Source organism: Sciurus carolinensis, chromosome 6 (genome assembly GCF_902686445.1).
Source record: "Sciurus carolinensis chromosome 6, mSciCar1.2, whole genome shotgun sequence".
Lineage (NCBI taxonomy): Eukaryota > Metazoa > Chordata > Mammalia > Rodentia > Sciuridae > Sciurus > Sciurus carolinensis.
Window position 1 is genome coordinate 65,309,207 of NC_062218.1, and position 288,358 is coordinate 65,597,564.

At 38.0% G+C, this 288,358-nt stretch overlaps 2 protein-coding genes and 1 non-coding gene across 9 annotated transcripts; 2 read left to right on the forward strand and 1 right to left on the reverse strand.

Moving 5' to 3' along the window:
- The first annotated feature begins 2,161 nt into the window (after nt 1-2,161).
- On the forward strand, nt 2,162-59,218 carry Tent2 (terminal nucleotidyltransferase 2). Of its 7 annotated transcripts, none has more exons than XM_047555613.1 (16): nt 2,162-2,459; nt 2,707-2,829; nt 8,646-8,818; nt 9,038-9,127; nt 11,239-11,476; nt 25,250-25,364; nt 25,455-25,546; nt 26,942-27,008; nt 29,087-29,156; nt 32,833-32,909; nt 33,456-33,584; nt 42,084-42,127; nt 47,478-47,614; nt 52,578-52,669; nt 55,033-55,112; nt 58,071-59,218. In XM_047555613.1, the coding sequence occupies exons 3-16, from the start codon at nt 8,682-8,684 to the stop codon at nt 58,287-58,289; spliced, it is 1,587 nt and encodes a 528-aa protein (XP_047411569.1). In that variant the 5' UTR covers nt 2,162-2,459; nt 2,707-2,829; nt 8,646-8,681; the 3' UTR covers nt 58,290-59,218. The 7 variants fall into 7 exon arrangements, 6 of the variants coding, with proteins under 6 accessions (XP_047411569.1, XP_047411566.1, XP_047411571.1 ...); XM_047555610.1 differs by having other exon boundaries at nt 26,930-27,008; nt 58,071-59,216; XM_047555615.1 differs by having other exon boundaries at nt 56,714-58,197.
- A 2,021-nt stretch (nt 59,219-61,239) lies between these two features.
- Cmya5 (cardiomyopathy associated 5) lies at nt 61,240-149,192 on the forward strand. The gene is given in 16 exon segments (XM_047554745.1): nt 61,240-61,460; nt 98,290-107,890; nt 111,582-111,677; nt 112,523-112,756; nt 114,424-114,446; nt 118,102-118,220; nt 122,898-123,047; nt 125,677-125,823; nt 127,376-127,523; nt 141,911-142,044; nt 143,492-143,591; nt 145,608-145,781; nt 148,753-148,780; nt 148,782-148,817; nt 148,819-148,960; nt 148,963-149,192. Coding segments are annotated over 16 exon segments (11,511 nt in total). The 5' UTR covers nt 61,240-61,311.
- Nucleotides 149,193-206,901: 57,709 nt separating this feature from the next.
- LOC124987741 (small nucleolar RNA SNORA70) lies at nt 206,902-207,033 on the reverse strand. Its single transcript, XR_007109256.1, has one exon. It is a non-coding gene; the product is annotated as a small nucleolar RNA SNORA70 (small nucleolar RNA).
- Between the last annotated feature and the right edge of the window lie 81,325 nt (nt 207,034-288,358).

The window sequence follows — 288,358 nt, forward strand, 5'->3', positions numbered from 1 at the left end:
TCTCCCATGTTCCTGGATAGGCAGAATTAATATTGTCAAAATGGCTATACTACCTAAAGTGCTATACAGATTCAATGCAATTCCAATTAAAATCCCAATGATGTACCTTGCAGAAATAGAGCAAGCAATTATGAAATTCATCTGGAAGAATAAAAAACCTAGAATAGCTAAAGCAATCCTCAGTAGCAAGAGCGAAGCAGGGGGTATTGCAATACCAGATCTTCAACTCTACTACAAAGCAATAGTAACAAAAACGGCATGGTATTGGTACCAAAATAGACAGGTAGATCAATGGTACAGAATAGAGGACATGGACACAAACCCAAATAAATACAATTTTCTCATACTAGACAAAGGTTCCAAAAATATGCAATGGAAGAAAGATAGCCTCTTCAACAAATGGAGCTGGGAAAACTGGAAAACCATATGCAATAGAATGAAATTAAACCCCTATCTCTCACCCTACACAAAACTCAACTCAAAATGGATCAAGGACCTCGGAATCAGACCAGAGACCCTGCATCTTATAGAAGAAAAAGTAGGTCCAAATCTTCAACTTGTTGGCTTCGGATCAGACTTCCTTAACAGGACTCCCATAGCACAAGAAATAAAAGCAAGAATCAACAACTGGGATAGATTCAAACTAAAAAGCTTTCTCTCAGCAAAGGAAACTATCAGCAATGTGAAGAGAGAGCCTACAGAGTGGGAGAATATCTTTGCCAACCATACCTCAGATAGAGCGCTAATTTCCAGAATCTATAAAGAACTCAAAAACCTCTACACGAAGAATACAAATAATCCAATCAACAAATGGGCTAAGGAAATGAACAGACACTTCACAGAAGAAGATGTACAAGTAATCAACAGATATATGAAAAAATGTTCAACATCCCTAGTAATAAGGGAAATGCAAATCAAAACTACCCTAAGATTTCATCTCACCCCAATTAGAATGGCGATTATCAAGAACACAAGCAACAATAGGTGTTGGCGAGGATGTGGTGAAAAAGGAACACTCATACATTGCTGGTGGGGTTGCAAATTAGTGCAGCCACTCTGGAAAGCAGTGTGGAGATTCCTCAGAAAGCTTGGAATGGAAACACCATTTGACCCAGCTATCCCACTCCTTGGCCTATACCCAAAGGACTTAAAATCAGCATATTACAGAGATACAGCCACATCAATGTTCATAGCTGCTTAGTTCACAATAGCCAGATTGTGGAACCAACCTAGATGCCCTTCAGTTGATGAATGGATAAAGAAACTGTGGCATATTTATACAATGGAATATTACTCCGCAATGAAGAATGATAAAATTATGGCATTTGTAGGCAAATGGTCGAAATTGGAGAATATCATGCTAAGTGAGATAAGCCAATCTCAAAAAACTAAAGGATGAATGATCTCGCTGATAAGCGGATGAGGACATATAATGGGGGTTGGGAGGGGTTAGCATTAGGTTTAGGGTTAGGTTTAGAGTTAGGCTAAGGAGAGCGGTAAGAATGAAGGAAAGAAGGACTGTATAGAGGGAAAAGAGGGGTGGGAGGGGTGGGGGGGAAGGGAAAAAAAGAAACATCATTACCCTATGTAAACGTTAAAAATAAATAAATAAACAAAAAAAAACCAATTTGGATATTTTCACAAATTATTAAAGCTCACTCAGAAGAAACAGCGATAGGAACTGGCTGAATTAGTGAATACTATTATGGTCAGAGCGCTGAATCCCGCCTTTTGAGATACATAAGGCATTTTCGCCCCGAAGAAGCTCTCAGTTTATTGGAGGGGAGAAACAACAACTCAAGCTTAATACTGATCCAGGAGAAAGAAGTGGAGGAAAACTGGTTCAGGGAAAAAGTTCTCAGGCAGGAGCTGCCCCACTGATATAAGAATCGGTTGAAAACCTTCAACAGAACAAGAACTACAGGCAAGCTCGGACGCACACACAGTCCACCGGGAAGCGGTCCTCACCCCAGCTTGCTCCCTGTCAGGTCAGTGCCAGCTAGCTCTTTGCCATCCACTCTGCAAGCCAATGAGCAATCACCTCGGGTCAACCCCTGACGGGCAGTTTTGCGCCTGCGCATTCTAGCAAAGCGCACTCCGGAGGGGGCGCGGCGGCTGCCGGAAGTGTGACCTCTTGCTCCCGTTCGTTGTTCCCATCCGGGGTCATGTCGATCTTCCGGATATCTCTGACAGGGTTTCCTAAGCCGCTTTTTCGGCGACTTTTTGGTCTTCCGCTTTTTGCCACCGCCCCCAACCTTCCGCACCCTTGCCGGCCCTGCCTTTTCTTGTGTCTCTCCTCCCTCGTCTGCCGCGCCCCGGCTTAGATCGTTAGCCGGAACCGGAGCTGGGCCTAGCCATCGACCTAGCACCACTACCTCCTTTGGCTCGGGCGACAGCTACGACCGAGCACGCCGGGCCGTCGCTGCTGGCTCCTGGGAACGCCTAGGCGGGCAGTTCGGGTAGGTCCTGTTTAACCCTTCCGCAAGGACACTTGTGAGTTTAGGGGGTTTCGGAGAGGGATACAACTGTGAAGGCCCTAGTCGGGGGCGGGGCGCGTGTAACTTTTTCTGAAACTAGCGTTTTGTTTCCATGGGAGGCTCTGGCAATATCTTTTAGCTATCCCAGACTTAAAGGCAGCCCCTACGCTGCTCGACTTTCCGAAGAATCTCAGGACCTCTTACTTTCCCCGTTTTTCTCTTCCTTGAGTCCTGCCCCCACGCTGCCTTCCACCCCCCACCCCTTCCCCGCCCTGTCCTCAGTCCAGGATCAAAAGAGGAAGATTGCTTTGGAACTCGTGCATGGTGTTTCAAAAGGCGGGGAAGAACTAAGGTAAATACCTCGATTAACCATTTTACTTTTCTTTGACGTGTTGTGACATTATTATGTCATATGTTCTATTGCCATATTTCAGTGAACTAGTGGCAATTTGCTGCCTTTTTTGAACTGGAATTTGTGTGTGTTTGTATGTGTGGTGCGGAGTATGAACGAAGACCTCATGCATGCTAGCCATATCCCAAACTAATTAACCATTTAAAGGATATTTATCTTTTAAGACTTTTAATTAAATGAGGCGAAATTGCCTCAGTTATTCACTTCATGGGAAAATGCACAAGTTGGCTTGATAGTAGAATATCTTCTCTTCTTCCTTCCTTCCTTCCTTCTTTTTTTAGTAATGGGGATCAAACCCAGGGCCTTCCACAAGTTAGGCAAGCGCTTTATCACTGAGCTACACTCCTGGCCCTTTTGAGACAGGTCTTGCAAAGTTGTACAGACCGGCTTTGAATTAGTGATCCTCCTGCCTCAGCCTCCCAAGTCACTTGAATTACAGGCGTGCACCACCTGACCCAGTTTACCCTTCTTTTCTCATTCAACCTTTGTGTATGGGATCTTCATCTCTTTCTGGGTAAGAAAACAGGGGCTTCTGGATTATTTAAGTTCTGACTTGTTTTGTCTCTTTAAATTTTGTTCAAAATAGAGGTTATTTATATATAGATTGCACACACAATAGGGTGAACAAGAAAGAAACAAAGGGAAACTGCAAAACTCAAACCAAGTTGGCAACTTATTAACATATGTTCAGTGTGTAATTTTGTGAGGAAACTGATATTTATCAATCACTAGACTGTTTCACATTGCTTTTGTACATACCATGTTCTATGGTTTAGTTACCACAAGGTTTTTAAAATACTGATTAACAACCGTAAGGTTTTTAATTTGTACTAATAGCCAATAATAATAATAATTTTTAACCAATAACATTACTTTGTTGGTGTGAATAGCCCCACTTATGTCTTATTTAGAAATGTCCTGTAACACATAGGTTCCATTTGAAACAGGCCATTTGTCAGTAGTTAAGTAATGCTCATTTGGTACTATGTTCTTTTTTAACACTAGATTGTTCACACTTGTATGGAATTTAATTCTTTTTTTTTTTTGCGGTACTGGGGATTGAACTCAGGGCCTTGTGCTTGCGAGGCAAGCACTCTACCAGCTGAGCTATCTCCCCAACCCTGGAATTTAATTCTTAATGTAGAGGAATATTGTGTTCAAAACCTGAAAGTGGTTTTCATAGTTGGTGAGCAGGATTGAGGAATTGGACTTTTTCAATTGTGAAGTTAAAAGGTGAGTTTAGGGAATCAAAGGTATGGAAAAGATGGACAGATAAGTTGATTTAGCCAGTATAGGTTCAGTATTTTTTTTTCATTAGGTATATTCAGCTTTCCAAGGAATCCTGATGAAAGAAATTATGTAACCTTGAGTGTTCTATAATTTGTCGGAGCAGGGGTCAAGTTGAGGACAGAAATTCCAGGTTGTAAATTAGAGGACCAAATACTATTATCACTAGGAAATACTTTGTAAAATACTCTGTTACTACCTTGTCTCATTTATGATTATCGACAAATAAATTTGTATAAATTCCAATTAGGCTGAACTTATTTAGGAAACAGTCTTTCAGGTTCTCTCCTTAAAGCAAGAAAGGATAGAATAGTTTTAAAAAAACAGTTTAAATTTTGCCTAGATTGTTCTATTTTAAAGTTAAGGACTGATACTTTTTAAGATAACAAAAATAGGATATGCCTATTTCTGAATTTTTTTATCCTAAAATTTATATACCTAATACCATAGGTAAAGCAGAATAATGCTTTATATAGATCGTAACTATTTTGTGAACAATTTTTTCATTAAGAATAGAAAGAGGACCGGGAATGTTGGTTCAGTGGTAGGTATTTGCCTAGCATGCACAAGGACCTGGGTTCCATCCCCAGCATCACAAAAGAAAATGTCTGCACACATACACATGCACACATACACATACACACACACAAAGAAAATAAAGAATTAAAATTTTGTAAAGTCCTGGCATAGTAATAGTTTTACTTGATCTTATTCTGTCAAACTCTATATCCTATTTTGGAAAAGAACCCTGGTATTATTTATAATGTATTTTAGTTTTGTATTATTTTTACCAAATCATTGTTGAAATATTTTAGAAAAAGGAATTGAAATTCATGGACTTTTGATTTACTTACCTCTAGATGGTCATGCAGGATACCTATGTTGGGGAACACTGCATGCCACTGATAAATTCCCTGGGAATGACTCTCTTCACTTTGGAGTCTGAGTTGGTTAAGAGTTTGACTTTAAGGGCCAAGATTCCTTCTGAGGAGAGCTTGACAGATGGGTCATCTTGACGGGACTCCAAAAATGTCAGCACTTATCTGGGAACTTTAGATAGTCTGAATTCTAGATATTTACCCTAGAGTAAACTTTTGGTTGTAGAGTCATTCTAAACTTTTAAGCCTGGGATATTGGTTGTTAACCTTGTAGTTTTGGGCCATAGGACACCTTTTTGACGTATACTTAGTTTGCATTTGATCATGTAATGGGATAGAAATAAAGTAAGGTTGGGTACCTAGTTCATTTTGCATCTTTCTTTTTTTTTTTTAACTTTATTTATTTATTTATTTTTATGTGGTGCTGAGGATTGAACCTAGTGCCTCACACATGCTAGGCAAGTGCTGTATCACTGAAGCACAACCTTACAGCCCTCATTTTGCATCTAAAAGTCTGAAGTGCACATATATAAGGATCCTATTTGGGTCTAGAGGAAAAAACACAACATATTATTTGTAGACATAAATAAAAGTTGTCTAGGTTTTAAATTCTGAACTTCTTTAAATAAACCTGAAAATAGACCCCTGCCTCATACTGGGGATTGAACCCAGGACCCTGTACATGTTCTACCACAAGCTGCATTTCCAGTCTGCAAAGAAAACATTTTAATTTTAGTTTTTCTGAATTCAGATTCCTTTCGTTGATTGGATCTATAGTATCTGTATTCTAACAAAATGAGATATCAAGCAGAATGAAGTACAGTGAATCATATTTATTGTCACTTCTCTTAAATCTATAAAATAGGAATTATATTTTGTGGAAAGTTAGGTCAGAGACTCAGAGTAAAGAAGACCAACCTCTATCCCAAGACAAAAGATAGAATGAAGAGTTAGTTGCCACGATTATGGAATGTACTTTTAATAAAAGATTCCCTAGAATGCTGTTTAGCAATGTCTTTGTCTGCTTCCTTTGATCAGTGAATTTCAGGGAGTACAGGTCAGCAGATATTGATATTCTTTCTTTCTTTCTTTTTTTTTTTTTTTTTTTAAATAAATGTCTCCTTTAACAAGAAAATTATGTGAGAAACTTTATTCTGCCTATTGAGAAAAGTTGACAGATTTTTTTTTTCCTATGGGTAATACTGTGTCTCTGGTCCAAATTAGAGAATCAAGCATTGGGATAAAATTTGATGATGGTCCTGAGATTCCTGTCCATAGTTGGTGATGAATCTCACTGTCTGTGGCCAACCTAGGGAATTTTAATGTTACAGAATTAAAAAAAAAAAAAAAAAAAAAAAAAAGCAAAAGCAGGGACCAAAGTCTGTATGAGTAATTTATGAGTCTATATGAGTTTCTTCTTAGATCTTTCATTTTTCTTCTGTTGGCTCTTCTGGTTTTTCCAACCCTCTTAGTCTCAATCTTTAAAGACACAAGCACTTTATTCCTTTTTATTTGGCTAGGTGTTATTTAAAAAAGAAAAAGAAAAAAACTTCTATAGCTCATTGTTTTGATTAACTTTTACTGAAAATGAAGATTTAGCATCTTTTGTATCTTTTGTTATCCTCCACATATATATGTACACAAAAATCACACACAACATAAATGTAATGTATAAACACAGTATATAATAAATGATATATAATGTCACTTTTTTCTTAAATCAGTATATTTAATGATTAGGTTATTATAAGAATTGAGTATGAAACTGAAGTTCTGTATCCTTTTTTACATTACCTTTAGAATGTTTTTTCTATAGTTTATTTTTTTAAATATATTTTTTTAGTTATGGATGGACAAATACCTTTATTTTACTAATTTCTTTTTATGTGGTGCTGAGGATTGAACCCAGTGCCAGACGAGTACTCTACCACTGAACCACAATCCTAGCTCTTCTGGAATATTTTATAAACTGTTTTTTCCTGTTATTCTGAAATTTTATCTTAATAACCTTGATATTTTTTTTTTTTTTTTTTTTTACCATGGTTTATACTTACTGGGTTCTTTTAATCTAGGGATTGGTGTCCTTAAGTCCTGGGTAGTTTTTGGTTTTATTTGTTTCCATCTTTATATTTTCTCTCTGTTCATCCTGAACCTTCTGTTAATAATGTTGGAGGTTGGATCACATAGTTTGATTTTCTTTTATTTTCTTTCATGTGGGCTTGACTCTTTTTTTTTTCTGCCCCTACCAATTTTTCCTTTTTGTTTTTTCTTTAAAAGTTTTAGTTTAGTTTTTTTTGTTTATTTGTTTATTTCTTGTGGTACTAGGTGTTGAACCCAGGGCACCCTACCACTGAGTTAAATCCCCAGCTCTTTTTTAACATTTTATTTTTGAGATTCCGTCTCCCTAAATTGCCCCGGTTGGCCTTGAATTTGCTTTCTTGTCTCAGTCTCCTGAGTGGTTGGGGTTACAGGTTTCTGCCACTGTGCTGGCTTTGTGTGTGTGTGTGTGTGTGTGTGTGTGTGTGTGTGTGACAGTGTTTCTGTTTATATTCCCAGATACATATATTTTTAAAATTCTCCCCTTCTGGTGATCCATGAATGTCTGTTTTGAGAGCTATTAAAAGTCCAATTGGAATCTCTATGTGTATAGGTGGGGCCTAGCAGGATTTCATTTAGGTTATAAGTACTACATTTAGCTTAACTTTTCCTTGGTGAACCCCAATTATGCTCTGATTTCTTATGTTACTGTGTTACATAGTCTCTTTCATTTTGTTCAGAGAAGTTTTTTCTAATTGCTTGTTTTGGGAGTATGACCTGGGGTTCCATTTTTACATTGTACACTTTTATCAAATATTTGGTTTTGGTTTGTTTCCTTACTGCACCCTTTAAAAGACTAGTCTTGCTGGAGCAGTCACTACAAATTATAATTATCAAATCTCCTGTCTGGGTCAGTGAAAGGTTCTGATTTCTTTATGTAGTTTTTCCTTGTTCCTGTGGAACAGAGCCCCCTTATTGGAAGTCGTTTGTATAAATTATGTAGACTTTGAAAGGAATCTCAGAATTTTAAAAAAATTGCTGGGTGTTATAAATTCCTTCCCTTGTTTCATCAGATTTGTAAGATCCAAATCCTAGGAATCAAGTTGTCATGTGATGGCTTACATTTTTATATGAATTGCATTGTGAATAAATGTAAGAATCTCTGAGATTTCATTAAATGTCTGTCTTGAATGATTCCTTTGTTATTATTACAGTGATAATAACTTGATTTTTAAAAAAATGTTATTAGGGTAAGCTCATCAGAAAATTAGAAATATGCACATATTTAGAGATAATTTGAATAATGTGGTTAATCTAGGTGTGGTTAAAATTTATTATAAGTTTTTTTTTTTTTTTTACCTAGTGTAGTACTTAAGAGATCTATTCAAACTTTTAAAAATAACTGCAAATGAGATTAATGCCTTGATAACATTTGTGTTTTTATTAAATTTTTTATTTTTATATTTAACTGTCTTAAACAGCAGGCAATTGTTATCAAAGCATTCATTGTCTTTAAGCTATAATAATTTAGTATTTTTTTTTAAATTATTGTAGGAAAGGAATACATGTTCACTTTCAGTGAACAGGAGCATGTTCCCAAACTCAATTTTGGGTCGCCCGCCATTCACTCCAAACCATCAACAACACAATAACTTCTTTACCCTGTCACCAGCTCTTTATTCACACCAGCAGCTTATAGATGCGCAGTTCAATTTTCAGAATGCAGAGTAAGTATGGTGCTGTTTTGGTATTATATATTATTATTTAATTGTTTTTACATATTATTTTCTACTTGAATAAACCTTTTTTAGCTGAAATAATTCATGGTAGAGAAAATGTTATTCTTATTTTTTTTTGATTAGTGAAGTATTTAATTTTTGAAATTGGCTTTTGTTTTTAAGGAAAAAATAGGTATATTACTATTTTTCTTTCTTTATTTTTGGTAGCTTGTCTAGAGCTGTGTCATTACAGCAGCTGACATATGGAAATGTCAGTCCAATACAGACCTCAACATCCCCACTATTTCGAGGAAGGAAGTAAGTACTTCTGATGTTAAGAGAAAATTATGTAGTTCTGAGAACTGTATAACAATTTATCTTATATAAAATTGTGTGGGTATTCTGCCCTAGATTTTTTTCTGGGACCTGTGCATTCAGATCAGTTAGATCAGAAACAGAATTTTAAAATTTTTGTGTGTTTAAAAAATTTTAGGGATACTTTGTTTATTCCTGCCATTATAAATTTTAGATGAAATGAAGCTATTATTTTTTAGGAAACTACTTTTTAGTTGAGATTTTTAGCCAAATCATGTGGTCTTCTGTATTTATGCTAGGGTTGCCATAATGAATTACTACAGACTGATACTGGATGACTTAAAGAACAGAAATTTATTTTCTCACAATTCTGGAGGCTAGAGGTCGAGATTATGGTGTCAGCAGGTTGATTTTTTCCTAAGCCCTCTTTGCTTTGTGTTTTCTGTGTCCTAATCTCTTTAAATCAGTCACACTGGATTAGGACCCATCCTAGGGGCTCCATTTTAACTTAATTAACTCTATGCCGAGATACTGAGGATTAGAATTTTTTAAAAAATATTTTTTAGATGTTGATAGACTTTATTTTATTCACTTATTTATATGTGGTGCTGAGAATTGAACCCAGTGGCTCACACGTGCTAGTCAAGCACCCTACCACTGAGCCACAACCCCAGCCCCAAGGATTAGGATTTTGACCTTTGAATTTCAAGAGGACATAGTTAGGGACTGGAGTTGTGGCTCAGTGGTAGAGCACTTGCCTGGCATGTGTGAGGTGCCGAATTCAATACTCAGCACCACATGTAAATAAATAAAAGATTGACAACTAAAAAATATTTTTTAAAAAGTACATAATTAAGCTCATCATACTTTTATTTCTAATAAAGTTTATTGTATGTTCTTTAATTTATATAGATTACATGATAGGAAATGTAGTAAAAATTTCTGTATGACATAAAATTTTCTAAAGACCTCCTCTTTCCTTTCCCCTCCCCTTCTCTCTCTTCCTTCCTCCTCTTCTCTCTTCTTCTCCCCTTTTCCCCTTTCTTTTCCTTCCTTCCTTCCTTCCCTCCCTCCCTCCCTTTCTCCTTTATGCTGGGGATTGAACCTAGAATCTGTCTCATGCTAGACAAGTGCTCTACCACCAAACTATTTCCTCAACACTAATTATTTTCTTCATCACAGTTTGCATTTGCTTCTTTCTGCTTCTTTTGCTTCTGACCACCCTACTTTTTTCTGGATCATAATGAAAGAAAATTGTTGACAGCATGTTACTTTACCCTAAAACATTTCATCTTTTTCCTTCTGAAAACAAATACATTTTATATAACCAAAATACATTGATCCTGTCCAAGAAAAAAAATTTTTTGGGGGGGGTACTGGGGATTGAATTCAGGGGCACTGGGCCACTGAGGCACATCCCCAGCCCTATTTTGTATTTTATTTAGAGACAGGGTCTCACTGAATTGCTAGGTGCCTTGGTCTTGCTGAGACTGGCTTTGAACTAGTCATCCTCCTGTCTCAGCCTCCCCAACTGCTGGGATTATAACTATGTGCCATTGTGCCCTGGCAAGAAATTTATATTAATACAATACTCATATCGGAAGTGCAGTTCATTTTCAAATATCTTAAGTTGTCTAATATCTTTTTGGCTTCTATAGAAGTATCTCTTAATTTGGTTTGTCCTACTGATAAGCCAGAACATAGGCATATTCAGAGAACCCTTTTTTAAATGTACTCAACTCATTTAATCTTATTCTTTTTGTGTTAGAGTTTAGATATTTGATTTTTAGTAATTCCATAAATAAAAATGTTCCTATAAAGTTCTCACCGCTGAGATGAAATGTAAGGGTAGTCCAAATGCAGGAGAATAATAGCCCCAATATGTAACTGTAGTTTTTTTCTATATGCATTATTATTACTCATTTTCTAAGGTGAAGAGGTATTTCTTGTGCTGAAAATGAGAACTTTTTAAGCTCAGGATAGAGCTAATAATGTAGCCTTATTTAAAGAATCATAACGTTGTGATTATCTATTAGGATATTTATGTATTTTAATTGTTTCCTATTGTCAGAAAGTTGTATCTTTAATCACTAAGGTATATTGCTTGTTTCCAGGAGATTAAGCGATGAAAAAAACCTTCCTCTTGATGGTAAACGGCAGCGTTTCCATTCACCCCACCAGGAGCCAACTGTAGTTAACCAGATAGTGCCTTTATCAGGTGAACGAAGATACTCAATGCCGCCATTGTTTCATACACCCTATGTACCAGATATAGTCAGATGTGTTCCACCTTTTCGAGAAATACCATTTTTAGAACCTAGAGAAATCACATTGCCTGAGGCCAAAGATAAGGTAAGAATAATGCTGATTTTAGTTTTGTCTTTTGGAAATTTAATATAAATAATGTATTAAAAGAAGCTGTTTAAGGTACTTTTCATCCCAATTTTCTAAGTATTACTTTGAATTTTGTTTGCTCTTTTATCTTAAGTATAGCCATCAAAGAATCGTATTTTCCCCAATTCATAAAAATTTGGAATGAGAGCCCCAAATGCTTAATTTCTTAGTTTAAAGTCTTGCTACTTGTTCTTATTACAGAAAACTTAGTTTTCATAAGACTGTTGTAATAAAGTGTTAAAAAACATTTTCTTTTAGAGTATTTGTGTTTTTTATAAGGTTTTTAAACATCAAAAATAGAGAATTTGGGAGTCTCTAAGGAAGTAATGCATTCCAAGTAATATGATCAAGAAAGACTTACCAAAAACATTTGTAAAAATATTTCAGGTAAAATGAAATGTAATTATTTAAATAATAATTATTGGAAATTGATGTTGTCAGCATTGGGAACAAATTATTTAACACTTAATAGTAGAAGTGTATCTCCCATATTTAGTGAAAGGTTAAAAAAAAAAAAACTTCTAGGTAATTGGAAAAGGTTTATAATGTTAATATCTTTGCTTTCTTGGATTTTCTATGGCTTACACTTACTGTTTTTCAAAGCTGCTCCTTCTTGAGAAGTAGAACCTTTGTAGGCTAAGGAGAAAGAACCCAAAGAGTGTAGTGACTTTGTTTTACTCAATTTTGGGTTCCTAGCAACCAGTGCAGGTCTGGAACATAGAAAATGTCCAAAAAATGGTGGATCAGAAAAACGACATCTGCTTCATTTCTTCTTTGTACTGCTTTTTAATTTTCTATCATCCTTTTGTTTTTTGAGTTATGACTATACCATAAAATTTACCCTTTCAGGTGTACAATTTGGTGGTTTTTAGTATATTCACAAAATTGTGCAACCATTACCACTATCTCATTTCAAAATATTTTATCACCCTCAGAAGAACCCTTGTATCAAGTAGCAGTCAGTCCCCTGTCACCCCCACCACTGCTTCCCATGCCTACAAAATCTATCTTCCTTGTAGAATTGTCTGTTCTGGACATTCCATATAAGTTGAATAATATATGGCCATTTGTGTCTTTTTTCACTTGGCATAATGGTTTCAGGATTTACCCATGTTGAGTATCTGTCAATACTATATTTCTTTTTATATTTGAATAATATTCCATTGGGTGGTTATGCCACATTTTGCTAATATATTCCTTAATTGATGCATTTTTAGGTTATTTTTACTTTTTGGCTGTTGTGAACAATACTGATGTGAATATCTGTGTACACATTTTTGTGTGAACATATGTTTTTATTTTTCTTCGGTATACACCTAGGGGTGAAATTGTTGAATCATATGGTAATTCTGTGTTTAACTTATTATTATTTATTCATTTTTTTGACAACGCTAGGGTTAGAACCATGGACCTTGTGTATGCCAGGGGGCAAATACTCTACCACTGAGCTACATCCCCAGTCCTGTGTTTAACTCTTTGGGATTCAGCCAAAGCTTTTTCTAAAGTGACTGTACTATTTTATATTCCAGTCGGCAGCGTACAGGTTTTCTGCTTTCTTCCCATTCTTGCCAATGCTTGTGACACTTGTTATTTGTCTTTTTGTTTTGTTTTGTTTTTGGTAGTGGACCAGGGGCTTGGGCATGTTAGGTAATCTCTCTACCTTTGATCTACATCCTACAACCCTAGCCCTGTTTTTTCAGTATAGCCATTCTAGTGGGTATGAGATGGTATCTTGTGAGTGATTATTTTTATTTTATTTGTAATACTGGAGATTGAACCCATGCCCTTGTGCATGCTAGGCAAGCGTTCTACCACTGAGCTACTTTCCCAACCCTTCTTATTGTGGTTTTGATTTGTATTTTCCTAATGACATGTTGAACATCTTATCATTTGCTTGTTGGATATTTGTATGTCTTCTTCGGAGAAATGTCTTTTCAGATTCTTTGCTCATTTTTAAATTGGGTTGTCTTTTAATGCTTAGTTGTTGAGTTTTTATTTTCTAAATATTAGACCCTTATCAGGCATACAATTTACAAATATTTTGTTTCTGTGGTTTGTCTTTTCACTTTCTTATTGGTAACCTTTAAAGGATAGAATCTTTTCATTTGATATAGTTCAGTTATTTGTCTTTGGTTGCTTGTGCTATTAGTGTTGAATCTTGGAAACCATTGCTCAATCCAGGTCATGAAGCTTAGTGCTGTTCTAAGATTTTTATAGTTGTTTTTTATATTTAGGGACTTATTTCATTTTTAGTAATTTCTGTGTGCAATATAAAGTAAGAGGTTCCGCTTTATTCTTTTGTTGTTAATCCACTTGTCCCAGCACAATTTATTGAAAAAACTATTCTCTCCTTCTGTACAGTTCTTTTCTTTCCATAAAGTAGAACCAGGGAGAGAGGAAAAAACAAAGTGAAATGAGAACAGACCAACTTGGGATGTTTTGGTACTTTCTTCCTCCCTCTTCCCCTATTCTTTCCCTTCTTTGCTTTCTCAAGGAAATTTATGATGCTGTAATGTGAAAACCTGTGGTAGTAGCAAATCTGATAAATTCTTTGAATATATAAAAATTTACTATAAATGGGTTTTTAGTATATGTATACCAGTAAGGCCTGTTTTTTAAATGAAATTCATTATGCATTGATATTGAAAATTCTCTGTGCATGTATTTATGTATTTGTAGTTAATTATTAGAACTAAAACAGTAGTTCTGGATATGGGGTAGGCATATGTCGAATTTCAGTAAATTTAGCAACATAAAATTCACAACAATCAGTATAAGTCATCTAGTGAAGTGTGATTCCTATTACACTTTACTTGGTTACATAGAAAAAGATTATTCTATGAAGAATGTTTTTGCAATTAAGCATTTATTTCAGAGAGAGAGAATTTGTGCAGTTGAGCTATTTTCTTTAGTGCTACTTTTTTCCTGCCTTATTGTGGGAGAAAGAAAACAAGGTTCAATGGTCATTCTTTAAGTGAGCATTTTTTTTTAAAGAAAACTAATGTTTATTAATGACTCTTCTAGGCATTCTACTTGTGCTATATCATTTAGTCTATTCAACCACCCCATCACATGAATATTATCCTAATTTTCTTGCAGCTCAGAAAGCTAAAGGACCTGCTCAAGGTCACAGTTCTTAAGTGACAAAACTGAGATTTTACCCTTATCTCTAAAAAGCAAAGAGGGGGAACTTAAGATGCTTAAAGTCAGGAGTAGGGAGATGACATTCTTAGAACTCACCATAATATCAGGTGATTTGTAATAGTACTAACTGATTTTTATCGTCTGTCTTTGCCATCAGTGTGCTCAAGTTTGTATGGTTTACCTCTGTAGTGTGGTTAAAATGTGAACAGAGAATTCAGTATGAGGTAAAAGTAGGGCAGTAGTTTTCAACTTGAATTCCACTGAATTTTTTTTTGAGTAGAGGAAATAACACAATGAGTTTTATATTTTTAGGAGGATATATCTTTCAGTGTGATAGGATTTGGTTTGGAATTAGGTGGGCCTGAAAAATGGATGATTATCATGAGCTTGTTAATGCATCCAGATGAGAGGCTGAAGCTTTTGGTTATGGCATATGGTAGTGATGAAAGATAGTGCATAAGGAAAATTGTTGGAATGTGGGGATAATTGAAGGTAGGGAAGACAGGAAGAGAGAGACATGAGTGACTCCAGTGATTTGAATTTGGGCTACTAAGAGAGACAAGGAACAGAGATTTTTAGTGTATAAGTTGATTGAGGAAATAGTTAAGAGATATTTGAGACACTGGGAAATCTAACATTTGTGCTCTTGAGAGCACATCATATTCTACAGATTGCACACTAAGCACATTGGGCTTAATGGAGAATAATTTTGGAGCAGACTACTAAAAACAATTTTGTAACAAGAACACTATCAAGAATAATAATTGATATCTTGGGAAATAACTTGGACAGACCAAGCAGGCAGCTTAGTGTCCATGGCTGGATGCTGCTGCAGGAGATATTAAAAATATACAAAATAAAGTTGAGATGCTGGCTTATGGTGGGCACTGAGACAAGGCAGTTAGAAAATGGAAATCTTAAGTCAGTGAGACTGCTAAGGTTGACACAAAAGAAATTGTACTCTGTGAGGCTAGGTGTATGCTTTTGTGAGCAGTAATCCTGGATGCAAATGTTTATTTTTAGTTGTCTTAAGATTTCTAAGGGCCTCTGCCTGTGCAGCAGCCATGCTGAGGATTTTTCTTCATTGTGAAGATTGTAATTCTACAGTTTCTATTCTATGCACAAATCATCAACAAATGCAACTTCCATGTTACATTGATACCATCCCCTGCCATATATAAGCTTATTGGTATTGTAGAAAAACATTTTGTAACTGAACTGATAGTATGTGTTTGGAGTTCTGAAGTAAAGTCAAGGCCAGAGATATGGGTCCCAAAGACATCTGGGTTAAAAATGACATTTGAAACTCCTGGAGTAGATTTGATTTTTTGTTTTAGTATTTAGCAGATATTTGGCAGTACTAGACATGAGAGAGGCAATATACTGCTAAATATACACTGTCTTTTTATCATTTACCTAGAGATTAGAGGGAGAGTCATTAAAAATAATCATGCAAATCAAGTTTTATTTATATATTTGTAAGTGCTATGAAGGAAAATTATAGAGTGCTGAGAAAATGTATTTGATTTCTCAGGGAAAGCATCCTAGAGGAGGAAGATCTGAAAGATGATTTAGGATTGAACTAGTTAAAGAGTTGCAGGAGGGGGAAAAATGCTTTAGAGTGGGGAAAGGTCCTAACCCAAAAAGGAGCATGGTGTGTGCAAAGAATTGAAAGCAGACCAAGGTGAACTAGTTTGGTAAATTAGAGGGAGAGTGGTTGAAGGTGTGGTAGGAAAGATGGGAATAGGGAGATGATGCAAGGACTTTTAGACCAGTCTAAGAACAGCAATAAGCTATTCAGGGTTTTGTTTTTAAAGCTGGGAAGAGAGATAAGTTAAAGATTACTATTGACTGTAGTGTTGAAAGCATATTAAGGTTGAAAAAGCATGGATGTAGAGAAGTTATTGTACTCCAGGTGATAAGTAATGGTGTCTTGAATTAGGAAGTGCTGATCTTTATGATCAGTAGAAGTTGATGGATTTAAACTTTATTTGGGATGTGGATTGATGGGATTTGTGATTTATTAGATTATGGTATATAAGCCTCTGAAATATTGATATTTTAGGCCAGCTTTCTTTGGTGTGGAGGGGCTGCCCTATGCATTGTAGGAAGTCAGCAGCATTTCTGGCTTCTGTACTTTAGGTGCCATCAGTTGCTGGTCATGGCAACCAAAAGTGTCTATAGTCAATGCCAGTTCTCTGGCAGGCAAAATTGCCTCTAGGTGACAACTACTGGATTAGATAGAGAAGTTCTGAGATTTACTCTCAGATTTCTGGTATTCACAGCTGGATGCATAGTCTTCACTGAACAGTGTTCACTGTAGGCCTGTTGACTTTGAGTGCTTTTGAAATATTGAAGTAGATATTTAGAGTTGATAGTCAAATAAATGTAGATCTGGAATTCAAAGGAATGGCATTGACTAAAAATGTATGTTTGTAATCATCGACATAGATGGTAGTTGAAGCCTAGAGTACGGCTCTTTGTCTAGAAAGAGAACCTTTTCTTGTGTCCAAGACTGACTAGCATGAGTTGAGAAAATAATAGGAAACAGAAATGGAGACTTAGAGTACACATAACTATTTTGGAAAACTTGACTGTGAAGGGGAGGAGCTGAAGATGGGAAGTTAAAACAACCTTTTTTTTTTTTAATGTTTTAAAAGAAATGTTAGCCACATGTACATGTTCATAGGAAAGATTCAGTAGCAAGAGAAGAGGTTGACTCCTCTGGAAAGAAAAGAACAATCATGATTAAAGTTTTCTGGAAGGTAGAAGAAGAATGGTTTCAATGTACAAATGGAGTGATTGACCTTAGGTAAGAGGAAAGCTTTTTGTAACTGGAGGATAGGAGGAGACAGATGGAGGTGCAGGGGAGGTTTGTAGATATGGTAGTAAGAAGAAGTTAATGGAGTATCCTTGGCTTCTTCCTGTTTTCTCTCTGAATTAGTATTCAAGGTCATCCTGTAGGGAGAATGACATGGGATGTCAGAGGTTGAGAATAGTGGAGGTTGGAAATATCATTTACTAAATGCAGGAAATCAGATTGACCAGAGAAACAGTGGAGAAGGTTTTAAACAGTAGTATAGGGGAGTAGCATAAGGAGTTAACCTAAGATTGGTAATAATGAATTTATTATTAATTAGTCAGCCTGCCACATCTGCCAGCTTTAAGGGGGAAATTTGCTTAACTACCCTGAGGTTTCATAACCTGTATTTTGTACAACTTGAGAATTGAATTTTGAAAAACTATCTTCTGAATTTAACTTTTATTCTTCATTTAAAAAATCTTTTCTTGGGGGCTGGGGAGATAGCTCAGTTGGTAGAGTGCTTGCCTTGCAAGCACAAGGCCCTGGGTTCCATCCCCAGCACCCAAAAAAAAAAAAAAAATCTTTTCTTTGTTTTTCAGGTTTCTGTTTTAACAAACAGATCTCTTTAAATTGGAAATCTGAGCTACTTTTCTGAATTTTACCTTTTTCTTGCTCTGGTTTCTGTATAGATGAGTATATGCTTTCCTGTACAAAAAAGAGCCTGTAGAGGAATCAGAGTTTTCCAAGCTTGTGAATTCCATCTTTTATAATTGTTCTTTGAAAACTCTGGTTAGTTGAAGTTATCATGCACATCAATTTAATTGATGTCAGATTTTGAGTTGAGGTTAGGCTGAGGTTTCTTGACATTGACTATAATGTAAAAAGATGATTATGAAGGAAGTGTTCAAAATTTCTTGTGTAATGTTTAATTTTGGAAAGGGACAAATTTTGTGGCACCTCTTTACATTCTTGGAGGAAGTGTTTGGGGACAGTTACCTTAGATGTCTCTAAGGACCTCTGTGTTTTTAATTTATGTGTTTATCAGACAAATTTGAAAGCTGTACAATGTAAATTTATGTAGAGCAATCTAAATCAGAACTCAGCACAAAAGAAATCTAGTAAAAAATTAGTTTTTTCTCCCATTTATGATGCTGTTCTTCCTTTACTAAATTCAGTATGTGCCCCAAAGCAATCAAATTCAAGGGGGAAAAAGAAAAACCCAAAATAAACCAGTACTACAAACCGCTTTTCAGCTTGCTAGTTTATGAATTAAGAAGGTTATACATCATGTTCATATACAAAACCATTATAACTTAACATGCTAACAAAGAGTGGGTTGTTTTAGGCATAACATATTTCTTATTCTATTTATTTTGGAATTGGTTAATTTGAAGGGAAAGGAAATTGAGCATCAAGAATAAATTAAAACTTTTGTTACACATCTAGCTTTAAGTAATTAATTTTGGTGCTGGGAATTGAACCCAGGACCCTTATACATGCTAAGCCTGTGCTCTGTTACTGAAGTACACTCTCCAAACCTTCTAGCTTTATTTTACTTAGTAAATTAGTACCACCTCTTTCTATGGTTACGTGTGTGCCAAAGATTAAGGTAATGAGAGAATGTGAGGAATTGCCAGTTTTTTTAGGAGTACTTTGATCTAATGATCTGTTCTCTAGACTAAATTTAATTTTATTTCTTCTATTTTGAAAGCTCATTGTTAATTTGTGTTTGTTGTGTATAGTTAGCACTTACATTTAGGCAAACACTGTCACCATTTTTTTATACATTGTAGTACATGATAAGGCCTTGGTATTTTTTTACTTTGTTTTACAAGGGGACTCAACTAACAGGTAGCAAAACTGCTGAATCAACCCTATGAAAGTTTCACCTCAAGTTTTGTGTATCAATATATTTAATTAATTAATTAATTAATTTTTTTGCGGTGCTGGGGATGGAACCCAGGGTCTTGTGCTTGCAAGGCAAGCACTCTACCAACTGGGCTATCTCCCCAACCCCTTTAATTCATTTTTATTGTAAACAAATGGGATCCATCTTGTTTCTCTGTTTGTACATTAAGTAGAGGCATACCGTTTTTGTAATCATACATTTACCTAGGGTAATAGATTTTGATTCATTCTGTTATTTTTTCCCTCCCCCCCACCCCTCCAACCCCTCTTGTCCCTCCCACCCCTCTTATCCCTCTATACAGTCCCTCCTTCCTCCATTCTTGCCCCTCTCCCACCCCCCCATTATGTGTCATCATCCACTTATCAGCAAGATCATTCGTCCTTTTTAGGTTTTTAAGATTGGCTTATCTCACTTAGCATGATACTCTCCAATTTCATCCATTTGCCTGCAAATGCCATAATTTTATTATTTTTTATGACTGAGTAATATTCCATTGTGTATATATATACCACAGTTTCTTTATCCATTCATCAATTGAAGGGCATCTAGGTTTGTTTCACAATCTGGCTATTGTGAGTTGAGCGGCTATGAACATTGTTGTGGTTGTATCTCTGTAGTATGCTGATTTTAAGTCCTTTGGGTATAGGCCAAGGAGTGGGATAGCTGAGTCAAATGGTGGTTCTATTCCAAGTTTTCTAAGAAATCTCCACACAGCTTTCCAGAGTGGCTGCACTAATTTGCAGGCCCACCAGCAATGTATGAGTGTATCTTTTTCCCCACATCCTCTCCAACACCTATTGTTGCTAGTATTCTTGATAATCGCCATTCTAATTGGGGTAGATGGAATCTTAGGGTGATTTTGATTTGCATTTCTCTTATTACTAAAGATGTTGAACAGTTTTTCATGTATCTGTTGATTGCTTGTAGATCTTCTTCTGTGAAGTGTCTGTTCATTTTCTTAGCCCATTTGTCGATTGGGTTATTTGTATTCTTGGTGTAGAGTTTTTTGAGTTCTTTATATATTCTGGAAATTAGTGCTGTGTCAATATATTTTTAAATTTGGGTTTTTAAACCCATCTTTTACCTGCCCTTATAATGGTTTGTGTTGACCTCCAAAAATGATATTTTTATTGGTAATTTAATTTGAGCTTAACTTGCAGTATTATAATTTTTTTTTAAAGGAAAACTGAACATTTACATTTGGAAGAGACTTTTTTTAAAAAAAATTAAAAATAAGGAAAAAATTTACCCTGTAATGAAAAAATTAAGTTCCAGAAGTACTATTATGCATAGCAGCTTGGTATTACATATGAAAATCATATTACATATGAAATCATATATGATTTTAGCCAGGGAAATTCTATATCATATATACTACCCCCACCCATTTTTTTTTTTTTTTTTAAGAGAACCATGTTCTGAAATATTTCCCTAAATTAGGCAACAGAAGCCTTTTATTTCAGCATATTTGGGGTTTCTTTTGAGGTTTTATCTCTTCTGGGCCTTAGGTATTTATCGTAAAGTAACATGATTTGATAATGTGAATCCCTAAGTAAATGACTAGATAGGAAAATTCTTTAATTTAAAAACTTATTAGGTATGTATCATAGTAGTCCTTGAGGGGAGGGGGAAAGGAGGATGGGAATATTTCCATGAATGTGAAAAAGGGAGAGGAGCAAGAATATGGAATTTTTGTATTTTCTACATATTTATAATTTTGTGAATGTTTCTACATGAACATAGTCACTGAGATGAATGAACTTGTGAGAGAAGAATGGAGGAACTTTAGATTATGTAGAAGGAAATGAGGGAGGGGTATGAAAAATGGTGGAATGAGACAGACATCACTATCCTATGTACATGTATGATTACACAAATTGTATGACTCTACATCGTGCACAACCATAGAAACGAATTGATGTATGAATCAAAATGCAGTCTGTAAAAAATAAAAAAATAAAAAAAAATTTAATAACCCCCCAAAAATATAAAATCTCATTTAAGCATTGTTATAAATAACTTTTTTTGTTACTCAGCAAATACTTAGTATCTATTAAGACTTCTAGAATTATGTGGATCTGCCTAACATTCTTTTTTTTTTTCCTTTTCTTGGGTACTGGGGATTGAATTCGGGGGCACTCAACCACCGAGCCACATTTCTAGCCCTATTTTGTATTTTATTTAGAGGCAGGATCTCACTGAGTTGCTTAGCACCTTGCTTTTGCTGAGGCTGGCTTTGAATTCTTGATCCTCCTGCCTCAGCCTCTTGTCACTGGGATTACAGGTGTGTGCCACCTAACTAATTCTCTAGATCAGGAATTGTCAAACTTTTTCTCCAGAGGACCAGATAGTAAATATTTTAGGCTGCCGGTTACATAGAATTACTGTTTTCATCTTGTCTTCTGGTTAAAAAAATAAATAAATAAGTAATGTTGCTGCCTGCAGAAAAGGCCAGAGGCCATATGTGGCCTATAGAACATAGTTTGTCAGCACCTGCTCTTTGTGAATAAAACTTAGTTTATTGAATATTATTTAAAATTTTATATTAACCACTTTTATTGGAAATCTTTTTCAAATTTGTTACAATCTTGGATACCTTTTTTTAAAAATTTTTTTTATTATGGAAAATATCAAACTATACAAAAATAGAATATAGTAGTATACACACTCCTATCACACAGGTTTAACAGTTCTAGCATATCACCATAACAGTTACCAACACATCATCTTATTTCCCATCTGTTACCTCCCTCCCTCATTAGTTGGAACCAAACTGCAGTCATTATAATTTATTTCAAATTTCTTTTTGTCTGTTGTCAATGCCATGCTATCTTGATTGTTGTAGCTTTTTAAGTCTAGAAGTCAATTTTATTTTTCTTGACTACTCTTGGTCTTTGGCCTTTCCAAATAGAATTTTAATTTGTCAATTTCTAGAAAGAAACCTGGGTTTTTATTTCATTTTCATTGAATCTATAGATCAGTGCTGGGAGAATTGACATGTTTACCAATATTTTTCTGATCTATCAGTGTGGTACATCTCTCTCCATTTATTTAATTTGTATCAGTATATTATATTTTTAATTGTACAGTCTAACATATCTCTTGGAAAATATATTCTAAGTATTTCATGCCTTTTGCATAAATTTTTTTAAAAATTAAATTTCTATTTGTTCCTGTATATGTGTTGTAAATAGTTAATTTTTAGAAAATTTTAATAGAAGGCCTATTTGTATTTCAGAATTTTTTCATGTTTTCAGGGGCATATCTTTCTGGGTTGTTCATAGGAATGTTACTGTGTTCTCATTTTGCTTATAACAACTTCAGGAATTGATAAGAATCCTTTTCAGGCTTTTTTTTTTTTTTTTTTTTTTTTCTGTTCTCTCCCATTCTTTCTGACATTGTACTTCTTTTTTCTTGTTATTTGTGCATGAGTGAGATGACTTTTCTCATACTACTTTTAAATAAAGAGGATTTGGCAGACTTTCTTTCCTAACTTTGTGGCTCTGTTGTTAAATAGTTTTTCTCTTCTTACCTGCTTTTATCTAGGTCAGAGTTTTTCCCCATCTGTATTATTGACATTTCAGGCTAAATAATCTTTCCTTAGGGCTGGCAGCAGGGTAGGGTTGGGGAGGAGTGCTGTTTATTCTGTGCATTGTAGGAAATTTACTTGTATCTGGCCTCTCATTGCTAGTGATACCTGCCTTCTGTTAGTGATAACCAAAAGTGTTTGCAAACATTGTCAAATATCTATCCTCTGGGAGTCAGAATCATTCTAGACTTTTCCTTTGCCTCTAATGGCTCTGCCTGGTTTAGGTTTCTCCTCCTGAAAGTTTCTGCTGTGTGTGTTCCTTTGTCTTGGAAGGAAGTTTCACTTACTTTTGAGACCTCTGATCTTTTCATGACCCCCTTGCATTTACCTATGAATTATACCTTATGAAGCTCCTTCCAGTGTTGGTTGCTATTTCACACCAAGTGGGGTCCCCCAGTTTATCGGGTGGGGAATAGTGAGAAGAAAAGGGTAGTACCTATAGGCCATTAGATTTCTGGGAATTTGGTTGTAGGGTTATCCAAATTCCTTTTCCTTTATTTATTTATTTTTGTGATACTCTGTGTGTTCTTGCTGCTATTGATGTTTGTCTCCTACTGGTCATGTTCTGAAGGATGTCCTGTCAATTAATTATGTTGTATTTTTTGTCCCTGTTTTGTTTTGATTAATTTGATATTTTATTTTATTCTCCTACTTGCTTTTTTTGTGAGCAGATACCTAGGGAATTATCTCTTTCATTGCCAAGTTCCTCAGAGTGCCTCAGCCTTCTTATAGTGAATATTCTAAATATGATAAAAGAAAACATTTTAAGGGCTGGGGAGATAGCTCAGTCGGTAGAGTGCTTGCCTTGCAAGCACAAGGCCCTGGGTTCAATCCCCAGCACCGCAAAAAAAAAAAAAAAAAAAAGAAAAGAAAAGAAAAAGAAAACATTTTAAAAGATGGGTGAGGGTGAAGCTTTTGCCTGGTCATGTCCATGGAGAACTAGAGTGGGAGAGATTGAAAAACTGATGGTGGTATTTGCCCTGGAGATGAACAGAGGGCTTAAATACAGAAGTATGAATAGAAGGATTATCTTTGAACATGGGAAGGAAATAATTTGTCAGAAGAGGTAAAGAAATTTTATTCATATCTCTTAGTTTGCAGGTCTTTTAGGAAGCTGAACTTATCTGCTAGAGAAAGTGAGATAAGTTTAGGGAGTTTGAAGAAGGAAGTAAAGATTATGGAATGGTATGGTGAAGAATGGGAACAATATCTACCTAGAGACATAAAAATAATTGCTGAGTGATGCTAACTAAAGGCACACTATAAATTGGAAAGACTTTAGGTTTTTAATTTTTAATTTTTAAAATTTTGTCTCTTAGTAGCTTAGATGTAAGAGCAGAAAGAGTGGTTTTTGTATTGACCTAAGGTGAGGATTTTGCTGCACAGGTTTAGAGCATGGCAAGGGGATGACATTGCTAAGGTATGATAAAATAGATTCAAGGGATGTATTTTGGTATCAGACTGCATAGGGAAGCATATCACATCATTCAGGTGCTGAATTGGGAGAAAATGGATTCAAGGGAGTCTCCATCTCTTGTGTATCTAAAGCAGGTATGAGAGGAATTAGAAAGTTGGACAGGAGATCGAAGCCAAGATAGTATTTTGGAATTTAAAATTTCAGAGACAGAGCAGTTCTAGTTTATTGTAAAGACTACATTGTCATTAGGAGTATACACTGATGAAAAGTCTTGGTGTAAAAGAAGTTCAGAGATGAAGTTTTTGTGATATAGGACCCCATTACAGATAAGGAAATCACTAGCAGTGATGGTAAGAGTTGGGCTGGAGGGACAAGTGTTAACCCAATAGGTAGACAAGGAAGATAATTTGATGGTAGTCCTCTGAAGAAGTCAGGGTTCATATTTGTGTTGTGAATATAGAGAAGAGAGTAGTTTTCATGAGCATAGAATACCAGGGACTTCTGAGTCTGTTATATTTGATTCGTGCATATGAATACCAAGGGCTTGGCAAACTTCTTTAAAGCACCAGATAGTAAATAAAGGGGATGCCACTCATGGTTTCTACTGCAAATTTTTGTTTGTTTTAATAACTCTTTAAAAATATAAAAACTATTATTTACTCATGGGTCATGCAGAAAACATACAGTGACCAAGGGTTGTGGTTTGCTGACCCAAAATTTTACTCACTATAAGTTTTGAATTAGAAAGTGTTAAAAAGATAATATGTTTATTTTAAAAATACTGTCAGTAGACTTGATTTACATTAAGTATGGTAATTATTTTGCAATTCCGAGTGAAACTTTTGCTTCTTTTCCCCTGTGAATTCAAGTTAAGTCAGCAGATACTGGAGTTATTTGAAACATGTCAGCAGCAAATAAGTGACTTAAAGAAGAAAGAACTCTGTCGAACACAGCTGCAGAGAGAAATTCAACTTTTATTTCCACGTATGTTTTTCTATTTTGCATGCTCTTTATGTCTGTGCATTCCTCTTTAAATTTTAAATAATACCTTATAATTTTCTTCTGTTTCTCTAGAAAGCAGACTCTTTTTGGTTGGGTCCTCTTTAAATGGATTTGGTACCCGGAGCAGTGATGGTGATTTATGCCTTGTTGTTAAAGAAGAACCAGTAAGCACTGAAACCTTTATTCCAAGTGTGTTTCTCATGTTAACATCGGTTAAGAAATTTCACATAAAAGTCATTGAGGGAAAGAATTTGCTATATTTTGTTTACTTCTTTGCATTTTCTGTTTATTATAATTCTAGGAAACTCAGGAAATGCTTCTTTTTCATTTAAGTTATATATGCTAGCATTAATTTAGTTCTAAATTGTTAAAATGTGCTTGCTAGCTTCACTAGTAAAGAGCTCTGCCTGTATTTGACATGTTATTGGGTTGGATATATTTATCAAAATGCAGCAAAGAAGGGCTTGTGGCAGTGTTATTTTCTTGATATGCTTCCTTTTCATTTGAATTCTCAATGATTCTATTTTTAATCTTTTTTCCCTTGAAAATGCTATGGAGTTGAGAGTTACTAAGTTTTTGAGAAAATAGATTTTACTTAAATTTAAAGTAAGAATCTTGTGATTTATTCAATTTGATATAATTTTCTAAGACATTTTGGCCATGTTCCTTATTTGTATTTAGCAACCAAATTATGTAATTTAATATTATATTTATTTGAATTTCCTGTTAACTGATCTTTTGTGTGCTTTAATACCTTAATTACTGGTGTGTTAAGTAGCCCTGAAACAGCTGAACTACCAAAGCTTACATTAAGTAAGTTCAGTGTAATTTTCATAGGCCATATTGTTTTGCATCATTAAAATACAAAAGAATCTATTAAATAGTAACATATATTTTTACTATTTTTATTATTCCCCTAACAAAAATGGTGTCTAGTTACTGAAAATGAGAAATAGATTTATTCCAGGAAAGAAACTCTGGTATTTTTCTATACTTTAAAGTCATATAAAAGGTTAAGTAAGAAGCAAAAAAAACAAAAACAAAAAAAACCCTTCAAATTATAAACATGGAGATCACAAAAGTTTTAATTAAAACTCTCATGTAATTAGACTACACTTAGGTATATTCTACTAATCTTCCTGTCTTAATTACGTGTCCAAATCATGTTGTAGCAGCTTATACTCAAACTGAGACACTGTAGATACAAACCTACCCTTAAGATTAGAAAGGAAAATAAAATTTGAGGTTAAAATTTTGTTTTTATTGGAGGTTACTTTTTTGTAGTTATACAAAAGGAAAAAAGATGACATATTACTGTTTCAAACTCTTTTAGTGTTTTAAGTTTAAAACCAGGAATTGATTTAGAAATATGGATGTGAAAGATAGCATTAAAGGTTAGCTTTTTGTATGATGTAATCTAGTGTGATTTGGAAAATAACTGAAGAAAAGGATACCTATATGTTTTAATTTTGTTGAGATACTTTAAAAAAATGAAACACTAAGCTAAGAAAGATAATTAAAAAAACACTTTATTTTTAACTTTTCAGTGTTTTTTTCAGGTAAATCAGAAGACTGAAGCACGGCATATACTCACTTTAGTCCATAAACACTTCTGTACTAGACTTTGTAAGTCTGACATACGTCAAGTTCATATGTCATCTGATGTAACTATTTAAAATATCTCTTATTTTATTTTCTGGTAAGAATTGTTTAATTTCTGGTCAGGATAGGTATAATGTGAATCCTTTTTTCCGAATAAATTTCTTTTAAATTTTGATTAAAAAGAGTGAACCTTTATTTGACATATCTTTATTAAGCTCACTTGCTAAATATCTCACTGGATGCAGTGAGGGATTCAATGATACATCAACTTCAGTCCTTTTTCTCAAAAGGTTATAGAATGTTTAGAAACTAAAGTATGAATAAATAGCCATAATGCAAAGTATCTGAATTGCTGAAAGAGTAATACAATTAAAGTCCCATTAGGTATTCATGTGAGGGAGAGAGAATTACATCTGTTTTGTAATGATATCCATCTTTACTTGTTTTAAAAATAGTATCCCTGAACATGAGGCCCAAATGTATAACTCCAGCAGAACGCAAAATTGTTAACTTAGACCATTTTATTGCAAGATTTACTCTTTTAATATGCTGACTCTAAACAGATTTTAATCTATATATTAAGCCATCTTGAATAATTTATTTTAAACTTCCACAGAATGTTAAGTAAAGTTGAAATCTCACTGGTTGGGTGATGTTAGAAAGATGTTTGTCTATTTAGCAGATACTCACTTTGAAATACAAAATCAAGTAATGAGTTTCTGACCTTGAACAACTTTGATTGTAGGAGAGGAATAAATCTTGTGATTTATTTCAGTGGATACAGTTATTGCATCCATGAAATAAAGGAGTAATTCATACCTTAAAAGGTTTTTTAATAGTTATGATTAGAATCATAAAATATTTTTAAAAGGGATCTTGCACATCATCTTATTCAAATAAACTGGTTTTTTTTTTTTTTTTTTTCCTTATTCCCCCCTTTTGGTATTTGTAGTTAAGGAGACTGGTGATCACTGGGTTTAGTAACTTGCTTGTGAGGCATAGTTTGTTCATGTGAGGACCTATAATTGTTACTCAAAACTTTTAACTCCTAATTTTAGTTTTCATTTAGCCTCACTGAATTCTTGCACATAAATTCTATTTTGAAGCTTGGTGTATTTTATGACCTTGATGACTAAAAACAATTACAGAAAAATTTCATGTTTTTATTAAACTTTTTTTTTTTATAGTTGTAGATGCACAGCATGCCTTTATTTTATTTTATTTTTTTATGCGGTGCTAAGTATCAAACCCAGGGTCTTAAACATGCTAGGGAAGTGCTCTGCCACTGAGCTACAGCCCCAGTGCCTTCATGTTTTTTTAAAATTCATTTTTGTACTCTTTTAAATCTGGTGCTATCCTATTGTGTTGTTAAGAATTTAGGAAATTGCTTGTGTGGGAAAGGTTTGCAGAGTTTCCTCTTTCTACATTCTAAAATATCCTACAACGTATATGTACTTTGAACTCAGAATAAATGTTTTTAGAAGTTTGATAGAATAAAATTTTTTTCCCTTAGCATACTTACTTGAATGTGTCCTTGCCTTACATATCATGTTATCAGTAATTTTTACGTTAAAAAAAATCTTATTTTAGTTGTAGGTGGACACAATACCTTTATTTTATTTTTATGTGGTGCTGAGGATCAAACCGACGTCCTCACGCATGCTAGGCGAGTGCTGTACCACTGAGCCACAACCCAGCCCTATTTTTTTACATTTAAGATTCTTCGTGAAGACTGTTTTTGTGGCTATCATTTCTTACTGTATGCCATACCAGAATTTAGCTACCCCCCTGTTGCTAGGCTAGGTGTTTTTACTTTTATAATGTTCTGATGAGTTTCTTTTATAGGTACTGTTAGATTTTAGTACCTATTACCATTAGTACCACTTATGAAAATAACCATAACACAAAGCCTTCTAAATGATATTACTAGATTCTTCAGTTGTAGAATTTAATAATGTCCTTATTTCTTTACTTTCTTTCTCAAAGAGCATGTTCTTAAATTGTTTTGGTTTAGTAAGATAGTGTTTTTAAAAAATATGCATTGTAATACTATGAATTTGAGAAATACTTGCAGATGTTCACTTTTATGTTTTCTCCTTCAGCTGGCTATATTGAGAGACCTCAGTTGATTCGAGCAAAAGTGCCAATTGTGAAGTTCAGGGATAAAGTCAGGTAAGTAATTACTGACCTCTCTATTTTTCAGTTGATTTAGATTATTTTTAGATATTCATGTAATTTATACAGCTAAGAAATGTATATTGTACCAAAACAGGTTGTCTTCATCATCTTTTAAAAATTGGTTGGTTTTTGAAATAATTTTTTAAAATAGTCTCAGTAATCTTCCTCATGCTTAACTATACTTATTCTGCTTGATATTTGAATATTTGAGACTATCCAATTTAAAGACTATACACACATTTATATATGGATTTTTAAAAGATCTCTTACCTTTGGGAAATGTACTTCATTTTCCAGAACATAATCTTAATTGATAAAATCTGATGTTCACATATACCAGTTTGTTATAAACATATTTATCATTAAACAGGTTATGTTTCATTTTAATGAAAGATACAATAACCTTGAATAGTAAACATAAAAGAAAAACAGCAAAATGTACTTACTCCATTTAAAAATTTATATTTTTTTTCTATATATTCTTTCAGCCTGGGATCTGAATTCCTTAAGAATGTTGGATTAGAATCTTTAATATAATATCTGAATTTAAAATGTAAGTGGTTAGGTGTTTATTACTTGATTAACTAAAAAGATTTGTTGTTTTCTGAAAATAGATAGAATTGTGTCAAATCAGGTTTTTCAAGCCCAGTTTTGCAAAAGTAATACTAAAATTATAGATACAGACAAGGATACACATATACAGAGTTGAGCTTTCTGTGGATTCTTCATGTAAGAATTTGCCTACTTGATCAAGTTTATTTGTATTCCTCTACATCAGTGTTCTTTTACTTTAGTGGTCATTTGAGGACATGCGCAGAATGGTAAAATTTTTCATATCCTAATATTCACGTTCCCAACTGAGATTGAATAAGGTGGCACTCTGCCTTCTTTTTTCACTTTTCATACTGCAAACAGGGGTCCTCACAGTCTACTTCATACCAGATTTTTCACATTTTTATGTTTTTTCACTGTTCAGTGTGCTCTCAGGTACCAGAGTACTAGCTTGTATTCCTAAGTGGAAGAAGGCTGTGATATGCTCAAGAGAGAAAACATGTTAGATATACACCGAATTTATTTTTCTGGACAAATTTTTTTTCTTTCTTTTTTATTGTTTTGAGGAGTAGGGGATTGAACCAAGGACCTTGTACATCCTGTTGAGTTCACTGTTGATAAATCAACAATGTATGTTAATTCAGTGTCTTTAAACAGAAACACAATATAAGTCAAGGATATGTATTGACGTTATTATATATTATTATCAAGCTGGCAAAAGTTTAACCCTGTATTTTCCCCAGAAGTAATGGTTCAGTATTTGATTATTTAACCTTTGTATCAATTTTATAGAACATAACTATTGTGAATTCAAGAATTGATTTATTGTATCAATTCTTGTAGTGCTGGGGATCAAAAGCCAGCCTCAAGCTTGCCAGACAAACATTCTACAACTGAGCCACATTCTTAGACCTAATGGGAATTTTGGCTCAAATTTAAACAAATGATAATACCTGGCTCAAAGGCCTTCCCTCCATTAATTTAAACATATTTATATACTGTATATAAATATTTATTGACTTTCTATCAAGTGAAAGTGTTAGCAATTTTAAAAGTTGTGAAATATATAGAGATAACCTAAATAAAAAACTAGCTAATTATAATAAACTAAAATAAGGTATAATTGTATTATAGTTACATAAACAATTTAATTCTTTTTATTTAAGATTATTATACAAACTTTTAAAAGTGTTCTCTATGCCCACCATTTTATAATTTTTCTTTATATTTACCATAAAACAAAAAACACTCACTGATAAGCGGATGATGACACATAATGGGGGGGGCATGAATGGAGGAAGGAAGGACTGTATAGAGGGAAAAGAGGGGTGGGAGGGGTGGGGGGAAGGGAAAAAATAACAGAATGAATCAAACAACATTACCCTATGTAAATTTATGATTACACAAATGGTATGCCTTTACTCCATGTACAAACAGAGAAACAACACGTATCCCATTTGTTTACAATAAAAAAAAGCAAAACACAAAAACCCTCTACTTCTGATACTCAAAGATAACAGATATTAATATTTTGGTATAGCCTTTCAATCTCTTTTCTATATGCATGTATAAGCTTTTAAAAAGCAAGATTGAGATCTATTATATTAAACCATATACATGAATATTTGTTTATGTCATTAAATATTTTTGGTAGCATCATTTTTAATGGCTTTATAGTATTTTATTAAGTAAATAGTCATTTACTTAACCATTCCCCTATGTTTGAACATTTGGCTTGTTCTAATTTTTACCTACTGTAAATAGCATTTTGTGCATAAAAGTCTTTCCATATTTAGGGTTACTTAGTATTTTTAGAAGTAGTATTTGAGGCAAGTGCTGTGAATAGTTTTAAAACTCTGAATTCATATTTTTGGAAAAGCTTTTTTTTTTTTCTCATCTGGTGCTGGGGATTGAACCCAGTGCATGCTAGGCAAGCATTCTATTACTGAGCTACATTTCCACTCCCTTGGAAAAGTTTTTAATTGCTGACTAGTTTCTACCTAAGTGGTTTTTCATCTCTTTTGAGTTATGTGGAGGAAGCACAAACTGGCTTCAGTGTTAGAAGCAGCATACTTACACAAGGATAACTAAAGAAAGTCACTCTCTGTTACCATAAGTTCCCCAAAGCCAAATATATATGTTTGAAGTGTTAATACCCCTATCCGGGGCTGGGGAGATAGCACAGTCGGTAGAGTGCTTGCCTTGTAAGCACAAGGCCCTGGGTTCGATCCCTAGCACCCAAAAAAAAAAAAATACCCCTATCCATTTTTATTAATAGGTAGGGATAATGGAAAGATTATGAGATTGCTTTGGCTTTCCAAACCAAGAAAAACTGAAATGGTAAATTTCAAATTTTATAATTAAAATCTATAGAAAGGATTTTTATTCATTTTGACAGTATTCTATAGAAGAATTTAGAAGAAATTGAATCTTATGTGGATATAAGCAGAAGTGACTTATATAAAGTAATTCTTTCTTGCTTGTGGATGCCATCATTATTGTAGATTCTGTCATTATTGCCGTGTTTTCTAAGTTGTATATTGAATGATATTTTGCTTTCAAAGAAGTAACCCTTCACTTGTTTGAGTATTATAGCTATTCCCAGGTATCAGGAGTTACATTTGACATAGTTTACCATCCTTTAGAGGGAATATAATATGTAATGTGAGCCTTTATTCCTTAATTTTTTCACTTGCATTTTATTTGACTTTCTCCTGTTGTTTTAAAGTATATAATACTATAGTTCTCTATTACTTGAGAGCCTATGACTTGATGGGATAGCTTGCCCAGAAATGGTCTTGTTTACATAATTTTGTTCCTCTGGAAAGATTTTAAGATTTTAAAATTTTCTTCTTTTGTGGTAATTGAAGCTTCAATATGTTGTGGAACTTTGAACAGTAATCCCAGTTTATATTTTTAATAACACCAAATCACATTAAAATTATATCCTGAGTATGTATTTTTTCTTATTTCTTTAGTGCCACATTTTAAAAACAGATCTGAGGCTTTTCAACCCATGCTTTTTGCATCATCAGATGGGTTGACATCAGTTTTAATTAATTGCTAGGGAGGGAGGTTTTTGGCTTGAATTGAATTTTTTTTTTTTTTTTTTGAACAGTTGTGTGGAGTTTGACTTGAATGTAAACAATGTTGTTGGGATAAGGAACACATTCCTTCTCAGAACTTATGCCTACCGTAAGTTTTTGGTTTATTTCTAAATAATTATCAAGTTGTATTTTTCCTTCATTCTTTATTCCTTTTCAAAGATGTTTATTTTTAAGATGTATAGCAATACCACTTTAGTTGTGTTTAGGTGTGATGTGTCTTATTATTTTCAAAATAGGTTGCTACATTAAAATCATTTACTACCAGAATTATAAATAATCAAATACATTAAAAAAATTTTTTTGTAGTTGTAGATGGACAGCATGTCTTTATTTTATTTTATTTATTTATTTTTTTATGTGGTGCTAAGGATCGAACCCAGTGTCTTACATAGGCTAGGGAAGTGTTCTGCCACTGAGCTATAGCCCCAGCCCCTCAAATGCATTTTAATAAATGATATTTTTTAAAAGGTAACTAAGGTGAGTTTAGAAGTAAGTCACACATTTATAGTGAACACAGCATTTAGTATATCAGGGAGGTATTGCTTTTTTATTAGCATGGAGTTGGGAAAATATGTAAATTTTCAAAGAAACAATAATATCTTCTTACATTTTTAAGTTTTAATTTTACTTGCAGTTGAAAATCGAGTTCGTCCACTAGTGCTGGTCATTAAGAAGTGGGCAAGTCATCATGAGATAAATGATGCCAGTCGTGGTACTTTGAGCAGCTATAGTCTTGTATTGATGGTTTTGCACTATTTACAAAGTAAGTATTAGAGGGGTTTTCCAACTTAAAACTGAAATGCAGTTAAACTTCATTACCCTGTCTTTCCTGTTGACTTTATCTACAAATAGCATTGTACTATAAAAAGTTCATTCTAAAGTCTACAAAACTGTGTTTTCTATTTTGTTGCTTTGTATTAATGTTTTAGAAGAAGTATTCCCTGGAAAATATAAGGTTTCACTGTGTTTTTATTTTTTGACAGTTTTTCTGTGTCCACTTTTGTATTCAAAGAACTTTCACCATATTGTGAACCTATTATTTTGAGGCAGACAGATGTTCAGAAGGCCTATAAAAATAAGCTCAAGCACCATTCATCATGTTTTTAAAAATTTTATCTTAAACAAATGAAATGATTTTCTTGTTGGTCAAAGAGGCATTTAATCTGCGTTCCCCAACAGATTTTATCATTGCAGGACTCTTGTGCCAGATTGCCTGACAGGTTTTAGTTCAGTCCAGTTGGCCGTTGTTTATGAAGCTATTCTGGTACAAACCATACTTCTGTCATATGCAAAATGGCAAATAGTAATAAATGGTCTCTTGTAATTTGTGTCCATTTGTAAAATAGGTGCAAAAATTCTTATAGTATTGAGAATTTCCTGTAAGTATAGAACAGATTGATAAGACTGATTGGAACCTTAACTTTCATATTTAGTAACCTTTTGTGTATGTGCAGTCTTAAGAAATAAACTGCTTCACACATTCTGTTCAGTGGGATACTAAGAGGTATTAAAGGGAAACTAAAGATTTGTAGTTAAAACCAAGGGTCTGGGAAAAAAAAAGACATGAAAAGTGGAACTCATAGAAACACAGGATGAAATGATTAAAAAATTGTTTAGGTGTTGAGGTTTGGGGGAAGTGGGGAGGTGTTGGTAAAGGGTACAAACTTGCAATTATAAGATAAATAATTCTGGAGACCTTATGTATAGTGAATGATGTATATTTGATGTATATTTGAAATTTACTAAAAAGTGGATCTTAAATATTTTCAAACAGAAAGGAAATTTTGTGAAGTGACGGATATTTTAATTAGATTGATTATGGCAGACATTTTACAGTGTGTATCAAAACATGTTGTACACCTTGAATACATAAAAATGTTTTTGTCAGAAAAACGAGCAAAAAACCAAGGGTCTGAAATGTTTAATTAATGACTCACAACCTGTTGAATGTAAAATATCTGGAGATGAGGTTGAGTGAAAGACTTGAAGCTAATGTGGCAAAAGGTAATTTACTAGGATGCAAAGGTTGATATTTTCACAGTTTAGAATCTTGGTTTCTGAAGATTATACTAAGAGGGAAAAAATCAGACTCATTCGTTCATTTCATAATTATTTGTGCGAGTACCTACTAAGTAAATGCTCTGGGCATTACACTAGGATCTGGAAATATAGCAGTGAACAAAATAGAAAACCAGTCATTTTCTTCATGGGGTTTACATTTTCTATATGTAAAAATTGACATTTTAATAGCTGTTACCTACCAAAACATGAATTATTAAGAACTGTTACAGCTGTAGATTTGATAGATTCTTATTGTTGTTGTATGAATTGAGCTGCTGACAGATCACCATCAGTATAAAATGTATTCTCTAAAAAAATCATTATTGCAATGCTGGGTTTTTAAGAAAATCATTTTCAAAATATCCTTTTATTGCATTGTTTGGTGCTTTTTATATTTAGGTTCTGAGACAGAGAAAGTAGTTAATAGAAATTTTGTCAAAGGTAGTAAAAATCAGGGCTTGGAAAACTGAGATAATTGGTGCTCTTATGGCAGTGTTTCTATACTGAGGATGTAGAAAATGGGAAAATTCTTGATATGTGGATCAGAAATCATCAGTGCTGGGGAGTACAGTTTTGTAAATTTCTGGGAGACTATTATTTGGGTAGGGAATGAGGGAAGTTCAAGGGTGTGATGGATTTTTAGACATTATTTCCAAAGTTATGGCCCAACAAATTCAATATTTGCAATGAATAATTGAATGAAGTTATTTACAGTTTAATCAGTTATTCATTTTGATTGGTAAGAGCATGAATGAAATTCCCATTCTTATATTTAATTTGTCCTTTTGTTAGAATTATTATGTTTACAATAATAGTTATAATTTAATGTTAGTAAAATTATATATATATATTTTAAAATTTTTTAGATGTTGATAGACCTTTATTTTATTCATTTATTTATATGATGCTGAGACTTGAACCCAGTGCAAGCGCTCTACCACTGAACCACCACCCAGCCCCTATTTTATATTTTGAAATTAAGTTTGAATAAATCACATATACAGATCATAGAAAATCTTAAAAATATATTAATATGAAATAAAAACAAATTAACCATACCACACCCAAATATTGTTATTGTTAGTATTTGTTTTATTTTTTCTAACTTTCTTTGTCAGGGTTTCAAAATGTTATCTATCCAAATATTAAATGCCAAGTTCAGTTCTGTTAATTTCAAATTTTTGACAAATGAAATAGTGTAATGAGCTACAGTCCCAGCCCCTCTTACTTTTTTTCTCTTACCCGTGTGTTGGACATTATGACATTATTTCCAGACTTTTAGATTTCAAGGAATAGTAAAATAAAAAAATGAACACATCCTTTTTATTTTTATTTTTTCGTGTTAATTACCAGAACCAAAAAAGTGCTACTGCCTGCTACCATGACTTGATTAAAAAAAAAAAAAATGGTGCATATTAAACACCAAAAAAGTAAGATGGATAGAATCTCAGAAAAATGTAGGGACCATCTCAAAATGGTATAATTGTTACCTCCTTCTCACTCTGACACATTTTTTTATTTTCTCAGTTTATCATAGTTCAGGAATCTTCTCTCTGTGGTTAATTCTGGGGTCATTTTTTTTTTTTCATATTTATCCCAATTGGAGTAGACTTATCACTGGTTCTAAAGAAAATCTTGATTATACCTTTGTGTATGTCTCTCTTTTACCTTTGTCTGAAGATAAGGTGCCACTGTTTGACCAAAGTATTTATGTTAATCTTAATTTTTGTTAGATGTCAGCCTTTATAATTCCTTGTTCATCAAAGCATATGGATGCTCTTAGCATGAATATGCCATTTTAGATTCTTGACAGAATACAACCTACTTTTTTTTTTTTTTTTTAAAGAATTTAACCTTTATTTTATATATTTATTTTTATGTGGTGCTAAGGATCAAATTCAGGGCCTCATCTTGGCTAGGCAAGTGCTTTACCACTGAGCTACAGCACCAGCCCTATTCCTAATTTTTAATCAAAACTTTAGTTGCAAAATATTTATAACATGTATTATAGATGTGGGGTTAAAATCCTTAAATTGACAGTTTTAAAAAGTGACAGTATGGGATTCATACTCATATACTTACAGTGAGAGTATCAATTTGGGTTGTCCCTTCTAGAAAGCAGTTTTGTAGCAGTATTTATGTTCATATCCTTTGATTCAATGGTTCTGTATCTAGGAATTTATCCCTAGCTGATAATCAGGGATATATATATATGGTTGTTTTTAATAGTGTTTGTTGTAATAAAAGATTAGAAAAGATTAGAAATAATGTGAGATTTTAAGAATAGGGGAATATTTAAACAGATGACATATCCTAAAATGAACATGTAGCCACTAGAAATTGTGTTTTAAAGATACATAATGATATAAGAAAATACTCTTGATATCCTGTCTTATATCTCTTAAACACATAACATCAATTTTGTTTAAAAATAGTTAACTATTGGTGTTTGTGTATGTATTCATATGTATATAAGTACTGAAAAGGTGTGTGCCAAAATTTTATTGGTCATTTATGAACAGGTGGATTCATTTTATATTTTACTATACTTGTAAGATGTTCTGTACTAAATATTAAATAAGGTTGTATATTTTCTAAATATTAAATCAAATGGAATAAAATAAATTTTTTTTTAGTTATTGAGAGACTTAAAATAGTTTAAATGGGCTATGGCTTAGGAATGAGTCATCAGAAAGGTTAATAAATTTTCTCTTCATTGTTAAAAAGTTACAAGTTAATCATAATAAATGTATTTTTATTATTGTTTAGGATATATATTGGTTTGATGATTGATTTGCCTTTTTAAAAGGATTTGAGTTATAATGGTGTCTGTTTTAGATACTCATTTATCACCATTTAGTTCAATTTTATATTCAATCTGAAACATTTCTATTCTTTTTTATTATATTTGTGTATTGTACTTTGCTTTTACCAAAAATTGAATAGATTAAAAGAATTGCTCATAAATATATGTAATATAAAGAATAATATAACAGTCACATACCCTCACCTAATGTCTATTCATAGTTTAGTTTAGTAGTGATATAAATTAGCCAGGTGTGGTGGTACATAACTATAGCCCCATGTACCTGGAAGGCTAAGGCAGGAGGATTGCAGGTTTGGGGTCAGCCTCAGCAACTTAGGACAACCCTGTATCAAAATAAAATGGGGCAAAAACAGCAAAAGAGGGAGAGAGAGAAAGAGCACTGAGGATATAGCCCAGTGTAGAGCACTTACCTAGCATACATGAGACCCTGTGTTCAATTCTTAGTACCTGAAAAGAAGGTGGTGGTGGTGGGGGGAGATTTGACTAAAACATTTAGCATTTATAAATTTCCACAGTCTGCACCTTGTTCCTTCATTCTTATTGTTTACATTAAAAGTTTTATTTTGATTGACTTCTTTAAAAAAATGTACTTTAATCATTAGGCACATTAAGGTGCATTGCAAGTAAATTGAAAATTCAAACATTGTATTTTTCCAATGTAATGAAGTCATGCTAAAAGGTGTTTTCTATTTTGTTTAAGCATGTTTTATTTTGATAAAATGCTCCCATTTACTGATGTGGTTTGTGTTTAAGATACTTTTGTCAGCCAGTTCTGGGTCTGTCTTGGAGAACATCAGCTACCAGAGCTAATGTAACTCTCTACTGGCAAATTAAGTTCCTTCTCCAACTATAAATTAAAGTGATTGAGATTGGTAGTTGCTTTCTTGATAGTCATTATCTTACTTCGAGGGAAAAAGAAATACAAGAAGACTGCAAGGTGAATGTGGAACAGTTTTGACTTTACCACAAAGAATTAGTTTTTATTATTGGTCAATTTATTGTACCTCTCTAGATTTCATATTCTCATCTGTAACATGAATAGTTGGATAAAATAACCTTTAAGTTTTGCTAAACTTATTAAATGTTTTAATATTTTTTTCTGCCATGAACAGAGAAACATCCTCTGTGTGTAGAAAAATTGAAAAAACCAAGTGTTTCCTAGAATATATTTCAACAGTCAGTAATAGACTACATATATTTGAAATGATTGATCAGAGCACAAGGGGGAAAAACCATTGAGAAGAGATTTTAATGACAGTCTAAGATTAAGAATTAATGATAAAGGTAAAATATCAACTGCTTAGAACTTATAAAAATGAATATTCGTGGAATGCCTATCTTGTTCCCAATATAGACCTGTTCAGCAGTCATTTTTAATTGTTTTTACATTTCATAATTAATAGTTACTTAGTGTTATTGAAGATCTGCTGTTTTAATAGCTAAATTTTCAATAAATCAGTATGGAAAGTTCAGAAGTTTGTGGGAGCCTGACCATCAAGCCCTTATTCAAACTGTAGACAAAATAAAATCTTATTAGCTGTACTCAAGACATTAACTATAGGTCACAAATTGCAATGATGAGCATTTTTGGGGTGTGGGGGGGATACCGGAGATTTAACCCAGGGGTAATTTACCATGGTGGTACATCCCCAGACCTTTATATTTTTTATTTTGAGACAGGATGTCACCAAGTTGTTTAGGGTGTTGCTGAGTTGCTGAGGCTGACTTTAAGCTTGGAATCCTCCTGTCTCAACCTGCTGAGCCTGCCACTGCACCCTGTGATGAGCTTGTTTTTGTCTTAGTTTGTACTGAAGAGAAAAATTTGAAGGATTGAATCATTAGTACAGGAATTAGTCTATAGTTAAGAGTTAGTCCAAAATTTTAAAGTCAAAATAGATGATACATCTAGATTTTTTTCCAGTTTTTTTATTGCTTTGGAGTAAGATAAGCATTTTAAAAACTACTAAATGCTTTGAGGCTCCCATCAGGATAGTATTAATAAGTAATTACTGTAATATTGCTTCTCTAATAACTAGTGTTAACAAGTCTTTAAGGTAGTAAGAAAAGAAAATTACTGAATGATGTCCTTCAAAAGCTTCTAAATTGTTTAGATTTAAAGGTTCTTTTGTCCATTGGAAGACTCTTAACCAGTGATTGGTATTTATTTTTCTTGCTTGGAATTCTAGATGTGGTTATAAAGTGAGATAAAATTTCTATCTTGTGTCAGATGCATTTCATGGTCTTTACTATTCCTGTACCCCCTCCTTTTCCTTCATTCCCCTTTGTCTGATCCACCGAACTTCTCTTCTCCCCACCACCTTGTTGAGTGTTAGCATCCACATCATTTTTTTTTTTCCTAAACAATGGATTGATTTGATTCAAGAAAAGGAAAAAGAAAGCTAAGACTTGGTGAGCACCTACTAAATATTGGCTTTTTTTTCTCACTCAGTACTACTTGGTATAGATTCAAAGAATGATATTGTCCATGGGTAAGAGTTAGTGTAGCTTATGTGTTAAGGTCACATTTATTACAACCCACCAAAATATATCAAATGATAGATGAAAACATTTTCCAAATAGAGTTTGAGTTCATAGTTAATGGAATGAAAAGATACTTTTATATATATTGACAAAAATTATGTACACTGCAGCAATCTAATGAACTGAAAACAACTAATGAACAATGTGTCTGTGTCTTACTTTGCAATGCATTTGGCAAAATTAAATCTTTCTGAATTAGTAAAAGAATAAACTCCTGCATCTGGAGGAAAAAAATTTCTATCTTAAGATTCTCTATGTTCTTTTCTTCATTTTTTTTTTATTGTAATTTTAATTTGTGGGGTATTTAATGGGGAAGAATTACGATTTTTAAGTGAACTAATTTCTGGTAAGATTTTCCAACTTGATTTCTATATTATAACAAAAATTATTTAAAAACCATTACAAAGGATTAAACAAATACAGAGATGTTTAGAATTGAAGTGACTGGAGCTTGAGTTTACTTGGAGGGTCTTCTAGAACTTCAAATATTTAAATGCCTCTGAGAGGAAAAATCCATTCATATAAATATCCTTACTTCCTAAGAGTGATTTTTGGTAAGTAATGAGTGAGTTTTTTTCCTCCTAATATTCTTAGTCATCTACTGCATACATCCATATCATAGAATTATATTTTATTCTAATTTTCAAATTGGGAATGAAGCACGATACAGAAGGGAATTTTAAATAAAGCATCCTATTCTGTACCATGTAGTAGAAATTAATACTTTTATGGTTGGAGACCATGTAAGTTGGTCATAATGGTTGATTACCTGTACATTAATCTATTCCAGAGGTGTTTTTGAAAGTTTTTGCTAAATAACAAGTGAAATAAGTATTTGTTGCTGAATTTAGTTATATATGTTTCTAAATCTTAAATACAAAGTCTACCATGATACTATATTTGGTTTGAAATATAAAAAACTTTATTACTTGTATTTTATCATACTCAATATTTTATAGTTCTTATGTTGTGAATATCAGACATACTGCCTTTTATATTATCCTGTTTACATTATAACATTGTGAAATTACTGTTAATGCATTTAATGCAATTGGAGTTATTTAAAACTACTGAATAGTGAGGAATGATTAACAAATACAGTGGTAGAATGAGGATAGAGATTCCTTTGTGTGAAATTTTATCTATTTGATAGCAGAGTGGTACAAATCCTGATTTAGATTTCTGATTTTTGCTGAGGCATTCTTTTTTAAAAAGCATGTTCTGCAATAAAAATAAATTAAAAAAAGAAAAAGTTCAACTCTAGCTATTTAAAAAAAAAAGCATGTTCTGAAGTTGAAGATTTTTTAGTTTTGATTTTTTTTCAACAGATAATTTCCTGAAATGATCTCAGTTTTGGTATTGTTAGTGGAATTTGAATAATAACAGGAAAGTCATGATTGTTCATTCATGATATTAATAATATCATTGAACTGTACTCTTAAAATTGCATTTTTTGATAGCCACATCCATCTTAACAATGTCCATTCAGTATCTGTAGAACAATCCATGTCTTGCTTATTTTGTGTATGTGTTTGCTGTTGGGACAAATGACTTATGTCCCTTTCTTGATAACTGATTATTCTAAAACCATGTAAGGGACATTGGGTTTACATAGGAATATATATAGTTTATTAATAAAATCTTAAATGTCAACATAGATGGTATCTTACATTGAAATTTTTAAGGATCAGGATTAATTTCATGAAATATATGAAAACTGTTGAATTTTAGAATAGACCCTTGTAGTCTCTTACCTGGGTGCAGCTGACAAATTATTGCATTGTAAAATGAGTCATGTGAATCACGGAAGCTTTAAACTTTTTCTTTTTATAGCCCTACCTGAACCAATTCTTCCATCCCTCCAAAAAATTTACCCAGTAAGTGTTTCTTATAAATTATTACAAATACATATTATGTCAAATATATGTAGAATTATATGCAGTATTAATGTAAATATGAAAGTAATAAAAATAAAGCTAAGTACATGATAACGTTTTTTATATAGACTGAAGGCATTGCTACTAGAACATTTAAATGTTTCATATACTTTTTCAGAAAATTATTGGTAGGCAATGTGGTCAGTTGTTAATGGTAGAATTTTTTTTGCATGATACTTTTGATTATTAATGGGGATTAAATGTACTCAGTTGATCGAGGCTTATTGGCCTTTTTCCAGTTTTCTTCATATTACTTTAAAATATAGTTTTATAGCCTTTCTTTAGTTAGTAACTCAGAAATTTTTCAGCCTACAATATTTGTACTTTGAAAAGCTGGGGGAAAAATTAAGAAGTTTAACAATTTGATAATCTTTTTATCTTTAATTTGTAATACACCAAAAGAGGTTAACTTTAGTATATTATTCTTATCTGCATATTAAGAATCCTGAAATTAATTGGAAACACTAAAAACATGAATTGTGCCTACTAGAAAAAAATTTAGTATGTACTCAATGTGAGTTTCGAGAAACCTAGGTTATGTAATGTACATACTCATAATCTATGTATCTTTTCTTTCTTTTCCAGTTTTCTGTGTTCTCTTGAATTTTCTGTTTCCTTGTTTTATAGTCCTATTATTTCTCTTTTCCTCCATAGTCATCCTTGTTCCTGATTTTCTGTGGAAATAATATTTATCCTGTTGTTTGGAACATTTGGATAGCCTTCTAAAAACATATTTTTATCTCTTTCATACATGTTGGTTTTATACGTATACATTAATTTATACCTACACGAATATGTATGTATAAGAACTGTTTTCTAAACTTAGGAAATAGTTATTATGAAGAAGAGTATACTATCTAGCTTATATGATCAGTTTTCAGATAACATTTAACATCAGTTAAATGTACTTTAATCTCTAATAACTGAGGAGAGCTGATTCTTGTTTTTGAACGTTAGTTATTATGCACACATGCAAGGTACTGAATAATAAAGGTTCACTGTAATAGAATTTTGCTATAGTGGGTCATCTGCTAGAAGAGATTTGACAAGAACCTTCTGGAATCTGACTGTCTTCTCCTTTTAACAACTATGTTATTCTGAAGAATTATCATAGTGAACTTCCATGTAGCTAGCAATCAGTCTTTATGCTGTCTTAAACATTATGAAAAATGAAAGCATCAGCAAGTACAAAAATAAAAGTAGGTTAATTTTTGGCTTTATTCTTGAATTAATTTCCTCCTTCCTTAAAGTGTTTATTCTTCAGTTCATACTGAAAGATAGAGATAATACTTGTGTTTACTATTTCATTATATTGTCCCAACCTTTTCTTTAAGACCCAGGTTCCAGTGTAAAAAGAGCTTCATATATTTTTCAGCATATAAAAGATCTAATAGTTCTTACTGTATATTGAAAAATGTTTCTGCAGAAATCTCCCTTGCAACCCTGTGCTATATAAAATCTTTTTTACTAATATGAGATACTAGGACAATATCAGTTTAGCAGACTTTACTTGGGGGCAAAAATATTGATTTTTTTGTGAAAAAATACCCACGTGGTTCTTACTAAATTCTAGTTTGAACACCCCCATTTTCACTGCTGTGTTCTTCCATTTTTCTGATTATCTAGTTTTGCCCTCATCATAGTCCAGACCTTTATTCACATCAGCTATTTCTGGCCCTACACTCTTCACTTGCTTTTTAAATCCTGTGTCTGTAACAGTGATGGGGAATAAATTCAATACTAGCCCAATCCTAAGGCTTTAAAAAATACTTAATCTCAAGACCTGCTAAATAAGGAAGTGTGGTTATATTGCCATTTAAATTATTTCAGCTGTGTTATTTTTACTGTAAAATTGATGCTTACAGAGATAAGGAACTACTACCACCTTTTAAATAAGATTTTTTGTTTTACATGAAACTGATGAACTAATAATAAGCAGAGTGCTTTTGAGTGGTCCATCTGATGGAACAGCAAATCAGCTTGATTCTTACTACTGATAATAACCATCATTTAGTATCCAAAATTTACACATAGGTTCTTTAACCCTGGACAGATGAACTTGTAAGTTATCATTCCTTTTTCACAGATGAGGAAACTAAATCTTAGGAAGATTACATGATTGATCCAAGCTGTATAGTCACAAATGGTACACCAGATACTAGTATTCTTTCCATTTACTTGGTTTCCTAGGAGAAGGCAAAATTACAGTGTACTCACTAACATAATTTCAAGTAATTTCTGTTGCTTATTATATTTTATTTGTGTATATCTGATTATTCCTACCTATATAGACACTTTCAAGAAAAACACATATGGCAAAACGTTATAATAATGAAAAGAACTTTGTTACTTTACAAAGGGAAACTTTTGTGTTCTCAAAATTGATGATAAAATGTTTCCTTTTTTCTCTTTTCCTTTGTTTCATTTTGTTTGGTTTGGTGGTAGTGCTGGGGATTTAATTTATGGCCTTGAGCATGACTGCCAAGTACTGTACGATAAAATGTTTAAAACATTTATTTTTGAAAATTGGTATATTTCAAATCACTTGTGATATCAAATATGTGAAAGAGATGAAAGACCTATAATTATGTAATTATCTCTACACATTGTGTTATAGTATAGGATTATTAATTATTATTATTTCATTCTTAATGACTTAAAAAACAGCATAAAGATAAAGCCAGTCTAACTTATTCTAGAAAATGTTTAATTGTCCAAATTTCAAACTTTTGAAGATAAAAGTATCCTCAGAAAAATTATGGAATCTAAGATGTTTTTGCTATTTTTGGTAGGCAGTTGTAAAGACAGTCTTTTCAGATGTTTTTCAAGGGATTGCCTTTAAATTTCTCTTAGCTTGGCATTGATTGAAGAGAAATGGAATATTATTTATCTTCATATTGTCAACATGTAAATATTATTTGGAAAATATTTTCAGGAACTGTTCATTACATTTGGTGATTTGTAGTTCAACATAAGATATCCTAAAAATGTAATAAAGAAGTCTTCTTTTATTTAAAAAAATCAAGCAGACAATAATTTTGGTATTCCAAAAAATCTGCTTCCTAAAGAAGTAGTTTTCAGTTGAATTGCTTTTTCATTGACTTACATTATAATTTTAAGTGCTCTTTTCCTTTGATTTTTTATTGTTCTTTATGTGCATCTAATGTATTAGCTTAAGTTCTGTAATCCCTTATCATATCTGTATTTCTTAAACCCACAACTACAGTGAGGGAGCTCCTTTTTTTAAAAGAAATTCTTTGAGGCGCCTTTCTTAAAGCAGAGAATTTTTTTGTAATGTGAATGATTACCAAAAACTGAGAATTTTTAAAGGATAGATGGAATTCCTTTTTACATGTAGCTTTTCTTTCTTTTCAAGTTTGAATTTTCCCTTCAATTTTCCTGTTAGAAAGTACTACATGATTCTTTTTGTATAAGGTCATGAAAAAAGAACAGTAGAGTTAAGCAAAGATGGTCCAAATTGTTGGTTCAAGATGGTTCAAGGTGGATTTCTTTTCCACCTACCCCAATCTCTCCTCTTAGACTGTATAATTAACATTTCAACTCAAGTTTTATGGTGTAATAAGTACAGCTATTAGAAATGTAAGAGTAAATTCCATGTTTAAGTGTATCAGCTTTATTAATTATTGGAATGGAATTTTTCTTCTAAAGAGAAAGGTAATCACTTCTTGATGGTGAAACATTATTAATAGAATTATAGGTAGTGGAACAAGGGAGAAAATATTTTTATTTTTTGATCTTTTGTTTTTATTGATGTTTTTTGAGGACTAGCATTGAATGATTAGGAAACTTATTTTTTTAACTTAGAGTTACTTAGATGTTTCCAGTTGAAAATAGTATCTATAAACCCAAGGTTAATCTGTTAAATAGTTACCTTAAGTCATTTTAGTTATTCTGCTTCCTTACCCAGTTTACCCAATTGTTCTTTTATAATTTTTAATTAAATTTTTGCTGGGGGGTGGGGGAGCAAGAATGGAGGAAGGAGGGACTGTATAGAGGGAAAAGAGGGGAAGGAGAAGGGGTGGGGGAGAGGAAAAAATAACAGAATGAATCAAACATCATTACCATATGTAAATGTATGATTACGCAAATGGTATGCTGTTACTCCATGTACGAACAGAAACAACATGTATCCCATTTGTTTACAATAAAAATGAATTAAAAAAAATAGAAAGCCATTAAAAGAAAAAAAAATTTTTGCTGTGATGGTAGTGAGGAAATACAGAAAACCATTTTTGATGACACTGAATTACCTTAGGAAATTTTTTTTCTAATTCGATATGTATTACTTGAAAAATCTTATATTCATTTATAGTATTTTAGACTCAGAACTTACTACTAATAGAGGAAAGATCAGATATGATAATGAATGATACACCATAGGCCAAAAATTAAGTATCCTTTAGTATTCTTTCTGATTAATGTCTTATTTGGGCCTGGATTGCAAGCAATTAATACCCTCCTTTATAAATACTGTGGTAAAAGTTTGCTAAATATACCGTTTGTTTGTTTGTGTGTTATCTTCTTTTCCCTGCCTTTGTCTTTTCCAATTCTCGTTGAATGTCTATCTTCTCTTTCCTCTAAAAAACAAAATATAAAAACAAAACAAAATTTAAAAAGTCTTAAACAGCATAAGAACTATTTATATATTAAAGTTATTTTTGTGGCCTTTGAGAAAAAGGTTAAGTGGCAGTTGGAAAAATTATTAATTTGTGCTTGGATAAAACCTTACTACCTAAGGTATATCTGCTCCTCGCAGAAATAATTAAGGAGATAAATTTATGAATATATCAATATTATTGGGAGGACTCATGGTATGTATAATAATATTTTACTTATGAGTTAGAAATCTGCTACCATAGAGATGTTAACTTAGTGATATGCCTGAGCCAAGAATTAGAAAATCTTAATTTTTCAGGTAATTTCTGGCTTACTCCAAATTGGTGAACTCTTTAGTAGAAGAATATCTTCAAATTGCTAACATAGAGAAAATTTTTTTCTCACCAGGCACAGTGGCACATGCCTGTAATTCTAGAAACTTGGGAGGCTACTTGATCACAAACTTGATCACAAGTTTGCAACACTGTTGAGACTCTGTCTCAAAATAAAAAGGGCTGAGGATGTACCTTAGTGGTAGTGTGCCCCTGGGTTCAGAGCCTAGTACCAAAAGATAAAGAAAATTTCTTCTCTCCTCAACCTAGATTAGGATTTATTAAGTTTTTTAGTGTGTGTTTTAAATGGCTTTACATTTTTTTCTTTCCTTTTTTAATAGGAATGTTTCAGTCCTGTTATACAATTGCACCTTGTACATCAAGCTCCATGTAATGTTCCTCCTTACCTCTCAAAGAATGAATCAAGTCTTGGGGACCTCTTACTGGGCTTTCTTAAATATTATGCTACAGAGTTTGAGTAAGTAAAATTTTAAATTGTGTTTATTCTTTTATATGTAAGTGAATGCTACAAATTTGGACAGAAGCTCTGTTTGTCAACTGTAGTGCTATAATCATATTCAGAAATGTGTAATTTATGAAATTTAATAATTAATGATTATTAGATACTAAATTGATCTAATAATCCTAGCTAATAAAAAGTTTATAGTTTAATAAGCCTGGGTTTAGCTGATTTCATTCATGTTCCCACTTTGTTTTGCTGCCTTATTCCGTCCATAAAAGGGCCTGTGTGGGTCCTTTTAGGTGTTTTGTAGTTTGGAACAAATACATTTTCTAGGAACTTCAAATGTACTGTGAAAAATACAGCCAAGACAAACTTGGAAATTTTCTATTTTAATTCTTGCTATCTGAATAATAGTTGTGTTAGTGTGATAGGCAAGTCAAGGTAACATCTTTTTCTCCTTTTTTGTTTTGAGGGCAATATATAAACACGAAACAAAGGGCATAATCAGACCAGACAGAACAGAAAGTTCCAAGTCCAGAGATAGTAAGGCTAGTATTTGTTTGCTTCTTTTCTAATCAATTTGAGAAAGTTTGAAGGAAGATGAGAAGTTTGGGAATTATACAAAATTAGAGGAGAGAGTGCAGTGAACCTTACACCATTTTGAAGGGATTTGGCAAAGAGGAGAATAGCAATAATAATAAATTACTATTATTAAGTGAGAAAATGCTTGTAAGCAGATTATATGTATTGTCTCATTCAGTTTACATAATAACTATATCAAATGGTATTATGTATTATATCCTCATATTTTACTAGGGAGGCATAGAGAGAGATGAATTAAGAGAGATGAGGTCACTCCCCTAAAGATCTTATAGCTTATAAGGGTACTATTTCATACAGTTTGACTGCAGATTTCACACTTAACTATGATACTTACTGCAATATTGGTGTTGTCTTTTCTGCTCTGATACAAGTAACTCTAAAGAAATCTGACTCAGATGATTTGAAACATGGGACATGAAAGAAGAAGTGTTATTCACATTCTAAAGTAGAGCTTATACCAGACTGCTTGTGCCTGTTTAGTTTGCAGTTGTGTCCTCAGTACTTAGACCTGTGCTGGATCTTGGGTTCTTGCAAAGTACTTGTTGTAGTTTTGAAGCAGAAGGTGAGAGTGTGGCCATAACTCCAAGATCCTTAAAATGACTTAAAAATTACTGAATTAGGTTAAAAAAAAAAAAAAAAAAAGTGCTGGAGGAAAGTAATTCAGTAAGAATGATGTTGTAATAATCCAGATTAAAAAGTATCAGAATCTGAATTTAAGTCCACGCAATGAGGATGAAAAATGAGGAGCCTTTATTAATATAAAGAGAAAAGATTTAAAACTATGAGACATGGGATATAAAGAGACTGTAAAGATTTAATTGTTATTCTAGAGTTACTTTTTAAGATGTTACAATAGCAGTAGCTAATGTTTTTGTTAAGTGGATTGGTGTGTTTTTCAGTTAATCCTTAGAATAACCTCTGCTAAATTTAGAGGGTTTGTGTACATGAAACTTAACCACAGCAATATAGCTAAGTAGTGAAAGAACTGGGATTCAAATTCAGGTCTGACTCTAAAGCCACATTCTAATTGTTAGATTGTTTTGACATGATCTTATGTTATGTAAATTAAGCTTTGGGGGTGTTTAAGGGAAATATTTACAGAAGAAAGATATATTTCTGCCACAGGTAGTTATATGACACATACATCTTGAAAATCTTGGACTGAAACAAGATGGTTGATGTAGTTTTGTGTGTCAGTTTAATATTAGCAGGTACTAACTTATTGGAACAAAGGATACTAGCTAGGATGTTGATGCTTGGAAAGAGATTTTGAAACTTTATCATACATTACTTTTGCCAAGTGCATTGTTTTTTCATATATGATATTTTCAGAAATTTGACTGTAGGGAGCTCAACCAAGAATATAGTAATAGCCATGAATTAGGAAACATGTAAAAGGATTCTGGCAGCTATTAAAAATTTTTGTAAGGATTTCTTCTGTACTTTGAGGTATTCAATTAAAGAATTCTCTTTAAAGACAAAGAATTAAATGCTTGGTAGGAAATGCTTTGAGTACATGGTATAAGTGTTCCAGAAGGTTTATATGGCCTTTTAAAAATTATGGATATGGTGGTGCATGCCCGTCATCAGCTACTCTGGTTCCTGAGGGAGAAGAATTGCTTGAGCCCAGAAGATCAGGGCCAGCTAGGGCAATATAGCCAGATCCCAACTCTTAAAAAAAACAATAAATAGAATAAGTAAATAAAAGTTACTGGTTTTTCTTACTCACTTCACTCTTATCATGCTGCTAAATTTTTTAAAATTGAAGCTAGGCTTCACAAATTAATTGGGAACAGTGAACTAACAAAATAGTGGACAAGGATCACCAGGGATTCTAGAAGATATAATTAGTGTAATCACTGCTTCACATGGTAAGCAAATAACGATTAAAATAGATCAGAATGATAAAGGGCTTAGTTTATGCCTTGTATGTTTGTGTTCTGTCTCTGTGTCCTCCCCACGCCCCCTTGTACTGGGGATTGAATTCAGGAGCACTTTACCGCTGAGCTACAGCCTTTACATTTTTTATTCTGAGATAGGGTCTTACTAAGTTGCCCAGGCCAGCCTCAAACTTGCAATTCTCCTGCCTCAGCCTCCTGAATCAGAGATTACAGGTGTGCACTACCATGCCTGGCTGCCTTGTGTGTTTGTGTGTGTGTTTTAATTTTATATTTTTTTAGTTATAGATGGATGCAATGCCTTTGTTTTGTTTATTTATTTTTATGTGGTGCTGGAGATTGAACCCAGTGCCTCACACATGCTAGGCGAGTGCTCTAACACTGAGCCACAATCCCAGCCCCGCCTTGTGTGTTGTAAAGAATGAAATATTTAAGGAAAATATTTCAAAATTACCAAAATGAAAGCTTGTTAGGGATGATCAATTAATGTGTCACATACTGTTTCTGTGACCCAGTTTAGAACCAAGTCGTGAGGTAGTGACATGTAATGTAAATTCAGAATTGAATTTAATAGAAATTTAGTGGTGACAATAGAGTTCCTTTAGTTTAAAGAAATAAGAGTTGTGACAACAGCAGGATATAGTATTCTAATACTTTTTCCTTCCTTCCCTTCTTTCTTCCTTCCCTCTTTCCTTCCACTGGGGATTGAACCCAGGACCTTGTGCATGTGCTCTCTCTTTGAGTTATACCTGCAGCCCTCTATTTTAATGTTCTAAACTCTTCTGAAAGAAAAAACATCAATTTGTGCCTTTTAAAAGTAGTGTTTACAAATACGGTTTCCGTCTTAGGGGAAAAGTTCATTTTATTAGTAAAGTTTTTCTTAAGTAAGGCAAAGTATAATACTATGTTTAGTTCAGTTGTGGTTCTGTAACTCTTCCCCTTATGTTGTTAATTTTTAAGAAAATCTTGGAAACATTTGAAGCAGTGTATCAGAATTATTTTTTTGGAATTCATACTTCTGGAACTGCAGTACATGAGGGTTCTAAAATGTTTTGCTGTAACCAATAACCAGTATTATGTATTTCCATTTGACAGCACATTTTGTGTTTTGCGGGGACGGCAAGGGGAAAGTGATGAGGTCTTTCTCTGTTGCCCACACTGGCCTGGAGCTAATGATACTCTTGCTTTAGCATCCTGAATAGCTGGTTTACAGGCTTGTACCAATATACGTGACTCTTATTTGTTTTTAAAATGTGTAAATTCAGGTGTGTGTGTGTGTGTGTATGTGTGCGTGTGCATATAAACCATATTATATATGTAGATATACACACACACATTTAAAGGACTTAAAACTCTCTTTATAATGTATTTCCATACCACTTTTAATCAGACAAAATAGAAAATCATACTTGTAGGATCCTTTAAATTACCACACTTCACAAAATAACAAGATTTTTCTTACATAATACAGAAATTTATCACATTTATAGAAACAAGCGACATGCTGGACCTGTGGTTATATTCTTATGGATCCTCTGATAGAGGAAGAGTAGGGTGAGTGTTGGAATTGGAAGATCCCAAGCCATAGTCTTTCTCTGCTTGCTGAAATGGTAGAGAAAGCTAAATACTGCTGAAAAAACGATTTCAGCTATTTTCCAAATTTATTATTCTCGTGTATAGAAGCTGAATGGTCATATATTTTAGAATGTTCCTTTGGAAAAAAGAAAATACTTGTAATAACTATTAGAAATGTGAAGAAATTCTTAAATCTCTAAGAAACAAAGTATAAAATTAGTGTATACTAAAGATCAGATGATTTGCCTTCAGGTATGCCAATAAAATTGTTCCCTTGAATAAAATTTTACTATTGACAGCTGCATCTGATATGTAGCAATAGCATTATGTTTTCATAGAGTATCAGTTTTGTTTTCCTAAAACAATACCACCTATTTGCTTCTATTAGAAAATTTCAAAATTTTCTCACAAGATAATAAAAGATGTGCCTGAACAAAGAAATATTTAATGGTACCAGAAAACAACACAAAAAAATTGCCTCTCTTAACAAATTAAAAAAACCTCTTATTTGGGTATTAGCAGTGAGCATAATTTTTATGTGTTTTGGTTACTTAAAGATTTTTAGTTTTTCTGTATTGCTTCATTTATTCAGTAAACATGTATTGAATAACTGATATGTACTGAGCAACTAGATAAACTGAAACAAAAACATAGATATCTAATCATCTTAAAGCTTTCATTCTACTTGGGAAGCACACAATACATAATAACATACTAAATAAGCAAATTGTTAGAAAGTAAGTGCCGTAGAGAAAAAAATTAGAAAAGGGAAATGAAGATTGTGCTGATGGTTGAGGCAGATTTCGTTATCTATAAGAAAATCAGAGATGGCCTTACTTCAGATGCAATAAAAAGAAAATTATGAAAATAGTTGACATGATTTAATGTTTTTCTTCCTTTAGCTGGAATAGTCAAATGATTTCAGTTCGTGAAGCCAAAGCCATTCCGAGGCCTGATGGTATTGAATGGAGAAATAAATACATCTGTGTAGAAGGTAGTTTTCCCATGATTACTCTATTTACCATCCAGTTATCATCATGGTACCGAATTACTTGACTAATTTCAGCTTGTATTGCAGTTAAAAGTAATATATTTATGTTTTGAAGTGATTTACAGGTCTTGAAGTTTTAAAATTTTAATCATTTAAAATTCTTTACTTATGAGAAATAATAAACACGAATGAATAATCTTTCTGTTGGTGAGAGTTGAACAGGCTTTGTGCATTCCTCCTACTTGTGGTTGATTGAAAATGTCATGATTTACAGATAGGAGAAAATATCTGTATATGATGATTCTTATTGAAATAAAATGATCTATATTCTTTTACACTGAAAATATTGTTATTTAATGCAAACCAGATTTTTCTGAACTTAATTTTACTATGACAGTTAATGTGAAAGTAAATTCTTTTCTCTAAACTTAATTTGTGTAGTTGAGACATTTTCTTTGAATCAGTAGTAAACTGACTTCAAGATGCACAATAGAGAACACTCGCCTAGCATGCATGACACCCTGGGTTGGATTCCCAGCACTGGAAAAAAAAAAAAAAAAAAAAGAGGCAAAATTGTTCTCATAGATGCCAAATTGAAGACCTTTGTAAATCTCAAGGTAAAAAAAGAAAATAATTGAGAATCATTGTTTGTAGAAAATATCAGATTTAGAATATTTTAGTCTTGAATTACATGCAACATCTTATAAGAGTTTGTGAATAGGAATTTAAATCTACTTTGGTATTTGGTTTGTTAATAAATTGTACAGAGAGTGTATGTTATTTTAGTTACTTGTGTTCTTTTGAATATTAAACACTGTTTTAAAGTGTTAGGCATGATGTGATTCACTACACTTTGGCATATGGCCTTGTCCTATTTTTTAAAAAAAACCACAATTACTGTGACAATAAACGCCTTTTTAAAAATAGCCTTTCTAAGCAATACAAATAAAGAAACTTTTAAAATTATGGGCCTTCTTGGATTATATGACTAATCTAAAGCAAACCCTTCATCACATTTCCTATTCTTTCATACTTTTTCCAGGTCTTTCCCCTCAGCTACCATTTCTCTTTCTAGCAACTTCATTCTTTTTCTTCCCTATCCCTCTCTTTCAGCTTTAAGACATTTATAGATGTTTTCATCTTTGAAAAATATTCTTGGCTTGATCCTACTGGTTTTTCTAAGTACTTTCCCTCCCCTTTTACAGTGTCCAAATTCTTAATCTATAGTACATTTTGCCTTCTGACATTATTTCAGTCATTCCATCTCACTCCTAATGACTTCTGTTTTCCTTCTCACTGTTACCTTCAGTTTCCTTGTCCTTTTCTTGTTTCTTTATCTCCATATATGGATCCTTCTACCATATCTTATGGGTGAAGGAGAGAATGGACATGACAGGTAGATGTGGGAAACACACACAAACTGTTTATTTTCTTCCTGTCTTCTATTCCAGTTCTCTTCTTTCTCTGCTAAATTTCTCATAGTAGTTACTGTTCTTACTATATTTTTTCTAAACCACACACGTACACCCTAACTCCCTGCATTGTGTTCTGTTTTCTCCAGTGTTGAACTTCTGCATGAAAGGATTATTGACCTATTTCCTGCTGGACAAAAATCAGCTTTTAAATTAAATTTAAACTTCATATTACCTTCCTTTGGTCTTTGAGATTGGGTACCTCTCTTGGATAGAGTTCTTTCTGTTTTCTTTCTTCCTTTCCTTTCCTTCCCTTCCCTCTCCTCCCGTCCCTCCACTCCCTGTATGGTCCCCCCAGCTCAACCACTGAGTCCTTTTTATTAAGAAACAGGGTCTTGCTGAGTTACTTAAGGCCTTACTAAGGTAAGTTGCTGAGGCTGGCTTTGAACTTGCAATCTTCCTGCCTCAGCCTCTTGAGCTGCTGGGATTAAAGGCTGTGCACAACTGTGCCCAGCCAAGTACTTATTCTTTTTGATAACTTTATTCTTTAACTTTTCCCCCCTTAGGGTAGATCCTTGACCCTCTGCAATTCTTCAGAAATCTTATTCACTTTTATGATTTAGAATTAACTTACTTTGATAACTTTCATTTTTTTTACTTGAATTCTGTCTATATTAGATAGCTGATTAACTGTATGAAACTTATCTGAATGCATAAATTTAATAAAGATATTAGGCTGAACCATATGAAATTGCTGTTATTGGTCAAACCCCATCATATATTGGCAATTTTACATAAGCTAAAAATTTTCTTGGGTTGAGGACATAACTCTGTGATAGAGCACTTGTCTGACGTGGGTGAACCCCTGAGTTTGATCCCTAGCACCTTCCCCTCAAAAAAAGAAAAGTTTTCATTTCAATAATTTCTTTTTCATATGTGCACTTAATATTGCAGAACCCTTTGATGGGACAAATACAGCCAGAGCTGTGCATGAAAAACAGAAGTTTGACATGATCAAGGATCAATTTTTAAAGGTAAATAGTGCATCAAATTAACTCTAGAAACATTAGTGGAATAGTATGCTCTACAAATGAATATATATTATATATTGTTGTAAAGCCATTGATGTAACGTAATAGGGAATTTATTACTTGAACATAATACACTTTTTCCTTAAAGCCAGCTCTGTTTTCTTTCACATGGCTTTCCCTTTTTTGGAAACAAACATTTTTATAGGAAGCTTATTAAACTCCCAGAATAATTGAATAAAGCCTAATGGATTCTTTTCCTTGCTTAAAATATCATGGTATTTTTTTTATAGCCTTAAAAGGAAGCCGTTGTCTAATCCATGCTTTTTTTCCTGCATATTCCCTTGTCACAGGGAACGAAAGTGCCATTTTAATCTTTGTTTATATTTTGAAAAGTGTTAAAAATGTATGTGTGTATGTTTGCAGTGTGAATTTATTTATCAGTAGTGTTGTCAGACAAGGTCCCTGTCTTCATGAAATTCCACAACACGTGGGGAAGTACACTGATAGAAATGTGAACTGAGACCTAGGAGGAAAAACTTCATAGAAGAAAAAGATCAGAGAACTGTGTAAATCATTTTATAAGCATAGAAATGGACTTTATGTTAATGATAATTTAAAAATTCAGGTATTATATTATTAGCTGTCCTTCAAATTAGCCCTCTCAATATGTCAGCCAGTATAGAAAACTTGTTGTGCAGAACTTCTTTAAATTTTAAAAAATTTATTTTATTTTTTTAGTTGTAAATAAACCTTTATTTTATTTTATTTATTTACATGTGGTGCTGAGAATTCAACCCAGTGCCTCACACATGCTAGGCAAATGCTCTACTACTGAGCTACAACCCCAGCCCAGAACATCTTTAATTTTAAAACAGATACCTAAGAAGGAATACTTTTATCTGTAAGATTAAGAACTCAAAAATAGCTTTGCTACCTTTTTCTTATTGATGAGTGAGATTTCATGTGGAATTATGTAGCTGAAAAACCAATATTTTTAGTCATTTGAGCTATTGTGAGAATGAGTTAAAGTAGTGAGCCAGATTTTTTGCTTGTAAACAGGAATTTCAGGATTTAAAAAAAAAATAAATTCCATTCATTGTTTTCAGTTGCATATATGAAGTGCTTCATCTTAGATTTACTCTCTTCTTAATAAGTAATATTTTTAGTTGAAAAAACTAATAAAGACATGAAAAAGTTAATCAAATAATTGATGTAATTCTTTCCTTCTCAAATCCAAAGGTTTTGTTTTAATTATCTTCCTAGTTTAGACAAAAGTATTAAGACTGTGAATGTTATTATTGTCCATTTTACCATTTTGTACCACCTTCATGTGCACTTTTATTTATTTATTTATTTTTGCACTTTTAAATTAATGAATTAGAACCACACAGGTATGGAATTTTAAAATAACATTTTCTTTTTTGATTATAAAAACAATACTTGGATGATTTAAAAAACTTGGGAAATAAAAACATAAACAAGAAAGAAGTCATTCAGAAATTTGTCACCTAGAAAAAACCACTATTAACATTCTTTGAAACGCTTTTATACTGTATTCTGCATATATTTTATGTTTTAAGAATGATTTTTTTTTTCTCTCCCAGTCATGGCACAGATTGAAAAACAAAAGAGATTTGAACAGTATACTACCTTTAAGAGCTGCTATCGTGAAAAGATAACTTGCCTCTATTTCTTAAATTCTTCTGAGAAATAAAGAACAATAGTTACAGCATAATGCATTTGTTTACCTCCATCATGGTTTCTTTTTAATTGTTCCTCTTGTTTCATGTTTTATTTTTAAAAGGACATACTTATATAAAGATGGCATATTTTATTATAACATTTCCTAATAAAACCCTTTGATTTAAAAATGTATTTTTGAAGATGTTTACATTGATGATTAGTAATATTATGGCATGAATTTTCAGGCAATCAGATAAAATATATTTTAGGAAATTACCTGAACAAATAAAAAGGTTTTTGATATAATCCTCAGTTAATTGTACCACATGCTAATACTGAAGAGCTGTGTAGAATTTTGGAAAGGATCTCACTTGTACATGCTTAAAGTATAATGTACAACAGATAGATTGTTGTCCAAGTCTGTTCTAGAAAAGTGAAGATTGAAGTCAGTTGTTCAGTTACTTGAAGCAAAATGAAATATTTTATTTCAGTAAAATCACTGCGGAGTCATGAAATACTGGACAATTGCCTTAAATCTTCACTTGCCTCCCTGGGACAGACTGAGGCTTTGAGTGTCTTTATTAAAAGCATTTCATTAGTACTTCGTGTGCTTCTGATGTACTTTTGAGATTGCTTTAGATTTTATGTTGAAATAACAACACATTTTTGCACTGTAGTAATGTGAGCACTAACTCTTCCAGCAGTTAGTGAATTGTTAAGAATTGTTTAAGGACTGTTTGATGTAGACATTTTGAAAAGATTAAGTCTCCTGTGCTTTATGATAGTTGGTGCAATGTGCACTTTTGTTTACTTCCGTTTTCCTGCTTATTTTTCCTGTGACATGAAGCAACAGAAACTGAAACATCAAAGTTAAGATTATGTCCTATTTGTAGAATCAAATTTTTTTTTCTGTGTACAATTACAGGACTGTAATCTAAACTGGAATTTTTAGGCAGTTAGCCACTACAAAGTTTTAGATAAGACATAAAGACATAAAAAAATCATAAATAAAAAGTTAATGTTTGTAAAAATATCTTTTGTAGTATTTCTTTCCCACATCAAAGAAGTAGTGGTGGCTGCTAAAAAAGCTATAATGTTTATTAAGGTTTTTTTTTATTTATGTAAATATTTGTAAATTCGCCAGTGCCTGTAAATTTAAATATGAAAAGTAATCTTAAAAACAGTTTTAACTTTTTCAAAAGGACTGCAAACAACTTCTTTTAGACCTACTGTAGTACAGTTTGTACCTCTAATGTATTTTTTTTTTTTTTTTGGCAGACCAATTCAGAAGCTAAAACTTGCTTTTCTTTTACATGTAAAAGGTGCATATTTTCATTTTCTTTAAGTTTAAACTTTTGTATGACGTCAAATGGAATAAAGTTTATATCTGGAAATTGTTTTTCTGTGGAAGTCTTTGCTTTTGAAATGAGATTGAGGCTGTCGTTAGCATCTAGAACTGATCTGAGTTCAATTGTTGTACTTGATTATTTAGATTAATACAGAGAATCTTGGAATTAAGTTCATCCATGGTTAAAGCCAACTAACCATATCAATACCTTATCTTCTTTGACATTAAGAACGAAGCTTTCTATATAGGTGAATTTTCTAAATTACTAATGTGTAATATTTGATACAGCTGAACTTTTTATATGAATTCTTGGAATTGTTCCTGAAGTTGGGTATACATTGTACAACTCTTCTTCATCAGAATGTATTGAGTATAATTAATATTCAAGTGATGACTTTGGATAATCATTATAAACAATAATCATAGCACTTACTATTCAGTAATACTGTACAGTTCTCAGGGATGGGTGTGTAAAGTGCTCTGCCTCTGCAGTGTTTTGACATTTCCTAATAAAGCCCCAGAATTTACCATAATGTGGACTCTTTCACTGCCACTGTTTTCTTAGCTTTCAGTAACTCTACACTTAATACTATTCCTTTTCAGCTGATTCCTTGTTACCACTAGATCAATGGACTGACACCTAACATTATGAACTTTGCAACAGTCCAAGTATGTCAGATAAATGGACTATGAATATGTGAAAGTATTTTTAGACTTATTTTTGCTCTCAGTTATTTGTGCAGTGAACACTAAATTATTTTGTTTGTGTTGACTTCCCTATTTTCTCTATATTTGCATGTGTTGTTAAAGTATTATACTCTGTATTGCAGTTCTCAGTTAGGGATTAATTTGAACTAAGATATTTGCAAATAGATTTTCTAGACTTTAATGTTCCTGAGAAATTTTGAGTGAACTCAAAGAAACAGAATGGCTACCAGTAGTTTTGTTTTTAGCAGATGCCTGCAACTGCAACTGAATTCTTTCTGTCCTAGGTGAGCGTTGTCATTTGAATTGCTAATGGAAAAGCCTAGCTAATATTAAACCAGGTTTAGTGAACTCTGGAAGCCTGGACTCTGCTATTTTCCCTTCCTATGGCCATTAGCTGTTATTTCTAGAGTTATCTGAACTTTGCCCACAGACCTAATGTATACATACAAACTGGCCTAGCTGGTGAATAATAAATACCGAACCTCCATTCATCATATTTAACAATTCTGTGAATAGAATCTGCTATAATTAAAAATAAATGTTTGCATTCTAGTCATAAAGTCATTCTCATGAAAAGAATAATACCTTTCTGCATTGTAAAGATATCTGTACCTGTTGTGCATAGTCCACAGCTCTGGTCCTGTTCTCTTCAGGGAGCATTCACTAAGTTTCTACTGTGTGCTTGGTACTTTGCCAGTTTTTGAGCCGGGGAATGTGGGACATAGATAGGTAATAAACTTACAAAGTTTACAGGGGTAAAGAGATATCAAAATATGTCAAACGTAAGCTCATGTCGGTACCCAGAAGAGGAATACCGAGTTTAACCTGGGGATTTCAGAAAAAGGTGGTGATCTTGAAAAATGAGTCATCAGATAAAGATGGGAAGAACTTTTTCAGGGAGAAGGAATTGTGTAGGTAAAGGTTACAGAGCAGTGATTTCATTCATTTTTTTTTATGATTTTTTTTAATCTAGGATTTTATTTTCAAGACAGAAAATAGAAATTAAAACAGGAATATACTATATGAAAATTTTCATCCTACATTGTGTTCTTTTTAGTCTCTGGTTTAATCTTGCTAATATGATCATGTTTTCAGTGTTGTTTTAAATAAGACATAGTTTTTTGTGCAATCAGGAATCAGGGAGATTTATTATTTTAATTGTACATATTTTTGGTATACAGTGTGATTAAATCAAGGTAATTATTATTATTTGTATTTTTATTTCTTTCTCATTAATCTGTGTCTGGAGGCTTCAAGTCCCTTTTTCATGAAATTTGTAATAGGTTATTGTGAACTGCAATCATCTCACTGTGCTGTAGAGCACTGGAAGTTCATCTAGTTGTTTTGATATCCATTATCCCACCTCTTTCCAGCCTCCCTTCCCTCCACCCTTCCTAACCAGTAGTAATCACTATTCCATATTCAGATTGACTTTTTGTTAACATTCACATGTGAGATAGAATGTGTGGTATACAGTTTTGAGAACCCTTGACTTCCAAAGAGGAGACCAGATAAGTAAGATGTGGGCTGTCAGGTAGGATTTTATCTGCTTGAGGCTCTCCTGCATTAGTCCTTGAGTGGTGGGAACATTGAAGGATTTTGAGCACTGGATTCACAAGATCCAATGAGGCCTAGGGCCTTTGGGCTTTATTTCAGACAAAACTTAGCCTTCAGCTAATGTGGGTTTAAGATTAGTGGACTCAAGGGCTGGGGAGGTAGCTCAGCTGGTTGAGTGCTTGCCTCGCAAGCACAAGCCCCTGAGTTCGGGGAAAAAAAAAAAAAAGATCAGTGGAATCAATTTTCTAGCTGAACAATCAGGGGTCACCTAGGAAAAAATACACAATTATAAAGAGAGCCACTGTTGGAACAGTGGTTCAAAACTGAGCTTTCTAACTGGGCAGACCTAGTGGTGTTTCTTCTTGAGTACTGTCGTACCAGTGGAACCGCAAGCAAACTACCCTTTTGAGAGCCTCACAGCTCTGCAATAGTGCTTGACAGTGCCTCATACTAGCAAGCTCTCTGCTCAGGAAGGACTGTTGTTTGGGAGAAAAGACCCATCAAAATATTTTTAAAACCTACCAAACTCGCTCTGAAGGAAAGAGAGACAGGGCTGGAGAGCTTTTCCTCCTTTGAAGCCCGGTGCCCCTGGAGCCCGCGCGCCTTGACGTGGGGCTCTCCAGTTGTCGAAAGAGCCCGCCAGCGATCTGCCAAAACTGGCGGGGGAGGGCTCGGGGAAGCTGGCAGACACGCGGGGAAGAGGAGAGGCTGAGCTCCGGGCCCCTGAACCTTGGTGGCGAAACTTTTTGACGCTTTCTATTTAAAGTCGCGGGGCTTACCCGCCCCCAGCGCTGGGAACCCGAGCCGCCCCCGCTGGGGCAGGGCCGGGCCGGGGCCAGAGGTGCAGTCAGAGGGAGAACACCAGGCGCGGCGCGGGCGGCTCCGACTCCGGCCCAGAGAGACGCGATGGCGAGCAGCGACAGCAACCACGCCATCGAGAGCTTCCTCGGCTCCGACGGGGACGAGGAGGCAGCCCGGGAGCTGGAGACTGAGGAGGAGTCGGAGGGAGAGGAGGACGAGACGGCAGCGGAGTCGGAGGAGGAGCCCGACGCCAGGTAGCGAGAGCTGCTCTCCCTCCCTCAGGGGGCCGTCGACCTGGTGCCTGGGCCTGGAAATGCTGGCGGGGAGGCAGGTGCTTCGCAGGGCAGCTTGCCTCTTCCCGTCTTGTAGTTTTCCTTTCCTTTTAAACCTCTGGAGTTCATTTCCCTGGAGCTAAGCACTTCTGTCTGGGGCGCACTGCCTTTTAAAGAACTTGAAGGTGAAGGTGCTTACTGTCAGCTGGAATGACAGGCCCACCTGCAGCCAAGTTCACTCTACCCCACCTCCCTGCCTCCCAGCTCTGGTAACTCGGCGCTCTTGTCTATTAATGTCCTGCCTAACTGCAGAACTGTGCAGCAACGCTTACATCTGACCCAAGGCACAGGAACAATCTTGAAAGCCTGAGCCAGAGAGGAAGGGTTTGGGGGCTCAGGCATAGAGGGCTACTCTGGTGCCTTTAAATAAATGGGTGCCTCCTGGGTCTGTAGCAGTGGACCATGTTGTCATTAGGGGACTTTATTTTGGCACAAAGACCTATAAATTTTTTGGAAAAAGGAAGTAAGAGTTCCATTAACCCCTTTTCTTAAATTCCTTGTGGTTGTAAATATCTACTTTTCCGTGAATGAGAACTCAATATTATATTTAAAAGATGGGCCTCCCTCCACTTTGATCTCCTACCCACCTTCATGTAGGCCCTAAAATGAGAATAGTAGGAATTATCTCCTTTGGGGTTTGTTCTACCTTTGTTTTCTAAGTAGAGGTGTTTTATATTTTTCCTGAGTGTCAGACGAAGGTGTTTCTTCCTAAATCTGTTCATATCAGTAGAAAGACTTGGAAGATGGCAGGTGTATATGTACCAGTTTAGAATGTATGTTTTACCCAAAGTTAGAAATACTGCCCAACTGAAGACCAGATCTGAAGCTGAAGAAGGAGTTCATAGAGTGACATTGATTAGGGCAACTGGTCATTCCAGATAAGCCTTGAATATTGGTCACAGGTTTACCAAGCAACTACCAAATGGGAAGCAGGCACAACTTCTCCTCTCAAGAGCTTTGTGGGGGAATGTTAGAGATATAAATATGGTGAGTATGAGACTCTGTGCTAAAGAAGTTAGAAATGGAGTTGCAGATAGACCATGGGTACTGAGGAAGGGTAGAAGAGAGAGGATAGAATGGTGGCTGCCTTGAAGTAGTAGGTATGAACTGGACCTTAGAAAATGGGCAAGAAATGCATAAAGAGTGGAGAAGGCACCCATGATAAATGGAACAGGGAGTTCAGTGATCCCTGGGCATATTGTGAAGGGGAAGTATGTCAGCCCAGGCTTTATAACATTTTCCTTTAGTGGTACCTGGGATGCTCATATCTTTGCCCAACCAAAATTTACCCCCACCCCAAGAGAATCTGAAAACTTATTTACGCTAAAATGTAAGCAGCTGGCAATTTGAAACACCACTTTGGGGTTGAATTGCCCTTTGGTGAAGAGCAAGACCTTCAGGTAAGGATAGGATTTTTCTGCAGTAAACATAGACCTGCTCCCTTTATAGGTGGTAAGGTAAGGTACACACACACACACACACACATAAAATAAAAAAGAAGTGAGAAACAAGAACAGTAGGGAGGAGCATAAGGATTAAGGCAGATGGTTACAGAGGCCTTAAAAAACTGTCAAATTTTTGGTTGCTGATTTTATGATATGGGTAACAAGGAGTCAGTAAAAATTTATGAACAGGATTTAGGAGAACAGACTTAGAATATCAGTGCTACAGGCTGGTTGGAAGTTATGGGTTTTAGGAGGGTTTGAATCAGGGAGGTAGTCACAGAAGGAAAGGTGATATCTAGGGTTTGGACTGGGTTGGGGGCAATGGGAAAGGAGATGGTAACTGTATCTGTAGCTAGACTAAGAGGTCAGTGGGAAGGACTATTATTGGAATTAGGAGTCTCCAGATCACACCTGCCTCAGAGCGTTGTCAGGAATCAAACCACTTCAGTGTGTGTTTATAAATATGCTAAAGTCCTCTGTTCTTTTGGTATTAAGAATATTCTCTAATAGATGGAAGGTAAGAATTATGTATAATTTTTTACTCTTTTCCTTTCCTCTTGACTCTCACAAAAGTTTTACAATTGAAAGGGCCTTGCTCACTCTGTGGCAGGCCTAGTGCTGTGTTTTCGTACCTCCTCTCATAGTAAACCCTTCCAGCCACACTAGAAGTGATTGTCCTGTTACAGATGAGGAAACAAACTTTGTGTAATTTACTGAGGATATAAAGCAAGAAAATGTCAGAACCACAATGTGAGCCTAGGTTTGTGTACTCCAAGCCAGTGTACTGTCACTACCCCCTTCTTTTTGAGGAGAGGCCTTTCTTTACTACAGGTGAAATTTACTTTGAAAGATTATGCGAGGAACAAGAAAGGACTCATCTCTGTACACTGTGGGCTTTTTTCCCCTGACTCTTCTTGAATAGAAAGATTGTCTCTACTTTTCTCAGAGATCAAAACCAGTCTTAGAAGTTGCAATTACAAGCTGATTTTTTTTTTTTTTTTTTTTTTTTAAAGATGGTACATGCCTATAATCTCAGTGGCTCAGGAGGCTGAGGCAGGAGGATCACAAGTTAAAAGTCAGTCTCAGCAACTTAGTGAGGCCCTAAGCAACTCAGTGAGACCCTGTTTCTAAATAAAATATAAAAAAGGACTGGGGATGTGGTTCAGGGATTAAGCACCCCTGGGTTCAATCCCTGGTACAAAAAAAGAACGTACATTGAAGTTAAAAATGAAAACCTAAATAGTAACAAAATGTTTTTTTGTATCTATTTGATGTAATATTGCTAAGCCATTATCAAAATGCTATTTATGAAAATTTTAACAGTATGGAAAATGCTTGTATTGAATTTGAAAACATTTCATAGTATAATTTAGAATGATGTCAACAATAAAGTAAAGGATGTACTGGATGACTTGGGAGGCCAAGGCAGGAGGATTAGAAGTTCAAAGCCAGACTCAGCAACTCAGTAAGGCCCTAAGCAAACTAGTGAGACCCTGCCTCAAAATAAACAAAGGAAAAAAAAAAAAGGATACGGATGTGATTCAGTGGTTATGTACCCCTGGTTCAATTCCTGGTTATCACCCCCCTCAAAAAAAAAGATATACTGGAAAAAGGCTTAAAATACCAACAGGGTTAAGTTGAGATTAGTAAGGGCTATACTTAAGGTTAAAAAAGGTTTATAGATGGTTGTTACAATATTTTCTTTAGGGGCTAGGGTTGTAACTCGGTGATGGAGTGTTTGCCTGTCACGTGTCAGGCACTCGGTTCCATCCTCAGCACCATATAACTAACTAAATAAATAAAAGGTATCGTGTCCATCTACAACTAAAAGTATTTTTAAAAAAAGAATATTTTCTTTATTTGAACTTTTTGTTTTTTTTTTTAACTTTTTGGTTTTTCTACAATGAGCTTTTTTGTATATTAAGTTTTACTTTCTGCCTGCTATTCATCAATATATATGTAGTATATTTTGTTATCAGTAAAAACAAACTTAGCTTTAAAAAATATAAAGACAAAAACTAATCTGCTTATAAACCTTTTTTTTACCCTTCCAGGTATAATAGGTAGAATTATCTATAGCTACCTTTCTGAATCAAGGAACTGTCCTTTCTAATTATAAAAATGTAATTGATAATGCAGAAAGCTCATCATTACACAGACTGTACCTTATAGTGGATTTGAAAACTATCCTTCTGATATGTCATTCAGTCATGTGACTATGATATATGGCATCTGAGGGCTGTGTGTAAATTGTATTAGTCATTCTTTTATTTTTATTTATTTATTTATTTTTGCAGTGTTGGAGATAGAACCCAGGGCTTCATACATGCTAGGCAAGTGCCTACCACTGAGCCACATCCTCAACCCTTCTGTTAGTGATTCTTTCATGGACAAATCTATCCTCTTTGAGCCCAATTTTCTCATCCATAAAATGATAGTGATAATTCCTAATTCATAAGGATTAAATACATTATGTGCAGATATGTAGTCTTACTTGATTTAGTTGGTTCTTAGTAGATTTTAGTTTCTTATATTCCTTCAGCTGAATCATTGGCAGCAAAACTCTACCTTCTGCCTGCTATTCATGGATGAGGGGCAGGTAATGGTATCCTTTTCCAATATGAGTAATGTTTCCATTCCACTTTGGCTTTTCTGTAACATTCACTAAACTTTCTTAGAGTGCCATGCAAGGTGCTGGACATACAAAAATTACTAAGAATTCATAACTGACCTTGAGGTGTTCACATTTCTAACTAAAGAAACAGAAAAACACAATTATGCCATTAACTGTTAGATTGAAGAGAAGGTGTATATGAAACACCTCAAAGTAGGGAGAAAGTCCTGGAATATATAATACCTGGGAGGGTTTGAGAAGGCCTCATCAGTGGAACAGGGTTTTGAATCAATGATGTGTCCCAGAGGGCTTGTAGTTTGTGGATATCAAAAAAGATTTTTGCATGATATGATATCATGCTAAGTGAGATAAGCCAATCTCAAAAATCCAAAGGACGAATGATCTCGCTGATAAGCGGATGATGACACATAATGGGGGGTGGGAGGGTGGCAAGAATGGAGGAAGGAGGGACTGTATAGAGGGAAAAGAGGGGTGGGAGGGGTGGGGGGGAAGGAAAAAATAACAGAACGAATCAAACATCATTACCCTATGAAAATATATGATTATGAAAATGGTATGCTGTTACTCCATGTACAAACAGAAACAACACGTATCCCATTTGTTTACAATAAAAATAAATTTAAAAAAAGTATTTGGGAAAAAAAAAGATTTTGTGTTGCTAAACTTTCATATAAGAATTTGTAAAAGATGGATCTATAAAATCTACCAGTTCTAGAACTGGGAGAGGCTTTAGAAATATCTATTCTCAACTAATCCTCTTACAGATTCAAAACAGTGTCAAAACCTTTTTTTCCAAAGTCATACAGCCTTTTAGTTGTAGGATTAGGACTAGAACTCAAGTATTGGGACTCCAATCTAATGTTTGTTAACTTATTAATTAATTTAATTATTTATTAAACTCTCTTGATATGCCAGGTACTTCCTATGCCCAAGGGAGACAACAGTGAACATTTTGAACAAAGTCCCTGGCCTCCTGAAACTTTTTAACTTCCTAATCTGGAAAGACAAACAGTTAAACATTGGGTAGCCGTAAGTTATATGAGGAGAACACAGAGGATAAATGGTTATGCTGTTCTGGACAGGGTGGTGAGGAAAGCCTCTCTCATGAGATGACATTTGAGCAGAGACTGAAAGAATGGGTGGTCCAAGCAAAGGGAAGAGCAGGTACATGTGACTCACTTGAGAAGAACAAGGTCAAGTTGCTGGAGCAGAATGAGCAAGTGGAAGAGTGGTCAGAGGTGAGTTTAAGAGATGGCTGGGTTGCAGATCATGTTGGGCTTTGTAGACCATGATGAGGACTTGAAATTTTATTGAGTAAAATTGGAAAGCCATTTTCTGTCTACATACCAAAATTCAAAACAAAACAAAACAAAACAATAAAAAAAAAGCCCCCAAAAGCAGTGGTGAATAAGCACCTATACATTCATATTTTCATTCAACTAATATTTATTAAACATGTGCCAAATGCTGTGCTAAATGTTTCAAATTCATGGTCTTTTTATGAGAGAGATATATAAATAGACACTTAAGGGTTTTTGTGAATTTTTTTGTTTTGTTTTTCCAAGTGAGGATCAATGAAGCCCAACTCTTCAGTCTATCCACCAGATCACTTGGAAACTTCATTATTTTTGTTTTGGATCAATCAAGTTTGATTTCTCTACTTAAGCACAGGGGATTTTTGCCATAGTAGTACCCAAAACTTAAAATCAACTTCATTGTAACTTTGCCAGTGCCTATGTAAAATGTCTGTCTAAGCTGATAGAATTAAATTATTGGTAGCATTCACATTTAACTAATCATTAGAGGAAACAAGTCTTTTGGAAAGTGAAGGGAGTTCATAAATAGTTCTTGTTATCAGTACGGAGCATTCTGTTTCCATATATCTATTTATATGGTGTCTTTCACTGATGTGCTTACCTAGGTGTTTTGACAAGTGTGTTATTTGAGCCAGCCTTCTTCTGAGGTCAGTGGAAAGAGCTGGGGATGGAAGGGCTAACTGACTGCTCAGGATGCCAGAGGCTGAGGGAGGAGATAGGATAAAAGGGCACTTAGAGCCAGAAATTGAAGAGCTATTTAAGTGTTGGCTGCATGCATATTACATGCCCTTGGCGAGACTTTGATTCAACATGGAGAAATAAAGCAAAAGCTGGAATTATTATTTTTCTTTAAAATAGCAAACCTACTAAAGTACAGGATGTACTGACTGATTAAAATTTTAAAAAGTGGCTTATATTTTTTGACTATTCTGATCACAGGCTTAATGAAAGCCTTGGGTTCATTGAGACATTATAACCAAATTCCCCTTCCAACGAAGAAAACTTAAACAGTATCATAAGAGACTTGAATGTGATTTTTATGTGAAAATAATCTTTAGCTTAGTCAACCACTATCCAATAGAAGTATAATGCAGACTATATGTGTAATTTAAAAATTTTAGTAGCCACATTAAAAATGTAAAAAAAGGAGTTAACATTAATTTTAATGATACATTTTATTTAACCCAATAGCCAGTTTTATCATTTCAACATAAAAATCAATGTAAAAATTATTAAAAAGGTATTTTACATTATCTTGTACTAAATCTATTTTTAATGTTTTTATTAGTGTGGTGCAGTTATACATAATAGTGGGGTTCATTTTGACATTCATAAAGGCGTATAACATAATTTGCTAAATTTCAATACCCAACACTTCCCCTTTCCCATCTTTTCCTCCTCCCTCCCTCGATCCCCTGCCTCTCTCTACTGGTCTTCCTATTTATTGCTTTTTGGATTGGTGCATTATAGTAATACATAAAAGTGGAATTCATTGTGATGTATTTATACATGCACATAGCATAATTTGGTTAATTTCATTCCACATTTTCTCCCCATTCCCATCCCTACTCCTTCCCCCTCCCTCTCAACCCCTTTTCTTCACTCAACTGTTTTCCCTTCTATTTTCATGAAATCCTCCTTTTAAAAATTTTGTATTTTTCTCTAGCTTTTGCATATGAAAGAAAATGTTTGATCCTTGGCTTTCTGAGTCTGGGTTACTTCACTTAGCATGTCTGTTCTTCAGTTCTTCAGTTCTATCCAGTTATCAGCAAATGACATAATTTCATTCTTTCTTATGCTAGATTTTTGAAATTTGTTGTATATTTTATGCACATAGTACATCTCAAATTTACCCTGCCTAAACACATTTCAAGAGCTCCATGACCACATGTGACTAGTGGCTACCATACTGGACAATTCAGGTCTGATAATACCTAGAAATCTGTTAACTTCGTTGAAATTCATAGAACCGCTCCATCAGGAGCCCGTGCTAGACAGAAAGATGATTGGATGGCACAGTTGCTTCTCTTAAGGAGCCCAGTCTGGTAAGGGGAAGCAGTTAACTGCAACATACTGTCATTTATGACACTAAGGATATTAACCAAGGAATAGGAAAAAGATATTTTTCTGAAATGAGATTTAGAAAGGTTTTGTAGAGTGACATTGAAACTGGGAAGAAAGATATTCTAGGGATAATGTGTGGTAGATATTCATTTAATTCCTGGTTTAGCTCTTGTGCTGCTAATTACTGCTCTGTCTAAACTTTCTTTTCATTATCCAGAATCATTCAGAATTCACCAAGGTTGAGCATATTTATTGATTGAATAAGTGAATGGTGTGAATGAGTGAATGAGTGAATATCAAGGGTTCCAGACTTCTTCAAGAAGCAGATTTAGTTAGGATGTTGAACTTGGATCAGGTAGGATTTTGCTGGTCCTTGGCCATTCATTTACCAGGAATTGACAATGCCTGGTGATCCTGAAACATAGTAGCTTGGAGGGGACAGTGATAAGTACTGAAGGATTGTTCAATTATGATGTCTGCAGTGATCATTCCTACCTTCTATTACTTGTGGGACAGTCACCCCTAGACTCACCCTTGAGCCAGATCATAGGTGAGAGGATAAAACTAGGCTTTCCCTTTTGCCCAGAGAAAAGTCCTCTCTTAAGGCCACCCGAGTAGATTCAGTTCCAAAATTCCACATTCTAATCTGATAAAATCCATGATATGTGGGAAGATTAATTGATGTTACTATTTAGTCTACTAAACTCTAAATACTCAAAGCCCTCTCATAAAGCTGTTTACTAAGTTTTCTTCATTTGGCTATGTTTTCTTTAAGAATAATCCATATGCTAGACAGAAATTTACATTTACTGTTGCAGAACATAAATATATACAGTGTTTGTCAATTTAACAAATTTTAAAACATTTACATTCACCACAAATTCCCTCTTAATGACTGATTTCACTAGGACACTTAAAATTATTGTTTTGTAAATAAAATTAATTTCCTCCATTTTCAGAAATGTATTTGCAATAGGAAAAGAGCCTTATTCATTCAATAGATATTTACCTTGAGCTCACTGTGTGCCAGCAATGTTAACACAGAGGGAATAAAACAAGTAAAGTTCTTAATCTTTCCAGTTTAGCCTCTGGGGAGGGTCAGCATTAAATAATTTCACAAACTATCAATAGATGCTAATACATTGACAAAATGAATTGGTCCCAAAGAGCTGAGGTCTCCCTGCTCCTTCCCCTGTTTTTTATTTTATTTTTTTCCTCAGTCTCTCTTGGGATCTGGCAGAAGAGCCTGACTGCAGATGACACTTACCCTAGGAGGCACTTGGGCATCTCCCTGACTTGTGTTTCTGATGAGTGACAAGGTCCAGAGAAGGGAAGAGAAGCCAACACTGACCCAAGGAAACCTAATCTACTCCAAGAACTGCTGCTTGTTATTTTGAGCTATTTTAACCAGCGCTCAATGGTATAGTCATTGTATTAATTCTCATTTGAGGGAAAAGAAATTGGAGGGTTAGCAATACTGAGTAATTTACCTAATTTCAGAGTGCATATCCTAGTTAGGATTCTATCCCTAGTGTAATGGTAGAGCCAGTGCTGGAACTCTTCAAGAGTTCAGTGCCTTGAAATTTTATATGTCTCTCTCTCTCTCTCACTCTATATGTACATATATATGTAGATATATACATAATAAATATATAATTTATGTATTGAACAGATAATCTGTTCTTCATTAGCTGATTTAATTCTTTTATTTGAGCATAATTTTACTATTTTAAAATAAAGTTTTTCATTTATTTCAAACATTTTAAAAAGAAAAACCATATGAAGATCCTGAAAATCTACATAATAGTTAATCCTGATCAGCACCTTAGCTATATTAAGTTTCCTAATGTGTAATAAAGAGAGTAGCTCTTAGGTTAAAAATAGACATTAGGCAATCTGATGTGATTGCATTTTCATAAGGTCAAAGATAGCAACACCAAAATAACTTCTCTTCATGCTATATGGGGTTATGTGATAAGCATTCAGTAGGTACTTATTGACCAAATCTATGAAATTCTGATATTCTATTTAAAAGACAGATTTTGTGTTGGTCTTTGGGTGATGAACCTTGAATTTTTTAAATATTGTTTTTCTGTTTTCAAGAGGACACAAGATGAGTGAGATCGTAGTCTTTTAGTTTTGGGATCTCCAAGGGTTTCAGTAAATGCCCTCTTCATCACTTGGGGCATAAACCAGGTTATATTGTATTTTTTAAAATGTCTAATAGGATGGAGAAGACCTGGATTACCATCCTGGCTGTGCCACTTCCTGGCTTTACAGCTTGGCAAGAGTCTTCCCCTTGTGCCTTTACCAGGGCTTTTAGGACCCTCCCTGACCTGGTCCCTGCTGACCTGTGGCTCATCTCATGCCACTTGGCCATGTGGTCATGTTTATGACACTCCTGCCAGGCTGCTGCTTGCTGAACCTCCAGCAGGCTAAGCCTGCTCCTGCACCCAGGTGTTTACACGTTCTGTTTTCCCTCGCTGGAATGCTGCTTCCCCAAATCCACTGTTGAGGTTCAGCACATGTCAAGAAGCTCTCCTCACCCCCTGGCCTAATGGACTTAGTTCACTCCCTTTATGCCTTTCATAGTAGTCACTGTTTCACATTGCTTTTCATAGCACCTACCACTATCTGAAATGCTGTTTTTGGCTTATTTTAATTGTTTATTGCTACCAGTAGAATGTAAGCTCCCTGAGGGCAGCAGCCTGCCTCTCCTCTCTGCCTGCAACAGAATATAGCAGATACATGGCAGGTGCCTCAGAAATGCTTGTTGGGCTGGGGACACTGGCACTTGCCTGCAATCCCAGTGACTTTGGAAGCTGAGGCAGGAGGATTGCCAAGGCCAGCCTTGGCAAATTAGTGAGACCCTATTTCAAAATTAAAAAAAAATAAAAAGAATTGGGGATGTAGCTAAGTGGTAAAGTGCTCCTGGGTTCAATCCTCAGTACCAACAGGGACTGGTGGGGGAGATGATTGTTAAGTGACAAAGTTGTTGGAGTTCATGATGACATTTCATCCCCAGAATCTCATCGCCTTCTCTCTGGTTAACATTGCTCATGTTACACCCTCCTAATAAATTGCCTTGTTATTTGGTCCTCAACATCTTAAGAAGCTTGAAAAGCGGTCATTGAATTTGGCAAAATGAACTCAATAGGGAGAGATCAGTAACTTACAGAAATGCAAACACCTTTGAGAGAATTAATAGTTAAATCTTTCTCTTCTAGATTGTATTTATTTTTGAACAGATTCTTTCACTTATAAGATGAAGGATACCATTATGGTTCAATTGTGAGGTGTCCTCCAAAAGCTCACATGTGAGTCAATGTAAGAAGGTTCAAAGAAGAAATAATTGGGTTACAAGAACCTTAACTCAATTGGTGAATTAATCATGTGATGGAATTGAATGGTAACTGACAACAGGTTGGGTGTGGCTAGAGGAGGTGGGGTATTTGGGGTGTGACTTTGGAATATATATTTGGCATCTGGTGAGTGGAGTCTCTCTCTGCTTTCTGATCATCATGTGAGCTGCTTCCCTTCGCCACACTTTTCTGTCATGATGTTCTGCCTCACCTCAAGCCCCGAAGTATGGAGCCTGCTGTCTATGGACTAAGACCTTTGAAACCATGAGCCCACAATTAAACTTTTCCTTTTCTACGGTTATTCTGGTTGGGTCCTTTCATCTCAGTGGTGAAAAAGGTGACTAAAACAGTTTAGTTCCTGGGGGAAGAGGGTACTAGAAAGGGGAAGTGGGTGCTCAGGGGAGGAGTGAGTGGTATCCAGGGCAGACTGGGCATGTACTTGTGCCTCAGTCTTTCTTGCTTATAGCAGTGAGCCTAGGATATCTCCCAGAAAGTTGCAAGAAACAACTTTCTCAAAACCTATGGCCTCAGGTTCCTGATAGAAAATTCCTGGAGGAACTGACATTTTTATTTTCTTGATTTCATACAAAGTTAGCAGTGTTGATGTATAAATTACAATTGCCTGATAACCAAGTGTGTGGTTAAATTGATTGCCTGATAGAATTAGGATCCCTTCTTTATCTACATACTTGACCTTTTGGAAGAAAATTTTAATGAAGTTCCCAACCTAGGTTGGCAGAGAGATGAAGGGTAATGTAGCCATTGTAACTGGCAGACCAAGGCAGAGAAGACTGTTGGCGTCAGAAAATCAGGGCCTTATCATTTAAACAACTGATCGGGATCAGTGGCCTACTTTAGCCCAGAGGAAAATAGCAAGAAATAGCAACCATTTCTTAGATTTTCCTTTTTTTTTTTTTTCCTAATTCACTTCATACTTAACTGCAAAACCTGCATGTCAATGCCTACATGTAAATCGCATAAGTTTCCTTAGACTGAGTTTGTAAAATTTAACAAAGTTTAGAGTCATGAATTCAGAAACCCAGTCTTTGGCAACAATACCGTCACTGAACAGATTTCAATTTGCTGCTAAAGCCTTATGTAAGTTGTTTTTCTCTAGCTGAGGGTTGCTGCCTTGGGTTCCAAAGTTTTGGTCAGTTTAAGTGTTGAGTTGAAATAGATGTTAACTGTGACTGATTTAAGCAGAGAATGATTTGGTAGCTCATAGAATTATGAGAAAGGTAGAAAACCAGGCTTGAAATAGCTAGGAACAACCCCTAAAACCATTCCTCAAAAATGGTGATGAATTTTTACAACTCAATTGTAAAAGACAGCTCAATTTAAAAATGATCAAAGGATCTGAATAGACAGTTTTCCAAAAGAAAATATACGAATTTCCACCAACATCATTAGCCATCAGAAAAATGCAAATTAAAACCACAACAAAATACTACTTCACATCTTCTAAAATAGCAATAATTAAAAAGACAGACAATAATTGTTGGTGAGGGTGTGGAAAACTCAGAATCCTCATACAGCACTAGTGGGAATATAAAATGGTATAGTCACTTTAGGAAAGCCTGGCAGTTCCTCAATTAGTTAGATATAGAGTGACCAACAATTCTTCTCCTAGGTAGATACCCAAGAGAAATAAACTCATGTCCACATAAAAACTGGTTTGTGAATGTTAATGGCAGCTTTATTCATAGTAAGCCCAAAATTGAAATAATCCAAATGTCTATTAACTAATGAATGGATAAAGAAAATGTGGCTCATAGGGTGGAATATTACTGGTCATAGAAAGGAAGGAAGAACTGATCCATGTTACAACATGGATGTGCCTTGGGAACAGTAGAATTAATGGAAGAAGACAGATACTAAGGACTACATATTGTATTATTATAGTTATTTGAAATGTTCAGAAGAAGCAAAATGATAGAGACAGAAAGTAGATTAAAGGTTGCCTAGAACTGAGAGGGAAAAGTGAAGAGGATTTGGAGGTAATGCTTAAGTGGTGTGAAGTTTCTTTTTGGGGTGATGAAAGTGTTCTAAGAGTGATTGTAGTAATGGCTGCCTAACTTTGTGAATATTCTAAGAACCTTTGAATTGCATACTTTAAATGGGGGAATTATAAGGTATGTGAATTATACCTCTGTGTTTAAAGTGTGTTTTAAAAGTTGTCTGGTAAAGAAACTTTTGCTATTGTTATTGGGCACCAGATGTCACAATTTGTCCAGTTGCTATTGACTAGCTATTTAATATTGCAGCAACTGGAACTTTTGCTCCTGCCCAAGAGAATAAGGAGCACTACCATCTAGTTCCTTATCAATAGCCTTAATGTTGGGAATGGGTGTGCAGGTCCTCAGTGGGAGAGTATCTGGCTGTCATTCTGTCTCCCCCAGGGAATTCACCAAATGAAAGGAAAAGTCAGTTGTTGGACCATCAAAAAAGGACATCAAGCATGCCTATAATCCCAGCAGTTTGGAAGTTCAAAGCCAGCTTCGGCAACTTAGTGAGGCTCTAAGCAACTTAGCAAGGGCTCTGTCTCTAAATAAAATATAAAAAAGGGCTGGGAGTGTATTTCTGTGTTGAGTGTCCCTAGGTTCAATCCCTGATACAAAAACAAACAAAAAAAATCAAGTGTCTACTGAAATAATAGGGGACACTAAGAAAGATTTTCTTTGGGCTTTGTTATCTGATCCACAGGTCATTTAACATGTGGTGCAATAGAGATCATCTTTCTTTTTTCCTTTCCTTTCTCTCTTTCTTTCTCTTTCTCTCTCTCTTACTCTCTTTCTTTCTCTTTCTGTCTCTCTTTCTCTCTCTCTTTCTCTTTCTTTTCCTTCCTTCCTTCCTTCCTTCCTTCCTTCCTTCCTTCCTTCCTTCCTTCCTTCCTTCCTTCCTTCTTTCTTTCTTCCTTTCTTTCTCTCCTCCCCCTCCTCCTCCCCCTCCTCCTCCTCCTCCTCCTCCTCCTTCTTCTTTTCTCCCTCTCTCTCTCTCTCTCTCTCTCTCTCTCTCTCTCTCTCTCTCTCTCTCTTTCTCTCTCTCTCTTTATCTCTCCTTTCTATCCAACCCCATAGCCTGATGTGCACTAGGCAAGTTCTTTACCACTAAACCACATCCCTAGTCCAGATTTTGCTTTCTTTGGATCTCTACCATTTTTTGGCAGGAAGGGTACTAGGGAGAGAACTCAGGGGTGCTTTACCACTGAGCTTCATCCTCAGTGCCCCCACATTTTTTTTCTGTGCCACAACCTTGAGCCAAACCAGCCCCCACATTTTTCTGAGACAGGATCTAAGTTACTGAGGCTAGCCTGAACTTGCAATCTTCCTAACTCAGTCTCCCTAGTCAGTGGATCACAGGCATGCACCACCATGCCTGACTGATGTATACCATTTTATTTAAACAAGAAATAAATAGTTAATATTTCCCTAAGAAATGTGAAATTTAGTTTAAAATGTAACAGAAGAATAAACAAATACCATATGAAGTTGAAGTGTTTTTCCCTTGATATTTATTGGGGAAAATGTTTGGTCTAGTGTGGACTTTCCATTTCACAATAAAAACAAACAACTAGGAACTCAATATCACCTGTTTTACATACTCTAATATCCCTGTTTTCGGATTTTAAACCTCCCTTTATCTGTTTGCTATTATCCGAAAATTTTCCTTCTAATACTTCTAGTCCTTCTACCTAGGCCAGTCCTCCAGAGAACTGTGCTCCACCTCACAGGGTGGGTTACTACATGGTATCTGTACAACCCCCACTGAGGGGAGAAGCGAGACTCAGGTAATGTTGATTCTCTTTGGTAACTTGGAAATAGAGACATGGGTTCTATTTAGTTGGCTTGAGGAATTTAGGGGACAGGTCTCAACTTTTTGGATATCTAGTCAATCTTATTGTGATCTTTCAACAATATTTTGTATATGTAGTATTGATTTTTATTTTTGGAAATTACTGGTTAATTTTTCTATTATTTAAAAAAATTCTGAACTTATACTGTAAACTGTCCAATGTGTGGTATAAAAGAACATTAGCTAAAATTGCTGAGCATAATTTGGTGTATGAGATGGTGTCCAGGAAAAAAAGAAAAGGTATGTAATGGTAAATAAAATTGTCAAGAGTCCAGAGAATAGAAGATGGATGGGGAGGTAGCATTATATAGGGAAAGAGTAGGGCCACCACCAGAGGTGTGAATTTAGGCTGTCACTCAAGTGTGTTTCTAAAACCTTAAAACAGTCCTCTTAACCACTGATCCACATCCCTACCCTTCCCCACCCCCTGCTTTTTTTTATGTTTAGACAGGGTCTTCCTGAATTGCTTAGGTCCTTGCTAAATTTCTGAGGCTGGCTTTGGACTCCCACTTCAGTCTCCCAACTTTCTGGGATTACAGGCATGCACAACTGCACCTGGCGCTTCACCTTCTTTCTTAAAGTTGCTAACCCGTTCATGAGAGCTGCACTTCATGACTTTAGCATCCCCGAAAGGCCCCACGTCAATACTGTCACATTAGTGATCACTTCTCAATGTTTGAATTCTGGGGAACACATCCAGGCTATAATACACAGCTACAAGTAGTGAAGCCAAGAATTAATTAATTCCAGGACCTCTTTGGGGTGAAAAACGCTGTCTCTATCCCATGAGCACTGTAGTATGTATTTACTTAGACAAGGAGACATGGTTTCTGTCTTAAGAAATTTAGAAGACACATGGTAGGAACTAATTCTAATAATACAAAGCAGCATTCAATAAATACTGTGGTAGACTTATCAGAGAAGTACTCTGCCAGCACAGGATTCCAGTAAGGCTCAAGTACTATAGTTCATATAAGGTAGTGAGCTCACTAAGTCCAGTCACACTCTGATTTTCTGAAAACAGCCAGCAAGACAGGACTAATGTGATACCCAGTGTTGAAAGAGTGTAAGAATGTAAGGTTCTTCTTTCAATGAGACTAGTGTTTCAAAGCAGAGATTTGGGGGAAAACTTGTAAAAGATTTTGATCTTCCCTTTGTGTCATGCAAAAATGTCAGTAGGATATTATATATAATCATTGAATTTTTATATGGAATATTTTAAGCTTCATATATCTATGCTGATTTCTTAAATATGGTGGAATAGTGTTCCAAAAATTTATTTTATCATTACTTTATAGGTTCTTGGATGCATTTCCCATAACTATAATGTTAGTGGTGAATAGCTTCCACAAAAATTCATTTACTTTGTAATGGAAACAAGGTATATTACTATTATACAAATTTCTAACCAGTGTTTATAATATGATTTTTATGAAGAAATGTCTTCTAAATTCTAGAAGTGCCTTGAGCATAGTTATGTAACCAGAGAGAGTAGTTTCTTTTTAAAAGGTGAATCTAATATATTTTTCTACTAGGTCCGTATAGATTGCTAATAGGTAGCATCTATATAAATAAAGATACCTCTCTACAAAAAAAGAAAATGTAAGACTCTTGTACTCAAGACTGATAGGAATGCAAGTTAATCAACCTTTCTGAAGGGAAGTTGGAAATATGTGTGAAAAGACTGAAAACTACTTACTTTTGACTCTCAAATTCTACTTTCCTAGAATTTCCTAGTATTATCCTAAAAAAAAAAAATAAACGTGCAGAAAGATGTAAGTAAGGTACTGGGGATTGAATCCAGGGTGCTCTGCCACTGAGCTACATCCCAGCTCTTCTTATTTTCTATTTTGAAACAGCATCTTGCTAAGTTGCTGAGGCTGGAATTACAGTGTGTACCATTGAGTTCAGCTTTGAGCATTTTTTAATATAGGAAAAACTCGAGAATAATCTAAATGTTCAACAGGTTATTGAGAAAATAAACTGTTATATGATAAAATCTGTGTTAACAACTAAGTATGAAGTTGTAGAACTGCAGTTATCAAAGTATGGTTCTAAGAGGGTCCACAAGGTTAAAACTATTTTTATAATAATACTAAGATCTTTTGTTCATATTTTGTACTTTTATCCTCTCATGAGTATGTGAGGTGTGAAAAGTTCATTTTTTTTCATATTCCACATTGAAACTAATTTTTAAAAACTGTGACTTTTCCAGTTTAAGTGTGGTATAAATAAAATGTACACAACTACCTGAAAATTGCCCCTCCCTTTCCAACTACATATCTCCAGGAGACTAGCTTTTCTTTAAATACTCCTGCTAATAAAACATATCTACATGTTGAGCACAGAAGTAGATATGAGAATTTATCTTTCTATTAAGTCAAATATTAACAAGATTAGCAAAAATATGAAAATAATGCTACTCTTCTCACTAAATGTTTTTGCTCATGTGTTTTGGAAAGTAGAATTACTTTTTGTAAAATATGTTATGGATGTTAACATGTAATAGATTATTAGTCATTTTTAGATGAATTAATACAATGTTAAAATTTCTGCTTTGGTAAAACTATAAATATTGATAAATACAGTCTACATAAACAAAAGCATTTTGAGGTCCTTAATAATTTTTAAGAGTATTAAGTGGTTTGGAGATCAAAAAAAATTTATTTTTGAGAATAGCTGTTGTAAAAGAATCTGTCATTGTAAAAGAATCTGCCATTAGAATATATTTTTAAATTTTAAATAAAGCTAATATATTCAATGTGGTCATTTTCAAGTGTTGAGATCACTCATTATTTTTATTTTGTATGATTTTCTCTTTTGTCATGCATTCTAAAGTGAAATATATATTTGGTAATTAGGAAAAAATCTGTATTTTAAAGATAGGACCTAAAAACCTTGAACTTTCACCTGAATTCAACTGAGAAACGGGGGTGGGGGGGGAGTGTTAGCAAGTAGCACCTGTATTACGCTTCTTGAAACATTTCATTAGATCAAATACAGATTATTTTTATTAGATTTTAATTAATTTTTCTTTCATGAGTGATTAATAAGAGAGTATTATGGAAAGTCATCTTAATTTTAGGAACTGCTACAGAGATCTAAGTACTTTAAAGATTTATGAAAATGAGGATACAAAGTTTTGAAAGAATCCCATTTATCCCAATACAGTACTCTATAAAAATGAACTAAACCATTCAATCTATTGTGCTAACTTTCAATTTTGAGATCTTATAGGCCACTAGCAAGTTATTTCCTTATTCATCAGAAGGGATTTTATTTAATGTCTTTATCTCTTTTTCCTTTTGAAACTTGGGAGACTTCCTTTAATATGCTTGGTTTTACTGTCTGTGTTGTTTTAGGAAGAGGATCTTGTTTCTTCTAGTGATGGTGTTTGAATTTAATGAGGGGATCATCAGCAATGCCTTCTGGGAACTTCTTACCTGAGAACTCTACTATTTGTTTCCAATTTCATAGGGACCAGATACCTCTGCCACCGGCCTAACATGGTAGAATTGACTCAAGGATAATGACTATCTACCATTTTCTCGACCTTTAAAATTCTTTCTTTGTAGAAAGAAAGAAGACTTTTTTATTCTTTCTTTCTTCTTCTTCTTTTTTTTTTTTTTCTTTTCCTTTTTCTTTTGTGCTGGAACCCAGCTCTTTTTTTTTTTTTTTTTTTTTTTTTTCTTTTTTAAAAACAGGGGCTTGGGCTGGGGAGATAGCTCAGTTGATAGAGTACCTGCCTTGCAAGCATAAGGCCCTGGGTTCAATCCCCAGCACCGCAAAAAATAAAAATAAATAAATAAAATAAAAAAATAAAAACAGGGGCTTGCTAGGTTGTCCAGGCTGACCTTGAACTTGTGATCCTGCCTCAGTTTCCTGAGTGGCTGTGATTTACAGTTGTGGGCCTCTGTGCCTGGCTAACAGAGTAAGAATTTAAAATACCTAGAAAATTGCTTGGAAGTTGAAGAGATGAAAAGGTTAGTGGCCAATACAGATTTTATAAATTATAAGTTTGTGTGTGTGTTGTGAGGGGGAGTGCGAGACTGGGGGATTGAACCCAGGGGTGCTGTGCCACTGAGTTACATCCCCAACCTTCTTATTTTCTATTTTTGAGACAGGATCTCACAAAGTTGCCGAAGCTCACCTCAAATTTGAAATCCTCCTACCTCGGCCTCCTGAGTTACTGGGCTTACAGTTGTGTACCACTGTAAATTGTGTTTTTGAGAGATGAATCTTTTAGGTAACAAATCTTCCAGTGGAAGAATTGGCCACATTGGAGAGGGAAATTACTTCCTTAAAAAATGATGTTCTTTTCCACATCCTTTATAGATCATTAGTTTGAGAATAAAGAAAAAATGGGGGATGGAGAGATTTCTAACCATTTTATGTATTGGCCAAAAGAATATACTTTCTAATAGTGAAATTGCAGAAGAAACAAACAATGGTGTTGATGAGTTATCATCTAGAATTGATCTAGCAGAAATACCTGAATTGTCAGTAATTGTAAAATCAAGCTTAATTTTCCTTGGTGGATTATTGGTGGCATTAATTTGGGGACTAGATAAAAATTCAGTAGAATAACACTTGGAAATTAAAGAGAAGAGTGTGGTTGTTGATCAGTCAGAATTTTCAGCATAACCTCTTTCCATCTGCACTCTTCTGTACACCACACAGAGGGCTCTGGAGGATGCTTCTCTCCATCACTGTAAGGTGCCCGCTATGCCTCCTGTGGAATCTCTCTGAGTTTATCCAAACAGGCTCAGCAGAGCCAACGTGCCGTCACCAGGCAAAAGGGTCCTCCTTCCTGATGCTGGGATGTATTTCACTCACCCTGGCTCATCTCCATAGCATCTGCTGCAGAAGGCCTTGGTGGGGTTTTCCCCCACTTAAAATAATGACAGAGAAAAGAAAAATGTTACCATACTTCATGCTTTGTATACAGACAAACCCTGGTTCTATCTAATAGCTCAGATTGGTTTTATTTTAAAATATTATTATTATTTTCAAGGCCACAGTATAGAGGCTCTTTGTTGCAAACTGAGCAATAAAAATTGCTAGAGGGTCAACAAGGAAGTCTCACCAGATTTCTCCTGCATTTTGGACCAGTTAGCCCTCATACCTCATGCTCTTATGGAGTTATAATTGTAGGTTAAAAAAAAAAAAGTAAGTGGAACAGCTGGGGAGAAGTCTATCCTGGCTCACTGATTTATTTTAAAAAGATCGCAACCTGACACATTCTATTCAGATGAAGTGCTCTGTCTCTTAGTAACCACCACTCAACATTCACAGGAATTTGACAGCAGGGGTTGGTGGGTACAGTTTCTGCTCTGTGCTAACACTCAGTAGCTGTTGAAGAATTCCAGTGCTAAACAGTTAAGCCTGTGTTTAACTCCTTGGCTGGAAATTCCAGAACATGAATGTTCTTATTCTCCATGATTTTTCATTTACATCCTCAGCTAAGGTGATGTTGCCCATAGTTGATTGTCTTTTCTCACTTAGTTCTACCTGTAGTAGTGGTTCTCAGCTAGTATATGTCTGAAGACATTTTCGACGTCATGATTAGGAATGGGGTAGTATTGGCATCTAGTGGATAGAGACCAGGAATGCTACTAACATCCTCAGTACACAGGAGAGCCCCTCACCCAAATACAAAATGATGTAGACCAAAATGTCCATATTTTCACTGTTGAGGAACCCCCAGATTCTAAGATCACAAATAATGAGTTGCCCACATTTTGGTCTGGTTGGTTACTAGGCTATGAACCAGCCCTGTCATTTAATAGTTCATTCGTTTTGATTCTCTGGACCTAATATTTTTTGTCCTTAGTTTTCAATAACAGTGGAAAATTTGATGGATGATTTTTTTTATACTTTATAGTGATAGATTTAAATATTTGCCTGCAGCATAGTAACTGAGTCATGACTCCCAGCTCATGATCAGACCCTGAAGAGATACTAAGTATTTATGAATTGATTATATATGCTAAAACCCAAATTACTTTTTTAAACTCTGGATAGATAAGAGAATTCTACAATTCCAGAATTGTGTTTGGGTCATATTAATTCTCTGTCTACTAGGTAGATATTTCCTACTTGAAATTAGTGGAGAATTTATGCATGTGGCCTACATGTGGTATTTTGGTTGGGGAGAAGTGGCGGGTAGGAAAGAAGCCAGTCACTATTTTGAGACCTACTTTCAAATGGGTCACTTCTTCATCTGGTCTTGCTTCTTGGACCAATTAGCCTTTATACTTCATGCTCTATGAAGTTATAATTGGTAGTTCAAAAAAAAAAAAAAGTCAGTGGAACAGCTGTGGAGAAGTCTATCTCTGGGAAGGGACAGAAATGGGCAGAGATGGGGTGGTGATAATTAAAGGAGTCTGCCCATGTTAGATTACTGTTTTTTGTTTTTTGTTTTTTTTTACAAGAAGAATGTTTTCATTTACTTGTGTAATTAAAATTGAGTGCTTTCTTTGCCAAGGTCAGGCACATGTCTTAGACACTCGCTGACTCAGGTTATCTCAACTGTTAATAATAAGTCTCTGTGTAGCCCATCATTGATTAGGTTTCAGGACTGTCTGAAGCTTTGGGAAAGACAGGGTAATAGGTATTTTCCAATCTGCTTGGAGTTTGGTGTAGTGTTTGGAAGCGTGTGCACAATGCTAACATTTATGCCACTGGGTCTTACGACTTTTAAAATGGTTACAGACTTTTGCTGAGGTGTCTCAAAGCACACCCAGACACACCATATGGTTTCATACTATCTTACTTTTGCACCTTTTTCCTTTTACCTGAATTGCCTCCAACCACCTGCAACCTGGTCCTCCTGGAAAACTCATTTTTATCTTACAAAACCTTACATCAGCCTTTTATACTTTTATAGTCTGTGATTATATTCCAGACCTTTTCTTTCACACTTGTGTTCACACAGTCTTCCACACTTGATCCCAAAGCTAAAAATTACCTTTTCTGTGCCATCTCGGATGCCTTTTGCACATTCTTTCTGTTGAAGCATGTGTTACACTGTATGATAATGATCTGTTTGCAAATACATCTCTATGTGAGCCTCCAAGTTCTTGGAAGGAAACTCTGTTGTTCCTCTTCGTATTCCATTACTTTGCACATTAGGAGTAATTATTAGGATTTAAAAGCAGAATTTCTATTTTTTATTTTTCCAGGATTAGGTTTTGGTTTTTCTTTTTTAATTTACAAAACGTTATTGATTATCTGGGTAATCTTTGGTAATGGGATAGAGATAGGAGTGGTGATAATTAAGGGAAACTTTGCCTAGCTTTGTTAGATTACATTTTTTACAATAAGAATGTTTTCCTTTACTTGTGTAATTAAAATTAAAATTATATGTATGGATATATATGCAACAACATTTATAGAAAAAAAGTGTTTTCTATGCTGAGGAGTACAGATGGTTAGTGTTGTGGTGAGACGTTTAATGGTGACAGAGATGTACATGTATTAGTTAGAGTTTGGATTGGATAAGGTAACACCAGTTGCTATAACAAACCCACCACATTTCAGTGAATTAGTGTAATAAGAATTTCTCTAGCTCACTTAAAAATCCAAATGCAGGCAATTTGTGGTTGGGCAATGACTCAGGGACCAAAGCATCTTACCTGGTGTGACTTTGCCATCTTCAGCATGTGACATTTAAGGTTGCCATTATTCAGGCTGAGGATGGAAAAAAGTATGGAAGATTTTGTGTGGGAGATTTGTATGATCCATGCTTAGAAATAGAACCCAATACTAGTATTCACTTTCCATTGGCTTAATCTCAGTCATTCGACCATAACCTGACAACACCTAACTTAAGGGAGGCTGGGAAGTATAGCTGATCTGCAGGCCCAGAAAAAAGAGAAATGTGTGGTGATAAGCTAGCCATCTCTGAAAACAACCAACCAACCAGTCCTGTATGTACCAGGCAGAAAATGGAATGTATTAAAGAAACTTTAGGGAGCTCACAGAATGAAGGACAAATAGAATGGAGAACCAGGTAGACACTGGATGGGGTTTAGAGTGCAAGAAAGACTAATTATCTGCCCAGGGTGCTATGGATTTTTAGCCTTTGTATCATTCTGCTTAAGATTCCAATTCATGATTGGAGTAAGACAGGGGAAACAGAGGCCCCACAGTTTAACCTGAGTAGTTATCTATCCCTGAGCTATTGGAAGATGGTAGGGCTGATGGTCCAATGGCTTACCATTTCACTCAAAATAAAATCCAAACCTTCCTAAAAGCTCAAGTGAGCTGGCTCCCAGCTACTGCTGTGACCTCATCTCCTTTTTTTTTTTTTTTTTTTGGTACTGGGGATTGAACTCAGGGGCAGTCTACCACTGAGCTAATCCTCAGCCCTTATATCCCCCTCCCACTTTTTTCTGAGACAGGGTCTCATTAAGTTGCTTTAGGCTGGACTTGAACATGCAGTCCTCCGGCCTCATCCTCCTGAATCTGGGATTACAGGTGTGCACCACTGTACCTGGCTTTCATCTTTTACTTCCTCTCCCTTACTCACTCCTATCTTTGCTGTTTATTGCCTGTGGCAAGCATAGTTTCATCTCTCAGTATCTTGAACATCGTTAATTGCTCTGCTGTTTATGGTTACTCCCTCACTTTCCTGAAGGCTCTGTTCAAATATCTCTTGGATTGGGAGGTCTTCCCTGATCATTTTATATAATATAGCACCAAATTCATAGCCATCACCCCTATCCCATTTGCACCATTCAAATTTCTTCATAACACATATCTTATTAAATTCTACAGAAATTTAAGCAGCATGAGAGCTGGAGCTTTGTTTTGTTTGCTGCTGTACCTTCTCTGCCTAGAACAGAGTCTAGTATGTAGTAAGTGTTAGAATTTGTTGAGTAAATCAAATAGTGAATTTGTGGGTAAAAGGAAATAATACTTATGAAAGTCTTTTGAAAGTCATTAAGTGATGTTTAATTGTAACTTATTTGTGTTGCTCTGTTGCTCTGTTGCTGAAAACCAGATATCTGGTAAGTGTCAGAGCGCTGGAATCCAGATTGCCTTATTCCTGGTAGCAGATGGAATCCAGATTGCCTTATTCCTGGTAAAAGAGGTGGCAGTAGAGCTAGCATGGCCTCAGGATAAATTGATCTAAGACATTTGTTTTAAGAATACAGAAGTTGATCTTTTTTTGCATAATCTGATTCAAATAATTAACCCTATTCCTTCCAACTCATGGACAAATTTGCAGTATATATAATATTTTCATTGACTGTGGGTAATGCACATTTAAAAGTAGTCCGTGTTGCTTATAAAGCATCATGTTTATCACCATGTTTCTAGAGTTCTTTGAGCTTGTGCAATTAAGTAAAGATGTAGCTGTGTGCTTTTGAGGGAGACTAGTATGTGATCAGGGCATTGCTGAGTTCTGACTGATGGATTTTTCTTGGTCTGATTGATTAAAAAACCAGTTTGTGGAGGGTACTCACAAGTATGTAGAATATTTATCATACCTGTTCTTGTTGTCAAGGGATGTTCTTTAGGTCCTACTAGCTGCTGTACATGTGGTCATTTATTTATATTGGGATCTGGCAAATAGTATTGCTATACAACACCCCTTTTTCCTTGTCTAAGTTCTGAAAGAAGTGACAGATAAATGAAAGAATGGTAGAGATAAAAATATCAGCACTATTACTGATAAAGCCAATATCAGTGAATGTGGCTTAGGTTTATAGAACAACAATGTGTTTTTAAATACAAATCTCAGAAATAGACAGATTTATATATCCAGTTGCAGGCAGAACCACAGACGTCTCCTCATATAAGTCACTGTACAATCAACAGAGTAAAGTAGGGAGGGATGAAGCAGGGAACCTAGGCCAGCACTCTTACGCTAAGTGTCTTTTTACATGAGAGGAAACATCTGGAATGAGAAACTAGTGTCCCAAATAATTAATTTGTTATTATTATTGTTGTTGTTGTTATTTTGTGATATGGGAGATTGAACTCAGGGCCTTGTGCATGCGAAGCAAGCACTCAACCACTAAGTTACACCCCAAGCCCACCAACTAATTAAGTAAATTACTATTATGTATTTTGAGATTTTACAGATATAATGTTTGTTATGGTTTGGATGTGAAGTGTCCCCTAAAAGATCATGTGTGAGACAGTGCAAGGAGGTTCAAAGGAGAAATGATTGGGTTGTAAGAGTCTTAACCCAATCAGTGATTTAATACCCTGATAGGGATTGATTGAGTAGTTACTGAAGTGGTAGGGTGTGGCTGGAGGAGGTGGGAATTGTGGCATGACTTTGGGTATATATTTGTATCGGGCGAGTGGACTCTCTCTTTGCTTCCTGATCAATATGTAAGCTGCTTCCCTCGCCACGCTTGTCCACCAAGATGCTCAGTCTCACCTTGAGCACTGAGGAATGGAGGAGGCCTTCTATGGACTAAGACCTCCGAAACCATGAGCCCTCAAATAAACCTTTCCTCCTAAACTTGTTCTGGTTAGATCCTTTAGTCAGAACAGTGAAATAGCTGACTGAAACAATGCTCCTTAAAAAGAAAGCTCAAAATACGTGACTCTTTGTATCACATAGTTTATTCTTATACCCTTGTATAGATGAAGCAGGAAACTGTTCACACACTGAATGTTTTCAAGCTGAGCTGGGAGATCAATGTTGTGTCTAGCAGTGCTCTTGTACAGATGAAGGTTTAGGCAGGCTCCCAGTTTGCTTTACCGTGGAGCTGCCTCTGGTATCATCATTCAAGTGCATTCAAGATTTCAGAAGAATTAAGACAAAATTAATTTATATTTCTCTCAGAAATCTACAGCTGAGACAAGATTGGTTAAAGAGAACCCCTAAGATCTCTTAGAATATTTTCACTGAACAATAATCTTGCTGTAAAAAATAATAGCTTACAGTGCCTAGTACATCATTTGAGCTTAATAAATACTTGTTGAATGAATGAATCTTGACTTTGGGTTTCAATCTGAAGTCAGTTGTGGTTGGCTGGATGTGGTGGTACATGCCTGTAATTTCAGTGACTTGGGAAGCTAAGGGAGGAGGATCATAAACCTGAGATCAGCCTCAGCAACTTAGGGAAATCCTACCTCAAAATAAAAAGACTGGGGATATAGCTCAATGGTCGATTGCACCTGGGTTCAACACCCTGTACCGAAAAAAGAAAAAAGAAAATCAATGGTGTTTGAATAATGGTGGTTGAATAAGTCTTGTCATTTCACCTAAAACAGAAACGTCATGGGTTAAACACTAATATTTACTATCAATGTAAAGAAAGAATGATACAAGTAATTAGAACAAATAAAAGAAATAAAAGAAAGAATAATACAAATGCTTTTTAACCACTTTCCTTAAAACTAATTGACTGGAGTAACCAAAATTCTTTGTTGGCTGGTGTCTAAGGAAAGCTGACCAGTTATCACATTAATCTCTAATAATTCCCATTATTTTGAGTTGTACTTTTGTGATTGTTCCTGAATGTTTTATACTAATTGCTCTTGTTATTATTACAACATGATTTAATTAAATATTACTTAAGCTAGTGAAATGTAAGTGCAAAAGTGAAAGATAAGTTGCTCCTTTGAAAACAAAGTTGAATAGTTTGAAAAGATTTGTAAGAGAAGAATCTATAGAATAAAAATCATTCAATGACATGATACTGCTCACATTAATAATATAGCCTTAAGGAGGAGCTAGGCTGTATGTAAAAAGAAACCCAGGGTGGCAAATGCCTTAGGGAAAGATTACATCAAGAGTTCAGAAGTTCAGAGAAAGAAAAATATTTCAGCTTACAGAATCAGTGAGTTTCATTGGAGAAGTTGATACATAAGCTGGCCTATAAAGAAAGAAATGATAAGATGTACAAAGATGATTCATTCCAAGGGGAAGAGAAAAATGTAAGTAGAATCATGAAGGGTAAGGCTTATGTTTGGCGGGTCTTAGACTTTGTGATGGCAAATATAACTAGATTTCAAATGATCGAGGACTCTAACTTCCAGTCTTCTGAAGCATCTGGTCAGTGTGAAAATATGATACATATTCTTTTTGTCCATAGTGAACCTGAATGGTCTTTAGTATGTCTAAAGAATGAGAACTTTCGGGCTGGGGCTGTTGCTCAGTGGTAGAAGACTTGCCTCACACGTGGGGCACTTGGTTTGATCCTCAGAACCACATTAAAAAAAAAATGGATAAATGAAGATATTGTATCCATCTACCACTAAAAAATATTTTTAAAAATGAGAACTTGCTATAATTTCTAGTAATACCATATAATAATTTCTTCATTTGTGATTTATTAATTTTTTCCTACCTCCCTAATGGCTTATAAATTTCTTAATCTTGGTCATTTTATATTAATTTTGTTCAGCAATGTATATGATTTTTTTGGCCTTCTAAGGACATGTATATTAAATTAATTCTTGGTGAAATATTAATTGTAGAATTATTGATTTTTTTAAAGAACTCTGAGTTTTAAAAATGGCCCACAGAAAACACTAACAATTTATATTATAAGTGTACAATCTTGTTTGTACAAGGTTACAAACTTGTTTGCTGTTTTATGCTTTAAAATGCATTTTTCTAAGTTGTAATATAAATAGGATTATATGTGACTTTCCCATTGTTATGTTATAAAAGTTGATATTTAATGCATTTTAAAAGATTTAGTTGGGAAAAATTTGTCCATTACTTTCTTTTGTTTGATGTACTTCCTGTTAGTACACTGTGATTGCTTGGGAGCAGAATACAGTATGATGATGTAAATCTAATGTATTGTTCATAATTATATTGCTATGAAGAAATTTAATGTTACTTTAACTGCTGATAAAAGAAAGGAACTACCAGTTCTGAGGATATAAATCTTGATCCCAATATAAAGAAGTATAATAGTTACAAATCTTAACTTTTGATAAAAATAGTTTAAGCATCCATTTAGCTTCTTTCAAAAGTGTAGTTTTTTTTAAAGGAATAAATGAGGACAAAGGTATTGATGATAAAATAAGGGGATTTATTATTTTGACAGCTCCACTGATAGCTAATCATTTCTGTCTTTAAAAATTTCAATTTGGACATATGTATTTCCTCTCTCTTGTTTTAATTAAAAATTAAAATCACAAGGCTATTTCCATTCATAATACTTGATTTTTAGTAAGTTACTGCTCTCTATGAACTAAGATAAAATGAAGAGAAAGAGAGAAAAGTTGTACCTATGAAGAGTGATCAAGGCCTGAATGGGAAATATGGAGATTTTTGACCTGATTAACATATTCCAGATCTGATCCTTCAGCGAAGCAGGGGGTATTGCAATACCAGATCTTCAACTCTACTACAAAGCAATAGTAACAAAAACGGCATGGTATTGGTACCAAAATAGACAGGTAGATCAATGGTACAGAATAGAGGACATGGACACAAACCCAAATAAATACAATTTTCTCATACTAGACAAAGGTTCCAAAAATATGCAATGGAGAAAAGATAACCTCTTCAACAAATGGTGCTGGGAAAACTGGAAAACCATATGCAATAGAATGAAATTAAACCCCTATCTCTCACCCTACACAAAACTCAACTCAAAATGGATCAAGGACCTCGGAATCAGACCAGAGACCCTGCATCTTATAGAAGAAAAAGTAGGTCCAAATCTTCAACTTGTTGGCTTAGGATCAGACTTCCTTAACAGGACTCCCATAGCACAAGAAATAAAAGCAAGAATCAACAACTGGGATAGATTCAAACTAAAAAGCTTTCTCTCAGCAAAGGAAACTATCAGCAATGTGAAGAGAGAGCCTACAGAGTGGGAGAATATCTTTGACAACCATACTTCAGATACAGCGCTAATTTCCAGAATCTATAAAGAACTCAAAAAACTCTACACGAAGAATACAAATAATCCAATCAACAAATGGGCTAAGGAAATGAACAGACACTTCACAGAAGAAGATGTACAAGTAATCAACAGATATATGAAAAAATGTTCAACATCCCTAGTAATAAGGGAAATGCAAATCAAAACTACCCTAAGATTTCATCTCACCCCAATTAGAATGGCGATTATCAAGAACACAAGCAACAATAGGTGTTGGCGAGGATGTGGTGAAAAAGGAACACTCATACATTGCTGGTGGGGTTGCAAATTAGTGCAGCCACTCTGGAAAGCAGTGTGGAGATTCCTCAGAAAGCTTGGAATGGAAACACCATTTGACCCAGCTATCCCACTCCTTGGCCTATACCCAAAGGACTTAAAATTAGCATACTACAGAGATACAGCCACATCAATGTTCATTGCTGCTGAATTCACCATAGCCAGATTGTGGAACCAACCTAGATGCCCTTCAGTTGATGAATGGATAAAGAAACTGTGGCATATATATACAATGGAATATTACTCCGCAATAAAGAATGATAAAATTATGGCATTTGCATGCAAATGGATGAAATTGGAGAATATCATGCTAAGTGAGATAAGCCAATCTCAAAAAACTAAAGGACGAATGATCTCGCTGATAAGCGGATGAGGACATATAATGGGGGGTGGGAGGGGTTAGCATTAGGTTTAGGGTTAGGTTTAGGGTTAGGGATAAGGAGAGCGGTAAGAATGAAGGAAAGAAGGACTATATAGAGGGGAAAGAGGGGTGGGAGGGGTGGGGGGGAAGGAAAAAAAATAATCAAACATCATTGCCCTATGTAAACGTATGATTACACAAATGGTATGCCTTGACTCTATGTACAAATAGAGAAACAACATGTATACCATTTGTATACAATTAAAAAAAAAACTGAAAAAAAAGAGAATAGAATAAAATATGATGTAAATCTAATGTATTGTTCATAATTATATTGCTACGAAGAACTTTAGCATTACTTTAACTGCAAATCAGAGAAAGGATTACATTTTTAGCACATTTAATGAAATTAATATTTTGAAAACTGATTTAGACTAATACCACTCAAAACAAGTGTGGAAAATAGAATGTCAGTTTAACAGTTGAAAATAAGAATATCACCAGCAAACATACAAAAACACCACTCAAAGATCATCACACTCCCTCCCTACTATGCAATGGGTCATGGACACACAGTGCAAATAAAAACTAGTTTATTTAGGAAAACTTAGACATGGAGTAGTATAGCACACCCAATCCTGTAAGCTCTTTATCCCATGTAGAGTGATACTTGGGACATAGCTGGACTACTAAGGGAAGGGAAGGGCTTCTGTAGAAGAATGATATTTGTACAATGTTCAACTTATTTATAGGGATGGGAACATGGAAATAAAGGACAAGACAATTTTATCAGAGAATACTGGAATTAATTAAAACAATGGAAATTCTAGAATTGAAGAATATAATAACAAGATAATAACACATTCGATGGTTTTATTAAGCAGTTTTGACATAGTTGAATATAGATTTAGCATACTGGATGATAGATTGGAAGAAACAACCCAATAAAGCACAAATAGAATATAATGAGAAGTTCTAATTTATGGAAAATTGGAATCTCAGAATAAAAGAGAGGTAATGGAACAGGAACAATATTTGAACAACGAGTATGACAGAATGTCTCAGAAATGATGAAAGACATTAATCTACAGATTCATAAATCATACACTTTGGATAAGATACTTAAGGAAATGAGAGTAACTTCAGAAAATTGAAACAACCAAATCTTAAAAATAATTGAGGGTTAGTAGGGGAAGTCCAGATTTCAGAAAAGCAACAGTTAGACTAAAAGTTAATTTATCAACAAACAACGGAAGACATAAGACAGTGGAATATTTTTTAAGTGCTGAGAGAAAATACCTAACAACCTAGAATTTTACACCTCAAATTATTCTTCAAGAATGAAGTATGAAATAATTTTAATAGAAAGAGTAGTAAGAATGTGTCAGAAAATTCACACCACAGGAAATACTAGAGAGAATGCTTCAGGGAGGAGGAACATGATTCCAGATAGAATCTCAGAAGAAGGAAGGAATAAGGCACAATAGAAAGGTTCGGTATCTAGGTAAATCTAAATCAATATTGACAATTTAAAGTAATTACATTAAAGAAAAAGTGATTATGACTTATGAAACAAATACATTTACAGACAAAATATATAATTATGATAATATGTAAGTTCATGTTAGACATTGATGAGTCAAGGATACATGTTGTAATTTTTTAAGACAATCACTAATTTTTTAAGACAAAAGAACCGAAAACAGAATGTAACTGACAAGTTAATAGAGGGGGAAATGGAATAAAATAAAATATTCAATCCAAAATAGGACAAGGAAGGACATAAAAGGAACAAAGAATAGGTGTACAAATAGAGAACAAATAATAAGGTAGCAAATTTAACTCAAATATGTTGGTAATTGTATTATGTTTAAATGGACTTAATGCTCCATTTGAATTGTCAGAATAAATTTTTAGAATACTTATATACTGTCCATAAGAGATACATCTAAAATTTAGGAACATAGAGAAAGAGTAAAAATGCAGAAAAGATATACCATTTAAACATTAGTCAAAATATAACTGGTATAACTTTATTAATAATCAAAACGAAACTTTATTAGTATCAACACTTTGATACTTTAGGTAAAAATTATTATTTAAGGTAAAAGGGACATTATGATTAAAGTTAAAGTTTTCAGGATGATGTAACTCTTCTAAATTCATTTATATCTGCTAGTTTAGCTTCAAAATATATAAATCAGATGTTAATAGAAGTATAAGGAGAGACAAATCCATAATTGTAGTAGGAAATGATAACACATCTTAGTGTTAGAACAAGCAGACAAAGAAATCACTAAGGATAAAAAAAGACTTGAATAACACAACTAAAAAGCCTGACTTAGTTGATGTACATAAGACATTGCTGAAAAACTGTAGGACATAGCACTTTTCATGAATACAAAAACATGCGCATGTGTGTGTACGTGTGTGTGTGTGTGTTTTTCCTGGAGATCAAACTCATACATGTTAGACAAGAGTTTTATCACTGAGCTATATCCCAAGTCTCACAAACACATTTTAAAAAATTGATCATTTAGCCATAAAGCAAGTCTCAACAAATTTAGAAGCAAATCTCACCACAAAATAAACTCTCTGATCACAGCACAATTAAAGAACATAAACTGAATGCTGTGACACTCACCCGTAATTCCAGCTACTCTGGAGACTGAGGCAGAAGGATCACAATTTCAAGATCAGCCTGAGAACTTAGTGAGATCCTGTCTCAAAATAAAAAATAAAAGGGGCTGAAGACATAGATTAGGGGTAAAGTGTGATTGGGTTCAACACCCAGTACTGGAAAAAAAAAAAAAAGCCCACAAAACCCCCCAAATTAAAACATACTAACAAAATATAAAGTATCCTCACGTATTTTGAAATTAAGAAATAGATTTTTAAATGATTTATAGGCCAAATAAGAAATCACAAAGGAAATTTTAAAAATTTTGTCATTAATAATAAATGCCATGTACCAAATTTTATGTGACACATCTAAAATTGTACTTAAAGAGAAGTGCATAGCCTTGACTTAACATGTTAAAAAAGGAGAAAGTTTGGAAATTAATGACATAACAATCTTTCTCAGGAAGGTAGAGAGATAACTGCAAATTAAATAAGAAATAAAAAGAGAAGACATTCATGAGAAAGCTAAAATTTATTTGAACATGTTAGTAATATTGATAAGCTCTGGCAATATTTATAAAGAAAAAAAATTGAGGAGACATAAATAAGCAATACCAAGAATAAAAAAAAATGGATGCAATTTTAGATCTTACAAACATTTAAAAGATCCTGAAAGTATATTATTAAAAATTTTAATGCAATGATTTTAAAAAATTTAGGTGAAGTAGAAAAATTCCTGGAATGGGGGAACCCTACAAATTCTGAATAACTAAAAAAAAACCCTGTTAAATAAATTGTTAACTAAAAGCTTTACAATGAAGAAAACTCTAGGTCCAAAGAACTTCACCAATAAATTGTACCAAACACTTTAAGGAGAAATATATAATGCAATCCATTACAAACTGCCAGAGAATAGTAAAGGAGGGAATACTTTTCAACTAATTTTATGAAGCAATATAATCTTGATTCAAAAATCTAACAAGAACACCATAAGAAAGGAGATGACAGATGAATATTATTCATTAACATGAAAAAAAATTCCTAAACATAGCATTAGAACCAAATCGAGAATTACATAAAGAGTACAAACATCACAGCCATGTTCAGTTCAGTTTAGGAGTTCAAGGTTGGTTCGACATCTGATATCAATTGCAATAATTTACCACATTAGCAGAGTAAAGGAAAAAAACACAATCATTTCCATCGTTGCATAAAAATGGTGTAATACTTATTAATTTTTAGTTTTAAAAATCCTGTCTTAGCAAATACAAATAGAAGAAAACTTCCTTATTAAGATAAAGGTTATCTTCAAAAGGAGCTTTTGATGCTCATCTCTATTATCAGTCTATTCTTTCCTTGATCTAACTTAGACCTGCTGAACCTTCTTATCCACTGTGGAGTGGGGATGGGGAAGGAGTCATTGTATTTGTCTCACCTCACTCCCTAAGATAAATCTACTTGGGAAATCAAGTGATAATCAGGAGGTTGCTTTGTGAGAATGCAATTAGAGGGAAATTAATATAGCCAATATTCTTCATGAAGAATGTACACATAGATAAAAACACTTGTGTTGCTGAGTAAGAAAGTCCTTGGAGCATTTGTGAACACTATGAGGACCATTCCTTTTCTGTTAACTTCGTTAATTATATCTTTAGATGGAGTATAATGTGAATTCTTGGGCTTTGGATTTACATATGCTAATATAGTAATTCTGATTCCTGTTGGCTGTCATTCAACCTTATCTCTCAGTGAGCCAGACTGTTTATTCATGTATATATTTTGCATATCCTGTGACCTTTTCCTGGAATAACCTCCCCATCTTCATACCACCTTCTCTTCTCATCCATTGGCAGACTCCTGTTTCTTCTATGTATCAACTCAAGCACCTTTCCTGTGTGATGTCTTCCCTTCCTTATGTCCTGATTGTAACTTGCCTGTTTTCTGTAATAGTACTTATTTTACTGCATTAAGATGTTTAGTTATATCTCCACATTAGATTTGAATTTCTTAAAAGAAGATTCTGTGTCTTTATATTTCTGTTCCTATTATCTAAGTTTATTAAAGGCAGAAATAATGACCAAATATAACCCCAAAGACATAACCCCAGTGACCTACTTCCTCCAGCCATGCCTCACCTACCTATAGCTAGCACCTAGTTAGTCCATTGGAATTATTAATCCAACAAATGGATTAATCTACTGATTAGTTATAGTTATTATGACCTAATCATTTCACCTCTGAACATTGCTACGTTGGACAACATGTTTCTAATACATGAACTTTTGGGGGACACGTCATATCCAAACTATAACAGTGGAGCTCTGCCTTTTTATGACCACCCTTTGGATGCACTGCTCAGTCTCCCTGAACTCATTCTAGCTAGTAATGAAAACATCTCTGGTTGGATACACTGAATTTACAATCAATAATGAACTCTAAATTGAATTTATAATTGCTTTTATAATGCTACTACAGTCGCAGGCATTCTAAATGCTGGCTTCCCTGACGCTAGTCATAATTTTTATTTTTATATTCATCCTATTTCTGTTAAGTGACAGGAAAGGGAGAAGAAGTTATATGAGTTGAAATTGTGAGGAATAATGTTAATTGGGTATGGAAAAGAGCCTGAAAAAATAGTGCAAAATAAGATTCAGCCCAAGACCAAGATTAATTACTAATTAAGTTCAATAGTTTAATACCAAAACAAATAAGGGAGAGCAGAGTTGCCAAGAAAATGGAGAAACTAGTTCTTCCCACCACTTCCCAATTCTTTTCGCCTATGGCATGTATAGAACCCACTGACATTTACAGAACACTGGGGTGAATAGATAAGGCTGGGGGTATGGGTGCCCTAGGCTTCATCTGACTGTGCTGAGAGCTAAGATCAAGATCTCCGCACCCCCTTTGCAGTAGACAGCTGGGGATCTCTGAAGTTAAACAAGGGAGAATATGATATACCTGCAATGACTTGCGGTCTTGATCCTCAGCCAAACCTAATGTACCAGGAAGGGTTCAGAGTCTAAAACTCTAGCAATATTCCTGGGAGGAAAGAGTGCTTGGAGTTTTCATCTCCAACTTAATGATCATGGAATGGTGGCAAACTCGATTAATTGGTCAGGAATGGTAGCAGAAGTTTTGAAACTAAGCCTTGAAAGGTAGTTAGTGTTTAGCTGTGCAGAAGAAGTGAAGTGTGGTGTGGAATAAGCATTCTAAATAGAAGAGCACCATAAGTATGGGTGAGGAAGAGGTAGAGGGAAAATCCTGAGAAGAGAAGTGCTACAGTCTGAGATATGGGCCTGATAGCAAGTGAAGGGGCAGCCAAAGCCAGCTGTGTTGGGGGAGCAGTCCAAGGAGACATCTTTTCCAGACATCTGTAGCAGTTGAAGATGACTATGCCCAGCCTTCTTTGATGTCAAGTCCAAAAATTGTATGGAAGACCTGATTACAGATAACATTTATTGGGCACTAAGTACATACCAGGCACTTTCTCTTAGCACTTCATATGTATTAACTAATTTAACCTTCACAATACCCAGAAAGGTAGATTCTGTTATAATCCCTGTTGCACAGATAAAGAAAGTGAAGTGCAGTAGACTGGCATTGTTTATGATCTTTCTTTTATTCAGTGACCACTTTTTCTTTTATCATGACTCAGAATTCCCATGATATATGTACAAGATAGTGAATTATATACACTCTTGCATCACTTAATGACAGGGATACATTCTGAGAAATGCATCATTTGGCAATTTCATCATTGTGTGAACCTCATAGTGTGTATTTCCACATACCTAGATGGCAGAGGTCAACTACTCCACATTATCTCTTTTTTTTTTTTTTTTTTTTGCGATGCTGGGGAATTGAACCCAGGGCCTGGTGCTTGCAAGGCAAGCACTCTACCGACTGAGCTATCTCCCCAGCCCCGACATGTCTCTTAAATGCAATCAAAAGACATGGTAGATGCAAAATATATGAGGCAGCTATTGAGGGAATAGGCACATGGCTTTATAATAAACTTTTTAAAAATAGAGTAAGTACACATTATTTTAGAAAATAATGGTAAAAATTCAACAATAAATACATAAACTATGAGCACAATTTATTCTCATTATCAAGTATTAGTATGTACTATACATAATTGTATGTGATAGTTCAGTAGGTTTATTTTCACTAGCGTCACCTAAAACGTGAGTAATAAATTGAGTTACATTAGGACAGACTCAGCATCACTAGGTGATAGGAATTTTTCAGCTTCTTTATAATTTTCTGGGACATGGTCACATATGTTGTCCATCACGATTGTAGTTAAAACAGAAATTAAACCATGGAGGGGTAGAGGGGAGATGAGTACTTGGAAAAAATGTCAGATAGGGATCAGAGAGCTAAGAATTTTGAACTTGGTTTTTCTGTAGATATGAAAAATTTACTGATATTTTTAAGCAAGGAATAGTATGATGAAAATGTTTAGTAAAGCTAGTTTGGAAAGATGGGCAGGATGAGTGAGAGTGGGGAGGGAGAAAATCGATTCCACCTGGCCAGTCAGGAAGCAGATGGCAATAGTCTAGGAGTGGAGTGTTCCAAAGCCAGGTTGGGTGGTAACAGTGGTAAAAGAGATCTCAGGGACAGGTGCAAGAGTCACAGTGGGGATCTTGACTCAAGTGAGTCACAGGGAGATCAGAAGGGCAATCCTGATGAGGAAAGGTGCTGAACTTAATTCAGTTGTTTTTGGAGTTTTTTCTGGTCTGGGATGTGTTATTGTATTTAATATCCTGACTTTAATTATTGAACTTTATTTTATATACATTGCTATTTTTGGTGTAGATGGCAACATTGATCTCTACATATTTTAATTTCACATTAATTCTTTAATGCTAAAATGTATTTACTTATTATTCTATTACTATTGTAATGTATAATTATTGATATTATTTTTTACTACAGGTTATCAGACCAGGATGAAGAGGGCAAGACCAAGCAGGAGTGTATTATATCTGACCCCTCCTTTTCCATGGTGACAGTTCAACGGGAAGATAGTGGAATAACCTGGGAGACCAATTCAAGTAGATCTTCCACTCCCTGGGCTTCAGAAGAAAGTCAGACGTCTGGTGTACATAGCCTGGAAGGATCAGCTGCAAATTCTGCTCCAGGAAACGTTTCCTTTATTGTGGATGAAGTTAAAAAGGTTCGGAAAAGAACTCATAAGTCAAAGCATGGCTCACCATCATTGCGTCGGAAAGGCAACAAAAAAAGAAATTCTTTAGAATCTCAAGATGTTCCAGCAAACAAAAAAGACAATCCTTTAATTTCAGAAAACCAGGCACTAAACACTGAGAAAGAAAAGTCATATTCTAGCATTTATGATAAGACAAGAAAAAAGAAAACCACCTCAAATACACCTCCAATTACTGGGGCAATATACAAAGAACACAAGCCCTTAGTGTTAAGGCCAGTCTACATAGGAACAGTACAATATAAAATTAAGATGTTTAATTCTGTGAAAGAAGAATTAATTCCTCTACAATTTTATGGAACATTGCCAAAGGGTTATGTAATTAAAGAAATCCATTACCGGAAAGGGAAAGATGCATCCATTAGTCTAGAGCCAGATTTTGACAATCGTGATTCTAATATAGTTTCTAAAACAAGCAAATTAGTAACCCAAAGCATAGCTGAAGATAAAGTAAAAGAGCTTGCTCCACCCTGGAGAAGTGCCCTCTCCAAAGGATCAAAGTCTCTGACCTCCTTGTTTAGTAATGAAGATCAAAAGAAAATTAACAGTGATTCCCTCCCAAATGCCACATCTGCAATGCAACACACAGATTCCTCTTATTCAAGTATTGATACAGCAGAGCGGAAAGTACAGTCCAGGCCTCCACAATCAGTGCCACAATGGTCAGGTGAGGAAGCAAAACCCCTAGTGGAGCCTTCCTCTCTTCCACCGGATACATCTGCAACTATGTTCCTGGAAACAGCAAAGGAAGAATTTGAGCCTGATTCACAAGAACTCATAGCTTCAAAGAACGATGCTTCAGTTTCTCCAGTTTTAGTGGATGAGATGAAGGAGGAAGACATGGATTCTGCTGACTATTCCATTTCACTGGAGACACTGAAGGATTCTTTGGAGGCAGGCTCGTTAGATCTGGCACCCTCTACTCAGGAAGGCTCATTAGATCTGGCACCCTCTACTCAGGAAGGTTTTGAGCCAGACAAAGAAGAGCTGGACCTGACTTCATTGGAAAGGGCAGAACCAGTCTCTGGACAACTGACCCCACTTCTTCACAGCATCCAAGAAGAAAAGGCAGAACGTGTGCTTGAGCCATCTCTTCCTGAACCTCAAGTGCTACAAGAACCAGAGAAAGAAGACATAGAAACTTCTCTGCCAATAGCTGCTATCCCTGAACCTGAAGATTCTGATTTAGCAGAAGAGATCATAGAACTTGACTACCCAGAAAGTCCAGTTGTTTCCAAGAAGTCCTTCTCACCATGTTTGTCACCTGAAGCGGACCACAAAGAAGAGGAGCCCATTCTACCATTAGTGACAACAGCAACACCTGAATATGTCACTTTGTCTGAGGAAGAAAGAGAAGAACATGAATCTGTTTCCACCGATTCTGCTTTTGTATCAGAATATTCAGTCCTGCAGGATTTGAACCATGAACTAGAGAAGCAAGAAGGTGAGTCAGTTTCTCCATCCAATGTAAAAGCCATATCTGAACATGAAGTTTTGTCAGAAGAAGAGAATGAGGCGTTTGAGCCTTATTCTCCAACTTCAGACTCTGTGTCTGAGAGCTCTCTTTCACCATCCACAGCTGGGAAGACTCCTGAATGCCAGGCTCCTTTGTTTTCAACAGTTACATCAGAACACACGGTCCTATCAGGAGATGAGGCCCCAGAAAGTGGACATTACATGCCAGATTCCACATCTACTTCTGAATATTTCATTCCATCACATGCAACACAAGAGTCACTGAAGGAAACAATTGACCACAAGTCTCCATTAAAATCAAAAGGTATCTCTGAGCACACCATTCTATCAGAAGAGAAGAAAGACACTGGACCATATTCTCCAGATGTGGCCTCTGCATCTGAATGCTCTCTCCCACCCCACATAGCCGAGGTGGCTTCTGAATGCCAGCCCCCGCCACTTTCAGTCTCCCCATCTGTGATCCTATCAGAAGAAGAGACAATAGAAATGCAGCGGTATTCACCCTCTTCCACATCTGCTTCTGAATTTTCGGTACCTCCATATGCAACACCAGAGTCCCAGGAGGAAGAAGTTATCCACAGATCTCCTCTAAATCTAAAAGGTGCTTCCTCACCCATGAATTTATCAGAACAAGAGCAAGAAGACATTGGACCTTTTTCTCCAGATTCTGCATTTGCTTCAGAATTCTCATTTTCACCCTACGCAACTCAGGAAGCAGAGAAAAGACAATTCGAGCGTGATTCTCCAATGTGTTTAACATCACCATCTGAACACACTATTTTGTCAGATGAAGATACTGAAGAAACTGAACTTTTTTCTCCAGACTCAGCATCACAAGTTTCAATCCCACCATATAGAATCCCAGAAACAGAGGTGAAAGAAATTGAGCCAGATTCACTATTAACTGCAATGTCTCCTTCAGGTTACTCTTCCTTTTCTGAAGCAGATGAGGAAAAGATTGGATCAACAGCTGCTACACCTGTACCTGAGTATTTTGATTCATCACAGAAGAAAAACGATGAACCTTGCCCTTTCACATCTGCACCTGAAGACTTGAGTCTGACACCTTCAGCAGAAATTGAGCCAGATGATCAAACAATATCAACATCTGTATCTGAGTATCTCATTAGGGCACAGCAGCAGAAAACTCTAGCATCTGTGCAGTCTGAGCCGGAAGATTTGGTTCCACCATATTTAACCAGTGAATTAGAGAGGGGAGAAATTAAAACAAGTTTGTCAGCAGCTACAGTTCCCCCTTCTCCACCTGCACAATCATCCATGGTAAAGGAAGAAAAAAAACCTGTTTTACCAGCACCTCAGTATTCAATTTTACCTGATTCAGTCCATGCAATTAAGAAAGAACCGGAACCTCAAGCATCACTCACTCTAAAGTCTGCCGATGAACAGATGGCTTTGTCAAAAGTCAGAAAGGAAAAATCTGTGCCTTATTCTCAAGAAGCTACAGCTCATGTATCAGAGGATCAAAAATTGGAGCCTCAGCCTCCAAATGTTCCAGAGTCTGGGATAAAATATTCAGTTTTTCCTGACTTAGTAGATGAGCCAAAGAAGGATGTTAAACCCAATTTAGCTTCAACTGTGACTTCTGAACTAGAACAGAGAATGTTGTCAGAGAATGAGCCTGAAGCAGTAAAACCATCTTCACCTCTAAAGGAAACATCTATATCTGGATCTAAGGCTTTATCTGGAGTGAAAACGGAAGTGAAACACGATTCCAAAATAACGAGTACATCCAGAGAGCTTCATTCAGCCTCATCAGGAGTAGAAAAGGAAATTGGACATGGTCCTCCTGCACCAGCATTTTCAGCATGGTCCAAAGAAATGAAAGAAACTGAACCTAGCTCCTCCACAGCTACAACACCTGTAACTAAACTTGATTCAAACTTAACCAAATTAGTAAAAGAAGAAATCTTGACAGATTCATCTCTTGCCACCCCTGTAGAACATTCAGTCTTAACAAAAGTAGGAGGGGGTGAATTGGGAAGTGCTTTGCCATCACCTGAAATGTCTATAGATGAGCATTCAGTTCTTAAAGAAGAAAAGGTAGCAATTAAAAGTGCTTCTTCTCTCACTGAAACTCCTTTATCCAAAGATCAGGCTTGGTCAGAAGCTGGGAAGGAAACTAAATTAGATACGCCTCTAAGTGGATCCTCTATAGCAGAGCATTCTATTTTGTCAAAGGTAGAAACTGAAGAAGATAAACCTGGGTTGCCAATCTCCAAACTCTCATCTTCTCAGCGTTCAAATATATCTGAGGAAGCAAGGGTAGAAGACACACAAGGTCTTTCGTTTTCTACAGTCCTCGACTCTGAACGTTTGGTTTCATCACAGAACAAGAACTCCATGTCTGCCTTGGATGTGTCAAGACCAGAACCTGTACTTTCGCTGCACCTGGGTGGTGAAACCAAGAAGGAAGCCGGACTTCCTTTACCACAAAATGTGTCACCTGTACCCAAACATATAGTTCCCAAAGGCGAAACCGAGGAGACAAGTTCTCCCAAGTTTGAAAATTTAGCGTCAGTAGATGTAGCCTCGACATTACTAACTCTCAAAGATGGTAAGAACAAACAGGCAAGTGAGACATCTTCTACAGCTCAGGGAGACTTCCTGCCACAAAAACAAGATCTGGCTCCAGCTGAACTCCTTTTGGAGTCTGAGAAGAGAGACAAGCCACAACAACTATCAGAATTACCAGAGGCCAGGCCAGAATTCACAGGTGGTTTAGGTAGGCAAAGTGAATCCACAGGTACAGAACCAGTAAAGTCTCTTACAACTGAATCAGAGGATTCTGTTTTAGAAAAGAGTCTAGTTGAGCTTAGGAGCAGAGGAGAAGGAACTGAAAACAGGGAACTTCATATGTCTGCTACAGAACCATCAAAGATTGCTTCTTTTGACCTCCTTGTGGAACAAAAGAAGCCTAAGAAAGCACTTCATTCAGATCAAGCTGTTAAATTGCCTGATGTGAGCAGCTCTTTTGCAGATAAACCAGATATGGGTGTTAAACAGTTTTCATTTGTGAAAGAGAATTTGCCTTTGGAACAATCAAAATCATTTATGACAGTTGAGCCTGCAGATGCTAAAAAAGCAAAAATGAAAGAGTCCCTTATTTCTCCAAAGGATGACAACTGGATGCTGGAAAAGTCAGAAAATTTGGCCAGTCAATGTGAAGAAAGAATATTAGAATCTGTGCAGCTGGATTCTTCTGGCAGCAATGATCTCATGACAGAACAGGCCAAGCCTGCCCCATTGGATAAAGACCATACATATGAAATCAGAAAGCAGGTTCTGCCACATTCTACTGAAGAACCTCATTTGTCTTCACAAGGAGTATCTACTCTAGATACTGACAGTGGTAATAGAGAGACATTATTGACTACACCTTACTCAACAGAGGAAATAAAGTTGACCCAAGAACCCAAATCTCTAGTTCCAGTTGAAAATGTAGAGAGAAACATAGTAGAGGGGAGAGAGATCTATTCTTTCATGGGAAGGGAAAGTTTGATGTTGGAGAAAGCAAACACAGAATTTTCCAGGTCTTGCAAAGAAGATATCCAGGAAGAAATCAAATCATCTCCTGAAAGAACCCTCCAGAAACTATCATCTGCCCCATCCATGGAACAGGTGAAGTCAGAATCTATCCCCTTTCCTGTCAAAGCAGACCATTTCCCAGCAGAAGTCAGGGAACCTATACCAGGCAACGAAAAAGAAGCTTGCAAGAGCACACCTCCTTTACTTGGAGAGAAATCATTAGAAGAATCAAAAATAGTTCAGTCAAAGATTGTAGATAATGCTAGTGAGAAAAGTAAAGGAACACATGAAGTGAAAATATCAACTCAAAGAAAACCTATCCCCTCAGTCCCAGTGAATGAAGAACCTGAACCCCCAGAGACACCTGAGATGACACAAAAGCTGCCTGAGAAGCCAAAGGCAATTGAACAAAGCCTCCCTGAGGAAAAGGGAAAGAAAGGAATTTCATCTTTCAAATCATGGATGTCTAGTTTATTTTTTGGATCAAGCACTGCAGATAACAAAGTTGCTGGAAAAGATTTAGAAACTCAGCCAAGTTCTGTAGAAAAAGTAGTGACCATTTTAGAGCCTAAAGGTATAATTCCTGCTGATTTCAATGCAACTGAGAAACCAACTGATGATTCATCACCAGAGGCGACACTTAAAACTACTGAAGAATCCAGAGGTACCTTAGTTAAATCTCATGACGGTCAAGACCTGAAAGAAAAACCCAAATTTTTATCAAAGGTAGATGTTTTAAAACAACCAAAACCCAACTCTGAGGTGTCTACTAAAGATTATGAGAAGAAAGAAATTTCAGACTATTCAGAGGAAATGGACATAAATTTAATTACTTCTGCTGATGGTGAGAAACATCTTGGAATTCAACCCTATTCCCCCATGCATGAGAAATCAGTTATGACAGAAGCCAAAAATGTTCCTCTTCATGTTACTGAGATTAAAAAGGACCAGAAGCCAGAAATCTCTCCTCCATCTAAGTGGAATATTTCTGTTCTTAAGGGAGAGCCAAGCAGTGATAAAATAGAGAAGTCACTCTTTTCATTTGATGTAGTAGATAAGATACCACAACAGCCAAAATCATCTTCATCTGACTTCACAAGTGAAAATATCACAAAGGAATCAGAGAAGTCAGAGCCAATAATTGTGCCAGCAGAAGAATCAAAAGGCATCGTAATTGATCTTAGTGAGGACAGACTGAAGAAAGAAATGCCAAAACTTACTTCCTTGAAATGTTCTGAAGAGGAAATGAAACTCAGATCTTTTAGCCCAATGGAGGAGAAAGATAACTTAGAAACTAGATCACTTACCTTGGCAGAAAAGGAGGTGTTGTCAGAAAAGCAAGAAACTGTTGCCCCCTTACAGCTTATGGAAAATAAAGAAACATGGGAGGTATCAACGGTTCATAAATCTAGACCTATGAAATCAGAAGAATCAAAACCTGCTGTTAGACTGGAGCGCATCTATCCAAGTGAAGACCACAAGGAAAGATCCTACGTTATTGTTGGTTCTGAGGAGGAGAAGGGAGAAGAAAATATAAAGCAGGCACAAGTATTTCCAGAAGGAAAGAAGCAGCAGGAAATTCAGCCTTATTCTCTGAATGTGGCCAAGTCTATGCCTGAAGAATCAGCTATCTCTTTAGGTAATTCTTTGACTGAAACTCAACCATTTTCATTTATCAAAACAACATCTATTATTGAAAAACCAGAAAGCATACTCTCAGAAGCTGACCCAGAAATCAGGGAAAGAAAGACAGTTGAAACCCAACCACATTCATTAGAAGAATGTGAAATTTTGGTGGAGAAAACCAAGAGTTTCCTCCCTGTGGATCTTCCTTATGATGAAATGGGTTTTCCTCCTCAGGAAGGAAACCTGGCATTAGAAAAGTCAAGCAGGGACATGACAGGTCACAGAGAGGAACAGGAACAGTTCTCACTGTCAGAGCTATCTAAAGGTGGTTCAGTAGCTACCACAAAAGAAAGTATGAAGCAAGAATCCTCATCTAAAGACTCTGAAAGGACTTTAGACCGTCTTTCTGATGAAACAGAGAGTTTAGAAAAACCTCTGTATTTGTTGTCATCTGTAAAATCACAAACTCTTGTTTCAGGAACTTCTCCAGAAATTAGTACAGTGAAGAAACAGGAAATGCCATGGTCAGAATTGACTCCAGAGAGGCCCACAGTACACACTATTCAAACATCTAAAGATCACCCAGCCCAGGTGCCTAAACAATCTGTTCTTGTTTCAAGGGGTCACTTGGAGACTGTGGAGGATACCCCTGTAAATGTACCACCCTCTTCAGCAAGAAGCAACTATGCTCAATTTATAATGAATGCATCAACAACCAATGCTGATAAAGTGGCCTCTGCTAAAGAAATGTCCAAGGAGCCCAAAGACATATATGCAAAAGATGAAGAATCGATAGTAACTAGTAAGCCAGCTGGGCTTTCAGAAGATCAGAGGAGTGCCTTTAGTATCATTTCTGAAGGCTGTGAGATACTGAATATCCATGCCCCTGCATTTATTCCTTCAGTGGATCAGGAAGAAAGTGAACAAATGCAAGATAAGTTAGAATATTTGGAAGAGAAGCCCTCATTTAAAACCGTATCCCTCCATGATGATAGTGAGGCTGTTGCTTGCCATGAAACATTAAGGAGCAAGTTAGAAGATTCTGATGGGAAAGTTACATCATTGAAAGAAAATGAACAAAAAGAAATTCGTGAAACAAAAGAGGCAATATCCACAGATTCAGGAACTGGTGATTTAGCTTTTATTCAAACCACTATTCCCAGTGAAGAGGATTATTTTGAAAAATACACTTTGATTGATTATAACCTCTCCCCAGACCCAGAAAAACAGAAAGCTCCACAGAAATCAACTATTGAAGAGAAACTATCAGAGGAACCTACAAGAGAATCTATCTCTTTTCCAGGAAGTTCACAGGAAAGTGCCCCGGAATATGACTTGGTGAAATTGGATGAAAGTTTTTATGGCCTGGAAAAGGACCACAGCAAATTATCTTACCCAGAAATGCAGAAGTCTTCAGTTACCCAAAAATCAACTGGTGGAAATGCTTCAAAGGACACAAATAGAGGTGTGGACTCCAGGTCACCTGGGGTTCCTCTATTTGATGCAGAGGAAGGAGTTTTGTCAAGAACCCAGATATTTTCTACCACTGCCAAAGCCGTTAATCCTGAGCTTCTGGAGGAGCCACCTGCACTTGCATTTTTATATAAAGATCTGTACGAAGAGGCAGTTGGAGAGAAAAAGAAGGAAGGGGAGACAGCTTCTGAAGGTGACAGTGTGAATTCTGAGGCATCATTCCCAAGGAGAAATTCTGACACTGATGATGGCACAGGAATATATTTTGAGAAGTACATACTCAAAGATGACATTCTCCATGACACATCTGTAACGCCAAAGGACCAAGGCCCAGGTCTGGAAGAAAAACCAGTTGGTAAGGATGATTCATACCAACTGATAGCTGCAGAAGGGGAAATTTGGGGAAAGTCTGGAACTATTTTTGGGGAAAAAAGTCTGGAAGAAGATAGGAAGACTGTTTACAGGGAAGAAGAATCAGTAGGCCATGTGGTGACCCTTGATGGTGTAGCAATGCAGAGCAAAGCTCCTGTCACCGAGGAAGTCAGAGTGGTTACCCAGAAGATAAGTTATGCGGTTCCATTTGAAGATAGCCGCCATGTTCTGGAGAGTGTAGATGAGTCGAATAGTCAGGGTAACGAGGTAGGAAATGCAAGTGCAGAGGTCAATCTGAATGTTCCAGTACAAGTGTCCTTCCCAGAGGAAGAATGTGCATCTGGTGCAACTTATATTCAAGAAACACTACAGGAAGAACCTAAAGTACTGGTCCCACCTGAACCATGTGAAGAGAGAACCCGTAGTAGTCCCGTGCAGGATGAGTATGATTTTGCTGAATCCCTCAATTATGAAGTAGTTAGTCAAGACGTTTTATCAGAAGAACTATATTCAGAATCCACACCTGGAGATGTGTTATCTCAAGGAAAGGAATCATTTGAACATATTGGGAAATGTGAATTTGTTAGTGAGGCAGAACAAAGTATGTCTGATGAACAGAAAGAGTTGAGCAGAGAAAGAAGAGAACAAGAGCAGTTATCAGATTTAGTAACTGAGAAGGCACAAAAGGAAGCGAAGAAGTCCCAGATTGACTCATATTGCTACACCTGCAAAAGCCCAATTTCTGCAATGGACAAGGTTTTTGGCACCCACAAAGATCATGAGGTTTCAACTCTTGATACAGCTATAAGTGCTGTTAAAGTAAGTCAATTTTAAAGTATACAAATGATAATACATATACATTCAGTTTGCTTTCACATTTTCTTAAATTAAAAAATGACCAATAAGCTGGGCACAGTGGTGCACACCTGTAATCCCAGCTACTTAGGAGGCTGGGGAAGGAAGATCACAAGTTCAAGGCCAACCTGGGCAACTTCATAAGATTCTGTTTCAAAATAAAAAGTAAAATAAGATAAAATGATAGATCTGGGGATGCAGCTCAGTGATAGAGTGCCACTAGGTTCAGTTCCCAATACTGTAAAACAAAAAACAAACAAACAAACAAACATAATACAACATTCAATACATTCATCTTTAAGAAGAATGGTTAGACTGAAAGCAAACTAAGAATACTTTTGAGCTGGGGATGTAGATCAGTGGAAGAGCACTTGTTTAGCCTGTGCAAGGCCTGGGTTCAATCCCAGCACTGCAGGAAAAAAAGTGCTTCTCCAAGAATTTAGTTAAGATTGGTTTTACAGATATTTTACTTGGTATATACTATGTGCCAGACATTTTTCTAGGTTTTAGGGATACAAAGAAATAAAGGGCCAGGGTCACTGCTTTTGAGGGCTTATCATCTTATAGCAATGACCCTACTATTAAAAATGCCAAACAATTTTAAACTTAAAAAATACACCTTTGAGGAGCTGGATGTATGCATACCTGTAATCCCAGCTACTAGGGAGTTGGAGGCAGGAGGACTGCAAGTTCAAGGCCAGCCTGACTTAGAGAGACTCTGTCTCAAAATAAAAATTAGAAAGGGGGCAAGGTATGTAGCTCTGTGATAAAGAGCTTGCCTAGCAAGTGCAGAACCCTGAGTTCAATTCCACTTATCTCGAAAAAAGATATTTATACATATGTATATACCGTTGAGCATAAAATACACTTATTTTCTGTCATCTACAATATCATTCTTTAAAAATAGACATACATTTGTATTTCATAGACAATTCTATTGTAAGTTTTATATACTCAAGACAGATTTTTTTAAATATTTTTTTTAGTTGTAGGCAGACACAATACCTTTATTTTATTTTTATGTGGTGCTGAAGATTGAACCCAGTGACTCACCTGTGCTAGGTGAGCGCTCCACCACTGAGCCACAACTCCAGCCCAAGACAGATTTTAAATTCTGATTTTCTTCATATGTCCTGTTTGCTTTGAAAATTCATTCTGGCTGTCTGTAGTACTCTAATGTTCTAGGTAAAGTTAGTCACAACACATATCCTTAGGTGTGTGATTATAAACACTCCATTTTCTCAGAGACGCTATTGGAATTCAGCTTAAGTTTTCAAGACTCACTTTTCAGCAGACTTCAAACTGGTCTCGCTGCTCTTGCCTCTTTAATCCATTCCCCAGACTGCAGCCAGAATGACCTTAAAAGTAGCAAATAACAATAAGAATTAAGCACTGATTGTGTTAAGTTCTTTATATGCAGGATGCCTTTTAATCCTCACAACCCTGTCATTGTCATTAATTTGAAGGTAATAAAATGGGTTCAGGGAATTATCCGATTTGCCCAAGGCCATGGGGCAGAACTTGGATTGCTACTCAGGTCTGTGTGATGCCAGAGCTCATGCTCTTGACTGTGTATTTATATTGCTTGGCTCAGTGCCTTGCTAATGTTAGTGATTCTCAAAATGATCTGTTTGATCACTATTAAATAATTGTCAGACTCATTTTGATTAAGTAGGATAGCCTTAGAATCTTGGCATTTTTTGCCCTACCAAATTAATTCTTTTTGACTTGTCTGATACTTTCCCATTTATCCTGGGTGAAACATTGTTGAAACTTTACCTGTGGAAGTGTAGGGTAGGGAGTGGGGCAATTTCTTTTGTGGGATCTTTGACATTGGCTGCGTTGGCTCCAGGAAATGTGACTGATACTATGGTGACACTTGGTTTTGTTAACTAACAGTTATTGGACACCATCAACAGAACTAGATTTTTTAGTCTTTTTAGGTATATTTTATTGATCTCTAAGTTTTAGAAACTAAAAAATAATTATCTAAATATTGTCAATTTTTCAAAACTAGGGAGATCCGATGTCTCCTGACTTAAACATATTATAAAGTCATTGATCATGATCTTTCTAAATAGTATGAGAAGGAGAATGTGACAACCAGTTGATGAAAACCAATTTCATTTAGCTATAAAGGTTAAGAGTTGGTTGGCAACTTTTTAAAAATAAAAATCAATTGAAAAGTTGTAACTTGATAATACCCTAGCATCTTTTATGCCTCTTCAAGGTTTGAGAGCTACTTTGACAGATGGCCCAAGTCCTTGCTTCTCCTCCCCAGTTCTTCCTCATCATTGTGGCTTACCTTTTGTCCATCATTCATTTTCTTAAAAAAAAAATATTTTGTAGTTGTAGATGGACAGCATGCCTTTATTTACTTGTTCTTTTTTATGTGGTGCTGAGGATTGAATCCAGTGCCTCACACATGCTAGGCAAGCACTCTGCCACTGAGCCACAGCCCCAGCCCTGCATCATTCATTTTCTTCCTCCACTCCTTTCCTTCTTTCTCAGTGTTTATTCACCTCCTGTTCTGTGTCAGGAATGGTGCTCATCATCAAGAGTGAGAATTTTAAAAAAGTGGGGAGGAGCAAAGACTCGTGGATCCCTTATATCAGTATAGGGCCATGGGGACATGATGTGCTGAGAAACTAACTTCCTGGGTGTGAAGCAGTGGGACAGAAGGGGGAGGGCTGGGGATAGTATTTCTAAAATCTGATGATTGGCTGAGTCTTAAATGAGATAGACTTCTAGTAGTCAAGGGTAGAGAGCACATTCTAGAGCTAGAGAATACCATAAGGCAAAAGGCATACTTGTGAGAAAGAGTTTGAGGAAAAGATGTGGCTTGTTTGACTGTAGCTTGTGGGGGCTGGAAGGTTCTTGAGGTAGGGACCACAGAGGAAAGTACAGGCCAGATCCTGAAGAGGCTTCATCAATGTAATATCTTTGTCATTCTGTGGCTAGTGAGTCAGACAACTGAAGTGGTTATTCTGTTTTGTTGTTAATTAAGTTTAACTGCTAGATTTATAACTATAGCTGAATCAGGTACTATCTTTCCCCATCACTGCATATATTTTCAGTTGGTTGCCCCTTCTTGAGTATTTCAACCCTTCGAAAGTCTAGAAATTTGAGGTCCTTTCAGCACAGTTTGCATTTTTTGGTATGCTAGACTCTGATCACCTTTGCAGGGTCAGGTCTTCTAGGCAACCGAGGTCATTGGTGAAAAATGGGAAAGAAACTACTCAGATATATTGGAGCATTTCAGTAAAAAGGCTGCTATTTCAGAAAGTATTAAAATTAAGGCTTTAGGAGAAAGCATTAAAATTGAGAGTTCACTAAAACAAACATGCTTTTAAGAAGTACCCCCCCCCTTTTTTTTGCATGAGAAGATAAAAAAAAATTTTTTTTTTGAGAAGTTAAACTTTTGATAAACTATGTACAGTCGCTTTTGGGACTCTAAGTCACAAACCTCTTAATTGTTATCAGACAGGATTATCTTGTCAATTTAAATAAAGCAGCACAAAGTTTGATTTGTTAGTGATTATGGCATAGGAAATCTCTATCAAATATGTTAAATGTATAAGGAAATTGAAGTCTGCTGCTTAGAGTTATTTTCTGAAATATTGTATATTAAAGATATTTTAATTCCTTTCTTTAGGTTCAATTGGCAGAATTTCTTGAAAATTTACAAGAGAAGTCCTTGAGGATAGAAGCCTTTGTTAGTGAGATAGAATCCTTTTTTAATACCATTGAGGTAAGTTATCATAATGACTTTTACTCTATCACAAGTAAATGATTCTGATCTAAAAGGATCTGAATTGGAGTTCATGTGTGTTGTTTTCTGTTGTTGGTTTTGTTCCTTTGCAAGCGAGTTTTCCTTCTGTCTGAAGTCAGACTACTTCTTGCCTAAGGATAAGATTAGTACCTAAAAACGGGTACTCATTTATTGCACATTTACTATAATGAGACAAATGCTTCACATGCTTTACTTATCTCACAATAACCATATGAATAAATAGTATGAACTATATAATATACATGAAATATGTATTATTATTGTTTCCAAAGTCTCTCCCCCTTCCTGGAGAGAGTGGGAGCTGCCCCTTCCCTGGAGAATATTTGAGAATAAAGGACCTTTTTCAATATCCTGGCAGTTCCCTACCTCATGTCATCATATTAGCGGAGTGCCAAAAATTGTACTAACCCCTCTCCACCACCTGACAGCCCATGATCCTCACTAACTGCCATAACATTTTTTTTTCAAGTTTTATCTGTGGAATGCAGGTAGGTAAGACTTACATACAAATATTTTCTTTCTTCTTCCCTCTCCCTCTTTCCCTTCCTTCCTTTCCTTTCCCTCTCTTCCTTCCTTTCTTTGTATTTCAGTGTCTAAAAGTTATTATAAATTATTTGTAAGAATAACATCAAGAACATTTCTATTGCAAAGCTAATTATGGCAAAGGAAGTTGGTAGTTGGAAATTTAGACTGTTCACTTAATGTTTGATTCTCTTATCAGGATGCCAGAGGTCAGTTCTTAAAAAAGAAAAAAAAAATACCTCGTGTTTCATTCAGAAGTGTTTTTGATTTTTTTCCCCTAGGAAAACTGTAGTAAGAATGAGAAAAGGTTAGAAGAGCAGAATGAGGAAATGATGAAGAAGGTTTTGGCACAGTATGATGAGAAAGCCCAGAGCTTTGAGGAAGTGAAGAAAAAGAAGATGGAGTTCCTGCATGACCAGATGGTCCACTTTCTGCAAAGCATGGACACTGCCAAGGACACCCTGGAGACCATTGTGAGGGAAGCAGAGGAGCTGGATGAGACTGTTTTCCTGACAGTAAGTGCCCAAGTAAAACAGGTCCCAGCACCTGGTGCCCACCCTGACACAAGTGTGCTTTTGAAAGTTCATCTTTCAATATTCCTTGCGATCATTTATATCTCAGTGTAGGGTTTATATAATTCTGGCTCTTAAATTTTTTGGGGGCATGCATGATATCTATAGAAAAGGCCCTGCCAATCTTAGAAGTCCAAATGCTCAGATAGGGCCAAAGTGCATGGAGTTGGGTCACAGTATCATCATTCCATGCTATCACACTGCAAGGATCACCTTCTAAGAGGGAGAGAAAGCAGCCTTACAACCTTAGTCATGCTACACCTTCCTTCTGAGGGCTAACACAATCTCCTGCTGCCTGACATCCCTCATGCTGACCCCCAGGCCTGTCCTCATCAATGTCTAATCTGAGGTAGCCTCACATGTGGGCCATTCCCTCTGAGTCTTATCTAATAGCTGAGAGTAACATTTTGGTACACACTTTTAGATGAAAAAGCATTACCTAAAGTGTGATATCCCTTTCAAATAATATGGTGGTGTTTTTCCAAGGGGCTTCCTGAGGACAGGGTTCCTTAATTCAAGCAAGCAACTTAACGGATAGGGATATTCCCCTGGATGCTTCTCAATTTTGCACCACAGAGTTAGCTCTTTGCTCTTCATAATTCCCTAGAATATTCAATAAGACACTGGTTGCCCATGGGACCAGGATTAAACAGATGTAATGGAGATATTTTCCCAGGGCACAGACCCAAACTTAATTGTGGAACAGGAAAAAGCATCACCTGATGATTTCAAAGTTCCCTCTTCTCCTAGCCATCTGGAAAAAGTTTGGAGATCAAGTGAGGCAAAATGGAGAAATGTTAAGTGTTTGATTTGCCTACAGGGACATCTCCAGCCAGGGTAAATTTGAGTCTAGTGGACATGGCCATCCTCAAAGGAGAACTGAAATCTTTAGGTTGCTTTATTTTATTTTATTTTTTTAGGTTGCTTTATTTTTAATTAAGGCAAGCACCTCTTAAGAAGCATAACATTAATAAAGTGTTTGTGTTCCTTGAGGACTTTATCTTTGTTTGATAAGATTATTTTCTTCTCCTCAGAAGAATAAATTGGGAACAAAGCATTTTTCCCTGCTTATAAAAGTGATAAATATTCATTCTAGAATGATTGGAAAATACACAAAAGCACAGAGAAGGTGTCACTCAGTGATAACTACTGATTACATTTTTGCTATGTATCCTACATTGAGCAAATTTTAGTCATTTTTCTTGCTTCAGTGACTTCTATTCTGGAAGCCAAGCCACTTGTTAATAAATAGAGAGAAGCAGAGAACAAGCATCCCATTGCCAGCCCTGCTGATCAGAGAGAACAGAGGCAAACTGCTAAATAAAGCCCCGCCATCCTTGTCCATGCCCTGTCCCTGACTGTCCTCCTGAGCACTGATTTCCCTGATGCCCAGGCTAAAGCCCCAAAGAGAAATAGCACCGAGAAACTGAAGGGTCATGATATTCTAACAGGTGTGATCTTAATGCTCTTGCTTGGTTGTTCTTTTTGTTATTAATTAGTCTCTCTCTCTCTCTCTCTTCCTCTCTCCTCCCTCCCTCTCCCTCCCCCTCTCCCTCTCCCTCCCCCTCCCCCTCTCCCTCTCCCTCTCTCTCTCCCTCTCCTCCTCCAAGTCATTTGAGGAAATCAATGAAAGGTATATAAAACATGGTATAATGTAGTGGTGACTGAAAATAGCATGACTGGATGCTTTAGATTTAATATTTTGATGCTTTATAGGAAACAAGCTGACAATTAAAAAAATACATTTAGTGAGCTACTGAATTCTCACTTTTAAGACATGGTGCTTTTAAAAGCTAAATGACAGCTTTGAAAGAAAATTGCATGTGCTTTAGTTAAATAACAATTATCATAATGTAGATTTTTAACTGCCTTCTCAAGATGTATATTTTCATCCCAGTCTACACCATCTTTCCTGTCACTGCATACAAAAAGTTTTGTAGCTACTTAGACTTATTGGTTAAATATGAGAATGTGAAGCAATCATCCATATCTGCCTTGAATAATTTTACGACGTATGTAATCTTAATGGCATGTTCTCTCATTTTCTCTTCAAACGATAGTCATGCATTTATCTTCTCTTTCTGCTCAGCTAACCTAAACAAATCTTCCTCTTTTGATTTTGTTTGGTTTTGTTGGTATTCTTAACAATCAGTCTAAGAAATTCTTCATTCTTTTGAAAGGCAAAACACTCAAAAAGAAATTAGAAAATGTCATAAAAACAAAACATTGGACTTACATTTATCCTTTTTTTTTTTTTTTTTTGGTGCGGGGGCTGGAACTCAGAGCTTCCTGCATGCTAGGCAAGCACTTTACCACTGAGCTGCATCTCAGCCCTTAGGTTTCTCTTTTGCACCAGGCATTGAAATTCTCATACTGATCTGACCCCCTCCCTTTTTTCTCCCTTTTCTCTGAAATCTTTCTTACTGGTTGAGCTAGTATTTTATTTTTTAATATAATTTTAAATGTATGGATTTATAGTGCCATTTCATATACACTGAATAGTATGGATGCATATTTGATTATTTTTATTTTATCCATTCATGGAAGATAATGAATGATAAGACAATTTGGTGAAAGTGTGAAAATGAAAATTTCAAGGTATGAAAATTTGCAAAGGCTTTTACCTTAAAAACTGCAATGAAATTTTTTTTACTTTTCTAAACTTTTGAACATTGCTAATATGAATTGACAACCATTTAATACCAAATACCATTTCTTTGGTTTTGTGCTTAAACTTGTTAATCTATGTGTCATTTTAATTAATTTCTGTTTCATTGTCCAATTGACAATGAATTAATCTTTACTAAAACTGCATGTCACCTAAGGAGAATATACTTGGAATAACCATTATTTTTCTGTAGGAAAAAGACAACAAAATTCTGGGATTTGGTGAAGACGTATGAACAATTAAAGTCTTGTTAACCTGTACACACACACATGTGTTCACAAACACACACACGTGCACACACACACACACACACACACACACACACACACCTTCCATGTCCTCAGGACTTCTCTAAGTTGCAATGTTATTGGAGTTCCTTTCTATAAGAAGTGCTAAGTATCTAGCTTATTTTACCTTACTGTTTTTTCTTCTTTCTTTCATATTATATCTCTAAAGACAGTGTTTGTACATTAAATGATTTTTCTCAACACTAAAAATGCTTAAATTAAGGAATGCTGTCAAGCATATTTAGACTCAACATTTGCATATCTTGAAAAACACATTTGCTTAGAGAATGCTGTTCTGTTAAGGGGATGCATTTTTGCTCCGCTTTGCTCTTTTGTATTATAATAATGAAAAAGAAAGAGTCACAGCCATTGTAAGGCCTACTTATTAAAAAAAAGTCTACTTGCCCTTTCATATGCTGATGTTAAAATTGAACAGGTTAGTGCATAAAGGAAAACTCAAATGTTTTACTTATGTTTCTACAATCAGAGCTATTGTGCTACAAAAATTCTGCATTTTGAGAGTTTAGTGTACATATGGGTCACCATTTTTTGTTAATTCCGAGTCTACTGTTTCCACCCTTTGTGTTGCCAAAGCTTTAATTTAGGCTTGTTTTATCTTCCCTCACCTGGACCATTGTGGGGTCCTCCCAACCAATCTCCCTACCTCTTGTCTACTGGCTCTGGTCCTTCCTCAGTGCCTGCCAGGGCATTCTTCTAAGCTTCCCTTACATAAGCAGTTCTGTGGCTCTCCCTGCCTTAAAAAATAAAATTGAAACTCTTGGTGGCTATGAAAGGATCCTTACAGTCAAGCCACAAGCCACCTTCCCATTTTATCTTTGTCTTTGCTTCCCAATTCCCAGGGTTCTTCTGGCCCTCTGGCCCTGGAGTGTGACCTCCTCTCTCACTGCTCCAAGCCTTTGTTCAAACTGCTTTTCCATCTGCAATTTGCATACCCCCTTTCCTGCCTAGGAAACTCTTGCTCGTTCTTCGATATCTAGCCCAAATATCAGTGTCCTACTGGAACCATCTCCCCTCCATTAAGTGGTAGTAAATTTTATGGTGTCCAGCAATAGTAAGCATACAAGACACTCTTAAAATATTTCATAATCTTTTCCCCTTTTGCTGACCCAAATCACCATCCCTGAAATCCTGATATTCTTTTGAAAATGAAACTCTTGGCTTCTTATTTATTCAAAACATATTTATTAAATACCTACTGTGTGCTGAGTAATGCATTACCACACAGTGATAAACAAACCCTTCCTTTCCTGCATGTAAATTAAATTCTGGTGAAGTTGACAGGTAAAAAACAAATAGGTTGTGATAAGTTTGAGGAAACAAAGAGGAGAACTGGAAATGGCAGACCATGCCATATTAGCAGCACTCTCTGAGAGGACATTAGAACAGAGATCTAAATTAAGTGAAGGAAGGAGCTATGCAAGTATCTGGGAGGAGAACATTCCAACAGCAAGTGCTATGGTCTTGAGGTAGATCTGTGGCAGGGAAAACTGCAGAGTCCATGGGAATGAAACTGATGCAGTTCCTTGAAATGGACTTAGTTGCTAGAAGAGAGTTCCCAAGCTTGTGTGAGAGAGTACACAGAGGAGCTCCTAATCCATCTGAAGGCCCTCATACTAAAGACAAATTCTTTTGTGAACTCTCTTTTCCCTCTTTTCCCTTCAGAGTTAGACTGTTTTGTTTGTTTTTAAAACCTATATTTTGCTTAGATACAAATGTTGAGTTAGCATCACCTGATTCTCCTCCTAAGAGGGGCTTGAATCCGTAAGAATCATGTATTTCTATAAACTGTGGCTTATTTGGTCTTTAAGGAATGGTAAGGCTTTCCCTCTTTCATGGCTGTATCCCCAGTTCCTAGTACAGTGCCTGGTACATAGTAGGTGAACAACGTTTTTTTAATGACTAAATGACTAGAAGCTTAGTGTAGGGGATGGAGAACAGCAAGGACGTTCTACAGTACCTAAGTTTCTGGACAGGCTCTGAACTTTGATATTCTTTAGGAAATAAGATAATTATTGAAGTGGAGTAATTTTTAGGATAAGCTTTATAGAAAAGAAATTTAAGACTGTGTATTTTGATAGACTCTTTTCTTTGAGGATATAGGAAGGAAATTTTTAGTATTACCAGTAGCCTAAGAACCCTAAGATTTAGTAGATATTAGATATGTATTTTCAGATTCCAAAATGGTTTACATCATTTTTGGATACTGGGGGGCCTAGCCTCATAAAAACCACCCCTACCAACACCAGCTTCATTTTGAAAAATTGTTTTGTGCTGTCATCCTGTTTGTTAATACTTATATGTCTCCGTGGTAGGTTACTTTCTGCAGTGGAGAGCACAGCTTCATTAGAGAACATGCCTGCTGCGTTTTCACTTTTCGAACATTACGATGACAGTTCAGCAAGGAGTGACCAGATGTTAAAGCAAGTGGCTGGTAAGCATTTTAATATATTAATTACCTTGATGAAATCTGGCAGCTTTTACTTGTTTATTCTCTAAAATTTCTTTAACTGGGAAAAGAAAAGTATTGATTGTAAAATTTTAAGGCTAGACTCTGAGATAAAGCATGAGACCATCATCCCATTTCAGTGATAAATGCATTTCAATTTGAAGCTTAATGACTGTGTTGGGGTTAGAGGAGGTAAGAGGAAGAAGGCCTGGAACTAAGGTCCTCTCTTTCTCTCTTTTCTCTTTTCCTTTTGAAAATAGGATTTCTTTCCCTCTTTGTAAAAGAATTATTTACTTCATATCAGTAGCCGGATGTGGATGGAAAAAGGAATCAAATATTTTCATAGGCATTGAACTAATTTTTTCCTTATGAGTAGCTTCCCCTTCTTCAATTCAGTTCTTTTTCCTATTTTTTTTTTTTTAAACTAAACAGATTAGCTTAGAGAAGTAACAGCTCAGCATCATGGTCTGTAGCCAGGAGCCTCCTACTCAGCTGTCAGGAGCATCCTGCCGGCTCTTCAAAATATTTTTTAATGTGCTATTTTAACAAACAAGACAATGAAACTTATTTAGGTTTCTCAAAGCTGCCATCTTTCGAGTTACTGAGTTTCCCTTACTGTACAATGTGCTCAGGTGCTTTTCTTAAAACATGCTATATTCTTCCAAAGCTACTTTAAAGATGGCATTCATATTTAAATTGGCAATTCAGTTTCATTCCTGTAGCAAGTTTTAGTTTAGTAACTAGTAAAAGTCTACTGAGTCTTTAAAAAGACAAAATATGAAACAAACAAACCCCACAAAAAAACCTTTAAACCTGAACAACTCTTTATAAAGTGAAAATTTCAGTAATTTATCCCAATGAATTTTCTTCAGAAATGTCTCAAAACAAAAAGTGTGCTTTCTTGTAATAACTTTAGGAGGCAATAACCTGGAGCAGTGATTGCAGACTAAGAAATTCAGATGAACGAAAAAGGTAGTTTGCTTAAACAGATCTTTTGCTTTTAAGGGGTTTTTAAAAATGCCGTTGTTCATGTAGAATAAGGATATACTTTTAAATACCTGATGGATAGTTTAGGGCTACATTATCACAAAGGGTTAATGATTAACTCAGACAGTGCACTGTGCAATCCCCAAGGTTCTAAGCCCCCTTGGGAGGAGACTCTTCTGAGTGATCAATGCTGCTTTGTGTGTCTGCTTCACAGAATTGGAGCCCAGAGTGACTTGCTCCTATGTAGTGTTGTTTTGTGACCAATGACAGCTCTCACATTATAAAGTCCTCACATGGTACCCAAACTAAGCAGATAGAATGAGGAAAAACGGGCTTTCCCAGGAGAATGAGCAGCGCTGTCAGGTGCTCCCTGCTCATAAGAGGAGTACTATGAAGTCTGTTACGCATAGCCAACCATCTAATCTCACAATAGCCCTAGGGTTTTGTTGATATTCCCACTTGACTGGTGAGAAAGAGAAGAATGGAACAATGTATTTTTCAAGACTATACAGGAGTTTGGCAGGGTGCAGGGGGAGTTCGGTCTCAGAGTCTTTGCCCAGTGGCCCAGAGGCAGAGTGAATGCACTGCTGTGAGAGGCAAGATAGACATGGATCCAGGGTTCCTTGACTCTAGCCCCTAGGAATTTTTTTAGTCTATGGTTAAATATACATGACATAAAGTTTATCACCTTAGCCATTTTTATGTACAGGTCAGTGGCATTAAGTACATTCATATCACTATTACCTCCAGAACTCTTTGTCTTGCAAAACTGAAATTCTATACCTGTTAAGCAATAAGTCCCTACTCCCCTCATTCTTCTAGTTCCTGGAAATTGCCTTGGTACTTTCTGAGTCTATGAATTCGCTTATTCTAGGTCCCTCATTTAAGTGAAATCATATACAGTAACTTATCTCTTTGTAATTTGCTTATTTCACTAGGCATATTATCCTGATGTTCATTCATTTTGTAGCATGTGTCAGAACTTTCTTCCTTTATAAGACAGAATAACATTTCTTTGTATAGACCACACTTTGTTCAGCCATCCATCCATCCGTATATCCATCCATTGATAGACACTTGGGCGGCTTCCACCTCTTGGCTACTGTGAATAGTGCTGTTCTCCTGAGGGCTTTTTGGAAGTGAGGTTGAACAGAAATCTGTATTTGGTCACAGGAGCTGAAGTCCAAACTGATTAAGGCTTAGGCTTAGCTCTCTCTGTGTGACAGCTCTTTATGGGCATGTCCATCAGACAGAGGGAATCGATGGAGTGATTCCTCTGCCCTAGTACCATAGCTTCTGGTAAAGAAGCCTAAGCTTCCATTTTGTTCTTATGTTTTTTTGTTTTTGTCATCACACTTACTCAAGTTTATCACTACAAAAGTGTAAAGGGAATTACTAACATATAAAATCTGGGTCCTTGAAGTTCATTTGCCACATGGGAATTTTAAGTCCAGCCTTTATTAAATTATATTTATGAAATATCCATATTCTCCTTTTCATTTTATAATATTTGAAGAGTGAAAGTATTTTATTTTATTTTTTTGAAAAGAATGTTTTCACTTTAATTATCTGGGGGAAAGGAGAACATTAAGAACAAAATTATTTCTAGTCTATATGCTTTAATTTCCTATATCTGCTTCTTTCTTAAAATTAGGTGATTTTGGAGGCACCAATGATCTGTTTTTAAGTTTGTTTAGTTGCCCAAAAGAGAAGTGTAAAAACATATTACCATTTAAAGAAGGAAATATAGACAAATGCACAATTCATAGAAAGAAAAGAGAAAGCATTTTCATTGTTCATGCCTGGAGGGGTTCCCTAGCACTGCTTCAAAGACAATTGACAATAGTTGTACATTCTGTTTGGCTCTTTCATAAATCTAGTTAACATGAAAATTTGCTGAACCATGTCCATCTGAATGGACTCCTTTAGCATGTGACATAGATTTTCTGTGGGGAAGATAAAATAATGAAGTCAAAGATAGTGTAAGTGTCCCTGAACCACTGTCAGTCCTTAGGGTGGAAGTCTCCAGGTGGACCTCATCAGGTCTTTCTTCTGTGGCTGCTATGATTTACCAGATGCTAGGATCCAGGGTCAACTTCCATCTTTGGGAGATTCCTGCCTCTTCCCTTCATTTGTTGTGTTTCTGCCAAGGCCATCTTGTCTTCATGAATGTCACCACTGGTTATGTGTCAGGCATATTTGTTAAGCACTTGATATATAATATCTTGCTTCTTACAACCTTAGGAGGTAATGGTATTATTACTATTTTATTATTTTAAAGATGGGGAAACGGAGGCTAAGATAATGCAGTTAATAAGTGGGGATCTGGCATTCAACCCTGGGTCAGCCTCTCTGCTCTGAAGTCCATGAACTTCACCATTTTTCTATCCTGCTTCTCATTTTTTAAAAACTATTTTTTTAAATTTTGATAGACCTTTATTTTATTCATTGATTTATATGTGGTGCTGAGAATCAAACCCAGTGCCTCACACATGCTAGGCAAGTGCTCCACCACTGAGCCACAACCCCAGCCCTGCTTCTTGTTTTTTGTTAACTATTTCTTCAGCTCTTTATCTCAATTGAATCTTTTCAATTTGTCTTTTTGTTCCATTCTTTAGATCCATTTATTTTTTTTTATTTTAACCTTCTTATTGAATTAAATTTTGTTTTCCTTTAGTGTCAACTTTCAATAATTGCCTTATTTCAACAATTGTCTTATGAAATTTGATCTTATTTCAGTGAGCTTATCTCTCAGGAATTAGTTGGTTAGGGGAAAAAAAAAACCCACACGAAAAATTTAAAACGTGATATATTTTCAACTATCGGAATAGCCTTTTCTCCTAACTTATAAAATATGTTCAATGCTTTTGTCATAAATTTTAGAAAAGAATTGTATAGAATTTGGTTTATAGTATTATTTATGTCATTAATGCTTAATATACATAATTATAAACTTAAAAATATCTCCAGTAAAACACTTGAGGATATTATTATCTTTAAATTTAGAACAACAGAACTATACTATGTCTAAAATTTATATCTGATTCAATTAATAGAGGACTTTTTTCCCCACATAGTTTTTATATATAAATTTTTAAAAAATCTGCTGTCATAGCCAAATTGGAAAGAAAAAGTGGGATAGTAGTTTCAGAAAGTGTATTTTGATGCTTTTTCATGCAAGTCTTTTTCAGCATTGAATTATTTCAACTCCATCTTAAAAGGTTTTCAGTGGTCTCTATTGTGAATGTAGACTCTATATTGACATAGAACAATACAGCATTGGTTATATAGCAAGGAAATGCTTTTTATTTTAAAGGAAAACTATGTCATTTGATATATCCTCTAACTTATATTTTTATTGCTTCAAATATAAGACTACAGAAGAGTATTATCCAGTGATTCCACTTTGGGACTCATTTTGTGTATTATATGTGCACATGTAAACTGCATAGAAAACATTCTGGAGGAGTACACACTCAACTATAACAGTGATTGTTGTACAACAGTGATTATAACCTAGGAATGTAATTGAGGGTGGGTATTGGAAACAGGGGCTCCTCTTTTACTCCATGTATTTCTGTATTGTTTGATTTTTTTTTTAACAAATGTAAGTTTTGCAAAACAACCAATCAATAAAAACAACATTAGTTACCGTAGGTTGTTCCTATATTCCAGTTCCACAGCCTCCTAGACTAGAACCTCAGGAGCCAAATTCTGCCACCAGCACCACGATTGCAGTTTATTGGAGCATGAACAAGGAAGATGTCATCGATTCATTCCAGGTGTACTGCATGGAGGAGCCTCAAGATGACCAAGAAGTAAATGGTAGGATTACAAACACAAATACAGATGCAGGTGCTGTTTCTGCATCTTAAGATGAAGTACTTAAACATATATGTATTATGTTGACTCTTTACACAAAGCATCTGTAGCTGCTTACAAAACAATAACAACAAAAACTCAATGATTATATAATGAAATGATAACAGAAAGGCAAAATTTGAAAATCAGGATCAAGGAAAACAACACATAAATATCACCATAATGGTCAACATGAATTTTGTAATTGAGATTTAAATTTGACTTCAGACTCTTAAAATAACAGAAACAATTAAGCAATTCTCATTTTCAGAAAAGTGGTAACATACCAGAGTTTCAGGGAGAACAAACTTTAATCAGTACCAAAGTCTGAAAGATGGGTGCAACGTGTCCCATTTTGTAGAGGAGAATGGACTATGCACAGGACACTGTCCTCCACAGCAACTATAATGCAAATGCAGTGTTGCATGTCATGGTTGGCAGATTCTCAGATCTATTTGACAAAAGACACAAACAAACCTTAGTTTGGTTCAGGCTTCGAGGCATGGGGTAGTCTTCCAGTGTCCCAAGTTAATGTGTGCAACGAAGTGAAAGTGCTTAATGGGGTGTGTGGATGGCATGCCTTACAAGTTTAACTTTAGGAAAGATCTCTCTGCTCTGTAGGACTTCTAGTAAGACCTGGATGACAGGCAGTTTGGGGTTGTACTTCCTGATGAATCAGAACTGGGTGTGCTGGTGTTCTGTGTAGTTTTTTGAAGACAGACTCACATACCTTGGAAACCAGATGAGCACGTGGCAGGACTGACATACTATTACAAGACTTAGGAGCCCAATTTATAATAAGGAATGAATTGTAACATATTTCCTTATTACTAATATTTAAGTCTTTTAAAATGTCATGTGATAATATATTTAGAAAAATTTACACAAAAAAAGAAAAAGCAACTGTATGCATCATGTAAAGTTGGCTAAGTCTGTCTATATGGACTCCTATTTAATTGAAAACCTGTTACTATATCCCTGTCACAACACAAGGAAGTAAGTGTTACCTCTACTTTAGCAAATTAGAAAACTGATCTGAGGTCAGGTAGTTGCCCAAGACTATACGATTTGTAGATGTTAAGGGCAGAATACAAACACATTTCATTCAGACTCATAAACCAAAGCTTGTATTTATGTTTGTTTATCTCCATATTTATTTTTTTACTCTATTCTTCATTTCTTTCTCTGTCTCGCTCTATCATGAGACTCCCTGGCACTCCAAAACCCCTCTTAATAAGTAGTTATTGCTGAGAGTATTTTATTTTCATCTTCACCCCACCCTATCCCCCAAACTTCCCTGTTCACTGTTCAGTGCCCTGAACTCTGCTGGTGACAGTTATCTGATGATGAATGTATGCTCTGAAACCATGGTATGTGTGATAAGGTCTCCAGGAACGTATATTATGTGCATAGTCAAAAGAAAGGCCTAAGGAGTGATTGCAGTGAAAACTACAGTCACAATTTCTGGGCTGGGGGAAGTGTTTTTTAGTGTATTAGTCCTTAGGACATTATTATTTTTTTTAACTGAACTATCTGTTCTGAACTACGTCACACTGGAAAAGAGGCAATTGAAGAGACCTGTTAACTTGACAAGCTCCTAAATTTCTTTTAAAGAAACAATTTGGATTCTTAACTGGAGGATTTTATTTTTTATCTATCTATCTATCTATCTATCTATCCATCTATCTATCTATTAATTTTTTTGGTGCCGAGTATAGAGGCCTTCATACATGCTAGGCAAGTGCTGTACCATTTCTACCCAAGACCCCTTAACTGAAGGAATTTTAAAGATGGAACATTGAGGAGCAGTAAGGGAGGATAACTGAAATGACCAAAGGCTAATTTTAAAAAGAAAATAATTCTTTTTAAAGGAGAGAAAATTTCAGTAAAAATCATCAGTTTGAATCAATAGGGCAGGTGTTCAGAATAGTATTGAATAACATTTACTGAAAAAATTGAAATTTAAAAAGGAAATGTCTTGATATAACAAAGTACTTCTTAGAAGAATGAAGACCCATCAGTTATTTACATATTTCTGTAAATCATGGAAAGATCTAGTTTAGAGAATTCTGAAATTCTAAGAAGAAACCAGGGTTTGAAAGTTGGAAAGCCATGAATATGAACATACTTTACTAATTCATAGAAATGCTTTGTAACATCTTATGTTTAGAAAACACAGGCCTGTCCTTTTTTATTATATGCTCCTATGAAATGCTGGTATTGCTTCTTAGGAATTTTCTTGAGAATGTGTTACTGAGATTTAAGCTAACATAAGCTTTATGCAATTTTAATATTTGCTATTGAAATAAGTTATTTTAATTGTGGTATAAGAAGCTCAGAATCTTACTAATATGCTATTATTTTCTGATAAATGTTCACAAATAATACTATGTCATTCTAAATGCCTCTTTTTCAAATGCTGTTGCTTTCTTATGTATTCTTAGGAGCTAGTTATCACAGTGATATCTATAAGGTTATAATAATGATAATGGTTTGGTTATTCCACTGAAAGAAATCATACACTACTTTTTTTCAAAAGCTATAATGTCAACTTTGTAAGACACCTTGAGTTTCTGATTGTGTTTTATGCTAGAGTTGGTAGAAGAATACAGATTGACAGTGAAAGAAAGCTACTGCATTTTTGAAGATTTGGAACCTGACCGTTGCTATCAAGTGTGGGTAATGGCTGTGAACTTTACTGGATGTAGCCTGCCCAGTGAAAGAGCAATTTTTAGAACAGGTAAGGTGATGCTAAAAGTGTGTTAAGAGGCTTCACAGACTCGATTCTTCATAGACTTTTGCAATCAACTAGTATTTATGAAGCATCTGTTACTTGGGGTGTTGGACAAAGTGCTGAATTATACGATGGTGAGTAAGACTTGAGTTTCTGTTTGCAAGAAGCTCAGAGTCCAGTGAGGGAGACAGAGAAACAGAAGATCATAGGCAATGTTTTGTAAGAGCCATGATCCAGCTGGGTGCAGGTTATCATGTGAGCACGACAGAGAGGTACCCAAGACAGCCAAAGGAGGGGCAGGATGAGGAATGGGTCCTAGAGTGAATGCCTGCACAAAATGCCATACCGGGTCAGTAGGAAGTCAGGTGTTAAGGAAGCATATTCCTCTTGAAGAAGACTATGAGGGGAGACATCAAAGGAGGAAACAGAATGGAGTGTGTGGGACATTATTAGTAGTTTGATATTATTTCTTTGACTTAAAAATAAGGAAAGACATGAGGCGAGATAGGCTAACATAATAGAGGCTGTGTTTTAAGCTAAGAAGCTTGGGTGTCATCATATTAGTGCTGGAAGACTTTGTTAGCTTTTCATTGCTGTGACAAATACTTGAGAAAAACAGCTTAAAGGAGGAAAGATTTATTTTGGTTCACAGTTTCAGAGGTTATAGTCCTTGATTCACTGGCTCCATGTTTCTGGGCCTGTGGTAAGGCAGAGCCTCATGGTGGGAGGGCATCACAGAGCAAAGCTGGGAAGCAGAGGGAAAGGTTAGGGATAAGATATCTCCTTCCAGGGCACACTCCCAGTGATCTGCTTCCTCCAATGAGACCACATCTCCTAAAGTTTCTCTTACTCCTCCCACCAAAAAAAAAAAAAAAAAAAAAAAAAAAATCAGCTGTGAACCCATTAATGGACTAATCCATTGACATCAGAGCTATCATGACCCCATCACTTCTCCAGTCTTACCTCTGAACACTGCTTCCTTGGGGACCAAACCTTCAACACATAAACCTTTGAGGGACATTCAAGATCCAAACTATAACAGAGAACCCAAAATGTTTTAAGTGCTGCCATTCCACCAGGAATACATTCTCATGATGAAATCTTTCCACATGGGGCTGCAGCACGTCTCCACAATAGACTGCCTCAAGGCAAGAAAGAGGGTACTCCTACCCATTAGCCTTTACCCTGCCTTCTTTCTTTTTAAAACAGATCTTTATTGAGAACATGCTGGGAACAAGATCATGACTAACTTTTGTGTGAAAGGAGAGGGGCAAGCGTTTTTATTTTATTTGCTTGCATAGTAGATGTATACAGAAACTAGGGTGTGATTTATAGGAAGTTAATGTTGAGGTTGTTTGGATTGGGTGAGAACTGGGCAATTTAGAAGGCAGAGGAGGGAGATTTTTCATAATATAAATTTTAATCTCTTTTGGGTTTTCAGACCAGAATAAATTTTCTGATAAAAATTTTAAAATAAAATCATGCCTAAGCATTCTTTCCAGGTAACAGGGAAGCAGAGCTGGCATTGCTCCATGAATGACTTCTTCTCTCTCTGCAGCACCCTCAATCCCTGTGATTCGTGCTGAGGATTGTACTGTGTGTTGGAACACAGCCACCATCCGATGGCGCCCTGCTAACCCAGAGGCCACGGAGACCTACACTCTGGAGTACTGCAGACAGCATTCTCCTGAAGGGGAAGGCCTCAGGTAAGCATACCTTTCCACAAGGGAGAGTGCCCAGAGCCCCAGGAAGTGGCTCAGGTCCTAAGCTACCCTCTGAACTTAAGCTCACAAGAGAGAAAAGCATCCCCAAATCCTGCTGAGCTAACTAAGCTGTTGACTTGATTTGCAGCTCCATCACTATTCATCAATGAACTTCAAGTTTGGAATAAAACACATGCTATAATGCAGAATAATAACTCCCTTGTAAGAAAAATGTATATGAATTTTAATAAGATAGAATGTTCTGTGAGGTATATTTAACTTGAGTCATTAGATAGAATTTATGCATATTTTATGCACTTTTTACTAGCTCTATCAGAATAGGTACCTAACTAGAGAAACTAATAGTGCACTGTGTATAAGGTAAATTTGAATGCTTCCATGATATATTAGTATCATAAAGGAGCTAATTACATATATATTATCACAGAGACATACCTACCTCTCCAAGAACCTGAAGAATCTACAGATTATTCTAGTAAAAAAGAAATGTGAAGCTCTCTCACTAAAATGATGAAGCCAAAATTTATCAACAAAGAGCCATGTATCCAGTAGCCATTTGGTAAACATTAGCTCACGTCCGAAGTGGTGTTTCCTTAACCTTCAAAGTCCTGGCTATAGAACAACTTCACAAACCAATATTATTACTAACATTCATATTTTGATAAGAGATATTTTGGTTTTATTTTTTACTAAGTTTACTGAGATAAACTATTTTGGTAGGATATGGAAATTAGGAATAATAGTAAGAAATTAGGTAGCTTTTTAATGAAGTGTATTTTTAAGCTCTTGATGATCTTCATGATCAATCAGCAGCTATTTATTTAGTTATGGTGTGAGGTTTCACATGACTGGGCATTAATTATAGTGCTTTCAAGTCAAAGACAAGCTTCATAAAATAGTGATCAAAGGATGGATTGGGATTGGGTAGAGTACATAGGGGAAGGATATAGGCAGCAGAAGTGAGATCATAGGAAATGTGCAATAGACATTTCTGCTCAGGTGCTGACTGCTGGAAGGCAGGCTTCAGGAATCAACATATAACTGAGAGGTAAACTCTGACCAGGAGAGAGAGAAAGAGAGAGAGAGAGAGAGAGAGAGAGAGAGAGAGAGAGAGAGAGAGAGAGAGAATGAATCACTGAATTTTACTGTGTATTTCCTCTGTGCCCATCACTGGTCTAAATGCTTTGTGTATGCTGTTTCATTTAATCCTTACAAGCACCCTAGGAAAGACACTTTGAGAGATTACTTAGCTAGCGAGTGGCAATCAGGATCCAAATTTCATTTTGTCATATTTCAAAATTCAAGCTGTTAATTTGTGTAATATCACTTAGAGGAGTCCTGGACCTTACCTGCAAAGTCCTCTTGATGCTATGATAATCTTATTTTGGGAGTGCCTGGATCTCAGAGCAGTTTCTCCCACCATCAGTGAGGAAAGTCCTTTCACTCTGAAGCAAGATCAGATTGTTAAGGAGTGCTGTGAAATGACTCATCTCTGTTGTGGCACCTGTGCCCAACTGCCATTTGCATAAATCATATCAGCACAGTTGGATACTTAAATCAGCAGAAATCTGGAAAACTTGAACCTAGCAGCCATCTTTCTGAGGGAGCTGTGATATCATCTCTTAAATGTGGCTACAGGGAGAAGGAAAGGGGGAGAAGGAAGGGGAAGTGGTGTCCGCTAATGGCCTTCAATGTGTCAGCAATTCACTTGCTCTCATTTAACCTCTCAACAGTCCTGTGAAGTAGGCAATGATCTCTGTTACATCAAACTCAGAGAACGTCAATGATTTGGCCAAGATGTTAAGTGGTGGAGTAAGAGTTTGGAGTTAGGATTCAAACCCAGTTCTGTCTTATTCTTTCCTCTAGTTGTCAACTCCTTTCATTACACAGGTTGAGTTGACACACCTCAACAGCCTGACAAATAGGAGTTACTATGCATCTTTAGTTTCCTTTATCACATGAAAAACAGATATGAAAAGAGAATCTACCACCATTCAAATCTTGTTTGATTGAAGTTTTCCCTTTGCTTGATCATTCTAAGGACTTTAAAACTATTTTAAAAGGGTGAGGCCAGGCTGGGGATATAGTGTAGTGGTAGAGCACTTGCCTAGCATGCTCAAGGCCCTGGGCTTAATCTCCAGTACCACATGGGGGGAGAAGGGGCAGAAATGGCCATCCACCAATTTCATCAAAACCAAAGTAGAACTTATTGAAACATAAAACTTGTTATTGTTTATTCTGTTTGAAAATTCTATTTACTACTTATACGTAGTTTATAGTTTAGAACAAAACAAAGATTCTTTGTCAACAAATAGATATAATCCAGCAAATGTAGAAGTTAAGGGAAAATTCACATGCCCTGTTGATGGTTTGGAGTTTGTGCTGGAGATGGAGCTGTTTTCCAATTATGTGCTCAAAGACCCTTCAGTGCCAGGAGTAGGTATGTCCGACCCATGGTCCAGAGCTGGCTTTCCAGTCTTTGGATCTCTGCTGAATCTGACAATAGATAGTTTTTGAAGCAAGCAAAATTTTTGTTGCTACAGATTATTACCCTATTTTTTTTTGCCAAGTCTTTTGCTAATCCACTAATCAGAACCATTCCTCATCAATACAAGTCTTGAAGTCTTATACAGAGGCCAGACTCAACAGACTGGTTTGTCCTTCATCTTAGAGACCCAGGACTACAAGACTTGTTTGTATCTCTTTGGTTCTCCAATCTAAGAATTCAGGATGGAAAGAACAATTCTGCTTTTTGTAAATAACCATGTATCTTAGGTCTCCTGACCCATTTGGTCCTTACAACCAACTTTAAATATCCCTTCAGGGTCTGGTGTTTCAAAACTATAAAATATGGACCAGTCAGCTAAAATCTATAGAGCTCAATCTGTAAGATGTTAGCTGTAGGGAACCAGTCAGACAGTAGAATTCATAAATAAAGAGCCATAAACTGATCACTTCTAGTTATCAAATGGAAACAATTCCTACTTTCTTTGCATTGTTAGAATCTCCTCCTCCTCCTCCTTCTTCTATTTCTTCTTCTTCACTCTTGAAAAGAATATCAAGACAAGGGTTGTCTGATTCCACTCACTTATTTTCTCCTTTAAGGGATCATTTATGCAAAATCATAGCCTCAATGAATGAGACAGTGCCTGGCATACTGTAGCTACTCTATGAATATGTGTTACCTGAATGGCTAAATATATCAATTAGTATTAAATACATAATACTGACCATAAAAAAGTTAGGTCAGCTTTGAGGATAATCTGAAAAAAAAAATTTGTGCCAACAAAGTAGAGAAGAATGGTGAATGCATTAATTTTAGTACTTAGATATTACCTAGGAGATAGGACTAGTTTAATGTGTGGGCTGGAAACCTTTCTATGGCTACTTATAGAGAAAAACATTTGCAATCCTACTTATTCTTTGGTCATATAATCTTTATACAAGTTCTAGGTTCCTTGGAAAATCCCTATACTAAACCAGATTCAAAAATTGATCCAGAGGTCACTGAAGGGAGTAAGGCAGATCAAAGATTTCTTCTTTTTGAGGTGGCTCAGTTCAGTGGATCCTAGACCACAAAGTGGATGAAGATGGGGAACTTATGGATGTATAGAATAAGTAAATGAATGAATGAGTGTATGGGATTGCCAATCTCCTCTTGTCTTTGTACTTTTTGTCTGTCACTTGACTGGAATCTCTAGCCAGAAAGGGAGCAAAGACTGAGTTCCCATCTCTTTTCCACCTCCAATCCCTGAAAAAATAGGCAGCCTTAAAAGCTCTTGTCTGGTGTAGGAAGAGAAGTTGAAAGGAAATGAAAAAGGATGAGTAATATTAAATCAGACACACACACACACACACGCGCACACACACACACACACACACACACACACTCACTCACTGAGGGAGGGCATTGATTGTCCTTTAGATTATGGACTCTAATTTTGGTTGCCAGAACAAAATCATATCCACCTTCAGATCGGTATTCATTCTGCAGGTATGATGGCCTCTAGATATTCCAATTTAAGACCAAAGGTGTTGGTTGAACTCTTATGGTAGGTGTTTGAATGAAATGAGCCTACTGTGCCCTTAAGTTCCATGACGCAGTGTCTGAAATAGCTAAGCAATTGCCTCCCTTCCATAATCCTCACAAAAATTTGCATAGTTTTGCATGTGGGCATTGAGGTTTGGTCCCGGCAGTTGGCCCCTGTTGGGACTGGGGGTGGGCGGGAGTGACAATCCTCTGCTTGTGTGGGGGGGCCCAGGGAGCTCCTACTCACCCTCTTCCTGTTTTTCTTTGAATGCTCTCCTCAGGTTGGGTGGGCTCAAAACACTTTCAAAAATTTTCCACCGCTCTGCTGTTTCCTCAGCTGTTCTGTCTCTCCTGTGTGGAGAGAAGTCAGCAGAAGTGTGGGTGGAGGAGGGAAAACTGAGAGAAATATAGTACAGGGATTAGCTGTGTGGGCCGTGCAGAGAGAAGCTGTGCATTGAATGACAAATCTGTGAGACTCAATACTCCACAAAGTAGTTGAGAGTGAGTTTCCTGCTCCCTGGCACTGATTGAGGTTGTGGGACCGGGAGGACCACCCCCCACCCTGGGTCACCCTCCAGTGTGAGCATCCCTAGAGGAGGTTGGCTGTGGTGCTGAGTCTGTGAGATCATCTTCCTCCTGCTTCCAGCTTGTAGGGCTATGTCCTGCTCCATGCTTGCTTCACAGGATGACAGGAGGGCCATTGACATGATTGGACAAAATTCATAGAGTAATTAATTGCTAATCACAGATCTTTATGTGGTATTGTTTTTTTGATCCAAGCTGTAATATCTGTCTGCAGGGAGTTGTTGAGAAAGTGAGTTATGTGAAGATGATCCCCTTCCAACGTTCTTGGTATTTGACTTTTTCTGAATGAAATCTTTCTTTCCAACTGAATCTAATTTGACTTTGATCATTTAAAATTTCATGCACCTCCTGGTTGTAAGTAAAATCTCAATCAATGGAAACTCAACCTGTCCTTTCACTTCCAACTTATGTTGTGTCAGTTTCCAAAAGTATTCAAGTTGTGCACAGCAGAAAACCCAGTCATAACAAAACCATTAAAACAACCCTGTAAGAACAAGAGGCAGATAATAACTCAGGGTTGAGGAGACTGTATCAGAAAGCACAGACTAAGCACAGTACCTCAATGGAACATAAAATTCAAATCTAAACTTCCTGGCAGCTCAAGTGAAAACTGGAGAGAGGGGGAGAGAGCAAGAAGGAGAAGAAAGAGATTACATAATTCATCTCTTTTCTAAAAGGAAGCACAACATTTCACTAAGACAATTATATTTCTTGACATTCAGCTCTAAGATGAATTTTTCATGTAGATCTTTATATAAGGGCTATTGAACAAGATAATAGTGATTGTCTTTAAGAGCAGTTTTACAAAAGATGCAAAAACATTTTCTATGTGATCTTTTTTTATTTTAAACAGGATCTGAAAACATTAATGGTAAATAACTGTTCTGTGTGGGCAAGTCCAGTGGGGGCCTAAAGTAATTGTCCACATATGTGGCCAGGGAGGGTAAAGGAGAGCTTAGAGAATCCAGAGGAATGAATGTTATGAGGCTCCTGGGATTCTCTGCCTGAATTATAAATGGTATCATTCAGGCTTTGGAGGGTAACTATGGAGAAAACAAAACCCCAGTCTCCTTCTATTGGAACCTTTGGTTCATGTTGATTTTATGAGAGATTCTAACTACAGGAAAGATTAAGTCCCACGGCTATAAGCATTCAGTCCCCATTTTTTTTTAATACTATTATGAACTAATGGTGACATTTAATTAACACCCCATCGCATAATATTCTCTCCTAACAAAAGAAAAATAGTTCTGTTCACCAAAATTTTTTATTGACCAAGTTTTTCTTAAAAAGGGAAGTCAATATGTAAAATTTTCTTCTTAATCCTGATTTAACCAAAATTTTTCATCTTAAACAAAATTTCCACATTTATAGTTAGTTAAAGTTTTATAAATTGCTTCAAATAGTCATTACTATTTGATTATTTGTTCTTGTATTTAACATTGCTTATGTTCTCAAGTTTTCTTTTTTCTTGTTTCTCCTTTCTACCCCTTCATACCTCACACTATGTTATGATTGTGTTTCCCAAACCTCACTCATTGTAAAAATCAAGTGGAATGATTGGTAAACATTTAGACTCACAGGCCCCTCTTAAGAGATCCCAGTTCAGCCTGGATAGGTTGGGAAGCACTGCTTCACTAGCTGGTCTTACAGGGCCCAGCAAGTACTCTGTTCACAGTTCACAGTAAATGGTGTTGATTGACTGGCTGGATGTTGGTGCTGCCAATGTGAATACCAGTAAGAGCCAACTGTGTTTTTAAAAAACAATTCATACTTAACCATCTGTTGTGCACTGCAGTGACAGCACTATCTGTAGTCTGCTTCCAGGAATCATGGCACTGGGTTCCTCCATATTGTTTGTACACAGACTGCCCCTCCCTGGGGAGAAAGCATGCTCAGACCCAGGTGTTAAACATGGCAGTATAGAAAAGGAAACTCATTTACGGGTTTGAACAAATGTGCACATTGAGATTCTGCAAACACATTTAACCAACTCCTAAACACTTCCTGACCTGGCAATATAGCTCTTAAAGTAAGTTAATCAATTTTGGGTAAATTTTGGATAGGTACTTATGGTACAAATTCAAAAGACAGAGAAAGGAATAAGTGAAAATTAGTTTCCTTCCAACCTGCATTTGTTTTTCAACAAATGGTAATATATTATATATATTCCAACCATCTTGCTTTTCTTGCTTAAAAATTTGCCTTGGTAAAGTATCCCATATCAATACATTTGGAACTGACTCAATTTTTAAAACGTTTCATTGTATTCTGTTTTAAGGCTATAATTTAATTTATCGACCAATTGAGAGACACTTAAATTGTTCCAATCTCCTGCTCTCATAAACAATACTGTAGTGAGCAACCAGGTACATATATAACATTTGTAGGATAAATTTCTCAGAGTATAATGACTGGTTAAAAAGCATGTACATTTTAAATTTTGATAGATATTGAGTTTTAAATTTTGATAGATAGAACTGACACTGGGCTAGCAGTGTATAAGTATGCTTGGCTTATACATAACTTTTCCTGTACATGGTATGATAAAACTTTCAATCTTTGGTGGTTTGATAGAAAATAGAATCTTATTATAGTTTAAGCATGCATTTCTATTGTTGGATGGAACATCTTTCTTACATTTCAGAGCTGTGTACTTTCTTTTTATAAACTGTTCATTTGATTTACCTTTTCTTTTTCTGTTAGATTGGGGCATTTTTCTTATTGATTGTAGAAGTGCTTTTTTGGTTTTGAGGAAGTTAACTTTTATGTGTGATGTGTGAAACTTTGATATTTTTTGCCATGCATTTTGAATATTAATATGTTGAATTATCAGTCTCTTTTGAAAATAGCTCTTAGTTTTAGTGTAATCTTTTTAAATGCCCTCTTCTCTCTCTCTCTCTCTCTTGCACTCTCTTGCACACATAAACACACTCTCTATGTGTATATATATATATTTTTTTTCCTCCCTGGTTTTCTATAATAGCTGATAATTTCATTTTTTAAACTAGATGTTTATCATTTGGAATATTTGAGTAGGAATAGGAAGTAGGATATCAAACTTTATTTTAGTATGACTATCCAGCTCTTCGATAACAATAAAACCTATCATTTCTCCTTTATTTGAAATTCTATCATTATTATTAAGTATGTATTCAGGAGATTATGTGTTTGACTTTATAATCTGTTCCATTGACTCATCTATTATGTCTCCATACTGCATTATTTTTATTATTATAGCTTTATTGTTTAGAATCCCTGGCAGGTTAGGTGGCCCCTTCATGGCTTTAAAAAAATATATATTTGCTAGTTTGTATTTTATGTGATCTTTAGAATCTACCTGTGTACATTCTCTTACAGTTGACCCTAACAACTTGTTATTTTTAGAGATCATGTTAAATTTATAGTTCAACTTAGGGAGAATTAAAATTTTTGTGTTGTACTTCTTATCAAAGAACCGATGTGCCTTTTCCTTTGCTCGTCTTTTGGGTATTTTCCCTCAGTAGCATCTGAAAAATGCTCTTCAATGAATTAGACAAGCATAAATATTATGTTTGTCACTGTTGTCCATAATTTATTTTGTTTTATTTTCCATATTGTCATTTTCATACAAAACTTTTGATTTCTTGTATTAGTTCCATATCTAGCCACCTTACTGAATTATTTATTTATTTAGATGCTGGGGATTGAACCAAGAGATGCATAAGGACTGAGCTACATTCTCAGCCCTTTTTATTTTTTATTTTATTTTTATTTTTTAAGTTTTTAGGGCCTCCCTGAGTTTCTGAGATTTCTCTTTTGTACTTGTAATCCTCCTGCCTGAGCCTCCTAAGTTGCTAGGATTACAGGCATGCACCCCTGGGCCTGGCTTAATTCTCTTATTATGTAAGAGGTTTTTCTGCTAATTTTCTTAGGCTTTCTAGGTAAACAGTCTTATCATCTGCAAGTGATAATGAATTTACCTCTTGTCTCCCAATTCTTTTTAAATTGGTTCTTTTTAGTTATACATGACAATAGAATCCATTTTGATATAATTATACAAACATGGAATATATCTTATTCTAATTAGGACCCCATTCTTATGGATATACATGGTGATGGAATTCACTGTGGTGTGTTCATATTTGTATATCGGAAAATTATGTCAGGTTCATTCCACTGACTTTCCTTTTCCTATTCTCCCTCCCTTCCCTTCATTCCCCTTTGTGTAATCTACTATCTATTCTTCCCCTCCCCCCCATTTATTGGGGTTAGCTTCCACATATCAGCAAAATAATTCAACCTTTGGCTTTTTGGGACTGGCATCTTTTACTTAGCATAATAGTCTCCAGATCATCCATTTACTGGAAAATGTCATAAAGTCATTCTTTTTAATGGTTGAGTAATACTCCAGTGTGTGTGTGTGTGTGGTGGTGTGTGTGTGTGTGTGTGGTATCACTTTTTCTTTACCCATTCTTCTGTTGAAGGGTGTCTAGGTTGACTCCATAACTTTGCTATTTTGAACTGAGCTGCTATAAACATTGATGTGACTGTGTCACTGTAGTATGATGATTTAAAATCCTTTGGAATTATACCCAGGAATGGACTAGATGAGTCAAATGGTGGTTCCATTCCTAGTTTTTTGAAGAATCTCCATACTGCTTTCCAGAGTGGTTGTACCAATTTGCAGTCCCACCAACAATGTACCTTTTTCCTTACATCCTTGCCAACATTTACTGTTATTTGTATTCTTCATAATTGCCATTCTGACTGGAGTGAGATGGAAGCTCAGTGTACTTTTAATTTGCATTTCTCTAATTGCTAGAGATGTTGAACATTTTTTCATATATTGTTGACCATTGTATTTCCTCTTTTGAGAAGTGTCTGTTCAGTTCCTTTGCCCACTTATTGATTGGGTTATTTGGTTTTTGGTTGTTTTTTTTAATCACTTTAACCATTTTATTTTTAAAATTATTTATATTTTTATTTTTTATAGACTGCATTTGATTCATTGTAAACAAATGGTGTACATCATTTCATTTCTATGGTTGTACACGATGTATATTCATACCATTTGTGTAATCTACGTGTACATAGGGTAATGATATCTGTCTGGTGTTAAGTTTTTTTGAGTTCTTAAATATCTTGGAAGTTAATTCTCTATCTAGGTGCGGGTGGCAAAGATTTTTTCCCATTTTGTAGGCTCTCTCTTCATGCTCTGTTTCCTTTGCTATGAAGAAGCTTCTGAGATTGGTGCCATCCATTAATTGATTATTGATTTTACTTCTTGAACTTTAGAAGTCTTGTTAAGAAAGTCAGTTTCTGAACTGATATGTTGAATTGTTGGGTCTACATTTTCTTCTAGTATGTGCAGGGTCTCTGGAGGTCTAATTCCCAGAACATTGATCCACTTTGAGTTTTGTGCAGAGTGAGAGGGTTGAATTTTATTCGACTACATATGGATTTCCATTTTCCTCGCACCATTTGTTGAAGAGGCTATCTTTTCTTCAATGTATGTTTTTGGTGCCTTTTGTCTAGTATGAGTCAACTATATTCATGTGGGTTTTCTCAGTGTCTTCTATTCTGTTCTATTGGTCTTCTTGCCTGCTTGGTGGTAGTACTGTGCCATTTTGTTACTATAGCTGTGTAGTATAATTTAAGGTCTGGTATTGTGATGCCTCCTGCTTCACTTTTCTTGCTAAAGATTGCTTTGGCTACTCTAGTTCTTTTATTCCTTCAAATGGATTTTGGGACTGATTTTTTTATTTCTATAAAGAATGTCATTCGAATTTTGATGGGAATTTTATTGAACCTGTATAGCACTTTTGGTAGTATGGCCATTTTAATAATTTTAATTCTGCCTATCCAAGAACATGGGAGGTCCTTTCCATCTTCTAAGGTCTTCCTCGATTTCTTTCTTTAGTGTTCTGCAGTTTTCATTGTAGAGTCTTCACCTCTTTTGTTTTATTGATTCCTAAGTTTGTTTTTTTTTGTTTTTTTTTTTGTTTTTTGAGGCTATTGTGAATGGAATGGTTTTCCTAATTTCTCTTCCTGCTGGTTTGTCTTTGGAGGATAGGAACCCAGTTTCTCTTTTAATCTCATATACCTAAACTCAATGCTTTCAGTAATTTTCCCCCATATGCATTATGTACCGAATGATTTCTTACTTTCTGAAGATACTTTTTAGTGCCCCACTTTACATGATCCTTCCCCTATTATCCATGGTCAGTGGCACGAAACTTCCTAGTTATTCCTTGCAAAACTACAGAGTGAAGAACTTGAACTATAAAGGCCTTTCTTTTTTCTTTCTTCTTTCTTTCTTTTTTTTCTTTTCTTTCTTTCTTCTTTCTTTCTTTCTTTGTTCTTTTTAGTTATACATAACATTAGGATTCACTTTGACATAATTATAAAGGATGGAATATAATTTGCTCTAATTCAGTCCTAGTACTTCACCCTTTGCCTACCCTTCTCACTACTCCTGTTCCCTTCCCTCTAATCTACTGATATCTGAAAGGCTCGTCTTACATTGAACATTTGTCAGCCTTCTAGCCACTTGTTCGCCCTCTGAAACAATCAAGGAGGAGACCAGTGTCTCAAGCACATGGCAGTCCTCTGGGCTTCTGAGGAAATAGCAGGTCTCTTGTAAGGTATGTCTTTCTGCTTTACAGTGTTGGAGCTTAATAAAGGTCTTTTGTCCCATTGATGGAGAGAGGAGCAGGCTGAGAGTCCTCTGAAGCCCTGCCAAGCACAGAGGCCTAAAGCTTCAGCCCCATTTGGCTTTGTTCCACCAACAATCTGCTCATTTTCTGATGCATCAGGGTTTCAAGGTGTTCCTGGTTCTTACATCTCTGGAATATCTACACATAAAGCTATCTCTTTCCACTGCACAATGGCACTTTTAGAGAGAGTCTCACACTTAAGCCCCAAAGTGTGACCATTTGGGTCTTTTCTTAATTGTCTTTTGTATGGGCTCTAGACTTTCAGTTATAGTCACACACCTCAGCCATACTAATTTACTGGTTTAAAATCCTTCTTAATTAATCACTGACAACTACTGTGATTCCATTTGCGATCTGAACTCTTTGGGTATTCAGTTTGGGTCTCCTGTGAACTGAATTCTAATGCAAACTAGGCAAAACTCATTATGAGTCATGTGGATTTATTGCAATTATAATTTTTTGTTTTTGAACATTAAAAAGCCCATAATCTCTAGAAGGGCACCACTCTTCAGATTACAGATTTCAAAAATTTTCAAAATTTTTATTTTCACTTGACTAAAAGTAGGCACTGACATGAAAACTTTGGTGACATCTGAGTGAATTCAGATGGGATGAATAGACATGGCAGGGAGCTATTAATATCTGATCTTTTTCACTTTGTTCTTGGTACTTGAGATGGTAACTTATTAATAATAACACTTTCCCGTTTTATACTACTTCTGTTTTGTGGCCTACTGCTTTTGTTTACAGATTCAGTGAGTGCCTTATACGTATTTGTTGAACCTACATGACCTGTTTCCACACACTGAAAACAGGACCTCATCCTATATTTATACTTCAGTGTCATGTAAACCTTTGCTTTTTAGCTGAGTAGTGAGACACAGCATGTGGTCAATGATGAATATGGAATTTCCTCCTTGGCAGACTTTGTATGACTGAAAAGCAAATACTTAACTAAAAAGCAGCATACTTGGTATTTAACAGCTTCATCATTACAAAATGAAGCCAGTGTGTTCCGTCTAGTATCTTGAGCTAAAATTTCTTTATCTGTCCTTGCCACTTCCCCTTCAGGCTTCAGGGTGACAAGCAGAGACGAGTGTGGAAACATTACAAGTGATCCTAATATTTATTTAATGGGCAAATGAAGTCTGAATATTCAGTTCAGGCTGAGTATGCTTATTGAGACAATAATTTTATTATAATTATAATGTTCATTAAAAACATATTTTAGTTATCAGTTAATAAGATAAGCAATACATCTTCTAGAATAATATTGTATATTAGTCAGGAATTACATTCTCAGTCATAGAACACAGTTTTCCATTAACTAACTGCAGATAGTTGCCAGTGGTCACATGGCTCATGCTCATCCATCCATCCTCAATACCATCTGAAGATAGTTCTCTAAGGAGGGCCTGGTCAGGTGAGAGTTTCAGAAATAGAACAATATAATTTGAAGTTGGACAGACATTTCCAGACACAGGCATAAAGAGGCAGATACAGGGGCTGGGGAGATAGCTCAGGTTGGTACAGTGCTTACCTTACAAGCAGAGGGCCCTGGGTTCGATCCCCAGCACCAAAAAAAAAAAAAAAAAAAAAAAAAATTCAGATACACAGATAGGTCCCCGCTGCTCCCCTCCCCTTCCTTGTGAGGACCGACACAGTGAATTTTTGTAATTCTACACATGGGGCAGGGGAGGAATGTTATTCCCTACTGATTGTTTGCTTTTAAGAGTTTTATATTAGTTTGCTGAGTCAACATTTTTTCTGATTCTCCATGTTACTCTCTAAGGTGCGTATTGAGATATGAATTAAGTCAATAAAAGTAGAAATACCCTGAAAAAAACAAAAACAAAAACAAAAACCACTCCTTTTGATTCTAATGCTTTTTGTGTACATTCATTAACAACCAAAGAGGAGAAAGAAAAGAAACAATAAAGACAACAAAATCTCCACTTCTCCTGAGAGTGAATGTTTGAAGGCAATTGTGCTGTTATTTTCATTGACCACCATCCAGCACACATTCCTCAAGAACAGGGCTCTGGCTCTCTAGCAGCCAGGCTAGGGATTCTTTCATTAGCAAGAAGCCTAGCTTGTAACTCTTCTTCTAGGCTTTTCCAAAGGGAGGTCTTAAAGAAAGAGGCTTGTGGGGTTTTTTTTTTTTGCATCTATTGCTCTAGGCCCATTATCAAGCAGATTAAAGAGAATGGAGAAGAAGCTCAAACAATTCCAGCTCATATGGCAAGTTCATGAGAGCTCCTTCTTCAAATTCAGCAATTCTACTTATATTAAGTGGTATACTTGCCAAGTTCACTGCCCAACTAAACCCACTACCAGCACTTAATTTAAATGAATGATGTAGGAATAACTTTAAGGGGAAAATTTTGAGGGACTTCCCCCACCCACTGCCCAGGATTGTTTGCTTTAAGAGATATTGTCAGACTGGAGGTGTATCCAAGTGGTAGAGTGCTTGCCTAGCATGTGTGAGGCCCAGGGTTTGATCCCTAGCACCTCAAAAAGTAAATAAATAAAATATATTGTCTTCTTTAAAGATCTGCAGTTTCTATTAACTTTGGTGACTTTGGCATGATAAACACACAAAATCATCATTACTCACACCAAGTTTTCCACATTTGGAATATGTTAATGAGATAATCAGGCTCCTTCATATTATAATTTGGTTTCATCTTAATCCAAAAGTGTTCTCTCAGCCAGAAATTCATAAAGAAAATAATACATTCCTAGAGATTCATTAACCATAAAATTATTGGTCTTTCTTTAGATTTCTTTTTTTTTTTTTTTAAAGCTGTCTGGTTCTGTTCCAAAGAGCATTCTGGAAGATACATTCTGGTCAAAAGCTGACAAAAATAGAAGTGATTTTATAAAGTAATCTTAGTGAACAATGGTCATTATACATAATCTGTCTTGCTAACACCCTGGTCATAAGAAGAAGAAAATAAATTATTTGTTATCAATAAAAATATTATTTTACTGCAGAAATTAAATATGAGTCAGTAAGCACATTGCATTAAAAATTATTTTTCTTTTGTATTTAGATCTTTCTCTGGAATTAAAGGAATCCAGTTAAAAGTTAACCTCCAACCCAATGACAATTACTTTTTCTATGTGAGAGCCATTAATGCATTTGGGACAAGTGAACAGAGTGAAGCTGCTCTCATCTCCACCAGAGGTACTTTCTCCTTCATACATAGCAAGCTGTCTCTGCATTTTCTTCTCATCCCTTCTACCACCCAGAGAAGAAGTCTTCGAGGGAAACTTCATAAAAGTCCTAACCTGCTGTCAGTGCTAACCTGCTCTCAGTGTTTTGTCACAAGGTCCCAAGACTGGTCAGAGATCAAGATGTTCTTTTATTTTCTGACTCAGAGGTTTTCAAGGTTGGCTGGTATTAGCAATCAATCAGGGTGCTTAAAAAATATTGATGCCCTGGCCCCACTCCCAGAGTAATTGATTTAATTGATCTGGGGATAGGTGTGAATATTTGTGGTTTTAGAAATCTCTCCAGATGATTTGTGTCTCACAACGTGTTGTAATTTGTGGATGGTGTGTGTGTGTGTATGTGTGTGTGTGTGAGAGAGAGAGAGAGAAAGAGAGAGAAAGGGGGGGCACACACGTGCGTGTGTGTGTGTGGTGGAATAGGTTATTCCTAATCTCTTACACTGTGAACTCTGTGAAGACATTTCCAGTATCTTTTTCCCCAGCCCTTTTTATTTTTTATTTGGAGACAGGGTCTTGCTAAGTTGCTTAGGACCTCACTAAATTGCTGAGGCTAACTTTGAACTTGTGATCCTCCTGTCTCAGCCTCCCAAGTTGCTGGGCCTGGCAAGTTTCCAGTCCTGTTTTGCTTATTCTAGTTTGTGCTAATTAATGTTTGTTGAATGAATGAATGAATGGATGAGTAAATCAAATCATAAAACTGTTCAATGGCATTTTGGGAAAAATACCCAGAAGATGCCAACAAAGTGTTTGACTATTCTCAGTTATTGTGAAAAGGAAGTGAGGAATGGAAAAGTGATCATTTTGTTACCTTATCCTAGATTTAGAGATGGCACAAGATTGAGGGAGTCACATTAAGTCCTTTGTTTAACCAGTAAAATCTTGTGCATGGTGATTTGCTTGTTTGTTAGGGAGGGCAAGCTTGGAGTTCAGGGAGAGAAGATTCAAGGGCTTTATGCAGGAATGTTGTCCTTGCAGTTGCAATATGGCACCTGTATCTTCCCTCATTAGAACCCTTCCTGTAGGTTAAACCAGAGCACCCCCAATTTTACTGTGCACCCAAATCTTCTGATTTAGGAGATCTGGGATGGGGCTAGCAATTCTGCATTCTTAACTAGTTTCTAGGAATGTGATGCTGCTGGTCCGAGGAGCACACTCTGTGCAGCAGAGCGAGCGCTAGCACAGGACACACTGATGAGGATGTCCCTGCAGCACCAGGTAGAGGTAACCAGTCAGGCATCCACTAATGCCTTATCTTAAATGACATTTCAGCTGTGAATCTGAAAACACTGAGCAAGGGATTTTGATAGCAGAGAAAAGGAAGACTAGGTCTGAAATGTGGAGCTTGGTGTAGCTGTTGCCATTGTGGTAATATTATCATCCTATTTTGTTAACTGCCACAGGAACCAGATTTCTCTTGTTGAGAGAAACAGCTCATCCTGCCCTTCAGATTTCCTCAAATGGGACAGTGATCAGCTTCACTGAGAGGAGACGGCTAAGAGAGTAAGTAGAGAAGAAAGCACAAGTGGTGCTGGAAGTCGCCTCTGCGTGGCCTCCCTGAATGTGTTCTTGGTTTAATGAATGTGCCTGATACAGTTTGAATATCAATGTGTACACACACCTCTAGCTGTTGTGGCTTATTAGGAAGGGGTAAATGGCAGTGAGAGTTCATAACTTGGAGCAAGTCTCAATGTTGTTATTAGAAAAATAAGCACAGACAGTTTGGGTTAAAACACTGGCTGTTTTGAGGTATTATCTCTGTTTCAATGAAAACCAGAGTCCAGTTAATAATTCTACCATTTTCAATAGCAAACTAGATTTTGTATCAACCACTTGATAAAGAATAGAATAGACAGACATTTTATTGAGTTCCTAGTTCTGACCACAGAATCTTGCCCTTTATAGTAGCATCAAAGAAAAGAACCAAAAACAGGATAGGGTGGGGTGATGGCCCTGAAATTTTTCTGCAACCTTTCATGATTGTTATGAGGGTCAGAATGGCCAAATGGGAGGAGGTATGTGAACATCTTTTGAAACAAGCTGCTGAGAGGCTGATGTGCCAGCGGTTGGCTGCCAGCGAGAGCTCATGGTAAAGTCCCTGGCAGCCTGTGGTGACTTGCACTCTCCCTCTCAGGTTGTTTCTTGCCTGTCTGTGGTACAGCTCAGGTGTCACCTGCTCCTGGAAATGGCCAATCCTTCTCTGGGCCCTGGTACCTTCTGACCTTAATATGTATAAAAGGACTAAGAACTTGTGAAGTCATTTGACAACCACTCAATCATGAATAACTGTCAAACAACAGCCCTGCCTTATGCATCTTTGAATCCCCACAATCTAACATGGCTTCTGGAACATCATGGGTGCTAAAAATATTCACGAGTGAGTTCAGAGAAAAAAGAAGTTTCAAGAAATAGGTTGAACTTTTCTGTCTTTTTTGGATTTCTCAAAAAATCAAAAAGAAAAGAAATGTACTGGAGGTTGGCAAGAGTTCATAGATAATAATTGATGAAAAGTATAATGTATTTTATGGAATTTTATTTATTTATTATTAACCTAAAAATTAGCTCATAAATATCAGGCAGCAGGGCTTTGCTTCAGGGAGTGAGGGCTTGTCAGTAGCCACTTCTCTCAAATGAGGTGGTTGAGTAAAGACATGAGAAAGTGAAATACATTCCCTTGCATTCATCATTTTCTCATCTGTTAAAGGGAGAGGGAGAGTTGCTGACTGAATATTAACACTGCTGAAATTAAAATGCCTCCTGCTGTCTCAGCCATTTCCAAGCAAAACTGAGAAATTCATGCAAACAAGGTCACCCATCAGCAGCAGAAAGTGCTTTGGGTTCCATTAGGATGTACGTTTTTATAAGAATAGGATGAGACAAAAAAGAGGCTTAAACAAACTTCACAGGGGCACTAATCCAATCCAAGAGGTCAGAGTCATGAAGAATGGGGACCACAGCCTCTGCAAAGCCCCCTAATCAGACCTGTGCCAATTCATATACCCTGCTTGCCTCTGGTCTCCCAGCAGTCTTGCCATTTAAGAGCCTCAACTATTCTGGTTGTTGTGCCCAAGGAAGTCAGTGGAAACTGGTAACTCGTTGCTAAAGATATTAGAGATTCCTTTTTTGCAAGTTCTGGAAGAAAACTTTGCAGTCATAGTCCTCACCTGCCCCTCCTTGTATTTCCTGCCTCTTCACAATAGAAGAGATTATGCCATTTCTTTTCTTTCCACCATTATTCTAGTTATTTCCTGGTTTCCAGCTCTCTTGAGAGATGCAATGTGCCATATGTGCATCTCCATGAGACAGTGGACATATGTCAAAAACATGGTGAGAGTTTGGGGAATTTCTGGGGCCGGCTGATCATTGGTAGGAGCACAATGATAAAGAATATCCTCAAATTCCAGCAGTTTCCAAAGATAGAGTTCTGCCAAAGGGTGTGTGAAGGTGTGACTGTTGAAACTCATAAATGAAGACTGGTGATTCCTGTGCTAAGCTTAATGTGCTCGACTTTGCCTGCAGAGTTCCATCAGTGCTGGGTGAGGAGCTGCCTGCCTGTGGCCAACATTACTGGGAAACCACGGTCACAGACTGCCCAGCTTATCGACTTGGCATCTGTTCCAGTTCAGCTGTGCGGGCTGGGGCTCTGGGACAAGGAGAGACCTCATGGTACATGCACTGCTCTGAGCCACAGAGGTAAGCCAGAGCCTTGCCTCTCTTCACTTAATCCAAGTGTCATGTGTAGGTCTAGGTAGGGGTCTCTGAGGGACCTAATAAAGAAGATCCCACTTTCCTGCCCAAGTTCTGAGCTACCTAAAAAAGACAAGAGTCAAGTATATGGAGACTAAAATATTCCTCTGCTTACTGAGGAAGTTGGTTTTAGAGAATGTGGAGCATCTTCATAATCATAATCTTGTGGGCAAGAAGGTTCCTTATATTGAGTCTTATTATTAAGTGGACTTACCCAACTGTTAGAGCCCTGGCTGGGCCAGCCTCCCTTCCATGCAGGGTGGACTGGGTCTTGGAGAATCAGGGAAGGATATGTGTCTTCCCAGTTAGCTCATAGACCAAGAGATAGGGAAGAGATAGGGAAAAACTACGTGGCAGTTTTTCCTTCTAAACTCACCCAGGTGGATGGAGACCACAGGATGATGCTTAAAGGAGGAAGAAGTGGATCCCCAGCACTCCCCTGGCATTGGTCCATATCAGGGTTTGGCAAACTATAGTCCATTGACCAAATAGGACCCTCTGCCTGCTTTTGTGCATGAAGTTTTATTGGAACACAGTCACGCTCACTTGCTTATCTATTATCTGTGACTACTTTTGCACTATAGGGGCAGAAAGTGAATGACCTGCGAATGCTTTATTTATTATCTGTCCCTTTAGAGAAAGTTTGTCCCTCCCTGGTCTATATTATCATATTGTTTGGTTGGCTGATGTGAAAAAGTCATGAACTGTGTTAGTCACAGAGAGAGAGGGCAAGCATGTTGTGATCTGAACACGCTCATGGCATTGTCCAATAGAAAGAGTGCTGAAGTAGGAGCCAGAACCCTGAGTTTAGTCCTGGCTCCCTCCTTGGTTAGACTCCTTTTGGTGCTGGCCATAATCTCTGAGCAGTCCTCCTATGCTTTTCCTGTCTCAGCAGGGAACAGTAATGCCTGGTCTACTACATTTGGGGTTGTGAGGATCACATGAAATTAGGTACAGGGAAGCATTTTGACATTGTAAAGTGTACAAATGGGACGCATTATTCAAATATAAGACTTTAAAAAGGAAGTCTTCAGTGCTTGCTAGTTCCCAGAAAAGGCCCACAGATTGGGATTTTGCATATCTTTGGCTGCACATTTTTCCCTGCATCCTACTTGACAGTTTGAGTCTCTGAGTAGGTTCATAAGGACACCATCTCCAAACGCTATTTAAAGTCACATTTCATCAAGTTAGAGCAATTAAGATTAATTGATATTCAGTGCTGTGCCATGCTTAAGGACTCAGCCCCTGCCCAGAATTTGAAATCACTCAAATGCAGAGATTATAATCAATTTGGAGCCAAAACTAAGTATTAATTTCACAATAACCCATAAGAACCCAAACCAAAGACTAGCCTCCAAACAAATTTCTAGTAGACAGAAAATATAGTATATTTGTTGACAAGTTCAACCTACAACTTCAGTCTTTGGCTCTTTGAGGCCTAGTGGGGGATGCTGGGAGGAAGAGGACAGTGACCTCTTTGGCCACAGCACAGTGAGGTCAGCCTAAGGTGCCTTCATTTCTTGCTCCGAGGGTTCAGTATAGAGAACCTGAGGACTTAAGGTGCAGGGAGAGAAGCTGCTGAAGACCCTCCTGTATTTTTCACTTTTTCTGGCTTAATGATTTTAACCCAAGCTAGATTACTCTTGATTCTGCTCACATGAAATCTGGGCTTTACTATGTCATAGTTGGAAGGGAGATGTGAAGAGAGTCTCAGGAGCATTCACTGGCTTTCTTCCTGTCCGTTCCTAACTTTGCCAGCCTAACCCAAGCCTTCCTCACCTCCTTTACTGATTTTATCATAGCCATCCTGCCTGTGCGCTGGCTGCTAGTCTCTGCCCTCTCCATGTTGTTCTACAAGGGACAACTGGAAAGTGTTTCTAAACATCATTTTCTCTCACCTCTTTCTTCTCTTCCATCTCTCATTCCTTCCCTTCTCCTGTTGTCAGGGCCTCACTCTTAGTTTCTAAGATTGGTGGGATCAAACCCCCATTTTTTTTGCCTGGGGCATTTATGCTTTTCTGGTCAGCAATTTCTTCCCCTGTCTGGCCTTGAACCTTTTCCTTCACAACAAAAACAGGTGCATTAAATGTGTTGAGTAAACATTTGAAGATACTATGCCCTGACATGTCTTCTCAGCCCTATTCTGATTTAGGTAACAGTTTTTTCCTGCCTGTGTTGTACAATGTGGGCTTCCAGAGGGCAAGGACACTTTTCTGTAGTCATTCATGTCCCTCAGAGGTCCTAGGAAGTGCTGGATATGCATATATGCCCAAGGAACCCTTGTTGAACTGAATGTATTTGAATTAAAGAAAGAAACCAAAGGCAACTGATTCTGGCTGCAAGGATGCTGAAAACACCAAGATGAAATGGAGAGTTGGTTTGGGGCTGGGGGAGCATATACAAAGCATGAAGTTGGCAAAAATGATGAAATTTTTCTTAAACTTCATAAAGGCCCTTATGTAAGTTACCTATAAACTGGCAGAACTGTAAAATGAATATATTGTATGGAAGGCAGGCATGCAGTACTTTTTAAAATACATGGCAGCCTCAAAGGAGTTTTATTCAAAAGAGTGACACACCATGAATGCGGTAGTTAAAACATGTGGGCAGCTGGGAAAGAATTAGAATGTTGAGAAAAATCACAAGGGAGGCATATGTTGGCTATTCTGGGACTGCCTCCTAATGCAGAAGGAGCAAAATTATTAAAAATGCTTGTCTGTTGAGATGAGCCGTGCATTTTAGCATCTTGCAGGAATCTGGTTAAAGTATTTGGAATCACATTATTGCAACTCTTTATTTTAAATGGAAGTCTATAACTGAAAAAAAAAAAAATGGTTATCTATCTACCAGTGATTCTCCTTATCAAATTCTTCAAGTTTTCCCCAAGTTTTAAGATTCCCGTTCTGTTTTATTTCAGATACACATTTTTCTACAAGTGCATTGTGGAGTGACGTTCATGTGACGGAGCGTCCAGCCAGAGTGGGGCATTCTGCTGGACTACAACAACCAGAGACTTCTATTCATAAATGCCGAGAGTGGACAGTTGCTTTTCATCGTGAGGCACAGGTTTAATGAGGGTGTTCACCCTGCCTTTGCCCTGGAGAAGCCTGGAAAATGTACTTTGCACCGGGGATAGAGCCCCCAGATTCTGAAGGCACAAGTGATCCTTGGCTTTCAGAGTTTGCAAGAGCATGGACCAACTTTGGGGGTCGGTTCTTCTTTCTCTTGGGTGCTACCACATTATTCAAAAGTCTCTCACGCATTCCAGTAATGATAGACTATATGCATGGCAATCAGCACATGAGAAACCGCACCAAGAACACCTATGACTTTATCGACGTCAGTGTTGTGAGGTAAAGAGAAGAATTAAGACAACCTCCACCCTTTGGTTCACATGTTGAGTTTTTCCTAAATTAAAAGGAAGTTCTCTCGACCTGGGAACTGAAATAGAGAAGTGGACTTCCACCTGTGTTGTTGGTAAAAGAAATGCTCTGATGGACAGGTTGGAGTTGAAGGAAAAGGTTGTGCTAGTGACACGGCTCTGAAAAAAGTATGGATTTTCCACAAGAAAATGTCACCTTGCTTCACTAAAGGATGATGAATTCTAATCATTAGAGAAAGTGTTATAGCTGTTCTAAATTTATAATGAACTCTTTTGTAATATTGTATACAGTAGAAATGTGAGTCTCATTGCCCTGGAATTTTAAGCGTAGAAAAGTGCAAGGTATTAGAAATTTTCATTTGTTAAATAAATGTTTAGAGTCTTATAAAACAAAACATGTTGTGTGAACTTACTGCATGAAACTTATGGGTCTGGCAACTTTGACCAGGACATAATGCAGAGAAATATCCATCACTTTTCAGTGGGTATGCTACTATTGATTTCCATGAGAGAATTTACACACAATATGTTTAAAATGGAAAAAACTTTCAGCCACAGAGTCCTCACAGTTGACGTAATAAAGTCAAATACAGAAGCTGGAATCTCTTGACTTTTTACTAAAAAAGATGACAGGGTCATTTTAAAATATAATACTGAAATCTCTCAAAATCTTCCAAAGTATGTGTGCAAAACTGATAAATCTAGAATGCACATTGAGATGACGTTCTTGTTCTCCATAATGTAAATGCTTTGATCATATATGTAGTTTTCGTCTTAATATTATGAATCCAGCTATTTTTTTTTTTTTTTAATTAAGAAACGACATCCTACGTTTGGATGTATTCTAAAGTCTGTTGTTTGAATAGCCAGAAAATCCAAACTGGATCTGTACCTGCATCCACAGAGCCCCTTCCCCACTGTGCCTTCAAATTGGATCAGTTGTTGAAAAAGATGGATTTCCTCATGAAATTGGAGGAATTACTGGCTGCTTGGTAGACAGAGAATGTTATTTCTTCACTTTTTCAGGCCTGGAAAGTGTTTATCTTCAGGTTTTGCCTAATCAGCCACCACTGGGTCTTATTACATTATTCCCATTTTTGGTGGGAATGTAAAGCAATTTTAAAAAGTAACAACAGTTGCAGACAACCACATGAAGTTTAGAGTTTTTTCTGAAAAGCCTTAGTGCTGGTTGTCTACATAGGAGGAGGTTCCAGGAGGAACACTTGAGGAAGTGGGAAAAGTGAGAGTAGGAAGGTGGGAAGCCAGTAAAGTACTGTGTTCCATGAGGGTTATTACCACTGTGGGCACTGGAGCTCATTGGGTGGGGGGCCTCTCCTGAACAATATGGAGCATTGCCAGAGTTTGAACAGGAGGGGGTTGCCTGGAAGGGTCATTACATTCCCATTTCCCACCCCAGATTGAATTTCCTGCAAACTCCTTGGTCTTGAGAAAGTGCTCAGAGTTTGAGAAGCACAGCCCCTGGACATGGAACATGCAAGGTGCTGAAAAACTAGTCCTTTGTACCACTGGAGCATCCAGTCAGCGGAGGCAAATGGGCAGGGCAGCAGCAGTAGCAGCATCCACCATCAGGTTGGAAGCAGCTCAAGAAGAGAAAACCACAAAGATGAGAAGAACTAGTTACTAGATGATCCTTTGAGCAACTTGGATTTGGGGATGCAACTCATGGCCTCCAGCACGCTAGGCAAGCATTGTAGCTCCACCACTGAGCTACAGTCCTTGAGCTGGGGATGTAGCTCAGTGGGATTCTTAGTTATGCTTTTAGTTATCCTTATTCAGGATATTGTAAACATGAAATTAAATAAACAAGTGAAATGTGCACCAGCATTTGTAGCATATAAAACATGGCAAGGGACTTCAGAGATGCTCTAAGTCCACCCTCCCCACAACCCCAGTGAGTGGCCCTCCTGTCTCTGATTCTCTGAGTTCCTGGTTGGTCCCTAGGAAATTATTCTAGAGAGGACAAGTAGGGTAACGTAAGTTCCCTATGTGGTCAAGCAGCTCTTTTCTCCTTGGACCTTCTCTGACATCCCATTTTCCCTTCATTTTGTCCTTCCTCTTCCACAACATGAACCTTCAAAGGGAGGAAAGGAGTCAACAAATTTTGGTCAAAATTGATCCTCTGAAAGTCTCCTCAGTGGTGTTTATTAGTTTAAATAACATGAATAGCACATGAACTCTCTCTTTGAATCCTCATCATAATCTGGCACAGTAAATTGTTGCCATTTTAGGGCAGTCATCAAGAATAGAACAACAAAGTGCCAAATTATGTTGTTAGATTTGTACACATGCATGAGTATATGACAGTACATCCCATCATTCTGTACAACTATAATGCACCAATTAAAATGTGGGAAACATTTTTTGCCATTTTGTAGATGAGGAAACTAGTCTTAGAGCTGTTAAATAACGTGTTCACAGTCACACACTGCAGGAGACAGAGCATGGATTTAGCTACAGCTCAAATCCTAGCTAAGAAAGAGTCTGTTTTGTTTCATTTTTTTATGATTTTTTTTATATGTATATGTGGTGTTGAGAATACACACACAGGTACACTTACATTTATACCAATCTCTTCCCCTTGACTTCTTTCCTAAACCTTGTGTTGTTGATTCTGTAGTACCTCTGGCCTACATGGGGTTCCTTTGGTTCTTCAGTCCAGTCCAGTCCAATGAACCTGAATTCATTTATGCTAGCATTATTTGCATGTGTCACTTTGAGAGCCAAAAGAGTCTATGACATTCTACTTGTGAAAAAGAGCCCTTTACATATGTGAAACCACAATGTTTCTTCTAAGAGGTATGGGGTAAAAAATAAAAGTTTGATAAAAAAGGAAAATAAGTGGGATTAATGCTGTAGTCCTTCTCTATCTCTTTGCATACCCACCTGGCAGCTTGGAGATATATATCTAATATATATATATATATATACACACACACACCACACACACACACACATACATACATACATATATATACATAGATATTTTAAATTATATATACAGTATATATATATATAATATACATATATGTACATATATATTTTTGGACTGGGGTTTTAATCCAGGGATACTCTACTACTGAGCTACACCCCCAGCCCTTTTACTTTTATTTTGAGACAGAGTCTTATTAAGTTTGCTGAGTCTGGTCTTGAACTTGCCATCCTCCCTGACTCAGCCTCCCAAGTTGCTGAGATTACAGGCATGCATCACCTTGCCCAGCTGGACAGACATATTCTTTGTGAAAATTAAATGTATTCTTCTACTGGAGCAAACCAGAACACACTCATGCTGTTGTTTTCCTTGAAATTCCAACAGAATTCCTTACAAACAATAAGAGCCCTTTAAGAGCTAAACACCAGCAACTCTTTCAATGGATGCAGCCTTTAGGCCTCAAGACCATGTATCTGAAATCCCCGCCCCTCCTCATTCCATTAATTACCATAGAATCAGCCCATATTCAGTTTCTGAAAGAACCCACAGGCTTCAAACAGCCTTGGTCACAGGCAAAGGATGGAGTCCGGCCACACAGAAGAAAGATAGGCATTGCAAGGGGCCTGGCATCTCTCGTGCAAGCCTCTTTGTCCTCCCACTAGTGGGTTGCATAGCATGTACAGTCTCCAGGTCTCAAGCCACCACCAGTGTGGCATGTGGCACCAAGGAGCTCAAATCTTACCTGCAGTGGTGGTGTGTGGGTGTAGTTATCTGACCAGCCCTAATCTTTGAAACTCACCTCCCTGACCTCATTGACTATCAAAAAAAGTACAAATCATTAATCAAGTGACTATTACTAAATGATGCTGACAGATAAACACATCCTGCTCTGCAACAACTGATGGACCCATCGTTACAGAGTATCACTTATATTTTAGGCCTGCAGCTCTATAGATAAGCATGTGGTCCGTTAGGATCAGCTGAAATTAACTCATGGCAGACACTTACTGTCCTGAAGTCCTGAAGTCAGCTACTGAGGGGCATTTTAAGAATCCTGCTAATAAGACCTGAGTACCTCCACTGCTGATAACCACCCTCTTCATGTCCCTGATTTGGGTACTGCTAAGATCAGGGAGTGATCCCAGGCACATCTCTGAGTTGAGTGAAGCTGGACTTGTCTTCCAACCACTTCACAGGACTCAGGAAAAAGGACATATTCTGGGCTATTTTTAGAGTAGGAGATAACAACCTCTCATTATTTTTTTCTGCCTTGAAAGTATTTGTGATTGTGCTTTGTTTTATCTGAAGTGGATGTCCTTTCTATCCTGAGGTTTGTGTTCTCATTGATGCTAGTAATTTCAGCTTCTCAAGTAACATATGAACTTACAAATAGTTTGAGAGTAGTTACAGGCTGAAGAATATTTATCATGGAGCAAATACAACTTAGGGAAGAATGTAAGAAGTCTTTAAGATTTGAAAAGCTATTGCATGGAAGAAATTGGCTTACTTTGATTTTCCCACTAGGGCCAGTGGGTAGAAGTCCCATCAGTGGGTAGTAGCCGAGGAATTCGGTCCAAGAGAAAGAACACACTTCAGTGACAGTTGGCTAAGGGGCACGCTACCTCGCAGGTAATGAGCTTTCAGAGCCAGGCAGAATGCTCCACAGCCTGGAAAATAAAGATCAGACTTCAGCCTTGGGTTGTCATCTGTGGTTTTTGTGTTCCCGGGGTACTGGCATTACATGTGGCCTAAGGGCCAACGTGGGCTCCATGGGAAGGCCAAGTGGGCATAAATTCTAAGCCCTCTCCCATTGCATCATGGCAGCTAAATTTTTGCTTTACACCTTGGTTTCCCTAGAGAGTTTCTATGGTTGAATAAAACAAAATAAACACTGGATTCATGTCTGAATGTTGTGACCCAGGGTGACTCAAAAGCCGGTAAATTCTCCATTCTTACAGGATTCCTTTCCTTTACTACCCAAATACTGATATATATTAGGTCGCAATAAATTCTATTTCCTATCCCCAATTTCTTGAATTCCTATAGATGATTACATTTTCTTGGTTAACCCCTCTGACCTCCTGCCTCCTTCTCCTTCACCTCTAGTCATCTCACCACTACTTCCTATGCTTACCTAGTCCCATCTGCATCCTCCCAAAGCACAAGGCACAGTGCTCTTTTGATTGCCGAAGGAAGCACTAGCACAAGACTGACATTGCTAGTGGTTAACGAGCTTTTGTTGAAGACTTGGACTAAGGAGGGGCATTTTTCAAAGAACATGAAGCATAAAGATGAATGTAAAACATCCCACTTTGTGAGAAGCCACTTCTGATCTCATCCTCAGCCCTGTCTTCCTACCATATTGAACTGACTAACCTCTCCATTTTTCTTATTCTTTACATTTCTAGCTTCGGCTTAGACTGTTTTTAGATCAGGCAGCGCAAGTAGAAAACACAAAACATCAAAACCACTCTTACTAGTATAGACATCTTTTATAACAGTCTGAGAGCAAAATTTTGTCCCCCTTATCTCTGCCCCTTTTAAAACCGCACAAGTTCTAGGCCTCTCTTTGTAGAACCAAAAGGCACATTACAGCATTCCTCAAAGCAAAGAACATGCTTCCCTCCCCAAGATGAATCACGCTATTACTTCTTATAATGGTTTTAGAATCTGCTTAGCATCTTCCCTTTAGTGGTTTTTCTGTAGAACTAGCTGATGATTAAAAATCCTTTCTCAGCCCAAGTGGACCTACTAGATTGTATTGAACTGCCCCAATACTATGAGCACTTACTCTTCAAAGATTTCAAGGATAATGACACCTTGTTAGAGTCCATATATTATTTGAAGACTTTATAACATAAGGGGAAGTGGGTGAATAATTAGAATAAGGAAATGGAAAGGAGAAACCACAATTCATTTGTTTAGCATGTAGTCATTGGAATAAGCACTACTGAGGCCGCAGGTAATGGCAGTCATTAAATCAGGCAAAATCCCTGCCTTCCACCTGTATTCTGGTGGGAGGAAGACAGATGATAATATATGTATAGCATGTTGGGGGGAATAGAACTGTGAATAAAAAACAATCAGGGAAAGAGAATAGAGTAATAGGAGACAGTGACTGTGTGTTTTAGGTTATGCTGGGAAGGTATCTCTGATGATATTTGAATGAAGACCTAAATGAAGTGAGGGAGTAGCCATGTGGGTATCTGTGAGGGAAGAGTATTCCACATAGAAGGAATAGAAAATGCGGAGGTCTAGAGGCAGCTGCTTTGGAAAGGTACAAGCAGGGGAGGAAGAGGTAGTGGGCACAGAGAGTGACGGGGCCCAGTTCATAATGGCCTTGAAGGAAGGAAGACCTTTAGGTTACCCTTTGAGTGAATTGCAAGAAGTAATAGGTGTGCAGAGAGGTGGAGGGCACACAAAGAACTGGCTTTTCAGGTGTTTAGTTATTAAACAGGATCTTTTCTAAGGGCTCCAGGGCTGGCTGTTGCCATTCTCAGCTCCTGCCAAGAAAGGGTCCAAAGGATCTGTTGTAGGTGGGAGTGAAGAAAAGTTTCTCTGTCTGCTCAGTTCTGTCCAGAAATCCTGCCCCTGCTCACTTCCTGCTTCGTGGGAGCAGCCCCTCATGCCTTGTTGCCATTAGGAACAGCCCAGGCAGAACTGTGGGGTAAAACTGCTCTTGTATCCAGGCTGACTTTTGTGCTGACCTGAGTCTGCATGTTACCTATGAAAAGTCTGCAACCACCAAAGACGAAGAAATACGGGCACATTTGAAGGAAAGATTGCCTATCTTGTCAGTTGTATGATTTTGTGGTTATAGGGAGATGAGATAATTATGTCAACCAGGGACACTGCTGGCTATATAGGGTATCATAGGTTGTATGTATACACATTCGTGCATATTAAACATGTGTGACTCTGTGTATCTGTATAAGAATAATTTGAATGTCAATTGCCTATTTGTGATGATAAATCAAATTGCCAGTGGGACTGGAGAATACATATTTTTTGGCCAGAGGATTCTTACTCTCTCTAGCCCCAGAGCTCTGAGATCTTCAGGTCTCTGGTCAGCCTGGTGCTGGGCTGCACATACTGCCTGAGGCTGCTGACCTCTCAAATTCCACCCACCCAGGAAAACTGACATGTTTGCACACAGGAAGCCCCATGCCCATCAAAAGGTGAGCAAGGCAGGATAGGTGGAGGATCTTCATGGCCAGCATCATTGAACTGCCAAGGCTAGCTGTGGGGCCAAGTACTGTTGCTGGGTTTGCTAGTCTGAGTACACTTCCTTGCAACAGTGCTGAGCTTCCCTGAGAAATCCTGGGGCTTTGGGAATTCCTATGTCTTTTAGTTCAACTCTTTTAAAATTCATAATCTGACTTTATTTATTTATTTATGTATTTATTTATTTATTTTTGCGGTGCTGGGGTTTGAACCCAGGGCCTTGTGCTTGCAAGGCAAGCACTCTACCAACTGAGCTATCTCCCCAGCCCAATTTATTTATTTATTTTTTAAAGATGGCTTAACAAAAGAGAGACCATTCCCCAGGTCCTAACTTCCTTCTTCATTTAGTGAATGCTTAATCAAGTTACTGCGCCCTGTCCCTCCTGATTTTGACCTGAAACACTTCATGCCTGTTATGGTGACTACTGCAGATGATGGGACATCATCTATTATGTGACGCTCTTGCTACCTTAATTACTCTGACTGAAACCGTGCCTATGAGTTGTTGTGTTATATCTCACTGGCTCTCCCTTGGATCGTCTACAGGTGGGTTGCAACTGGTATGCCTGAGTGGTTCCGAACACAGCTCCCTAGTCATAGCTGTCTGCAGCCATGGTTCTGCTTCATAGCTGTGTAGCTCTGGGCAGACTTCAGCCTCATTGTAAAACGGGCATAGCCCTGGCTGTCATGCTGTGAAGTTGCTCAGTCATTCATACAACAGACACTTAATGAGTATCAAGATGCCAGGCACTGCTCTAGGTATTAGGGATACAACAGTGATCAAAATAGACGAATATCCCTGCCTCCAGGCAGGCTATGTTTCAGTGAGATAAAAGATAAACAGAAAAGGAAATAATAAGTAAACTGTTTAATATCAAAAAGTGATACATGCTATAAAGAAAAAATAAAGGCAGGAAGGGTTGTTGTTGCAAGTAAATAGGGCAATTAGTATATATAAAGTTCTTAGCACAATGCCCAGCATACAAAGCAAAATTTGTAGCTATTATTAACTCAGCTATGATTATAGAACATAGTTTGCCCCCTAGAACAGCACGAGGTCTCTAGATGTATCTTGGCACACAATTGTGCTTACCCTTGACCATTTTATCCCCATTGAAAGTTTACTATTCTTCTGTTTTCATTCATTGCAGAATTTCAGGAAAAGTATTTAGAACAAGAATTAAGGATAATTAAATTATCCTTAATCACATCACTCAGATGCAACCAGTGTGCACATTTGATATGTATTCTCTCAGGCTCTTCTTTTCTTTACAGACACACATACACACATTTCTTTTCTTTTTTTTTTATTGTAAACAATTGGGATACTTGTTTCTCTGTTTGTACATGGAGTAAAGGCATACCATTTGTGCAATCATAAATTTACATAGGGTAATGTTGTTTGATTCATTCTGTTATTTTTCCCTTCCCCTCCACCACTCCCACCCTCTTTTCCCTCTATATAGTCCTTCCTTCCTCTATTCTTGACCCGATCCCTAACCGTAACCCTAACACTAATCCCTCCCACCCCCCATTATGTGCTTATCAGCAAGATCATTCGTCCTTTGGTTTTTTGAGATTGGTTTATCTCACTTAGCATGATTTTCTCCGATTTCATCCATTTGTCTGCAAATGCCATAATTTTCTCATTCTTTATGCCTGAGTAATATTCCATTGTGTATATATATATATATATATATATATATATATATATATATATATACACCACAGTTTCTTTATCCATTCATCAATTGAAGAACATCTAGGTTGGTTCCACAATCTGGTTATTGTGAATTGAGCAGCTATGAACATTGATGTGGCTGTATCTCTGTAGTATGCTGATTTTAAGTCCTTTGGGTATAGGCCAAGGAGTGGGATAGCTGGGTCAAATGGTGGTTCCATTTCAAGCTTTCTGAGGAATCTCCATACTGCTTTCCAGAGTGGCTGCACTAATTTGCAACCCCACCAGCAATGTATGAGTGTACCTTTTTCCCCACATCCTCGTCAACACCTATTGTTGCTTGTGTTCTTGATAATCGCCATTCTAATTGGGGTGAGATGGAATCTTAAGGTAGTTTTGATTTGTATTTCTCTTATTACTAGAAATGTTGAACATTTTTCATATATCTGTTGATTGCTTGTACATCTTCTGTGAAGTGTCTGTTCATGTCCTTAGCCCATTTGTTGATTGGATTATTTGTATTCTTGGTGTAGAGTTTTTTGAGTTCTTTATATTTTTTGGAAATTAGTGCTCTATCTGAAGTATGAGTGGCAAAGATTTTCTCCTACTCTGTAGGCTCTCTCTTCACATTACTGATAGCTTCCTTTGCTGAGAGAAAGCTTTTTAGTTTGAATCTATCCCAGTTGTTGATTCTTACTTTTATTTCTTGTGCTATGGGAGTCCTGTTAAGGAAGTCTGATCCTAAGCCAACATGTTGAAGATTTGGACCTACTTTTTCTTCTATAATCTGCAGGGTTTCTGGTCTGATTCCGAGGTCCTTGATCCATTTTGAGTTGATTTTGGGCAGGGTGAGAGATAGGGGTTTAATTTCATTCTGTTGCATATGGATTTCCAGTTTTGCCAGCACCATTTGTTGAAGAGGCTATCTTTTCCATTGCATATTTTTGACCTCTTTGTCTAGAATGAGAAAATTGTATTTATTTGGGTTTGTGTCCATGTCCTCTATTCTGTACCATTGATCTACCTGTCTATTTTGGTACCAATACTATGCTGTTTTTGTTACTATTGCTTTGTAGTAGAGTTGAAGATCTGGTATTGCGATACCTGCTGCTTCGCTCTTTTTGCTAAGGATTGCTTTAGTTACTCTGGGTTTCTTATTCTTCCAGATGAATTTCATAATTGCTTGCTCTATTTCTGCAAGGTACATCATTGGGATTTTAATTGGAAAAATTGCATTGAATCTGTACAGCACTTTTGGTAGTATGACCATTTTGACAATATTAAGGCTGCCTATCCAAGAACATGGGAGATCTTTCCATCTTCTAAGATTTTCTTTAATTTCTTTCTTTAGTGTTCTTGAGTTCTAATTGTAGAGGTCTTTCACCTGTTTTGTGAGATTGATTCCCAAGTGTTTTATTTTTTCGAGGCTATTGTGAATGGGGTAGTTTTCCTAACTTCTCTTTCTGAAGATTCATCACTTACATATAAAAATGCATTGGATTTATGAGCATTGATCTTGTAACCTGCTACTTTACTGAATTCACTTATGAGTTCTAAAAGTTTTCTGGTGGAATTTCCAGGTTCCTCTAAATATACAATCATGTCATCAGCGAACAGGGGTAGTTTGAGTTCTTCTTTTCCTATTCATATCCCTTTAATTTCTTTGGTTTGTCTAATTGCTCTGGCTCGAGTTTCAAGGACAATGTTGAATAGAAGTGGTGAAAGAGGGCATCCCTGTCTTGTTCCAGTTTTTAGGGGGGATGCTTTCAGTTTTTCACCATTTAGAATGATATTAGCCATGGGCTTAGTATAGATGGCCTTTACAATGTTAAGGAATGTTCCCTATTTTTTCTAGTGTTTTGAGCATGAAGGGATGCTGTATTTTATCGAATGCTTTTTCTGCATCTATTGAAATAATCATGTGATTCTTAACTTTAAGTCTGTTGATATGGTGAATGACATTTATTGATTTCTGGATGTTGAACCAACCTTGCATCCCTGGGATAAAACCCACTTGATCATGGTGCACTATCTTTTTAATATATTTTTGTATGCGATTTGCTAAAGTTTTGTTGAGAATTATTGTGTCTATGTTCATTAAGGATATTGGTCTGAAATTTTCTTTCCTCGATGTGTCTCTGTCTGGTTTAGGTATCAGGGTGATATTGGCTTCATTGAATGAGTTTGAGAGGGTTCCCTCCTCTTCTATTTCATGGAATACTTTGAGGAGTATTGGAATGAACTCTTCTTTAAAGGTTTTGTAGAACTCGGCTGAGAATCCATCTGGTCCCAGACTTTTCTTTGTTGGTAGGCTTTTGATGACCTCTTCTATTTCATTGCTTGAAATTGATTTATTTAAGTTGTGTATGTCCTCCTCGTTCAGTTTAGGCAATTCATATGTCTCTGGAAACTTGTCGATGTCTTCAAGGTTTTCTGTTTGTTGGAGTATAGATTTTCAAGATAGCTTCTAATTATGTTTTGTATTTCACTCGTGTCTGTAGTGATATTTCCTTGTTCATTCTGAATTTTAGTAATTTGAGTTTTCTTCCTCTTTCTCTTTGGTAGTGTGGCTAAGGGTTTATCAATTTTGTTTATTTTTTCAAAGAACCAACTCTTTATTTTGTTAATTTTTTCGATTGTTTCTTCTGTTTCAATTTTGTTAATTTTAGCTCTGATTTTAACTATTTCCTGTCTTCTACTACTTTTGGTGTTGGTATGCTCTTCTTTTTCTAAGGCTTTGAGCTATAGTGTTAAGTCATTTATTTGTTGATTTCTACTTCTTTTGTTGAATGCGCTCCATGAAATAAATTTTCCTCTAAGTACTGATTTCATAGTGTCCCAGAGATTTTGATATGATTTGTCTTTGTTCTCGCTTACTTTTAAGAATTTTTTTATTTCCCTCCTGATGTCTTCTGTTATCCATTCATCATATAATAGTGTATATTTAATCTCCAGGTATTGGAGAAGTTTCCATTTTTTATTCTGTAATTTATTTCTAATTTCAATCCATTATGATCTGATAGAATACAAGGTAGTATCTCTATCTTCTTGTATTTGCTAACAGTAGCTTTGTGGCATAAAATATGGTCTATTTTAGAGAAGGATCCATGTGCTGCTGAAAAGAAAGTGTATTCGTTCTTTGTTGGATGATATATTCTATATATGTGCCTTAAGACAAAATTGTTGATTGTGCTATTGAGATCTATGGTTTCTTTATTCAACTTTTGTTTGGAAGATCTATCCAGTGGTGAGAGAGGTGAGTTACAATTGCCTAGTATTATTGTGTTGTGGTCTATTTGATTTCTGGAATTGAGAAGGATTTGTTTGACATACATGGATGAGCCAATGTTCGGGGCGGAGATATTTATGATTGTTATGTCTTGCTGATTTATGCTTCCCTTAAGCAGCATGTAATGTCCTTCTTTATCCCTTCTGACTAGTTTTGGCTTGAAGTCCACATTATCTGAAATGAGGATGGATACTCCAGCTTTTTTGCTGTGTCCGTGTGCATGGTATGTTTTTTTCCATCCTTTCACCTTTAGTCTGTGGGTATAGCTTTCTATGAGATGAGTCTCTTGCAGGCAGCATATTGTTGGATTTTTCTTTTTAATCCAATCTGCCAGTCTATGTCTTTTGATTGATGAGTTCAGACCATTAACATTCAGGGTTATTATTGTGATATGATTTGTATTCCCAGTCATTTGACTCATTTTTGTTTTTTGACATGATTTGGTTTCTCCCTTATTTGGTTATTGCTTTAGGATCGTTCCTCCCATTGCTGATTTGAATTGTTGTTTTTCATCTTTTCCTCATGGAATATTTTGTTAAGAATGTTCTGTAATGCCAACTTTCTTTTTGTAAATTCTTTTAGCTTTTGTTTATCATGGAAGGATTTTATTTCGTCGTCAAATCTGAAAGTAAGTTTTGCTGGATATAAGATTCTTGGTTGGCATCCGTTTTCTTTCAGGGTTTGGTAAATGTTGTTCCAGGCCCTTCTAGCTTTTAGGGTCTGGATTGAAAAATCTACTGATATTCTTATTGGTTTCCCCCTGAATGTAATTTGATTCTTTTCTCTTGCAGCCTTTAAAATTCTGTCTTTATTTTGTATGTTAGGTATTTCATAATAATGTGCCTTGGTGTGGGTCTTTTGTAATTTTGTATATTTGGAGTCCTATAAGCCTATTGTACTTGGTTTTCCATTTCATTCTTCAGATTTGGGAAATTTTCTGATATTATTTCATTGAATAGATTGTTCATTCCTTTGGTTTGTTTCTCTAAACCTTCCTCAATCCCAGTAATTCTTAAATTTGGCCTTTTCATGATATCCCATAATTCTTGTAGATTCTGTTCATGATTCCTTACCATCTTCTCTGTTTGGTCAATTTTGTTTTCAAGATTAAATATTTTGTCTTCAATGTCTGAGGTTCTGTCTTCCAGGTGTTCTATCCTATTGGTTATGCTTTCTAAGGAGTTTTTAACTTGGTTTATTGTTTCCTTCATTTCAAGGATTTCTGTTTGTTTGTTTTTTTCAGTATCTCTAACTCTTTATTGAAATGATCTTTTGCTTCCCGTATTTGCTCTTTTAACTGTTGATTGGTGTGATCATTTAATGCCTGCATTTGCTCTTTCATCTCTTCCTTCAATGCCTGCATTTGCTCTTTCATCTCCTCGTTTGCTTCCCTGATTGTTTTAATTATGTACATTCTGAACTCCCTTTCTGACATTTCTTCTGCTGTGCTGTCATTGGGTTTTATTGATATAGTATCTAGGTTTGTTTGGGACATTTTCTGGCCTTGTTTTCTCATATTGGTCAGATATCAGTGGGACTCTGAGATATTGCAGATTTCCTCTATTGGCTTATAGTGTCCCTATAGATTTCCAATATATCACCTTCCAGCCTTCAGTAGCCTGAAGTCTTGGAGGAACTTGATAATGCAGTGCTTCCAAAGAAAGCTGCCCCTAGCCCGCTACCGGGTCCAGGGCTGGGGGCTGGTTCTGTGTGGAAATCTTCTCACTGGGTGGGCCTGCTCCAAGAAGCTGGCCATAGACAGGGTCTGCTGCCCCTGGAGGGAGCCAGGCTACTTGGCTCCCAGAAGCTCGCTGTCCTGCCTTGGTGCCAGAAGCCGCCTGTGGGCTGGGGCCGGTGGCTGGGTTCAGGACTTGGGGTTGGCTCTGTGCAGAAAAGCTCTCACTGGGCAGGCCTGCTCCTAGAAGCTGGCTCTGGACCCCGCCTGCCGCCAGAGGGAGCAGGGCTGCTTGGAGAAGTCTCTTGCTGCCCTGCCCTGCTCCGAGAAGCTGCCCCTGTCCTGGCCTGCTGCCCAGGCCGAGCTTCACCTGGTGGGAGAGACTCTCACCCCACGGCTCTATGTTGGTCCGAGTCTCTCAATGCTTCCCCTTCTTGAATCCTGAATTCTGGAGTGACGGGAGATGCAGTCACCCTCCAGTCCGCCATCTTGGATCTCTCCCGCATTTTTTAAAATGCAGATAAAATTGTTATATGACCTGCTTTTTTGTCACTTCATGTCATAGACATCTCATGCCAACAAATATAGATTGACACATCTATTTTAATGCAGTTACAGTTCACTAAAAATATGGACCTTCCAACTAGTCCCTTATTGGTACACATACTACTGATATCCAAGGTTTCATTGTCTATAAAGTGCTTCGATTTTAAAGGCATCAACTTCATTATTTGGCCTAGAGTTTATCTTGGGTTTATCATGGAAAAGTGTATATTGTTTCCATATTTACTATGAACTTAAATCAGTTTTATGAACCTAGCTGGGAAGACCTGAATAGAACTTTTTCATGGGGCAAGCTTGGTGCCCATTTTTACTTACAATCAATTCAATGTAATTATTAAATATTAACTATATCCAACTTAGACATATATTTTAACATCCACCATGTCAGGCAACCACATTGGTTTCTGATGGGAATGGAGAAGAATAAGATGTAATCCTTACCTTTCAGGAGGCCTTGACAGTCACACCAGTATCAGTAGCACAACATATAGGTCAGAATAATCATGGGGTTCCAAAGTGGGAAGAGGACATATCTCTTTGGCATGACCATAAAATGTTGTGCAGAGGACAGGGCATTTGGGATGTGCCATGCTGCATGCATGGTGTTGTAACTGGTGGTGGTGAGAATCAGGGAAGTCTTGGCAGAGGCAATAGCATGAGACAAACAGGTGAGACTGGAAGGGATTGGGGAACCATCCGACAGGGCACAGGGAACATGTAAGGAATTAGGACTACAAACAGGAAGGGTACTATAGGTCCCAGGGATAATATTTGTTGAGCTAACAGGCAGAATTGTTTTATTATAGGACATGATGGGGGACTTATTAAAGGTCTTTGACATCTGAGTGGAGTGGATGGGATAGGACTGATTTCAAATGTGGGTTGCCAACTGCCAGTAATGCAGTAATGAGTTTCTGAAGTAGAATATTGGTGAAGGGAAAGAAAGGAAAACAGGGGACAGACCTCAGAGCATTCTGATGTAGGATCTATAGAGTACAAGAGTAGATAAAAGCGAAGAGCATAGACTATACAGGCTTTTGAACTTGGATTCCTGGGGGCAGGACTGTGCTATTAGCGAAAGAAGCAGCAGAAAGAATACAAGACCATTGTGTGGGTAGAGAGATCAGTTAGCTGGGTTCTGTGGAGTTTGGGGTCATACAAGAGGAGCTGACCATCAAAATGCAAGCTCATGGAAGTACTCAAGGCCAGAGGTACATATTTGGGAGATGTCTGCTTTAATGCAGACTTCCTCAGCAGCTGTGTGAACTTGGGGAAAGTAATTTAACTTCTTGGACTTTAGTTTCTTCAATTGTAAAACTGGGACAATAGGATTCTCCACAACCTACTCTTAGGGATGTTATGAGGAAAAAATGATTTGATATGCATGGTGAACTTAGAACAGTGTCTGGTGTATAATAAATGCTTAGGAAATGTTAACTGTATGTCAACATGATGCTGAATGGCAAGATTCCTAAGAAAGAGTCACAAAACACACTTCATTTTTGTCTCCTTGTGACCTTTTTAAGTTTATTCAGGGAAGAACTTCTAAATGGAAATGTAGGAAGAGGAGCTCAGGAGGATTTAGATGGTCTTTCTTAGTAGAAATGTCAGAACCAAGGTCTGATGGCTGAGAGGTGGCCATGTTTATGGAGGAGGGAAGAGAAGAGTGGGGAGAGCAGCAGCCTGGTGCCTCAGAGGGCAAAAGGCATATTGGTGAGGCAGCGGAGGTCCTGGCGGGAGGTGACCGGTGGTGGTTGCGGGGGAGGTCTGTGGGATGCACATGGGTGACTGTGTGTATGGGTGGTTATGGAGGGTACAGTGGTCAATATGCCAAGTGTGAGCTCCAGGCCTCATACAGAGTGGGCTGGAAATAAATGTTATTGAGAGCAAATTCTGAAAATTATATAGGTTTTTGTTTCTTTTTAAACACAATTTCTTCTCTCACAATTTAAAACCACCACAAGTCAACTTCCTACTTCTCCTCACTGGAAAACTTTAGGGCTGTCTTCAGGTGGCTCTTGGATTGTAAATCAGAGGGAGACAACGATCTCTGTGTTCTCCAAGCAGAATCTCCCATGGAATTTGTTTACTGGTTGCCAAGTTGTCTCAGATAGTAATGACTGGAGGAGAGGGAAGGATGAAAGGCTCAGGGTCAAGAATTTTCACTCAGATAAGGTGAATAAACTCTACCCTTCAAAACACAAGCTATTTCAAAGGTCATTTGCTTAAGAAAAAGATGTTGATCATTGATATCTTTTGGGAAATCAATTCTGTGTTGAAATATAATTTATACTGCTCTTTGTCTTCTTTCAGTGAATTAAACTATAACCAAGCTTATTTCTTGATTTGCATTTCTCCTTAATTATTCTGAGCTAAGCTCTACCCTGCAGAGCTCCAGAAAATGGATAATATATGCATTCTCGAGTGTTGAACAGCAGCGGCAGACACCTACACACCAAACCCTGGCTGTGTGGGACGCTGCCACTTCCCCCAAGTCATTTCAGGTCAGAAACACCTCTGCTCCTAAATAATACCATTCAGGAGCCCACACTCAGGTCTCTCTATGCATCTTAGAAGCGACAAGCTGTACATTGTTCTGCATCCTCCCAAGAATAGGACCAGGGCTATTTTTCTGCCCCTTGTAGGCATAGATGGGATTGTCCAATTATTCAGCTCAATGGGAAACCCTGTGAATTATTTCTATAGGGCCTGAAGTTCAAAATCAGAGAATGAGTTTGCTTCATTTGCCATTCAATTAACAAAGCTTTCTTTTAAAAATAGCATTAATACATATCATTGTGGGACATTGGGAAACTGTAAAGAATTACAATGACTAAAATTAAAAGTATACATAATTTCATAGACTCAGACTCAGCACCCTCAGAGGCCTTTGCCTCTTCCTTTCCATAATGCAAATGCAAGGCCTATAAATGTCACAGGCATCTTGCAAACTTGAGGATGAACTCCCAGTGCAGAGCATGAAGGAGCATGAGGATTCCAAATGACATTGTTGAGACCCCATTCTGGTTCTCTACTGCCTGCCTCTCAACTTCCTGTTGCTCGAGTTTGGAGACCCTTAAGAGGAACTGAGATACAAATTGATGAAGAAGCGGGATTTATTTGGACTAATCAGAGTTGCAACTTGAGACACAAATTTCAGGCAGACTGAAATGTACTCAAGGTTCTTATAGATTTCAAACAAGTTTTAAAGGCAAAAACCATAATGGGGAAGGGGCTCGCATTAGTTGATTGTCAAGAATTTGGATTGGCACAGGCAGAGTAGCAAGACATCTTATAAAAAAGGGATTGGGTGATTTAAAGAGCATATGGTAAAGCAGTTTTCAGAGAGGAAGGGGAAAAGGACGAGAACAAAGAAAACTTAGGGGAAAGTGGCAGTGAGGTGTGAGATGACCCTGGTGGCTAGTACTCTGGTGAAAGCTATAGCTCTCAGCACTTAAACTACAGGGGCAGCCAGTTGCACAGGGTCAAAAGTTTATTTGGAGGTAGATTGAAGCCTGGTCTCTCATGTCCTCTTGGCCTAGTATTTTGGGGACTCCTCAGTCTGTGTTCAATTTATTATTTTTTTTCTTGAGTTAAATAAATCTTTACAATTTTAAGCCATTCCATCTTTATAATTTTAAGTTTATAACTTTAAGCTTTCTGTTGAAATACAATGAACATTCAGAAGAATGCAACACAAGTTAACACACAATGATTTTTTTCATACCTATGTGTCACCAGTTTTCAAATCAACAAAAATATATTATTGTCACCAAAAAGTGATTCCTAGTCACTCCCATTGTTAAAAGTGACCAGTATTATAGTAACTACAGATTAGTTTTGTCTGTTTTTGAAGTTTTTATGAAAGGAATTGCACAGGATTTTTTACTTTATGTCTAGTTTCTTCTGTTCAATATTATGTTTGTGAGATTTCTATGGTAGTGTATAGCATTATTTATTCCCTCTCCTGATTGCATAGTTGTATAATTTATGAGTATACTACAACTTCTTTAATCATTCTGATTGATGGGCATTTGAGTTGTTTCCAGTTTGAGTCTATTTGTAAGTATTACTGCTATGAACTCATCTTTTTGTGTTATATGCATGCATTCTGTTGGGTCAATAACTAGAAATAGAATTGCTGGATCACGGTGTGCATATGCTCATCTTCAGTAGACATTGTGGAAGTTTCCAAAGTTGTATCAATTTACACTCTAACCAGAAATATATGGGGGTTCCAGATGATTCATATCCTTGCTACTAAATAATGATATTTGTCTATCCCATTTTAACTATGCATATGGTAGTAGTGTTACAATGTAGCATAAATTTCCATTTTCTTCATGTCCTAGAAGTTGAACACCTTTGCATATATTATTGGTCACTGGATTTTTAAAGAAAGTTCTTGTTCAAAAATTTTATTCACTTTTCTATTACATTATCTTTATTTCTTTTTTGGGTGGAATTTCTATATATTCCAAATAGAAGTCTTTTATGGGATATATGTCTTGCAAAATTTCCCCCTTTCTGTAGCTTAATTTTTTCCACTATCTTAATGATATTTTTTTGATAAGCACAAGTTTCTTATTTTAGTAAAATTTATCTTCTAAGAAAAAAATATGATTAGAAGTTTTTATGTTCAATTTAAGAATTTTTTGCCTATCCTAAGGTCTTTGGAGATATTTTCACATATTTTCTTTTAAAACTTATATTGTTTGGGAGGCTTTTCTTCCCTTGTTTTCTCATATTGTTCAGGAATCAGTGGGTCATTAAGATATTGCAGATTTCCTCTATTGACTTATAATGTCCCTGAAGATTGCTAGTATATCCCCTCTTATCCTACAGTAGCCTGCAGTCTTGGAGGAAGTTGATAATGCGGTGCTCCACAAGGAAGCTGCCTCTCTAGGGTTGGTGACCCTCAGGTGGGGTATATTCCCTGATAGTGGGCAGAGATGCCTCCACTTGCTGACCAATGGTCATCCAAAGGGGAACTAGGCTGCGGGCTGAGGCAAGACCTGTTTGTGCCTGTGCCTCTGGTTTTTCTGACCTTGTGGGAAAACCTCAACCGGCAGGGAAGACTCACCCGGTGGGGAGGTCTCGCTGGTCAGTTCCCCTCCTAGAGGTTCCCCTCAATCTACAACTACCGCCTGGGCTGGGCTGTCTTCCTCTGCAACGTTCCCAGGGGCCCGGACCTACCTCCTGGGCCTGGGAACCTCACCCTTCGCAGGTGAGTCTCCTTAGGCTGCCTCTCCCAGAGAATCTGCCCGCAGCCCTGGAAACTTCGCTCCGCCCCTAGGCGTGTCTCTGTGCGGCTCTTCCAGCAAGAAGCCGCCTATGTCCTGGGACCCTGCTCTGCACCTAATCGCCTGGCTATGCGGCCCCTCCTCTGAGCCGCCACCTGGAGCCTCGTACAATAGCTCCGAGACCCAGAGACCCGCCACACACCTCCTCCTCCAGACAGCGGCCCGGTTTCCGACGCAGTCACTAGGAACCCAAGCAATTCACTTCGCGTCTCCTCCTCCCGCCAACCGCCTGTAGCCCTAGGCAGTCCCTCCGATCCAAGTGACCCACCCTGTTCCTCCTCCTCGGGGTAGCCCCCTGGGTGTTCAGGAGCGGTCGCTTTGAGTCCAAACAACTCACCACTTGCCTCCTCCTCTGGCAACCGCCCGTGGCTCTGATGCAGTCACTCCTAGACCCAGTGACCCGCTGCTCTCCTCCTCTTCCTCCGGGCAGCCCCCCGGTGTTCAGAAGCGGTCGTTCTGAGTCCAAACAGCTCGCCACACAGCTCCTCCTCAGGCAGCCGCCCAGAGCCCCAGTGGTTGCTCTGAGTCCAAGCGCTGTGCTGAGCCGCCTCCTCTACGATGATCCCAGTTGTCCGTGTTTACTGCTCCAGCGGGGGGAGGGGCGTCTCACCGAGCAACTCTACTTCACAAAGTTCCCTGTGTTCCGGGGCTACCGCCCCATCCGGGATGCCTCCCCAACGGGAGAGACTCACCCAGCGACTTTGAGTTGGTCCCAAGTCTCTCACTATCTCCTCTTTTGAATCCTGCGTCCTGGAGCGACGTGAAATGCAGCCGCCCTCTAGGCCGCCATCTTGAAAAACTCAATCTTTTATAGACATTTCAGTCATGTGCTCAGGGTTTTGGGAGGTTGTCTCAATTTCATCCATTTTGTTAAATGCCTTGGTTTTAGCTTCAAAAATATAAGGACATGGATCCCATAGGAAAAAACAGGAAGGTCTTCCTTGTGGAGTTTGGGATTCTATCTCTTGAGTGAAGAAGGGCTGCTTTGGGCCTCTAAGGATGTTATTTCTTGAAATTAATCTTTTGAATACATCTACCCAACTGCTGGGTCTTGTTTTCTCTTCCTTTTCTTCAACAGGCAGGGTCAACCACCGCTCTGGCGGCTTGCAAATGGCAGACCTGTTTGGGAGGCTGAAGTAGGACAATCACAATTTCGAGGCCAGCCTGAGCAACTTATCAAGGCCCTAAGTAACTTAGTGAGATCCTATCTCAAAAAATAAAACTTTGATTGTTTAACTTTAGTTTGTACATTTGAGTTATATGTATATGTATGAATTAGGTTCATATTATATATATATCTTTTATATATGTATAACATATGTATAAATGCTAAGACATTTGAATTTATTTATTTATTTGTTGATTTTGTGGTGCTGGGAATTGGACCCAGAACCCAGTTCTGTCACTGAAATACACCATCAAGCCCTGAATTGTTTTTTGTTGTTGATGACAGCCAGAGAATCACATTTGGTATAAGGTTATAGTGTGTGTACAGATATATTTTCCTTCATATCCTTAAATAGCCTTTAAGAATATAGTTTTTAATATGTGCCTAGTATTCCATTCAATGATATACCATCATTTACTTGATGCTGGACATTTGCTCCTAACTTTTTGTTAATTACAAATTATTCAAAAGTAAATACCATTCATCATAAATATTTGCACATACATCTCATTAGTTTCTTTAAGTAAGTTTCTAACAGTGGAATTAGGGATTTAAATGCACATAATTTTAAAGACGTTGAAACTGCCAAAGAAGCATAGAGTTTAAAATTCCCTGAAAAAAATCATTTGGAGAATGCATATTTGAAGCACCTCATTCTGCAGTCAAAAAGCCAATAACACCACTTTAAAAATATAAATATACTTATTTAACTTCTTTCCAATAAACTTCACTGAATTTTTATACCATTTACCTTTCTAATGACAATAGAACTAAGCAGATTGGAAATTACTTGACCTAAATGTGAGATTGGCTGTCCAGGGATATAATAAAAAATTCCAACCTAAAAGCTTGTCTATTTATTATGCTTGAAGGCAGAGATGCAAAAGCTCAGGTAATTCTTAGAGTTAACACATTCCTGCTTTCTCATTCAGTTAATAGAATCTTTTTTCCCTTACTTTTGCAACTGCCATTTTCTTTTATCTCCTGGGTTATACAGGACCCAGGAACAAAATGGAAATAATATGGCATTTTGGAGGGATATGACTGGTGGTGGGAAGAAGGGAGATAGATGTTGGTAGGGAACAGTTCCTAAATATTCTACTCCACAAGTCTTTCTGTTTTCTCCTTTCTTCCAATGAAGGAAAGGAGAGATGAAGACCAGGCACAGCAGGGCTGCAGGAAGCTGGAACCCCCTCTGAAGAGGGCTCTGCTCACTCAGGAAGACCGCACAGCGACTGCAGAGGAACTGTCTTCACTTCTGCCAAGCCAGAGTAGAGGGAGCCAAAGGACCCCCAGGGGCTATTCTGCAGAGTTTCAAAACAGACCCTTCTGAATTAGAGAGTGCGACCCTCTCAGTTGCTATGGTGATGAAAGGTTTAGTGGGAAGGTACTGATTTAACTTTCTGGAGATTTGCTCTTTAGTGCAAAGTCAAAATTACATCCCTTAGAGCTCAGTCAGGCAAAGGAAGATTTGTGAGTAGATCTGATATGTTGACTGGGACCAGCTGGAACCTAGACCATGGTGACCTGAACTGCACCACCCTAACACTTTGTGTCTGCTACCACCACCCGGGATGGTCCGGAGAAATCTGACTGGTCCCAAAGGAAGGCTCATGTAGGGTCTGTGCTGGATTGAAAACTATGGAGCTTGGGCAATAATTATAAGCATTTTGGAGAAACTATTCTCTCACCTTTCAGACTGAGGAGCAGTGGGGCAGTCTGTGATTCCCTAGAGAAAAGTGAAGGTTTGTATTCTTTAGGAATGGCCCATGCACTACTACTGACCTTTTAGGAAGGTGTGCGGGGCTGCTAGCCCTTGATGGAAGAGACTGAAATGGATGCTTTGGCAAGGAGTTCCCCGGGGGAAATTTACGAGTTTCTGCAGACAAGTCCGACTATGCCTAGACTTCAGCAATCATTAAACAAACATCTCCATTTTCATAATTTTGTATTTTCTGTTGTTTTGTTGTAGTTACTTTTTAGTTTTCACTTTCCTTATAATGTTCCTTTTGAAAACTTCCATTTTTTGTGTTGCCCAAACAAATTTGGAAGAAAAAAATGGCAATTGCTGTGGGTTAGATTGTGTTTCACAAAAAAGATATATTGAAGTCCTGACTCCCAGTACCTTTGCATATGACCTTATTTGGTATGAGAGTCTTTGTAGGTGCTATGAAGTTAAGAAGAGGTCATAACTGGAATTGGGTGGGCTCTAAATTCAATGACTGGGGTCCATTTAAGAAGGGGCAGATTTGGAGACATTGGCATAAAAGATGAAGCCCATGTGAACAATAGAGTCAGAAGTTGGGTGGTGCATCTATTAAGCAAGAGATACCAAGGATCACCATCAACTGTCAGAAGAAAGAGACAAGAAAGGATTTTCCCATGCAACCTTGCAGGGAGCATGACCCTGCTGACATCTGGATTTCAGACTTCCAGCCTCCAGAACTGAGAGAAAATGATTTTTTGTGGCTCTAAGTCACCCAGTGCTTGGCCATGTGTTTCAGCAGCTCCAGGAAACTAACACACTTGCCTTGCTGTGGGGCTCAGAGCAGTCCTAGTGCAGCAAGTGTCCCCGTGGAGAACCAAGCAAAGGTGTGGATGCAGCAAAGACAGAACAGCACTTGACTATAGAATATGTCCTAGCCTTCTGTTATGGCATGTCTTAAGCAGTCATGGGGTGGGAGGTGGTGTTCAGAGTCACCTGACAAGGTATGTTATGGGTCTGGCTGAACCTGATCTCTTTCAAGAGTATTATGGTAAAAAAACACAAAACAGAAATTTTAGCATCTTAACCATTTGCAAGTATACAGTTAAGTAGTGCTAAGTATATTAACACTACCATGGGACCTAAATGTTTTAGTGTCAGATGAGGCTCTACTTTCTTAAGGTGCTTTCCATATAATTATTCTTGCTCTTCACTCCCTAAATACGGAGTACAAGCCCTTTAGTCTTAGTGAATGATTCTCCCTCTCTTAAGGGTACAGAATTTATATGTCAAGGAGGTTAATATGAGCATTTGGATTTTAGAATTATAATGAGATCATCTCAGCAACAAAGCCCAAAGCTAATGTCATGCTTCATTTGAAACTTCATGTTAAATTGGCTTTGGTCAATCGAAGCTGGATTTAAAAATTAAGAGAGAATGTGTGGGCTGTTCTTGCCCCATCATGATGAATGTCGTGACGACTCAAGGATATTGGTGTGGACAAAGGGATAGAGAATTCAATGAATCCAGCACAGTGTCAGCTGCTTTCCAGAATGAGAAAATTGACAGTCAGTGAGAAAAGCCTTTGTTGGGGAAGTGCATTTAGAATTGACCCTCAGGAATGAGTCTTGTTATTGCAGGCAATCTGGGTTGGTTAATGCATAAAGTACAGAGGAGGTCACTGGATCAGATGACATAGATGAAAAGAACAAGTGGGCCCTCCTGAGGAAGCTGGCAGATAAGTAAGCTATCTCAAAGCGGAGTCTTCCAATCTGTTCTAAGCTTAATCCTAGGCCATGTACAGAGCTCATAAACCAGCCCAGGTATGCTACAGGAGGTGGAGGTCTCTGGTGCCTTGGCTTTTGCGTGGCATTCTGAGTCTGATCTTCTGGGGTGTGTTGGCAGCACCCACCAGCTTCTGCCCTGAGTGCAGTTGCATTAAATTCTTGATACAGGGGTTACTCAAGTGAGAGCCTTTGGGGAATAAGGAGCACAGACATGGTGGGCAGCCTTCTACCCTCCCCCCACCTCCTGCAAGACAGTTGTGTTGATGGCGCTCATCTCCTGGAAGTGGCAATGGTGGGTGGGATGGTGGTCACTTGTCCAGAGTGTAGCCCAACTGGAAGAGGTTCCTATGTGGTCACTTGCCCCAGGGAGGACCTCAGACATCTCCTCAGGTCAAGTATCTTCTCATTACTTGGGATGTACACATCCTGTTGTCCAATTCTGCTGCTTTGCATTCTAGTGATGCAGACAAAGGCTACTGGTTGCATTTGAAGTACATTGAAAAAAAAATTCCCATTTCTTTAATTAGTGTAGGAATACTTCCATAGGAAAGCCCTAGGTGGGCTGGGTTTGTGGCTCAGTGTTAGAATGCTTGCTTAGCACATGTGAGGCACTGGGTTTGATCCTCAGAGTCACATTAAAAAAAAATAAATGAAATAAAGTTATTTTAAAAAGAAGAAGAAGAAGAAGAAGAAAACCTTAGGCAGCTCAATTGCTTAAAACCAAAGGTTTATTTCTTACTTTCAATCTATAGCCATTGCAGGTTGACTGTGGTTCTGTCCCACGTCATCTTTACTCTAGGACCTCAGTCGATGAAGTAGTTCTTGAAGTACATTGCTGTTTCTTACAAGGGCGTAGAAAAGGGTGAATGCAATGAGCACTCTTTGGCTCTTACAGTGATACAAGTCTCTTCTGCTCAGATTCTAGTGGCAAAAGTAAATTATATGGCCAAATCTGTTGTCAATAGAGCAGGAAAATATAATCCTCCCCCAGGGAGCAGCATGAAATATTTCCAAAAAAAAAAACAAAACAAAAACTCAACTATTTGCAATAGACTATACTTAGTCACCAGAGGTTTAGACATACTCTCCATGCTGAAGATCCTTAGGCCAGAGGTTTTCTGATATTTGTTCATCAAAATGGCCCAGAATGCTTCTTAAAGCACAGATTGCTGGGGTCTATCTCTAGAGTTCCTGCGTCTGGATTTTGTCCTGAGAAGTTGCATTTCTAATGTGTTCCCAAACAATGCTGATGCAGCTGGTCAGGAGACCAAACTTTGAGAACCACTTCTTAGGCTGTTAGCGGGCCTCTAAAGTAGGACCCACATCCATATACCTGGGCATATCAGCCTGTGTGGAAAAGACCCTCATACTTTTCCTGGCTCACATAACCAGCCATTTCTCTCCAAAGATTCTGAGAAAAGAATTCTGTTTTTTTTATTTCCAATCACAGAATGTCCTAAAAGGGGTCAGGAACCAAGCAATGGGGAAGCGACAATCAAGAAATCCGCAGGCAGAGTCAAAACTCAAGCTTCCTCATCAGTGTGTGTGGGGAACACAAAGGCCACAGAAACAAGAGCAGGTGTATGTGCATGTGTGTGTGTGTGTGTGTGTGTGTGTGTGTGTGTGAGAGAGAGAGAGAGAGAGAGAGAGAGAGAGAGAAAGAAAGAGAGAGAGAGAGAGAGAGAGAGAGAGAGAGAGACAGGAAAGCAGCCTCTTGGTGTTTGGCACATAGGATATAAAGAAAAGGAGGGGATGGGGAGCAATTTTGAGATCCGGTAGCTCCATCAAGTTACTAATTAATTATGAGTGACTTTTAATTTTTGTTACACCAAAATGTTCTTCAGAAAAAAAATTAAATATTTTCTTATAGCTCAGGGACAGAGGGCTGATAAAATGGAATCAAGTACCTGAAAGGGGCCCAATATACAGGGAAAGTTGTAATTCATTGATGAAGCATTGATGTTGTTCAGGAAAGGAGGACCTGATTCAATAAATGGTACTGGAACATTTATCTACCCATCAGGGAAAAAAATGGATTCTACAAAATTTCCATTTATACTTAATATAAGCAAGAGTATTTTCCTATATATCCATAATATGGCAGCCAAAATCAGAAAATTAATGTTATGTTACTATCACCTAATTCTCAGATTCCTGTTCAAGTTTCATTAATTGCCCCAATAATACCGTTTATGGCAAAAAGTATCTAGTTCTGAACAACACATTGCATTTAGTTATGTCTCTTCAGTTTCCCCCATCTGAGAACAATTCCTCAATCTTTTCTTCACTTTCATAACTTGGGCTTTTTTGAAAATTAAAGACAGATTGTTTTGTAGAACATCCCTTACTTTGGGTTTCCTTGACATTTATGATTAGATTTAGGTTATTTTATATTACTAGGACTATTTTAGAAGTGATGCTGTATTCTTTCTGGTACACTCTACAAGGCTACATGATTTGACTTTGTCTTATTATTGTTATTTTTTAAAATAGTTTTTTAGATCTAAGACCCTTCACCAAATAGAAGGAAAATATAGGCCTGAATCTTCATCATGTTGGCTTAGGATCAGACTTCCCTAACAAGACCCCCAGAGAACAAGAAATAAAAACAAGAATCAATAAATGGGATAGATTCAAACTAAAAAACTTTTTCTCAATCAATAATGTGAAAAGAGAGTCTACAGAGTGGGAGAAAATCTTTTCTGCACACACTTCAAACAGCACTAATCTCCAAAATTTATAAAGAACTTAAAAAACTTTACACTAAAAATACAAAGAACCCAATCAAAAAGTGGGCTAAGGAACTGGGCAGACACTTCACAGAATAAGATATACAGGTGATGAAAAAGTATTCATCATCTCTAGTAATTAAAGAAATGCAAATTAAAACTACCCTAAACTTTTATCTAACTCCAATTAGAATGTCTATTATCAAGAACACAAGCAATAATAAGTGTTGGCGAGGATGTGGGAAAAAAGACACACTTATACACTGCTGGTGGAGTTGCAAATTGGTGCAGCCACTCTGGAAAGCAGTATGGAGATTCCTCAGAAAACTTGGAATGGACCCACTATTTGACCCAGCAATCCCACTTCTGGGTTTATACCCAAAGGACTTAAAATCAGCATATTACAGTGATGCAGCCACATCAATCAAGCTCATAGCTGCTCAATTCACAATAGCCAGATTGTGGAACCAACATAGATGCCCTTCAATTGATGAATGGATAAAGAAACTGTGGTATATATATATATATATATATATATATATATATATATATACACACACAATGGAATATTACTCAGCCATAATTAAGAATAAAATTATGGCATTTTCTGGTAAATGGATGGAGTTGGAGAATATCATGCTAAGTGAAATAGGCCAAGCCCAAAAATCCAAAGGCCAAATATTTTCTCTGATAAGTGGATGATGATACATGATGAGGGGGTTGGTGGCAGGGGCTGGGGGCAAGAGAAGAATGGAGGAACTTTGGATTGTGTAAAGGGATATGGGGCAGGAGTGGGTGGGGAAAGGAAAGATAGTGGACTAAAACAGACATCATTACCCTATGTACAAGTATGATTACATGAATGGTGTAAATCTACATTGTGTACAACCATAGAAATGAAAATGTTATACCCCATTTGTGTAAAATGAATAGAAATGCAGTCTGTAAAAATAAAAAATACAAAAATAAAAAATAAAATATTTTTTAGTTGTTGATAGATCTTTATTTGTATTCATTTATATGTTGTGCTGAGAAGTGAACCCAGTGCCTCACACATGGTAGGCAAGTGATCTACCACTGAGCCACAATCCCAGCCCCTTGTTTCATTATTGATGTTAACTTTGATCACTTGATCACTTAAGGTGAGATACTATTTTAAACCCATTTGACAAACTTACTTGACAAACTTAGAAGTCTGATAATACCAAATATTTGTAAGAATATGGAGCAACAGGAGTTGTTTTACCTTGCCAATGGGAGTGTGAATTGGTGTAACTTTAGTGCATAATTTGGCAATCTCTAGAAAATTTGAAAATATACATATTATGTAACCAGCAATTCCACCCATAGATGCATCCTCAGAGAAACTAGTGAATGTATACCAAGAAGACGCATTTAAGAGTATTCCCAGGAACACCCTACGTGATCAGTGGAACCGTGATACAAAAATTACAGGAGAGTTTTATAATTATGTGGTACTGAAAAGGAGAGAAACTGAGCAAAAAGGTAGCTAACAGTCAATCAGTGTGGCTGATCCTTGAAAAATAAAAATGTAGGCAAAAAAAAAAAAGTCATAGAAGAATACATACTGAATGATTCTATTTCCATATTATTAAAAACCATACAAGGGCTGGAGATGTAGCTCAGTGGTAAAGTGCTTGCCAAGCATGTGCAAAATCCTGGGTTCAGTTTGTATCAATGCCGAAACAAGACAATACACAACTAAACAATGTATTTTAGAGAACCATACATATCTAGGATAGCTATGAAAAAACTTCAGGATAACTAAACACTGGGAAAGAGGTAGGAAAATGTGGTTGGGAAGGAGCTTGTGGGGGCTTTAATTATTATTTTATTATTTATAATGGAAGATGGGGTAAACTAATTAGGAGTTTATGAAGCTTTCAACTGCTATTTTATTATTTATACATTGTACATAATTTGTAAATCTCCTTTTGTTTGCATGAAATATTTCATAATATAAATTCATTTCACGGTCTCATTTTTCTGATTTAGCAGTGGGCTGATGGAAGTTTCTTTGGGTTTTGGAGCTAGCATTTGGAAATCAAATGGAGGCTCATGATGATGGAGTAAAATCATGTCTTCGTTTCCAATCTCATACTATGTTTTCATCTCATCTGCACTGATCATCTGTTCTGGTTTGCCCCTGATAGTCTTTGGGTGGATTTGTTGCTTCAACCTAGTTATTAATAGTGCTTTCAAAAGTTTTGTGGTTTGGGGACAAATTACATCAGGTTCTATATACCTGTGAATGACACCTTCATTCTCAAGAGTTTACAGTGCTCAAAGAACTCAGAACTCCTTCATTTTATAGATGATGGGAAAGCAAACTTTGCTCTGCATTTGCAGGCCCCAAAGCAGAAGCTGGAATCTGGGTCTCTTCACTTTCTCCAGATACTTCTGTTTTGTGCTGTCTGTCTCACACGAGTCTTAGAGCAGACCTGAAAAATGCTGACTTCGCAAACGGGAGTGATTGCATTAACATCATTGATTCTTGTGTCTAGAACAAGATTTAGGGAGATGGCCTTTTGAGAGTACACAGGGGATTGCTGGTAGGTTGGCAGCAATTCAACATGACAAAAGTGGTATATTTCTTGATTTGTAATATTCCTGGGTTATAATTCACAGAACAATAAGTCTTTGGCCTATGAAACTTATGCAAGAGATTTCATCTACCACAACAAACTAGGCTGTCCACAAATCCACAAGAAATGCTTTTTGTGTAAGGACCTTTTCCCACCTCATTCAATATTTGGTCTTTGGTAGCAGTCACGGTTACAGAGGGCATCATTGTCCATCATAGTATTAGTGGGGATGAGGGGTAAAGATGGAAGGAGCAACAGTTCAAAGTTCCCCTTATCAATAAAAAATGTATTAATTCAGGTCCTGAAGTATTTGTAGTTTTAGTCTAGATGTAAAGAATTATCTTATTTTACTATCACCTATGTAATATATAGTAATTCTTTCATATGTCCAAAGAACCATCTGGTAGAAGTTTCAAAACGTTCCCTCTTTTTCCTGCATTTTATAACAATATGAGGTCTACATTATTAACTGCATTTACTTAAAATATAGTTGGATGAATTTGACATATCTTCACCCATACAACTATCATCACAATTAGATAGCAGGCATATCCATTACCCTAAATGTTTCTTTGTGCCTCTTTGTAATCAATTCCCACTCCCTGCACAACCCTGTCCCACAGCAACCACTGATCTGTTTTGTCACTACAGATTAATTTACATTTTTTAGAGTTTAATATAGATGAATCTTATAATATACTTTAAAAACTTTTTGTTTAGCTTTTTCAAAGTATTTTTGACAACTATTTAATTTGTTCTAATTAGTTATACATGACAATAGAGCATTCAAAGTATTTTAAGATTCATTTATGTTGTTTGTATCAATAACTCATTCTTGTTTGTTGTCGAATACTATTTCATTGTTTGGATATACCACAATTTATGTTTACACCTACTGACAGGCACTTAGGTGGTTTCTAGTTTTTGGCTATTACAAATAAAGCTGCTATGAACATTCAACTACAAACCCATATATAGACAAATCCTTTCATTTCTCTTGGATAAATACCTAGGATTGAGTCATAGATTTATGTTTACAGTTTTAAGAGAACTGCTATGTTTTCCAAATTGGTTGAACTACTTAAGATTCCCCCCAGCAGTAACTGGGAACTACAGGTGTATATCACCATGTCTGGCTAAGTATCCATTTTAAAATTGGATTGTTTGACTTTTTATTATTGAGTTTTTAGAGTTTTTAAAAATATAGCTAGATACAAGTCTTTTGTCCAAACACTGTTTTCCCAGTCTGTGACTTATCCTTTTCATACAGTGTCTTTTAAAGAACAAACTTGTTTTTTTTTATTTTGATGAAATCCAGTTTGATTTTTTTCTTTAACAGTTTCTATTTGCATCCCATTTAGTAATCCAAAATTACTAAGATTTTCTTCTAGAAACTGTGTAGTTTTATTTCTTACATTTATGTCTATGATCCATTCTGAGTTAATTTTTGTATATGGTCAGTAAAGATGAAGGTTCTTTTTTTAAAATACAAGTATCTGGTTGTTTCAGCATCATTTGTTGAAAAGATTATTCTTTCTCCATTGAAATGCTTTGTCATCTTTGCTGAAAAACACTCGATTCTCCATTCTGTTTCATTACTCAATATTTTCTTTCCACCAATACTACATGGTTATAATTACTTTTTTACTATATATATTTATTTTACATAATCATAATATTTAAAAATGTTTCTCTAATTACTTTTTATATGAAGATTGTTGAACTCTTCAGAGTTTTACAAACTTTTTAATTAGTTTTTTTTATATACATGACAGTATAGTGTATTTTGACTTATTATACATATATGGAGTATAACTTTTTCTACTTAGGATTCCATTCTTGAGGTTGTACATGGTGTGGAGTTTCTTTGGTGGTGTATTCATACATGAACATAAGAAAGTTATGTCCGATTCATTCTACTATCTTTCCTACTTCCAACCCCCTCCCTTCCATTCATTTCCCTTTGTCTAATTCAGTGAAATTCTATTACCCTCCCCACCTTCTTGTATGTTGGCATCCACATATCAGGGCGAACATCCAGTCTTCTGTTTTCTGGGATTATTTTCATGCTTATTTCACTTAGCATGATAGTGTCCAGATCCATCCATTTACCAGCAAAAGTTATAATTTTATTGTTCTTTATTGCTGAGTAATATTCCATTGTGTTTATATGCCACATTTTCTTTATCAATTCATCTGTCAAAGGGCACCTAGTTTGATTGCGTAGCTTGGCTATTGTGAATTGAGATGCTAAAAACATTGATGTGGCTGCATTACTGTAGTATGCTGATTATAAGTCCTTTGGACATATACCAAGGACTTGGATAACTGGGTCAAATGGTGGTTCCATTCCAAGTTTTCTTGGGAGTCTCCATACTGCTTTCCAGAGTGTATCAATTTGCAGTGAGTTTTACAAACTTTAATCAAAGCAGATCTAGACTTTGTCTCTACAGACTGAGAAGTCTTAATTTTTCTCTTCCTTTTCCTTATCCAGGAACTTGATAATAACTACTTTTATGGTTCTTTATTCCATTTCTTCTATTATTGTTGTTCTTTATTTGGTTGTGAAATGCACAGAATGAACACATGCACATACACACAAATAAAGCATTTATATATGTATGTAAAGCACAGTTCTGGGCACATGGGTGCATATAATGAAGAGTAGTTTCTCTTCTTCTATTGCTACTATAATTGTCATTATTATTGTTATTATCATTAATGCAAATATACTTCATTTCCAATAACCTTTCAAAATATGCAAAACTGTGCTAGTTTTTGTCCCAGTCATTGACCCAAGTTTAATTTCTTCAATAAATTTGCAGTGACTCTTAGGTTCCCTCTTAGCTTATTCGAATGGATGCTCTGAGGTAGCTTATTGTGGTTTTAATTTTTATTTCCCTGTCAGTTAATGATGTTGACCATAATGATGTTGTATACTTCTTAAGACATAATATAAAATTCAGATGGTATTACTTTATGATTATAATTTAAATTCCTTCTCCCCAAATATATCTGAGCACTTTCATGCTGATCCCTTTTTAAGGATTTTGCCCATTCACCTGTCCTTGAGAGAACATTCTGTGGTTTACCCTGGTCAAATTAGCATTTAATTGCCCAAAAGGACTTCTGAAAACTGGAGATATCATTGTGCGCTTTCTCCTCTAGCTTTAATTTTTAAAATTGTAAATAGGAGTAACCCTGCAGTGATCCCAGGAATCTTCATTATTTCTTCTCCAAGGACATATCAGTTTGTCCTTATCCTTTGTTTTCTGTTGTAAACCAGTGTTTTATTCATAACAACACTTCCTAATCCCTGACCACAATCCCTAAGAATGCAATTTTTAAGAGTGGTGGTGGGGTTGGGGAGAGACTGTCAAGGTCTGGGAAAGTATTAATACTGAACTGAGCAGCATCTCGCTTATATCCCTGCCTCCCTTGCTTGATGAAACCAGTCAAATTTTTGTTCAAATTTCAGCAAAATTCCACTCTAAATGATGTTATGACTTTAAGTGGGGGAAACTCCTCTCAGCTCTCTTGCAGCATCTTGGAGGAAAAGGAAGGAAGGCTGACAGGCAAAGTTGTTAAATGTTAAATCAAAAGCTGAAAAGTCCTTGAATGCAAAAATAATTCAAACTCTAAATGAGAGAGTTCAGGAGGGACTTCTCAGAATGAAGGGGGGAAATGTCGAATGAGCAGCAATTGAGGGAAAAATCAAATGGAAGGTGGAAGTCTCTTCTCAGAAGCAAAGGGCTGCTCGGTCGTCAGCACCTCCCTCGCACTCCCCTCTCACAATTAGGAGGAGGAAGGTGACTAGCCCCAGAGAAGACAGATGGAGGGAGAGCAGGAGAAATGCTGGCTGAGCAAGAACTGCTGGGGCAGAGGGTGAGAGGCCCCACCTTGGGCTAAAAAGGATCTGGGAACTGGGCGAAAAGCTGCCAACAGTAGGAATATGAATTAAGGAAGGTGACCTTTCAGAAATAGAAAAAATGACCTCTCTGAAAAATCTGGAGAGGAAGGATGAGGGTATTAACTAGTTAGGGGGAAGAAAAGTCATTGTAGGTTGGAATATGAAAAAGACCTCAGAGATCAGGGACCTAACCCTTGCATTTTATATGTAGGTCAAAAGCCAGGAATGTCATTGGTCTAAATTGGACAGAGTATAACATGTTTGCATTTGAACAAAAAAGAAATAATGCTCCTAATCTTCAAAGAAATTACAAACTCCTAGAAGTTGTTTTTGCTTTTTCAATTTCTTGATTTTATGTAACTCAGCACCGTCACATCCCTTTTTGAAAAGTGCCAGGTTCATTGAGTTGCCTGAGAGCCACAGCTTGTTTCATGGAATTATTTTAAATGTTGTTTTAAAGTTCTTTGAAAGAAAGATGATCATTGTATTTGGTGCTTTATCAAAAGTTTCATACATTTGAATTTTTAAAAACAAAGAGGTGAGCTCTTGAACAGTGACATGGCATTCAAGCTCAATGCCAGAGAGCAGACCTGAGTGACTCAGTCAAAGACCTCATTGCTGCCATCCTCCCGTTCAGCCTGGGCCTACCTGTGTGGTCTTCCTGCCTCTGGTCTTGCCCTCTCCCAACCCACCTACTGCAGGACCTCTGAGTGACCAATGCAAATCTGATCATGGCACTTTCTTGGCAAACACTCTTAGTAGACACTCACTGAGCACAGCAGAGATTCTAAATTCCCTGTCTTCCCCATGCTCCCCTTTTCTCCCTTCTCAACTGTGATTCCCCTAACACTGTACACTCAAGCTCTTAAGGACCATCATTACTCCTAGCTCATCGGGCCGACGTCATCTCTGTATCTTGGTTGGCAGTTCTCTTCTGCCTGTGGTGTCTGTCCCTTTCCACATCCTTCTCTACCTAGAGAGCATCTCCCCACTGCTCCAGGCTCAAAGCAGCACTTCTCATATATTTCTAGTTAAAATAAACTCCATGCACATTTATCCTAACTTCTGTAATATTTCATTGCATTTATTTGTATATGTATCTGTGTTAGAGAAATCAATAGTTTTCAAACTTTAATGTACACAGTGCTTATAACACTCATCCAATAAGTTTCTTTAAAATGAAGAACTCCTTGGCCTCACCCCCAGAGATACTGATTCAGTAGGTTGGCATCTGAGGAGCCCACAGACACCCTGAGTCTAAGAGAGCTTACCCTAAAGCAGGTTAAGTCTTCACCTGCTTGAGGTACCTCTTTTCCAAGGGCAGAGGGCAAACTGGTCTGTTCCACCCACATCTCACTCCCAATCACTGGTTCCCAGGAGTATCAGCTCCAGAGGTCCCAACACCCTCTCCCTACCCTCCCACTCTCTTGGGGGTAAAATATCAAAACTCATTTATATTCTCGCAAGTAGGTGAGAATAACATTCTGGCCCATCACCATTCAATAATGGAAGCTTTGTGCAAAGTAGTGACAGGTGAGAGGAATGATTTCATTTTTCACTTTGACAATTGGGTGAAGCAGATTCCTGGCAGTTCTGCAAAGGTTTTATGCCCACATAGTTACCCGAGGGATCTGCTTAGCAACCAAGAGTTACTGCAAGGAGAGGAAAAATCAGATACTTCTCTCAGTGGCATCTTGGAAATGAGATGCTGGAGAACAGGAGGAGGGAGAGGGCAGTCCTGTCTAGGGTTTAGTGATTGTTCTCTGGTCTCCAGAGAGGCTGGTGCTGAATCCACTGGTCCCTGATCCCCACCCCCAGAGTCTGTGCAGAGTTCACCAGTTAGCATCCTTCTCCAAGGGTCTTAACTGTGCTTTACCACATTTTTTTGTGTGTGTGTGTGTGTGTGCAACTATTTTTCCTGACTATGATATTTAACCAATTTGTTGGCAGTTTTGGAAGAGTCCAATAAATAGCACCTTTCTTCCTTGCTTACATTTTTTTCATTGAGAAATCAGACCAAAAGTAGGCACTTGGCATACTGACCTGTTCCCTGATAAAGCTGATATTGCATAACTGCTTATATCTACAGACAAGTGGGCTTCCAAATATTGAACACAGAACTGAAGTCAACACCTCCACTCCAGCAGATAATGGCCCTCTCCAACCCTCTTCTCCTCCCACAGAGCAGGGTCCCTACCTCTAATTTTACCATGAGCTGGGATAATAAGAGCACTTGCTCTTGGCTTGTAGATTTTATCCCTAGAGAAAGGGGAGTGGCAGAGGCTGGGCAATCCCAGTGTTTCTTCTAAACCCACCAATCTAGGGACTCCTTTAGCCTCCCTGAGAAGAGTGAGTCTGGGACAGAGAAACCTCAGTGATTCTGGGCTTCGCAAGGTAGGACTCATCAGCCATGGATCCAGGACACATTCAACCCAATCAGGTTTAGTATGAAAGATTTGGAAGATACATAAAAACAAAAGAACAAAATAAAAAGCATAAACAACCTCAGAGATATACCATACTTCTTCTATTCTATGGCATGTATTTCTTGCCCTCTACTGTTTCTTAATTTGGGATGGATTTTGCAGTTAATGCCTGTTTAATGTGCTCTTATTATTTCATACTAAAAGATTTTTTTGTTAAGCCTCTGGTGCCTCTTTCGGTTGTTAGTATCTTATAAATGAAGAAATATGGTCAATTTAAACTATGTTTTTTTTTTAAAATAGCTGTTATATCAGAGCAACTTTGTGTCAATAAGTAGTGAAGACTTGACGTATCATGACCACAGCATCTAATGTATTCAACTGAACTTTACCCTTGGCATTTAATTTATTTTTGTTTGCTTATGTGGTTGTTTTGTCTTGTTTTAGTATTATAGATAACGCTGTGATAAACTTCCTTATACCTAATTGGATCCAAATAGTTTTTTTTTTCCTTTAAGAATTGGTCCTTGATGTCAAGATACTAACATTTTTAAAGCTCTTGGTTCATATGACTGCATTGTCCCTTAGAATAGTTATCCAACTTAACCTCCTGTCAGTATTGTCTAAAATTATTTGTCTTTTGCCACAGTCAGCAGCACTAAACTTTATAGGTCACTGTCATAAGTGGGTAGTTATCTTCCAGATGTGAAGATTGTTCATCCTTAATGCTTATGCTGCAGCTTACTGTCAATTCTCCTCCCCACATAGTCCAGTTCAGGGTGTCCTGGGAAAAAGAGAACAATTACCTGCTTGCTCACTGGTGCCCCAAACCCTCACTGCCAAAACAACACTGTACTCTGATGGGTTAGGCTCACTGCTGTGGTGGAGGGTGTTGCCTAGGTGAGCAGCAACCCTAAATGGCCTCCAGTCAAAGCAGGCAAAGAGGTATCCACATTGTCCCCTATGTCCATCTCTGTGGTTCCCAGGGGAAAGCACAGTCAAGGAAGTGGCAGGCAAAGCATTTGTCTGGATGCCTGGTGCATGCTGGCTTGATTCCTCCTTATATCTCCTCTCTCCCCTCTACTCCAGTGCTCAGGACTGAAGAACTTTGAGCTTCCTTTGGAAGTCAAGAAGCCTCCCTGATGTGGGTGACACATGGTGTCCAGATCTCCATCTGGCCTCCTAGAGGCACAAGGGAGGGTGTAAGCCTGGGTTTGTGGGATGCTGTATAGCACTTTTTAATGAGCATCTGCCACAGGAAGGGCAGTAGTAAGTCCTATAGGAAAAATGATATTTCATTTCTGTTGAGAGCTATTTAGAGCACTGGTTACATGGATCCCATTTCCATTCCAGCCCATCTGCTGGCTTTTCAGGTGTAGACAGAGGACTTTTCTGGGGAGGACCACCATGTGCTTGCTCCTAAGAACCATGGGCAAAAGCAGATTGGACTGTGGCAAATGTAAACCTGTATACGTACTGAAAAAAAAAAAATTGTGCTCTTGGTTCCCCCAAAAACAGTATATCAAAGCAAAATGGGTCTTATAGACATTCCTCAGGAAGATGGCTTCTATCCAGGTTAAGTAGAGAATCTCAGAGGCTAAATATGCCCAACTCACACATTATTCACTCCCTGCTTCTTTACTAGATGTATAGATTCTCTTGAGACTCAGATATTTGGGGACTTTCGGTCAAATTTTTTAGGGTGACAGTGGTTGGGTTTTCCCTAGTAAGATGGCTCAACGGTTCTAGTGGGCTAATATTCAAGTGACAATAGCTTATAAAATTAAAAAGTTTCTAGAATTAAGGGGGCTCATAGACTTTCTTAACCAAGTAAACTGCACTAGGGTAGTGCTTACAGGTAAGAGGTGTAGGAGAATTCACAAGGTCACCACCGGGGACAGTGAATTTGGACTAGAGAGAAGGGAAGTTTGAATGGCCAGTCTCTTGGTCAGGAAAGGTCTAAGAAAGATGTCCTTTCCCAAAATAGGGCAGAAGAACAGAGTGTTGTATTAAGTCATAGTGGGGCAGTTCCCCTCAGGGAGAAGATAATCTTCCTTGGGACTTCCTCCAAAGAACTTGAGGAGATTTGGAGTAAAATCATCTAGAACTGGCATCTCATCCATCCAATAGGGCTCTGAGAGTTGATCTAAGCATCCTCAGCAGTCGTCTCCTCCAAAGAGCATACTGTTCTCCCTGGGCAGAGCAGAGCACACTGGGGAAGTATACAGTCAGACACAATCCTATGCCAAAAAGTTCCTCAGGGCACAGGAAGAGGCAGAAAGAAGGCTCCTGGGCTACATTTTCCCAAAGTTCCTCTGTGCAGGAGACTTATTTCCTGGGGATGGGTGGGGATTAACCTTAGATTCTCTTCAGCCAGGTGAGAAGAGGGTCTTTGCAAATGACCCTTAACTGGGTTGTTCTCTCTGTTAGAGAATGGGGAGGAGCCTTCAGGAGCAGCTGGTGGAAAGGTGACCTCCAACCTCTCTGGGGTAGGGCTTCCTCATATTCCTATTTCTGGGGCTACCACTTGAAAGATAAATCATGGAAAACAGAAAAATGTCGAAGAACTGAAAGGTAATAAAGAAGATTTAAGGCCAATAATAAAAGAAGACTAAAATTAAGATGGGCCTAAAGCCAAGTATTTTAACTAAGAAAAGACATTTAAAAGTAAGCAGCTTCATTTAAAATTTCAATTTAAGTAAAGGACAAGTAGTTAGAATCAGTTTTCAAAATGAGAGGAATAAAAGGCCTCAAATTCAAAAAATACAATTTAAGAAATTTTGTGCTCAAGGAGTTGGAAGAAAAGTCACAATTTCAGTAAAAGAATGTTGAGTCTTTTTTTTTTTAAGACAAGATACAACTAGATAAGATTTAAAATAAGACAAATGGCTGAATTCCAGTAGAAACTAAAAACCTAAAAATGAAGCTATAAGTGATTAAAATAAAAACCAAGAGCCATGAGGTGGAAGTTAAAAACATGTTAGTAAGTGAAGCTAATAATAACATGAGAATTATAAACACTATTGTGTTAGTCAGCTTTCTGTCACTATAAAAAACACCTGAGATAACCAACTTACGAATCAAAAAGGTTTACTTTGGCTTATGATTTTATAGGTTTTAGTCCATGAAAAAAATGGCCCCATTGCTGTGGGTGAAGCAGCACATCATGCAGGAGTGCGTAGAAGAGAAAAATGGCTCATCCCATAGCTGGGAAGTGACAGAGAGAGAAAGAAAGAGGAAGGACTTGGTGGTCCTGTTATCCCTTCAAGGGTGTGAAAACCTGAAAACCTCCCACCAGGTCCCACCTCTTGAAGTTTCCACTACCTCCCAATCACTGAAAGCACAGGACCAAGATTTCAACATGTGGGTTTTTGGGGAACATTTAAGATCCAAACTACAGCAAATACAAAAATAAAAGAAAAAATACATAGGATAAAGTGAAAGCAAAGAGTTTTTAGAGAGATGGGTGAAAGAAAAAGAGTGTCAGGAGAAAACAGAGCCAGCAGTAAATTCTAGTGAGTACCAGTTCCTGAAACGATTCCTTCCTCTTCCGGGGAGTGGCTTCTGTTCAAGGACACCATTTATTTATTTATTTTTGGAGGGAGGTGCTGAAGAGCTAAGTGAGAGATCCTCTTTCCCTCCTTGTCCTTGTGCCCTAGATGCACACTGCTTGGTGTGACCCTGACAATAATTCCCCTTACTCTTTCATCCATCCTGAAGGAAGGGAATTTCCAGAGATACTGCAGTCATGGGTCTGGGGAAACAGTCCCATATTCCTCCTATTTCCTGTAACCCCACAGGAAAAAGGAGAAGATGTAGAAATGGGTGAAGAGAAAAATGAAATCAGGATTGAGGGTAAAATGTCTAGAACTGTAAACCATTCACTAATACCTCCTTTTCATGTCTTCTGCATTGGAACATAAATACCAGCGGCAGGAAGTTCAACTCCTGTAAAGTTGCTAAAACTAACTCATATGTAATTACATATTCTTACTGTATTGGCTCAAAATTGTGCAGAATAAAGTGTAACCTAAAGAGAAACCAGAAATAGTTTCTTGGTTTCCTTTGCCAAATTTCTTTGAAAATGTAAATGAGTGAGAACTTAAAATTAGATATAATCAGCTAACAAGTATTTGCTGAGTATCCTGTGTTGGGGGCCTGGCAAGCTTCCCTGGAAGCAGTGAGGGTGGATGCCCTGGCCTCGCCTGACACCAGAGGACCCCGAGGCTGATTGCAGGCTAGTTCATCACTGGGGCCTACTCCTCTTCAGTCCAATAGCCAGACAACGTATTTTGGAGAGGCTTGCCCCTCCAGGATCTCTCTTTGACCCTCTATTGACGCTCAGGTTGTTTCTCTCTCTCTCTCTCTCTCTCTCTCTCTCTCTCTCTCTCTCTCTCAGAAGATTTCTGTGGGCAAGTGGGCATTTTCCAAAAGTGCTGTGCTTTATTTCTAAGCCCTTAACTTACTTTCTTCAGTCCAGACCATGTCACAAGTCTGACAGCACAGCCTAGGCAACAGCAGGTAGGATACTCTGGGGAAATCTTAAATGACTTTTTAAGATTAATTTCAGACTTTTAATTTTTCATTTATTACCATGTAGCTTAGTCTGTTCAGGCTGCTGTAAACAAATTCTTTAGCCTGGGTAATTTATAAACAACAGAAATGTATTATTCACAGTTCTGGAGGCTAGAAGTCCAAGATCAAGGCACCAGCAGATTTGATGTCTGGTTAGGGCTGCTCTCTGGTTTGTAGCTGTTGCTGAGTCTGCACATGGGCAAACAAACTCCCTCAAACCTCTTTCACATCACAAGGCACTAACCCCATTTGAGGGCAGAGACCTCAAGCTAATCATTTCCCAAAGGCTCCACTCCTTAATGCCATTATGGAGGTTAGCTTTACGCCTATGAATTTTGGGGGGACTCAAACATTTAGAGCATGACACTGAGTGACTCACTTTTTTCAAGCCTCACCAACTTGCTGGTAAGAGAGAGTCCTATGAACAAAAATAACCCAGGTGTCACTACCTGTCCCCCACCCCAACTGAGGTAGGATGTTGAATCTCAAACACACTTCTGTGTCTCATCCCATGATGTCGGGGCATGTCTGTGGCATTTCACACCACATCACCACGGTCCTCATGTTTTCTCCTCTGGTCCCCCTTTGATCACGCTGTCTCAGAAAGAGTGTGCAGAGCCCTTCTTGAGTTCCTTTCTGGAGCCCATTACTCCTTAAGACTTGGACTCCAAACAGCAGGGTTAGCTTCAGGTCTACTGTGTGACAGGGACACCAGGCCTCCGCCCAAAGGATGTGAGCCTTTTCACCATTCTTGAAAAAAAAAAAAAAAAGAAAGAAAAAAAGATCTTCATGCACATCATTCTCTTGCAGGCCCTCCCACCACTCAATCAAACTTTATCCTAGTGCTTGATCCTACCCTAGCTTAAATCTTGAAATCCTGCTCCAAGAAAAAATGAACTGTGACCATTAGCAAGGCATTTGCCTACCCTGAGCCTTTGTTTCTTTATCTATAAAATGTGACCTGCATTTTTATGTCGGTTTCTAGATATCCAATGAGATAACCAAATCTTATATGGTACTGAGTCAGAGAAAAATACAAGTCGATGTCTTTGTTGTCTTTCAGCTCAGTGTGGTATGTTTATGGAAAGGTTGCTTTTCTTCTCCCTAATTAAAACTCATTGCTTGGCTTAATCTTTTACTGTATATTTCAGTAGTAGCATCTTGCCAAGAAAGTCTAGAATGACACAGTGTCACTGATACTAGGAAAAGAAAGTAAACAAGAGACCGTCTATTGCAAAATAAATAAAAAAGCAAAACTAATGCATAGACTCTATATAGTTATCTATATAACTAGACTGGATAAATGAAGTTAGTTAGCACACTAGTTCTTGACAAAAAGCTACAAGGCATGCTACGGAGTCAGCTGACAGGAAAACCTGGGTCACCATTTCGCCTGGGTCTGCTGCCGGTACAGACCTTTGTGTCCATCGTGGCATGCTTTCTGCCTGAGCTGAAACTTGACTCAAATTCCTTCTCGAAATGCTTAATGGTTTGCATTGGAGTTAGCGTCCTAGATGAAACTAATTATTTTTAAGATAGAAGACTTAAGCAGCATAGTTAGATCAGGAGAGCCCACATAACAACAACAGTAGCTGGAAGCTGCAATCATTAAAAAAAAAAAAAAAAAAAGCTATGTGGCCATATGCTGGAGGAAACTGCTTCTTCAAGAGCTGTTCAGGCAGTTAGCAGTGGTTTGTGGAAAGACCATGCACTGAAAGAAGGCCAACGGAGGAGGGAGGGGATCAGCCTGCTACGTAGATAGGATCCCAGTTCTGCCTCCTTTCTCTGAAGCCTCTCCAAACACACACACACACACACACACACACACACACACTCCCCTAAGCTGTGTCACATATGTAAATTTTTGGATATTTAAATTTGGAGTTAGATTTAAGTTAATTAAAATGAAATAAATCTTCAGTTGCACTAGCCACATTTCAAGTACTCAGTTGCCACATGTGGCTGGTGGCTACTGTGTTGAACAGCACAGACACTTTTCCATCACCATGGAAAGGTCTCTTGGCAATCTAAAGCAAACCCCATAGTATATGTTCTAATGTCCTTAATAGACAGGCATTACAGGGCTTATCTGTGCTGAGGAGTTAGTCACACAGATGTACTAGTAGAAACTGACCTCTAGACTCTCTCCCTCACCTATGCAGACAGAAGGACCAGGCTAGGGCAAGAAAGAGAGAAAACACACAATTTCAAAATTCAAAATTATTTTTCTTCAACATAAAAGTTACAGGAAGAACAGATGGCACTTTTTTTTTTTAAATGAAAATCTGGGATCAAAGAGAAGGAAAGAGCCAAGAATGAGTCTCAGGGTTGCTGTTGATTTTTCCTGACCACCCAGCCAACTCCACACGATCATTGTTGTTTCTGTTAAATACACAAATGTTCTTAGTTTGAAGATTTGAGTTGCAGAGGAACTCTTACTTTTACATTTAATTTAAATGAAGATGTTTGCTTTTGCTCAAGCTTCTTAGGATCCTGTGATTTCCCATCCTGCTTGCCCGTCAACTGTTTTGTGTATGAGGCAGAACAGATAGCTTTGACCTTGGAGCTGCTCCATGGGATTTTCCGCAGATGGTTCTCAATAATAAGGTGTTTGCTCATTTGTTTCTAGGTTCTTTTATTTCAAAATAAAAGTGCAGCCAAATTGACCCATGGGGAGAAAACAGATTAGGCAGAAAATGGTATCTCCTCAGATTTCTTACTTTAATGCACTGATTCCATTTCTCCGTGAAATTGTCCCACCAGGATGCTGGCAATAAAAGAACAGGGCAGGCCAGGGGAAGGTTAAGCAGAGACCTTAGTCTGGGAAGGAAAGTGAGCTGAGGCTGAGAGGACAGAGAGAAAGTCCAGGAGGTCAGCAAGAGGGTAAGCCTGAGCTGTCCCAGTGGGTTGGGCAGGCGCCTGAGAGGCAGGAGCTGACCATTTCCCGGCCAGTCCAGTTCTGGTGGCTGCCAGCCCATAGAAGTCAGCTGGGAGTGGGTCCTGCCTGTGACTGAGACAGACAGAGGTGGAATCTGGGTGTTTCACAACGAAAGGGACTTTCAGAAGCTTTTTCTAGTGTTTCCTCAAAGTGTTTGAAGACACCTTGTGTGCTTGTGCAGACCCCTGACACCTGACAGTACTGTCAATGCCTAGTCACTTAGAGATTTAATAAGCACCTCACAAGCCTCTGACCTCAGCAAAATTTAGCAGCTACTCATCTCCCCAGTAGTGTTCAAGCTGGGCCCCAAAGAGCCCTGATTCTCTAGGGCTAGGGAAGGAGTGGACTGAGAATAAGGGGGAGGACCGCGTGTACGGGATTCTAGCTCCCACTCCTGCAGCAACCTGATAATGGTGAATGACAGTAGTCATTTACATTTAGGGTCACTTACTGACCCTTCTGTACTAAGTGCCACATGCAGATTATTTTATTTATCTTTACTGTAACTCTATGAAGTGGGTATTATTATAATCTCTGTTTTATGGATAAGAAAAGTAAGGCTCAATAGGTAAGTAACTTCTCCAAGGTCACACAACTAATAATTGGAAGAGCTGAGATATAAATGATCAAACTCCTTACCAGTGCGCTACACTAAGCTCAAAGACATTCCACTTGTATTTATTTTACATGTCTTTGGGTGCCTTGTAGGATTTAGTCTGCAAAATGGGCTCTACTGCTAATAAAAGTTTAGAAACACACGTCGAGCTCAAACTCTATCTCTTATATAAGAAGAATCAAAGGCCTAGAGAGATTAAATAAGTTGCAGCCACAGGGTCACAAAATGGGGCTTGATGTCTTCTCCCAGAGAAGCCAACTCTGAACTGGGCACTGTCCTGAGCCAACAGTGTGCCCTGGGCCAATGTGATCTATGACATTCCCACCTGCTGACTAAAGGGCCTCCACCCAATTTCCTAAGGCTGGCGGACACCATCTGCTGAGAAAGAGTTATGGCCCCTGCTGAGGGTTGGATCTGCTACTAGGCACATTTAGCCAAAGGACAAAACAGAGGTCACAGTTTAGCGTGAATAAATTTCTCTTCTTGTTACAAGGGACCATGATTTCTTCATGAGCTTACCTCAAGTTCCTACCACTGCAACTGAATCTGATCTCTTTCAATCCTATTATTATATTTTGGTCTTTATTAATTTTATTCTGAATTTGAGATGCTCTGTGTGCTGGGTTTCTTAATAATAATTTAAATTCCTCCCACCCTTATCCTCACCCCAGGTCTTACATTTTAGGTGATATGATGAGAGCAAGTAGCCAAACTGCCCATATGTGAAGAAAGAGAAAACCAGTTTTTGATTATTAAAAGGTCAGAGAGGCAGTTACCCCCCATGTCTTCTTTAAAGGGTCTCCTTAGACCTTTTTTGTTGTTGTTGTTGTTGTTGTTATATTGGGTTTTATTTTTGTTGTTCTTTTTAGTTATACATGACTGTAGAATATATTTTGATATATTTATACGATCATGGAATATATCTTATTCTAATTAGGATCCCAGTCTTGTGGATATAAGGATGTTGAGATTCATGGTGGTGTGGTCATACATGAACGTAGGAAAGCTACATCAGATCCATTCCACTCTCTTTCCTATTCCCATCCCACTCCTTTCCCTTCATTCCCGTTCAATCCTATTCTTACATACCCAGATGGCTTAGGGCTTCCTGAAAGAGAGAAATATTTTCTTCTAGAGGAGGCTGTATTTCAGAGGTTGGTGACATTTCTTCCTTCCCTGGGATGGGTTCATCAATCACTTGGAGATGTTTTGCAACCAAAGGGCAAATGTGTTTCTCAGAGGAGCAGCTTCAACCCCAGTCCCCAGAGCCAAGGCCAGATCAGGAAAGGGCTTGGGGAGCAGCCAGTGCCTCTTTTCCAAAACCAGCCATCTGGGAAGTGCATGTGCTTGCCTTCCGCTCCCACAGGGGGACGGACACGCCTCGCCTCGAGATGCCTGAGTCGCACTCCTGGACTATGTGGGTTTCTGCCAGCCTACTGTCCCTCTGAGGAGAAGGGAAATTTTATAAGCAGCACACTCTTTACTTGGGGAATCCAGCTCAGGCTCCAAGGTGATTTATTTGATTGAGTGTCTGAGAGCCAGTGTTTTTTCCAGGGCTACTGTCAAAACTATCCTTCCACGTTGAAGATTCAATTTTCTTCACTTGGCTAAAATGGACTCACATAATGCACATTTAAGAGCGGTCCTTCTGTTGGTACTTCTTGAATGACATGTCTTTGACATTGCTCTATTTTAGGGAGCCTTAGATTAAACGGAGGAGTCTCAGCTCCTTTTGGTAGGCTCCTGGTCCTCTCAGGTTTCCAAAGTAGGCAATTCCACTGGGTAGTCTTTATGCATCCTTCTCATTTTGTGGCAGATGGATTGTAGAGAATTTCTGTCTGCATTTTTCACAGTACTTACATCCCTGATATATCTAAGGAGAAAAATCCCACACTAAGCAAATCTGACCAAGGAAATCTGACATTTGCATCAAGAGTAATACTGCAACACCACACATTTATAGGAAAGTCGGGGAAGATGGATGAGTAGATAAAATGAAGGTGGAAGGCAAACGGCATATTTGGCATATTTGGAAGGTAGGAGTGCTCTGTGAACAGAGGTAGTAGCGTAGGGTGGTAGATAGGAGTTTCAGACGTCCAACCCACTTGGGTTTGGGTTTGAATCCTGGCTCCACCACTTTCACTTGTGTCTCTGTGAGTGTCTTGGTGCCTTGATCTGAAAATAAAATCCATTTCATAGAGTTATTGGAATTAGATGAATTAATGAATGTAAAACATTCAGCACAGTGCTTGGCACATAGTATGTGCTCAATAAGTATTCACTGTTATTCTTTACCCCTTATTGGGAAACAGTAGTGGATCCTCTTGGTTAGTGTAGGGACCTGACCAGTGAGGTTTTGATTCACCCCTGACTCTGACTTTGCAACCACTTGAGCTGCCATGCTGCCAGGGACATCGGCCAGTGGGATGGACAACTTTAACCTGCCTTGAAACATGGGGTTTATCTATCTCCTAAAGTGCGGCTGGAAGGCAGGTGATTTTCTCAGGGTTGGGGTGCTCCTCAGCCCACTTCATTCCTTTATAGAAGGGATTTTTCAATTGATGAAAGAGAAGAGAGACATTGAGCCCTGCCTTATGGAGAGACCAGTGGGGTCTTCCCTGCCTCAGCTGAGTCCCTTCCTCCTCCTCCTTCCCATTCCCAGGGTAGAACACCTCTGTCTCTTTGCAGTCTCCTCAAGAGGAGGTTGAGTGACTCCCAGACAAATACACATGTGGAAAGGATAATTAAGTCTGGCAGTGTTTGAAGACTTGTGACTGTCCTTCTGCCTCCGACAGGCCACTCATTCCTGGCCTGTGCAGAGTGTTCAAGCAGAAAGAAGTAAGTCTTGGCACTGTGTGGCACCGTGCAGTCAACCATGTTGATGAACTGCAGGGAGTGTTTCCTGCTAGAGCCTTAAGGGCTGTCCTAGGGGTCCTTCCGGCTGTCTAATAAGAGGCCATCTCTGTAATCAGTGTTCAGTGAAAACGAACATTTTCATTTATAGAAACAGTGAAGCCACCTGCTATTTAAAGACCCCTCCTCCTCTTCTTCCTCACCCCAGGGCTGAATCTTCCAGCTCACTGCCTCAGCCAGCTGTGTCCTGTCAAAGTTCCAGTCTCCTCCCTGGGAAACATGAATCTCTCTGGCCATCCATGCCATGTGTATTGCTTTTTATACTCTGCCTGGAGTCTAGGATTATGGCCTCAGCCACAAAAATAGCTTCAGTGAGAGTGGTCAGCTGAGGAAGAACGAGGTGTACCTGCTCAAGTGAAGAGGAAAGGGATGATGAGTCTCCTTCAGGGTCTCAATGCACTGATTCACTCCGCATGGTTCCCACACAGCCCTGGCTGAGTCAGGCACTGACAGCTGAGAGGGCGGAGAGGAGAGCAGAAGAGAAGAAAACGCTGCTGCAGAGACAGGAGCACAGGAGCCAGAGTGAACGGAGGGCCCCAGAGCAAATGCGAACAGAAGAGACAGTGAAACCAAACCCAGATGCAGCAAAACCTCAATTAGCCAGCCTACTTGGGGAACGGGGCATTTTGGTTAATGGAAATTTCTAGTTAACTGTGAAGGAAGTCAAAATCCTTTTTGTCTTAACCCTGAATTTAGGAACGTTTTCCACAAACTTAGTTCACTTTCTTATCTCCATTGCAGATGGGGGACATGGGGTCTCTTAGTATCTCGAAGGGCAGCAATCTTAATGTACCAAAGTCTCCCAGTTTGGATGATATATGTGTCAAATTCCTCTGATGATCCTAAGACTAAACTCCTGATATAAACTTGCTTTTTCTTTTTCTTTTTCTTTTTTTTTTTTTTTTGGTACTGGGGATTGAACTCAGGGCCTTGTGCTTGCAAGACAAACATTCTACCAGCTGAGCTATCTCCCCAGCCCGCTTTTTCATATTTTTGACCTGTCTTAATCATGGATCGCAAAAAAATTTGTGGAAGTTTGATTGCATGGTACACTCCTATTCATACTTCAAATTTCAACTCAATATCCCCTCCTCTGTGAAGCCTTCATGATTACTCCTTTTGTATTCTTTCCAGGTCTCCCAGTTATTTCCCTGTCCACTTAGCATGCTGCATTTAAATAATTCGTTAACATGGGAGGTAGTGGGCAGATGGTTGAGGGAGGCTTCAGCTATGAATCTGCTTGTTAAGAAGCTGAGCTCCAAGTCTGCTTGTAATAGCAACCCATCCCAATTACTTTCAAATTCTCAAAAGAAAACAAGTCATATTTCACTGCTTTACCCCCAGATTATGGCCAGAAACAAGGAAATGAAGGAGGGAAGGGAAAAGGGAGGAGAAATTCTATAAACAAGCCAGAAAAGGAGATAGAGTTTACAGGCATGGTGACAATCTAAATTCTGAGAAGACTTAATCCATGTCTGTTTCTCTCTGTTTCATTAAACAATGTGCTTCCTACAATATTTCTGAGTTTTGAAATAACTCAGGAACAAGTTACTTCTCTTAGCCATAAAGCAATACTTTGCCTAAATGTGCTCTGGTGGTTAGGGATTCAGTGGGAGTTTTGGTGAGAAAAATCAGTCAATAGTTATTGAGTCAAATTGACGAAGTGTCAGATCTTAAAGTTCAACCTCATGATAGGTTCAAGACCAACCAAGACAGATGGTCTATCTATTCCCCTCAATGTTTGCAGAGTCTCTATTCAGTGGTCCATAATAGAAAGTCACCAAAACAGTCCTCATGAGGCCGGGACCTGTTGTGAAGAGTAAAACATCAGGAGTAGAATAAAATGGGGGCAGGACACTGACCTTGTGCCCAGTTGCACAGCCCTGGTTGTGCCATGTCTCTGTGCTAGAAGATAGCTGCCTGGTCAGTGGTCTTTGGGGCATTTGAAATGGAGGACTCCGGAAGGAGTAGGCAGGCTATCAACTGGGGAATTAGCTTCATCTGTCCTGAGCTCAGTGGAAACCTCATGTCCTTCCTCTTCTCTGGGCCTCCTGCTGGTGTCTGGCCAACAGCAGTCCCTGGCAGCCTTGTGTCCACCTGGTCATGATGTCAAATCTAATTTAAGCCATGGGGCTGGTGATCCTTTCAATGGCTCTCTTGGAAGACCTACATGTTGCTTAAAAATGGACAAATAGCCCTCTTACTCTGGGTTTTACCAATACCGGGATGCATGGTGGAGGTCTGATATAAGGGGTTGCAACACTTTGCCCTTCAGGATTCCTGGGATAGTGCCTATGCCAATGCAGCAGGCAGCTGCCCACTCTGTGCATTAGCTGTGTGTGCAGTCCTTCACCCAAGTGCACAAAATGGGAAGCATGTGGGACACTTCCTCGATGTGTCCTGCTTCCCCAGGATCCTGGGAAGGCAGGGTCTGTTCTTATTTCTATTGAATTCTCAGCATCTAGAATGGAACTTGACAAAGGGTTGGTTCTCAGTAGACGCTTCCAAAATGTACATCACAATTCTATTTTTAGGGATTCATTTATGACTGGATAGTCTGGCCCAATGTCCCTTTGCTTTTTTATAGCAATGAGATCATTGAGTCTTCCCACAGTTCCCAATAACTCACCTATTATTCAACTGCCACCTCCTTGGTGAGAAGGCAGGATCCTTTTCATGCCAGCAAGTCAGAGCAAATGAGGGTTCAGCTCAGGCCCACTTGGACCTAATTTAATTCACTCTTTCCTCCCTCTTTATTGTCTTACTCCCTCACGCCCACCTCTCCCTTCTGGTTAAGGTGTCCATTTGCCTTGGTTTATCCAAGTCTGAAGGATTTCCCAGGACATAGAATTTCAATGCTAAAACTAGAGAAGTCCTAGACAAATTTGGATAGGTGTCATTCTGTACCCCTTTTGCTTTCCCAGAAACATTTAAGGAACCACAGTGTGAACCTTGCTTGGAACTAGGCCTGGGGACATATCAGGAACTAAACTCTGCCCTCAGCAATCTCACAGTGTAATGATGGACACACAATGGGCAAGTCATTATGGAGTATCAAGGAGAGGCACCAACTCAGTTGGAAGATGAGAGAGAGGATGAAGTGAAATTAGAAGTGTCTTCCTTCAGGAAGCGACATCAAAGGACATCAGAATCAATAAGTTTGTTCAGATTAGTCAAACCACCCCGTCCTAGTCAGGGAGACTGAGACAAATATTTCCTTAAGGAGTGGGAGGCTATTCTGTGACACCGTTAACCTTGTGGGGGTGCCATTGCGCTCCTGAGGAGTCAGAGAAGATCCGCAGAGGCTGGCTACGCTGTGTGTGGTGCAGTGCTAATGCACCGGGTCAATACAGACCCAGACCAGGCCAGGACGTGTTGACTGGTTTTACCTGGGAAAGAAGACCTAATTCCAGAGCCAAGCTCCCTTTGTTCAGAAGCAGAAACGATAACGCCATTTCCACCCATCTCATCAGTGTTATCCCTTTGTGCTGCACCTGTGCCCACCTTCCCTATTTCCAAAACATATATATAAATAAGAATCTTAGCCAGGCTGCAAGACAGGAGATCATTTCAATTCCTTTCTTCTCGCACCTCAGGTCTTGATTTTCACTACTTCTAGAACACAGAGCCTGCTGAAGCTGGGGTTGGAGTCCCTAGTGCCTTTTGGGCTAGAATTTCAGATTCTGTGTTCCACATCACCATGCAGGTAGATCTTGAGGGCAACTCAGGCATTCAAGTCCCCCCATCCCATCCTATGTGGGGCTTTACACCCAGCCTGCTTCTTGGTCAGTCTTCTCATGCTACTGTTGAAATTGGGATGACATTTGGTGTCTTTGGTTTTACTGGTTTTAGAGACACCTTGCCCTGGCAATCTCTGCTGACCACAGTGGTTGCTGAGATGGGCCCTAACAGATCAATCTGAATTTGAGTCTTGTAATATTCCTTCAGTTTCATATTGGACCAAGCTGCTGACCATGAGTACATATACCATCAGTGCTTTCTTATGGCTCTCTTCATGGTTCCACTCTGTGTTGACTTGGCTGCCTGGTGGGAACTGGACAGAGTGCTCCCTGATGAGTTTTCTTATTTCTGTGGAACAGTCTGTGTTTACTAATGGATCAGGTCTATTGGGTTTCTCCAATTTTACTGCTATTTCTTTGTAGCACAGAGTTCAGAGAAATAATTAGAAATGATGGCTTGTAATCAGATTTAGAATTTTTATTCCAATCATTCATTCATTCCATTTTTATTGTTCCTCCTTACCCCACATCTATCTACTATCTACTTACACCTTAACAACCTATTCTCTTCTGACTTGCACACTGGAGAAGGCTTGATATGAGCAGAGGGTGGGATATCTTCATCAGGCAAGGAGAAGGTTTCCCAAGAATCTTCTTCAGGAGAGAAGGTGGCCATATCTCTGGCACACCAGCTTGGATGGCTGTATTGACTGTATTATCTAGGACCTACTAAGCTGTCTTACAAAAGCCTAGCACTAGGAGGTAGGTCTGAGTTCCATTTTTTTTTTTTTTCAAGGACAAGAAAGCCCTTCACAAGCCTACTCTTTTTATCTGTACAGTAGCTACTGACTCTTTGGAGTAGCCCAACTTCCCAGGACTGAGGCCATCAAGCCAAGAGGAGGAGGAGGAGAACAGCTTGGACCTGGTTAGCTGTTCCTTTCCAAGCTACTGCACCAAGAGGAGTAATCAAAATATAAGGAACTCCGTTTACTATTGAATACATTTTACCTTCAATATTATATGCCACTCTTCCCACAGGAACGTCCCCTTGACTCTGAATTCCCTTGCAATTTCTTGTAGAACTTCCTATCAGATGCTTTCCCTGAGAGTTCCCCTCAATGTCAGTAGTCTGTGTTCACAGATTCAATAATTCAATGAGATATTGAACTGGACTTGTGGCATCACACTGTTATTATGGGGGAGGGAGAAAAGGGGCAATGCACATAGCATTTCTTATTTTGAAATATGCTCAGTTATGATTGAGGCTGGAGGAACGATAAAGGAAAAGAATATGTTGAAATCGTTAGGAAAAAGGTTTAGCCACAGAAACAAGGCACAAAAGCATGGAACAAAGGGCCCCCAACTCTGGCAGAGTCCTGTATCAAAATTAAAATGCTTTTCAATGAAAATAACTCAAATGTGTCATGATGACATGTACACTGACGGCACTGAGGTGAGGAGGAGAAGGAATATGCCAACAGTAAAGATGTGGTCTGAGGGTTTGACCCAATGCCACGCAGGCATTGATTAGGTTACTGAAACCTTTGTTCTGGGAAGGTCTGACAGTTTTGTGGCCACTGGTATCTTGGGTTGATTGGTAGCAGCTGCATAAGCTAGGTCAAGAATTCTGGAATTTCTTTCCAGAATCATCTGCAAATTATGCAATGATCATTCGTGGTGTCAGATACCCTAGAAAGGAGTGGGGAGCAAGGATTTCATGCACTTAGCATCCATGCAGTTTGAACTATTGTGTGTTTGTGTCGCTCCTCATTCCACAAGGAGCTGAGTCATCTTAACAGTTGTATTTTGTGTAACGTTGACGACAGCACTGTTGCTGGTGGGTTCCTTTTTTGCTCTTCTACCCTATGCCAGGCACTGCCTCATTTTCTGACTACATCATCTCTAATACTTCAGGAGGGCCAGGAAAGTGGCCTTTCTCACAGTAACCTCCTGTCGCATCGCCCACCCTTCTCCATGCTTCCTGTGGGTGCATAGTCAGTTTTTCAGTGACAGGGCTGATGTCATGATTTCAAGTGATTTGGCCCAAAGACAACACCTACTCCCTGAATAATATCCATGAAAACTTAACACAGTAACTCAGTGAGTCACATTTTCCCTGTGGATGTGGTTTGCAGATGTCGAGATGGAACCTCACCAGGGCTTCCTTCTGAAATGGAACTTCCAGAAAGCAGCTGACGGATGGCAGAGCATCCTTCCCAGAAAAAGAAAAAACTCCTATAGGCCGGCAAGGGCTCCCATCCCTTGAAGGCAAGCAAAGTTTCCAAAGAAATCAAAATGATAACTCAGAGAAGGAGGATGGAAAGTTTCTGTTATAGAAAGATAAAAATGTGTAGTATATCTGACTAAAAGGTATCATAGTGGACATGTTTTTCCAAATCATATTCACAAATACTGGTTTATTTGATTCTCATAAGAACCTGTGGATCTGGGCTGTAGATGGGGACTGTGAAGACATCATCTTCCCCTTTACAACTGAGAGGAGGGAGAAGGGGCATCAGTGGTTTTTGTGTCAGGGCACCTGATGAGCAAATGGCTGAGAGGGGCCCAGGTCACCTGCTCACTCCTAGCACAGCACTCTCTCCACCTCTGCCTGCCTCAGCATCTGGAGGTGGGCCATCTAGAGCAATTCATTTCTTTTTCTTTAGAGAGAAAGGCACCTTTAAAAGAATGACTATCAAAAATTGTATCAAATGAACATGAAAAAATAAAGTGTTTTAGTTCTATTTTTTATGATATATTTGAAGGTTTTAAAGGTTAAAAAAAAAAAAACTGCTGAGGGGCAGGGAAAGAAGACAAAAATAAATGGAAAGAGACACATCCAGAGTGTCACATATGCCCAAGACTTACATGGAGTAACAGCCCCATTGTGTGGTTTGTTAGAATATAAAAGTTTACAGCTTCATGACTCTAAGTAGAATTATGGGTGGCACTTCTCCAGGGACCTGGTGACACTGAGGATAAAATTTGGGCCAGGAACAGGTCCCCAAAGGCTGCTTAAAATCAGGTTGAGACATTGTTTTTTTTGTTGGTTTTTTTGTTTGTTTGTTTGTTTGTTTTGCAGTACTGGGGATTGAACCCAAGGGCCTTGTGCTTGTGAGGCAAGCACTCTACCAGTTTAGTTATCTCCCCAGACCAAGACATTGTTTTGAAGGTGTCCTGACCTTGGTTCTTTCTGAGCCATAGTGACTGGACAGCACATAAAAACCAAAGAGTGAGGGAAAGCAAAGCGCTTGAGAGAAAACCCAAGCCTCAGGTCTTCAGCAGGGCCTCTTCGATTCCCTGCATATTCCATCAGCGACAGGCTTCAAACTTGCAGTGCCTGAGCCTAGCCTAGAATAACTGAATCTGAATTCTGGGGTGGGACTCAAGTGTTGGTCTGTAAAACTCTCAGGGCGATTCTAAGGTGCAGTCAAGGTTTAAAACCTTGGTTAAAAAAACTTTGTACAAAAGGACTGGTTGAAGAAAGGAAGTTGCTCTGAAGTAAGCAAGTATTGAAGTGAGACTGGAGAGATCACCAAACCCTCCCCTGTTGAAGAGGTTGAGAACAAAGATGGAGAGGACTACAAAGGCCAGAACGCAGGACTGGTGGTGGCCAAAGATGGTCTCTCTTTGATCACACTTCTGGGGGCAAAGAGAAAGAAGAGTTGAGGGGCTTCACTGAAAAGTTTAGTGCAAGAATCTCTGTAGATCCTTCTCCCTCACCCTCTACATAGATCAAAATAGATCAAAGACCAACGAATTAGACCAGAAACTATGCAATCCTAGAAGAAAATGCAGAGTTAACACTCTAACATATGGGCACTGGCAACAATTTTCTCAATAGAACTCCTAAAGCTCAGGAAATAATGACTAGAGGTAATAAATAGGATGGCATCAAACTAAAAAGCTCTGCACAGAAGGAAACAATGAAGAATGTGAAGAGAGTACCTACAGAATGGGAGAAAATCTTTTCTGGCTACTCTTCTGACAGAGGTTTAATAGCTAGAATACATAAAGAACTAAAAAGCCTACCACCAAAAACAAACGAACTTACCTGACAACAACAAAAACCCCAAATAGCCCAATTAATAAATGGGCAAACAGACACTTTTCAAAAGAAGAAATACAAATGGCCAAAAAATATATGAAAAAAAGTCAACATCTTTAGCATTTAGGGAAATACAAATCAAAACTACATGAGTTTTCATCTCACTCCAGTTAGAATGGCAGCAATGAAGGATACAAATAATAATAAGCACTGTTGGGGTAATAAATTAGTAAACTAGTACAACCACTATGGAAATCATTATGGAGGTTCCTCAAAAACTAGGAAGGGAAACACCATATTACCCATCTACACCACTCCTCAGTATTTATCCTAAAGAATTAAAGTCAGCATATTATGGGGATATGTGCTTTCTCGTGTTTATAGCAATACAATTCACAATAGTCAAACTATGGTGAGCCAGCCTAAGTGTCCAGCAATAAATGAAGGGATAAAGAAAATGTGATATATATATTCTGAGCCATAGTGACTAGGCACACACACACACATATACACAAATGGACTTGTATTTAATCACAAAGAAGAATAAAATTATGTTATTTGTAGGAAAAAGGAGGGAATTTGAGAACACTATGTTAATCAAAATAAGCCACACTCAGGAAGTCAAGGATAGTATATTTTTCCTCATGTGTGGAAGCTATAAAGGAAAAAGGAAAATAAAATTGTTGGCAGGGGGATCTCATAAAATTCAAAAGGAGTTCAGTAGAGTACAGGAAAGAGACTTGGGGGAGGGAGAAGAGAGGGAAAGGGAAAATACTATGGAATGATATTGATCAAATTATATATCTATATTGTGTGCATGTATGAATATGTAATAACAGACCCCACCATTACATACAACTATAATGCACCAATAGAAAATAGAAAAAGTCCTACTCATATTTCTCTAATCTTTCTTAATGAAATCTAAAATAATTTTCCAAATTTCTTTGTGTTCATATAAATTATTTGGAGCTTTAAAAATTGTAAGATTTTTTTTTTTAATGACATTTGTCAGTAAAAGGATGGATCTGGAGATTGTCATGCTAAGTGAAACAAGCCAATTCCCCCAAACCAAAGGTCGAATGTTTTGTCTGACATGTGGAAGTAACTCACAATAAAAGTGGGGGGAGATTAAAAGTTCAGTGGAGGAGACAAAGAGTAATGAAGGGCCTGGGGATGGGAAAAGGAAAGACGGTGGAATAAATCTGACATAAGTTTCCTATGTACATATATGAATATACCACAGTGAATCTCACCATCCTGTATATCCATAAGAAATTAATTAAAAAAAAAAAAACTATAGGTAAATGGCAGAGAGATCAATAGTGGGAAGGGAGCAGGGTTGGGGAGAGGGAAGAAGAGGCACTGGGGTCTGAATTAGAACCAAGTATATTCCATGCTTCTATAATTATGTCACAATGGATTGTTCTGTCATGTATAACTAAAAAGAACCAATAAAAATAAATTGTAAGATTTTTATTATTCTGCCCAACTGCTCTCAATTAAAAAAGAACATCTTTTACCCTTCTGCCTTCGCTCATCTTTATTACAAATGATACATCTGGAAGACTGGGAGAAGGGCTGAGTATCTTTAAAGTATACTTTATTTGGGTCTTGGCATCACTGTACCTTCTACAGCAGCATTGAAGGAGAAATTCTCACACTCTTACATAAAACTCCTAAGATTTTCTTTTTTTTTTTAAATTTATTTTATTTGTTGTACATGACAGTAGAATGCATTTATACATTTTGATAAATCATACATAAATAGAATGTAATCTCTCATTATTCTGATTATACATATTGCAGTATCACTTTGCTAAGATTCTCTTAAAGAAGGAAAACATCCTGGCAGCGAATGGTCTAGCCAGGCACAAAGCACCAGTAGCGGGGACCAGATAAGCCCAGAAAAAGTAGACAGGAAGAGGATCAGAGAAGGGCTGCTCTCAGAGACAACATGCAACAAAAATGAAAAAAACAAAAACCAAAAAAACCCACTTTTCCAAATTCGTACTGAGACTGAATCAGGAGGAGGAACTTCTCCTTTTGTAATTGCTTGAATTGAAGGTGTGAGATTTCATTTTAGATCAATGTCGATGTCAATGCCTTGCTGCTGATACACAAACCCAGGACACAGTCTGTTGAAGTAGGAGCCCCTGAGGTGGGTGGTCTTGCTGCTTACTCAGCTTTTATTTCTTCAAGTGTGAATCCAGTACCTACCATGAGAAGAACTAAAGTGGAATAGAAACTTACTGACCGTGGTGGAATGAGCAATGAAGACATAGCTAGTGTTGACCACAAGGATTTTATGGGCCATATTCTCTTTCTTTGCCAGGAAAGCAGTTCCCCGTCTTGTCACTGAGGCCTGTGTGGGAATGCTCTCTTGTAAGCATAGGTTCAAGGGAGGCATTTCCACACCCTTTCCAAACCCATTCAAAATTAGGGCAAGGAAGGGCAAAATCTACTAGAGGAGTTATTTTTTTACAGGAAGTAGGCTATATTGATGGGCATGATTAAGGAAGAGAGAGTGCTGTAGAAGTCCTCATCAGAGCAGGGCCTGCTATTGGTTCAGGGCTATGATGAAGGATGTATTTGATCCCACAGACACTGAGATGAAACATTTCTAAGTAACCATGTCTTAAAATTCATCCACATTAAACTTGGTAAAGACCTTGATCTCAGGTTCCTTGTTCTGCAGCTTGGTGTCAATGGTCATGGAAACTTGGCTAATGGGAACCCTGGTCACTAGCCCCAGAACTCTCTAAAGGCACAATGCATGCCTGTCTGGTGCCTAGGTTGGGTACAGCACAAGTTTGGAGACATGCACATCCATTGGAAAGATCTGTCTTGGAGGTTCCCTATGGTAATGACAATGACAGCCTGTGTACACTCCTGAAGAGGCTGATGTTCACAGTCACCGCACATCACGTTCCTCATGAACAAAGGAGAATGGTAGGCTTAATTGGCAGCAGAGTCTAGAAGAGTTCTTGACATTTAAAATCATAAGCCTTGGAGTTACATGACAGGAGAACTGAGAACAGAAGGTGATCTCATGGTCTGATCTCGCCCCTTAGGCCCAGGGCTGACACATTCTGGAGGCAGTTGAAGAACGACAGTACCAGGTGTCACTGCTTCTCAGAAAACATAACTTGGGGTCCAGGGGGAAGTTTTTGTGATGCGGAAGCCCTTTTGGGAAGGCCTGTATCACTCTGAAATTTGGTGTCTAAGTGGGCCTGAGGACAGGATTTTTCTGTTGTGAGGAAACAGTAGGCCCTGAGTAATGTTTTGGACTGCCTCTGGAGCCTCAGAGAGTTTGCTAGCTTCTGAACAAAGCATCCTGCACGTACCCTTAGGAACAATGATTTGGAAGCTTATGTCTCTCTTGCTCAGAGTTGGCTTTATCTCCCCCCAGCAATATAAAAAGTTTCCAGTCTGCGTCTCCCCTGCTCTGATGTTCTTGATTAATCACATTCTGAGGGAGAGCTTGGAGCTTGGCCTGGCCTGAGCTGTCAGTGAGAGGAGGCAGATATATTGGTCAGGACAATTACAAAGATGGGTCAGGGCATTAGAGGCTTTGGCTGCAAGTGCTGGCGATTAGGTTAGAATCCTTTGGACAAGTGGATTAGTGCTGGCTGAATGGGCTCACCCAGACACAGGGAAATAAAAGACAACTTTCATCAAGACAGCCTAATCTGCTAGCCAGGAGCAGTGTCAGTGCCTAAGAATGTCTGTTCTGGGACACAGTGGTCCAGCTCGCCTCCTGAGACAGGACTCTGCACCTGCACAAGATGGAAATATGGACAAAAGAAGGAAGCCTAAAGGAGAAAATCTAGGTCAGCCTTTGTGGCTCCCTGAAGATTCCAGGTCCATGAAGTGAAATGTATTTCTCATTTGGGTCCAGATGACTACTGGATCCCATGTTTAGGAACAGAGATACTTTCAAGCAAATTCATGTGGCTGCCAAGAAATACATGGTTAGTCTGAAGGTTGAGTTGCATTTGGATTGACTATGACTTTTAAGTTCTCTCATGTAAGGCTTGGCTGATTGGCCCTTGTCTTTCCATACTGGGTAAAGAAACTTCCAGGTGTGGGCAGGGGCTGCAGAGTGTTGGCTCTCCTACCATGTTCTCCTCCTCCTTGAGGTTTCTGGAAAAAAGACTCAGTCTGGTTTCCTTGGTCTATGTGTTGCTTTGATGGAAACATGAGGACCTTTAGAACAATCAATAATGCTTATTCCTTCTGGTTGAGAAATCAGGGAGAGCAAACTGGTCTCTCTGTTTAGGGACAGGTAGGATTTAGGTCAAAGTTTCTCAAATTTGATAGCACCTTCGGATTGTATGGGGAGAGAGATTAAGAATAATAATACCTGAGTTCTGAGAAATGAGATATTTCTCATTTAATTGTCTGATAGGAGGCTTAGGCCTCACTACTCTTTCTAAGCCTCTCTATGTGATGTTAATGTGTGGTCAGGGCTGAGAATCCCTGATTTCAGGTTCCAGCTGAGAGGGAAGTAGCATGTTGTGCATGTGTCCTGTCTGATTAGATTACTTCCTCCTAGAGAGCCAGGACAGTGCCCCATGGTGTGGCCTCTTCTCCTGCAGAGCTTAAGAGAGTGCTGTACACACGGGTTCTCAGTAATAATTAAATACCAGTGCTCAGATGCAGAGGCAGGCGGTATCATTCCCTCAAACATCTCATCCCTGGAGGCAGCGGCTACTATTTTAAATATGCTGCAATGCAGAGGCCCTTTGGGGAACATCTGGGCCAGCTGGACCTGCCGAAATTAAACTCAGCATCATCTAACTGCTTAAGAAATGTCTAGACGGAAAAAACGTCCAAACAAGAGAAGGTAAAAGGTGTCTGGGGTGGGTTTAATTTTTTTTTTTTAATGTCAAGTCTCTGATTAAAAAAAAAAAAAAAAAACAAACAGAAAAGCCTTTTCTTAGATTATTTGCTTCTATAACTTACTGGGGAGGATATTCTCATTATCTGGTTTTCCTTAGAGAAGTTAGACAAGACAATAGTGTCACTTGTCTAAATACTTCTGGAAGGATTCTCCACAATTGTCCCCTGATACTATGATTCAAGTACGGTAGGTCTGAGCACTTCCTTCTGATAAAGGTTTATAAAGGAAAGGCATAAAATTACCAGAAAATAGAGAGGTGAGCAAGAAGAAGAAGTCAGGAGAGGGTTCCAAACCTTCTAAACAGCACTATTGTCTCTAGACTTTATTTAAAAAAAATAATAATAATAACAGGGGAGCATTTTGGACTATGGAAAGTAGCAAACACAACAAGAAATGAATACAAATTAAGGATTTGATTAAGAGATGGATGGAGCTTCACAATTAGGTGCTTAATATACCATGAAAAGTATATTTCTTTTTCTTTCCCCTTTTTTTCTTTTCTCTTTTTCTCTCTTTCTTCCTATAAACACTAATTGAGTTAAGAAAGAAAATTCATAGTCCACATTTACTCAAAAAGGTCACAATTTAATAGGGGCAGTAGGACACAGCCATAGAAACTCTGGCTCAGATTAGCTTGTGAGATGTGTTCAGCGTGAAGGGGGCCTGGGCAAGGAGACAGACTGTTCCAGAGGGGAAAAGAAGCATTCACCAATGAACCTGGAACAGGCTCAGAGTTTGAAAGTACATCTAAGGCCCTTTCCTCCAGAGTCCCTTACAGGATCCTTAACCAATCAGGCATTTTATGACCTTTCTTCGGTGTTTGTAGTCATTCCATTGCCAAACAGCTCCAACATTATTAGGACAAACAACAGACAAAACCTGTATTAGTCAGTAGTAATCAGAGCTGCCTTGGTCATGAGACAGAAAACTGACAACCTGGCTGATGCAAAAAGGTAATTGAGTGTTTAATAACTAAAATGCCCTGGAGATAGATCTGGCTTCAGGCAAGGCTGGATGTAGGGGCTCAAATGACATAATTTACTCTCTCCAGACTGTGCCTTTCTCAGTCTTGGCTTCCTTTTCACACAGGCTTTCCCCTTGTGAAGGCAAGATAAGCTCTACAGCTGAAAACTCATATCTGCTTGGCGACCTAGGTAAAAGAAAGCATCTTTCCTACCAGTCTTGCGCAACTCTCACTAGTCCAGCTTAAGTCAGGCCAGGTCTCAGACTCATCACTGTGGCCAGGGATGGAGTACACTGAGAAGCCAGGTCTGGCAACACCCCTGGAGCCAGGGGTGAACCAGCTCCCCTGAAATCACTGAGACTGTATGTGTAGGGATGCTCCCCAAAGTAAAACTAGGGGACAAAGACAAGAAGCAGGAGCAATAGGTTCTGAACTGCCAAAAACAAAAACAAAAACAAAAACAAAAACCAAGCAACCAAAAAAAGAAGTGCACTTCAGTACAAAACACATATGTCCACAAATCATAAGTAAGAAAAATTCATGGTAAAAAAATAAAGGAGAAAAATGAAAATTTGCCTGTAATTGCACCAAACAGATAGATGCAATGAGCAAATCTGCTAAGATCTTTCTAAAATCTGGAATGTTTTTATTCAGTGACTCCATTTCTGCCTTCCTTAGCCACACAACAGTATCAACTCTCTTCAAAAAGCAGGGCATGTCCCTTTGAGTGTGTAAAGATGGCTCTCGTGTCTCTGCCAAGTTTTCTTTTCAGCCAAATATTCAACTGTGCCTCAGTGGTCCTGATTTCAAGACCATCCTGGGTTGTGGATGTGATCCACCTTGGGGCTTGCTCCAGTTTGTCCATTCCTCCTTGACATGAGTTGCCCAATCAGACCTCAATTCTTGGCTAGCATGGATGGGCAACAGGGAGAGTGCCATTTCCCTTGCCCCACATACCACATCTCCATCACCACACCTACCATGGCATTCACTCTCTTGGCTGCTTGGACCCTCTGCTGGTTCAGATGGAGCCCAATGACCATCCAAACTCTTGAAACCGTAAGTCACCCATAACAGTCTGCTTTCCTCATTCCACCTTATTGAATTCCCACTTGGAACTTCAATGCAAAATGCCTTAAGAGTCTTTGCTGTGCTTTTTGGTTGGTTGTTCTGTTTTGGTTTTGCTTTCTTTCTAGCAGGAAAGGCTGTTTTCAGTTCCCTTCTGCCATTCATGGGTCAGCTCTCCTTGCCAGCTGTGGGCCAGAGGCACAGTGACCCAAGGTGTGCGTCTTAGGTGGAGGGTGGCTGGGCCCAGTCAAGGCCTGCAGCACACATGCCGGGTGGGCAACTTAAGCTGGTATCCATCAGTTCATCAGAGCTCCTAAGTATGGCAGTGTGACCAGCTCAGTGTGCTGGAACTGTGTACCGTGGACTTGGTACTCCCCTGCCTCCCCCACCAGAGGCGAGGAGAAGACCTTTCAACTGGGTTGAAAGTGGGTGAAATTTCAATGGAGATGGGGAGTGGAAGGGATTTCTTGGTGTCAGAACTCCACATAGAGAAAACTAGACGGGGGAAAGACAGCCATTCTGAGAGAAGTCGCTGGAGCAGAGGGGACAGGTAGGGAAGAGACGGATCATGCCAGAGTCCTGAGCGCCTAAATGTCAGCTAGGGGAGCTCCCTTTCTGGGAGTCAGAAAGGAGTCTGTCATTCAAGGTTTGTGGAACAAAGCCTGACAAGTTCAGAACTGACTTGCAGGAATACCCTGGTGGGTGAGCATGGAGGTGTGGGGTTGGGGAATTAGAATCTAGATAAGGCAGTTAGAGCTCAGTCAGGACATGGTGGGGCTGAGCACAGGAGAGCAAAGGGAATGTATTTCAGAGATAAAGTAAAAAAGACTTGGCAATCATGTGTGTTGATGAGTTGGGAGAAGGCCCAGGATGTAGAAGAGCAAGAGAGAAAGATAATTAAGGATAACCAGAACTTCAGGCCAGGAGAAACTGGAAAATGTTAATACCTTGATCAAAATTAGAATAATCAGGAAGAACATTGTTTTGTGGGGAAAAAGAAGAATTAGATCTTAGGTAAGTCTTAGCTGTTGATGGGATTCTAATGATGAACTGTAGGTGGTTTAAAAGGTGAGGGTGGGGGTTTGTGGAAAAGCTGAAATTGGAGATGAGAATATGTATCATTATATGAAAATGAGAATCGAAGTTACAGAATTGGTTGTGTTCAGTATGGAAGGGTGTGTAGAAATTGATGAAGGTTCTGAATAGGCAGGATGTAAGATACAAAGCATTCTGCAAGTGGAAATTCTATGACTAGCATCAGCATTACATGCATGAGATAGGAGGATAACAACAACAATAAAACACTGAAGTCTGAGAAGGAAAATGTGGGAGGAGACCTGAGATAGGGCATCTTAATCACTATAATTAGTCAGGATTTTTTTTTATAAGTGATAGGAGCTCAATTCAAATTTGTTTAAAAAAATAAAGGAATATATTGATTCATATAATTGGCATGTCCAGGGTTGTCCTGGATTGGATGAATTCAGGGGCTCAAAGATGTTAAGACTTAATTTTACTCTTTCTACTCCATTGTGCTTTCCTGTGTTGGCTCAGGAACCTTCTCATGGTGACAAAAGAACTGTTGGGAGCTCCATTCTGTCTTCTGGATGGGGAAGAATATTTCCCTCCAAACAGTTCCAATGAAGCTCCCTGTGTAAGTCTGGCTGACCCTGGCATAGCAGCCCTTATCTCCCCACCTCTAAACCAAGCTCTGTGGCCAAGAGGTTGTTAAGATCTCTGTTTAGAGTTAAGTCCATGTTTATCTCCGGAGTCACAGTGGAGAGAAAGTAACACCTAAACCATGTGAACTGAAAATGGGAGAGGGTTGGTTCCCTCCAGGAAACTTGGGATGCTGTTCCAAGATGAAAATGGAAAGAGAGCAACAGAAACAATGTCTATCTGCTCCAGAGGCCAAGAGAAGAAGCTCAAGGAAGAAGTTAGAGATGGTCGATAGTGCAAATGATCCAGAGAGGCTGAAGAAGATAAGAGAATGGTCACAGACTTTAGACATGCAGTTGAGAGTTTTTGTTAAAAATTCAGAAATATGGAAGGAAAACAGATTGTAGTGGGTGAAAGGGTGAGTGGGAGTAGAAACACTGTAAAGGCACGAATTTGCTGTGTTAAAGAAGTCTATCGTGAAAGGAGGCAGAGCCAAGTTTGACCCCAATTCTACCCCACAATCACTGAGGGACTGAGGCTCTGTGCTAGGACACTGAGATTAATAATTCCCAGTCCATATCCTCCAGAGCCTCAAAGCTTAGAAGGTACGAGAGAATCATTAAGTGAATAAATTGTGGGAGAAGGAATAATGACTCTAAGGTTTCTGAGTGGGAGGGTACAACAGTAAGAAGCTGACACTGAGTCGGGGTTGTTACAGAAGAGAGGATCAATCCAGGTGTATCAGGAAAGACTTTCCAGGGGAGGTGGCACCTGCGCTGGGTTTCATAGAATGAACAGGCATTCATTTTAGGAAGCAAAATGGAGAAAGAAGTGCTGGGCAAAACCCTAGCACTTCCTTCTGAGGCTCTTGGGTGAATACTGCTGGAGTGGAAGGTACAGGGACAGGAAGAGCAGGTGCAGAGGGTTCCGGTGACATGCTGAGGGGTTGGGGTTTTGCCCATTGGGTGCTGGGCAGGGGGCACTGGAAGATTTTCTGTCGAGGCAAGACAGTGTCAGGTTAGTATGTTAGAAGAAAAGGCGGGCAAGTGGAGGGTGGGCAGTTCAGAGCATGGGTGGATGATGGTGGAGGAGTGACACAGTCCAGCACAAAGACAGGGACAGGAAAGGGGAGGCATGACCGAGAGCAAGGAGAACTGATAAGACTTGGTGATTGTTGTTTGGAAGAGAACTATGCAGACGGGTGATGGGGCTCAGGGAAAGACCCAGTCCCTGGAGATGGAGACCGAGATGGAGGCGAGGAGGGGAAAACGGGAGGTAAGGAAAGTGGCTCCAGCCAGGTGGAGTGGGGAGAAGGGAGTATGGATGAGAACCTGGAGCGACAGCGAGCAGGACAGGGTACGGCGAGGTTCTCGCGGGAAAGCAGCGAGGTCAGCTGGTGGAGCACGTGGGCCTCCTATTTCCCACAGGAAAAGGAGGGTGGCAAGAACACCAGTCAAGCACGGAGTCCGCCCTCCTCCACTCGCCGTCCTCTCCCTCTGCTCTTCGGCCCTTGCCTCGCAGAGGTCCTCATTAATGCCACCAGTGGGGCCGGTGGGGGGAGTGCTGGTCAGAGCCTCGGCCGCCCCCGGAGCTTCTTCAGACTCTTGCCCACCCTGGAATTCCACTCGGGGGTCTGGAGTGAGACCCAGGAACCAGTGTTTGCAGAAAATTTCCTATAGGAGATTCTGAAAGGTATGCCCATGCGGGTAGTGAAGGATCCCTGAGGTTCACGGGACCCAGCCCGCAATTTGCCATGGTGTGGGCGAAGATGGGCAGAATGGTTTGCAGAAACGGGTGGGTGCGAAGTGACTCAGGAACGCGGGACAGGAGAGGAGGTGGCTGTGTCTGCAGGCAGGGGAAGAGCAGGAGCTTCGGTGGATCTGCCTGTCGCCACCGTCGCTAGGCCATGCCCACCCTCCCGGGCTGCCCTTCTATCACTTTATTTCCCTTGAAGCTCACTTTTGGTCAGTGGCAGCCCACAGATCAACGTGCAGAGGAACAAAATACTAGAAGAGACGCAGAACTATCAAAGCTGAGCACAATGAGGGTAACCAGGCTCCCCTGAAATACCGTGGTCATTCTTTTAGACGTAAGGAAATTATGGGGAAGAAAACCCCCAAATTATTGATAATGTAAAGGCCCTGGGCATCGTCAAAAGTGCCACAGTTCATGCGCAGCACTGCCCTCTGCTGCTCACAATCAGACCTGCGACTGACTGGCAATAGCTTCCTTGACTTCCCGGCTGGACCATGGAGAAGACAGGTGAGTTGGGCCAAGTCACATGTTATCATGAAATCGACAGGTGTGACTCTTCAGGGACAAACTGAGTCTACAACTTTCCAGCTAATTATGTTTCAATAAAGACAACTTGTCTAGGAAAAACATTCAGGCCCTGAAAATTTTCCTTATAAAATGTTTTGATGTACAACTAACCATTGCATTTGACAATTAAATTTAGATATTATCACTTTCCAAGTATCTGTAATTGATTTCTAAGTTAATTTTGTTATGTTAGAGAATATACTTTGCTTGCTTTGATAAAATGAAAATTTCTTAGACCAATTAAATTTAGTAGCATTTATCTGAGCAAACAAAATAAAGAGGATTTGCAGACAAGTAGCTCCCAGATTCAGAGCAGGTTCTTTTTAAAAATTTTATTTTGTAATTAATAAAATAAAAACATCAACACCATACATATTAATGGACTACTATGTGATGTTTCTATACATGTATATATTATGTAATGTTTAAATCAGGTTTAACATATTATTATGGTTGGTTCTTAAATCTCCCCCAAAGGCCATGTGCTAAATGCTTGATCAACAGCCTATCGTGCTACTGGGAGATGAAAGAACCTTTAAGAAGTAGGACTCAGTGGAAGGAAATTAGGTCATCGGGGGCATGCCCTTGAAAGAGATATCTGGACTCCCAGCTTCATCTTCTCTCTTTGATTCCTAGCCACCATGAGACGAGTGGCTTTGTCACCATATACTTCCCACCATGATGTTCTGAACTCTCCCCACTGGCCCCAAAAGAATAGAATCAGCTAACCCTGCACTGAAACCTCTGAAACCATGAGCTAAAGTAAACTTTTCCTCCTTTAAGTTTATTTCTCAGGTATTTTGTCATAGTAACAGAAAACTGACTAACACATTTATCTTCTCAAACTTTTATCATTTCTTCTTTGGGGGAGGTACAGGGGATTGAACTCTTGACCACTAAGTCACATCCCCAGCCTTATTTTGTATTTTATTTAGAGACAGGGTCTCCCTGAGTTGCCTAGAGCCTTGCTTTTGCTGAGGCTGGCTTTGAACCTTCAATCCTCTTGCCTGGGCCTCCTGAGTGGCTGGGATTACAGGCCTGTACCACTATGTCCAGCTTATCATTTCTTTATGATGAAAATTTTCAAACATTCCTTCTCCTAGTTTTTTTGAAATGTGCAGTATATAATTGTTATCACTCTACTGTGCCAGAGCACACCAGAACCTCTTGCCTTTATCTAACTGTAACTTAATGCCCATCCATCAGCCTCTCCCCTTCCCTGCCCCCCACAACTGGTTCTGAGACCTCCAGCCAACAACATGATCAGACAGCATTCATAGTAAACACAAAGGTGAGAAATAGAAAATAACTAACTGACTGCAGCCTGGCCAATGAACCTGTCAAATAATTACCACTTCCTCAGTTAACTGACTGTCACTTCAACTAGCCAAAGCTCAGTTACTGATTAAACTTCATAATGGTCTGTTGGGCCCAGTGCCAGTGCCCAGTCCAAATCCATGGCCTCCATTAAAATTTTACTTAACAGTTTTCAAATACTTTTACATTTCTAAGTTTTGTTTATGGCACAAAATATGGTCTGTTGGTGTATGTTCTACATGTGCTTGATTAGGAATGTTCATTCTCTGGTTGTCAGGTAAAGTATTCTGTATAACTACTTTTCAGGTCAATTGTTTGAGAGTGTTGTTCAGGTCTATTAGATCCTTGCTGATTTTCTGACTACCTGATCTTTTTAAAATTTTTTTATTCATTGTACACAGATGGGGTACAACTTTCATTTCTCTGGTTGTACACAAAGTGCAGTCACACCCTTTGTGTAATCATTCGTATACATAGGGCAATGATGTTTGCCTCATTCCAATATCTTTCCTTCCCCCCACCCTTTCCCCACCCCTCATTTCCCTCTACACAATCCATCCTTCTCCCATTCTTCCTTTACCCCCCTTTATATATCAGCATCCATTTATCAGAGAAATCATTTGGCCTTTGGTGTTTTGGGGATTGGCTTATTTCACTTAGCATGATATTCTCCAACTTCATCCATTTACCTGCAAATACCAGAATTTTATTCTTCTTTATGGCTGAACAATATTCCATTGTGTATATATATATATACCACAGTTTCTTTATCCATTCATCAATTGAAGGACATCTAGGTTGGTTCCACAATCTAGCTATTGTGAATTGAGCTGCTATAAACATTGATGTAGTTGTGTGACTGGAGTATGCTAATTTTAAGTCCTTTGGGTATAGGCCAAAGAGTGGGATAGCTGGGTTAAATGGTGGGTCCATTCCAAGTTTTCTGAGGAATCTCCATACTGCTTTCCAGAGTGGCTGCACTAATTTGCAACCCCACCAGCAATGTATGAGTGTACCTTTTTCCCCACATCCTCGCCAACACCTATGGTTGCTTGTATTCTTGATAATCGCCATTCTAATTGGGGTGAGATGAAATCTCAGGGTAGTTTTGATTTGCATTTCTCTTATTACTAGAGATGTTGAACATTTTTTCATATATCTGTTGATTGCTTGTAGATCTTCTTCTGTGAAGTGTCTGCTCATTTTCTTAGCCTGTTTATTGATTGGGTTCTTTATATTCTTGGTGTAAAGGTTTTTGAGTTCTTTGTAGATTCTGGAGATTCGTGCTCTACCTTTTCTTTTGATAAATCTCCAACTATGTGATTGTAGAGTCAACTTTCTCTTTTGGGTTCTTTCAGTTTGTGCTTCATTTGTTTTGAGATGCTGTTGTTAGGTGCAAATAAATTTAAGAGTGTTATGTCTTGGTGAATTGAATCCTTGGTTTTTATGAAATGTTTCTTTTATCTTTGAAATAATCCTTGCTCTGAAACCTATTTCGTCTGGTGATAGTACAGCAATTTCTGTACAGTACATTTCCCCACCCTTTTGCCTGTAACCTCTCTCTGTCTGTTTAAAGTGGATTTCTTGTTTTCCACTCTGACTTTTGTTCCTCTGTTTTCTATTTCAGGTCTTCTTTTGGATTGTTTGAACCTTTAATATTATTATTTGATTAATATGTGTTTAATAATTAATATTCCATTTCAATTTATCTATTGACTTTCAGGCTATATCTTTTTTAAAAAATCATTGATGTTCTAGGAGTTACTATTCATATATATATGTATGTGTATATATATATATATATATATATATATATATATATATATAATACATACCTCTTCAGGTAAATTATGGAAGCCTTAGAACTGTACAGGGTCCTTTACCTCCTTCCTATGTCGAGAGACATTGAATTCTCCACTGTCCAATTTTATGTTTTTTTTGCTTTGAAGTCAGACATACTTTAAGTAACTGAAGAGGAGCAAGTTTTATATTAACACAGATATTTACTGTATCTTACTCTTCCTTCGTTCCTTAAATTTTGAGTTTTCCTCTAACATTATCTCTCTTTGGTCTTAAAAATATTGTTTAGCATTTCTTTTTTAACAGGGCTACTGGAAATAACTTGTTCTACCTCATGATTGCAGACCCCATGGGACTGTGACTAAGGCCCACCCTGGAGTCAAATTACAAGAGGAAAAGGGAGATGAACTCCTGAAAACTCACTCCTATAGTTCTTTGAATTTTGACTCTCTTTTTCAATCCACCTACTTTCTTTACTTTTCAGAGTTCTCAGGCAGTTATCATCTGGTTTACCCAATATTTTTGTTATAATGAATGAAATAATCTGTAATGGGCTTATGCTATTTTGGCCAAGTCTGTTGTTTCCTTGGTGTTTGACTTAATTTCATTTTTTTCCTAGCTTCTTAAGACGGACATTTAGATCATTGGCTTGAAACTTTTTAATGTAAGCATTTAAAGCTATAGATGTCCCTCTAATCACTGTGTTCATTGCATCCCACAAATTTTAGCATATTGCATATTCATTATCTTTCAGTTCAAAATATTTTCTAATTTTCCTTGTGATTTTTTTTGACCTACTGGTTAGTTAGACGTGCATTAAGTTCTAAATATCTAGAGCCTCTTCAGCTATTATTTTTCAATATTGAATTCTAAATATTTAATTCTGATGTAGCTACAGAACAGATTCAGAATAATTTTTAATACTTTTAGTTGTAGATGGACACACCACCTTTATTTTATTTATTTATTTTTATGTGGTGCGGAGGATCAAATCCGATGCCTCACACATGCTAGGCAAGCACTCTACCACAGAGCTACTATCCCAACCCAAATTCAGAATAATTTTCATCCAAATCAAATATACTGAGCTTGTTTTATGGCTAGTGCAATTGTCTGTCTTGGTGAATATTTATGTGGAACTTGAAAAGAATGTGTTATTCTGCTGTGTTTTGGTGTGGGGATTTATAAATGTTAATTAGATCAATTACAGTTTAGTTCTTCTATAGTTCTACTGATTTTCTATTTGCTTGTTTACCAATTACTAAGGAAATGTTAAAATTTTGCATTTCTTTCTCCAGTTTTGTTAGTTTTTGCTTTATAGATTTTTTGGAATTTTTATTTTCAGTGTATAGTTGGCCTTTTGTATTGAGGGGTTCTATTTCTGTGGATTCACCCAAGAAGGAATGAAAACTACTGGGGAAAAATTGTGTCTGTACTGAAAATACGACTTTTTTTCTTGTCACTATCTCCTGAAAAATACAGTTTAGCAACTCTTTATGTAGTATTTACATTGTATTTGGTATTATAAGTAATCTTGAGATGATTTAAAGTATATAGGGAGATGTGCATAACTCATACGCAAATAGTGCACCATTTTATTTAATGGATGTTAGCATCCACAGATTTTGGTGTCCACAGAAATATCTTGGACCCAGTCCTTCTTAGATACTGAGGGACAACTGTGTGTACATGCAGATTTATATCTTCCTGTTGAATTGATCACCGTGTTATGAAATGTTTTTTGTGTTTGATAATAATCATTGTCTTAAAATTTATTTCATCTGATATAAATATAGCCATTCTAGTTTTACTATGATTATTATTTTCCTAGAACATATTTTTCTATCCCAAGCTTCAACTTATTTGAGGTTTTTAATTTAAAGTGGGTTTTTTTGAAGGTAATGTTTGTTGAGTCTTGATATTTCATACAGTATGATAATCTCTGCCTTTTAATTTAAGTGTTTGGCCATTTATATTTAATGCAATTATTGTTGTATTTAAATATAATAGTTTCCTATTTGTTTTCTCTTTGTCCCAATTGATCATTATTCCTTCCTTTCATCTTTTATTACCCTCTTTTGAATTATTGAGTATTTATAGATATTGTATCTGCTCTATTGGCCAATTGGCTATAGCTTTTCCTTTTATCTGAGAATTTTTTTTTTCTTTTTTTTGCCGTGCTGGGGATAGAACCCAAGGCTTTGTGCTTGAAAGGCAAGCACTCTACCAACTGAGCTATCTCCCCAGCTCTTTCTTTTTTAAAATACTTTTTGTAGTGATTATTCTGGAATTTATGACATTAAATTTAACTCATCGCCATCTACATTTGAATCATAACATACCACTGCCCTGCTGTACAATTCTCCTTCCTTCTTCCATCCTTTGTGTCATCACGGCCATACACCTTCCACCTGTGTTGTAAACCCAATATGCATTATCATTTTTCTTAAACAATTAAATATTTTAAATGTATATTTAATTACATACTATTTATCATTTCCAGTTGTCCTGATTTCTTTGTACAGATCCAACTTTCTATTTAGTATTATTTACTTCAGCTTAAAAAATATCCTCTTCCATTTATTCTAGTATAAATCTGATAGTCATGAATCTAAACAGCCTTGGTTTGCCTAAAAATGGCTTTAGTTTTAACTGTTAGTTTTGGAGGATATTTTTGCTGGATATAGATTCTAGGATTCTACATATATTAGATATAGGAGATAGAGGTAGAGATGGAGCTGTAGATATAGAGGATATCCTTAAGTAAGTTTTTTGGGGGCTTCCATTGTTTCTAATGAGAAAACAGAATTTGTGTCTTTGTTCCTCTATATGTAAAGTGTGTCCATGTTTCATCCTGTATGTGTGTTTTCTAGATACTTTGAGATTTTATCTTCTTTACTTGTTTCTAGTAATTTCATTATGACTCATTTGGGGGCTGTCTTTATCTCACTTGAGTTTTGATGAACTTCTTGGGTTTCTGGGTACATAAATTTGGAAAAAGATTGGCCATTATTTCCTTAAATAGTACTTCTGAATACTATTGCCCCTTTCTTGGGACTCCAGTTATAAGTTAACAGTCCACAAGTTACTAAGGCTCTGTTCTCTAAGATATTTCCTCCCTCCTCTGAATAATTTTAATTGCTATATCTTTAAATTTACTGATGTTTTTTCTATAGTATGTAATCCCTGTTAAGCCAACCAGTGAGTTTTTCATTCAAACAAACCAGTATTTGGCCTAATACCATTTCTTCTTAATGGCTTTAAATTCTACATTCATCACATACTAGATTCTCCCAGGTATTAAAATTTAATGTACATTCTATTTTGTTACATTGCATAGTCATGCTCTATAAATTTTGTTATTATAGCTTAATATATGTTAATATCTAGTAGGGTTAGTCCTTGATTCTTTTGCTTTTCTTTCTATTCTTATTTTTCCATAAGATGTTTAAAGTCAGCTCCTCCATTTAAAAATTAATTCTGTTGATATTTTAAACTTTATATTTACAGGGTAACTTAGAGATAATTAACATTCTTTATGTCACACCTTCCTATACATGAAGGGGTTGTTTTTTCATTTTGTTTTTCAAGTTTTCTTTTGCATCCTAAGTAGTATTTAAAGTTTTCTTCTTATAGGTCTCAAATATTTCTTAATATATTTATTTTTAGGTATTTTACATTTATGTTGTTGTGGCTATTATAAATGAGACCTCATTATTATATGTTCTAAATGCCTTTGATTTCATATAAAAAATGTTCATCTCTATGTTTCTTGTCCTAACCATTTTACTGTATTCCATTATTGTTTTCCTTTCACTTGCTTATATTTTTTCAGATTTATGTCACAATACCTAAAAGTGATGCTGTATTGAATTTGGATGTTCTTTTTTATAATATCCTGATATTGCCTATGCCTTTTGTTTTTTTCTTTAGTTTTGAATATTTTAAACATACACATTTAAAAACCTTTCCAATTGTCCCATTTTCTGTAGTTTATAGAACATAAAATTTTCAACTATTTAATCTATTAATTTTATTTCAATAGATTATGTATTGAAATAAAACATGTAATTAGACATGTTTTGCCATGAGCTCATCTTTGGTAGGAAGAGTTTCCTGTTGAGTCCCATGAGCCTGTCTTGTGCAGGCAACTGTATGATTTGGTTCACATTTCCCTCTGCTAGGTGCATTCTTAGATAATTTTTATGTTTATTTTTTGACTATAACTTCCTCTAGTTATGGTTAGGAGAAATTTTTGACGATCACCCACACATGGTACAATTTTGGAAGTTTGATTTCTGGAGGTCTCCTCTTCTACCACCCACAACATGGGCAGATGGTCAACTTCCTGCCGCATCCTGAGACCAGTGGGCAGAGTTTTTCTAGTCCTTATTTCATGAAGGGAACATCCCTTTCTGGCTTTCAGATTTATTCACAGAGGTCAGTTCTGCTTCTTATCACACATAGGCCTGAGGCCTAATCCTCAATTCTGTCAGTCTCAAATCCCATTTTATATGCTAGCACCCATTTCGCCTATCCCTAGAAATCATTTGTATTTAGCACCTGCTCAATTTTATGTGTTTTAATTTCTGATTCCTTCTTGGGACCTAGGAATTTTCCTTGCTTGTTAATGAATTTGGATAGGAAATGATGAGGATAATAACAATACCAGCAATCACATTTTGTTATTCTATTTTGTCCAAAATTCATATGGGTTTGCAGTGTTTTGGAAACTTCCCCTATCAGTTCCATCTGTCTTTGCTGGTCCTTTAAGTAGTTTTGATACATATTCTTTCCTATCACAAACAGAAATACTTAACCTCAGGATGTCTGGGGCCCCAGAAAGTGAAAAAAAAAAAAATCATTTATTGAACATCTATTTTGTGCCAGAAACTAAGGTTGTTTTCTAGCATATAAAACTGAATAAAGTGAGGTCACTCTCTTATAAGACATCATTCTTTATGGCACAGGGTCAGTGGATCAGTTGAATGTACTATGGTAAGTACTCAAAGGAAGGCAAAAACAGTGCATTTGCAGGGAAATGTTTAAAGGTCTCAATATGACTATGAAACAGAAATGACTGTGCATCTGTTTTTCTTCCTTTCCTCTTCTCTTCCTCTCCTTCTCCTTCTTTTTCTTTTATGTATCCTTGGAATAACAAGAAAAAGTGGGAAAGTAGGCACCAGGAAGTTTGGGAGAGAGCATTGGATTGGAGGGTCAGGATCCTTGGCTAATCAGCCCTAGTCCTCTCAACTCCAGTTGCCCTTCAGACGTGTCCCCCTAAGGTCCTGACCCAGCAATTCTGGAGTGGGCCCAGACATTTTTATATTTAGACACTTCTTTGGGTGATTTTAATGTAAAGTTGGGATTCATGACTGATATGGAAAGCAACTTCACACTGTTTCTCAGTACAGGACTCATTTTTCACTGCATTTGAAAGTAAACTTTTGTGGACCTCTGAAAGTGCAAGCTTGCACATCCCCACACTTGTGTACACATTTCTGTACTTCGAATTAGGTGTCACACTCAAGGCCAAAGCTGCTGAGAAGCTAGTGGGGCCATTGAATTCATCTCCTGGGGCTGCCATAACAAAGTACCCAAAACAGGGTGACCTAGAGCCACAGAAATGTATGACCTTAGTTGTAGAACTTTGTGTCTATCTTCTTACTCCCTATCCCTTCTGTGCCTCAGTATTCTTAACTGCAAAGCAAAGTTGATGATTGTCAGATCTAGAATTCTATTCCAATACATAATTGTTGCCCAAGAGAGGGCTATTTTTGTAACATTTGTCATTGTTATTAATACTATTATGCAATCTCACTGATTTTTAGAAGCTTAGATAGTATTTTCCTGAGAGAACAGTTTTAGTTAGCTCAAATAACAAGCAGACTAGTTTTTCTATCATTCAGTGCTGTAATTTGGCTTCCCACAATTAAGTAATGATAATTGATGTAACAGCTTAGCCAGTGAGATGACCTGCTTTTACACATTGTGTTATGGAGTGATGAGACTGACTTTCATGCTATGTGGAATCTACCTTATTGATTTACAGTCCCATCAGGAATGGGGAGGAGGTAGGCACAAGAGTGTGAACGGTAATTGTTAGTGAACCCAGTTGGAGGATGACAGGGAGGTACTCAGAGGCCAAGGTTCCAAATGTTTCTCATTAATTATCTTCAAAACAAACTCTCAGCCTAAAAGCCCTAATTAGGGAGCAGCACATGGCTTAGACAGCCGTGGTGGTAAATTTCCTGATGCACTGGTTTTCATTTTGAGAATTGGAGTAGTGCAATGGAAAAAATGTGGACTCTGGAGCCAGCCAGGCTGGGCTCAAAATCTGGCTCTCCTGCTTACCAGCTTTAGGACAGTGGGCAAGCTACTGGGCCACTCTATGCCTCAGTCTCCTCTTCTGAAATACAGAGATAATGAAAATAATGGCACCTACCTCACGAAACTATTAAACAGATTAGATCAGTTGAGACATGAAGAGTGCTTGGAACAGGGCCTGGATCACATAGGTATTCAAGACGCACTAAGACAAGGATTTAATCCATGAGAACAAATTTCGAAGAAAGCTGAGGCAAACATCAGTCTTGTGACGATATTCAGGGGGTATATTGGCCATTACTGAAGACCTTGCATGGCACAGTCTGGTTTTGCTGTGTGGAAAGCCAGCCTTGCCTGGAGCACAAGCTACCCCAGGGTGGCCAGGTCAGCAGGTCAGCAAGAACTAAACCAAAGGTTCTAGAGTTGACTTCAAGGCCTGACCAAAGACATTGGGTTGGACAACGGACACCTCTTTTTTTCTTCATCAGCACTGAGCCTCTTTCTTTTCTCTCTCTTTCTCTCTCTCTCTCTCTCTCTCTCTCTCTCTCTCTCTCTTCCTCCTTTTCCTCTGTCCTTCCCCTTTTCCCTCTCCCCAGGTCAGATCTTCACTACATTATCCTTATAGCCCTATATGCCCTATATGAAATAAGCCCCTGACTTATTTCAGCCTTGCCCATCCAAAACCAAACCCTCCTGCTCTTCCCAGAAGATGGTGGGGACTTGCCCAAGGATGAGCCTCCTGGATCCCAAATGGAAAAAGAGTCATCACAGGGGACTCTTAGGAAGGGTTGGGTATCTGCTTGGTTTGCTGTTCCCCTGGCAAATCTCTCTCTCTCTCTCTCTCTCTCTCTCTCTCTCCTTTCTTGCTCTTTCTCTGTCTCTTTCTCTCTCTCTGTCTCTCTCTCTCTGTCTCTGTCTCTGTCTTTCTCTCTCTCTCTCTCTCACACACACACACACACACACACACACACACATTTTGCTCAGAGCAGTTTTAGGATCACAAACACGGCAATCTGGCTTCACCTCTTATTAACTGGGACTGAGGATTTGTGTCCATTTTGGTTTTAATTAAAGAACAAGAAGTGTGAGGTCAACTGTGCGGAAGTAAGAAATGAGAGCAAAGAGATTAAAGCCATGTTTGTTCTCATTGGAAAGTTGGATGCTTTGAGAATACTGAGTTGTTATTGAGTCCTCCTCGTTATCTCTGAGAAGGAGGAGAAAAGAACCTCTCCATTGAGGGCACACTGACTCATGTGCCTCTTTAATGAGTTCTTTGCAACTGGATTTAGGTACTCTCATTTTTCACTTAAATAATTTTTATCAACCTCTGAAAACAGAAGCTTCTCTGCTCACACAAATCCCTTCTTTGAGTCCACATTTTCACACCTGGAACTATGTGTTGTACCAGTGACCAAAGATGGAGAAATCTGAGGGTGATGAGAAACCAGTGGGACCACTGTGTTCGTTTGCTTGGTTCACACTAACTGGTGCCTTAGAATAACAGAAATTTACTGTCTCACAGTTCTGAAAGATGGAAATTTGAGATCAAGGTCTTGGCAGGACCACCCTCCTTCTGGAGGCATGAAGGAAGGTTCCATTCCTGGCCTTCCTCCTAGTTTCCGGTAGTTCCTTATTGTGTGGTGGCATAACTCTGATCTTCACATGCCTTCTCCCTGTGTGCATCTCTGTCCAAATTTCCCCATTTCATAAGGATGTCAGTCACATTGGATCAGCAGCCTGCCTTATTCTAGGCTGATCTTGTCTAGCTGAGGATATCTGCCATAACTCTATTTCCATATAAGTTCTCATCCTGGGATACTGGGAGTTAGGACTTCAGTATATAAACTTGGGGGATACAGTTTGTCCACGACAGCCAGAGCTGTTCTGAAGACCAGATTCCATGGAATCATGAGGATGTGCTTTTTGCATAGACCGTTTCACAGCAGCACACTTAGGTGTTCCATGGTTGCACACTAGATAGAATTACCCTGATACATGGGATTGAAATCAGGCCAGAGATGTAGGCAGTGGTTCAGAGACAGTGTAAAGATTTTGTATTTTCTCCTAACAGAAACGGGGCGGGTGGTGGTGGTGGCATTGAATTACAATCAGGAGAAGGGTGATTAGATTCTAGAAGAATCATTCCAACCAGATGGTTGAGAAGTAGAATGGAGTTGGGGAAAGGTTATTGCAATTATTCAAGGAAGTGGGAGACCTGTGTACACCTTAATAGTGGTAATGGGGATGTGGAGCAGATGACTCAGAAAAATATCTATGATTTATATATCAGAGCGCCTAGAGAAGAGGAACTTAAACTATGTGTTATTTTAGCCAGTTGGAGATGTTGGCAAGGAGAACTATCATTTGGGTTTCTGGAGATGGGCACTTTAATTTTGGAATAGAGGGCCTTATGTTCAAATAAGTCACCAGGATAGACAATCTAGTTATACCAAAATAATGCCAGTTATTCTTGGAATAAATGGTGAAGACATCACAAACATAAGCATGGCGACTGCAAGTAACATGTGAAATTGTGGGACGCCATCCTTATCTAGCAGAATCAGACAGTTCCCTGTCTAGTTCCCCTGAGACAATGGCTCCCCTAACTCCACCCTATCCTGTCCATCACAGAAGAAGCTCCTCCAGATCTTGGCCCCCTTTACCTGTGTGTTATAAATAAAAGTGAGTTGGGCTACTCCATGTTGTTAGAGGCCAGATCTGGTATGGCCAGACCCATCATGCCCCCTCTCATTTAAAAAGATTATTGGCTCTTTTGTGTTTATTGAGTAGATAAGTTTATGGGTAATTGATTGATAAACAGCCAACATCATCCTCTGGCAGTTAACCCTTTTCTCATCCATGGAGGATGAGACCCCCCATATGAAATGGTGAAGAATTAGAGAAAAGTGTTCCTAAAGCAAGGTTCTAGATTGAATTATTGGTATCTCTAAGTGTTAGCTTACTCTTGAATGCTGCAAAAAACTACCACAGACTTAGTGACTTCAAACTATACAAATTTATTATCTTCTAGCCTTATAGGTCAGAAGTCTGACAAGGCCTCTTATGAGGCTACAGTCAAGGTACTGGTGTGGCTGTGCTCATTTCTGGAAGGTACAAGACTCTCTCCTCCACTTCTAAGGCCACTTGCATTCTTTTGCTCATGGCCCCTTCCTCCACCTTCGAAGCCAGCAACATAGCATCTCTCTGGCCCTTTTTTCAATGTCATGTGTCTTTTACTGACCCCTTCTTCTACTTTTAATAATGCTTATTATTACATTGGGTTCCCTGGATAGTCCAGGTTGCTCTCCTGACCTCAGTCAGTTGATGAGCATGCTTGATTCCATCTGATACCTTAATTCCCATTTGTCACGTACTCTAAAGTATTCATAGACTCTAGGCATTAGGACATGTATCTCTTTGGGCACTATTATTCTACTTCCACAGCCCATGTTATTTTGGAATTAGCATAATGCTGAAATGCAAGGTTAAGTAGTATAGTTGTCTTCTTTGGGCCCTGGTGAATAAGGGGGTTTCTCCTAAAAGAATTGGGAGTTCCAGGGCCATTGGTGCTGGGGCAGCATGAGCAGTCTTAGACCAGGAGAAAGGAACAACTTTTTCTGCTTTTGGGGGTGAAGGATTTGAAGGGGTCTACACTCAGTGTTGGCTGATTGTTTCCAACAAGATGGGGGCAGCCTGAGAGAAGCTAGACACAGCCCTGAGGATGGGGTTTTGAGCCCCAGGAGGAAGACAGTGAGTGTTATCCCCCAGACAGTCAGGGAGCACCACCATCAGTCCTAGACTGGGGAGTTCCTGGGAATTGATGTTGGGAAGGGTCTAGGGGTCATGCCCCCACTCACAGTGAATCTATATGTGGGCAAAGCACATCCTGGAGATAAGGTGAAGCAGGAGGCTAGGAGTGCAGCTATGGGACCACAAGTGGCCAGTGGGAGTGACAACTGCTCACTTGAGTTGATCCTCAGGGATTCCCATAAATGGCAGAGAGAGATGCTCGGTGGCAGGCTAGCTATCCCACTAACCCCAGGCAGGTGGGAATTTGAAGAGTAAAGAGATAAGTTTTATTTTGGGCCACTGCAGCAGATATCCAGGGTTTGGTTGGAAGGCAGTTCTCCAGAGTTTAGAAGTGAAGGGACCATGGGGGAAGGTGGTAGATGAGAAACCTGACTCATTGCCAGGTTTGTAACTGCAGAAAGGAGTGGAATCTTGCTGTGTGGGGGCGCACGTCTAGGAGTCCTGAGGTAGAGGGGATGCAGCCATTTGCCTCTTGTGTCTGGGGCCACACAAACCTGTGACTGCCTGTGAGGAACCTCACAGGGTCTGCAGGCTTAGGTCTTGGGGGTTGGAGCTGCAATTAAACTGAGCACCAGCTGGGGAGTGTGGAGGAGTAGGAGCCTGTTCACACTTAACAGGGAGAGGAATTAGTAGGGAAGAGCCCCTAGGCCTTCAGGAAGAGGGGTCTCCCCATCTCTCCCAAGCCTGTAGGAGGGAGTGGGCTTCTTATTCAGGTTCCACCTTCAAAGGGAGGAATGGCTTCCTGGATGGCCTCAGTGAAGATGACTTTTCCATGAGGGGCTTTGCTCTCCCGACCTTCTCGCCCACTGTCTCCTCACTGCCATGGCACATCTTTGTCCTTTCTCAGAGGAAGGATTTGGACCAAACTACTCATTTCGTATTTCTCGCTGATCTTTCTTAAACTGAGAAAACAAATAAATAAAACAGTTAAAGTCTTAGTTGCAAACACCTAGCCCACAGTTGTCCATGGAGCTACGCATTCCTTCAGTCTTGATGGTCCAAAATGCATATGGGGGAAAAGACCAAATGGTTTTCCCATTGCAGCAGAAAAGAAATGGGTAATGGGTCAATGATAAGCAGCTTCCAGTGGCTATAATTCCTATGGGTTCTGGGAATAGTGAGAGTTAATGCCAATGCTCAATGCTGGCCCCAAAAGGCATTTTGTTTTAGCCCTTTCCTTAGGCCCTGTCTGGTTGTGTCTTTAGCTCTAATTTGCTTATCCAGCTCACTCTGAGCTATGAGTCTCTACTGTTGAGAAACCGAGTAGACAAGTGCCGCCTTCAGGAAACATAGCTACTGCAAGGCAGTGTGAGTGACCCCAGTCCCAATCTCAGAAAGACGGAGTAGAAATTCTGTCAAAGTTCAGAGAGTGTAGAAGGGACTGTAGAGGGCTTAAGTAGTTGGAAAAAGACTTTAAATTTATTTTATTATGAATTATCATCAGTTTTTAGAGATAGGATTTATATGATAGTACTCAGACTGGCCTCAAATTCCAGGACTCAAGTGACTGGTCTTCTGCCTCAGCTTCCTGAGTAGTTGGAACTTTTTGAAATTAGGCCTTGAAGGATTGTCTCAGCAGAGAAGTGTCTAGGACGCTTTAGATGGAGTAGGAGCGAACATAGGGATGTGGTAAAGATGTATGGGATATAATTGTGTGTATGCCTATGCATACTTGCACACATGCAAAAGGTTAAAATGATCAAAGTCTCCTTGTCTTCCTTAGTCACTCAGTTCTTTCCTTAGAGGCAAAGCTAAAACAAGATTTAACAAATTCAGTTGGACGTGGTGGCACACACCTGGAATCCCAGCAACTTGGAAGCCTAAGGCAGGAGGATCTCGATTTCGAGGCCAGCCTCAGGAACTTCGTGAGATCCTAAGCAACTGTTCAAAAATAAAAATATAAAAGAGACTGGGGAAGGAGCTCAGTGGTTAAGCACCCCTCATTTCAACCTTCAGTACAAAACAAACAAACCGTGACCCCCCCCCACACACCCCTGGCTGAATGGTCGAGCCATCTTTTAAGAAGTATCAAACATGCATGATTTCATTGTTTTCTCTGCAGTGCTTTATGTGGCAACTCTTTCCAACCACTAAATCCTCACGAAGACTTCACACACTATTTTTTTTTTTTTTATTGTGGGCCAAGTTCCCTTCCCACGATGCTGAAAATTTGAGACCAAAGGTAATTATATAATGTTAGCCACCCTTGCTCCCACCCAGGAATCCACAATGGTCTCAAGAGAACTCCGGGCTCCCACAGGGTATGGGTTGTGGGTTTGTGCCCAGATCTAAGAAACTGGGAAGCTCTAGCTGACTTAAATGGAAAAGAGATTGAATCCTGAGACCAGGGCAGCCTAAACCAGAGGCAGGGCTACTCCTGTGCAAAGCAGGTGCCCAGGAGACCCACAGAACCAGTCCTCCTGGCACTGAAGGAGTAGGTTCTAAAGACAGTGGGGAAGAAAGTTGAGAACATAGATGTCCTCCAGTTCCTCCCAGATGGGTGTTCTGACCACAGGAGAACTCCTGTGTGGAAAGGTTGTAAGGGAAAGATTCAGATTTTTCTTCCCCTGCTGTGAAATCAATTAAAAACAGGATGGATACAAAATGGTTTTATAACCTCCTCCACCTCCTGGCCTGCTTTCTACTTGGGATTGGGCCAGCCCAGAGTGGAGAGAGACAGGAGTCTCATGGTCTGAAAATTCTGCAGCAGTTTAAATAATAGTGACCTATTGCTCCAGCTCTCCTCAGGGGACCCGAGACTGGAGGAAGACATGTCTCCCTGGAAAACAGACAGAGGAAGGAGGATCCTGTGGAGAAAGGGACAAGGGGGAAACCCCTGTATTCAGCCTCAGCCTCTGCTGCCCACAGGTTCCTTCAGAATTTATCTAACCTGGGGTACGGGGAGAGACAAGTGTTCAAAGAAAATTTATTTCCCACAGAATAAATTAAAGGGTTTGTTGTGCTTGCACATAATTGCTTTATATGAACCAACATCAATAATTTTCATTCCTACTTTGATCTACAAAAAATGATAATAGATAACTTTTATTGAATATCACTCTGAGTCAGGCACATAGTTGAACAACTTGCTTAAATGAACTCTAATTCATATAACACCACTGAAAATCAAGGCATATTTTCTCCAATGTAAACATAAGGAAAATGAGACTCAGAGAGGTTAAATAACCTACCCAAAGAGCAAACAGCTAGTAATTGGCAAAACCAGAATCCAAATCCAAGTCTACTTCCACTCCCACTAAGTTACAACAACAACAATAACAGTAATAGTAAGAGTTCAATAAATTAAAACTGTTATTATTATGTGCCAGATATTTGGTGTATCCTCATAACAAACCTATGAGTAAGGTTCCCAAACTCCTTTTTACAGATGTAAAAGCCATAGTTGAGGAATAGTTCAGTGTCATCGAGCTGACTTGGTGAGGTCTGGCCTTGAACCCAGGTCTTTGGGTTCTTTGATAATCAGTATTCACTCCAAGCATGCCATGAACTTCGGGAACTTAGAAAGGTGTTTTTGTCCGAGCTCCTTCCAGTCAGTACTCTGAGACCAGAGAAGGGCCCCAGCTTGCTGTCCCTGGTGAGCTGAAGCTGAGTTGGGCTGAGCAGCAGAGCAGCCTCTGCCAACACACATTGTTCTCAGCAGCATGAAATGTTTCCCAGAGGTTTGGCCAACTTGGCTGAGGCCTCTTTGACATCTTGAGGGACATGGTTTTAAGCATCTTTAAATGGATCGACAGACTTCATTGTCAGGACATTCTGATTCAGACTGCAGAGCTGCCCGCATTTTTCCCAATGAAGGGTATTATCTGGAACTAACTGATCATTTCAGAGCCTGGCAACTAGGGTCTTATTTGTACACCCAATGCAAAATCATGTGAATGAGCTTCCATGGCTTATACATCCCTCCCTAGCTATCAGACAGTTCTTATCTGTTTTTTGGCATCTCTTCTTCTCTGAATCTCTATTTTTCTAAAGCTTAGCCTCTCCAAAACATCTTGAAGAGTCTTGAAACCCCCATCTTCACTCGCTTGCTCCCACACTCCCCTCACCCTAAAGTCTATATTCCATAAACAATAGTAATGGAAAGACAATCTAAGGTTGGACTGGCATTGAGAAATAGCCAAAACATTTTCACAACTCTTACGTCTTTTAGGACTCTTAATAATGCAAAGAGAAAAATCAGTATGAACATAGGTTTGTAAAAAAGAAATTTAAGACCCTATTAGCGTCTGAAGCAGGACTGGAACATTGGTTCCCACTGGATCTCATAGTCTCCATCTCTTTCGCTGCAGACCCTATTACAAGATATAGTTAGGGAAATAACCACTGTGACTTAAGAACATTGTTCTAACTGGAAATGTTTCCCTCAAAGGCCTTTTTAGATTGTTCTGGAAACAGCCTGAAAACCATAATACCCATAAAAGTGAAGCTGATATCTTGAACAATCCATTTCAGAAGTCGCTCATTTCTTAAAACCAAGATCGTCATACAGTTTGTGGCATCTCACCAGCACCAGTGACAAATCATTCACTCAACAAATGCTTATTGAGTTTCTTCCTGGGCCTAGGTACTTCCAAATACTATGGGTTCCACAGGAAACAACATAAACGATATCCTAACTCTCCTGAAGTTCAGAGTGTACTGTGGTGGTAGTGGTGGGGTCACTGATCAGGAACTTATAGTAAAGTTCATGCTATGGGAGCAGGGGAAGTCCAGGAAACCCCAAGGTTTGGGATGGCTTCCAAGGGGAAAAAACATTTAAACCAAGACTTGAAAGATGAATAGAAGCTGGCCAGGTGGGGAAGAGGCAAGTCTTCCTCCAAGTGTGGCAGTTTTGAGCATGAGCCTTGAAGACTTCTAAGATGGAAGAATTCAGCTAACCAAGCAGCTTGCAGCTTCTTTGCTCTACAATCCATCAGTGCATCTGTGCAAAGGCCATGCCTCCCACAGGCAGCTCCAAGCCAGTGACTGGCTGTGACAGGGGTGCTAAGGCAGCCCACTCCTTGGAGGCCATGACTCCTCTGATGACCAGTTTTGGGTCAAGGACGCCCCTGAAGCCATGCTAAACTTTTGGTTGGTGGGTGACCTAGGGTGTTTCTCCCCAGCCTTTGTCCCCTCCTTTTCTTGACATCAGACTTGCTCTGTGCCCTTGATCCAGCTCCTCCATGGGAGTAGATGGCATTACACAAGGAAGTGTGTGAGGTGAGCTAAGGACAAGCAAAAGGGAAGGGGCTCAAGGCAGACAGACCTCTGCACATTCTTTTCTTCCTGCAAGAGGATGTGCGCAAACAATTTACTCAGAGATTATTCAAGACTAGAATCCTACCCTTCCTTTAAAAATTCAAGACTGAAAGCACTCTGTTTCAGGACAGGGTTCTGTGGCATAGGAAAATTGTTTGCAAAATTATCTTTTATCCTACATGCAAGAGCTTTCTCTCTCCCCTAACATCTTTGTCCTTATGGTATCAGAAGAGGGGGACTCTCTAGAATCTCATCTTGGCAAGGCCAACACCAACCCTGACTGGGGAGAAGCCCAGGCAGGACTTGGACTTGATTATCAGCCCAGTGCGAGGTGTGCTATTGTGTGATGGACACTGCAGGCCCTCAGGATCTGATGCTTCAACTTCTTGGTCCTCTAATGAACAGTCTGGGCTCAGGTTCTGCCTTGATGCATGCGCAGTGTCCTGCTCTGGCTGCCACGAGTTGCCTGGCAGATCTAGTTCTCATTGACATTAATAAATTGATTTTCTGGTTTTACTTTAAAAACAAATAGAATAACATTAACATCAAGAGAGGTTATCAAAGAGGGAAAGAGTTACAAAAAAGCAACATGCAGCCTGTGGGTGTGAGGTAGAAGGTAAAGCAAGGGTTGGATTTTGGCTTTTAGGTGGGCGTGGCTACCCCAGTCAGGGTTTCAATGGTGCCTTTCAAACCCATTCTTTATCCTGTGTTGCCTGGGGGCTAGGTAGGAGTACCAATACAGAGCAATTACAAAAAGAGGGAAAAATGACCCCGCTGGTGATCATTTGAAGAAGTATTTTTGGACAAATGAAAGGAAGTACATCTACACAGGCTGTAGTCTATAAATGGAACCCATTACCCATTTAAGGTGCTCAAGACAAAAATTTAATAAAATGGATCCCAGAAGAAGTCACATAAAGTCATGAATATTAGTTGTAATGGTTGTTAGGGTCAACCCATGAAGACCAAGTCACTGTGTTCCCACAGAAGTTCTGCTGGTGACCCTCTAGAGGAACCCATGTCCTAGCCACATAGAGTTCCTGGAAGATTTTGGGAACACTAAGTCTTCTTTCTCTGTGCTATACCTTTGCCACAGTGTTGTTGCCTTTAGGTTCCCTTGCCACTCTTGTAGGACTGGCAAACTAGTCCTTACTCTTCAAGATCCGGTTCAAATGGAGCCTCTTCCAGGAAGCCTTCCCTGACTTCCCCAAGGCAAGCCTACTCACTTGTCTGTGTCTCACAGTGTGCTACACAAAGCACACATACAATACCTCCTCCGTTGCATTGCAGTTATTTGTTTGCACAATTGAACTAGAAACTTCTCCAAGACAGATATTGTCCCTGATTCATGTAGACACATTACAGAGATAGACCCATTGCCCCTATACAGAAAATGCATGTTAACTGAGTGTTGAGCTATAGCAACCCGAGACAGTTAGAGATCACCACAGGAACAAAGGACGAATGCACTCTTGAGCCTTAAGTCATGGCTGGACAGCCTTTAAAAGATAGTGTAAGTTTTTTCCTCTGCTCTCCTACCTTAATTCATGGCTTGTTAGTTACCAAAAGTTTGGTATGGGCCTTACCCAACTCCCTTAACAACCTTATCAGGTTCAGAGATCAGGCGCATCTTAGGGCCAGGATGCTCTTACCAGGACACTCGACAAAAAATCATAAAGGATAAAAATCGTTGAGGAGCCACTGAAATGGCAAATTTCCTGGGCACTTAACTTGTCACTTGCCACAGTTCATGTTTTCTTTCATTTCCCGCCCATGTGTTCTCTTAATAGCTACAGCCACTCATCCTTGTCACAAGACAGGGACGTTTATATAGAATGCGACAGCAGTATGAAAAACTAACATTTGGCTCCAGAATGACCATCTGACCATGCCTCCCTCAAAGTTAAAGTGCCTCAGAGGAAAAGGAAAACACACCTGTGAAATGTACTAAAGCCAAATAACATTCATAAACCTTAGCGCCCCTTGCAAACAGCCCTTCCACATGAATAAACTCTCTCCCTTTGTCCAGGGAGGCAACCTGGTCCTCTCCTGTCTCCCTTCTCTTTTGAGAAGCTGATAAAAGCCTTTTCTGTGTTCTTTCACCTGACATGTTTTCATTTCGACAGTCGCCAAGTCCAAGTTCCTGTGTCTGGCATCAAATCGATGGTCGCATGGCAGAGAGCATCGATGGCGTACTTTGCAAGGCTCTGCTTCTGATATCAGTTGCACAATGCTGTCCTTCCAGGACATATGCATGTTTGTCTCAGTTAATATACATGCTAGTCTCCAAAGCAGCCATCTGTGTAGCTGAAGTCAAGTAGCCAAGAGGCTCGTTGAGTTTTCAGTGTCTTTAACTTTAACTGTGTCTCTCAGATGGGTGAGCCAGTTCCCCAGAAATCTGGTCTAGAAATATTGCCAATGCACATTCCAGTGATGTTGAGATGTTAGAAAAACAGACATATCACCTTCCAGGCTGAAATCACTGGGAACTGCATTTTAATGTTCAGTTTCCTTCCAGATCCTTAGGTTGTGAATGACACACAGTCTGTGGAAATTTTATGAGATCACCAATAAGCCGAGGTCCGAAATTTTCAAGAAGTGTTTAACCACAGATCAACCAAATGCCACATTTGCATTTAAGAAAAAAATACTCAGCAAGCAAAGCTCTAGTGATCAACTTGCTTCCCAAGGCAAACCACTATGAGAGGTCTACTCGGGCTAAAGGTGGAGACTCTGAAGATGGTGAATTACAGGGACAGGAAGGGCAGCAGGAAACCTAGAAAATAAGGGGAATCTGAGAAGAATGAGGAATGAGGATCTTGCAAATCAATTAAACAACCAGCCTGAGAGAAAAACTCCTGTTTAGAAAATCTTTTGGTTTTAACTTTCTGGAAAATGTCAATAATCAATTTAAAAATAAACATCTACACACTCTATTAATTTAAAGGAAAATGTAAAGTGTTTTGAAGGGGGCCACATGCAGGGGTTCATGCACTCCTCAGATAGCTGTTAAAAGCTAGTATGTTCAAGGCCATCTGCTGGACCCGGCAGCTTTGGCATGGAGCAGGGCTGAGGTTGCCTCTGCCCTCTTGGGGCTTATAACCTGGGAAGGTCAGGTCCTGATGAATTGCAATGAGTGATGAGTTTTGTTGTTGTTATTGTTTTGTTTGCTTTTTTCTAATTCTTAAATATTGAAAAAAAAATCTACTGTGAGATTTATAATTGTTCCAGAGCTGGAACTGATGAAATTTTGCTTGGGATATCCAGAGAGTTTTGCCAATACATTGTAAGGAGACTTGATCTGTTCCAAAGGGCCGGGGAGATCTCTCCGAGGAAGTGATTTTTTACTTAATATTGAGGTAGTAGATAAGAGTGTTTCAAGAGGAGGGGAGAACTCTTTTAAGAGTTGAAGATTCCAGAATTGCTGAAAACCAGAGCAAGAGGAAAAATTATGAGAGAGACGACTTGAGAGATAGACAGGGATTAAACAAAAATATTTAACCACCGAGACATGAATATAAATTCACAAATAATTACATAAACTCCCAATTTTAAAGTGTGTCCCATTTTGTTCTCTAAATATGCTAAATTATAGATATTATTCAGTCTCTTCCAGGGAAATTTAAGTAACAGTACAAATTGTTCATTGACATGATTTTTTTTGTTTGTTTGTTTGATATAACTGCCACTAGATAAACGATGCCCCTGAGTAATGATAAAACTTTTCCAATGATTTTTCCATTCAATTGCTGGGCATTAAGTAACATGTATACTCAGGAGAAGGAGAATTCATTTAACTTCAATAGCATTTTTTCAAGATGCTTACTTTTCTTTCAGTATCAGCTGAACTAAAAGCAATTGCATTAACAAATTTCTTAGCCCTTATAATACTGTCTTAGATTTTTATCTATTCACTATCTTGTTATCGACAAGATATTTCATGATAAAAATCATGAAATTTTTATTTTGGAATAGCATACTTCAATTTAACATCATCCTTAGGCTGGATGAGTTTCCAGTTGGCAGTTAAATGGTGAGCTGGAAGCTTAGAATTTTGGCTCATCCTCTTCAGTTTCCAAATGTATGAAGTGGAGATTGTCATATTATAGTCCTCAACTGAATGAATATACATTTAGAATAGAGCTGAGCTGGCACTCCATACCCATTATCTCTCACTTTTAGAAATAAAATTAATATTGTACATGCCCAGGACAGGTGAGCATCCAATGGATTTTCAACAAGCTTTTCCAATGAATGAAGAATTTGACAGGGACAAATTTCACACTGATCTCCAAAGCATCCCTGTGTGTACACTTCTTTCTCAAGAGTTCTATCATTCCTGAAGAAACACTGCTTGCCACCTGACAAGGACCTGTATGGACCATACTCATCTGCTCTCTCTCATTTTTACTCCATATTCTGGGAACTGTAGTTCAACAGAGGTTCTAGTTCCCATGTGTGGCCAGGTGAAGGCAACTCTGAGGAAGCACTGGCAGGTGGCAATAAATCACAACCTTGGAAGACTCTGGGACACCTTTCATCAGGGATAATATTGTCACAGAGGTCTGAGGAGTTCCCAGAGAAGGAACCCTGACTCAGAACAAGTGGGATTCTTGGCTTACATGACAGAAAATAATTTCAGCACATGCCAGTCAGAGACACAGGCTGAGATTTATTCAGGAAAGCAGAGACACATTCAAGGGAGAGTGTGGGCTATCTTGAGAATGAAAATCCTTTTGGGTAAAGCAAGGTATACACAGTCCATCTCCAGAGGGAGAAACAACAATCAGTTGGTATGGAGTTTTAACATCTACAGAGGAACAGTTGCTAAAGGCTGAGCTAGAGGTGGTGTAAGGGTGGAATTACACAATTTCATGCCAGTTTTCCCAGTACTTTGGCATTGCCCTCAGGTTACTTTTTGCAAGCAAGGATGTGGTTCAAAGGAGCATGCCAAGGGCACAGGTTGAATTGCTCACAAATGCTTGTTCTACATTTCAAAGATTCAGGGGTGTTCCCTGCATTTTAATGGTTCGTGGACACTTCTCTTGAGACTCAATCTATCTTTCCTTTTCTGTATCCCCAAATTCCTATCTCAACATCACCTGGTTACCATGAAGTTTGGGAACACTCTAGTTAGGGGACTTCACTGGGGCAAGTTCAGGAGTTTGTGAAACATAGTGAGCTGGCATCTAAAGAACTCTAGAATGATCTCCAGGCAACACCCACCTAGGATGGGAACACCAAGATATACAGGCATGAGCCAACCCCCTCATGGTGGAAGCCCATGAGTAGTCCACAGCCATGCTTTGAAGGGAATAGACTGGTACAAACACTAACCAATCCAAGAGATTCAGCATTAACTCTTCATTTTGTAGTGAAGAAGTACAGGAGGTAGTTCCAAAGTGTGGGAAACTTTCGGTATTTAAGCAGACAGTAAGACTAACTATACAGATAAACTCAAGTTGACTGTTAGCCTTGGAAGTCATACTAGTGACTCTGGACTCCATCTGAAGGGTATGCAAAACCACAAGGGTTTTAAGAGATCTGATATGTGTTTTTGACAAATTTATCTGAATAGAATATGAAAGGCAGGTTGATGAAGGGAAAGACTGGAGGCAAGGAAACCAAGGATGCTCTTTCAGGAGTTTAGACTGAGAATGAGAGAAATGTATATTATTCTCATGGCTTGGCAATTATTTGGATGTTGGGGATAAGGAGAAAGAGTAGTTAAGGATGTTTCCTGGGATTCCTATTTGAGAAATTAAGCAGATTATCCATCTGCCATAGCACCATGGGGAAACCAGCAGTCGGAACACCTTTGGGGAGGAAACACAATCAATTTGGGTCTGGATATGCTCAGTCTAAGAGATATTTAGGGAGAAATCCAGTAAGCAGTTGGAGATAGGGGTGCCGTGTGGGAAAGAGGCCTGACTGGAGATGACGATTTTGAAATCCGTATACACTAAGTGCATGAAATTGCAGAACCCAGAGTGAGAAAGAGATAGGTCAGTTGTGAGTCACAACAACATGTAGAGAACAGGTAGAAGATGAGGTATCACAGTGTTTGTGCTTTCACCGTAGGCAAGAGAACAGTGTGTTGGGATGGTCAGTGGACACACCACATCCATTCCTACTTTTAATGCTGCCTATTTTGTCTTCCTAGACAGTTCAAGATAGCTTTTACCAGATTCTTTCAGAACCAGAGGACTGGATACAAACTATGTACCATCAATCAGGTGTACCACTCAAGATTTAGAAGATGGAACTGAGGCAAAGGTTATAGTCCCACTGTTTTAGCCATTTTCTGTTGGCAGATATGATGTTGATGTTGTGGAGCTTTTCTCTAGCAGTATTCCAGTGTCTAGTCATTAGCTTCGTGACTGATCAGTCGCATGGTGGTGGTAGCAGCTTCCTCAGACCTGGATGAAGCCACAGCAGTGTCTGAGTCCTTCCTATATCTTTCTGATTCAGGCAAAGCTACCACCTCCCCTGGCAGACCAATTGTGATGGGAATTGCTGGAGGTACAGCTATATCTCAATAGCTCTCAACAGTTTAATAAATACTGGTTCTTAGATTTAATCCCTTCATAGAACACCCAGAGCTGTTTTGTTTTTCTTATTGAATCCTGATTAAAAATACTCTTTCAGGAAGGGAATAACTGATTGTATCAAATCCTTCCAAGAGAGCAAGCAACATAAGAACTAAAAATGTCCGTGAATTTGGTCATTGGTAACAAGTAAAGCACGGTGTTATTGAAGTTGAAAGGAATATGCACAGCATCTAGTCCATCTGCCTACTTCAGACAGGCCTCAAAACTCTTGCAGGTTAATGTGGAGATGTGTTGTTGAAGGAACACTGGAGTTAGGAAACTTATGTTCTGGTCTTGGTGCAGTTACTGTGGAGGTGTTGAACCTGGTACAGTCATTTAACCTCCCATCTCCTCAGCCAGGTGTCCACGCCAGAGCTTGCCCTACACTACTGCCTCCTAATCCTTTCTTCAAGTTTCTTTCTGCACACAGCTTCCTTAACCTTCCAAAGCATAGCAAACACCAGATGGTGGTGGCTAAGAATACTCGAAGGTTCAAGGATAGCAGAAAAAACTATAAGCAGAGAAGATAAACTTAAAAAAAAGATACTAAATTATACTTCTAGAAAGCATTGCAAAGGGTCTCCATCCCCAGCCCCCCCCTTTTTTTTTTTAAATTTTGAGACAGGTCTCACTAAGTTGCCCAGGCTACTTTCAAATTTCTGATCCTCCTGCCTCAGCCTCCAGATTAGCTGGGATTGTCATTCTTTTCTCTTTCCACATTTTTAACATTGGTACATTGTAGTTGTACATAATGACAGAATTTGTTGGTACGTATTCATATGTGCATACAACATAAATATAATTTGACCAACATCACTCTCCAATACTTTCCCTTCCCTCCCTTTTTCCCACCCCTTGATCCCTTTCATCTACTGAGCTCCCTTTGCTTTTTGTGAGATCCCCACACCCCCTTTCTTTTCCTTTTTCCTCTCTACCTTCCACATAGGAGAGAAAACATATGACCTTGATCTTCTGAGTTTGTCTTATTTTGCTGAACATAATGGTCTCAAGTTCCATCCATTTTCCTGCAAATGACATAAATTCATTCTTCTTTATGACTAAATAAAACTCCTTTGTGTATATATACCACATTTTCTTTATCCATTCATCCATTGATGGACCCTAGGCTGATTCCATTGTTTGGCTATTACGAATTGTGCTGCTATAAGCATGTGTATAGATGTATCACTATAGTATGATGACTTTAATTCTTTAGGATAAATCCTACAGAGTGGTATAGCTGGGTTATATGGTGGTTCATGCCTGGTGGAATCTCCATACTTATTTGCATAGTACTTGTACTAATTTACAATCCCACCAATAGTAGAAAGTGTTCCTTTTTCTCTACATCCTCTCCAGCATTTATTATTGGTGCTATATTTGATGACTGCTATTCTGACTGGTGTATAGTTTTGATTTGCACTTCCCTGATTGCTAATGATGTTGAACGTTTTTTCATATATTTGTTGGTCTTTTGTATTTCTTCTTTTGAGAAGTGTCTGTTCAATCCATTTGCCTATTTATTAATTGGGTTGTTTGGGTTTTGGTGTTAATGTTTTTGAGTTCTTTATGTATTTTAGATTTAATCCTCTGTCAGAAGAGTAGTTAGCAAAGATTTTCATCCATTCTGTAGGTTCTTTCTTCACATTTCTAATTGTTTCCTTTGCTGTGCAGAAGCTTTTTAATTTGATGTTGTCCCATTTGTTAACTCTTGTCATTATTTCCTGAGCTTCAGGGGTCTTACTGAGAAAGTATTTGCCTGAACCTATATGTTGAAGTGTTGACCCTATGTTTTCTTTGAGGAGTTGCATAGTTTCTGGTCTAATTCTTAGACCTTTGGTTCATTTTGAGTTGCTTTTATGTGGGGTGAGAGATAAGGATCTAGTTTCATTCTTCTACATGTGGATAATGAGTTTTCCCAGTGCCATTGTTTAAAAGACTGTCTTTTCTCAAATGTGTGTTTTCAGCACCTTGGTCAAGGATCAGATGACTGTAAATGTGTGGGTTTGTCTCTGTATTTTCTATTCTGTATCATTGGTTCATGTGTCTGTATGCCAGTACCATTCAGTTTTTGTCACTACAGCTCTGTAGTATAATTCGAAGTCAGGTATTGTGATTCCTCCAGCATTGCTTTTTTGGCTTAGGATTGCTTTGGGTCTTTTATTATTTCAAATGAGCTTTAGGACTGTGTTTTCTAGTTCTGTGAAGGGTGTCATTGGTATTTTGATGGGGATTGCTTTTGGTAATGTGGCCATTTTAACAATATTAATTCTGTTTATCCATGAACATGGGAGGTCTTTCTATTTTCTGAGATCTTCTTCAATTTCTTTCATCAATGTTGTATAGTTTTCATTGGGGAGGTCTTTCACCTGTTAGATTTATTCCTAAGAATTTTTTTTTAGGCTATTGTGAATAGAATTGTTTTCCTGATTTCTTTCTCAGAAGATTTATTATTGGTATAAAGGAAAGATATTGATTTCTGTATGTTGGTTTTATAACCCACTACTTTGCCAAATATGTTTATTGGCTCTAGAAGTTTTTTTGGTGCAGTTTTATTGATCTTCTAAATATAGGATCATATGATCTGCAAACAGTGATAATTTGACTTCTTCCTTTCTTGTTTTTATGCCTTTCATTTCCTTTTCTTGAAACAGGCTTCTACCTTAGTGCCACCAACCAACTACCCTGAGCAGAAATATCTTTGACCCTGTCCTAAATCTCTGGGTGCAGACTCCTAACTCTTTATTTTCCTCAGGAATTAGGAGGGAATCCTCCTTTAGCAGAAAATAGATTCTGTAGCAGCATACTTACTCAAAAGACGACAACTCAGTATTATTTGGTAGAGCAGTTTCTTCATTATTTTCGTCTTTCCGGTCTAGAATGATATTATGGTCCATGCTGTAATGGCAAGAGTTTCATGAGAAGGATCTGCTCCCTGAACAGTTTCAAAGCATTCTTCTCCCAAATTTGAACTTAGCCAGTTTCCCTCTGGGGGCAGGCACAAAATGTATACAGATGTTTAGATTGCATTTTCTTCAATTACAACAAAGTATAATTACCTTGTCATGATAATCTTATTGGGATTATATTGTAAAAATTAAAAATGAACTAGAACATGCGATCACATTGCATAGAACTATGGGTGTAAAAGTATATGTGTGTGAATGCACACACAAACCTACACTTGCAGAGACACAAATGCATGTAAATCTGGCAAAAACTAAATAAGATCTGTAGTTTAGTTAACAGCATTATACCAATGCCAATTTTCTAGTTTGCTACTGTACTACAGTTGCATAAAATGTCTATTGGGGGAAGCTGGGCAAAGAATTCAAGGGATTCTAGGTACTATTTTTGCAACTTCTTGTGTCTATAATTATTTCAAAATAAAAGTTTAAAAATGAGTCAGAAAGAAACAACCTAAATTTTATTTTTCTGATATAATAACAATCTATAATATATCTACAATGAGGAGTTCTTGCCAAGAATATATGATCTGAATCTATTTGTACCATTAGACTTAACTTCTGGTTTACAGGAAATACCAGGGAAAAGGAACAATTTAAAACTATGCCTTGAGACAACAAATAAATAAATGAGTAAATATAGAATGTATTTTATGAGACAAATGGCCTTCATAAGTCATCAACAAAAATTTAAAAATGAATATAGAGAAAGAATGAGGCAGTGTACATTAAGAGACTAGAGTCAAATAATAACAATTAAATGCAATGCATTAATTGGGTACAAATTTTTTACTTTTTAAAAAATTGTTTAAAAATATATGTAACATGAATCATTGTTAATCATTGTTAAGTATACAATTCACTGGCATTAAGTACATTTACATTGTGCAACCGTCACTGTCATCCTTCCCTAAACAAAAACCTTCTCATCTTGTGAAACGTGAAACCTCTCCCCGTCCCCCAACAGTTGCCATTTTTCTTTCTGTTTCTGTGAATTTGACAATGTTAAGTACTTGCTAACTGGCTTATTTCACTTAGCATACGTCTTCACTTTTTTTTTTTTCCATGTTGTAGAATGTGTCAAAATTTCTCTATGTATTTTGACAATCTGTGACTAGGTAACATACAAATTTCCAATAGTCATCTCTTTTTGCTGTATTAAACCTTTCATTAATATATAATACTCTTTATCTGTAGTTAACCTTTTTTGACTCATAGTCTGTTTTGTCTGATATTTGTATAACTACCAATGCTTTCTTTTGTTTGGTATTTACATGGAATATTTTCTTCCATTCTTTCACTTATAACTTATTTGTGCTCTGGATCTAAAGCAAGTCTCTTATAGATAAAATTTAGTTGGATCTTTTTAAATAAACCATTCCATCAATTTCTATCTTTTCATTGGAGATTTTATTTCATTAACAGTCAATTACCAATAGGAAAGGACTTCTGTTAATTTGTTCTTTGCTTTCTATATGCCTTATAACATTTTGTCCCTCATTTTCTGCCTTTCTCTCTGCTTTTGTGTCCTGTTGATTTTTTTAGAGTGAAATATTTTAATTCCCTTCTCATTTCCTTTTGAGTATATCATATAGCTACTTTTTTGTGGTTACCATGGGGAACACATTTAACAACCAGACATTGTTATAACACTGGAATTTGAATTTATACCTGCTTTATGTCAATGGCGTAAAAACTCCTGTGCAGTTCTGTTCCCACCCCCCTTCAACTGTTGTCCAAAAATACTAATTATTTTTAATGTATTAGTCTCTTAAATCACATAGAAAACAAAAAGTTGAGTTATAAGTTACAATAAAACTCACTTTTAGAATTGTCTGTGTGTTTACCTTTCTTGACCTTTGTTTCTTGACTCAACTTCAAGTTACTGTCTAGTGTCAATTTAGTTCAACCTTAAGAACTCCCTTTAGAATTTCTTGCTGAGCAGGTCTAGTGATAATGAACTCCTCCACTTCGTGTATTTCTGGGGAAATCTTAATTTCTCCCTTATTTTTGAAAGACAGTTTTGCCAAATATAGGATTCTTGGTTGACAGGTTTGGGGTTTTGTTCCCCCTAAAGCACATGGAACATATCAATTTATTGCTTTTTGGCCTCCAAGTCTCCTGGCAAGGAAGCTTCTGGTAATACTCTTGAGGATCTCTTGTAAATTACAGGTCACTTCTTTCTTGCTGCTTTCAAGAGTATTTCTATATCTTTGGTTTTCAATAATGTGCCTTGTTTGGGTCTCCTTAAGTTTACCCTGATTGGAGTTAACTGAGCTTCTTGAATGTCTGTGTTCATGTATTGCATCAAATTTGGGGAGTTTTCTGCCATTGTTTTTTCAGATGGCCTCTCTTCCCCTTTCTCTGCCTCTTGTCTTTCTGGGCCTTCCACAGTGCATAAGTTGGTTCATATGATGATGTCCCAAGGGTCCCTTAGGTTCTGCCTGCTTCAATCTTTTGTACTTCTGTTCTTCAGATGATAATTCATCTGCCCCATCCTCAGGTTCGTTGATTTTCTTTCTGCCTGTTCAAATCCCCATAGCAAATTTATCATTTAATTTTTGTGCTTTTTGGCTATAGAATTTCTTTTAGTTTCTTTTTATGTTTTCTATATCTTTATTGATATTTATACTTTGTTTATACATTATTTATTTTAGATTTACCATATCTTCTTTTAGTTCTTGGAGTATCTTTGTAACAATTGTTTAAAAATTTTTGTCTAGTAACTTCACCAGCTGGTTTTTCTCAGGGACAGTTTCTGTTGGTTTTTCCTTTAAATGGGACAGTTCACTGTTTCTTTGTATGCCTTGTGTTTTTTTTTTTTTATTGCAAACTAGATTTTTGAATCTTACAGTGTTATAACTCTGGAGATCTGAATCTCTTCCTTTCTCGTGGTTTTCTGGAGTTTGTTTTGTTTCACATTTTAATTGTTGTAGGGTCTCTCTGTGCTGGTGATCAGACTGAGGTATAAAACTGAGGTTTATGAGGGTCTTTTCTTTTCTCTGGCATGGAGGTGACTTTCTAAATTTCCCTGTAAATTTGATGGTTTTTGAATGTCATAATCCTTAAGACTCTGACTTCCAAAGGGAGAAAAAGAGTAGAATGCAGAGGGCAAGGAAAGGCACCCATTCTTTAAAATCCCCTGGAAGCTGTTTTCATCAGCAAAGCAGGGCTGGCAGCAATGTCAGTGTCCTCTTTGCATCTCTGCAGTCAGAAACAGCAACCAGAGTATAGATCCTTGATATTAAGAACAAGGACCTTCTTGTCCACTTGGGCTCCCACAAGCCTTGTGTAAGTTGCTCCTGAAACATGTGCAAAGTTGCCTACCAAAGCAGTTGGGGTGGTGATGGGTGTCCATACTAAGAACTGAAATTAACTACAGTTTACCACCTACCTGTCCCCTGGAAATTGCAAGCTTTCCAAAATAGTTAAATCAAATAGAATCTGCTATAGATTCATAGTCATTCCTACTCTGCCATCGTTCCAGAATCTTCTTCCCTAATTGACTAGTAAATTTTGAAAAAGAGTTATAAGAGATATTTGGGGATATAAATTATATCTCAATAATATTTCTATGAAAAGATAGGGCACATTTGGAAAGATTTTGGTATGGATTATATATTAAAGGATACAGAGACTTAGTGTTTATTTTCTTAGGGGTGATAACCACCTTCTAGTCATACAGGAAAATACCCAGATTCTTTAGAAATAAATATTGAGGTATTTAGGAATGAAGAGACATGATGTCTACCATTTCTTAAATGGTTGAACAAGCAAACAAGAAAAGTTCAATTATATAAAGAAAAGATGGCAAAATGTTAACACTTTTGAACTTACCTGGTGAAAATAGGGGTGTTCATTGTCTTATTCTTTCAACTTTTCTGTATGTTTAAGTTTTTCCACAATAAAATTTCATTACTGGGAGGTAGAGGATTGAGGGCAGGTAATTTCCTATGTGGGTACCATTTTCATGACCAAATAGATGGCAGGAATCATCCAAATTTTCACATGCCTGATTTCAGCATGTCAAGGATAGTTGGGATTTTGTGACTTCATTTATTTAAAGGCCAGAATCTTCAAGGACTATTATGCCACTCCAAATTGTTTCTATTTCATCTATAAGCAAAAAGAGGCCCATACGTAGTTTTAAACAGAGCAACAAAAGCATATTTGCACATTTTGGAAACATTATTCTTGATAGAGAATTGATGGAAAGGTTGGGAAGGGTGTGCCTGTGAGGGACTCTTGGTCAGTCTTTGGGGACAATTATGATGGGGCCTAAGCTAGGGCAGTGACAGCAAAAATTGTGAGAAAGAAGATATGTACTAAGAGAATTGTAGAAATATGGAATGAAAATTGTAAGGTTTGAACTTTTATGAACCTCAGTTAAAATTGAAGACAGTTCATCATAAGATTTTATGAGAATCCCTGTCAAGAGAAGATAGCGTACTATTGACATAGTACTTTAAGAAGTTAAGTGCTATTTTATTTATTGTCCTTCTCAGCAATATAAGGAAGAAAAGTTCATAGAATATTTACATATTCTAGCAACAACAAGACTATAATGAAAAAATAATTCAGGTGGAGCAAATGTCTCAAGTAAGATTTAAATGAACCCTCTCTGAATCATGAATCATGATGCCAGTTCCTCTCCATAATTAAGGCTTTCAGTGAGAAAGAGCAGAGTTCGCCAAGAGGTACAACTGTTTATAAAGCACACGCTCAAAAATACACACTTTAAAGACTTGCAATAATCTCAGAGGATAGAAAACACATTCTTTTAAGAAATTGTTTATTTAAGTTGTAAATGTGTTTGTTATGGGAAAGTAAATTTATTTGGGTAAATCGTAGATGAATCCAGCAATTATATTAAATAATTCACCATTCAAAGTATTATGTTAGACAGAAAGCATCCAACTGCTTAGTCTAGTTTTCTCCTTGCAAAATGCTTGAAATTAAAGCATGCATTTGACCAATTCTAAACCAAATACATGACAACGCTCTATTCTTCTCTATGTGATAGAATAGTCAGGATACGATGATTGGTTTAAAACAGTGAGCAAGAAAGAATCTTCCAGACTGGTACCCAGGTGGCTGGTGTGGGTAACTAAGTAGGCAGCAATGTTGTCCAGTGAGACCAACACCCAGATGGAGAGGAATGGTTTCTAAGGAAGAGAGTTTTGACTTTGAACATGAAGAATCTGAGATGTCTGGAGGACATCTTAGGAGAGCTGATCAACAAGCAGATGAAAATACATGTGTGGAACTTGGAGAAAGATCTAAAAATTTAAATTTGAAGCTAACTGCACATGACTCATGTGCAGCCATTCTCAGCTCAGATAGGAAGTGCTGTAACATAATCTGACCCAAGAAGGTTCAAATGTTTCTTACCTTAATGCTTTCCTTATGTAGACTACATTGACTTTGAAAGAAAGTCAATATTTATTGTGGTACATATTGCCCTTGAATAACTTGAGAGGAAATTGATTACAGCATTGATGTAGAACGAAGAAAAATGACAGAAAGAGCACCCTATATCTTATCCCCACCAGGCTCCAGAGTATAATAGGTACTCAGTAATTGTTTGTTGAATGAATGAATGGTTAATATCTCCGTTTCCCACAGCCTGTCCCCAAAGATGTCTGAATCATTTAGTAAAACTGAAAGTGTAGAGGATGGAAGTACTTTTTTTTTAAATTAAAAGATAGCTTTGAATTACCTCTGGGATGGGTAATAGAGCAACCACTACCTGCCATGCAATTCCCCAGTGGCATAATTTTTGGAAAATAGGAAAACAAGTAAGCATGGGGAGAATGGGAGAGATGGAGAGAGATGGGGAGAAGGGAGAGGGCTGCAGATACCAGGCTACTTCCCCACATTTTGACTGGGGTTGGTTTGGTCTGGGCTTGAGGCCCTGCATTCTGGGCACTCTTAAAGACAAAACAGAACAAAACCATCCTTCCTGTCCTTTCCAATACTAGCTTTCAAATGTGCTTCTGGGAACCCCTTGGGAATAGCAACAGAGTCGGAGGCCCGCCTACAACCACCATTTATTCATTGTTACCTCATAGCATTGATCTTTGTGCCTAAGCAGCAATTTAAAAAGCCAAGGAACAGCATGCTTCTCCCAGCAGTCATTTTGAAATCTCTCAGGAGACTAACAAGATCCCAGGGTGTGCAAATGGGGCCATTTCTTTGCAGAGTGAGGATGTGGAGATGAGAAAGTGTTGGTGAAAGGAGAGTTTGCTCTGCTTCAGAGATCTTAACAAAGGCCCTCAGTCCAGCTGCAGCAAAAGGAGGCATGTCCTGGGTGGGGAGATGACCCTCAGCCTCCATTCTGGTTTTGGTCCTTGCTTATTATTACATTTCAGTATCTTCTCTCAAGTTACTGTTGGTGCTGTCTTTATGAGCCATGGCTCAGAGAACATAAACCTGTCCCTTGAACACCACCCTTAGAGAATGAAATGAAAATTTTCAGGAATAAACTTTCCCCTCATGTTCACACACAGCCCCAAGATCAGCAATTCTGCAACAAGGGAGTGGAAAGTGAGGCCATGACCATGACATTGAGGGCTTCTAAAATGCTTTTCCTGGTATAAGTAGATTGACACAAACATATTTGAGGAGAAGGTAGAGTTCCAAACTAAGAGGTTAACAGCTTCAATCAGAGACCTCCTCTCCACCAGCTGCCCTCTTGATGGCAGAGCTCAGTTCATGTTTGCACTGTGTCCTGGGGGTTAACTTAGGTTAACATGCAGGACGTGAAATGCCAACCAATGCATCGTCTGACTCTGCTTTGTTCCAAACTCTAGGGGCCGGTCTTTCACAACAGCTGGATAAAGGCTCTACCAGGTTTCTTCTCCTCATGCTCCAGAATCCTGGTGAATTCATCACCTGAGTTAAAATTATCATCCTCTTCCAAAGCAGAGGCTTGAGCTGTTCTTGCCCCAGCTGTTCATTATAGCCAAGGCAACTGGACTTAATTTAAATAGATGAGTGAGTGTTGTTGGTGAAATCAATTACTCTAAGAATGACCAAAGAAACAGATGCTGAGATTCCCTGAATAGTGCTTCTCCCTCAGAGGATGGAGAGGTGTGGGGGAACTCTTAGGTGCACCCCATCTGAGAACACCTGTTGTTTTGGAAGTTGAGGGTATGTTTGCTGAAGTATATCTGAGAAGTCTGATTTGGTTTTCCTGTTTCCATTCTGGGCTCTGAGGATTGATTTTGCTTTTGAGACTCTCAGGGGACAGGTGCATCCCATCTGCTGACTTCTTGTTGGCTCTGAGGTGACACATTCTCATTAAGACAGCCCCTATTTAAATGTGTCTTCTGCTGTTTCAGTCTCTGCATCTTTCTCCTTTTCAGTTTTCTTTCCCTCCACAGATCCCAATGGACTCAAGGAAACTCCTGAACAGTCTCCTGCTTTCAAACCTCCACCTGTATTCCATCAGTATGGAATATGGTAATTACTTGGTTCATCTTTTAATCCACTGGACTATAAACAGGAGCCAGTGAAAGCCAAAAACTCCATTTTCCATTGGAAAATGCCCAGGGGCTGTTTAACAACAGAAGTATTCACAGGAAAAGAAATTAAGTTTGATGAGATTTCCAAGTGTGTACTGGGGAGGATCAACCAACAGAAGGCCTCTTAGCTGATGCTGAGACCATGAATACATTCTATATCAAAGCAGGATTTGAAGTGCAGATTCACACTTGGACCTCATGTTTCTGTGTAAGAGTAACTTCTTAGGCATTCTCTCAAAAGATGGATATTTAACTGGATTAGAGGAATGGGGTACACTAGACATTACATCATTGTCATCATCCATCATCATTATTGTGTAATAAGGAACATGACTGGCCTTTTTCTCTAGTCCCTGGGAGGTAACCTCTAATCCATAGAATTTTCAGAGTGATAAGACTGTCATAGAATTTTCAGAGTGGTGTCTTTCTTATTGATGGTGGGCACCTGATAACAATATCTGAGTTTATGCTCATGAGATGACACAGGTGAGGGACAGGCTATGCCAGAAATACTAATCTTTTAATTAAGAGGATTGGGGCTTTGGTCCTGAGATATCACCCCAATCTCTGGGGAAGGAAGGAGAGGAGAGATATGTATTCGACCACATAGCCAATAATTCAATCAATCTGTTTGTGTTTTATAAAAACTGGACATGGAGGCTGGTTTGAGCTTTCTAGATGGTGATACACTGATGTACCAGGAGGTGATGCATCCTGAAGACACGGAAGCTTTGTGTGTGAGACCCTTTCAGACCTTGCCCTATAGATCTCTTCTTCTGGTTGATCCTGATTTGGATCCTTTATAATAGGATATAGTTGTAAGTAGAGCACTTTCCTGCGTTCTGTGAGTCATTATAGTGAATGGTCATAGAAACTTCTCAATTTTAGCCATTTGGTCAGAAGAGCAAGTGGCCTGGGAGCCCTGGAACCTAACAGGTGGTGTCAGAACTAAATGGGGCCTTGTTGGGTTCATGACCTTAAACCTGTGGAATCTGTGCTAATTCCAAATAGTTGGGTCAGAACTGTGTTTCAGGAGTCATCATCATCACCTCACTTTATTCAGTTCTTATAAAATTGCACTTTGTGTATACAATGGGACCCCCAAATTTACACAATATACTCAAATAAGCTAATTTGCCCAAGAATCTCCACCTTCTCAGTCATTAAATAGTGGGAGAAAACCAAATGGAATTTAAACTTATAAATGTGTTGTATCAGAGTCTCAGTTTAAACTCTCTCATGACTCCATGTCTTTAGAGCACAAGATCAAACTTTCCAGACTTCCCCTTCTCATCCCCAATCCTCTATATGGTGACATTTACTTTCAGGGGTAGGGTCATGACCATTTAGATTTCCACAGTGACAGAAGAGAGGACTTGAGTCTTTGGAGTTATACTGCCCTTAGATTTGATCAAGAGCGGACCCTGTGTTGAGGGGACTTGTATTGGCTCTCTTCTTCACAGCCCACACCAAGGCACAGGTGCAGGAAACCAAGGACATATGCTCACTGGAGTCTGCTCCTCCACTCCTATGCCACCTTTGCAGGTACTCAAGAGCAAATGAATCCTTTTTTTTCCAAACTTTTACCATCCGCTTCCAGGACCTGTGCTGGCTTCTTCCCTGCGTTCATTCTTCTTGGCATGAGCCTCACAACTGATGCATACACCCTTGGGCCCAGGAGATGGCCAAGGGGAAGCTATAACAAGGAGAAGCTGGCAGTAGGGTGAAGGAACCTGGGCCTGTAGCCTGGGGCTCTATGTGCCTGATCACACCTTCCAGACCAAGCTGGGATTGGGAAGAGATGAGAAAAGGGCTGAACCTGAGGCTGAGCACGTATTCTCCCAGTGGGACCTGTCTTGCATCCTCACTGGCTTCTGATTCATTGCAACTTGTCTGATCCGGCACTTGGACTGATGACCACTGAGGTGTCAGGCCTGCTGTGATGAAGTACTGGCATCCATCAATGCCTTCTGTGGTCCTTGACATGTACCCTCAATCAGGAAGTCCACATACACAGGGTTTGCTTTGTCCTGACTCTAGGATTCATAGGCAAACTTCTTATCTCTTCCTGCTCACCCCCTGCAACCCCAGTGAAGCACAGGGAAATTTCTAGAATGCTTACATACCGTATGTAAGATCTGATAAACCAAGAACACTGCCCCTTCTTGGTTCTTGCTAGGCTACCACTATAGTGGATGTGGCCTGCACATGAGGCCTTCCTTAAAGTTGCACCATTCAGTACATAATTTACATATGACATGCTGGAGTTCTAGAAGTTTCTGCATACCTGAAAAGAGTTTATTCTAAGTTGAGATATGTTGTATCAGATATACATCAGATTTCAAAGACTGAAGTAAAAAAAGAATACAAAATTTCTCATTTTTTATTGATTGCATGTTGTAATGATACTATTTTGGATATATTGAGTTAAATAAAATATATTATTGAAATTAATATCACTTCTTTTGTGCAGGCTTTCTTCTTTATTTTCCTTATTTGTCTATTTATTTATTTGGGGGGCACTCAGGGTAGTCAAAGCAGAAAGTTTTTAGGGTTTTAGCCTTGAGCAAATATAGAAAGATGAATAAATTTGCAAATAATAAAACAACTACAGATACAAAAAATGGTCAGATTGACACGGTTTAGTAGATGGCCTAGAATCAGAGTCCAGAACAAGACATTGTTTCATTGCCTTCTCTGGAAAACCTAAGGAACCCTTTGTCACCCCAGTCCTCTTTCTGAGCGTGGTGAAGAGAGGCAGCACTTGATCCATCACTAACAAAGCAAAGGAGCCACTGATAGACCAGTCAGGGCCTGAGAGGGTCTGAAACAAGAGCTCCAGCTAGTAGAGCTTACTCTCCTGAATGGGGACTTGATCTAAAACACAGGAGAAAGTATGTTGGTAAAGGCAGAAACAACGGGTGCAGACAAAAGATGTGCACCACATCATGGCGGATCCCTGGAGCAGGGATCCCCAGGCCCCAATTCTGAAGATCATCCACTGAGTATTCTGTGGCAGTGTCACCAGAGCTACAGCTGCACCCTGGACCACGTCCTAGTTTCCAGAGAGACTGGTTGTGTGGCTTGAAGCAACTTCCTGTCTCCTTTATTCCCTATGTAGGCTTATAATTAACCCTCATTAGTGGAAGTAACCTAAGGATGTGCCTGTATCTGGAAACCTTGAAACTGGCTAATCTAATATACATACAAATGCCACAAAGGAAGCAACCAAAGAATCTGGTTATTGTTTGCTTCCCTAGTGAAGGACTGGTGGTTCATGTCAGCATCACAAAGTGCTTCTCTCTGAGCATGACTGGTGGGGCAGCTCATTCCTAATCTCTCCTGCTTTGCCAGCCTCCACTTTAGAAACAGGAAAAGTGAAATATTTTTTTTTCCAACCTTTCTTGAAGCTAATCATCACCTGTTTCTTTTTACTTCTAAAATTAACTACTAGAAAATTCAGAATCACACGTATTGTTCACATTCAATTTCTGTGGAATGGCTCTGTCCTACAAACAATGCCTTGAAAGTACTGACCAAACTGAGGCAACATCTTGGGTTCTTGATGTCTCCATCTGCCCTCACTGTTTATAATGTCTTTGTCACTCCATCAGAATGAAGGGCAAACTTTCTGCTTCATTTTCTTGTCCTGTATGAAGTTCTTCTATGCTCTATTCTCTTTCCTCCCACAGGTTCTAAACTTCGCAGCTCAGCCATAATGGTGGAACATGTGTCCTCTCTTCTGTATGAAATCAACCCTTTGCTTCTATCAGTTGAGGTTTGCTCTTAATAGGTGTTAATGAATTCTGAATGTTTTTCCTTAACGAAGTTTAATTTGAAGGCCCTTATCCTCTGAAACAACATCCCAAAATCTTATTTAAAAACCATATATAACCTCCCACTTCTTTGGCTTCCTTTTATAATAATCTTAAATCTCTATGAGGCAAAAGGAGACCACTGGGATGAATGCAAAAGAGGAAGCCATATTTATATATTTTAAATAAAATTATTTAAATTCAATCACATAAATAATTTACAAGTTTATTATGTAAATATTATCTAATAAAATCCTCAGCAACACCTATACCCATTTCAGTCAGTTTTTGCATCACTGTGACCAAAATACCCAAGAACAACTTAGAGGAGGGAAAGGTTTACAGTTCAGAGTCTCAGTTCATAGGTAGCTGACTCCATTGCTCTAGGTCCAGGGTAAGGCAGCACACTATGGGGGAAGGGCCCAGTGGAGGAAAGCTTCTCAGCTCATGTCCAGGTCAGGAAGCAGAGCAGGTCAGGGAGGAAGGGGCCACAGGGGAGATCCATCCTTCCAGGGCATGGCTTTAGTGACCCACCTCCTTTAGCCACACCCCACCTACCTACAGTTACCAGCCAGTCAGTCCATTTAAACTATAATGGACTGATTAGTGTGACAGGCTGACAAATTTGACTCCATGGAAATGTTATAGGCCAGGCTATATGGGCAATGACTAAACAGACTCCATTTTACCTTGAGACTCCATGCTATGTAGGAAATACTTCTCCCATGGGAACACCCTGCCTCTGTACCCATCAACAGTTGCTTAGCATGACTTGTTTGGCAATACAAAATGACAAAATGGCAATTCTTGTATAATGAAAAATTGTTCTCTTTTTGATTCCTACTTTCCTAAACAATGTACCATGTCAACAGTGATGTCGACAGTGACTGTTTAGATGTTAGTAACCATTCTTTAGTTTGTACCTAAGTTAGGTCATTTTGACCCACTTCCCCCTCTGCTAATGATTTCAGATCCCATGATTTTAGTTTGTAATTCTGAATCATAGCCACAGATACTTATGATTGATGTACTGATTTATAGAACAAAAACTCCTGCAACCCTATGGTTGGGGTTATTCTCCCAATAGCCATTTTTGGGGCATTGTGTGAGATAGTCAACCGACTGGCTTAATAAAGACTCTCAAATTTGGACTTCTCAGTGGTGATCAGTCTGTTCTTAAGTTGTGCCCCATAACAATTAGGTTATATCTCTCACAATTCAATTATTTCACCTCTGAATACTCATGCAGAAACACAAGAGCTTTGGGGTGACACCTCACAATAAAACCACGACAATATCCTAGAAGTATATATAATTTGTTCCATTTTGCATATGAAGAAATGAGTTAGTAGAAAAACTAAAATTCTAGCTTAGATCTTTGAATTCTTAAAATCTCATTCATTTAATTTGTGAATACTTATTAACTATCTGCCTTATGTGAGGCACTGTTCTAGATGTTTGGGATGTATCCATACATGAAACAAGCTCTCCACCTTCACAGAGCATATTTTCTAGCAAGAGGAGACAGATTATAAACAATGTGATTGGCAGAATAATGCCTGCCAAAGATGTTCATGTCCAAATCCCCAGAACCTCTGAGTATGTTACATTAGATGGTAACCAGGACTTTGCAGATGTGATTAAAGTTATGAACCTTGAGATGGGGAAAGTATCCTGGGTTATCCAGCTGAGCCCAATGAACTCAAATGGAACCTTAAAAGGGGAAGAGGAAGATAGTAGAATAAAAGAGGTTTTGGAAGAGAAGGCATAAAAGATTTGAAGATGAATGGGACAGATTAGAAGATGGAGAAAGGGGGAAGGAATGTAAGCAGCTTTGAGAAGCTGGGAATGCCTCAGTCCTTCAACCACAAGGAACTAAATTCTGTCAATAAACTGCATGAACAAGAAAACAGATTCATCCCCAGAGTCTCCAGAAATGAACGCAGCCCTGCCAGCACTTTGATTTTGGCTTTGGGAAACTCTTAACAAGAAACAGCTACTGAGCTCACCAGACTCCCGACCTACAGAATGGTATGATAATAAATCTGTGTTATTTTAACCTTACAAGTATGCGGCAGTTTGCTAGGATGGCAAGAGGAAATGAAAACCAGCAATAAGTATGACAAATAGTGTATCAGACAGCACCCTCTCATGAAAACAGAAACCACTCTAGATATCTAAAGCAAAGAGAGATCTCATGCATTGATGGTGAAAGAGCTAGGAAGGGCTGGAAGAACTGAGTGAAGGGAAGTAGCTCTGCAGCGTGGCAGACTCGAAGCCATGACAGCCCCAATTCTTAACTCTTCCTCTTATTCAGACCCTGTGGCATGTGCCTCTGATGTCCCTCCCATAAAAGGGGAGTGCATTTCTTCTCCCCATGTGACATGGCACAGAAGGGATGATGGGCCCATTCTGAGGCCAGGTTCATGAGGTCCTGTGTGTTTCTACTTGTATTTTCTCACATGTCCACAGTCTCCATGAGAATGATGAGTTTGTGTTTCAGAGTCAAGTTGTCACAGTAACTTAGCTGGTGAGAATAACCTGCTAACTGCAGACAACAGGATCACTTAACCTACCTCTAGTGGACTCCAGAGAGACAAGCAATAATTTCTTATATTTTTGTATGCCACTAAAAGTTTATGTCTGTGTGTTTCAGAGAACTATTTTGGCAATAGATAACCTATGTGGCTGAAAATAAGGACATAATCATCAGTCCTGACTTGAAGGGTAAAAAGCTGGAGGTGTAACCGAAATATCAGGAAGCTGCTAGCACCCCTGTACCAGTGCCCACAAGTCTAGTATTAAGCACTGTGCTGACGGAGATTCTGTCACTGCTACTAACATGGCTGTAGACACTACTGCTAGCACTGTTGGAAACATCATCACCAGAAATGAGAGAGCTATTCCCCCCCTAGGCTGGAGATCATGAGCCCATAGTGTTGGAGGAACCACTTCTGCTAATCAACAAGAGTCATTAACAGATGTTAAAGAACAGAAGTCACGCCTGATGCTGCTGCTGCTGCTACTGCTAGTCTTCCTGTCTTCAAAACTGATGTGTTTGTCTCTCAGCAGCAGATACTAACTAGGATAATGCTAACAACGGAGTGCAGGAAATGCAGTAGACCCTCCTCATCTGTGGGTGATGTGTTCTAAGACACCAGTGGATGCTGCAAAGTGCAGATCATTCCAACTCCTACACTTTAACGCCTGTCCATTTTAAATAAGCAATTATCATGCTCTATGTCCATAGCTTTTGCAGTTTGAGATGTAATAGCAAAACTAATGTGACGTTTTCCTTCCTCACAATTCATCAGTAGAAGATTTGTTCTTACTATAGATCTTAGGAGCTTCAACATACAACTTTTTTCTTTCCTAAGCAAGTCAAGACCTTTCACTATTTCACTGAAAGAAAGCACTTTGTGGCTTCTCTTGGCAGATCTGAATTAAACAAAATAAGGGTTACTCGAACACAAATACTGTGATACCACAATGTCAATCTGATAACCAAGATGACTACTAAGTGACTAATAAGCAGGTTGCATATCCATCCTGGATATGCTGGATAGTGGAATGATTCCCATCCCAGGTGGGACAGAGCAGGACTGTTCAAGATATCACCACACTATTCAAAATGGTGCATAATTTAAAGCTAATGAATTGCTTCTTTCTGGAATTTTCCATTTAATATTTTTGGTGGCCTCAGTTACCTAAAATTGCAGAAAGTGAAAGTGAGTAAGGAAGACTACCTTATAGTTTACAGCCTCACTGCCCCAGCAGTATAAGAAAAAGTAAGCAAGACTGGATAGGGTGTATGCCAAAAGATATTATCAGGCACAATAAACTAATGATGATGTTTTATAAGATGATAAGTGTTTAGGAGTAAAATAAGAAAAATAAGAAGGCAGGATTTAAATAAATGAGTATGTTCTTAATCACCATATTTTATTGTCTCCCAGCTAATACATCCAGAGTGTTTAGGTTCTGATTGTTCTTTTTAGATATACATGACAGTAGAGTGTGTTTTGATATATTATACATACATGGAGTATAACTTATTCTAATTAGGATTCCATTCTTGTGGTTGTACATGATGTGGAGTTTGACTGGTTGTGTATTCATATATGAGCATAGGAAAGTTACATTCAGTTCATTCCACTGTCTTTCCCATTCTCATCCCTCCTCCCTTCTCTTTATTCCCCTTTGTTTAATCCACTGAACTTCTATCCTTCCCCTCTCATCCTTGTTGTGAATTAGTATGCTCATATCAGAGAGAACTTTAGACTTTTGGTTTTGTGGGGGATTGACTTACTTCACTTAACCTGATAGTCTCTAGATCCATCCATTTACCAACAAAAGTCATAAAGTCATCCTTCTTTATGATTAATATTTCACTTTATATGTGTGTGTGTGTATGTGTGTATATATATTTTCTTTTTCCCATTTTCTTTACCCATTCATCTGTTGTTTAGTTTTTCTAAGCTATTTCCACCCTGGGTAGATAGAGGGGTAACAAAAAGTACAAGAATTTCCTGTGGGGAAAAATGGGAGAATTAGGGAGTAGGAATGTTCATAAGGAAGAGGTAGGAAAATTAATGATGAGTTTTTCCTGGTACATCCAAACTAGGAAGGAAGGAAGGAAGGAAGAAAGATAGATTGCATAAACATTGCTGTCACTTAGATACTACTTAATTCCTTGTAATAAACCACTCGTTTCTACCCAGTCAGTACTAGGCACTGTACTAAGCACTGTGAGGAGCACAAAGGCAGCCTGGATATCAGCAACTTGTTTGTTCCCCAAGTCCTCTAACTTGCAGGATTTGCCTGTTCAGACTTAATTAAGTTGTTTTATCTCCCATGCTATTTGCTTGGGAAATAGCATCCTCTAAATAATCCCTGGAGTTTCCTTTGGGGTGTTTGAGGGTCTGGCCCTGAGTTCTTCCTAGTTTATTCTTGATTTTGGTTTTGAGTTTTGCTGCGTGTGTGGATAATCTATTTACTACATCAAGTCAAGACACTGGACACTGCCATGGTCTCTTCAGACTACAAAAGACCACTGACCACGGCTGTGTTTGGGGCAATGTGATGGAAGGCTAAGGGCATCTGCAGGAGAGTGACCGTGCAGAAGACAATTTAACATTGAATGCAGACAGCCTTTTTCTCAAAATTCTTTTAGTCATGTCACTGCCTAGAGGAATTTTCATTTACATTCTGCTTATATTCACTTTTTCTCAGATTCCCTTCTCTCTGTCTTATTTCCTTTCTCAACCCGCTATATAATTTGACCTCTTCTCCCATTTATTTATTAGGCGGAGCAACTTAGCCATCTCTTTCCCACTACAATAACATTATCTGGACTGTCTCACTTCTCTGTTAAGGTATACTCCTGAAAAAACTCACAGTTCTCTCCTTAAACAAAATACTGCATCTAACCCTTAAAATCATTTTCCTCCCAGAAAATGAAACATAAAAAACCAGACCATACACATTCATGGGCACTGCCTAATGTATATAAAATGTGACTTTAGAAAGTGTCCTTGGAAATGTTCCTGGAGTTTGATCTCCATGTACCGTCCTGAGAGGCTAGCCTGTGGGGGACATACCTAGGGAGGCATATAATAAGATTGAGATGCTTTGAAAGTGTGCATCCTCATTTCATGTGGTAAGTGGAACTTAGGCATTTTCTTTCAAAAATAAACAGGGAACTTTTGTTTCTATGATGAAGACTAAGTAATTTGAACCTATTCTTTGAGGGTAAACACCAATCTGAAAATGTCAGACAGCTAATAGGGTAATTAAGAATGATCTATCCATGATGAAAAAAAAATCCAGAAATACAAAGAGTGGAAACTGGTTCTTAGGGCTTTTTGCCTTCTGAATGATGTTTGGTGATTCCTGAATAGACAGCTATGAAGCAGAGAAGAATTCTGAGCAGCATCAGAGAGCTAAAAGATAAAGTTCATCCTCTAGAATCACTAGGATAACCCATTCCCATGCTTTGGATTGGCACCATCAAAGGTCTGAATCTTGGGTGTAAGAATAAACCATAAATTTTAGATTTGCTTCCCATATTCATTTTCTGGCTGGTCCAGAAAAATATTAATCTCTGCCTTTGGATTAAATATTACTAGTGCTCCTGGGCTCCTAAAAGAAGACAAAAATGCTTCCTGAATGAAAACAATTCTGGTTTTAAATTGTTCAAACAAATTATCAAATATCTTGGTCAGTGCAGATTAAAATCATACAGGAGGACAAAACAGCATAAATGAGAAAAATTTTTAAATGGTGAACAATAGAAGTAGACCACAAGGACTCTGACAGAGACTACAGATTAGATATTTATGTTTCCTGTGATTAAGAAGATAAAAACAAATGAACTTTTCAGCAGAGAACTGAAAGTTATTTTTAGAAGTGATGTAGTAAACTTTAAAAGAACCAAACAGAAATTCTTAAAAAATAAAACCTAATGATGCAAATTAAAATGAAAAGCAGGAAGGGGAGAAGGACATAGAGGGATCAGATAGAGCTAGAGATAGAATCAATAAGTTAGAGAGCGGTTGAACAGATGAGGCACAGAAAAGGAAGCAAGGAAGGAAGAGGAAAAGAAAGAAGGAAAGGGACAGAAGAAAATAAGAAGGATGTTCTGGCCCTGTTATGATTGATTTCTTGGTCACAGTGTGGAAAATAATGACTACAGTGACTACAAGAGATCATTTGTACCCTATATACATTCAGCTTCTCAGAAGCAAATCTTGATCAAGGAAGAGAAGACAATAACTATATAACTTATTGTATGTAGTGCTTATAAATCTGAATATGGTTTTAGTTATTTCTGTATTAAAGCATATTGTTAGTAATGAAGAATCAAAAAAAAAAGAAAAAAAGAAGGAAAAGAAGAAAGAATGAATGGTACAGGAAAAAAATAGTTGGAGATTACAGTCTGAGAGTTTTCTAAGAAGGATGAACTAAATTAAACTACAGATTTGAGAAATACCATGAACCTCAAGAAAACTAAATAAAAACTATGTTTGACATGTTATATCAAAATGGTAGAAAACCAAAGACAAAAACTCATAAAAGCAGCTCAGAGACAAAAAAGGCGGTGGGCAGGGGGTACTATTTTTTTTTTTTTTAAAGGAGACAAATAGGCTAAGAAGTTATCTTCTCCAGTGATACAACGAAAGAATTCTAAGAGAACACATTGCCAGCAGACCTGAACCAAGGAAATGTCAGAGGAAATGCTACAAGCATCAAGAAAATGATCCAGAGAGAATTGCGACTCCATTCAAGGGATTGTTGATGGAGTTTACTTAGATTTTATAAAGTTGCAGATTGTGGTAGTGTTTGTTTATTTGTCAAAACTCACAGAACTATACACTAAAAAAGATGACTTCTCCTTACATAAGTTATAGCTTAATAAAAACCGATAACAATAAATGGACCACATAGTTGTGTGTCTATTTCTGGATTTTTATTCTATAGCATTGATCTGTATGTCTATTCTCTGCCAATGATACAGAGTGTTGACCATGCTAACTTTATAGTAAATTTTAAAATTCTGCTAGTGAAGTGTGAAAATTTCATTCTTCTTTTCCAAAATCACTTATGCTGTTCTATATACTTTGTATTTATATGTAAATTTTGATGATTTCAACAAAAACGTGCTGATTTAGATTGTGTAGAGTCTATTAAACAATTTGGGATAATGACATTTTAACAAAATGAGTCTTGCAATCCATGGGGACAATATATTTTTCCATTTATTTAGATTTCCTTTAGTATTCATCAGTGTGTGGAGATTGACAATTATTTTTAATAATTAAAAAAGTAAATAACATCTACATTAATCAATAAGGTATTTGTTAAGTGAAATTATTACACATACCTACAATGAAATGTTATCTAGCCTTTAAATGATTCAAAACTCCCAGGTGAAGATGGTAAAGTGAAACCATCTCAAAGAATCTGTCTCCTGGTTATCTTATGGAATGATTTTTTAATTATTATAAAAAGATGGAGAAAGAACCAAAAATTCATCATCATTAATCAAAAAGAAAATGAGCTCAAACTTCTGCTACAAACATAAAATAACACTGGACGAAGAAAATACAGAAAGTTCAGTTCTCCTGTGTCACTCCTAGGATTGCCCCCCTTCCACCTGCATCAGTGCTGAGGAAATTGTGGTCAGTCAGGAAGATCCCAAGGATTCTAAGCCAAATTCATCAATCAAAGAGGAGCAGACTTACGGTAGATACAAAAAGTCAATCAGACAGTATAAGGATAACTGGTTCTGCTGAAGAAGGCAACCCAATTAATGGGAAGACAAGGGAGCATCCAGAATCACCAAAAAGAAAATATAAAAAGATGTCCTTGAAGTGAAGGATGAAAGATGGGTTAGGGCTCCATCTGTATCTCAGAAAACTGGCACAAAGCAATAGATATTGACATACTGTCTGATTAAGTTACTTAACATGAAAGAATTCTTCATTCAGTCAGAAAAATAAAAAGTCACCAAAAGAAGGAAAAATCAGAATGGCCTCCAAATTCCACACAGGAACATTTATTTCAAAAGACAATGGAACAATATATATAGAAGTTTCTGAGTTTCAAAGTATGACTAAAGGATACTCGACACAACTAATATTGTCAAACATGTATCCAGGCATTTATTATCAAATATGAACAATTAATATTCAACTGTGAAATGCAGCCAACCTAGAGATGAGTAGAAATAAATAACTTAGGAATGGAGAAGTCAGATAAAAAGAGTTACTGTCAACAATTAGTTCAGTAACATATAGAACGAAGCTAAATAGCTGGGGAAATTCTGGTTGCAAGCCTATACATTTGTATCTATACTTATTTGTTAATGTCTAGAAATATAACAGATCAAAACAGACTAGAAATCACAACAGAAAGATTTTTTGCACCAATTATCTCTAGGTAGTAAAATTAGACATGGTTATTTTTCTTTTATCTTCCTACTTCTTTATATTACTCAATTCTTTTCTGCATTACTTAAATTTTCTCATAATAAGAAAGTATTGCTTATATGATGAAAAAAATGATATTTTCATTGGTGGAGCAGGGATGATTGGAAGAAAACATGGAAAAATAACCTATTAGAAAAGAGAATTGAAAGAATTCCATGAGAGAAATGAGTAGACTCTGAGAAATGGTAGAAAAGCCAGGCTACATGTGTGAGAAATTCTTTCTGGAACTGGGCTCTTGTGGACTTACGAAAAATCTGATTTTTACAAAGTATGGGCAAAAGACTGGAAAAAATGAGTGTATGAATTTGGCACATGTAAAGGCAAACATGATGTGGTTAAATGGCCAGCCTCCACATGGTCTTGATATTACAATATGGAAGAAGAATCATAAGACCAATCCACATGGTAGAGAATGGAATTTTTCCAGATAGTAATAAAAATGGAAGTTGTTACTTTTCCACCAAAAAGACCAAGTTTGTATATTTCTTTTCATCATTGAGGAGAAATACAGGATATGAGCATACTTAAATATCTAGACAGAGCACAATACTATACACAGGAGTATCACATCTCCAAGGAAATGAGCAACATGTATTTTAAGAGCCTGTATAGACAGTCCCAGAATTGCACAAATAAAGTGGGAAAAGAAAAACTTGAAGTTATAAGGTAATGTAATGAAACTTTATTTAAATGACATCTTTGTGCACTATTCAGGAATACATAATAAATATCCCTAATAAATAAAGAGTTCTAATAAATTAATAAGAAAAGTCTAACACCCCTATAAAAAAGTGACAGCATATTGACAGGTAAAATTAAAATGAGTAATAAATGGTTGATGTACACATGGAAACATGTTCAATATTTCTCAGAACCAAAAAGGCAAATTAAAGATAACAAGATGCTACTTCTTTGCCAAAAAGATTAGTAAAACTTAAAGAGATTGATAATACTTAGTGTTGGAAAAGTAAATACTCTTATTAAGATTGTTGGGTGCATAAATGGATGCAATCATTCTTGTGGGAAATTTGGAACCATGTATTGAAATATTAGTTTCCTTTTATTCATTAATTACATTTCTAGGAATTTATGATATGGTGATAATCAGACAGGGCAAGTCTTGATATTGCAATATACATACACATATGTGGATGTAATACCTATTAGTACACTGTTAAAACAGATTATGGTGCATTCTCCACATATGTAATACTATGTGATTATTAAAATTAATATGTAGTAACAATAAACGTTGATGAGGATGTGGGGGAAAAGGTACACGCATACAATGCTGGTGGGACTGCAAATTGGTGTAGCACTCTGGGAAGCAGTATGGAGATTCCTCAGAAAATATGGAATGGAACCACAATTTGACCCAGTTATCCCACTCCTCAGTGTATACCCAAAAGACATACTACAGTGACACAGACTTATCAATGTTTACAGGAGCTCAATTTACAATAACAAAGCTATGGAACCAAACAGATGCCCTTCAACAAATAAATGGATAAAGAAAATGTGTTATTTATACACAATGGAATATTACTCAGCCATAAAGAAGAATGAAATTATGGCATTTGCTGATAAATGGATGGAACTGGAGACTATCATGCTAAGTGAAATAAGCCAATTCCAAAAAACCAAATGCCAAATGTTCTCTGATATTTTGATGCTAACACACAATGACAGAGGGAGGGGAGAATAGAAGTTCATTGGATTAGACAAAGGGAAATGAAGGGAAGGGAGAGGGAATGGGAATAGGAAAGACAGTGGAATGAATCTGACACAATTTTCCTATGTTCACATATGAATACGTGATAAGTAAAACTCCACATCATGTACAACCACAAGAATGGGATCCTAATTAGAATAAGTTATACTCCATGTATGTATAATATGTCAAAACACACTCTACTGTCATGTATATCTAAAAAGAACAAATAGAAAAACTACAAAAATTAATATGTAGATCCATATTATTTGTGGCTAGAACACCTCAATGAATAAAAAAGCAAAAAGTATGCATTGCAGATTCTCACTTTAATTTTATGTGTGTTTTTGTGTCTGTGTTTCTGGGCAGATGTCTTCAAATATTAGCAACTGTTCAAAATTCACAGTAGATAAACTATGGAACCAACCTAGGTGCCCTTCAACTGATGAATGGATAAGAAATTGTGGTATATATACACAATGGATATTACTCAGTCTTAAAGAAGAAAAAATTATGGCACTTGCTGTAAATGACTGGAACTAGAGAATATCATGCTAAGTGAAATAAGCCAATCCCAAAGAACCAAAGGCTGAATGTTTTCTCTGACATGTGGATGCTAATTCACAATGGTGTGTGTGGGGGGGTGACTAGGGAAGAATAGAGGTACTTTGAATTAGACAGAGGGGAGTGAAAGGAGGGAGGGGATATGGGCATAGGAAGGATAGAATGAATTGGACATTATTACCCTATGTGCATATATGATTACACAACCTACATAACTCTACATCACATACAACCAGAAGAATGGGAAGTTATACTCCATTTATGTATGATGTGTTGAAATACATTCTACTGTTGTGTTTAATTAGAACAAATAAAATAATTTGCAAAAAAAAAAACCCACAAATAGTAGCAGTTGTTCTATTTATGAAGAAGAATTAGGGCAATTTTCACTTTTATATTATTTGACTTTTTACAATGAATATAGACTTCAATCAGAATCAAAATTATAGCTAATTTTATTTTTAATTAAAAAATGTAAGCCTTTAGAAATTTCAAGTAGAGGGGAGACTGTTCTCTTTAATTATGATAAAGATCCTGATATAAAAATCTATTCAAATCTTTTTCATATGGCATAAAAAAACAGGAAGACACAGAACAGATTCAGTGAATGACACAGAAGAATGAAAACCTAAATGAGAATAATTCATATTTTCTTAACCACATGGCCAAGGACTTCACCATATGCTCATAAACAGAGGTAATTGAGGTTAACCTCAAAATCATACTGTGTTTTTTATGGTAGGTTACAAGAACAGTCAGCCCTTCATGCCCACGGGTTCCACATTTGTGAATCAACCAACCATGGATGAAAAATATTTAGGAGAAAAACCTTGTGTCTATACTGAAGATATACAGACACTTATTTTTTGTTATTATTTCCTAAAAATATAATTTAACAACTGTTTATATAGCATTTATATTGTACTGGGTATTTTAAGTCATCTAGAGCTGATTTAAAGCATACAGGAAGATGTGCCTAGGTTATCTGCAAATACCACACATTTTATATAACGGACTTGAATGTGCACAGGATTTGGTGTATTAGTCAAGGTTCTTTCTTTCTTTCTTTCTTTATTTTTGGGTGCTGGGGATTAAACCCAGGGCCTTGTGCTTACAAGGCAAGCACTCTACTGACTGAGCTATCTCCCCAGCCCCTAGTCAAGGTTCTTAAGAGTGTTGTGTTACCTGTCATAAACAAAGAAGAAGAAAAAGAACTTCACGCTAGATAAAAGTAAAATTTTTTTGCTGATGACATGATTTTTTAATGTAGAAAATACACACTGACACACACACACACACACACACACACACACAACTATTAGAAATAACAAACAGGAAGGTCACAGGATAAAAGATCAGTTTGCAAAACTATTGTATTTCTATGCACTAGCATTGAACAACATAAAAATGATGTTAAGAAAATTAATTTATGGTAGCATCAAAAAGAACAAAATATTTGGGACCAAAGTTAACAAAAGAGGTGTAAGACTAGCATACTGAAAACTATGAAAAAATTGTAGAAAGAAAATAAGAAACCCCTAAATAAATGTAAAGACATTCTTTAGGTGTGAATTAGAAGACTCAACATTGTTAAGATAGAAAAAAATGTATGTAGATTCAACATAATACCTATCAAGATATCATTTTTTACCCCCAGGATTTGACAAGCTGATCCTAAAATTCAGATGGAAATTTAAGGGACCCGGAAAAAAAGTATGGATATTTATTTCTTATCATTATTCCCTAAATGAAATAGTATAACAAAATAATCTTGAAAAGGAACAAAATTAGAAAACACACATTTTCTGATATCAACACCTACTAAAAAGCAATAGTAATCAAGACCGTATGGTACCAGCATTAGGACAGACATAGAAATAATATACTAAGAGTGAGAATCTAGAAATAAACTATTTATGGTCAAAAGGTTTTTGGCAAAGATTTTGTTATGATCTGAATGTGTCCCTCAAATTTCATGTGTAGAAATCTAAGGGCTAATGCAACAGTATTAAGAGGTGTGCCCTTTAGGAAATGATCAAATGGGATTAGATGCCCTTAATAAAAAGCTTGATGCTCACCCCTTTTGGCCCTTTCTGTTCCATCTATCATGAAAAAATAATGTTCCTCCCGTCCGGAGGATGCAGCAGCAAGGCGCCATCTTGGAAGCAATGATCAAATGTGTTATGCCTTGGTTTCTAATTCCCAGCCTCTAGAACTATAAGAAATAAATTTGTGTTCTTCACAAATTATCCACTCTCTTTTGTTATTGCAGTTCAAATGGACTAGAACACACATCAAAGGCAATTCAATGGGGGAAAAGAATAGTGCTCTCAGCAGATGGTGCAGGGACAACTGGATAACCCCATGCAAAATAATGAAATTGGATCCTTACTGTCAATAGGCTGAGTGTGCCCTCCTTCCCCACAAAAAAATTCATACATTGGAACCTGAACTTCCAATATAATGGTATTAGGAGATTTTAGAGAGATAATTAAGTTTAGATATGATCATCAGGGTCAAGTCCCTACAAGATGAGGATGAAGAGCTCTTCCTTTCTCTCTTTGCACAAAAAAGGACTCGTGTTAGCACACAGTGAGGTGGTGGCTGTCTGCAAGCCAGTATGATCTGAACATTGCTGAAAACTTGGATGCAATAGCAGGAAAAGGGAAGGAATCATAAAATAACTGTGATTGGGGGCCATTGCAGAGTAGAGGTGTAAAACAATTTGCATACAATTTTTACAATGCAACCAGCTCAACAGTGGAATGTACAATACTTACTAATGCACATTGCACTCAATAATACAGTGTGAACATCTTTTTGTTCAATAAATACTCTTCTATAACATCATTTTTATTGCTAACATAGCATTCCACCATGTGAGCTAGTTTAACGATTTAGAAAAATTGCAAATTCCTCCTTCCAACTGGTAGGCGTAATCAGCCTCCATTATTTTAGTTACTAAGTCCTCAGTTATGTTGGAAAGAACCTTCAACTGAGTGAATCCCAACCAACAAATGTAGTCAAGGATCTGGTGTCCAGAGTTGGCAAAACCAAGTTAACTTCTTTTTCAGAAAATCCTTTTAATGAAGCCAGTCGCATGTAATCTTGGCTGGCCATGATAGAGTGACCTTGATTCAATTCCTTGCAAGGAAAGCTTCAGGAACAGAGAACAGTTGTTCAGGGAGCCTCCTGGATGAATGTCTTAAGTAACAGCAGAAACCAGCTGTCTGCCCAGCCCTGCTTCTAAGTTCACCCACCCAGTGACCAGGAGGCAGGGTGAGCCAGCCTTTCTCACTCATCACCCACAGTGGGTGTGCAAGCTCTGAAAGGCATGAGGGAGACTGCTGTGGTCTTCCATGGTTGAAGCAAGGATGCCTCCCATGACAGAGATCAATACCAGCATCTAAAGAGCTGTGATCCCATGGTGGTACCAGTAAGGATCCTAGCACCCCGAGGCCAGGGGAGATCTCAGAATTGGTCAATTACCTGTCAACTACTCCAGGATGCCAGTTTTAATCATTCCCTTATTTCTTAGGGAGCCTAACATTTGTCATGCATCAAAGCTCTTTTAATTGAGATCTATGCTGGGGTTTCATTATTATTTTGTTGCTATTTGCTTGCTTGCTTGTTTTTGTGCCTGTAGCTTTGAGGGGGAAAGCACAGTGTGTTTAGCTCAACAGCAGCATTACGATATGATTTGGTCAAAACAGATTTCTATTTGTTCTCATTATATTGTATCTTTTATTCTAAAAATCACAGGCACATCATCTCTTCAACAAGGTCACAAGAAACTTTTCAAAAGCCTTTTTCAGTGATGGAAACAAAATATGAATTCATAGTCTCTTTTTATGAGAAAAAAAGTGTCATTATTAAGACATTAAGTATTAAGAGAAAAAAGAATATTTACAGTATGCATCCTGATACTAAGCCAATTATAGGCAAATTATGACTTTTGCTGCTTTTCATTACTTTAATAGTGTTGTGTTATACTCAGGGCATACTATCTTCATTAGTTGGAGGAATAAAATCAGAATCATATGCAGACTTTCTCGGTAATTCATTTCATTTCCTGTTTTCTATCTTTTTGGTGACTTCTGTAGAAGGACTATTTAGAAAGTTTCCCCTTTGAAAATGACCCAAGGAGCAAAGGAAACTTTTATTTCAATGCGTCGTGAGCCAATGAAGGAATGCACTTCACAAAGTTAACTTCCATTCCAAACCGTGACTGGACAAAGTGGAGAGGAGAGGGAAAATGGAGTGGGGTAAGATGGCGGTGTGGGAGCAGAGATTATGGCTCGTCTCCTTCATAGGCCATAGTGATAATGTGTTTTCCACATGTTAAAGGCGAGAATGAATAATGTAGAGCTCAGTTGTCTTAACTGGGTCAGAAAAATAACATTGACTTCAGAAACTAAACAGTAATAGGTAACTTGTACACATTTTTAAAAAATGATCATGCCATTAAAGCTTCTTAAAAATAAGACAATTCTTCCCTTACTTGCAAAAGAAATCCTGATCAAAGGAATAGGTTTCAACCCTTCAACCTTCCCTTGCAGCTCTCCCTAACCATTCCCACACAGATCCCATGGATGGGACAGTTGGCATTGATCACAAAGGCAGCCGAAATGAATAAAACAGCTTCATCCCGGAGTCCTAGATACCTGTGCAATGCATTCCCAAAAGACTCCAGGCTTTCCAGGCTGTAGAATCTACCCTTTCCCCTTACTTTCCCACAAGAAAAAGGAGAAATCCAGGGAAAGGAACTTTGGGCTGCTGGGAATACTGTCTCCAGGCACAATGCAGAACTCCTTCGAGTGGTGAACTCCACGAATCTTATTATTAAATGCATTATACCTTGTGACAAGCAATAGTCATATCTGGGTTCAAAGTGCAAAAGTTGATTCCAAGGAACTGGCATCTTTGCTAAAAATAGAGCACCCCTCATCCACAGCCCTTCCCCTTACCAAAGAACACTAATTCAGTTAAAGAGAACATGTCATAAAACCCTGATTCAGAAAATATGTGATGAAATTTTATCCCCATGAAAAGAAAATGTTCTGTTTTTCCCATTACAAATGACTTGGTTCCTGCCAAATCTCTTCTTATCCCGGATGTCTCAGAACATCTTGGTATAACACAACACAGATAGGGCAGCATGAACACTGAGTTACAATTCAATTCAACATATACTTAGGGAGAACAGTCATACTAAGAATAAGTTCCTGAAATCCCTTCTCCTGCCACCAATAAATAGTTCTTGATAGTAAAAATCTTTTTTTTTTAAATTTTCCCTTTAAAAAAAGACAAGAATGTTTACATTCAGACTTTGCCACAGGCACACTAGGCTGGAAATGGAATATGTGGTTGGTCTTTCTCATGTCCCAGTCTGGACATCTGATGGTCTAAGGGACTAAACAGAAGAGCCAGTCAGACCATGTGACTTCCCAACCCTATACTGCAGGAATAGCAGGGCTGCAGTAAAGCACGCAGTTGAGGAACGTTAAAGCTTGAGGCAAGCACCTTAGGATCTAAAATCTCAAGATACGTATTATGAATATCCGTTTTACTGGCTGTAAAAACAGACTCCCAAGGAAAAAAAGGCATGTGAAAGAGGGCAAGATTTCAGTTAGGAGGAATAAGTTCAAGAGATCTATTGTACAACATGGTGACAGAAGTTAATAACAATATATTGTATTCTTGAAAATTGCTGAGAGAGTAGATTTTAAGCATGTGCATCATATACACACAGCAAAGATAAGTATGTGAGGTAATATAGATCTTAATTAGCTTGATTTAGTATTCCACAATGTATGCACATTTTAAAATATCATGTTGCATATAATAAGTCTACACAATTTTTATTTGTCAATTAAAACAAGAAGAAAAAATAGACTCATCCCTACATGTACTGGCTCAGAGAAGTTTGAGAGCTTGAATATTCATACAGCAGAGGAGGTTGTTTGAATCCAGTAAAGCTCTGTTCTTTTTAAACATGTGGTCTTTAAACTGTATCATTCTTCTATTTTTTAATGATTTCAATTTCTCTTTGTGCTGCTTTAATTATTTGTAAAGAAGAGCTTCTCTCTGAGGCTTTTGGAGCCTCGTACAAAAGGCTCTATTCAGTACCCCGCTTTGCAAAGGCCTCAAGACATGTCTGCCAACCCAAGGGTCTATGTCTATGTACCAGACTCCCTTTGGCTTCCTCCACACCTGCTCATGTGCATGGCCTTGGTTTTCATTTCTCTGTTTCTGACATCCAAGGAGAGAATTACATCCCCAAACTCATTTTTAATGTTTATACTTTATCTAGTGCTTCCATGCATGTGTTGTGGAAGGGAGGAATCTGAATCAGCTCGGGTCCTCCTTCTTGTAGTAAGTTCCTTTCAAATTTCTTTACATTGTAGAAACAGATTCTATAGAATTCAGAGACCTTAAAAGAAGTCCAATCTTTAAGGAACATATTGCAACAAAATTAATATGGTTTAAAGCATAATGGACTGAGTTTATATTAATCATATAAACACTGTTTCTTCATTCTAGAATCCAAAAGTTACTGTTCCCCTCCCCCACCATCACCTGATACAGTTACTTATAGGAAGAATTCTATTTATTAAAATCATTAGATTTTCATCACAGGAAAGGATAATGGCTTTCAAGACCAGGCCGAGAATGCAATTGAGTGAGTCACGCCAGATGAAAGACAACAGGGAGTGGTACAGACTGTAGTAAAACAGAGACTTCAAGTCCCATCTAGAGCTATTCAGACTTCATTTTCAAAAACCACTGAGATCCAAGCCAAACCTTATGCAAGCTGAATTCAACTTAGAGCCCACCAGTTTATCAGCACTAATTAGTCCAGTGCTCCTCACTGAGTAACAGGAAATGAAATTTAGACAGAATAAATTTTATTTGCTCAAGGTCATAATACTACTTAGTGAAAAGGTGACACTAAGCTGGCCTCGATTTCTAAACAAGATCATAGCACTTTCCCCTGCCTGATTCTGGCTCTGGCTTTTAAAACAAAAACCAAAAAAAAAAAAAAACCACTTTAAAAATAAAGATGAAATAAAGATGAACCCACTTGCACGTTGCTCTCATTAAATTAAACATGGTCAAACTCCTTTGCCCCTAATTTCTTTTAACAAAAAATTCTAAATAGCATCAAAATATGGATAAGTTGGTTCAAAGCCTGAGCAGAAAGGCAGGCTGGGGGCCTGTTTTAATGCAAAGGCTGGGCAACTCTTACATAAGCTTGCAGATCAGGTCTCCCAGCTCCGCACTGATTCTAAACAACCACAGAAAGCCTTGGGAATCTCTGAAAGAATCAGAAACTCACACCTGAGAGAAACTCACTCTAAGAGAAGGTTCCAGAAGCCCTGACATGCCACTCTCCAGTCACAGCAGGACTGGGGGCCAGCTTATTGCCTACTGTGCACCCTGAGAAATGATTTTGGGCCCAGCTAGTGAAGTGTGGTCAGAATCACTTCTGACACATATACCCTGAGGGGCCACATCATGTGACCTTGTGCAGGGCCAGGATTTGCTTTTGATCCCTCAATGGCATTATATCTGTATTGAAGGAGTTTGATTCTGCAGGAAAGAGGCAGTATGGTGTAGTGGCCAGAACACACCTTTGGAACAAAACAAGATACTTCTGCATGTCCTCTCTCATTCAGTCAAAGAACATTCCTGAGTGTCCACTATGTGCCAGGCACTGATCTCCCTGAGGAGATCATTGTGACCAAAACAGTAAAGTCCCTACCTGTGTGAAGTTTACACTTCACTGGCAGGAAACTGACAGTAAATAAAATAAACAATTCAACTGTATAGTGTGTTTGAAGGTGCTGGGTGCCAGGGGTAAAACTGAGTAGAAACCAAGAGAGTGTGATTTAAGTGGTGTGTTCAGGGAGGATTTGCTGAGAAAGACATGAAGAGGTGAAGGAGTGCTCAAGGAGGCCAGCTTGCCTGGAGGGAACAGGGTGGTCCCTCCCAGTGTTAGGAGGTGGGTGGACAGAGGGGGTGAAGGTGCTCACCCATCTTCAATTGCCCTGAGTAAAAGAGGGAGCTGCTGTCAGACAGGTTTTGAAGAATTTCCTCATAGATTGAATGAAGGATTAGAAAAGGACCAGCCAAGGATGACTCAAGGTGTTTGGCTCAAGCAACTGCAAGAAGGGAGGTACCATTCATTGAGAGGGGAAGACGGCAGGAGGATTGGGTTGCAGGGAAGGGCAGAGAACTAGGAGTTTATTTTTGGAAACATTGAGCCAAGATGATGAAGAGACAATTGCATGAGTCTGAAGCACATGAGGAGAGGCCTAGACTGAGGATATAAATACGGGATCATATAAATGGTCTTTAAAACTGAAATTCGCTGATGATGACAGGGAAGAAAGGAGCCAGGCTGCCACACTTCAGTGTTAACAGAGGAAGCTATCAGGCAGGCTCTTACCACGCAGGAACTGGGAGGAGGCTGTAGGTGCCCAGGCAAGGCCACAGCCCTCACTCCCCCGCTGTTAACAGTGAACCCCTCTCTAGGCATTGTCCTCAGATGAAGGACACTAGCTACCATGTCCCAGGAGCAGTCTATAGTTCATGACTGGTCCATCTGGACCACAAAGCCCAACACAACCTCCTTGCCTCAACTCAGAACAACTCTGATGGGCTCCCCTAGCTCCAGAGCACCCTGTGGTATCGGCTGAGGCCAGTTTCACCTGTTCACCTTCTCCCTCCACCCAATCCTGCTTCCTTCTCTCCCTCCCAGGGGTTGCTTTTGCAGCCCTCCTACACACAACTCTCCATTCCAGTTGATTTCCTGGGAATTCTGTCCTAAAACAGAGGCTTTGGGTCATAGCAACTTACTTTGACAGTTTGTTCATTGGCAATGAGGTTTGTTGTGGGATAAGAGACATGTGGAGTGCTTAGAACAATGCCTAGTTAATAGTGGGCACTCAAAAACTGGTGGCTGCTCTTGTGAGAATCAAAATTCACCTTCTTAAATCCAGAAGAGGATTAGAACAGGGCCCATCAGGTGCTCAGGAGAGCGACTGTCCCCTCCTCAAGGCCTGGAGTACATTCAACTGCTCCTTTGGTGGCTCTGACAGTACCCTCCATTTCTCCTGTCATGATTTTATGTTACCCTGCCATATATTATAATTGCCTATTTAATTTTCTCCCACCCTGTTTTCTGCAAGTTCCCTGTCTCATTTGTGGTTGGATCTCCAGGGACTAGAATGATGTAGACATTCCATAAATACTGAGTTGAATTGAATTGACAGGGACTAAGGCCTGGCTAAGTCTGGTTTAGCTCTGGGAATGACAGAGCTAAGTGACCTTTATGAGGAGTTTGATCTGGACCTATTAAGTCCCAAGAAAACTATCCATCTACCAATCTACCCATCTATCTATCAATTCAAAAATTATTTCTTAAAAAAAAGATATTTCTAGAGAACTACTCTGTGCCAAGTACTGGAAATACATTAGTGAACAAGCTCTTATAGTCAAGGGATATGATAAATAATGAGAAATGAGCAAAATAACTAAAAAGCCACAAAATCTGCTATGGAGAGGAAAGATGCAAGTGGGGGTTGTCATTTGAACAGCCTTCAGGGCCTTCCTTCTCTGAGAAGAGGACATTTAAGATGAGACCTGAAAAAATAAGTAGAAGCCAGTAATGGGAAAAATAGAAATGTTTCGGACTAAGATCAATTCTGAGAGGCGGGGGAAAGAGGTCAATGTGTTGAGGAAAGGAGAAAAAAACCTGTGTGAGTGGAGCTGAGGGAGGTGGAGGCTGAGCTGGAGGCGGTGGGGCAGGTCATGCAGAACTATAGACATTCCATGCAGAACAGGATGATTTCAGAGTCTCATTCTTGGCACCATCTAAGAGATGAATGGGAGGGGAGTAAGTGGAAGGGTAGGGCAAACTAGTCAGAAGTTGTTGCAAGAAAGAGTGAGATGGAGAAAAGCAAAGTTTCTCCATCTCTATTTTGAAGGGAGACATGACGGGACATAGTAAAGTGGGAGGCAAGGGGAAAGAAGAATAAAGAATGACCCTTAGCTGGGTGTAGTAGCGAGTGCCTGTAATCCCATAGGCTGGGAGGCTGAGGCATGAGGATCACAAGTTCAAAGCCAGCCTCAGCAACTTGGCGAGGCCCTGAGCAACTTGGTGAGACCCTGCTTCAAATAAAAAATTTTAAAGGTTGGGGATGTGGCTCAGTGGCAAAGTGCCCCCCAGGTTCAATCACTGGAAAAAAAAAAAAAAAGGAGAAGAGTGGCCCGGAGGTTTAGTGTTTGATCCATTGAGCGAATGGTGATGCCAATAGCAGCAATAGGTAAGATGAGAGAAGAGAGCAGGATTTGGGGAAAGAACCAACAGTCCCCTTTTGGAAATGCTCCAGTTTGGAAACTCAAGAGCAGGCCATGGGACAGCCAGCTTCAGTCAGTCATCTCCCTTCCTGGGCCTTCCTGGGGTGTGAACAGAGCCCAGAATCTGTTGAGATTTCCTAAGTTTTTGGAGCCTCAGAAAACCCTGGGAAGGAAGGGTCTGCAGTACTGGGGGTAATTAAGTAACAGGAGAACAGAGCATAAAGCAGCACTTGTATCCAACAGAGAGCAAAGTTCAATGTTCTTGGAAACCAAAGCGCAGGAGAAGGAGTGTCTGAAGCTAACGACCAGAAGGAGAGGTGTTACCCAATCAGGAAGAGAGCTCAAGGCCAGCTCTCAGCACGTTGTCCTCAATTCCATGCAGAAGGGTGCCTCATCCCACACGCCACTGGAATGGAAACCAGGTTTGAAAGCAAGCCTGGCCCTGCCAGCTGGGTACAATTCAGACATCTGCAGACAATCAGCAGAGCAGCCTCCTCGTGCATTTGGTCCTGCTCACAACTGGCACCATGCTAAGAAAAGTAAATTCTTTCAGTGACCACTGGTCTGTCAAATCCACAAAGTATGCTTTGCAGCTTGCTGGGCTTCTGAGGGCCTGGGATGGGTGAGGAAGGTGGCCTGGAATGTGGTTTCCTTGCTTAAGTTTTGAGAGATGTGGAGTATTGAACCCACCAGGCACTCTTTTCCAGGCCAAAGGCAGGATCAACTGAAATCCTAAAGTCCTTTAGATATGAGCATCACGAAAATCATGTCTTTGGTCAGCCTAACTCACAGAACTCCCATTCCTTTGCCCTAGGGCCTCTTTTTTGCCACTTTTTTGGCCAGTTCTCAGTGTAGCCTAAGCACACTTTCTATACTGGGAATGGATGAAATCATCTAACTACCTTCACTGTTCTGTGCTGGTGAGATTGTTTTAAAACTGCTATTTCCCCTTTGTGATAGGGCTGATAGGGCTGTTCCCATTAGCCTGGAAAGATTTAATATACAAATGGACAATGGCCAGACCACTCAGACAAACACAACTCTGACCCACACCTGCAGTGACCTGCCCAGGAAACCAACCCCTTATCTACAATAAACAGCCCAGAAAGCCAGCCTGCTCTAAGTCAAACCTAGGAGCCAGATCTTGTTCTAATGACAGTCTAGGAAGCTCAACAGTAATTTCCGTAACAGCCAGCCTTATGTGAACTTGATTAATAACTAAAAACTTTCCTAACTTTTGTCCCTGCTTCCAAATTAGGACCAACAGGAGAATGTCAAATATGCACCTTAAACCAATCACATAGGATGCCCACTTCAAGTTGGCCTTCCTACAGCACCTCCATTCCAACAGGCTCCAATCATGCCTGAAATCTGACCTTTTTCCCCCACTATAAATCTCTCTTACTCCTCTCCTTGCTTTTGAGTCTGTACCCAAACATCCATGGAGTTGGCTGATTCCCTCACTACCAGCCAGTTCTGAACAAATATCTTTTTCTGTGTTCAGTTGGTTGCTCTTCATTTATTTCCACAGTCATATGTTGACATTTCCTTTGTGAATTTTCAAAAGTAATTTAGTGAATTTGGCAACCATATTGAGCCCTCATGTAATACTTAGGGTACAAATGAAGCTGCTGTAACAAAGAAATCCCAAGGTACTGGGGCTCCAATATGACAGAAGTTTAATTCTCTCCCATACGTCTTCAGGGAGAGGGTAGTCAAGGATGAGAAGGCAATTCTGCTCTTTGAGGCTGCTCGGGAATCCAAATTACCTTTTCCTTGTTCCTCTACTCTTCCCTAGGACCTTGACCTCACTCTCTAAGTGGAAATGCCAGACGCAGGAGGTAAGTGGCTTCCCTTCCCAGGATGTGATCTGGAAGTTGATGCATCATTTTCTCTTTCAACTGGCCAGAGCTTAGCCACATGGTCTCAGCCAGCTGTCAAGGAGACTGGGAAATGTCATCTCTACAGGTGCCTAGCCAGTGAGTATTGGAGGACAATTGACAGACAGCCACACTCACATGATGCTGAGTACCAAGAGATAAAGATAGACATTGCCTTTGCCCTCGTAGATTAACAGTCAGAGAGTAACTCTGACTCCTGTGCAGAGAGAGATCTTCTAGCTGGCGTTTAAGACCTACCATGCTCTGGCTTTTACCTCTTTTTCCAAAAGTCCCGCCTCCTCTCCTCCAACTTGCTCCTGCCAAACAGAACCCTGCTGTGCCTGCCAGTCCTCTCCTCACCCAGGGTGTTAGGGAGAAGAGCTGTCTCCAAAGTCAAATTATTTCCTTTCAGTGTTTATTCAATCAAGTTATTTAAAGAGTTTTAAAATCCTGCCCTTCGATGCTGGTGATGGCGAGGCAGAGGGCAGCAGCCCACAGCCTCATTTCTTAGGTGCCTCCTCATCACAGGCAACCTCTCCATTGAACACAAACTCCCCTCACCTGGCCCAACCATTCCCCTGGTGACACCCCCAAGAGCTCAGACAGCACCAGGAAGAATGATAGGAGTGTGAAGGTCATGGCATCTAATTTACATGAGCTAACTCCAATACCGCAGTCTCCAGGCAGCTCCTAGACAGGAGCGCAGGCAATGTTTCACCCTGTGGAAAGTGGGCATCTCTCAGGTCTTTGAAATCTGGCCACTGGCATGACACTTTGATCTGCTAGTCTGTCCATTGGAACAGTGTGTTCTTTAGCTCATTTTGACCTGGCATAGACTAATCCCATCTCCAAAAATCCCAGTTCAGGGATTCAATGGGCTGTGCTCTGATCCTACCACCACACAACCTTGGGCCAGGTCATCTCAGATCCAGGGATGACCAGAGACTTAGAATCTCTTCAAATCAATGAGTATTCAACAACTCTTTTGAGAAGGGGGCTGAATGGGCAGGTCTGAGATATGAAGCATCCTGGTACGGCATTCACCCCCCTGTTGTTATAAGTAATTAGGTTCTGATCTTAATTTGCATCCTCTCCTCAGACACACCCCCCCCCCCACCTAACTCTTCTTTGAAAATGCCCCCCTTTGCCCTTAAGCAGCTCATCAAATGAGTCCTTTCAATTCTCTTCCTGAAAATGGTTCCGGTAAATACTATTTTCTTCTTCCCATTTCACCTCCAGAAATATTTTAGCACACCTTATAAAAGGCTACCATGCCCCTAACCCAGATCTCATCTCAGACAGCTCAATACCTGCAACTGCTGACCCACCCTGGCCTGGTCTCAGCAATGACCTCTGTCCCCCTCACTCCCAAAGCCTGACTTGGCAAGTGTCTTCCTCACATCCCGTGCCACCTTGGAATATTGACGGGAAAACCGAGAGCCAAAAAGTCACCTGCATTTCATGCCTCCTGGCCTCCAAAGAAGCAAATTAGGGTTTTAAAATAAGACAAACTGGGCCTGAGTAGGAGTGGGAAGACTGCCAATTACAATCTTTTAATTCAAGGTTGCTGTGATAAAGAGGGGAAAAAAAGATTCCAACCGTTTTCATTTTTTAGTAAAGTGAAAAATCTGATGTTGATTCTGAAGAAGGAGCAGAAGCAGAAGAATGAAAAGAAGGAGCAGAGAGGGATGGGGAGGGGGACAGGAGGGGAAGAAGAAAAGAGATGGTTTTTTCTTCACGAATTCAATCTCAAGAATTATGTTACATTGGATCCGACGGGTGCTGGGGTGGGAAGTTTTTCTGATTCGCATGGGTTCCCAACTGCTAGCTGGCTGCAAACCCAGGTGCACCACATTCCTTTCCACAACCACAGAAAATCCACAGGCTGCTAGTGGCTCTACCTTGAAGGAGTTTTCCTCATCCTTATCCGTTCAGTTTGAGTAATTTGGGGTAGAGGGGAGAGTTATTTAGTAGTTTCTGTACATTTAAATGATAACACTGTTCACATTTCAACACCTGCAAATATTTGAGAGAGTCCTAATCTATTACAATTATCTCACCATTAGTATTCCCAGCTTCCACATCAGCTAATAAGAACTGGAGCTGTGGGCTGAGGTGGTCCCTTCAGAAGTTAAATTATTTTGTGTGTGCAGTGATCATCCTGGGATTATGACTACACTCCACTAACACAACAGAGGCACACAGATGATGAACAGAAGTTGTGCGCTTTGCGACTAAAGGAAGTAATTTTGGCTTATTCCTGTCTCTAAACAGGTTATACATTCTTTAAAACCCAAATTTAAAAGCCAAGACCAAGATGGTGCAGGATTTGTTAACGACTTAACATATTTGGTGTAAGTACTGCTCTATGAATCACTGTGCTTGTAGGAGCAGGAAGAAGGGGGAGATGGATAAGAGAAAATTGGGGAGTAGGTGGGAGAAAAAGGAATGTGTGGGCTGTTTTAGACTGTTTCAGGCAAGCACCTGGGATGAGGCGCACCTCAACCCATGCTGAGGTGCGTGGTGGTGAGTAGATTTAGCATTTCCATGTGCCCACCCCACCCACTCCTCCCACACTGCATGGAGATGTCAGCCTGCTTTTGGGGCGGGGGAGTGTGCTGTCTCCTGGCTCTTCCAGGAGCCCATGTAATTACATACCTTTCAACACTAGTCCTGCAGGGGAATGCACCTAGCACAGAGGGAAGGCAGGAGTAGTGACTCATTTGCAATGAAAGTTCCACAAGTATAAAGTGAAATTTAAAAAAAAAAAAGGAAATTGTTTAGAAACTTATTGATCAATTGATGGATTGGTAGATGTAGATAGATGTACGATGGTATAAGATTTTTAACTTACTTTGGGAGAAAAACTGTTATACGGAAATTGTGCTTTTAGCACTTGTTTGGTATGAACAGGTCCTGTTAATAAAGCTATAATGGAAGAAGGTAGGAAGTTTAGGCTTTGGTTTTTAGTTTGGTTTTTGGCAAGATTAAAAGTTGACCCATGTAGGTTACACACACACACACACACACACACACACACACACATATATTCATGCACTCCTTTTTTAAAATTTTGCAGACTGGATTTGAGAAACACCTGGCTATGAGTTCCATTTCTCAATGGGTTTGGTGAGCTGGAGACCCCACCCTGACCCTTAGCTGCTCTCTCAGCCTGCTTGGACAATGCACCTCACCCTGCCTTCTATCTTTCTCTTTGGTGAGGACAGTCATGTGGCATTTTTGAGTTTACACAAAGACTGGCTGAGCTCTAAGGTAGTAGGTGGACCTTAACTCCTTAGCCCCAGTCATAAGCTTCTGCTGCACACACAATGGCAGAGAAAGGTGAGAATTTAGGAATTTCCCTTATTGCCTAATTATGGTGAGGCCAAGTTTACTGAAGGGAGATTGCTTTTGTACCTGATTTCCCTGTGGGCTACCTAAATTGTCTTAAAACTTAACTACATAATTGCCCATGCAGTATATCATGTCTCCTATGCAGATACATCCTTTGTCATATGATTTGCCACAATAACAACTATCTTAACAAACAACCACAAATCCTCAGTGGCACACAACAATAAGCACTTATTTTGCTCATGAATCAAGTCTCTCAATAGGTGACTTAGACTGAACTCAGAGGGTAGTTCTGGTCACAGCTGTGCTTGTCACCTGGCTTTGAAAGGTGAGTCAGCTCTCCTGCCCCTCGCTCTTCCTCCTGGAGGCTGCTTTGGCATGTTCTCATCATGACTGCTGAGGAGCAGGTTGAGGAGTAGAAGGGCACACATCCTTTTTCCAGCCTCTGCTCATCTAATATTTGCTAATACTCTATTAGCTAAAGCAGGTCATATAACCTGGTTCAGAATTAGAGACAGGAGGTATTGCAAAGTTACCTGGCAGGGCTGAGAGTACAGGAAGGAGTGAAGACCTGGGACTACAGTAGCCCCTTTAATCTGTGGGGAATACACTCCAAGACTCGTATGGATGCCTCAAATGATGGAAAGTACCGAACCCTGTATATACTCATTTTCCCTGTACACACATACCTGTGATAAAGTTTAAGAGATTAAACTCAATAACTAATAATAAAACAGAACAATTATAACGATGTACTGTCATAAAAGAGATTTCATCATACTCCTCAGAACGGTACACAATTTAAAACTTATGAATTGTTTATTTTTGGAATTTTCCATTTAACAGTCTTGGTTGATCTTGGGTCAAGGAAGCCATAAAAAGAAAAAACACTGTTAAGAGGGAACTAGTGGATTAGTCAGTCTACAACACTATGCTTTTTAGGTTTCTTTTGAAGTGAATCCGAACTTGGGAAAGAGAAGTCTTAAAAACAACAATTTTTCTTCCTTTCACTTCCTACAGCACACCTGTGCTCCCCCAGCAGGCAGCCTGTGAAACTCACATAAGGCAATGGATATATTTGTGGATAATGATTAATAAATAACAACAAACACCTCTCCGGAATCCCTCAATTATGAAGAGGTGATGCAGCCTAGTATCGCTGTTTATGTGAAATAAAGGTGTCCTTCCCATACCCACACACCATTTGTGAAGTGTTTATAACCAAATAAATCTGATTTAAGCAGCACATCTGTCACCGGAGTCTTCCACAGCTGTGTTATTGTAGCAGCACTGTTGTCGCTGCTTCCACACCACCCTCAGTCAAGGCTTTGAGTAGCTTGAGGTCTGGTGACAGCATTTGTGAATGGAGACACTTCCCCAGGGGTGGAGGGAGCAGTGCAGAGAGGCAGGGCCGGATGGGCCCAGGCAGGCATCGCAATGGGCAATTTGAATCGATGTCTGGTTCTGTCAATCTCCAGCTCGGTCTTAGGACTCTGACTTTTACTGAGTGCAGTCACCTCAGGTTAAGAAATGGGGGTGTCTCATGGGATACAAAAGCGGAACCAGCTGGGCTTCAGAAAGGAAATTTGCCACAGCCGACAGGAAAGAGCAGGGCATACAGCATGTTCCCAACTTTTTCTCACTGCTTTTCTTGGGGCCTGCTTCACCAGGTTTTGTCCATGCAGCAGACAGGAGATGGTGGCCTCACAGCTCCTGGGTCTACATTTATAGGTCTGGCTATGAATCATAAATCAGTCCTGAATCCAATTTCCTGGAAAAGAAAATCCAGGCCTCACTGAACCAATTCAGTTCCCACTCCTGCTCTGGGAAGCATCGAAATAGGAAAAAAGGGCTACCGTGGGCCCACACTGGTTTCCAAAGTAGGTCGGTTCATTGTTAGCAGGACCAGTAACCCTGAGCATACCATAACACAGAGCAAGAGGAAGTGGCCTCTCAGAGTCAGTTTCTTTATCTGGGGACTGTTGTGAAAATGGAATAAATCCAACATGTTAATAAAATAATACAAAAGAAACACCCTTTGTGAGTTACAAAATATTAATTCAAAAATGTCTTATATAATCATTATTTTATTCATATCCTGAGAACTACTACAGGGATAAGGACACATAGGTCTAAGGCCAGGCAGGAGCGCCTGGAGATGCCTGCTGCTGCTTCTGGAGCCCAGGAACATTTATTCTGGGCATTGCTAAACTAAAGGGACTATCCAAAACTACAGAAGTATTTTTAAATCATCTTTAGTTTTCTCAATTTTAGAATAGTCTATTCTTATTGAAAAGCCTTCAAATAATATAGAATATCAATTATTATGTAAATAAGATAGTGTATTATTGAAATGTATTCAGGAAGAAGCAGAATATTTCCCATTGTCCACGCTCATCCCCACCCTGAAAAACCCCAACACAAACCTTGTTACAGTGTGGAACTTACCCACGGAGGCGGTTTTAAAGCAAGCACACCTGCCTACACTGATTCAGGGTTGTGATTTTTTCCTACAAAGTAGAGCCAGACAACACATACTCTTTGAACTTCCTTCTTATGACTTCTTCCCATGTCAGTATGCATAGGACCTAGTAGTCTATTACCATTGCTCAATATTCCTGTGCATGACTGTACCCCAAAGTATCTATTGTTAGACATACTGTTATCTAGATAAATATTGCTAGAGAATATTGAAGTCAAAATCAAAATTCGTTCTTCCTTTTTCATCTTTTTATTTCTTTTCTCAGAACCTTCCAAAAGCCTTTACAAAAGAGAGAAGTGGTGGCAAACCCATGCAGAGGCAAAGGCAAAAATAAACTCAGTCCTTCGCCTTGTAGGTGGCTGAGCCACGCATGACAGGATGTCCAGCCCGTTGCAGTACTGGCTGACCCATTAGAACCCCAGGCCTCAATGAGTTCATGTCGAAAATATAATGGCTTCAACTTTAACTTCAGATGTAAGAACCCAGAATAGTATCAAGATGTGTTTAGAGATACAGTTCAAATGTCTAGCCTGTAGGCTTCCACACATTGTGATATCTTTATTCCAATAACCGCAAGTCCAGCCTAAATTCATATTCCAAATCAGGCAGGCTATAACGAAAGACAGCTTGGCGCTGGTGGAAGAATGGAGCTTCTCTCCTCCTGTCAGTCTGCCCTAGAAGCAGAGAATTTACTCCATTTCCTTCTGGCGCCTTCTCCTTATCAAACCAAGATAACAAAAGGGGTCTTTGGTAAGGAGGAGAAAAGTGACAGTGAGCCCATTCACACACTACCCACCAGAGTTACACTAAACGGGAAGATACATCCTCATCTGTCCGTGCGTCTAACCTGTGTGTGTTGAGTGTCTGTCTGCCATATTTCAAGCCCTGTCCTAGGCAGGTGGAATTCGGATCCTCAGCTCACAGATAAAAGCTAAAGAAATAAATTATAGAGTGTATTAAAAAGATGAATGTTATGAATAAAATAGGAAAGGAGGTGGGGAATGCCAAGGTCAGTTTTTTTCTATTTTCAATAGATAGTGTGCTCATTTCCTAGGGCTGCCTTAAAATACCACAAACCAGGTGGCTTAAAACAACAGAAATGCATGCTCTCACATTTCTGAAAGTTAGACATCAGAAATCGAGGTTTCAGAAGAGCCATGCTCTCTCCAAAAACTCTAAGAGAGAATTTTTCTGTGCTGCTTCTAGTCTCTGGTGACCAGCAGTCCGTAGTAGTTCTTGGCTTGTGAAAGCATAACTCCAGTCTCTGCCTCCACTGTCACATGACCTTCTCCCTATTAGTCTGTGTCTAAATTTCCCCCCTTTTATAAGGACACCAGTCAATGGATTTAGGGCTCATCCTAATCCAGTATAATCTTATCTTAACTTGACTGCAAATGCCCTATTTCAAAATAAGGTCACATCCATAGGTAACAGGTGTTAAGTGTTAGGACTTCAATATATCTTTTGGATTTCTCTGTATTTCATAATAGTAGATAGGACCATCTCACCAAGAGAGTGACATCTGAACAACATCAAGAGAAGTGAAGGAAAAAGTGACATAGATATCTGGGAGAAAAGAATTCTCCCAGGAAGAGGGATTAGCAAGTACAAAGGCTTAGAGGTGGGATGACAACTGGAATGTTCCAGGAGCAGCAAGCTGGCCATTGTGGCTCAAACAGTAGGCAGTTGGTAAGGTTGGAGAGGAAACCAGAAATACTAGGTCATATGGAATAGGGTTTTGAGATTCGTGACAGGATCTGACTTATGTTGTCAAAGGCTGCTGTGTTAAAAATAATGGAAGGGGCAGACAGTGGAAGTTGGGATGCCAGTAACAATAGGAAGATTTCTCTGCCTTTGGTTGTTTCTTGGAGGCCCCTAAAAAGCTATATCTCAATGTTCTCCTCCACTAAGGGAAAAACAATTAAACAATTAGAATGATTCCTGAGAAATGGATCCTGATCTTCCCAACAGATCACAGAGGAGAAACCAGAGAGGGGGGCCCTGGGTGTCTCTCCAAAAAAGAGTTGCTATCAATTTCACTGAAGAGCAATACAGAGCTACAATGTTAGTTCCACCAGGGTAGGATCTTTGTTTTTCTTTGTGTCCCAAACTCAGAGCCAAGTACTTAACACAGAGTAGGCATTCAATAAATATTTGTTGACTAAGTGCCTACCTGAATGAATGAAAAGTAAAAAAAAAAAAAAAAAAATCTCTTTTTTCCCTCTTATTCCTACACTATGAGCATGCTTAATACAGGTGTTGTAATATTTCGTTTTTTGGACTGGACAATTGAACATAACTAAGACCTTACAAAGACAAATTTGTACAACAATAAATAATTCTAAAATCCAGCCAAAAGCCTCCTTATTTAGAAAAAGAGAGTTGATTTCTCATAATGACCTAGCAATGGAAGAATTGGTCCTGATCATCATAGTTGGCTTAAGAGACATGTCCTTGGGGAGTGACCAGTTCAGTCTTCCCAGGACTTCACTATGTGCACACCCCCATGATTAGCAAGAGGGAGCAGGTGCAAGAATGTTGAGAAAAGAAAGACAAGAATACAAAATTCACAAATATTTTTGAGCCAATAGAAAGTAATACTTAGAGGGGCTGGGATTGTGACTCAGTGGTAGAGAATTTGCCTGGCATGTGTGAGGTACTGGGTTCAATTCTCAGCACCACATATAAGTAAATGAATAAAAATGAAAGTCTATCTAAAAAATAAAAAAAATCTGAGTGATATATATATATATATATATATATATATATATATATAAAAGAAAGTAATACTTAGAGGAAATGATGGATACATTTGACTCCATTTAAAAAAAATACTTCTATGGTACAAAAGACAACACTCATAAAGTTAAAAAGGGAAAACCTAAAGAGACATCTCTGCAATAGAACTAAGTGACTAAGGATCATTACTTAGAACATTTAAAGAATCTCTACAACCTCTCTGCAAAAAAGGGAAGTTAAAAAATAGACAATTTACTTAAAAGAAAATACAAATACACTTAAGAAAATATGCTCAATCTCACTGATGATCAGAGAACATCTAAACCACTATTATACATACCCATCAGATGGCAATTATTACAACATTTGATACTATTTGGATTTGACCAAGGTGTGAAGAAACAGACTCATAAAATCCCAATGGAAATATAAATTAGCACTACCACTCTGAAGAGCAATCTTGTAGTATCTATTAAAAGAAGTTGAAATTCACAAACCATCTGACCTAACACCTTCACTCCTCAGTAATGACGCTCAAGAGACTCATCCTCATACACCTGGAAGTGTGCTCAAGAAGGTCCCTGCTGGTAATGATAAAAGACGGAAAACAATCTGAATATCCAGCAATGAGGAAAGTAATGGGGATTTAATACATACACTTTAAAATATGATGTAACATTTTAAAAGAAAAGAATACTGAATGATTGAATCTTCAAGATATAATACTGAGCCAAAGGAAATTACAGAGACTGAAAATATGGTACCAGTGATGAAACCAAGAAAGAAAGCAAAACATGACCCTCTGGCCCCTATGGGTTCATATGAATATGTGCATAACAAAGATCTGGAAGAAACACAGCTGCCGACAGTAGTGATTTAACTCTGGGAGGGAGGAAGATGACTAGGCAGAATTTTACTTTTACAAGAATTTAATCACATTACTTGAATGCTCAAAAAATAAATTACTCAAAAATACTAAATTATAAAAATCATAAGAGATCAACACAAGAACATGAGACAGTTTCTGTGTGCTTTATGGGAGGAAGGAAAGTCAGTCAGAGGGTTGTCAGGTGCTGTGTCGGGGTGGGCCTGAGGCATGGAGGTTACTGGGAATAAGAAGGATTTGAACCATAAGTAGTCTGCAACAGGATGTGTTTGAGCAACACATAAGGGCCCTCCTCATTGAATCTATCTAAAAGTGGTCACATGATTTTCTGTGTTTATTGTCCAAAATTGCAACTGATTCAGAAAAATATGAGAAAGAAAGAAATGTCACCTGCCATACCACTCCCAGAGACAACTGTCATGGATACTTGGGTGTACACATGCCATGGCTGTTCCTTAGAGCCCAAGAACAGTGATGCCCCATTGTGTACAGCCCTAGCAACAAAATGAGCAGCCCCAGGGCTCACCTCAGTTGGAGTACAAGCAAAGTGTGTCTTTATTCATCCCAATTAGGCATGTCAGGAAAATATTGTCTGAAAATTCACAGGACTAAAGATGAAAGTGAAATGGGTATAGATATCTTCCAGACAAGGAGGAATGTTATTTCTTTCTTCCTTTTTATTTTTTAAGTAGAAGAGATACCCACTTTTCAAAAGTGTACTTTACCCCCATCAAAATATCCAGCTCACCTACAGTGTCAGCAAAAGGCCAATCTTTGGAGTACTTTCTCAGGAAGGGAAGAGGTCAGCTTTATGGATGCTGGAGCATGGAATGAACCTCCTGGGCTTGTTTTCAAAGTCAGTCCAAGGCACTTGGCTAGTAGAACAAGGGAGGCTGAGTTTGAAATGCTTGGATGGAAAAGCACTTTTCTTCATTCCCATTAATAACTCCTGAGCTCTTTTTGGACAGATGCTTGTTAAGAAGAGAGAAATTTGTGC

Coding starts and splice junctions, on each gene's coding strand:
- Tent2 (XM_047555611.1), top strand. CDS start 8,682: ATGTTCCCAAACTCAATTTTGGGTCGCCCGCCATTCACTCCAAACCAT. Junction 32,910..33,455: donor TCTCAGAACTTATGCCTACC/GTAAGTTTTTGG, acceptor TTTTACTTGCAG/TTGAAAATCGAGTTCGTCCA. Junction 52,670..55,032: donor TAAATACATCTGTGTAGAAG/GTAGTTTTCCCA, acceptor TTAATATTGCAG/AACCCTTTGATGGGACAAAT.